The sequence below is a fragment of the Podarcis liolepis genome, assembly GCF_965112155.1.
Source record: "Podarcis liolepis genome assembly, chromosome: 10".
In the NCBI taxonomy this organism is placed as follows: Eukaryota; Metazoa; Chordata; class Lepidosauria; order Squamata; family Lacertidae; genus Podarcis; species Podarcis liolepis.
This window is the reverse complement of record NC_139562.1, coordinates 24,377,035-24,627,772: the sequence shown is the minus strand read 5'-3', so window position 1 is coordinate 24,627,772 and position 250,738 is coordinate 24,377,035. Positions and strand designations below refer to the sequence as shown.

General features: G+C 43.8%; 3 protein-coding genes and 1 long non-coding RNA gene across 8 annotated transcripts; 3 read left to right on the top strand and 1 right to left on the bottom strand.

The window, feature by feature from the left end:
• The first annotated feature begins 7,453 nt into the window (after positions 1 to 7,453).
• LOC310687236 lies at positions 7,454 to 166,313 on the top strand. Of its 4 annotated transcripts, XR_014516315.1 has the most exons (7): positions 7,454 to 7,986; positions 9,577 to 9,643; positions 64,159 to 64,644; positions 101,435 to 101,532; positions 158,104 to 158,164; positions 165,698 to 165,817; positions 166,213 to 166,313. It is a non-coding gene; the product is annotated as an uncharacterized lncRNA (long non-coding RNA). The 4 variants fall into 4 exon arrangements; XR_014516313.1 differs by lacking the exon at positions 9,577 to 9,643; XR_014516314.1 differs by lacking the exon at positions 9,577 to 9,643 and having other exon boundaries at positions 165,687 to 165,817.
• On the bottom strand, positions 156,810 to 161,429 carry ASCL1 (achaete-scute family bHLH transcription factor 1). The gene is made up of 2 exons (XM_083462092.1): positions 159,895 to 161,429; positions 156,810 to 158,140 (listed from the first exon to the last, which is right to left on the bottom strand). Exon 1 carries the CDS (start codon positions 160,645 to 160,647, stop codon positions 159,934 to 159,936), a length of 714 nt encoding a protein of 237 aa, XP_083318218.1. The 5' UTR covers positions 160,648 to 161,429; the 3' UTR covers positions 156,810 to 158,140; positions 159,895 to 159,933.
• Positions 166,314 to 172,963: 6,650 nt separating the features above from the next.
• Positions 172,964 to 214,318, top strand: PAH (phenylalanine hydroxylase). 2 transcript variants are annotated; one of them, XM_083462062.1, is made up of 14 exons: positions 172,964 to 173,362; positions 180,745 to 180,852; positions 188,920 to 189,103; positions 194,986 to 195,074; positions 197,247 to 197,314; positions 202,863 to 203,059; positions 203,992 to 204,127; positions 204,521 to 204,590; positions 205,749 to 205,805; positions 206,761 to 206,856; positions 210,104 to 210,237; positions 211,031 to 211,146; positions 212,338 to 212,883; positions 213,608 to 214,318. In XM_083462062.1, the coding sequence occupies exons 1-13, from the start codon at positions 173,360 to 173,362 to the stop codon at positions 212,379 to 212,381; spliced, it is 1,302 nt and encodes a 433-aa protein (XP_083318188.1). In that variant the 5' UTR covers positions 172,964 to 173,359; the 3' UTR covers positions 212,382 to 212,883; positions 213,608 to 214,318. The 2 variants fall into 2 exon arrangements, with proteins under 2 accessions (XP_083318188.1, XP_083318187.1); XM_083462061.1 differs by lacking the exon at positions 172,964 to 173,362 and adding an exon at positions 177,701 to 178,105.
• A 4,684-nt stretch (positions 214,319 to 219,002) lies between these two features.
• Positions 219,003 to 240,876, top strand: LOC310687206 (tyrosine 3-monooxygenase-like). The gene is made up of 12 exons (XM_083462064.1): positions 219,003 to 219,285; positions 220,279 to 220,453; positions 222,762 to 222,850; positions 223,086 to 223,153; positions 223,535 to 223,585; positions 230,638 to 230,783; positions 232,581 to 232,716; positions 233,501 to 233,570; positions 234,943 to 234,999; positions 236,640 to 236,735; positions 239,814 to 239,947; positions 240,661 to 240,876. The coding sequence occupies exons 1-12, from the start codon at positions 219,154 to 219,156 to the stop codon at positions 240,818 to 240,820; spliced, it is 1,314 nt and encodes a 437-aa protein (XP_083318190.1). The 5' UTR covers positions 219,003 to 219,153; the 3' UTR covers positions 240,821 to 240,876.
• Positions 240,877 to 250,738: the final 9,862 nt, after the last annotated feature.

The window sequence follows — 250,738 nt, the reverse complement described above, 5'->3', positions numbered from 1 at the left end:
AGAAGATTTTAAGAGTAACATAATTAGTGCACTTTGCAAAGCTCACCAAGACCGATACACAGGTTCGGCTTAATGTGACACTGTGGTGATAAAAAAAAGGTGAACTGAAAAACCTGGTCAACATATTCTGCTATTTATTTATTATTATTGTTACCGTTCTTTCCATATATGTATATATTTTACGCCTCACCTTTCCTCCACGAAGCTGAAGGGGGTGGCATATGGTTCTTCTCCCACACATTTTAACCTCAAAATAACTCTGTGAGGTAAGTTAGGCCAATGACCTTTGTGCCTGAGTGGGGATTTGAATCCCTGCTCTCCCAGGTCCTCGTGTAACCCTCTAACCACTGCACCACACTATACGCCACCAAATGTTTTGTTTTCACAGAGAAAACAAGGAAGGCAGGTCTCTTGTCACACGATTAAGGATAGCTCCTAGTGAGCAGAACTGCTCAAAGGCTGGAGGTAAACTTATCAGCCTCTGCCTCCAATCCATCCTTTTGAACAACTGGAGTCGGGACAGCTTTCTCTCCTGATTTCCATTGACTCCTGCTTCGTGTGCTTCCTCTACCAGTGGACGGTTAAGGAGGTATGAAAGGTACTCAATTCCTTGGGGCGAGAGGAAGGACCCTAGGAGGCCCTGGGGCTCTGAGATTCGGGTCAGATGGTCCTTGTCTGCCAGTCTCCAGTTTAACATTCCTCTGATCACCTGCATCATGCTCAGAGATGGCAGCATGGACCAGCTCCCTAGCTGGTGACAACGTAAACCTGTATCAGTGCCCTGTATCCTCCCAGGGCTTCTTGGTTCATAACAAGGCTTTATACCCTCCAACATTTCTCCATTGAAAATAGGGATGTCTTAAGGAAAAGCGGGATGTTCCAGGATCAACTCAGAAGCTGGGATGGCTTCTGTAAATCCAGGACTGGCCCTGGAAAATAGGGACACCAAAGGGTTTGAGGCATTGCCATGTTCCTGATTATATCATCAGATGCCCCATGAGACATAGAGCTCAGAACGGGCCTCAGCTGAAACCAAGTTAATTCATTTTTTAAAAAACTTTTATTTCTGAAATTTTAACAGCTTTATACACACATCATGCAGTATCCACCACTCATCTATTTTCCTAAGACTTCCCAATCCAGCTCTCTGTGGCATTCTAGCAAAATATTGATCTGCTGCATATCCTGATATTTCACCCATTATCATTTCAAGTCTTCCTTTTTTGATGTTATCTGCTGCTCATATGTTAGGTAAAGGTAAATGTAAAGGACTCCTGGACGGTTAAGTCCAGTCAAAGGCGACTATGGGGTTGTGGCGCTCATCTCACTTTCAGGCCAAGGGAGCTGGTGTTTGTCCACAGACAGCTTTCCAGGTCACGTGGCTAGCATGACTAAACCACTACTGGTGCGTGGATAACCGTGACAAGTGCCAGAGTGCAGGGAAACGCCGTTTACCTTCCCGCTGCAGCGGTACCTATTTATCTACTTGCACTGGCATGCTTTTGAACTGCTAGGTTGGTAGGAGCTGGGACAGAGCAACAGGAGCTCACCCCATCGCACGGATTCGAACTGCCAATCAGCAAGCCCAAGAGGCTCAGTGGTTTAGACCACAGTTCATCTTGTGTCCCTCCTATGTAGGTTAAATTGCATATTGTATCCTCTAAGATAATCTCCAAAACATCTCTACTCTCCTCTTATCTTTAACTCATCCTTATTCCTTAGTTTTGCGGTCATGGTGATTAATTCTAGTCTATTAATTTGTTCTGTCAAATTTCCTTTGTGTGTATCTCTTCTTTCCTTTTTTTTTTTTTTTTTTTTTTTTGCTAATTCAGCCTGGTTCATATCAAGCTCGTTTTGGGTGAGTCCATTGCAGATTGAACTCATTGAAGCTTACCCATCTCTAGTTACACCTTTGGACATATGTGATCAGAGCATTCAAAGAAGCCCACAAAAATTTCTGGCCTGCACAATTTTTTGTTACCCCATATGCCTGCTCCTGCAAATCTTTTGTTAAGCGCTGAGGGTCTGAAAAGGGGCAGGCGTTTCTTACTCAGCAGACTTGTAAAGAGCTACTCATGATATCATGTGTCATCTCAGCTCATACAGTGCAGGCCCCTGTTCTTGACAACCCTTCCTAGCCCTTTGTCCTTATGATATGCATTTTAGGTCCGGTGTAACCAATTCCCAAAGCATAGCTTTGCTGACTGCCTTTAGCTTGTTGCAAGGAATAGGCAAACTGAGTTGCTGCCGTTGCTATCAACTTTACATGGAGCAATGGCAAAACTTTAAGGTGTATTTGTGTGTGTGGGAAACTTTTTTTTATTTCAGGTGATATTTTGGAAGCTTATGGCAGCCTAGTGACAGGAAGAGGGGAAACTCAAAATGTTCCTGGGAGGAATAGGGGGACGGAACACATATGTTGTTTATGCTGACACATTTCTGTTGCCCATCTCCACAATAATTAATTAACAGATCCCCAGCATAGCCCTCCCCCCACTTTCCCTTCCTTTCTTTGACTGCTCAGATGCCTCCATCATCTCCATTTGAATAAAAGCAAGTCTTTGCAATGCTGATTTCTAAAAGCAAAGAGGCAGTGCTCTCTCTCTCTCTGTGTGTGTGTGTGTGTAAACTAGCTTTCAGATTATGCGGGATAAAAAAATGTATATTGGAAGAGCTATGGAACTTCTTATATAGAAAAGGACCAACTTATTTAGTGGCAGCAAGCTACAAAGAAAATTAGATTAAACCTGAGACTGATTTAGAATTATTTTTTTTTAGGTGTACCAGACTCCACAACGTATTTGTAGGAAGGCACTGTCTAATACAGGTGCTGAAATGTAATGCTGAAAATGCCTTGTTGAGATACATGATATTGACACTTTCTTTCTCATCTGAAGTTACTGTCCGCATGCTTAGGGTTGCTCAGCACAAAGATGCCTAGGATTCCACTGTAAATTAAGACACACACTGTATTCTTCTCTCAAAGACTCCATAGAATTATAGTTTACCCCTCACAGAGCTACAATTCCCAGCACTCTTAGCAGACCACAGTCCTTAGGATGCTTTGGGAGAAGCCATGTGCTTTAAAGCCGTAGCGCACGTGCAAATGAACTTTAGCTGAATCTGGGCCTGTATATACAGTATGATCTTTCCCTTTATTTCACATTTTCTTGGCGGGAGGACAACTGCTTATATAGCCAGAGAGGCACCATCCATTCTCAAGAGGGAGGTGCCAGCATTCTTACGAGGAACCCTGACGTTTACAGAGTGTTTAAAAAGCCTCGAGTGCATTGAAAAGAAGCTGAGGCTGCACATGGCGTTTCCCCAGTCCTTGCAAGCAATGGCTGCTGTGCACGTTAACCTCTTCTGGGACTCAAGCAGCGACTGGGGTGGGGCAGAGGAGATATTTCAATGGAATAAAGGCTCACAGGATTCCAAACTCCTCAGCGCAGACAAACGGTCTTTCCTCGATGGAACGAAGGAGTCTCTCGTTGAATGTTTTGAAACTGTAGATCTGCCTGTGGCATGAGGACTGTTCGCAATTCCAAACCCTTGGCAGTGTGGTGTAGTGGTTAAGAGAGGCAGACTTGTAATCTGGTGAACGGGTTCATGTTTCCGCTCCTCCACATGCAGCTGCTGGGTGACTTTGGGCTAGTCACGCTTCTTTGAAGTCTCTCAGCCCCACTCACCTCACAGAGTTTTTGTTGTGGGGGAGGAAGGGAAAAGAGAATGTTAACCGCTTTGAGACTCCTTCGGGTAGTGATAAAGCGGGATATCAAATCCAAACTCTTCTTCTTCTTGGCAGGCCTGCTTTATGGGTGATCTTGCTTAACTCAGAACCAAGTGAGTGATTCCAATGAATGTTCATCCACGGATACACAGAGGCCATGTCTGCACTATCCTTTTAGAGCAGACAAGGCAAAGAATCCACAAAGTTAGTTTAAGGATGTAGGGAGTTGTTAGGAGGCCCCCTCACAGAGCCACAATTTCCAGAGTGGTTAAACAATCAGCCCCTCTCCCCAGGGAACTCTGGAAACTGTAGTTTTCTAAAGAGAATAGAGGTTTTCCAACAACACTCAGCATATTTAACCAACTACAATTTCCAGGATTCTTTGGGTTAAGCCATCCATATTTAAACTGATACGATACTGCTTTGTATGTACAGTGCAGATGGGGCCCTATTTTAAAGAGGCTTGCTGCATGAGCTTGCTTTGGAAAAGCTTTTGGGCAAGACGCTTCTCTCAGTGAGTCTACTTCCATTTCTGTAGCTCAGTCAGTAGAGCACAGGATTCTTAATTTCAGCGTTGTGGGTTCAAGCCCCATGTCGGACTAAAGATTCCTACATTGCAGGGGGTCAGACTGGATAACCCTTGTGGTTCCTTCCAACTCCACGATTCTATGATTCTACCACTAATTGCTCTTCCTCTTTCCCATCACTGCTACTACCTATTTGCTTGCCAGGCAGAAAGCCAACAAGCAGGCTGCAATGGTGAAGAGTAAGAGTAGGTCCAGGGGGCTCTTGTCAGTGGCCCCTCTGCCTGCTGGGATGTGGGCCCTTAGCAGTTGCAAGCCCTGATTATTTGTTCCATGCATTATGCTACTCATGCGAAAAGAACTGTTCCGAAGCATGCCTTTTTAATGTATAAAAGTACCACTTAAAAATGAGGTTTCTCATATTAAAATGATATCTCCTCCTGGCACTTTACATGTTTTGACAGCCTCTTGGGAAATAAGCAACCATTAACTGGAAGCCATGCTTTGTCTTTCAGTGATGCATGGCAGACGCCACATAAAGTTCGGAGCTTCACATCATCATCCTGAAACGGAGCTCCAGTGTGCTGGAAAGGATAACAACATCCAGCGCTGCCACTTAATTATCCTTGAAAGTGCATTCAGAAGGCCCTTTTCTCCATCTCCAGGTTTGAGCCAGATAATTCTATTTACCTGTGTTGACAGATTTTCCTGTCTGAAACAAATAATTCTGCAAACTCTTTGCTTGATTCATGGACATTGTTTTAGCTTACAAGACATATCTTGCATGGAAAACAAGCCAAGCTACTGGGTTCTGAAGCAGAAATGCCTTCACAACAATAACAACAAATAAATAACAACCCATTGTTTCCATCTACTTTTTGATGCAGTTTTAGCTTGTCGTTTCCCATTTCCACAGCACTGTTACCATTTATAACAGTAATCATTTACATAGCACCATCAATTTGACCAGTATAAGAGGACAATTCTCTGCCCTTCAGGACACGAGCTAACACAAAGAAGGGAACAGGGAGATGGACACTGATGTACTGTCAATGTACATGCTGCTTTATGGGGTAACAAAACAATACTCGTTCCCCAGAAGCCTACAATCCAAATGTTGACAGAGCAGGAGGTAACAGATGAAAGGGTGGGAAGAAAAGAAAAGACCAGAGTAATAAAGGATGGCTATATGCAATGGCAGTCACACATGCTCAAGCTTAGATTTGGATTGGAAAGAGCTGAGCAATAATGCCCCTGTTCAAAACTCAGGGTGCCTTCAGGCGATCTGACTCTATCAGCTCCCACTGGTTCTCCCCATTATCTCCAGCAAATACTGCAACTCTGCTTGGCCCTACTGCCCCTGGTGGTGAGTTGCTGGGGATGCTGCCCATTGCAGGGGCTGCAGAACTGAAGCCCCCCAAGTTGGAAGTGAAACATTCAACTTGTGGCCAGTGAGCACATTCAGTCATGTATTGTATTCTCAATATGAAAACTCTGGAATTAGAGGGAAGGAGCAAGATTGATGTGTATGCAAATTCCTGCTCTTACCTTCATAGCCACACAGATCTCATTTGAAGACTCATTAAAGGCCCCTTCAAATCTGGGGTGAAATGCTTTTCTGGTGCTCCCCCCTTTTGACATAGGTCCTTGCCTAGCCTGAGTATTCACTGCTGGGCTTAAGTGTTGTAGCTCAAATGAAAGTAATGAGGACACTGTAGTCTGTATACGCCTTCAACTAGAACAGTATATGTTTTGCTTCGGAGCAAACAGGAGAGTGTGCCAAGCCATCTTGTCACACGCCTCTGGCTTAAAGAAGAAATCCTTGTAACAATCTAAGCTGATGCCTAATTACTTTTCTTTCTTTTTTTACCATTTGAAATATATCTACCATGAAAATATGCATAAAATGAATGATGCAGTGACTAACTGTAGGGCTAGATTACAGCACCTGTGTTTCATTCAATGGGATGAATAGGATGCATGTGTCAGAAAGGGGTGGTTTATTGATGAGTAATAATAATAAATTCACAAGACACAACGGAGCTGCACTGAGCATCACTTCCATAAATTGTGCCTGCTCTGGGATTGCTCATAGATGAAGAGCAGAATACACACACACACACACACACACACACACACACACTAAAGTTAGTTGTTCTTGAGCAGCTCAGTAGTAGAGCACAAGATTTGCACCTCTAAGTCCCTAAATCCAACACCAACATCTACAGCAATGGCTGCAATGTTTTCTTAATACAGCATAAGGCTAGTGTTGAATATGATTTAGCACTGGGATAGGATTGGGTCCTTCAGTTTAGACATTACACTTTCCATGTTGATATTATCCAGAGTCTAAGACTGCAACCCTAACTCCACTTACTTGGGAGTAAGCCCAGTTGAATTCAATAGGCCTTACTTCTGAGTAGATATAGTTGGGATTGCAGTGGCTCAGTTTCTTAAGGGTTGGATCCCAAAAGTTTGCTTATGTGCCTTGCTTTTTAAATAAACAAATTTACCCAAAAAAGCAAAATAAGCATATGCTTATCAAATATCTCCCAAACTATAGTTAGCATTTCTTTCATCTTACATTTTTATATAGAAAAAAGAAATACAGTGGTACCTCGGGTTACATATGCATCAGGTTACATACGCTTCAGGTTACAGACTCCGCTAACCCAGAAATAGTGCTTCAGGTTAAGAACTTTGCTTCAGGATGAGAACAGAAATCGGGCTCGAGCGGCGCGGCAGCAGCAGGAGGCCCCATTAGCTAAAGTGGTGCTTCAGGTTAAGAACAGTTTCAGGTTAAGAATGGACCTCTGGAACGAATTAAGTACTTAACCTGAGGTACCACTGTAAAAGGGTGGCATTCTGAATTCCTTGGGCTCATATCCTGGCAAGTACGTTTACGAGCTCAGGCACAATCCTATGCAGAGGTACTTATTTATTATAACTGGGTTAACTATTGCACTTGGTAGTAAACCCCAGTGAAATCAGTGGGGCTCAATTCTGAGTGTGTGGGGGGGAACCACTGTGTCTACATTTGCTTAAGCGTGCTTGCATCTCAGAATCTGTTTTGATGCATGTTTTCCAATTGCACGGTTTACTGAGGCTGTTGTCTCCTTCCTCCCCCCCCCCTTATACAAGATATTTTTTTTTTTTTAATAATCAGCATTTTTAAAAGTGCCTTGGTAAAATGACACACACACACAGCTCTGAAGGTAGGAGAGATGCTATCCCCTTTGTCAAACCTCACCACGCTACCCCTCCAAGCGAGGCCCCTGGAGGAGCCAACCACAATTTTTTGGACTATCGGTTTATTGTGCGGTAGTGCAATATAGTAGGCTCTTTCTTCGACCGACCCCCCCCCCCCCCGTCCTTTCAGCATTTCAGCAGAAGCAGCTCCGCCGCGAGGGGTGTGCGGGGCTGACCCTGGGCATCCTCACCCTGAGCAATGTGCAAAAGCATCCCTCGCGCCCTGCGAGCCTCGCGGCCTTTGACGGCGGCGAGGCAGGAGCAAGGGGAGCGCAGCCGGCTTCAGCTTCCAGCCGAGCCCGGCCTTCTCCCCGCCCGCTCCATGTTTCCCCCTCCCCGCCCTCCTCACAGCGCGAGGGGGAACAAAAAACAGGCCCTTCCCCGGCCGCTCCCACTTAATCTCCCTCCACCCACCGGTTGCCCGGCCAACAAGCCAGACAAGCAGGTGATCCATTGACAGGGAGCAGATGGTCTCCCGCCGAGGTAAGCGAGGCCCAACAAAGAAACCATATTGATCATATTGCTCCTTTCCTATTCTTCGGATGCAGCGTCAGGGCTCGGGACGTTTTCTCACTCGAGCTCCCTCCTTCCCGCCGCGCCGCTGCCGGGCCTGCCTGCATCTCCCTCTCACACGCGGGGCGACGCTGCTCCGCCTCCCCCTTGAGCAGCGGAGAACCAAGCAAGGCCTTGAAGGGCTGCCTCAGGCGGAGCTGCAAATGGCGCGCTTCCTTCCTTCCCTCCTCTTTGCCTAGCGCGCCTACAGCCCAAGGCCGGCTAAGTATTTTAGGCTCCTGAGGCAAAGCGCCCCACAAAATACTTCTTCCCTCATCCTGACAGGGAAAAACGCCACAACGGTTCAATCGCAAGGTGCTGTCCTTTCCACAGCTGTCAACTTTCAGATTTGAAGTTGTCAAGGAAATAAACAACTACAGTGGTACCTCGGGTTACATACGCTTCAGGTTACATACGCTTCAGGTTACAGACTCCACTAACCCAGAAATAGTGCTTCAGGTTAAGAACTTTGCTTCAGGATGAGAACAGAAATTGTGCAGTGGCGGCACGGCGGCAGCAGGAGGCCCCATTAGCTAAAGTGGTGCTTCAGGTTAAGAAGAGTTTCAGGTTAAGAATGGACCTCCGGAACGAATTAAGTACTTAACCCGAGGTACCACTGTAAGGGATCAGCAGCCTCACCTGTCCTGGGGACAGTCTACGAGATATCTAACAATCCGGGATAGCAGCGGGAAGCAGCGGGAAACGGCGCTGGAATAAGGGAATTTCCCGCAAAAAAAGGGAAGGTTGACAGCTATGGTCCTTTCATGGCACCCGAAAATCAACTGTTGACACACCATCAGGGCCAGATTTAGGTTTGATGAGGCCCTAAGCTACTGAAGGTAACGGGGCCCTTTATATGTCCAGCTGTCCTTTGTCAACAAATATGTGTTGAATATATGCTATATATGCTATATATGCCATATATGCTATATATATGTCAACAAATATGTGTTGAATATATGCTATATATGCTATATATGCCATATATGCTATATGGACCTAATAGGTATCTAAATCCATTTGCACATGTTGCCATGCAACTAGTCCATGCAGAATGTAGGCACCCTATATATAGAAATGAGCAAACCAGTGATATTTTAGGGAGCAGGCTAGCAGGCGGGGCCCATTACTTACGTCATAGGAGCCTACACAACACAAAACACTGTTGCTGTATGTAGGTTTTATTTTATTTGTTTTTTATCTTTTATTTTGGAAATGTACATCCAGTTTTCCCCCCTTTAATTTTTTTGGGGAGCCCTCAAGAGAGTGGGGCCCTAAGCTATAGCTTATTTAGCTTATACGTAAATCCGGCACTGCACACCATACATCTAAACTGTAGTTTGTTAATGGGGTGCTGGGGTGGTGGCTCTGAGAGGGGCAAACTACAGTTCCCAAGATTCTTGGGGAGAGGGGCAAAAGTTGTGTGCTTTGGGTGTGCGGTGTGTATGCAGCCTCAGTTTCTGCCTAATGGCAGGGCCGGCTGCTTCACAGTTTAATGGATGTATTCCTCGCTTCCCACAGCCTAAGGAAATCTCAAAGTGACGGATCAGGGCAACTTCTGTTCCGTTAAGGATTTGATGGCCTTGAGGTAAGGAGAAGAAAGTCATATGCCTGGAGGCACCCTTCCATTCCGTCACATAAAACAACACTTGTGAAAAAGTGGGAGGGCAGGCCATCATACATTTTGCTGCTTGAGATAGAGTAACAAATAGAAACCTCACCCCTGTCATGGATGTAGCCAAGGGGGGGGGGACACAAGGGGGGCAGCTGCTCCCCCTAAATCAATACAAACCTGAGGTTCTGCTCCCCCTAACAAAAATCCTGGCTACTCCCATGACCCCTGTTGAGGTACATGGTACCCAGAACTGGCCAAATTATTTTGGCAGCTCTGCTTACTGGCACTGTAATAAATCAAATAGCTAACCATTTGCTGCCCTTTCATGACACCCCAAGTTAGCTTCCTAAGGTGTCTGTCTTATTCTGGCATGGTTCATAAAAGCTGAGCCAAAATATGGCTAAGTATGAAAGGTATAACTGGAGAGGAGATCATGGCGACTTTGTCCTCCCTCCTCTGCTTCTGCAAACTAAAGCATAGTTTGGCTTCACATGTCATCCAAAAACAGTCTCATACTTTATCTCCCCATGGCAAACTTTGGCTAAACCTTGTGCTTTGTTGGATGACACCCTGAGGGCTCATCTTTGTCCCATCGCTTTCCCCCATGGTTTAGTGCTGAAGTGGAACAAACAGCAACCACATTTTCTGTGGATTGCCGTTTGTTCCAATTTACTGCTAAAGAGCATGTTTTCCAGGGGAAAATGGCGGAGCAAAGGCAAAACCGCTCAGACACATGCCTAGAAAGAATGAGACAAACAGAAAACCACTCAGAACCATGCTTTCTAGGCACAGGACAAGCAGAAGTGTGCATAAGCCCCAAGTCCCCCAACTTTTTTTTGGCCATAGACTGCTTGAAAATTGCTGAGGACTTTGGCTCTTAATGATTTTTCTGCCTGTTGTACCAACTATAATGTGCTGTGAAAGGTGCTATACAATTTTAAATTGTATTTTTACAGACAGGCCGTGGACCACCTGAATGAAACACTCTTAGACCACAGTTCGGGTCTTCTAATCTTTAAGCGCTAAGCTCATAGCAGCATAGCAGTAAGAGGACTAGGAGGGGAGCAAAGCAGTCACGTTTCTCTAGGAACCCACATGCTTTTTTGTTTCTGACGAACCGTTGTTTGGCTTAACAGCACATATGATTCAGGTCTGTGTCTAATAATAGGGCGGACCCAGCTTTTTCCTCATCTGGTGTTAGCTTTTCTTTCATCCCATATTACTCTTTAATGCTGCTGCTTTGGCATTCTATAAACCCTCTTTCTCATGACTGGCTCAAGACATTTTAGCACCATGAGTGGCATCATGGCAAAATTTGAGTGCGGTGTCCCAGGATCCTTTACAGTGTATCAGAGAGTGGCACAGGGTTCATAGGGACAGAAGATCAGGAGCAAAACTGGCATAGCTCTGTGTATTTTATTTATTATGGGAATTCATATTCTACTGTTCAGAAAAATATTTAAGGCAACTTCCTGTGTAGACCTTCCTGAGTTATTCCAGGTAGTTTGATTCCAATGGAAGGTTGTGTGCCTGTGTGTTGGCAAATTGCAAGTCTTCAGACTGCTGCAAATTGCAGCCTGGGATGGGGGCATGATGGAAGGAAGGCTGTTCCTTTTCCTCTGTTGCATTTTCTTGCTATTTGAGTTTTCATAACACTAGATTGTGTGTATGTTTGGGATTTTCATTGAGAAAATGGCACAGGGGAATGTGTTAAGCCCTCTGCATGTGCACCATAGTCCCAATCCAAATGGGAACCCCGCATTGCTTCAGTTTGCAAAAGGCCAGTGGCGTAGCATGGGGGGTGCAGGGGGGGCAGGCCGCACCGGGCGCAACATCTGGGGGTTAGGGTTAGGGGGCGCAAATCCATGGGTTAGGGGGCGCAAATTACTTGCCTTGCCCCGGGTGCTGACAACCCACGCTACGCCACTGCAAAAGGCTAAAGAGTGAGATGCATTCACACACATCTGTCTCATCTATTTTGGCCCTCAGACCCAATCCATTGAACCAAATATTTCTTTGTTAAAACATGCCCTCCTTGAGACAGAAGAAAGGAAAGCAAAATGGCCCTATAGATTATCTCCCTGCCCCCAATCACTTTATTCAAGTGGATGCTTATGAGGGATATTTGGAGGCTCTCCGACTGTACAGTCTTTCCCTCCTTCTCAACCATTTATCAGGACCGACTCAGTATTCACTGCTGTGTAGCAAATTGTGATGATACCAACAAGGAAAGCTTGAAAAATGGTTAGCTCTTGTTCACAATTTTGCGTCCTACTTTCATAGCTGTCACATAAATTCACCGCAAGCTTTGCGCTAAGACAAGAGAGAAGAATTTTTTAAAAAAGAAATAGTCTGAAAACAACAGTGACAAAACCCAAGGGCACAGTTTGCTACGGTGTCTGCACTTGTTTGCAGGTGGTTCTGGAAACCATAACTACAGTAGCTGCTTCTAGTGTTTTCACAAGTAGTTGCTGTATAGCTTTTAAGATAAATTTACTCTCCCTTCCCCCAGTCCATTTTACAGTAAATAAAAATGCCCCAACGGCCTTTTATTTTCCTAAAAGGGTGAAATGTGTGTGTGCATGCGCACCCCCTCCCCATACACACATGCAAGAAAGAAATGAAAAGAAACAGGTTCTGTGAATAAAGGCCAGACAATGCAGGGTCACAAAGCTGTCTCAACTAATGTCATAGTGGAGCTGCTGGGCCAGCTTACAGAGGACTGCTTGTTCCTTGATGTTTATGGTGATCGGTATAACGCATGTAACACTTTGCGAGTAGTTTTAGGACAAGTGGAAAAGAAAAGGTCTTTCACAATAACCTCTTTTCTGATGCATTTGGAGCATTATGTGCTCCCAAACACCTGTGGTTGACAAAGAAGGAGCTGGGCGAGACAAACATAAATAAATAAATAGAGGGAACAAGAGATTGTTTCGGTGTATGCAGCCCCTCTCTTCTGAGCACAACAGAGCTTTTAGCTTTAAAATGCTCCTTAAGTTAGTCTTTTATGAACTTCAGTAATGGACAGCAGCACAAGAAGCAGAGGGTAATTTAAAGTGATGGCAAAAGTTTTGTTCTGCAAAGGTATTTCAAAAGATAGAATGCTTTCATGCCATTTGAAAACATTTTCTCTGTGTTGTGCTTTGTTTTATTATTTACAACCAGGCCTAGCCACAAGTGCCTAGCAGTCTTTGTAGACTGAAGAATTTTGCAGCATAAACCACAAACACTAGACTATTCCATGGAAAAGACTGGTTTGTAAAAGAAATACATACACAGAGGCACCCTTACTAGGAAGGAAACTTCATTGATCTCAGTGGTGCTTCTGAATAAACATGCATAGTATTTCACTGTTTGGGTGTAATAAACGTATCTGTCAATAAGTGTACTCAATGATGCTTACTTCTGAGTAGATGTATAAGGGACCACACTGCTAGGCATCAGTTCCTATGTATGCATATCTAGAAGTATATTCACTTGAAAAAATGAGTGAGACCCACCTCAAAGTAAGGATGGAGAACAGAGAATAAATATATTTTACATATTACTATAGTAAGTTCTTTTTGGACAGACAAAGTTAGGAATACAGTAAATCCAGATTCAGATAGATTTAATGTAGTTGCACAACTAATATGCACTAGCAACCAAGCTTTATGGGTATGTTTAGTCTGGAAAAGAGAAGACTGAGAGGAGATATAGGCATCTTCAAATATTTTAAAGGCTGTCACATGGAAGATGGAGCAAACTTGTTTTCTCCTGCTCGGGGGGGGGGGGCAGGACTTGAACCAATGGCTGCAAGTTACAAGAAAGGAGAGTCCAAATAAACATCAGGAAAAGCTTTCTGATAGTAAGAATTGTTTGACAGTGGAACAGAAGGGAGCTTCCTTGGAGGTTTTTAAGCAGAGGTTGGGTGGCCATCTGTCCTGGATGCTTTAGTTGAGATTCCTGCATTGCAGGGGGTTGGACTAGGTGACCCTTGGGGTCCTTTTCAACTCTACAATTCTATGATTCAAAAGTCAGGGGTGATGGGAGTTGCAGTCCAGCCAGCAGCATTTTGAGTGTCACAGTTTCCCCACCCCTATCTAGACCAAAAATGGTTTTAACTATTATTGTTTCAGAAGGTAGATACATAAGGATAAATATCAGGTTTCCATGTAATAATTTCATATATTTCAAACATATTATTAGATTGTGAGAAATGGTTAAATAATTGTAATAAAGAAATATGATTTGATGCTGCTTCATATATAACTATTCAGGAAAACACACATAATCTTCTTTACAATTTGCACAGCTAGAATGCTTTCTATTGAGATCAGGTTTATTTTCACCCTTCTGGGGCAGGGTAAGGTTTTATATCATGTCATTGAGGTTGGTAGCATTAGAAATAAAGGGAAAATAAAGGGAAATTTAGCATGGAAACAGATGTTGTAATTTAGCATGGTATGGGGTCCAGTTTGGATTATTATATGGATTTTAAAAGCTGTGATTCAGGGCACTGGTTCCCAGAGTAAAATCATGCTGTTTAGGATTGTCTTGAAGGAGAATCCTCAATTTATGAAGGTCATAAAGGAAGGGATTATACAGATAGGTTTTCACAAAATATGTGATCTGAAGCTCATTGAAATCAGCAGGAGTTTTTAACTCCAGCTTTAAACAAATAATGAATTGAACCCCCAATGCATTATTTATATTAAAGTATACTTTTCTGAATCAGACTGTTGGCAAATCAGATGTTTTAACCAGGGGGCATCTCAAGCTCTTTCAAGATTGCAGGAAACGTAAAATATGTTTGCTTGAGAAGCTGAAGTAGAATTCAATGATGTCCAAACAAGAGATGGAAATATACTATACTTATTATATACAGCATACATCCGTCACAATCCCCAACTAAATGCAATAAATAATAATAAAATAAATTGAAACAAAGCCTAAGTGAGAGACCTTGTGGGGTAGTGGTTAGTGTATGGGACAAAAGCTAAAGAGCCCTGGGTTCAAATCCCCACAAAGCATACTTGGTGATCTTGGTCTAAGCATTCTCAGCCTACCATACTTCACAGGGTTACTACGAGCATAAAAGGAGAGGTGTCTTGCATACCACCCTGAATTCTTAAGGAGAGTAGGATAAAGGTTGCCAGGGTGACAAATCTACAGAAAATGGAAGAGGAAACTTAGTAATAAGAAATTACATGCAGATTTGGGAGAGTGTGCTCTAAGTCAGAGTTGGGCAATGTGGTACCCTCCAGAAATTGAACTACAACACTCCCCTTCAGCCCCAGCTAGCATCAGCAGTGGTCAGGGGTGTTGGAAGCTTTAGTCCAAAAGCACTGAAGGGCAGATATTGACCATTCTGAAGGATAAAACAGTATCACTTAGTCTTTAAATGTTGAGTTGACTGCATTAGTACAGAGTAAAATATTAGGGAGTAGGGTAGCAGATTACTAGCTCTTTTGTTTAAGCTATGGCTTGTGAAGTCTGCACAGAAATGAAAGCTTAATCTGAGTCACAGCTCATAGGAAGCCGTCTTCTTTTTTTGGCAATCACTCATAGCTGAGTAAGATTGTCTTCCATAAACACGTTTTTTGGGTTTTTGGAAGACGCCTGTGCGTGAATTTGTTTTATGTGTGTCGATCAGTGCACATTAACCAACACACAGTCTTTGCAGTAGGGCTCTGTTCCGTTGGCATGATGTAGTCACGACAAACCAGTAGATTAAGCCGTCTTCTATCACACCATACACATGGTTTGGGCTGGTTCATATGGGGAGAGGCAGTCCTTGAGGTATTATAGTTTTGAGCATCATAGGGCTTCAGAGGTCAATACTAGCACTGAATTGAGCCAGGAAGTTAATCAGTAGCCAGTGTGGTTGTCATAAAATCCATGTGCTGTGTTCAGACCTTCTCATCACAGTCAGCAATCTGGCTGCTGAATTCTGCACTAGTTGTAGTTTTTGAACTATCTTCAAAAGCAGCCCAGTGTGTAATGCATTACAGTAATCTAACCTATAGGTTATCAGAGCATAGACAACTGAAGCTAGGTTATAGGGCTAGGAATCACCCTTGATTGAAACCCTGGAGAGACACTGTTAGTTAGCTAGGTGAACTGAAGCATAATGTAGCTTCCTAAAGTTCTGTATTGCATCTGCTGAGGTATATTCTGAATTAAGTTTCTCCAAATATGTCATTAACTAGCAGAACCAACATGCTCTGAAATCAGTGGAGCCCAGGCTGCTGGAGAGTAAATGAATAAAACTTGCAGCAGGCAGAAAAGAAGAGCCTTCAGCAATGTGTGATAGTGAGGTGCATGTGCTGGTAAAAGTTTTGGGGTTGTTACAAGCCTGTCTCTATCTCCCCATATGAAATGTTGGAGGGTATGCAATGATATCCTATCGTGGACACAGCAGCTGACATTTTGGGCGGCTGGTTCCATGAGAGCAAACCCACTGGTGTCTTCTACCCCTAATTTGACAAGTAAGTGAACAAACATTTCATACCTCAGAAGGCTGTGTTGTAGAATGTGGGATGGTTCTTCGCTCTCTGATGTTTCCCCTCAGTTACTTAGCAATGGCTAATCAAGATATGCACACACCATATTGTTTTACGTGTTTGACTAGGACCCTGACAGATTAATAGGAAGGGTAAATAGCAGGCCTCTCCGTGGTGGCTCAGTGTGGGCTGGCAGGGCTGACTGCTGCCAGACTTTGTTGTAGCTGCACAGAGGAAGCTGCAGCAAAAGCCTGCTGGGGCAAAGTGACCCAGGTCATTGGTATTTGTTTCTCATCTCTATAGAAAACAATTGTCCCCTCAATGGAAGACGGCTTTCCGAAATGATGTGGTTCCACAGGAGAGGAAGCAAGTTTGCTTCCACAGGAGTATAAAGACATGGATGTACACAAAAGCTTTAGAAGGCTTTAGAAACTACGGAATGCCATGCAAAATTTGGGGGATGGTGAATCTGGAAAATTATTTTTACATTTTTTTTCTATTTGAAGCAGCAAATAATCTAATGATTATTGCTGTAGGACTTCCCTTGTAGGACTTCTGAAAACTGTCGTCTTCCTTACTATGGACATCCTTGGTGGTGGTGGCTGTTTCTTTTCATGCCTATTTGTGTCATGGTATAAACTTTCTTCGTTCCATACACCTTTCTAAAGCAGTCTAAAAGCATGTTTCCCCATAGGAACTTAGTGTAAGAAATACTACTGTAGTGACTGTCTTCCTGCTTAATGTACTTAGCAAAATTAAGCTTTTAAACCAAATCACGTTAAGTTTTAAACACATAACTTATTTTCACACATTTGTTTGTATAGCATGGATGTGTGTTTGTATAGTGGAACTGTGCCTACACTTTCTGGACCTTGTCCTCCATATGTTCATCCAAACCTATGAACAGTGCCTACCTGTGTCTTTTAAAAAAGCAGGAAAGAAAAAAGAGAAAGATGTTTATGGTGAGAAAGAGCCAGTGAGGATATGCGGAATAGGGCTTTCTCCGGGGTAACTGAGACCTAAGCACAAGAGCACTCTCCCCTCCTGTGGTGTCCAGCAACTGGTATTCAGAAGCATTATGTATAGCTATCATGGGTAGTAGCCATTGATAACTTTCTCCTTCATGAATTTGTCTAATCCATCTAATTAAGGCCATCCAGGTCGATGACCATCACCTCCTATGAGTGAGTTCTAGAGTTTAACTCTGCACTGTGCAGAGAAGAAGTACTTTCTTTTATCTTTCCTGAATCTTCCAAGGCATAAAGTCATAGCTCGGAGTCTAGGACTCAGCTGCCCAACACAGCTTGGACTACTGTCACTCCAGCAAAGTAAGCCCAGCAGGGTCCCCTGAAAGAGGAATGGGACCAGCAGAGGACTCTTTGCCCTGGCCCCAGCAACTTCAGCCTGGCCTAGAGGGCACTTGTCAAGCACTTTTGCAAAAACAATGAGGTTCCTCTGGATATTGTGTGCTTTGCCTAGTAAGTGGCTAGAAAGAGATTATCTCTTTCATTGGTTGACCACTTCCTGTGATTCCTTTGCTTCTGCTAACAAATACTACAACAGTCCTAGGCAGTGCAGAACAGAAACGTGAGATGTTGTAGCCTTGGCTTACATTTCTTTTGCTTTGCTTTGGTTCAGCTGCTGTTGCCCGTAGCTCCATCTTTTCCAAGACTTTCATATCTGAGGCACAGTGTTAGCCAACATTATGCATTCCTGCAGTTGACATCTCTGATCATTGACTATGTTAACTGGGGCTGGTGGCAGTAGAAGTCTAGCAACATCTGAACAGAGGCAGCTTTAGGAGAGTGCAACTGGTTTGGCTGCACTGGGCACAGAGCCTCATGGGTGCTGCAGAGGATGCCACAACTATTATTTAAATTGGAGCGAGAGAGATGGGCAGGGTGCTGGATTTTGGTGTCCCATAGGGTGGCACTTAAATTTGAGACCCCAAGGTCTGCCGCTGATCTGAAGGGCACTTACCTGTGACCTTGTTTCTGCTCTTCCCTCACTATAGACTTTGGTTAGGACCATAACTTTGTTACAACTTCCATCATGTGTTTATGACTTTGGTGGCTGACTTTAAAATCATACCCTTCATTGTTACACAATTGAAAAAAGAGACACTTAGAACCTAGCAGCCCAATGCCATGGCCTGGGTGATGGTGGTGGACAGTTCTTTTTTTCCAGGGAGTACTCAAGGGTACACAGTACCGGCACCCCTCTTTTTCGTTGTTAAAAAGTGTGGCACTTACTGTAACACCTTCATGGTGAGTAACTGCACCTATTTTTCTAGAAAAAAAGGCACTGGTGGTGGGTCAAAATAGTCCAGGCTTAAAGGTGGTAATCCATTTTCTATCTCTTTGACCCCAGCAGCAGTCCACTTTCCCTCCCCTGCCTCCCTCTGGTTTCTCCATTTTCACCCATCTTGTCTGCCAGTTCCTTCTCATTTTTTCAGTTACTCCACCGTCAGCTGCTCAGGTTCCAATCTAAGCCTTGAAAAGCACATGGAGTTGAGGAAGAATTGTGAAAGTGTGTTGCTTTTCCAGCTTCCTCTTTCAGCTTTATGTACATTTCAAGAGGTGGGGAAAGGTAACCCTCTTCATCACCATGGCATGATGAAGAGAGCAGTACCCTTCCCAGAGATGCTTGCTGGGTGCCTGCACTATGGTCTTTTAGATCCCAGGTGAATGTCTTTTTATTCTCTCAGATGTTTAAAGTATAATGGCTGCTTCTATTTTAGCACTTTTCACAAACCCTTGCTGACTTTAGATTGTTTTTAGTTGCTGTGTTTGTGTTGGTGTTCCCTGTTTTGATTTATTTATCATTTGTTTCAATGGTTTTCAACTGTTTGCATTTTGTTTTATGTTTTTAATAAGCAAACTATCCAGGGAACTCAGTTATATTGGCAGTATACAAATGTAATAAAGAGATAAGCACCCATGCATGCATGCATGTAATAAATGAATAGACACCTGGTTTTCTCTTCTCCCTCCCTCCCTTATATTCTGGCAGCCAAATGGATGGATGACTGATTAACTTACTAGCAGTGGGTAGTAGTAGTAGTTGTTTTTATAATATACATCTTGATGCTTATTAATGCATTAGCATGTGGGTGTAGAAGGCTGTGGAAGTTCCCTCCCCCCTAATATAGGGAGCTCTTCCTGCCTTTCTTCCCCACTCCTCTTTTCAAACTTTAGTTGCAGTTCCCAGCCGTTGGGCTTGAACGAAGAGGGAAGCAGCTAATAGTAAATAGATATAATTTGCATGAAACTCCAAGGCTTTTACATGGAATGGGTTTTTTTTGGGGGGGGCGGAATATCAGTGAGTGCATTTAGAATACTATATTGCACCAGCTTTTTGCCTCAGATCACAGAACTACGAATTATGCAAGAAGTATATTTTACCCCTTTCTTTCTGCATAACCTAAACTTGGGCTGTGTACTTATACACAGCATACATTGGAAGTACCTTTTCCAACCCCAGAGAATCTTGGGAACTGTCGTTAAGAGTGTTAGGAATTATAGCTCTGTGAGGGGTAAACTAAAGTTCCCGGGATTCTTGGGGTATGTGTGTGCTTTAAATGAATGGTATGTATGCAGCCCAAGTATCCAAAGTACAGACTATTACATACACCAGCTTGCTAGATGTTAAATGTATAATGTCTGTGTTCCAGTTTCATTTTAGGTGCTATAGGCAAACAAACAAAAAATGGAGGGAGGTAACCATATCACATGGAGGTGTGTTTGTTTTGAGGAATGTGGCAGCCCAGCTAAAAGAGGGTAGTTGGAAGATAAGCAGCATCCTAGTTAATTTCTCAATAGAAAGGCAAATGTGGCTCTTTATCTAATAATTGTTTTCAACTTCTGTGTGGCCTTTTAGAACAAATCATAAAGTAACTAACCAGCTTCATTTCTTATGCCTGTGACTTTCAGCTAATAGAAATGTTAAGCGAATGAACACATACAAAGAGAATAAAAAGTTTTATCTAGCTTTCCAGCACTGCCTGAAAAATGCCTCATCCAGCTATGCCGAGTGGGGAGCTGGCAAAACGGCTTATTTTAAAGATTCATGATTGGAGCGCCCGATAGAATCTGCCATCTCCATAGAGCCAGGCCCTAGATTCCCCTTTAATGTAATTAAGCCTCAAGATTTATGAATACAAGAGGCCAGAACTTGATCCATGTTCATTTTCAATTACTGCGCTGAAAGGCCTCCATCCAGATGTCTCTATTTACAGCATTCAAACAGACGGGACCAGGGGCCTTAGGGGGGAGGGATCGCAAATTGTCACACTTGTTAATTCTTCACTGAGGATACTCAGCAGAGGTCTTGGCTTTGACCCAGTTACAAAAGACAGGGGTCTGCTGGAGCAAGTGCATCAATGATTAGAGGACTGACCCCATGACCTGCCAGAGTCCCTCCCTCTGCTTTGTAGGTATTTGTGTAATAATGGTGAGGGGGGCTTCAGTCCTTTTTTTAAATTTTAAATTCTGTTACAGTTCTAGGATACAGAAAGAAAGCAGCTAGCCTAGCTCTGATGTGAAAGACAAACATACATAATGAGAAGATCAACCCTCCCTTGGCAACAGTAACTGCTATGAAATGCTACAGGGGAAATACACAGTACTTAGTGACCCAGATAATTGGGCCTATTTTAGCAACATTGTTTTATTTTTCTTTAGAAGGTCCCCCCATCCCATGTTCCCAGAATCTGTAAATCAGCTTGGAATATTAGAACATAGTCTCTTTTCTTTGTTACAACTCAGGGTTTTAGGTATAAAATTTTAATTCCCCAGCCATGAATTTGTGTAAGAATAAAGAGTGCAATATTTGTAGTTTTAGTTTCTGTTTCCCATCTCCCCCACACCTGCTAAGCACAGACTAAGGATCCCTCTTGTTAAAAATATTGGCTTGGCTTTAAAAAGTAGATTACATTTACAGAAAAAGAAATACAGCTTGTTGTGTGCCTGTCTTCAATTAAAAATGCTAACAGAGCATACTGTGTTTCTCAAATATATTGCCTCTACCATCTTCTTACAGCTCAGGAGACGCAAATGCTACTTGTCTGCCATATGCCCTCATTAAATAGTCTTGTCGAGTTCTGCTAAATATGATTTGATTTCTTCTGTCTATTTATTTTTAAGTCCTTCAATCATTGCTGGTAGAGCTGTTCCCATGTCAGTCTTTTTGTAAGGTTTTGTGAGCTGGTTTATACCAGCTGAGGATGTGTACTGAACAAGGCTGGGTAGAATTTAGGCAGAAGTGGAAGTGGTTGCTGTTGGATGGACCAGCCTTTGCCAGCCTGGTGTCCTCCAGGTGTTTAGGACTGCAACTCCTATCAGGCCCAACCAGCTGATGGGGATGTCGTCCAAAACACCTGAAGGGCTCCAGGTTGGCCAAGGCTGCATTATATGATTGCTCCATGATCCACCCATTTGCCCTACAGAAAGCTTCTTCAACTGAGGCCCAGTTCTCACCAACACCAGGTAAGGAGCCAAACCTGTTTCTGGGCTGCACCACCTCAGACTCCTCCATACATAAAATAAAATTCACCACGTAAAAACTAGCATATCGGAGGAGAAGCTAGGCTAGAGCTCTTTCTCAAATCTAGCTTTCTATGTGCAAGGAATTCTTTCTGGGGAGGAGTTTCCATTCATGTTGTCCACCTGCTGTCTGACAATGGTGCATTCCAGAAACACACAAACCACCTGATCTGCTCTTTGTGGGAAGTTTGTCTACATGCATGCAGGCTGAGTTCTGATCTTGGGTGCATGGCTCGTTTTGTGCACGACAATTGAATACCATTTGCTGGAAACCAGCAGAAGGGACACTGTGCTCCTGTGCTTATGTTCTCCCTGGTTTCACACAGGCATCTGCTTGGCCACTGTGAGAACAGGATGCTGGACTAGATGGCTCATTCCCCTGATTCAGCATGCTATTATTTTGTTCTTATGTCGGGCATACATTCTGCAACTGCAGCTTTCCCATAGCAGTCATGGATCCCTTTCCCTGCATCTGAGAACCCTGGTTAGGCCACAGTCCCCATTTGCATCTACACAGGTGCCTGAAGCTATGTTCACATGTATGTGTGGCACTTTCACTTCATGTCTTTGCTGTGGTATAATACCATTAGTTCTCATGCATTTCACTTCTTTCCTTGACTCAAGCCTCAAAGCTGTGCATTCCTGCTGTAGTTTTATCATGACCTCATACACTTGTTGGAAATTCCTTCGGAATAACTCTTGGCTACCATAGACACTGTGTGAACAAATATTGAGACTAGCACTTCCCTTGAGTTCAGTGCTTTTGCTCCGAGATTTGCAATTCTACTAACCCATCATTTTTTTTTAAAAAAAGCCGTGTGTGATAAATGTAGCACATCCTAACTGAGATGCAAAAAAAGCAAAGGCAAAGGTACTTTCCATCCTTTCCTCCAGGAACTTGATCAGTCAACCTACTACAAAGAGGCCGTCATATGCTGTTGAAATCATATATTCTCCTAAAGACCAGAAAACAATAAAAAATATAGTAAGGTGGGTGACCGGGAGACTAAGCTGCTACTTGCTCAGGAAGATGTTATGATGCTCCTAAAGCTAAAGAAATTAACTTTGGATAAGGGAAGTATAAACTATGATTGCCATGAAAAGTACATGAATTCAGAAATGAAGGTGGGTGAAGTAAAGCTTCTAGGTGCTTTAATGTCTGCTTTAGTCTTTCTGGTAAAACAATGTGGCATAGATTATAAGTAAATAAACATTATGAATATAAGTTCAAGTAAATATTTAGAATTTTAATCACACGTATTACACTGACTTGTTGAATGTTCTTTTTGATTCCCGACTAGCCATTAATGATTTATGCTTTCAAGATAAATTATCATTTGTGCAGTGATATATATATAAATTATATGATCAGTTATATATACACTTCCATACCATGTATCCCATTATATATTGACCCAAATCTAAATAATTTTATATCATTTTGTCTATTATTAGGTATTACCTTGTGAGGCTATTTACTATTTACCTCGAAAGGCAAACTTTGGTAGCACATGACTCTCTTAATCTCAGGGTCGTGAGTTTGATCCCCACTTTGGACAAAATATTCCTTCATTGCAGGGGATTGGACTAGGTGACCCTCGTGGTCCCTTCCAACTTGATGATCCTATGATTTCCTATGAAATGAGGCAGTTATGATGAATTCCCTTAAAAATAATGAAATCAGGCTGATGGACACATGAAATTAGGCAGAGTGGCCAGTTAGGGTGAGGGCCACATGTAGCTCTAACAGTCCAGGTTGTCCACCTCTGCTCTTAAGTGATGGACACAAGTAGCTTAACATTTGTGGAATGCTCTCTCAAGGAGGCTCATGTGGCAACATCTTTATTCATGTTTACATGCAAAAAGTTTCCTTTTTACCCAGGCATTTGCTCTTAATTTGAAAGGATTAAAAGTATTTGTGGCCTCTTGGGACAGGATCTGTAAGATCTGTCTTTTAGGATTTCTGTTGGGTCTGTAAGTTGGTTTGAATGCTTCCCATGAGCAAAGCAACTAAATAATTTCAAGTGGGACATACTAGGAAATCTTCAGTTGTTCAGATATGGGAATAAATAGCTCACACATGCACATTTACCATTTGATGAATGTAATGGCAGGTGACAGGCTTGCATATGTCTAACAGTTTGGTGATCTCTTGCTGTTAATTAAAATGAAGACAAATCCTTCTCAGGTGTTCCAGGTCACAGGCAAGGAGTCAGTAGCATGTCCCTTCAATTAAACTTTCAAACTGTACATTGTGGCTCTGGAGGCTACATTGATTGCTGCTGACGATGTTGTAACTTATGAGTAGGCAAACTAAGGCCCGGGGGCCGGATCAGGCCCATTCGCCTTCCAAATCCGGCCCGGGAATCAGCGTGCTTTTACGTGAGTAGAATGTGTCCTTTTATTTACCGTATTTTTCGCCCTATAAGACGCACTTTTTCCCCTCCAAAAATGAAGGGGAAATGTGGGTGCGTCTTATGGGGCGAATGCAGGCTTTCGCTGAAGCCTGGAGAGCGAGAGCGGTAGGTGCGCACCGACCCCTCTCGCTCTGCAGGCTTCGCGGACCTCTCGGCAAGCAGCGGGAACGTTCCCGCTGCTTGGGGAGAGTTGCAGGCATCCTGAAGCCTGCGCGCGCTGATCTCAGCGCGTGCAGGCTTCGCGGATCTCTCCTCAAGCAGCGGGAACGTTCCCGCTGCTTGGGGAGAGCTGCAGGCATCCCGAAGCCTGCGCGCGCTGATCTCAGCGCCTGCAGGCTTTGCGGATCTCTCCTCAAGCAGCGGGAACGTTCCCGCTGCTTGGGGAGAGCTGCAGGCATCCCGAAGCCTGCGCGCGCTGATCTCAGCGCCTGCAGGCTTCGCGGATCTCTCCTCAAGCAGCGGGAACGTTCCCGCTGCTTGGGGAGAGCTGCAGGCATCCCGAAGCCTGCACGCGCTGATCTCAGCGCCTGCAGGCTTCGCGGATCTCTCCTCAAGCAGCGGGAACGTTCCCGCTGCTTGGGGAGAGCTGCAGGCATCCCGAAGCCTGCACGCGCTGATCTCAGCGCCTGCAGGCTTCGCGGATCTCTCCTCAAGCAGCGGGAACGTTCCCGCTGCTTGGGGAGAGCTACAGGCATCCCGAAGCCTGCGCGCGCTGATCTCAGCGCCTGCAGGCTTCGCGGATCTCTCCTCAAGCAGCGGGAACGTTCCCGCTGCTTGGGGAGAGCTGCAGGCATCCCGAAGCCTGCGCGCGCTGATCTCAGCGCCTGCAGGCTTCGCGGATCCTTCCTCAAGCAGCGGGAACGCTCCCGCTGCTTGGGGAGAGTTGCAGGCATCCCGAAGCCTGCGCGCGCTGATCTCAGCGCCTGCAGGCTTCGCGGACCTCTTCTCAAGCAGCGGGAGCCACCGCTGGGCTCCCACGGCTTGCAGAGAGCTGCCTGTTTGGGGGCTGGGGTCGGGGGAAGCTCGGGCTGCCCCAGCCCCGCGCCTGGGGGGAAATAATTTTTTTCCCTTTATTTCCCCCCCAAAAAGCTAGGTGCGTCTTATGGGACGGTGCGTCCTATAGGGCGAAAAATACGGTAAAATGCATCTCTGGGTTACTTGTGGGGCCTCTCTGGTGTTTTTACATGAGTAGAATGTGTGCTTTTATTTAAAATGCATCTCTGGGTTATTTGTGGGGCATAGGAATTCATTCATAATTTTTTTCCAAAATATAGTCTGGCCCTCCACCAGGTCTGAAGGACAGTAGACCAGCCCCCTGCTGAAAAAGTTTGCTGACCCCTGTAATGTAACCTGTGCAGATACAGGATGTGTGTTCATGCACTTTCCTGAATATAGTGGAACTAGATTAGAGTAAATGCAGTCAAATGCTGCCTGTGTCCCAGCATGTTACCGGGGAGAAAATAATGTGCTCCTTCATGCCGTTTGGTTTGGCTGGAAGTGAAGCCAGAAGCATGACCTTTGGATATTTATGGAGAGGCTATATAATTATCTTTCTTCTTAGCTGACCTAAGATTGTCCAGCTGTGGAAAGCAAGTGCTCTTAGTATTGATTTTATCTTAAGGATTTTATCATAGGAGGAAAGAAGAAGCTGAAGTAGGGGATATTTTTTGTAATTAGGTGACTCAGAAATTGAATAAAATAAAATATACAGCTGGCTACAGAATGGACTATCATTTTCTTACATTCATTTAAAGCTTACGTTAATATACTAGGGAGTTTTTGCAACTGCACACAGGTCTTATTCTTTAATACAGCCTTCCCTAACCTGGTACCCTTCACATGGGTGTGCTGGCTGAAGCCAATGGAAGCTGCAGTGTAGAGCAGACCAGGTTGGAGAAGGGTGCTTCAATAGTATCTCCAGCGCAGTATGCAAATCAGCAAAAACAGTTGGCACACATTGATAATCCATCATGAAAAGGTTGAGTGGATCCCACTTTCGCCCACAAGGACCTGGCGTTTTATCACTATATTGCCTGTAGAATTGGAATGTAATGCTTGCATGCATAAGAGTCAGAGTTCCATTGCAGCTTGTGAGGTGATGCAGTGAAAGAAAAATGCTTCTGTCATTGAGTGGGTGACTGGGGGAGAGGTGGATACCACATGGACGCAGTGGTGGCATGGGGTTGCTATGTCAGGCATGGGGCTGGTGAACGGCTGGTGTCAGTTGCCTCTACTGGGTACTGTCCCAATAGTGATGTGCCTTTTACTCTGTTTTTCACAATGTGTGGGTGAGAAGGAAGGGTAAGGGAAACAAATGGAGGAATAGGGTAGGGTGGGGAGTTTGTGGCTACATAATTTTAGATACCTGTGGGCTGTGGCTACAATCCTATTTACACTTGCCTGCTGATAAGTCTCACTCAACTCAATTGGATGATTTTCTTCTGATTAGGTCTGCATAGGATTACACTGTTGGAGTATCTAAGCAAAATTAAAGACTTCTTCTCTTCATATTCCATCTTTGTAAAGTTGAATGAAACTCTTGGATGAAACTCTTAACAAAGGGTAACCATCACAAATATGAACAACTTTCCATAGAACTGTGTTTGCACTAAAGTGATATTCAGAAGTAAATGCATATTTGCTACCTATTGTGGGATCCCATGTAGTTATCTTTATAACTTACTTTTCCCCCAGACTTTTGATAGACTAAAATGATACTATTATGCTGCTAGTATCCTGCCAAAGCGTCATGTTGCTGTTATGGAGGGTTGTTTGCTTTCCTTTCCTTTTGTAGTGTAATGTGTTTATATTTAAGTTTTTAATGTGTTGCAAGTCACTTAGAGACTTTCAAGTAACAAACAACCAACAAGTCTTAATAATATAATTCCAATGTGTTGCTGAAACAAATGCTATATATAAGTTCATAGAGATGGACAGCAAATATAGACCATGGTTTAGGAACTCCTATCACACACAGGGAGGCCTCTCCCTGAAGGTCTTTCCCCTAACATCTGCCTCCAGTTTGCACTGCAAACTGCTTTTGAATATCTCTGGAATTTAAATCAAGGCTAAGAATGGGGTTATATTAGTAGTTCATTAATGTGTTGGTGAGCATATACATAGATTATCAAAATACTGTTTTATATAGCAAGGGGTGCTGTGGCATCTTAAAGACATTTAATCTGGCATGTGCTGGCAGAACACACTTTACCAAATGCATGTACAGTAATGAATTAGGTGGTAAAGAAGCATTGAGGAAAGTGGACTCTAGTGCTCATAAACAGATGCCACAATAAATGTGCTAGTATTAAAGGCAGCATTGGGCTCCTTGCTGATTTTGCTGTAAGACATCTTGCCAACCTTGATCTTCGTTTAGAAATAGTTTTGAATGTGGTTGCTGAGCCATCAGACTCATTCGCTACGGCACTCCTATCAACTGTCCTAAATGTGTGATTTTGATTTTGATTTTTTTTGGTTGGCAACTTTTGTGCTGCACATTCTTTGAGTTGAGAGTGATCACTAATGATACTTTTATAGCATACTTTCCTTTTCATCAATAAATGCAAAGCTCATTAGCGGGCTGTTTAAATATTATGTTCAAAACATTATTTGTGCTACCTGGATGTAGAGATGTTTTCTTTTTTGAATTGTAAAGACCAAGGCATACACATGAGACAATCTAGAAGGTAACTCCTAAATTTTAAATTGTGCACATCTGTCAGCTTTTGACAACAATGAATCTTAAGTAGATTTGCGAGTTATTTATGGTTATCAAAGTGATGTCCCCATTGTAGATGGAAAGTCATGGGGAGCCTCCCTTGTTTTCTGACTTCCCTCTTGCCGTGCCGTAAATCTAACTTCTGCCCATCCCATTGTTAAAAGAAAAGCAGCCATATTGTGCTGATTGCTATTAAATTAAAGCAGAAAGAGTGAGAAACAAATGGGAAAGCCCATCTTACCAGCAGGAGTGCCACTACCTTTTATTTGGCCTTTTGGAGGTCACAAAGTCATTGCAGGGATCTGACCTCCGATAACCCCCTTTGCTGGAACAGCATGCAGCTTCTCTCTGGAAGAACTTAATTAAACACAATTGAATTTCCTTGCTAACATTTGTAGCTGAAAAGCTTGCTCTTTGATTGCTTGGTGTTTGCTGGTTAGAAGAAAACCAAGATGCTGCTTTTGTTCCCCAAAGAAAAGTTAGCATATGTTAGTTCAGGATTCATGGTTTTCTTTACATTTCTCACTGGCTCTCAAACACTGCAGGCTGAGGAAAATATTGCAGGATAAGAAAAGGGGGGAAAATAAAGATTTATTGTTGTATTAATTAGAAAACGAAAGATGGATTCTTATACTCGGAGATAGCGTGCGGCTTGTTTTGTTTCTTTTTTCTTTCCCCACTCATTTAAACAATTGCCTAAATAATTGGGTCAATCTATTTGGACAGGCTGCCCTATGCTAATTGCCAAAAACATAGCTTTAAAATACCTTAAAATGTATCTGACAAATAAACCTACATGGAGTGAGGCTTTTTTAAAGGGTGATTTTTCATCTGTGTTTTGGGTTAATTTCTATTTGCATGGTGGCCCCAACTCAGACATAGCACATATGCAAACACTTACTTATGGTAACACATTTCTGGCTATCTCAGCACTTGTGTGCCAAGGCCCCATGACCCACTTGCTCCCTGGGTCAGTGTCAATTATTCCTCGGGGGCAGACCCTAGCAAAGCCCATTGGCCGATTGAGAATCCCTAGACCCAGGCCTGCCTGCTATTGGCCAATCTGCAGACAGACTTACACTCTTCACCAACCAGCTGCTGGATCGTTGACATGGGGCTGAGGCCAGGCCACAATACTGGCTGAGCGTTTAAAGTAAGTGGATTTTTAACTGCCTTTTAAACAGCAGACCCACAGTTTAGAAGAACGCCCCATACCAATGTGTGGCAGTCATGCAACTAGTGCAGCTATCCTGAAGCAAGTCCCACCGAGTTCAAAGGGGCTTAATAGCTAGGCATAGGATGGCAGGTGTGCAGTCCAAGACTAGGCACATTTGCTCAGAAGAATTAGTATGTACAAAAGAAAATACTTCATACAATGCCTAATAAATTGATGGAAATCACTGCTGCAAGATGTGATCATAGCCATTGCATTAGATGGCTTTGAAATGGGACAAATTTACGGAGGGCAGGTTTATCTGTTGGTGCTAGCTAAATGGAAGCTACAGTCATAGAGCTAAATGGAAGCTAAAATCACAGGCCCTCTTGTCTAACCCACTAATGGAGGTAGAAAATCCAGAGGTGGCTTCCTTGGGGATCTCCCACCACTTCCCTCCCTCTGTAATTGGTGCCCTTGCCAAACTGCTCTTAAAATAAATAAAAAATCTCTTAATGTTCAGCAGGAATCTACCATTTTGTAACAAGCATATAGATAGACGTTAAGTTGACTACTCTCAAAAAGCTTTTGACAAGGTCCTCACCAAAGACTCCCGAGTAAATTTAGCAGCCATGGAATAAGAGAAGGGGTCCTATTGTGGATCAGGAATTGGGTAAGTAACTGGAAGCAGAAAGTAGGAATAAATGGACAGGACAGTTCTCTGAATGTAGAAAGCCAGCATGGGAAAGAACTCCTGGAAAGCATAGTATATATATATTGGGTGTACTGCTCACATGCACAACATGAATTTGTATGATGGTATGCAATGAACTTGTGTGACAGCCCTTCAGGTATTTGAAGAGCACTTATTGTGTTCCCTTCAGTCTTCTCGAGGGTAAACCTCCAGTAAGGATCTGAATATGCCACTGAAGGCTACTTAGGAGGACAACAGCAGAAGAGGGCTGTTCTGCTGTGTGCTTCCCAGAAGCTTCTGGCTGGCTAGGGCTTGCAAGCTGAATATTCAATTAGATGGCACTTTCGCCTGATTCAGCAGGGCTTATATTATCTGACTGTTTTCTTTAGGATTAGCCCTGTCCTTGTCACCCAATCTGGGACTGTGTAGATTTTGTGCATGGAAGGTAGTGAGGGCCAGAGGTATATTTAGGGGCGTGCAACCAGTTCATCTGCACTGTGTGCCACAGGGGCTGCCACAACTATTATTTAGAATGGAGTGCGAGAAGTGGGCTTGGGGGCACACACAGAACTTTGGTGTTACAAAGGGCGCCACTGAAATTTAAGATCATCCCAAGGTCTGCCACTGGGAGGGAACAGACATATGTGTGATTCTACTTTACAGATAAAGGTTTTTTTAAAAAACTTTTTCTAAGGTTACATGATTCTACACAGTGTTCCTTATTGTTCATTCAGATGTACTGGAGGAAAATCTGTGTGGCTGTATCGGGTCTTAAAAAGCACATGTACATTCTCTGGCCTGCAGGGGTTTGATGCCCATGTTTAGTGGAAGCAATTTGTAAAACACACACACACACACACACGTACACACACCACTAAACCAAAATAGATCATGTTACCAGCTCATTAGAGTGAATGTGTCCTGATAACTGTAAAACGAACCTCACCCATTTCATTCTGCCCCCCCTCCCATTTTGCACATTTAATTTGCTAGGTGGTTTCATTTATTACTACATTCAAGCAGGCAGGCCCTGGTACTGGGCCTTCTTCAAGAAACAAAAACATTAACCCTCTAGTACACCACCTGTTTGCACTCCATTGTTAACTCAAAGGTCTCTCTCTTTATATCCAAAGTTGTTTAGCTATTTTTTCATTGACTTCGTTCTTTATGAAGACAGAGGCTGGAACTGTGTTCCCTTTTAAAAAACATACACACACAAAACCAAACCAGAAATGTACTCTCTCCCCCCCTCTCGCTCTGCCATTAATACCATACTTATGTGAGTTGTGTCTGCTTTTCTCTGTATTCAAAGAGGACACAAAACTCCTTGTATTCTTTTTAGGACCGGTGTACCTTTAGTTTTCTGCCTCACTCCTCATGCTTTTCCCAAATGTGCTTGATTAGGTGACAATATATAATTACTGGCAAACTAGTTAAATTGCTTTATAAGTGTCCAAAATTCCCCCATTTCATTGCTTTCATTTATCAGTCCCTATTGTGCAGCCACAGTTCTATATAAACACAAATGATTGTTAATGAATGCCTAATGCCATATTCATTAGAAAATTGGGTTAATGGTTAGCAGTGAGTATCTGAAGTCCTTGGTAGCTTCAAGTATGTTTTCTCCCTTTGCTGGGTACACTGCCTTATTTTCTTTCTGATGATTTACCTGTCTCTTATTCTCATGCAGCCTAACTTTAAAAAAATTGGAAATGAAGCCTTTGTTCCAAACCCTACAAATGCATCCCTGCTGCAGGTGCTTAAGAAGAAGAAAAAGACAGACATCAGCAGCAGTAATTTATGATTAGCAAATACTTTGCAGAATAAGAGGGTGGTTAATGTTCAGAGTCCTTTTTTAGAAAATATTTTTACGTAAGGACTCAAAAACCTGACAAAGACTGTTAAATATGCTAGATGTGCTTTCTTACTTTCTCTGGTGTCACCTTTTGGGGACGGATGAGAATGAAGTACAGTTTCTGCTAAAGCATGAAGTTACACACAGGTGTAACTTCACATTAGTGTAGGCAGTAGCAGGCATACACTGGTGTAAATGGTCACGTATGAAGATTGCAGGGGGGTATTTTGCACACTAGGTAAAGGGTAAAGGGACCCCTGACCATTAGGTCCAGTCACAGACGACTCTAGGGTTGCGGTGCTCATCTCGCTTTATTGGCCGAGGGAGCCGGCGTACAGCTTCCAGGTCATGTGGCCAGCATGACTAAGCCGCTTCTGGCGAACCAGAGCAGCGCACGGAAATGCCGTTTACCTACCTGCCGGAGCGGTACCTATTTATCTACTTGCACTTTTGATGTGCTTTCAAACTGCTAGGTTGGCAGGAGCAGGGACCAAGCAGTGGAGCTCAACTTGTCGAACCACCGACCTTCTGATCAGCAAGCCCTAGGCTCTGTGGTTTAACCCACAGCGCCACCCGCGTCCCGATTTTGCACACTACACAAAGGCAAACCCAGTGTAAATGATCTTGACTTAGGTGTGAGCAGTGAGGTGGCCAAGTCTGCTGATGGCACCAAATTCTTTAAGGCAACATGAAGCAAATCAGATTGCATAGAACGCTTAAAGGATCTCTTCAAACAGGATGAATTGGCAGCAGCATGTGGTATGGTAATTGAAAAGTGATGCACATTTGGACAAAAAAATCTCTTAACCTAACATCATGTATTCATAGATAAAGTCTGAACCAGTAGTATCCAGGAAACCCAGAAGTGTGCTATGGTTTGTGTGTTGGGGTGTGTGTGTGTTTCAAGATGGTCAGGATGTCAAATAATAACTTTATTGGATATCATATTCAAAATTGTGCTTGCTCAAAGTATAACTGTGCTAGCAGTTCTCTTTTTTGCCTGATCATCCCTGGCCAATCTTAGCATGGGTCTAGCTCCCTCTGTCTTCCCCTTTCCAGGGTACATGGTGGTGATCGACCAGGAAAAAAATCTCAAGGTGGTGGCTAGCTCAGTGAAAATAAGGGCCTGGAGCACTTCTAGTTTGTCATTTTTGCCATAAAGAAAAGAAGTGTTCTGTTCTCACAGAGCCAACAAGATAACCGTGGGAAGCCCATAAGCTGAGTGCAACAGCACTCTTTCACTTGTGCTCCTCAGTGACTGATGTTGTAGATGGGCTTGCTCCTAGGTGAGAGATTGGAGCAACCTGGGGAGGCAGGAGGGAGTTAACTTGGCGGAGTGCTGATAAGTTGTTTCTGTGGTGAGAGCATGAATGCAGCCCAGGATTGCATATCCAGTGTAATTTTGATATTTTAAATTGCTTTGATCATTTTTGTATTCATATGCTATTCACTGCTTTGAGGTCATTTGGGTCAAAAACAGTATATAAATCATTACGTAACATGTGGTTTGAAATGCAGAGGGTTCTTTCCGTGTGATCAGGAATTCAACCTTTGTGTGCAGACAGCCCTCTTACACACATTTGTCTGAGTACAAGTTCAGTTGATCTCAATAGGGCTTACTTCCAGTTAGACATGTATAGGATTGTACTATGGAAAAAGCAGGCATAAACCTTGTGGTACTAAATGTTCTGCCCATTGCTTACTGAAATATCAAATAGCTCCCCGAGCTGAATCCTCTTGTTTGCTTTATATGTGTATGAATGTGAAACCAACCATTATTCCCTTGGGTTCAGGAGACACAGCGTGACAAATTTTGAGAACTCTCGACCAAACTATAATCAAAACTGAAATACAAACAATCTGGCCACTCTTTTCTTGTCACTTTCATCCACCCACCAAGCTGTGATTTGAGAACTAGGGTTATTTATTATATATACACTGTAAAGGATGAAAGGCAAATTACTGGGGTGGAATGGGGAAGAAACTCTACTAACCATTTGTTCAATGTTTAGGAAATGATGTTCTCGAAGGCACAAAATACATACATACTAAAAAAAATTTTTTTTAAAAAAAGAGAGAAAATTATAGTATCGGGTTAAATAAGGTTACTTCATATCATATGATTCAAGCAAAATTGACAACAGGGAATAAGATACAAGGCAAAATGGGGCATAATCTTCCCTCCAGGTATAAGTGGATCAAATTCATTTATGTAACAAGAAGGTAAGAAGCGGTGCTTCCTACACGGTTCATTCTCATGTAAAGCATTTTCATCTCAGCCAGGCAGTCAAGGTTTGGGAGAATGAGCAGTTTATGGCCATTTTTTTTTTACAGAGTTAGACGCAATATGAACATCCAGTACTGCTCAGTCAGATTCTTTAGACTTCAGCCCCTGCAACCAAGCCATTTAGACCTGTGGATCCTTATGGGGTTTCATACCCAATACAATTCAAAGAAGAAGAAAGTAGGCTTTTCCCTCCCTCCTTTCCCACTTTATGCTAGCTGGAAAAAATGGGTTATAAGGATATTTAACAGTGCAATGCTGTGTTCAATTAAGTTTACACCCTTTTGATCACAGGCTAAAATATGTAATATATACACTCAAAAAGCTCATTTGGTTGGAACATGGTGCTGATAATGCAAGTTTGATCCCCGTCTGGGACAGCTGCATCTTCCTGCAATGCAGGGGACTAGATGATCCTCAGGGTCCCTTCCAACTCTACAATTCTATGATTCTATGAAAATACTTCTAAAAGAGATAATTACAATATCCCCATATGCATCTCCCCATCACTCTATGCATACTTCATAGGCCATCTTGTTCAACCCCCGCATAATGTAAGAAATTATAGTTAAGAGTACCCCTAACGGATGGCTGTCCAGCCTTTACAGCACTCCTCTAGATAATTGATTCTATTGTCAAACTGCTTTTACTGTCCTCATGAAAATTCATCAGCATTTTAGTGTGAATTTCTGCCTCATACTTTTGCCTAATACTCATATGGTTGAGAAACAATTTCTCCCCTGCATTTTCATTAATGTATGCATTTCTTACACACATTTTACCCTAGTATATGCATTTCTGTACATATTACTGGAGGACTTCACTGGAAAATTTGGAAGCATGCAAATTTGGAAGGATTGCTGCGTTTCGGTTTTCAAGTTGTTTAGGAAAGTGCAAATTAGGTAGACTTGCCTTTAAATGCGAACTGAGCCAAGCAGCCTCAATAGCTCAACAAGGCAGAGCATGAGACTCTTAATATCAGGGTCATAGGTTCCAGCTTCACTTTGGGCAAAAGATTCCTGCATTGCAGGGGGTTGGACTAGATTACCCTTGTGTCCCCTTCTGACTCTACAATTCTATGAGAGATTCTATGAAATTTCTCCCCTATCCCCATCCTGCACATGAAAACTACAATGCCAGGAAGAAAAGTCTAGACTGGGTTTTTAATTCAAGCCATGTGTACTTGGTACACTGATTGGTGTGGTTGGCATCACAGGAGCACTGAATTGTACCTTTGTGGGGAAAAAGACTATCACTATTCTGTTTTATATTACTATAGTCTCCAAAAGTATCAATTAATCCTGGTTTGGCCTTGCCACGAGGGATGGTTATATGTTTAGTGACTGGACTTAACCGTCCAGGTGTTCTGGTTCTTTACCTTTACCTTAGTGAAACTACAGTTGCTTGATTCCCAAATTGCTTTGGAACTGGCTCACACCTTAACATTTGATTTAACACATTCCATTCATGTCGTTTCCCCCAAAGAATCCTAAGAACTTTAGATTACCTTTCACAGAGGTACAGTTCCCAGAACCCTTAAACTACAGTTCCCATGATACTTTGTGGGAAGCCATACACTTTAAATGCATGGTGTAGATGTGAAAGTGAATAGCCCTAAACTAATGAACAAAGTATTTGAGTGTTAGCTGGTAAAGCTTAACATGTTCAAGACACACAAATAGAAAAGAGAAGGGCTGTATTGGACCATGTCATGGTTAAAGCATTCTGATGGAATGACACCAAGACTATCCAGTTTGTCCAGTAATCTCAGATCACAAGAAGTTCCTGACACGAAAGTAGATGGGCCATCTATTCATATACTGGCTAACAGCAGCAATCTATGGTATTAATGTTCTGATGCTGGGAGATGATTGCCTGTAAATGCATTAGTTAATTACTTTTAATAGATTACTTTAAAAGCAAAACAAGACACCCAGGTGTGTAATTTTACATAGTTTCTTAAATTCCATCATACACATTGTACATACATGTTTTTTCCCCCTCAATCAATTTTGTTTTTATTGCACAGAACATTAATTAAAAAATTGTTCAGTAGCACCTTAGAGACTAACTAAGTTTGTTCTGGGTATAAGCTTTCATGTGCATGCACACTTCTTCAGATTCTTAAGGCTTTGTGACCTAGTGTACCCAGTTCATGATACTTAGTGGATTATTTACAGTGCATTTTTTCCTGCATCTAAATGTGCTCTGCAGCCAGCCAGCAGATGTCACTCACTTATAGTTCCACAGCCTTCAGCCTCACCTGCAAAATTAGCTGATCAGTTCTGCAGTATGCTGTACTGTCTCAAGCAGCATTTAACTGACCAACAATTTGAACTTTTGTGCAAAAGTCACAGGAAGCAAAATCCACCTGTACAAACTCCAAAGGAAACTTAAATCACTTTCATTTGAGTTGATAAGTGAGAGCTGCATGGTCCTAGGTTCAGTCTTTGGCATCTCTATTAGATGGGCTCACAATCTAATAGCAGTGATATAAGTGATATAAAAAAGTGATAAAAAGAGTGGGGAGGGGAGAGCAGCTACTTCAGTGGCTGGGGCTGCATCTGTCTCCCCCCTGCAGTGATCAGGCCAGTGGTCCATCTTATCCAGATGCCACAAGCAGGACCCAAGAACAAGAACACTCTGCCCTCCTGTGGTTCTCAGCAAGTAGTACAGTAGTACCTCGGGTTACAAACGCTTCAGGTTACAAACACTTTGGATTACAAACTCCGCTAACCTGGAAGTAGTACCTCGGGTTGAGAACTTTGCCCTAGGATGAGAACGGAAATTGCGTGCTGGCAGCGTGGCGGCAGCGGGAGGCCCCATTAGTGAAAGCGCGCCTCAGGTTAAGAACGGTTTCAGGTTAAGAACGCATCTCTGGAACGAATTCAGTTCGTAACCCGAGGTATCACTGTATTCAGAAGTATTACTGCTTCTGACTATGGAGGCAGTAGTAGCCATGATAACCTTCTCCTCCATGAATGTTCTAGTCCTTTTAAAAAACCATTCTGGTTACTGGCCACCACTCCTTTCCGTGGAAGTGCATTCCATAGTTTGATTGTATGAAGAAGTACATTCTCTTCTTATGTTCTTATGACTCATCAAAGTCAAGTAGGCAAATTAATATTTCCAAGTCTGGTATGAGAATGTAGAGAAGGGGCCCTTGCTCATTCTAATACTGCTTCTGTTATCATCCTTTCCGTAGGCTGTAGTGGCTTTGAAGTTAGAGCCTGCCATAGTTGTACAAGCATGGCAGTGCCAAGGTATAGGCAAGGAATACTTTCTGTGTGTATGTGTGTGTTTGTTAGAGAGAGAGAGAGAGAGAGAGAGAGAGAGAGAGAGAGAGAGAGAGATCTGTGCCAAAGTTCTTAGGTTGCCTGGTACTCATTCATGCCATGATATATTACTTGAAACATTTATGTGAAATTTATATTCCCTCTCGAAAGGGAAGGCCACATCTCCTGCAGCTCACTTGTGACATTAGCACAAATACTTTCTGAGACAGATTACAGTATTTTGGATGCATTACTCATCAGTAAGCATAATTACTGATGAAAAGGAGCAGGTGTTCAAACATGCAGGGAGAGTATCCTTGACACAGCATTTAATTCCCTTTATTTGTACTTTTTAAAGACCACAGTTGAAGAAGTGCAAACAATAAACCCTACAACAATAGGAAGTGTTTGATAAAAACATATGGGGACATTAATGCATTTTTAGATCATGGTTTATTGTTGAATTACTAAGGAAGCTGGTTTTACTCGGAAATCTATTGATGATAATTGTGCCAAAAGCTTCTGTCTTCAAACATGCCAGTGCCTAGCATTGCCTCTTTCATCTAGGGTTAGATCCTTCCACTTTAAAAAAACCCTTCTCTTTTGTTTAAAAGGGAGACTGAAATGTATAAAATCATTGAGGTGTGTGAGGGTGATTACAAAGTTTATGCTAAATGACAGATTTGTTAGATAAGAAAACGTGTTTGATCTTTCTTTGGTTCTTTGTTTCAATAATATTCTAATATTTGCTTAAAGAAGTGAACTACTGCTGCAAAGCACCCCAGAAGTATAGTACTTATGCATTTGATGCAGACCTTCTCCATGGGTGCACTAAATGCATGGAGATGCGGGAGAGTGGACTGAATGTATGCATGCTCAGCACAACATCTGCAACCTGACGCCTACTTACACAGAGCTGTGCACACACAGGGGGTCCATTCCAGTGGTATTCATGACCTAACGGGGCTGCACTCATGTGAAGCACCAATATATGAACACTTCATTATTATTACATTTATACCCCACTGTTCCTGTTGTAAATGTTCCTCTCCCCACTCCTCATTTTATCTTAACAAATTTTTAAAAAAACAACACCCCAGAATATTAGACTCCATCCCCTCTGCCACATTTTAGACAGAGGAATACAGTGATTTATTTTTTTTGCTAGACATCTTTAAAGTTGATCTGGTGTGGGGGAAATAACATTACTACCTTTTCCTAAACACACGCGCACAAACAGAGAGAAAAAAAAACATGGTGTTCAAGATACATAAAAATGGCCTAGTTCAGATAGAGCATGTATCAACTCAATAAGGTGTATTTTTTGTTGCCCCTTCCTTCCTTGTTTCACATGCTACAGCTGGTTTTATCAAACATAGTTGCCCATTACATTTGAACCAGGCAACTAGGGCTATCAGGATCTGAAACAAACTTCTGATCATTATGTCAGAACCTGATTTGTTCAGAATGTGGTAGCTAAGGTTTCCTGGTTCTGATGTAACAGGGAATGAAGATAAGAACCTGAGAAGAGCCCTGATTGGTTAGGCAAAAGGCCCCTCTAGTCCATCATCCTACTCTTGCAGTGGCCAACTAGATGCCTTTGGTAAGCCTGAAAGTCAGACTTAAGTGACACAGCTCTCTTTGCACTTGTAATTCCCAGGAATTGCTATTCGGAGGCATTCAGCCTTTGACAGAACATACCGGTAGTCATCATGGCACATAACTATTGAAGGCTTTTATCATGGCACACCAAGAAGGAACAAAGGAAGTGGTGGTGCAGACGGGTACAAAGCTTGTGTTATGTCTGAACTGGGTGGGCCAATCTGTCTCATAATGTGGCAGGAGTATCTTCTAGCAGGAATGGGTGGAACTGTGTCTCCATACACTCTGGAAATAGTTTTACCTGATAGTTTCTGGATGGCCAGAAACTTAATCTGGAGTGGCTCTCATGGGATAGCTCAATTGGTAGAGCAGCAATGATGCCATCACTATTCTCCAAATTCTGGAGCCAAAGAGCACTCCCCTCCATATTGATTGGCTTGATGCTCACGAGAAGCTTAAAAGCAGGACAAAGAGACTGAAGTCCTCTCTTTTAGCATGTCCTGCATATTGGCGCCCAGGGGTATACTACCTCTGAACAAGATTCATTCAGCTGTTGTGGTTAGGAGTGGTTGATAGACTTACTGTTCTGTATGAACCATGGAAATAAACAAGCAGATGATTTATTATCTTTTTCTGACCTAGTACCAAAATTGCTATTAAATTCTAACCATGATGAAGTCAAAAGGAGCTGAAAAGGAGTTCAGCATCATACAGAATTTTCTCTCTGAAAGGCCGTTTCCATTCAGTTGCTGCTATCGTTCTAGTCCAATAAGAGTTGTGTTGTTCCAGTCCATATGACAATATGGTTCTGAGTGTAGCTTTTGTGCACTGACAAAAATGCAACTTTGCATGTGAACTTGACATGTTTAACTTCTTGGCCTTTTTTGAAATTATACTCTGACATTAAGTTTTACTTTTTGTGGCTAATGAAATTACCAGGAGGGAACAACCCCATGTAAATAACAAAATCCTATAATTCTTCTTTGGCCATTGTGTTCTTTTTTTGCTATTCATAGTGTTGAGGGCCATAGATACTAGATATACTTACGTAAGACTTAACGAACAGTAATTATCTTTTGGCGAAAGAGAAAGCCCAAACAAATGCTAAACTGCATTATCGTTTGGCTTCTGACATGAGCTGATAATCAGATTTTCTTGCTTAAATCCACGGTGCTTGAACAATGCTGTCCACTGTCTGTCCTTCCCGATATTACCCTAATTAGAAAGAACAGAAACACAAATCTGAATTATTTCAAAATCTGGTTTCCATGGTCAATGGTTTGATGGGTTTAACTTTATTACAAATAAACCTGGTTTTATAGACTAATGAAATCTGAAATGCTAGAGAAAAGATAGATGCTACAGTAGCAGAATGGCATTTACCCAGTGAACTATCTAGTATGGGCAAAGTGTTTTGCAATAAATAATTAAGTAATTGATTTATGATTGCTTACTCCAAGCCCCACATAAACAGAAGAATACAAGGATGATCAGAAACTGTAGAACTAGGCTACCATACTTTAGGTTAAACTTTAGATGTAATAGGTTATTATCAGCATTGTTATCATGATTACAAGGTTTTTCATTTATTTTAAGGTACTGTCACAGGCTCAAGTGTCTTGCATATATCCATGGTGCTTCTATGATAGCCACTTTCCCCAGTGTTAAATGTTTAGATGTGTCTGATTTCAGATGTTTTTAATTTTTGTTGGTTACATCAGCAGGCTGTTTCTTCTGCCTGGCAAATCACAAAAGGGCAAATTCTGAATCAGGGCAGAAGAAATCTTCTGGAAATCCAAGCAGGCTTAAAGTCAGTAACAGCTAGTTTACATATCATTTTAAACCTTAGGTAAGTTTGGTGCTGTTTTTCTAGGAAAAAGAGGTGCTGGAACTCACCATAAACGCCTCCCTTGTTCTCTTATAATGGTAATGGCACCCATCTGAGAGGTGCTGGAACTGAGTTCCAGTGAGTTCTGGCTTTAAAAAAGCCCTGGACCGTAACCTTAGCTATGGTTTATAGGTGAACGTGCAGCATGCTGGTGCACAGGGCTTTGCTTAAATTGTGGCTGCTTTCCTCCACACCTGCTTCTATTGTTGCCAGGTGGCATGCCCCAATGAGTCCTCTCAGGGGTTAGGATCCCATCCCAGGGAGGCAGAAGCCTTCTATCCAAAACATCAACATGCATTTGTGATGCTGGCATAGCAGTGTCCAAAACAAGTGAAGTTATAGCATCCTATGGGTTCACCTTCAAATTATAGTGAAGCTAAACTCGGTTTAAAGCAATGCACAAATAAGGGCCTTGTTTCCTTGCAAGACCTGAGACATCCTTACATTTGTAGGGTAGGTAGTTTTCCCAAAAAATTTTTTAATGTGACCATGTTTTTTAAGAAGGTGGGGCCACTTTGGCAACAAGGAACAGAAAGTACCTGTTGATGGTGGAGAGTATACCCACCTCCCACCTTTTCCTATGTCCCTCTCCCATCTTTTCCAGATCCAGGAGCTGCCTCTTATATTTGTTCTTTTTTTAAAAAAAGAGTGGCTCAGAAGCACAAGTGATCTCACAGGAGTTGAGAAGAAGTTCAGCATCATACAGAATTTTCTCTCTGAAAGGCCGTTTCAGAGAAACTATCGTTCTAGTCCAATAAGAGTTGGAATAATTGACGTCCATGCTGTCTGTGGGCTGTTGTCCAGCCCTCCCCTATAGCCTGTGGGTTAACTTACTTATCTACTCTAAAGCACCTTGTTCACTTCCAAGCTCTGCTTGCTGCACAGTCTGGCCCAGATTGCTGGTTAATCTATGAGAGCTGATGTGCTTCTGAATGGCAACACTGCCTTAGGGCCTTGGCCTTCTGCTTTCATCCAGGGCCATTGTTCTCTGATTCTAATTTCAGGACTTCAGCACTAACCAATATTCTTGTTAATGAGCCAATACATTATCTAGGATATTTCTCAGGTACATATTGATTGTTTACCTTGCTGCGTGATGTTTCATGAAAACTAAATTGAAATTCTGTGTGCACCCATCACACAGAGTTAACATAATAACTCTTAAATGAGAGTGCAGTCGACGTTGGCTAACTGTAGCAGTTTTCAGTTCACTTGTAGGTATGCTTTTTGAGAAAGGGGGGAGAGAGTAATAAAGCAATTTAATTTTCTTTTTTAGAAAAAAATATATACAAGCTATAACATATATAATTGAGACTGATTTTTGTATGTAGTAAGATCTCTGGGATGGCAGCGAATGTTTTGCCACAGAGGGTATTCAAGGAGCAATCATCTTAATGCAACTTTTACTTCCTGTTTTAAAAGTATTTTCATTTATACTTTAGTCGGGGTGGTTATCTTTCATGATTACTCAGTTTTTCTTCTATCCATCTCACTTTCTTTAGATAAAGATGGCTTGGGCCAGGGGAATCCAAAACAAAAAAGGCAATTGATATGAATTTTTTAATGGTCCCCATCCTTTTGAATCTGGTTCTAGCTTTTTTTGTTTCTTTCTTTTACAGTTAGTATTACCAGGTTGCAAGTGGAAGGTCCTGTGCTGAACTTTTAAATTCTTCAAGGCAGCATGAGATGAGGTTGCCAGGGCTGGCTCCAGGTTTGTGGAGGCTCTCAGCAGCCCTCGGCATGGGGTTTTGAGGAGCGCCATTTCGGCCCCTCCCTTTCTAATATTTCCACCATAAGAACATAAGAAAAACCTTGCTGGATCAGCCCAAAGGCCCATCTAGTCCAACATCCTGCTTTTTATAGTTAGCAGTCATATGCCTGTGGAAGACCTGAGTGCAGCAGTGCTCTCCCCACCTACAATTTCCAGCAACTAGTGTTCAGAGAAATAGAGCCTCTGACAAGCAGAGGTAAAACATAGCCACCATGTCTAGTAGCCACTGATATCCTAACCCTCTTTTTAAGGCCATCCAAGTTGATGGTCATTCATTCAGTTTATGCACTGGGTATGGAAGTTATTGCTTTGTCTATCCGGACTCTTCCAACGTTCAGTTTCATTGGATGTCCTTAAATTTTAATTTCATGAGAAATGAAAAAAAAGTTTTCCCTACCCACTTTCTCCATGATGTGCATAAGTTTCTACATATGTTATAACCTTTCCTTATAGGGGAGTTGTTCCAGCCCCTTGATCATTTGGTTGCTTTTAAAAAGTCATTCCCAGTTGTACAATACCATTTTTGAGATGTGTTAGAAATATGTGCACTATTCAGAGTGCGGTTGCACCATGGATTTGTATAAATGGCATTATGATATTGTCAGTTTTATTTTCAATCCCTTGCCTGTTGGTCCCTGCCAATGAATTCACCCTTTTCACAGCTGCTGCACATCTTCAGCAAGCCAACCACTACAACCTAAAGGTCTTAGTCACCACTAGTTAAGACCCACTAAGCATATATGCAAATTTAACATTATTTTTTGCCCCAATGTGCGTCACTAGATTTATTTATTAAATCATTTTCTATTCTGCTTAATTTCCATTGTCTTGAAGTGGTTCACAGGTTACTCAGCAGAAGAAAGAGAATCTTGCTCACATTAACTTGCTTACAAGTTAAACTTGCTTACAATAAAGGGAAAGATCACACTTCCTTACACTGAATTGCATTTGCCATTTAACTGCCCATTCATCCAGTAATGTGGTCTGGGTAACTGGACATACAGGGAGGAGGACCGTGGTAGTAGAGGAAGTGGCACTCCTCCTCTGAGTGCTGGGTGACTAGCACTGTAATTCCCCATGATCCCTTGCGGAATTGTATTCAATGCCTCCAGGGCATTATATTCAATTACATTGTCAACCATTTGAACTAACTTAGTTGGTCTTTAAGGTGCTACTGGAAGGAATTTTTTATTTTGACTATGGCAGACCAACACGGCTACCTATCTGTAACTGGAACCATTTGGTGCTCACTGAAGCATGAGTAAAGGAGGCCCAGATGACTGGCATTGGCAGTAGTGGGACTTTGGCAGTTTCCTAAGATACTCACCCGCAACTCAGACAGCCGCTCCAATAGGATATCATGGTTGATAGCATCCTGAGAGATAGCTCAGTTGGTAGAGCATGAGACTCTTAATCTCAGGGTTGTGGGCTTGGGTCCCATGTTGAGTGAAATATTCCTGCACTGCAAGGGGCTGAACTATATAATCCTTGTGGCCATTTCCAACTCTACAGTTCTATGATTCTATGATGCATTGCCTGCTTACGCCAGCTGTAAAGGCAGACATGGCTTCTCCACAGTGTTCTGCTTGTCACACCACACAGCTGAGGGATGAAAGAACAGGAACAGGGGAAAGAGAGTGAGGGAGAAGTCACAACTGCTTCATCTCTCACTTCATTAGGACTTCTCTGGCTGCTGGAACCTTGCAGTCCTGGAAGCTTCCAGGAGGTGGCTACACATGTGTACATATGTGTGTAGGCTGGTGAATGTCATTGTCTCCTTAAAAAAAAAAATTGAATGAACTCTACCTCTTCAACCTACATTGATAATTAAAAAAAAACAATCCAGGAAGCCACAGTGATCTTGGCAAACGTAAAACTGAACAGTACAGGTGCCTGGAGTGTGCGTAGGCCCAAAGCAAACACTACTTCAGAAAGGAAATCTAAAGATGGCATCTTTCATGCTGAGAAATTTATTTCTCTTCAATATTTGCTATGTGAAACCGATAGCGTATAATGCCACTTGGCTTTATTTTCTGACAAAAGGAGGTTGCTTGTGGTAACAAGCAGATGCTTAAGTTGTCCATGCAGTATGAGGTACAGTATACCGTCGGCCAAGAAGATCAATATTTACTGTTCTGGTGGTGAGGAAGTCTGCCTTGTTGAAAGAGGTTGATGAGTAGCATGTAAAACCTTGTTTTTAGTTCATCTATAATGGAAAAAGAATAATTAAAGGCATATCTCATTACAATGATTTTTTAAAATAAAAAAAACTCACCTTTTAAGTTATAATGGGAGGAATTAAATGTTGCACTGTGTCAGTTGTTCTGACAGGGCAAGCTTTTCAGCTTGTCAGACAGAACAATCTTCCTTCTCCTTCCCTTGTATGCTGTTTTGGGGGATCTTTGGACACTTCTGTGCCAATTGCAGAGGGTTCTGGGGTGCTTGGGAGGAGAGGAAGGAAAGTCCCATGGTGCAAGCAAAAGTCCTTGAGTCCTTGGATGGGCTTCCACAGCTGGGACTCATTAGTAGAATCACACCCATTTTTAAATTTCCGTTTGTACATTGCTGTATCATGGCATGTTGCAAAACATTATTAGCCACCCAAGAAAATTCAAAGCAGAATATCAGTAATGGAGCAGACACAATGAAATTCAAAACAGGGGTGGGTGGATCGCCTGAATTTAGCCTGTACTACTATAGCACAGTTTACTCATAATACCATTCAGTTTTTCCATATTAATCTGTGATTTTTTAAAAGACTTCTTATAATATGTATTTAAAAGCTACTTGCTTCCAAATACATATTGAAATACATATTTTATGATGCGTAAACTTTTGAAAACTATTTTTGCAACATTTAGAGAAGTTAGGCGTTCAGTGGGCCAGGGAGGTGATTAATGCCTTCTTGCAAGAGAGGAGGGTCCCTGCCTGCTTGAAGGAGGCAGTGGTAACACCATTCCTCAAGAAACCCTCCCTGGATTTGGAAAATCTAAGTAACTACCAGCCAGTTGCCAATCTCCCCTTCCTGGGCCAGGTGCCAATCTCCCCTTCCTGGGCTAGGTTCTTGAGCGGGTGATCGTGAATCAGATCCAGGCACTCTTGGAAGAAACTGATCCATTTCTAGATCCATTTCAGTTGGGTTTAGGCCCAATTTTGGCAGAGAAACGGCTTTGGTTACTTTGTATGATGACCTCTGTTGGGAAAGAGACAGACAGAATGTGTCCCTGTTAATTCTTGACCTCACAGCGACTTTTGATACCATCAACCATGGTGTACTTCTGGAGCAGCTGTCCGAGTTAGGGGTGGGTGGGACCGCCTTGCGATGGTTCCAGTCCTACTTGGATAGATGTTTCTAGAAGGTGATGCTCGGAGAGTTCTTTGGCCCCTTGGAATCTTCAATGTGGCCTGTTTTTATTCCCTTGCTGTTTAACATCTACATGAAATCATTGAGTGGGGGTATCTGGAGGTTTGGAGAGTGTTGTCAGCAATAAGCAGATGACACACAGCTCTATTTCTCCTGTACATCTGCAGGTGTTTTGGACCATTTTCTTGTCTCAGTAATGGACTGGATGAGAGCCAACAAACTGAAACTCAGTCCAGATAAGACTGAGGCACCTGTAGTGGGTGGTTCCATAGACCAGATGGATGGGAGGTTGCCTGCTGTTGATGGGATTACACTCCACCTTAGGGGTACTTCTGGATCCTTTGCTGTTGCTTGAGGTTCAGGTGACAACCATCATCTTTGGCTGGTGCCCCAGCCGCACCCTTATCTGAACAGGGATAGCCTTACCAGTTGTTACTACTGGTGGTGGGAGGAGGTTGTTGTTTGATTTTGGTCTTCTTGTTTTTATTATGTGTCTTGTGTTTTTATCTTGTATTTTTATGCTGTGAACCACTCTGAGATCTATGGATGAATGGTGGTATACAAATTTAATAAATAACAATAAGAAACAGTCCTATATCTATCTGTTCAGAAGTACCAGTAAGTTCCATTGAGACTCACTCCTAGCCCCATGTATAGGATTGCAGTCTTAAAGAGAGTGTAAATGGTACAAATGCATCAGATAGGTCATTGTAGTGCAAGAGAAAGGGAATTAAGATACATACATGTACATACATACTGTTTTATTTGAATGCCACCTTTCCTTAGTTCAAACCATGCTCAAGGCAGCTAACAACATGAAAAAATACATAATTACAACATTACAAAAGTAGTCAAAAACAGTAAATGAAACATCAAAAAATACACAACCCAAATTGAACAATTTCCACATAGATCATAAGATCTAAAATAAAGATAAAAATTAATATCAATAAGAGCAACAACTCCCCTCCAAGAACCCCCCAATACCCCAGCCCAAACATCTGTTCAGCAACCATAGCTTTTGCAGCAGGAGTCAGTCAGTCAGCCCCACCTGCAAAGCAGGAAACAGATCTTCCAAGACTCAATAAAGTTAAGTTAGGTGGCAGATAAAATATATTAGGGCTATGCCCCAAATAGGTTTTTCCCATATATGTTTTTTAATAGCACAATTAATATAATAACACCCCCATAAATATATGGAGCATTTCCCAAGGCCTCAACACACTGTTCCAAATACTTTGCATTCTTTTTGGAATAATCGGTGAACGTGCTGATTGGTTTAATGTGCATTATTGGGATTGTTCTTCTTTGTGTATTTGATACATAAAAGTTTCACTGGCTAACAAACAAGTTATGCAGAACTTCCCGAATGCTGCAGCTTGACATGCAGAGCCATGACAATACCTTTGGGTTGTTAGAACTCAGCAGGAGGCGTTATAGTGAGCTGCCTTAAATGGAATCAGACTCTTGGTCCATCATACTCAGTATTGTCTACACTGACTGGCAGTAGCTCTGCAGGGTTTCAGAAGGATTCTTTCTCCGCCCTACCTGGAGATGCCAAGGATTGAACCTGGGACCTTTCGCATGCAAAGCATTTGCTCTACCACTGAGCTATTAACTGTCTCTGAAAAGCAGAAGGTCCAGTTTGTTCATTGCTTCCAATCTGGGGTCAAATATTTACTCAGCAAGGAGTAAGACATTTTCTCTGCTGTCTTCAGCTTCAAAGGAGGATCAGTGCCAGGCCAAAAGGAAAGTACAATGGGAATTTTTCTCTATATACTAAGGGCTATAGTTTATCTCAGAGTGATTGCTGAGAAAAGGTTCTGGTTCATAGTGGGAAGCCCTTTCTGTGTAAGAGGCTTACATTTAGGAAAGCTTACACATATTGCACACTGTGACAATAATGCAACTTTACAAGTGGCTGAAAAAAATATATGGTGTGTACCCTAAACATATTAAAATCTGCTATCGGTAACAACTGTAAAGCATCAGAAGCATATGTAGTCTGTACACCATGAGAATCAGAGAAGAGCAGGATTGTTGAATACCACAGGATTGTTTGGGTTTGGGGACCCCCCCCCCCAATTTTCAGGAACAGCTAGAGACACTAACCATGGTGTCTGTGCTCTGCTCCCATGGCTGGAGGAAGTAATGCTTTTGAATACCAGTTTCAGGAAAACTCAGGAGGGGAGAGTGATTTTGTGCTTGGGTCCTGCTTGCACGTTTCCCATAGGCATCTGGGTGGCCAGAGAACAGGATGCTGGACTAGGTGGGCCACTGGAACTTCTTATGTTCAGTGTATGTAGCACAATGTGTAAGAATGGTGGTGTTGGTATAAATGGTAGTAGTGGTAGGGAACAGCTATCTTCCTGTGTGTGTAGTGCTATATATTAGGGGTAGATAGATCATGTATCTAGTCGTTATGATTGAGCTAGATTTCTGAAATCAGTGATAAGAATACTACATCAAACATTAGTGGTCTTGAGTGGTCATTTACCATGTGAGTTGCACTTTGAGGAGAAGCTGTAGCACAGTTGTAGAGGGTATGCTCTGCATGCAGAAAGACCTAGGATCAGTTCCCATATCTCCTAGAAAAGGATCTTGGGTAGTAGAGCTTGGAGAGCTTTGTGATTGAGTACTTAGAGGGCTGCTAGGCTAGATGGACCAATGCCCTGACTCTGAATAAGGCAACTTCTCATATTTGTTCATGTTCCAAGCTTAGCAACATCTTTACAAGGGCTGGGTGGGGAACCTGTGGCTGGGCTCCAACTCTTGTCAGCATGGCCAATGGTCAGGAACAATGGAAGCTGGGATCCAACAACTTCTGGAGGGTTACAGGTTCTCCATCTCTGATTCCTCAGCACTCATCCTGCATTGCAAATTAGATTGTATGTGCCTTGTGGGCAGGTAGCTCTCCTTTGCTTTTGCTGTTTGGAAGGCACTTTGTGAATAATACGTAGTATTATTTCCTGCTGAAATCAAGAAGACCGACCATTCTAGTTTTATAGCTAAGTGGGTACTTCACATTTTTCTCAATAAAAAAAGGTAAAGGACCCCTGACAGTTAAGTCCAGTCACAAACGACTCTGGGGTTGTGGTGCACATCTTGCTTTACTGGCTGAGGGAGCCGACGTTTGTCCGCAGACAGTTTTTCCAGGTCATGTGGCCAGCAAGACTAAGCTGCTTCTGACGAACCAGAGCAGCGCACGAAAACGCCGTTTACCTTCCCGCCGGAGCAGTACCTATTTATCTACTTGCACTTTGATGTGCTTTTGAACTGCTAGGTTGGCAGGAACTGGGACCGGACAACGGGAGCTCACCCCGTTGTGGGGATTCGAACTGCCGACCTTCTGATCAGCGAGCCCAAGGCTCAGTGGTTTACACCACAGTGCTACCCGCATCCCATTTCCCCCCAATAGGGATTACTTAATTGTGCTCTTAAAGTGGTATTCATCTTTAAGGGCTTTGTTGTGTGATAGACTTGTGAAAACAATGCTTTGCCTGACTCCTGACTTTTCCCTGCCAAAGACACATCTTGTGGGTACATTCATATGTATCTTTTTCTTTCTTTGTCCTTACTTCCATGGTTACTTGAGCATTAATTACCGTATATTTTTATGCTGAAAAAGCCCCCTCGCCTTATACTCGAGTGAGGGTCCCACTTACTGTTTGCTGCTGCTGCTCATGCCTTTTGGGCTGCTCCTTCCTCCTCCGCCGCCTTTGTTGCTGTCGACATTTCCTACCCTAGGCTTATACTCTAGTCAGTAAGTTTTCTAAGTTTTGTGGTAAAATTAGGTGCCTCGGCTTATATTCGGGTTGGCTTATACTCGAGTAAATACGGGTAGTTTACTTCTCTTGCATCCTTATGCACCGTTCAGCAGTAGGTTTATATACTATTGTCCCCTTCTGATGCTCAGTTCATGCTACGAAAATTAGTTTATGCTACAGCATTTTTACCTGAATAGGATACTATACTTTACAGTACAGCTGCAATGCAGGGTTAAGTGAGAATCAATATTTTTTTTCAACATCATTGTGGGGGCCTTTTGCTACACAGAGTTGGCCAGGCAAGGAAGACATGATTATTTATAAATTTATTTTAAAAGTTATATTCTGCTCTTGAATGGCCAACAGAGTGATTACAATAGATTAATATCCCACCGGGCCTTTTCATCTTGGCCCCCCCCCACCTCACCTTTCTTGAAGCTAAAACTTTTTGTTGTTGTTGCTTGGGGAAGGTGAACTGAATTGGAAAGAGCAAGTAAGGTTTATGAGCATTCAGTTAAAAAGCCCACTTGGTTTTCAGGGACAGCTAGAAGGGCTCTTTAGTTTAATTTGGAGATCAAGGCTCAGTCACAGTGATAATGCCTGTCAACTTCCCTAGGAAAAAGGAACATCCCATTTTTTCTCACTAGAGGACAGTGGCCAAAATGGCCTCTGCAATCTCACGCAATTTTGGGGTGGCAAACTTGCGTGGTGCTGCAAAATGTGATTTTCCATGCCATGCCACCCAGAAGCGTTTTTTGGGGGGCCTTAATCTCACACGGGTCACATAACTTGCATGGGAGTGTTGCCCTGGAATATTGCATCCTGGTTTTGGGCCACTTCGTGTTGGAGGGCATGAGTGATGCAAGACATTTAGGTCATATATTGAATTCAAAATGAATTAAAAGAGATCCAGTTTTGAATTAAGTGAAGTGGACCTGCTAGCATACATGTGTGAATACAGTCCTGTTAGAACAACCCAGTTTTTATTTCTTTAATTATTAGAAGGTACTAATTCTCCAAATTTTAAAAGCAGCAACTAATTATTGTACACAATTGTTGCTTGATTGCTGCACAGCGTCTGATATGTGAAGTCTGAATGCTCAGAGAAGGTGCAGCCATTTCTCTTAATCCTTTTGTTTTCTCATAGTTTAGTTCTCGGGGAATGATGCAAAATTCAAACTGCAGGCTTGAAACTCTGAAATAAAATTCTGGACGCATCGTATCTATGTGGGGAGGGAAGTAGGGCGGTTATCAAAGTCCCCACGCTGCTGTATTCCTATAAATGCTCCCTCTTTTGTCCCTGCAAGTTTCTAAAGAATTTTTAAAAAAGCCACAAAACACAAAGCAGAGGAGGCACCGAGGAGTGAATGCAACAGTATTTCCTTAATCCATGTGGATCAAAAACATTAACGTTTCGATTCTGTAAAGAATCTTCCTCAGCATGCTGGATTAATCACATGGATTAATAAAACACTGTTGCATTCACTCCCTGGTGCCTCCCCTGCTTTGTATTTTTCTTTTATTGTTATGCTTTGGAGCTGTACTTGAACAAAAGAGAGGGCATTTATATGAGTATCGTAGGCACTGAGACTTAGAGAAATCTCCTCCAGTAAGTTATGCTTCCTGCATTTTGCGGCATTTTGGAGTCAGTTAGACTTTTATTTACACTGTGGTAAAAGGTTTCACGTTCTTTCAGGTATTTGCAATGATTCCTTCAAAAACTGCACAGAATTCTATAGCTAAGAATATACTTGGATTCTATTCATCATTACTGATTTATTATTTATTTGTTTCATAAAATGTATATACCACTTGATTGTTAAAATAAACCTCCAAGTGGTTTACAAAAGATAAACAAGAAAAATCAAGAAAAATCACAACCATACTTAAAACATACACAAGTTTAAATATTAAAACACTAACTTTCTAAGCATCTGGGTAAAGGTAAAGGGACCCCTGACCATTAGGTCCACTCGTGACCGACTCTGGGGTTGTGGCGCTCATCTCACTCTATTGGTCGAGGGAGCCGGCATACAGCTTCTGGGTCATGTGGCCAGCATGACTAAGCCGCTTCTGGCGAACCAGAGCAGCACACGGAAATGCCGTTTACCTTCCCGCTGGAGCGGTACCTATTTATCTACTTGCACTTTGACATGCTTTCAAATTGCTAGGTTGGCAGGAGCTGGGACCGAGCTACAGGAGCTCACCCCTTCATAGGGATTTGAACCACTGACCTTCTGATCGGCAAGTCCTAGGCTCTGTGGTTTAACCCACAGCGCTACCCGCGTTCCTATAAGCATCTGGGTAGATTTGTCTAAACAAGAATGTTTTTAGTAGGCACCATAAAAAGTACAGTGAAGGTGCCTGCTTGATCTCAATAGGCAGGGAGTTCCAAAGTGTAAGCGCTGCCACACTAAATGACTGAGTTCTTACAAATGCAGAACAGGTATTATGTGACACCTGTAGTTCTGCCAATTCCACTGATCGAAGCAGTCGATTGGGCACATGAGGGGTAAGGTGATGCTGTAGGTAAACTGGTCCCAAGTTGGTAACGGCTTCATATACTAATACTAAAACTTTGAACAAATCAGCAAGCAGTGCAGATCTCTGAGCACAGGTGTCATATGCTGACAAGGCCCCACTTCCTGTCAGCAATTGTGCTGCAGCATTATGCACTGCAGCTTCCTGATCAAGCGCGAGGGAATCCCTACATAGAGTGCATTGCAGTAATCCAGTACTGAAGTAACCAACGTAGGAACTACTGTGGCAAGGCCTTCCCACTCCAGGAATTGGATCCAGAAGCACCCCCAAACTAAAAATCTGCTCCTTAAGGGGGAGTGCAACCCTATCTTCCCCCTGTCTTCAGTCCATCCATCATATCACCTGGGGCAAAGAGTACATCAAGACTGTGTCCTGCCTGGTATGTTGGACCAGTGACCATCTGAGAGAGGTCTATTGTTGTCATGAAGGCCATGAAATCTTGAGCTGGCCTGTCAGCAGCCTCTGCGGCAATATTGAAGTCAGTCAGGATTATAATTTTAGGGTCTTCAGAGATCACCTTGGCCAGCCTGATCAGGGATGCTGCCAGGCGATGGGGTGGTCAGTAGATCAGCAACATCTTTCTCTTTGACCCAACACCATGTGCAGACCATCTAATTAATTCTGAGATCAAGGAGATGGTGTCCATATGGACAATAGCAGCACTCTGGATACGCAAGGTGGACATGTGCTTCGTTTAAAATAAAATACAATTTAGAACCCTTTGTAATCTTGCAATGCTTTTCTTTCTTTATAGCATTTCCTTATGTCCACCTTTCTTCTCTTGGCATTTTGCTTATAGCAGTATAGTAACACAATCCATATTATAAATGACAGCAATGTGCATGTCGGCCTCCTAGTATTTTGCAGGTTCTTTACTGTATGCCTGTGAAACATGGACCCCTTATAAACGCTATCTCCAACTCCTCAAAAGATTCCACCAACAGTATCTCTGAAAAAATTGACACATTACTTGGGAAGACAGGCGAACTAATGTCAGTGTACTGAAAGAAGCAAAGGTCACCAGTGTTGAAGCAGTGATTCTTCAACATCAACTTCGTTGGACTAGTCATGTTGTGCGGATGCCAGGTTATCGTCTTCCAAAGCAACTACTCTATTCTGAACTTTAAAATTGAAAGCGTAATGCTGGTGGTCAACAAAAGAGGTTTAAAGACTCTCTCAAGGAAAATCTAAAATGTAGTATAAACACCGACAACTGGGAAACACTGACCTATGAGTGCTCTAGTTGGAGAACAGCCTTTACCAAAGGTGTCATGGACTTTGAAGACACTCGAATTCTGGATGATAGGGAGAAATGTGCTAAGAGGAAGGCACGCTTGGCAAACCCTTACCGTGATCAACTCCCACCTGGAAACAAATGTCCCCACTGTGGAAGGACACGTGGATCCAGAATTGGCTTCCACAGTCACTTACGGACTCACTGTTAAAACCGTGTTCATGGAAGACAATTCTACTCGGCTACAGGTGATCGACAAAGAATTTTACAGGATGTGGCAGACTATACCAGGGCAAGACATTTGGAGGTGCCATTAAAGGGCAGTACACATTTGGCTGAAATTTATAATATGGAAGCATTTATTTAAAGCATTTTTGCCTCACTCTTCAGGCCAAAAGGTTTCCAGAGCAGCTTACATAAGATCAGTAATGAAGAAGGGAGTACCTGCCCTTAGGCAGGACACCAAAGGAAAAAGGGAAATAAGCAAACTCCTACTCTTAAAGTTGCGGAGTTCTTATAAATGACCAGCTTGACAGGAAACAGTTCAGGAAGAGAAGGAGCTAAACAGACCTGGCCTCTTTCCATCTGCTATAGACATAGCATAAAGGTGTCTGTTGAAGCTGGTCTTTCAGCGGAGCTGATGGAGTGGCTCATGCAGTCCTATATGCAGTCTGTAGTAAACCCTGACTCAGGGTTTCCAGCTGTAGTTGGACTACAACACCCATCATCCCTAGCCAGCAGGACCAGTGGTCAGGGTTGATGGGAATTGTAGTTCAACCACAGCTGGAGACCCAAGTTGGGGAAACCCTGGCCTGACTTAATGCATCATCATCATCATTAGCTACAGCCCCCTGCCTGCTATCTGCCATTTTTCTCCTGGCTCTACATAAACTTGATTGGGACAAATTATTAACATCCATGAAAGAATGAATTGCAGGTGTATATAATAGACAGATTGGGAAAGATCAACTTGCCACTGAAGTTTCTCCGATTTCCCCTTTAGGGAGTGTGTGTTCATTTTGAAAACAAAAATTAAACAAAACAACGCAAACAAACTTTGCTTGTTTTGTTTTAGTTATAGAAACGGATGGGAATTCAAATGAATGACTTCTGATTCTGAATGAGAATCCTTTCCCCCCCATTTGGTCTAGTTAAGAGTCCTGCTAGAACACATCAGCGAAGGGTTACAAAGAAGGAGGAGAATCAGAATCAGATGGCAATCAATAAAATGAATGTACTAGCTAGGAATCATTTATGAATATGAATGAAATTCAAACGAATAAGTAACAAAATAAATGACACTTTTAAGAATGAAAACAAATGGAGGATGTAAATGATTCCTCCCCCCCCCCCCCCGCTGATAATGGCTTGATATGTGAATCTTGGCATTGCAGAGGATTTGATGCGATTGTCTATAAAGCTTTTTAAAAACTCTCTGGTGATAGCCAGCACGGGATGCCTTCCTGTAACTTGACTTCAGTTTTAATAAGGAAATGTGACATATCGTTTATTGAAATCTCACATGTGATGTCCTGTCTAGATTAGAGCCAACAATACCTTCATATAGAAGAGGATGGCAGTTGCAATTTCCTCCCTTACATGCAAATTAGCATTAGCCCTAAAATCCCTGGCGGAATGCCAGGGTTGCCTTCTCTGGCAACAGTTTCACTTCAGCCCTTTTCTCCATCAAAGACACTTTCCCATTAATCAAATGGGTCCAGCATTTTACAGAGAAAGATGAGATCTTGATTTGTATTGGAGGCAGGTCTAAACTTGCATTGACTTTAACCAAGGCAGAATTTGGCCCTTTGATGTGTGTGCGTGTGTGTGTTTTAAAGACTTATTTTATAAACAAAATCATAGTTTGGGTACCTACAGCAAGCACTCAGCCAAGCTATAATAAACTACAAATAAAATAATGTAAGATATTCCTGTTGCTCTCAATGTATCGTTATGGCTTCACAAATGCTATTAACATGCAGGTCATGAATTATTGTATGCCTGTCTCTATGAGCCTTTTAAAAATCACTCAACTACATAATGACTTTGAAATATATTCTTTTTGAAATGGAAAATGAAAAACCTTTTTGCATTTTTTAAAAGATATTGATAGCTATTCAAGAAAGGCCTTAGGAATGTCTTAATATCATGCTTTGTAGAGATCTTTTTTGTTTACTACATTCACTTGATGAGATTTTTTAACATTTGAATGACATTGTGTATTGACTAGATAGCACACAGTGGGAATTTAGAAGACTTTTTCCTGACACGTTTTCTAAAATTAATTTCATTTCAAAACTCCCCATTTTTTATATTTTCCGGAAGCAAATGTTGAAAAGTAATTTGTAGAGTGGTGGGAGGGCTGAATAATACAGTGTAGCTTCATCCAGGGCTGGCCAATTGTATTTGCTGGTGAAAGGCAAGATGGCAGCTCCTCCCTGCTTCACATAGAGAAGCTGAATGGAATGGCAGTTGAATTTTATTTCAGCACTAGTGGCAGGATAGCATCCTTCATTGCACCTGAAGCTGCTGACTAGTTTAGGGCCACAGGCTAGAGACTATGCGAGATATATATATAGAGAGAGAACACTGTTCTGTAACCAGTGGTGGATTTATGGTCCATTGGGCACCACCCTCCCCCCACTCTAACCATTCACCTATATAGAACATGAGTATGTCTGAAAATGGCATTTCCTTCACACACAATTGTTGATTAAAGGTAAAGGTAAAGGGACCCCTGACCATCTTGCTCATCTCGCTTTACTGGCCGAGGGAGCCGGCGTACAGCTTCCAGGTCATGTGGCCAGCATGACTAAGCCGCCTCGGGTGAACCAGAGCAGCGCACATAAACACCGTTTACCTTCCCGTCGGAGCTGTACCTATTTATCTACTTGCACTTTGACGTGCTTTTGAACTGCTAGGTTGGCAGGAGCTAGGACCAAACAATGGGAGCTTACCCCGTCGTGGGGATTCGAACCGCCAACCTTCTGATTGGCAAGCCCTAGGCTCTGTGGTTTAACCCACAGCGCCACCCACGTCCCTAATTGTTGATTAACTTGCCATAATTTATGTACATCTCGCAATGCAGAACCTTCCATCACTAAGGCTGCTGAACTCACTAAATTCTCTTGACCACATATGGTAGAATGCAAGTAATTTTTTATTTTTTTAAGGCTGCTGAATGAACTTTCACCAGTTGCATCATACCTTTATTAGGGCGGTACAAAATTCGGGCTTTGTGGTACAAAATGGTACAAAATCAATACAAAACCTTGGCACCAGTTTGGAGGGGATCCCAAATTTTGTGGTTAATAAAACTATTTGATATGAGCAATGTTTACAAATGTTCAAGAATTGCCTCTGTGTTAGGAAATGTGGTGTGCAAACCACCAGTAACAAGCTCATAAAGTGGAGTCTAAGACATTGGTGATATAAAGTCCTCACTTCACAAAAACACAGCAAGTTTCACTATTTTAACAGAATCTGTGTCCTCTGAATACATATCCATTAATTTTTGGATGCTGTCATTTGTATTTAGTAAGATGATTCCACAACAGTGGAATCTGAAATATAAACTCATTGAGTTGTGCCCCCAATTCTGCTCTGAAGGGCCAGGAGAACCTCTAGAACTTGCTAGACTGTATAACATACAATAATGATGGATAATAGTATTGACAAGTGGGACCCGCAGAACAATATTGCAGTGCAGAATGTGTTCCTGTTCACTCTGCCAGCCAACCAGCCATGCCATTTTCCAGGATCCTCAGTTTCACGGAATGACATTATATGATGATGTAGTGCTGCTGTGATGAGGAGAGTTGAATATTTTGGCTGAGCAGTGCCACTGATTGCCAGTTGTTGGTGAGCAACAATGAGGAAGGGCTGTCCATGCTTTGCTAGCAGACTTCCCAGAGGAAGTGTGAATGAGGACGCTGGATTCATGGAGCTTTGGTCTGAACCAGCAGGACTCTCCTTATGCTTACACACCGTGTCTACACAGTGCAGCTAAACAAACCTCAAACCCAGAAATAATTGGTTTCTGAACCTTATGTTGTCACTCCTTTGGTGGATACTGGTTTCAGCATTTCTAGGCTAGAAAATGATGCAGGCACATCAACAGAGCCAGGCTTTTTTAAAAGAAAAAATATAATAGGGGTGGCTTTAGTATTCCCCCCGCCCAAAATCAAAAATACAATTATTTTGGTACTCCCAGTCACTTGATTAGGCTACGAGCTACTGCTGAATATATTTTTTCTAAAAAAACCAAACTTTTGTTAATGTACAGGCATTCGTCATCTGCTGTTCATTAATGCACATAGGCCTGGCAATGGAATGAGCGTTTTTCTAGAGTGGGGTCGAAAAACTAATTATTCACCATATGGTGGCCGGCTCAGCAACAATTGCTGAAGCCATGGAAGCAAAAGGAAGTTGGCTGGCTGCTCTTTGAGCAGTTTGCACAGCGATGACTCTCTTGACACATGCCATTCATTTGGCTTCTGAATAACAGATGGACTAAGGCTGGGAATTGTGGAAAAATCATGGCAGGGATCTGGTGGCTGCCCTTGCCTTTTTATCCTTCAGAATGACTTTGGGTCACATGGCCTGTGAAAAATAACAAGCAGGGGATTGTACTCCCAGGATTTCCCTGCTTCTTTCATAAAGCAGGGCGTAATTTTGACTGCCTTTTCGTATTTTGTTTATTAAAGGGATCAGGGGTTTTAGATGAAAGAGATTACTTGGTTTGTGGTTGGTGTGTGTGTGTGTGTGTGTGTTGGATGTGGGGGGGGGGGGTTGTGCTATACCAGTGACACTCAGCTCATTGTTAGAGGGGAAAATGCTGGCAGTTTGATAAGGGATAAGAAAACAGAGGAGGTTTTAAATTTAAATTTAAATTACTTGCTATTTGTTCTCTTCCCGTTTGTAAATTGCACATAGGCAAGTTAAGATAAGAGCTGTTTTAGATTCAGAATGTTCAAGCTGGGAGGGGGGAGTGTACCCCCCTTCCTGTTTTCCCCTCCCACCACCCACAATAGAGTTTAAGAAGGAAGGGTAACAATCACAGGACCAGAACATCATCTGCACTTGCAACTTGTATGCTATCTGGATTTAACGTTGTTCTCAAGACTGACAAGTGTGGAAGAAGGAGAAAACTGCAAGGAAGATTTTTTTTCTGGACTTCTTGTTTCTGTAAAACTGAATCAGATTAATTCAGTCTATTCATGGAAAGTGAATGAAATTTTAATTAAGCACGGTTGACAGTGGTAATATGGGTTAAAAGATTTTTAGTCCCACCCTTTCCAGGCTATCCTGAGCAAAAATATAGATATTCATCAAAGGAAAACAAGCATCCTTTTTTCCATGTTAAGTGTAGTATGATCCACACCTTGATCAACCCCCACCCAGAAACTAATGTCCCCACTGTGGAAGGACATGTGGATCCAGAATTGGCCTCCACAATCACCTCCGGACTCATTGTTAAAACCGTGTTTATGGAAGACAATCTTACTCGGCTACGAGAGATCGCCAAAGAAGAAGAAAGAAGAAAGAAGGACAAGTAGATATGGTGATATGAGCCATGTGTCAGAATCAGAGATGTCATGAGAAATTGGAAAAAAGCAACAGCAGATGCCCCTCTTTGACTTCTTGCAAGTAGGTTTGTGTCCTCAAGCACCTGCCTCCACTACCACCATTCCCTTCACCTGCCCACTCCAGAGCCTGTAGACTTTCCCTGGGACAGTTTAGTTTGGAGAAAAGGTGAGTAAGAAGGAACATGATAGAGGTATACAGAATTATGCATGGTCTGGAGAAAGAAACTATAGAAAAGTTTTTCTCCCTCACTAAAAATGCTAGAACTTTGGGAAAGCCAATGAAACCGAACATTGGAAGATTCAAGACAAACAAAAGGAATGGAATTCACATCAAAACGATGGAATTCACATCAAAAGTAGTGACTGCTACCAATGTGGATGGCTTTAAAAGAGGATTGGACAAACTGATGAAGCTGTCAGTGGCTACTAGTCACCATGACGGCTATGTTCTGCCTCCGTTGTCAGAGGCAGTATTCCTCTGAATACCAGCTGCTGGGAATCACAGGTGGGGAGAGTGCTGTTGCGTTTAGGTTGTGGGGTTCCTGGGTTCTTCTTGTGCTCTTGGAAGAAAGTGGAAGTGGCTATTTACACAATTCACATTCATTTCTCACCAGGGAATACAGGATATGTGTTCCCAGTCCCTTCCCCATGAGGAATGGGTGGTGCAAGCATCCACCAGCCTGCTGTTTCTGTCTTTCCTTCTCCTGCCCTGAGAAAGTCTGTTAGCTCATGTGGAGCACACACAAACACTTTCTGAGGTGAACACAGGGTTGCATGAGCATCCCTGGTCAGAATTCTGGTGGCATAACTTTTCTATAGGGGAAGGACTGGGAGAATGGTTTGTGAGGTGCAATTTCAAATGCACCATGAGCAGATGTCCATTGCCCCAGTTTCGGAAGGCTGTGATTGAGAGTGAAGAAAGTGAAACTGTATAGGAGCTGGAGGCTCTGCCTGTTCCTGGCTGGCAGCCAGGCCTTGATCTCAGTAGGCATTTACTCACAATCCCTCTTTCCCAAACCTAATATAGTGCTTTGACAATGTCACCCTTGTTCCTTGGTGGGAGGGCCACTATTTTGTGGTTCGCCTCAGGTGGCAAAAGGTTCTGGGCCATCCTTGATTCCCGTGACTCTGGAGGTAATGAAGAAGGGATCCAGAACCTAGCTCACTAGTGGTAAAAACATCTGGTCCTGGGGTGTCAATGTCTGGTTCTTCTGACAGTTCCTTCTGGACCTCCAAGGAGATCCCAGGTTCCAGGTATGGGTGGAGCTGAAACCTGACAGCAGTAGCTGCTCAGCTGTTCCTCCACCTGCATTTATTCTTCTGAGATTTCAGCCATTGCCTGCTCCCTCACCATGGGAGTTACTTCTGATCTTGGAGCAACACTGAGAGAAAAATGTCTAGGAAGAAGTGAGATGGGGAACCATCTTGCACCTGCATTTTGATTTCTCTGCACTCCCACCCTACTACATTCCGGGGTGTGGAGAGATCATACTGCCATAACTTCTAGTTCCCAAACTACTTTTTTAAAAATTGCCCATGCCATCTCTCTGTTATAGCAAACTGTCAATGACCTGATTCTGACAAATAGATCTGTTGCTAATGCTATCAAAATTCGCAAACCCCTTTCATGAGGCTCACTGGCATATCTCTGCTAGGGGCTGTTAGACTCACTGATACCTCCTCTCTCATCATCTCTGCTGAACCTTCTTTGAATGGTGCAAAGCAGAACCAGTGAGAGGTGTGGCCTGAGGCATGTTCCAAAGGCCAGATAAGAGTACATTTTTGTAAACTTTACACTGACTTTTCCATTCCAATAGCATTAATTGTTTCCCTTGTAATTAAAATATGACTATTGAAATGTCTTTGTATAGCCAATTTCAGCCATATCTTTACATCCCATCTCCTATGCCCAGGAATACAAACAACAACATTTATTTGCAATAACAATCAGTATCCTTGTTATATTTCTGTATTTATTCATTTTTATCCCACTCTTCATCCGATGAACTGAGGATACGGCTCCTTGCCCCATTTTGTCCTCACGACAACATTGTGGGGTCTATTAGTTTGAGATTTAAGGTCCAGACCAAGATCACCCAATATACTTCCTCTCTTTGTCGCTTAGTGGGGATATTTAAGTTTTATACAAATGTGTTGCAAGTGAGGGTGATTTAACTACATTATTGCTTTCTTTAAAAGCTGGATGTATTTTGTCCTTTCTGCACCTTTAACAGAGGCAGCTGTCTTGTTCACACCAAGGAATGGCTACTCATGCTCATACTCTGTGGGTGATATGCAACTAAATTCTACTCAGAGTAGACCCACTGAGATGAATGAAATGACTAAGTTAGGTCCCTTAACGGGATACTCTGAATAAAACTTAGTTGAATAGCCTTGTTTTGTGCTTTTCATTTACTACTCAAACTGGCATGACATTCTCTCTGTGTGTTTGCACATAGTTGACTGCATTGCTGAGGTTAGATTTGCTGGAGTCCTTCCCTCTGGATAGGGCAAAACTGCTTGGCCTAATTATGGCAGATTATTAAATTAATTTGATAATTGGACAGCATAATTAAAAGAACTCCCTACCAGCAAAAAGCAAGGAATAGCTCCTTTGTCTTAAAGTTCACCCTCGGAACAATTCGTTGCAGTTTAAAAGGGTACCAGAGAGGATTTTTAAAAGAGAGGAAAGAAAATCATTACTCAGAGAAGTGTATTATTCTCTCGTCAGCTGTCAGCTTTCAACACTTATTTTGACAATGGTTGTTTTTGACAGAATTTGTAAGATGCTTTTCCTCACCCTGGGCCTGAGATATGATGAATGTGCCATACAGGTGACCTTTACCCAAGGCCACATGTTAATATTCAGAATGGTCCTTTTGTTAGTTTTGAACAATGCCTGTCTTTTTTCTTTCTTTCTTTTTTTAAAAAAAGCTTGATTTGCCAATATGACCCTCTGTTCGAATGCTGGACCATTCCAGATTGGTCACCAGGAAGCATCAAGTGCCTTTGACTGAAATGACATGGAAGATGTATGGTCGAAGTGCTGTATGCAGCACCACTGCTGTGACATGAAGAAAACCACTTTGACCCAAATAGAAGTGTACTCAAACAATGTCGCACCAACCAAAGACAACATATTGGGAAGAAAAATGCTTGTGAACAGTTTGTGCTGGAAGATGTATTGGCCAGACTGCCATAGGGCAATCTTTGAACTATTGAAATCTTTAGAAATATTGTTTAGTACTTGAACAATACTTACAAACCTAATTAATCAAGCATAGATGCTCCTGCTCTCTCTTTACACAGTGTATTATTTGACTTCAAGAATAGCATTCTCAGATATATTTTGAAAGGCTTTACTGTTTAGGCAAACTACTACTTCTAACGAGCAGTTGAGATTGCAGCTCCATCTGTGCAAAGTAATCAGATAAGCGACATAATTATTAACAATGATATTGCATTTTACTGTTAATTCACTACTATATATCTATGTTATAGCATTATATAGCTCTATAGATATAGATCTATAGCATTAAGTGCAAATAAGCTAATATTTTCAGCTTAATCCAATCCTATCTAACAAATATTATAGTGCTTCTAAGGTATGCTCCACAGCTTCTGGTGGTGATAATGTGAATTATATATGCGGTGGCATTAATAAATATTGTTTAAAAATTATCTGAATATAACAGTTCAACTATGACAGCATTTTCAAAACCCCTTGTCCTCTGTGCAGCCTATTTGCTTCCACATAAATGTGCATAGGATCACCATTAAGTGGATTTCGCAAAATTCATAGGGAAAATGTTCTTATTTATTCCAGGAAATAGTATAATTGCTTCATTAATGGAGCCAGATATACACCACAATCTTTATTCCCTGAACAGTGCTGCTGGAGAGGGGTAGGGTAAGGCGGAGGTGTCCCTCTGCTGGGCTCTGCTAGTGGAGGCGACTCCTCTGCAGACGTCCCTGTGTCACCTGATGGTGACAGGCTCTTGAGAAGCTTCTGGGGCACTGTTTTGGTTGGCAGTACAAAGCACAGGGTGCTGAAATGGATCAGTACACAAGTGGAAGTGGATCAGAGTCAGCATGGTCCCACCAGATACAAAGCTGCTGCATTTCCCTAGGAGGAGTCCAACTTTGACCTGGCACAACAACAACAAAAAAGAAAAATCTGCCCACTTTCTTTCCTGGTCATCATGTGTATCAGGGATTTGGATTGTACTGCACTCCTCCCCAGTCCCATTTAGGATTTCTGTGCTGCCTTGAGCTTTTCACCCTGGGCAGCATGAATGGCAGAACTTTGGATATGGCAGTAGCTCTGCCATTCCATTCAACCCTGCTGCTTCAAGTTCCCCATAGGATTACTCTGCTTGCCATGCTTAGAATAGACCTACTGAAGTTGGTCATAGTCTAGAGTTGCCATATTTCAAACAGCGAAAATCTGTACAGAAAAATTGTTGTTTTTTGCCCAAAGTCCGGATTTTCCAGGATATTTTAGCAACTTCTGCTTGGACACTGCTTCCGACTGCAGTATTCTGGATATGTCTGATAAATTCCGGATGTATGGCATCCATTTCATAGTCCTATTTATTTCACTGGATGTACTGTAAGCATGACTAAGTCTGAATCCTAGCCAAAATTTGAGATTAAGACAGAATACATTTGGTACACATCTTTATGAAAGTCCACAATATTTATTGATTTATTTATGGTATTTTGCATTGCCCTTTAGGACATAGTCAAAACACAATACTGTGCATTAAGACACATTAATAATCACCAAATCATAATACAGAAAATTATAAAACAGAAGCTGAGAGTTGTAGGTAGGTCTCAATCATATTGTGCAAATTTCCATTAAAATTATGTAGCCTTCCAGATCAACAAGGCTTTCAAAGCTTTTTCTTTTCTGCTTTCTTGTAGGATATGTTTTACTTGGATCTAGAGTGCAGCAAAGGACTTTTTGAATAAACAGATTAATAAAATGAGGCAGAATATTATTTTATTAAGCTTTATTATTTTACAGTGGAATGAGCACTCCAATTCTATTAAGTCTTTACCAAATTATCATACATGTACTTATTTTGTTAGATGCTGTAAACTTGGAATATCTCAGTGAAAAATACTATGGGCAGCCTTTGCTTTAATTGCTCTAGCAACTCTATTTCTTTCTTTAGGTCTGATTTTGTATGTGCATTCAAGTTTGGAACTATATATTGGAGACTTAAAAGTCCAGATGCAACAGGTAGGACAAAGCATCTGGGGTTCTTCTAATTTTGCTCCTGTTTATTTGTGTTCTTCAGCCAGTTTTAGAAGAGGACAGGTGCAGCCAGTGAGAACCAATCTGCTTGTGCATTGTGAACATGATGTTCCAAAAATGCCACCACCAAGTTCTGTCTCCAGTGGGGAAGAGATGGTTGGAATGGGAGCAATGGCATATCCTCACCTACCTATCAACCTGGAGACCACCTGTGTACACATTAAGGAGAAAGCAGAAGACACTGAAACTGCTATAGAGTAAACACAGACAGAAATGTAGAATGTCTCGATTCAGCCAGGATACAAAGCAGTGCAACTTCATTATTTTCAGAGGCTGAAGCCATTCAGAAAATTTTCGTAGGCCATCCTCAACTGTAATTAGCCAATCACCTTTGAGAGGGAAACAGATTGTTGTAAGAATATTAAACGACTAAACAACAACAACAACAAGCCTTTCCCCCAGATTGGGGTGCAAGGCAGCTTGCAGATAGAACGGAAACAGCTAAAATACAAAACCATTGATTGGCCAGGTATGTAACTTATATTGTGTTCTTATGCCTCATTCAAGGAAGCCCCATGAATTTTGGTACAACATAGACACACAGCTTACTGTCCACCCTACAGGTACACATATTGGCACGCAAATCAGCACCTGCTGGTAGGGTGGCATTACTTTCCCAGTTTCCCATTGTGGAAGTCGCTGTCAGTATCCGAGATGGGGAGTCAAGGTGGCAAGGAGATTGGCATGGTGCAAGTGTAGTGGCAGAGTCAAGCTGACACTTCTAATGCTGTGCTGAAACTGTACTGACCTCCCCACTGCTTTACCCCTTTCAGTTACTGACAGCGACCTCTGTTTTGGTAAGCCAGGTAAACAGTGTCATCCCACTGTGCTCCATTGGTCACTATCGATGCAGATAACATTGTTCATCACTGACTAGGGGGCTCATCTATCCCCTTATAGCAAGAGCCAGAGGGCAGATAATCACAAAAGGTTGCACTACCAAGCATAAAGTGTGTAGGCTAAAATGCCATATAAGGTGAGCTGCTTTTATATGGGTTATTAATACATACAAATTTAGAACACTAGATAGCCATTGCCAGTCAGTGTAGGCAGTATTCAGCTAGATGGACCAATGACTGCATATGGCAGCTTATTATGTTCCTAAATTCTAGTTCTGCTTGAAACTCAGATCAGAATTTTTGTCCAAGGAATGGGAACTCCCACTTCAAGGGGTTTTCTGTGAGCCCGGAGGATGCAGCCTCTACCTAAACATTTAAGGCTGAAGTTCCACTAACAATTGCCAGCTCTTAATTTTGTCATACACAATTCCCTAACCACATCATTTCCTTAGCAGCATTTTTAAACAGACTTGTGTGCGTAAAAATCCCACATGTTCCCTTGTTTTTAGTATGTGTATGTTCTTTCAGATATAGAAGTACATGTGCAGAGTACATTATCTCTAGGTTGTTGGGTTTTTTGGAAGCTTCTCTAGTGCTTTCCTCAGTCACGAGCAGTGCTTATTTTCTGGGGGGATGCAGGGGTACGCAGACCCCTAAACATTTTGTGAATCTAAGTTTGGCCTCATTGAGGGGCAGTATTTCAGTGAGTAGGAAAATGAGAGTACTGCTAAACATTTTTTTAGAACAAAAGCACTGGTCACGAGGAATGGCTCTTTTTCCAACATGGGCTCATCTCCCATGCCTGCAAGAGTTTCTTTAAGAGCCAAGCCTGAAGCAAACTTCCTACCAACCCTTCTCTAAAGACTTTCTCTGGGAAGGAAGGTACTTCTCCAGCAGGCTTCCAAACCACGATCCGGACAGCTTCAGTTACCATGGCACTGCAGACATTCTCCATGCTTCGCCATATTCTATGAAAAAATGCTCGGGGCAAACCCCCGTCTTTCGTGGAAATTTGGCATGACCGTCTCCTTCACTCCTGGCCTGTCCTTCCGCCGATCTCGGCACAAAGAGGTTAATAAATGTTTACTTCGCCCCCCCTCCCCTTGCCCCCCTCCCCCCAATGTTTCCATATGGCTTGTTCACAGGCTTGTGCTTGTTTGTGTCTGAATGCCCACTTGCATTGACTGGTGTGAGGGAATTGTTCCACTCATGCTGGCCATCCTCAAATCAATGCCGGCCTCTAACAAGAGAAAGTGCCTCAGATGTAGTGGTTTCCACAGGACCATTGTTGGCCTTTTGTTAAACATTTTTGAACCTAATAAATAATGTCAAAAGTCTCTTTCCTAGCCAAAAATGTTCCTTTTGAAAACCCTTCTAGTAGTATTTTTGTTCAGTGATGGCTTCCAGTGTTGCAAAGAATTTGCACTTTACAATGGTAATTTGATGTATCGCGTGCCATGTTGCAATATGGATTTTTTTTTTAAAATGCTGAAGTGTTGTCACTAGATGGAAATCCCTATTTCTTTAACATGTTCTCAAACAGAGGTCCTTTCAGGGTGTAACTGTTTCAAATGGGATTAAATATCATAATCAAGAGCTGAAGTGAAGAAATAGATTATATATATATGACTTTAATTAGAGTGTGATGGTGGTGGTTGTAAGCTTTAAACTTGGGCATTATACATTGAGAAAATTTGATGGCAGTTTATTGTGAAACAAATCCTAGCTAATTGGACAAGGATATTTCTATATATCTATATCTATCACAAGTCATTGCATATTTTATATTTCCACTGTTTTTAATAGTTACAAACTTAAATTCATTTCTATCGAAGTCAGATTAATAATTTGGGTTTAAAGCCCAGCAAGCAGGATCCGTGTTATATTGACAAATGATTGTATGTTAAAATTCCTAATACTAAGTGAACATGCAGAAGTTCCCTCTTCAGTTCCCTGGCATATCCACATAGGACTGTGAAAGTATTGTGCCTGAAAGGCTGGGGAGTTGTGCTAGTCATTGTGTTCAGTTCTGAGCTACATGGACCAGTGATCTGACTCTGCGTAAGTCAGCTTCCTATATTCCTATATGTTCTGAGGCCTTCTAGCTCCCGTGAGCTCATCTGAGCTTTCTCAGGCCTTGCAGCACATAGCATTCTATAAATAACGCACCAAGCAACCAGCCTTGATTTGTTTCTCTGGGTGTATTAGCATTTTCAGATAACAAGGCAAACTGGAAAACATTGCGGGCACAATCCAGCTTAAATTAAGGACTTTTAAATTCCTGCAATTTCAATAGAAGGGATTTCAGCACCTGCTCAGTTCACCCCCTTGAAATCAGTGGGACTTAAGAGTGGTTTCTCACTGGCTGGACTGGACTCCAGATAACTTCAGCATTATGGGTTGAGGTCACTTAATGCTTAAGTCTTTAGCTACTTTCCAAACCATCATTTCACTCTCAGAAAATTAGCATGTGCCTGTTTTGTACTGAAGATAGGGAAATGAATGCCTTTTATGGCCACCTCAGAAAAAAAGAGCTTTCTAATGTGCTGTGTGCTGTGGCACTGGGCCACTCTCTATGTTATCAGCAAAAAACACACAAACTAAAGCAAACATTAAGTTCCTGAATGGAGCAGATAATTTAGCACTAGGTGAGACATTATCCATGATTTGTAAGTGTCTAGGCACTGAAATTAATTCACCTGGACATAATGTCATAAATATTTTTGGACAATTTGGCATTTTCTTATGCTCATTTCTATACCTTCTTTATGCTAAGAAGAAAAGAACAGAATGCACAGCTCCACAGCAGCATGGTGTATAGATCAATAGTTGATGAAAATTGCACTTCACTAAAAGTACTACTCATAGTGAAAAAATGACAGATCAGTCACTGGGAATTGACAAGTTAAAGAGTGCAAAAATGCACATAGTATAGCTTGAGGAAAGAAAAATTTCTGTTTCTGACACAACCCCCCACAACCCCCCCAAAGCTCTTGAACATCAACCTTGGTTTTCCATCTGCAATATGGGTGTACTATTACTGACTTCCATTATCTTGTGAGGTTTGTTGAGATTATGTGTGTGGTGTAAAGTGCTTTGGGCAACCAAAAAACATTACACAAAACTCTCATATATATATATATATATATATATATATATATATATATATATATATATGTTAGTGCATAGATGGTATACTTAAGAGGCTATGAGGCAACATGGGGTCAAGGCTGTGTATGTAAGATGCATTGGATATTTAAAATAGTCATTAGTGCAAAACATTTTTGAAGCAAAGTATCACAATATAGTGCACAAACTTTTGAATTGTCCAGAATTCTTCATCAGGCTAGCTAGATAATAAATAGAGCAAAGGGGGCAGGATACAGCCCAGACTCTACAGCTTTGATATCAGCCAAAATAATCCCTCCCCCAAAAAAACAATTGCTCAATTTACCATCTAGCTTTCTGATGCTTTCTGGAGAACTTGCAAGCAATTCTGTGATATTTTGGTTGTTCTAACAAAGGCATTGCCCTGCCCTTAAATGGATTTTGGAATTTTCTCAAGGGCCAGCACAGCTACCTTTACTTTTTGGATATTTAAGTTGCCATGAACTAACCAAAGATACACAGAAATATGTACAAGGATGAGGAGTACTGATAATGATCCCAGATGAAAATAGATGTCCATTCCTTTACATTTGTATCTTACAAAAGGGATTTGAAATAATAATAAAAAATTGTTCAGTAGCACCTTAAGAGACCAACTAAATTTGTTCTGGGTATAAGCTTTTGTGTGCATGCACACTTTTTCAGATAGGGATTTGGGCATGTTTATTCCACCCTTTGTCCAAGGAACTAAGGAAAGCAGGACCTTAACTGAGTTGTCGTCACAGCAACCCTTTGTGTTAATTTCCGTTCATGGAGAGTGAAACATCCAAAAGCTGCCTCAATGTGTAAGGATTTGAATCCACACCTGTCCAGTTCTAGTCCAACATACGTTCAATCTACCTCACTATACTGACTCGCTGGATGGTGGATGCCACTTACAATTATCCACTTATATATTTGTAGATCTTATATTGCATTTTTTTTTTTTAAAAAAAAGCAGTTAAAATGTTAATGCCATTGTGGTTAAAATATCCGTAACTGTGTTTTCTTTTCTGCTGATGATCACCTTACATTAGGGCTCAGTCCACTGGGACATTCTCCTGTGTAACCCCTATGAAATCAATGAGAGCTGAGCAAGACTACAGTATATTATCTGCTCAGCAGATCACCTTTGTTGTTCTCAGTACTGAGCAGAGATAAAATTAATGGGGTTCTCCAAAGAAGTCACCAAAATAGTATGCCTGATTGCACAGAAATGTTTGTTTTTTATTTTTAAAAATGCTTTGTTAACATTGAACCCTTTCTAAACTTAGCATATTGATTTGAAATGAGTTCATTGCTACAGACAGGAAATCCTTTGTAATGAACTAGCATTTATAAACAGGCATAGCGCATTTTCATTGTTCGTCATAGATCTTAAAAGAACCAGACCATTGCAACACCAACATACAATTTTTTTTAAAAAAGGAGTGAAAAAGTTAAGGCCACCCTGGGCCAAATTCCCTTTTTCAGTGGATGATGACCCTATTTCTCCTGCAGTGCAAATGCCTACCGTTAAGTGCAATCACATCTAGACCAAAACCACCTCATCAATCTATCTACAGTGGGGGTTGTAATGGTGGCCTTAATTTATTCCTTGTGACTAAATCAGTATGGTGTGTTGATCTTCCCCTTCCCACACTGCCCTTTGCTTAAAAGATGCATCCTTTTAGAAGGATTTTGTGTGTGTGGCTTTAACAATGTTCCGTTCAAATTTCCTTGGATGGGGCCAACAATTGCTTGTTGACCCATTTTAACCCCTTTTGAGCATCATCTTCAAAGTGTAACTGTCCTTGACAATGAAAGAGACCTTCCTATTGTCTGGTCCTTCCAGGCACTCTTTAGCATTGAGTCAAATGGCTTTCAGATGGAAGAGTTGGCTGCAGGAAGGAGACAAAGTGGTCTGTTGTTTCTGCGTGACTTTGGTCGAGTTTCCCTTTCCAACACCCCCTCCCCTTTTGGAATGGCACATTTCTATAGAAGATGACAGACGTTTTGACAGGTGCAATATGCTTTGAACTGTTGTGTCAGATAATTCTTTTGTCTTGTTTTTTCCCAGCAGAGTGGTACATCTCCTTAGGATGCTGATATGCATATTGTTTGCTTTTCATTTAGTGTGGTGAAGCCTTCCACCCCCCCTCCCCTTGTTTCTCACTTTCTCCCTTTTTTGCAAGCATGTAGCTAACCCAGATGGGAAGGCGGACAGAAATGCCAGCATCCTCCTTTCTAACCCTTTCATTGTGACTGCTACTAAAAACAATCCAAACTCTAATAAAGAAAGGGTTGTGAGTACTTGCTGAGATACATTTCCTTCATTGCCAATTAATGATCTTGTTCCGTGAGATAAAGTCTAATACTGGCTTTTCTACCCTGGCTGTAAAAAAAGCTCTCCGTATTTTTTTTTTTACAAAGTATTTATATTAGCCCAGCAGATTTGAACCACGGGGGCAAGTCTAGCATAGGTTTCCTACAGACATGTAGCACAGATGATTGTTAGACTTTAGGGTTGTAAAGCTGCCTTAAATATTCCAAGGTGGTCCTTTCCTCAAAAGACACCATATTTAATCATTTTTCAGAATGGATATGACACATTCTTCCTTACATAAGCTTCATGCACAAGCTGAGAGTAGATAATCTTATAGGTAACCTTGCAATATAAGCAATGTATGCTCAGTTCTAAAGCACAGAACTCAAATGAACCATAAGTAAGGTGGTCATGTGTCCTTTGACTGTCCTTCAAACTAGAGGGGTGTCCTCAATTTGATACCTGTCCAGTTTAAAGATAAGGAACCATGAGCTGGGGGAACAGGATTTCTCAGCACCTGGTCAGCAGACAGAACAATACACAGGTTACCTGGGGTCTTCCCCACTCTGGTGAGATGTACTATATTTCTATTTAAACTATGATAATAATTTCTAAATTTGTGTCCATACATATAAATTAAAATAGGCAAATTTGTGCCCTCTTTCTTCATGATGCAGATCCTCTTTTTTGGCAATGCATGACTAGCCATCTGAACCATGAGTCAAGAGGGAAATCTGTATATGTTACAGTGAAATTTGATAAATGTAGAAAGTGTGTAGACTGGGCCCAAAATGTGGTGGTCTTCAGGACAGACTTATAGCCCAATTCTATGTCCATTTAATCAGAAGAGTCCTATTGTGTTCAACAACAGGTGGGATTGCAGAGAACTGATAGGATTGCAGAGTTAATTATTATCCCTAACGATCTTGAAATAGCCAATAACTTAACTAGATAGAGATTGTGTAATGTACTATAGTGACTGGAACATAAATCAGGAATTCCCAAACTATAACTTTACTTAGCCATGAACTGACTAGTTAGGTCACTCCCCAGTTTAAACCCCCTTCCCAGTTTAAACTCTCCTTCTCATCTGTTTTAGAGGGACTGCAATGTCCCACCTTACAAGGATTACAGAGACAAATCTCTATTATTATTTGTTAATGCCATTTTAAAATGATATGTCCTATAGAGAAGCCGCTTCATATCTGGAGTCATAGTATTTCAGAACCCAGCTAGCAGAGCATATAAGAATATCACCAGTTTTAAGGGACATGATTTAAGCATATACATGCTGTATATGATCTGGTTCTTGTTTTCCTTCTTTTCTTAAAACCTTCTAAAGAAGGTTGCACCTGGACAGAGTCATATACAATAATCCAAGGGATTGCTTGAGGGCAATCAAATAGTTGCAATTCCTTGAGGGGAACCAATGCCCCTTTCACAAGTTTTGAAAGATGCATGGCAAATATGTTTTATTATAAGGTTATCAACTGCTGGATTTGCTCCCCTGTGGGCTTTTTTTATTCTATCCCCGCCCCCAAGCGTCCCCCTTTTGTTGTGCAGTTGTTGACCATATCAGCCAAGATTTTTCACAGCCTGCTGATGCTTCATAAAATTTCCACTGTAACAATTCACTGGCTGGATGAACTTCATGGTTGTCAGCTACTCTCCCAAGCCAAGCCTTATAGGCTTCACGGTTGTCAGTGGAGATAGAACTCCATACCTACTCCAAAAGCTCTGAGCCTACTGTTAAGATTGGCATCGTGCTAATGGCAGCATGGGCTAGCAATCTAAATGAGAGGGTGGCTAAACATAGGAGGTGGTGATGACTTTGCTCATGCCATGGTTAATTTTCTGAGCATGGCCTGTAGGGTTAGGCTCCTCAGGAGCCAGGGAAGTATAACAAGGGGAGGAACTGCTGTGTAGAAAATGATCAACCTTGCTTAGGAATCTCTGTGGATTTATTTTTTAACCCTCTGAAAAGATAGAAGAGCAGCAGTTAAGATTACGGTATAAAGGAAGCTGTCAGTATTGTCTACACTGAGTGGCAGCAGCTCTCCAGGATTTGGGGCAGGGATCTCTCCAACCCTACCTGGAGATGCTGGGGATTGGATCTGGGACCTACTGCATGTAAGGCAGCTGCTGAGCTACAGCTATTCCTGGTGTTTGTTAATTAGATCTGGTACCCTATCATTCTGCTTTCAAAAGCCTCCAGGGTGGTTCATGGTGATGAGAAGCAGTCTTCTGAATAGCTTTCCACAAGGGATTCTGCATATTTTGGGACACTAGCAACTACTAAACCCAAACTTGTTAACAACAGCTTTTGTGGGCCAGTAGATAACAAAAGACATAAAGACACCTTTTGCTTTTAATTAAAGATTCATAAATTTGCATGCTGATTTCCTCTGTGTGCTTTGATTTTCTCATGTATGTCAGATCACAAACATACAATCCTGGTATAGCGATAGCCAATGACTTGGCTGAAGAACTGCCTTGCATAATTTGGAGAAGGGCACATTTTTAAGGATGGCAATTTTCGTTTGCTTACTGTTTCAGAAAGCGTAAATTAGGTAGGTTTGTCTTTAAATGGGAACTAAATTAAATTTCACCCCAATCAAGACTAAATTAGTTGAGTTTAGTTTCATTGAAATCAGTGGAACAAGTTAGTCTTTAATGAAAAAATGGTTGGTGGTTATTTTCTAGACCTTCGAGATGCCTGATCGTCAGTAGCATACTAGGCTTCATCAGCAAAATAGTTCAAATTAAAATCTTGCATTTTCCCAATTTGATTTATTAGCTGTGGTGGTTTTTTTGGGAGGGGATGGGAGAAGAATAAAAAAATGAATGTAAAAATGTCTCTGATCACTTCATTGCCCATTTCAGAATCCTCCAAGGATCCATTATCATAATATGTTATCTTATTAGGTGAAATTCATGCAATGGCAAAAGAACCCACATACGGCTCTCTGCCCCACTTACAACCCCCACTTAACACCCTTTCTGTGGGGATTAAGTGGGTCTTGGCCTGACACTGAATGCTTTTGACAGGCCTCCCATACTTAGATTTTTTTAAAGATCACAAATACTCTCCACTAATTTTCTATATATTGTTCCTATGGGTGACATAATAGTTAGGAAATGAGAGGGAGATAAATAATTGCCCCATGATTAGTGTTCAAATAGCCATCTTCTTTTTTTGCTGGAGGTTTCAGCATGAAGGTCAAGAACAGAATGAAATTCATTGCTTGGTGCCGGGATGATCTTCAGCAGCCCCTATTTATGGAAGCAGGTCTCCGAAAAGGGGTTAACTATGAAATTAGATCTTTATTCAGGACCATTTGCAGTGTTAGCTTCCCTTGCTTGCATTCTGAATGTGGCTGCAACAAAGACACATAAGAGTTGTATAACAGTGAAAGCAAGCTATTTCTGTGTTCAGCTGCCTTTACCTATGACATGTCCAGGAGAGCAATAGTGTTCTGGATCACAGTAACCACTTACCAAATAGTGCAATCTTGCAAGTATCCTGCTTTATGAGAGCCAGTGTGGTGTAGTGGTTAAGAGCGGTAGTCTTGTAATGTGGTGAACGGGTTCGCGTCTCCGCTCCTCCACATGCAGCTGCTGGGTGATCTTGGGGTAGTCACACTTCTCTGAAGTCTCTCAGCCCCACTCACCTCACAGAGTGTTTGTTGTGGGGGAGGAAGGGAAAGGAGAATGTTAGCCACTTTGAGACTCCTTTGGGTAGTGATAAAGCGGGATATCAAATCCAAACTCTTTTTCTTCTTTATGAGACCTGTGGATGTAGGGCTGTATAATGATGATGATGATGATGTTTCCCCTGAACTGGGTACCTTGGTTGTGTGCTCAAACCACAGAAACCAGCAGCCTGGCTCTCGTGCCTTAGTTACCACTTGTGTTACCTTGGTTGTGTTTTTCTACACTCAAAAACCCTCAAAATGTGCTCCAGTTTACACTCATTTAAATGGAAGAGACAATGTTTCATTTTCTGGTGCAAGCATTGACCTCTGTGGAAGGCAGGCAAAGGCAATGAAGAAGGAGAGCAAAGATCTGGTGTTGCTTCTGCAACCTTGGACTGAGCTATATGTAGCACTTAAGATCTGTCCCTATTACAAGTGCTGCCTTCACTGAAAAGTGCCACAGGCAGCTCCTGCAGTCTTTTACTGTGATGGAGTGGGAGAGACTCTGGCTGTACTGAGGCTTCTTTGATGGAGTCCTCTGAGTGAAAGGATGGCAATGCAACATCCTTGGGTCAGAGGGAAGCTGGCACCACTTATATTGTGGAAGTGCTTCTGGTGCTGGACCTACATGCAGTTCCCCTTCCAAGTCCTCTACCTTATCCCCTGAAGAAAGGAAATCTAAACACCAGGGTCACAACAGTGAGCTCCTCCTATAGTGCCATGTGAAAAAAGTCCGTCATTACTTCATTTTATATAGGGAAGCATCGATCTATTCTTCCTTTCAGTCACTGACTTCTTGGTTGTGCTAATGTAAACATAGGGCTATTCCAGAGTTTAGATGAAAAATTCTGTACTAGTGAATGCAAACCCATTGTGTAAAGAATTTTCAGAAAAGTTGGAAAGAGGGTTGCTTAAATATTCAAGTTCAAAGTAACATAGTCCTGTGCACAAACACACAAATTTTGGAAATTTGGAATTGTCAAGTTTTGAATTTCTTTCCCCCTCCCTTTAATGCAGACAAAAAGAAATGTGTTTTTCCTGTTAATTTACGTCTGTGAGATCATCCTGATTCCTAGCCGTACTGCATTCATGTTAAACATTGGTCCTCTGCATCCAAAAGCAATTCATCATCTTCATTGGCAGGCTCCCTCCTTCAACTTGCACCTGCCTTCTTGAAAGAAAGCAAGGCATCATATATTCATTCCAGTAATGGAATAGGTGATCAAGAGGGTAATCGTACAATGGTAAGCTATTCATGTTAAAAGAATAACTTTTTATGCCTTGTATGGGACACATGCATTATTTCTTTTGAGGTTTATGACAGCCACAAAACATTATCATTGTTCATAAAATCAAACACTTTGGCAATCTAGCTGTGAATCTTTGTATCAATAGATGGTGATGGAAAAATGAGGACTGGTAGAGCAACGGCCTAGCCTGCTCATGTTGGCTGCCTTTGTCTCCATGACCAGGGTGACTTCTCCCTACTTGTCTTGAATGGCTCATCTGACTCATTTGTCATCGGCAGACACTTAAAATTTATTCAGTTACTACTTAAGGCAGCTTGTATTCTGCATGCATATATATATTCCTGGCTGCCATTGGAAAATCTGAGGAAGGAAAAGAGCAGGCCAACTTATAAAAAAGCTGGAGCAACTCCCCTGCGAGGAAAGGTTACAACATCTGGGTATTTTAGCATTAAAAAGGGCGTGCAAAAGGGGACAATATACATGCAATTATATGTGGTCTGAAAATGGCTAGGGAGGTGATTTTCTCCCTTTTTCATAATGCTAGAACCTGTGGGGTCATCTGATGAAGCTGAATAGTGGGAAATTCAGGAGAGACAAAAGGAAGTACTTCTTCACACAACACATAGTCGATGGGGAGTCACTTCCACAAATGCAGTGATGACTGCCAACTTGGACAGCTTTGAAAGAGGATTAGGCAAATCCATGAAAGATAAGGCTGTCAGTAGCTACATATTTGACCCCAAGTGTGATGGCCTGGGACTCGGGCTCGGACTCGGAGCCAGAGGAGTCTCAATCCGCACCGGATCCTTGGCCTCAGGCGGCAGCTGAACCTAGTCTGGGACTTGATTCTGAAGAGCCCTGTCTGCACAGATTCCCCTGCAACAAGCACCAGCTGGGCCGAGTCAGGGGCCTGAGCCTGCCCTGGCTCCAGATGTGGGGATTACCTCGTTTCCTCCAGCTGGGCAATCACTTACAGCTGCTCACCTACCAGTTGGGTCAGGAGAGGCTGAGGGTGCTTCTGGGTCTAGTAACCCACCGACATCTCCCAAGCTGCAGAGACTGAGGTCTGAGAGAAGGAGAGACCTGAGTACTCGCAGGAGGAGTGCTCGCCTTCAGGCGAGACAGGGAGGTGAGTCACCGGGGGATCAGGACCGGCCGTTACCCTGTCAGAGATAAAAGGCTGCTGGAACCCGCCCCAGTTGCGGGAGCAATGTTGCTGTTTGCCAGAACCTTCCTGTGATCCTGTGCCTGACCTTGCCTGGTTTCCTGCCTTGGCCCCCTGCCGGACTGACTCCTCACGGAACCCTTGGATTCGGGACCGGATCTGGACCACATTGCTCAGGTCACCCCCTGGCCCAGCACACCAAGTATTGGGGAGTTAGACAGCATCTTAAAAAGCAAAGACACCACCTTGCCGACAAAGTCCATATAGTTAAAGCTATGGTTTTCCCAGTAGTGATGTATGGAAGTGAGAGCTGGACCATAAAGGCTGATCACCGAATAACTGATGCTTTTGAATTATGGTGCTGGAGGAGACTCTTGAGAGCCCCATGGACTGCAAGAAGATCAAACCTATCCATTCTGAAGGATATCAGCCCTGAGTGCTCACTGGAAGGACAGATCCTGAAGCTTAGGCTCCACCTCAGGAGAAGAGAAGATTCCCTGGAAAAGACCCTGATGTTGGGAAAGGGCACAAGGAGAAGGGGACGACAGAAGATGAGATGGTTGGACAGTGTTCTTGAAGCTACCAACATGCTTTTGACCAAACTGTGGGAGGCAGTGGAAGACAGGAGTGCCTGGCGTGCTCTGGTCCATGGGGTCACGAAGAGTCAGAAACGACTAAATGATTAAGCTACAACAAAATCAGAGGGAGTATGCTTCTGAATACTAATTGCTGGAGAACATGAAAAAGAGAGGCCTGTTGCATTCATGTCCTACTTGTGGGTTCCCATAGGCATCTGGCTGGCCACTGGAGAACAGACTGCTGGACTTGATAGGCCTTTGGTCTGGTCCAGCAGGGCTTTTCTTGTGTTGAAATCTTGGCCATACCAAGCTTGTCCCCAGTTTGATACATTCCTGAATGCTAATGGAAATTTCCACCCCCAGGTAGAGGTGCTTCAAGGGCAGGAAGGGGGAGTTTCTTTATATTATTAGGCTTTCATAGAATCATAGAATCATAGAATCATAGAGTTGGAAGAGACCACAAGGGCCATCGAGTCCAACCCCCTGCCAAGCAGGAAACACCATCAGAGCACTCCTGACATATGGTTGTCAAGCCTCTGCTTAAAGACCTCCAAAGTAGGAGACTCCACCACACTCCTTGGCAGCAAATTCCACTGCCGAACAGCTCTTACTGTCAGGAAGTTCTTCCTAATGTTTAGGTGGAATCTTCTTTCTTGTAGTTTGGATCCATTGCTCCGTGTCCGCTTCTCTGGAGCAGCAGAAAACAACCTTTCTCCCTCCTCTATGTGACATCCTTTTATATATTTGAACATGGCTATCATATCACCCCTTAACCTCCTCTTCTCCAGGCTAATCATGCCCAGCTCCCTTAGCCGTTCCTCATAAGGCATCGTTTCCAGGCCTTTGACCATTTTGGTTGCCCTCCTCTGGACACGTTCCAGTTTGTCAGTGTCCTTCTTGAATTGTGGTGCCCAGAACTGGACACAGTACTCCAGGTGTGGTCTGACCAGAGCAGAATACAGTGTCACTATTACTTCCCTTGATCTAGATGCTATACTCCTATTGATGCAGCCCAGAATTGCATTGGCTTTTTTAGCTGCCGCGTCACACTGTTGGCTCATGTCAAGTTTGTGGTCAACCAAGACTCCTAGATCCTTTTCACATGTACTGCTCTCAAGCCAGGTGTCACCCATCTTGTATTTGTGCCTTTACATTTCTCCCTGTTAAAATTCATCTTGTTTGTTTTTGCCCAGTTCTCTAATCTGTCAAGGTCGTTTTGAAGTGTGATCCTGTCCTCTGGGGTGTTAGCCACCCCTCCCAGTTTGGTGTCATCTGCAAATTTGATCAGGATGCCCTTGAGTCCATCATCCAAGTCGTTGATAAAGATGTTGAATAAGACCGGGCCCAAGACAGAACCCTGTGGCACCCCACTAGTCACTCTTCTCCAGGATGAAGAGGAACCATTGATGAGCACCCTTTGGGTTCGGTCAGTCAGCCAGTTACAAATCCACTGAGTGGTAGCATAGTCAAGACCACATTTTACCAGCTTCTTTACAAGAATATCATGGGGCACCTTGTCAAATGCCTTGCTGAAATCAAGGTAGGCTACATCCACTGCGTTCCCTTCATCTACCAGGCTGGTAATTCTGTCAAAAAACGAGATCAGGTTAGTCTGACATGACTTATTTTTCAGAAATCCATGCTGACTATTGGTGATCACAGCATTCCTTTCTAGGTGCTCACAGACTGTTTGCTTAATGATCTGCTCCAGAATCTTCCCTGGTATTGATGTCAGACTGACTGGGCGGTAATTATTTGGGTCCTCTCTTTTCCCCTTTTTGAAAATAGGGACAACATTTGCCCTCCTCCAGTCTGCCGGGACTTCGCCTGTTCTCCAGGAATTCTCAAAGATGACTGCCAGTGGTTCTGAGATCACATCTGCCAGTTCTTTTAATACTCTTGGATGCAGTTCATCTGGCCCTGGAGACTTAAATACATCTAAACTAGCCAAATATTCTTGTACTATCTCCTTAGTTATTCTGGGCTGTGTTTCCTTTGCTGAATCATTTGCTCCAAATTCTTCAGGTCGGGCATTCTTCAGGTCGGGCAGAAGACTGAGGCAAAGAAGGCATTGAGGAGTTCAGCCCTTTCTGTGTCCCCTGTTTGCATTTCACCATCTTCTCCTCTGAGTGACCCCACTGTTTCTTTGTTCTTCCTTTTGCTACGAACATACCCACAAAAGCCTTTTTTGTTGCTTTTAACCTCTCTAGCAAGCCTGAGTTCATTCTGTGCTTTAGCTTTTCTGACTTTGTGTCTACACGTGCTGGCTATTTGTTTGAATTCCTCTTTGGTGGTTTCCCCCCTTTTCCATTTTTTGTACACATCCTTTTTTAATCTTAATTCAGTTAAAAGTTCTTTAGATAGCCACCCTGGCTTCTTTAGGCACCTTCCATGTTTCCGTCTCATTGGTATTGCCTGACATTGTGCTTTTACTATCTCCCTCTTAACAAACTCCCAGCCATCATGAACTCCCTTTCCTTTTAGTATTGCTGTCCATGGGATCTCACCCAGCACTTCCCTAAGTTTTATGAAGTCGGCTTTCTTAAAGTCAAGAAATTGAGTCCTAGTATGCTTGGCTGCTCCTTTCCGCTGTATAGTAAACTTCAGAAGAGCATGATCACTCGCGCCTAATGAGCCTTCCACATCTACCCCACTAACCAGGTCATCGACATTGGTTAGGACCAGATCTAAAATGGCTGTTCCTCTTGTTGCTTCTCCCACTTTCTGGACAATGAAGTTGTCTGCAAGGCCAGTGAGGAATCTGTTTGACCTTATGCTCTTGGCTGAGTTTGACGTCCAACAAATATCCGGGTAATTGAAGTCCCCCATTACTACTATCTCCCTTCCTTTTGCATGCTTGGCCATCTGTTCCAGGAAGGCATCATCTATGTCCTCCGTTTGGCTTGGGGATCTATAGTAAACTCCCACAATGAGGTCTCTGTTATTCTTCTCTCCCTTAATTTTGACCCAAATGCTCTCACTTTGGCTTTGAGGTTCTAAATCTTGGATCTCTTCACAGGTATACACATCCCTGACATATAACGCCACTCCTCCTCCTTTCTTGTCTGGTCTGTTTCTCTGAAATAGATTGTATCCCCCCATTATTACATTCCAATCGTGGGACTTATCCCACCAGGTTTCAGTGATGCCTATTATGTCATATTTAGTTTGCTGTACCAAGAGCTCAAGCTCATCTTGTTTATTTCCCATGCTTTGCGCATTAGTGTACAGACATTGAAGTCCATTAATCATTCCCCCGTGTCTCTTATTTAAGGATTTTTTCCTCCCACCACTAGGTCCGCGTGCTGTTTGCTCCATTTGGTCTATGACATCTGGATGATCATCTTCATTAATTGATAGACTCCTACCTTCAGGAGCACTGTCTCCCTCCCCCACATTAGTCAGTTTAAAGCCCTCCTGATGAGGTTTCTGAGATTTTTGGCAAAAACATTTCTCCCAACCGTTGTGAGGTGCAGCCCATCACTTGCCAGAAGTCCATCTTCAAGAAACTGCAGTCCGTGATCTAAGAATCCAAACCGTTCCTGTTTACACCATTTGCGAAGCCAGCTGTTCACTTCCACTATTTTCCCCTCTCTCCCTGGGCCACGTCGTTCAACTGGGAGGACAGACGAGATGACAATTTGTGCATTTAGTTGCTTCAATTTCCTGCCGAGAGCCTCGTAGTCTCTTTTGATCTTCTGGAGGCTATTGCTTGCAGTGTCATTGGTTCCCACATGAACCAAGAGGAAGGGGTAATTGTCAGTGGGTTTTATGATTCCTTGCAGTCGTTCAGTTACATCTTGGATCTTAGCCCCGGGGAGACAGCACACTTCCCGAGACATCTTGTCAGGCCCACAGATCACTGCTTCTGTTCCCCTCAGTAGGGAATCCCCTATCACCACTACACGCCTCCTCTTGGGTTTGGTAAGGGTTCTTCCGTGAGCTGTCCATTCCAAGGTCGCCTGCACATTCCCTGAGGACTGACTTTGCTGCTCGTCTTCATATACCTGATAGACTGTAATGAGGGAGAGATCCTCAAATGGAGTCTGCTCTCCGTCTTCCATGCTATGGGAGAGGACCTCAAAGCGATTGTGTATTTCTAAACAATCAGAGTGAACCCTGGGCCTCCTACTTCTTTGAGTCACGTTTCTCCATATATCTGGCTCCTGTGTTGGTGAACTAGCCTCCTTCTCTTTAAAGCCCTCAGCCAATCCCTTGCTCACTGTAACTCAGGATATATGTGTATATGGGATAGATGATAGATAGATAGATAGATAGATAGATAGATAGATAGATAACAAAACCTCTTTCCCTGCCCAACAATCCTCAGTACTTCTCAGTACTTCTCCTGAACTGCCTCTGGTGGCCTTCAAATTGTTGAGGCAAGGGGTGACATAACTGGGCTCCTGGGCCCCACAGGGGTGCTGCAGAGAGAATGTAGTTGGTCAAGGGAGCTGTGGACTCAAAAAGGTTGAAGACCTCTGTCCCAGGAAATGACCTCAATTAGCTGCCACTGATAGGGCAGTAAGGATCTTCTAAGCCCTAAGGAAGGTGAATGGTCTTCAGGAGCTGAGATATTGTATAGCTAGCAACCTGGGCTCTCTGTTTTCTTGAGATTCCGCCATTAGATGTTAGCTTTGTTTTTGTTTTAAAATAATGAACAATCAGCTACAAAACTAACACCATTTGTCTGCTTGTGATTTCTGCCTTCATTCTGTAGCAATGAAAGCAGAAGAAATACCTAGAGCTTTGTGTATCTGGTTGCTTGGACAAATTGCATTGCAGAGCAGATTCAAAGAGATTGAATTTCTATTCAGATTATTAAAAAGAGCTCCATGTTTTACTGTATGACTGGAAGTCTGTGGGCGGTGCATTAACTATTACTTTTTTTTTTAAAGAAAAGAACTCTCCCCTCCATTTCTTCCGCCTCTTCATTTTATTTTGCAACAGATGTTTCTTCAGGACTTGTGATCACCTGTGTCTTTCTTTGCACCTGATTCAAAAGCTTTTTTTATAATGCATATATTTGTTTTTCAAGTGTGTAGTCTGAAAAGGTTACAGACAGCGTCAAGTTACACAGATTGTGCTTTCCTTTCCTGGTACTTGATTGAAATGGTGAACCCAGCCATCTCAAGGCCGTAACAATTAGCCTTCATGCTGCTAGGATACCTTGTACGCCAACTGTACTTTGCTTTTATCCTCCTGGCTTAGGCTTCTTGGAAGATCTTATTTTAGAAAAAAAAAATTCCAAGGACTGATTTACTATACGGGTAACTAGCGAAAGGGCAAACTCTCCCAGCTCAAACTGGATTGGCTAAATAACATGTGGAGCTGTTTCTTCCAAAATCAGAAAATAGCTCCTTGATTTATTTCTGAGTCAATCCAAATTTGGTCTGGACTCACCCTCTACTCCCATGAGTCCCCAGATGTCTCTCCCTCAAGTCTTCAAAAGCGTCTTCACTTTCCCTCCCACCCTCCATTTCTTTGGTTGCTGCGGGTGCTCTGACAGCAGCAAGCAGAAGTGGATGGGAGGGAGGTCCTTCTCCTTTGCCCCTTCATCACCTGATGTGCCAATGCAAGGTGCAAGTGGCCCATGGGAAATGTACCGTATTTTTCGCTCTATAACACGCACCCGACCATAACACACACGTAGTTTTTAGAGGAGGAAAATCCGTAGGCATGCCACCCATAGGCATTCCCTCCATAACATGCACAGACATTTCCCCTTACTTTCTAGGAGGAAAAAAGTGAGTGTTATGGTGCAAAAAATACGGTAGTTTTTTGCAAGTGTTGCTGCTATTGTGTGAGATAAGCTTCTGGTGTTGGGGAGAGTGGGCTTGGAAGAACGGTTGAGGGCGGGATGCCACCTACTGGGGCCCAAGCCCTTTTGGGCCCTCCAGTATTTTGGGGGAGGGGATTGGGGGCCCCCAAAGTCCCCCAAAAATCAGGAGGCTGAGTGTGGAGCTGAGCGTGGCACAGCTTCAGTAGCCAGCTCCTTCTCCTCCTCCTTCCATGGAGGAGAAGGAGGGTCGAAGCAGACACCCCCCCCCCCCGGTGGTGGAAGCAGGAGGCCAAGTTAAAAGTAGGGGAAGGAAGGATTAGCATACACTGGTTCTCTTTTCTTGAAAGGAGACATTCGGCTCTTGCATTAAAAACAAATAAAAAGTAATTACTTTATCAGACCAGCCAACTGCTTTAAACATAAATATTGATTTTAGTTAAGTCTTTTGTGAAAGACTAGAGTTCCAGAGTGGTATCTCTTTTTTAAGATTCTCAGGTTCCCAGTAACCCATTCATTTTAAAGTATGTATGAAACATTAATCTGTCATCAGGATTACATAAAGTAGTTGACTAATTTGCATTAGCAGATTCTGTCAACATGACATGTTTAATTTGGCTCTCTCCGATCAATGTTGCCATTTTTATATTTCTGCATGTGTTTTGTGGAGGAGAATAACTCCAGGCTGCCCTGTAGAAGGGAGAAGAACATGTTGGGGAAACTAGCATGGAACTGTGTACTTAAATATCTCCTGTGCTGGGAAAATTCTCCTGATGGGATGTGACTTTTGTGCTTCTTGTATCTCTAATTCTAAAGTCCAAAACATTAGTACATCCATTCAACCCCCTTATTGTTTTAATAGGAGTATAAGAGACTACTTCATACCAGGTCAGTGCATTATCCCACACTTCCCAGTGCATTTTCCTTTTACTTTCCTTATTGTATAAAGTCTGGGGTTTTATTGGAGTGGGGGGAGAGTAACAGATTTGTTGTGCCAGAGGACCAGCTTTAGTTGTGGAAACGGAATTTCTCAGTATGTGATTGAATCCCACCTGAAAATAGCAACTGTCTGGAAGTGCCCCGAGAGAGGCAAGACCAGTTGGCCCAAGCAGGCTGATGGGGAGGGCTTCTACCTTCACTCTCCCTGGTTCATGTGATACATGCACAGTATCAGTGAGTTGTAGATGGGTTAAAGCATCTATTCTGCTTGTCATCCCTGCTCGTAACTCTGTGAAGCTCTGATCTTTGATCCTCGTTCTCTGAGGCATTCAGCAAAGTCAGGCAAATGTGTCTCATTTAGGAGGAAGCAGAAGTAGGCTTGCCATATGTCAGGAAAACTCCTGACATGTCCTTGTTTTTGGGTGTAAAAATGGCGTTGGGGGAATTTTGCCGAATTTGCAAAATGGCAGGGGGGGAAACAACTTTGCAGGTGTCAGGAATGTTACTTTTTGAAATATGACAACCCTAAGCTGAAGTTACATGTCCAGATGGCCAGTGAATGTGTGACTCACCTGCTCTTGAGCCGTTGCTCTTTGACTTTTTCTTTCCAATCTAATGTACATTGCTCATGTAAGACTGGGATGGGACAACCTTGCCGAGAATGAGAGGGGAGGAGGGGGAGGGAGAATGTGAACAGCTGTACCAATGTCGTAATTTTAAACAAAAATATGATAATTTCTGATCCACAGCAGCAAAAATGTGAGGGTGGAGCATGGTTTTGCAAAACCTTTCAGCCCTCTCTCCCCTGCCAAAGCCCAAATTTCTCTGTAAAATAAAAAAGCACTTTTAAGCATTGCTGGGAAGTGAAGGTGTTAGGCACTCTTCTCTTCAGCCTAGGTTTAAATTCTGACCTTGCCTCATCATGTAAACACTGCATGCAGCATCCTATTGAGCACAGACTTGCTTGAAGGTCAGAGTTGGGAGTAGGGGTTGTGTTACCAGAATCCTGGCTGGTTTTTTCCATTGCATTTTGGTGCTCTCCCCCACCCCACCCTTCCCCAAGATAGGCTTGCTGTGGGACGGCTCTAAGCTTTACTCAAAATACAGCAGACATTTCCTGGATCTCTCCTAACATTCAGCTGCTGTTGCTGAAGATGTTGAAAAGTATGAATAGTTGTCCTAATTACGAAGAATGAAGAAACTAATCCAGGCTGACCTACAATTTGTTTAGGATCATTTGGAGCAACTAGGAGATTAAAATGTGTAAAGAAGTAAATGGGAGGGGGGTCAGAGATTAGAAGTGAAAAGGGGGAGAGGCGTGCTTTGCCTCTTCTCCTCCCTGAATGCCCCCTCTTAGATCCCTCCCCTTCTCCAGCCACCTATCCTAGACCACACACTGATAGTGGATCTTCCTTCAGCAATTGTTAGGAAATGTTTCATGTTTCTTTCTCTCCCCCCCCCCCCCCGCAAAGCTTAGAGAACAGCAGGTTTGATTGGCACTTGTCATGGCTGATAGAGAGATGAAGCAGCTTCAGTAAGAAGGAAAGGGTGGGGGCTCTGCCCTGTCAAAAGCAACACTAGTCAAAGGATGGCTCCTGTTTTCTGTGGGGTTTTTGTCTCTCTCTAAATTATTCAAATCTGGGTGGCATCTGAGGATAACTGGCATTTTGACACAGCTTAAAGGATTGTCTCTCGAACGCTGCTGAATAGAGGCTGCCATCCCTTAAAAAACAAGTATAAAGAGGCAGATCTTCCATAATCTGATACGTATACAACCACAAGGCTGCTTTATGCTGGGGTCTTCAAATATTTGGGATGACCATTTCCATCCATCGCAAGAAAGATTCATTGTCTTTCCCCCTCCTATCTGCCTGTAAGAAAGCCGATTTAAAGGGCTTTTCGTGTACTGTTGTTAGAACGGGTCACAGGAGCTCAAAATGCACCTCGGAAATATGAATTCAAATCAGACCAGCTTGCTCAGGACTCATTCTAACCATATGGCCACTTTGTGATGGCCTCTTGAAACTGCCTCCACAAGATGCAGTTATTTGGTGTGAAACTGGGTAGCTTTGCAGAGAAGGCTGCATTCTTTTTTTTATCCACAGTGCCTCCAGGCCTGACTTGCATTACGCAGCAGCATGAAGACAGAGCCTTGGGGTGCTCCTGATTCTACCTTTGTCACTGGAGGCTCAAGTGGCCTCACTGGCTAGGAGTGCCTTTCAGAAGGAGCTCTTCTGGGGCACCTAATATGCCCTAACAAGTTATTTCACAATTCTGGACTCCGCCAATCACCAAGTCCTCAAGAAAACTGATAGTAGTGAACCTGGAACTGAAGCTTGGTTGCTTGACAGCACAAGGCATCGCATGTCAGAGTTTTACTTTGTTGGAGAAACCATGGTTATAAATACAGCCAGGATCAAGGCCGTACTAGTACTTGAGAAAGGGAAGCAGCCAGACTGATTTGCAGCTGGTGCTGAGAAGCTGCTGAATCAACACTTTCCATAGACTTGCTTCTATTCTAACAGTCTCTGGACAGCTCCTATCCTGTTCAGCCCTGGGCCCTCTGACTGCTGACATTGCTGGACAGTTCCCTTACCTGGCTTGGAAAGCTGGGACAGGATACCTAATGGACCTGCTGAGTATTGCATGTGAATTGAGTGGCTATCGGAGAAGATATGTCCACAAACCATCAAGGTGGAAATAGGTGTCTCAGCTAGAAAGTCTGAACACTACTGATGCATACATGCCTTAAGCCTCTGGGAGACATCACATGTGCACAAAATCCCTTGATACACTATAGAAACAGCCTTGTTCTTGCTGCTGCAATTCTGAATGGAAATGAGGTTAGAAAACCCACTGTGTTCACGATTTTGGCCTTTCGTTTTTCACACCTCTCCATCGAACAAAATTTAGACAGTTGGATATTTTCTAATTTCGAAACAAATGCATTCAGAAAACACCATCTGCTTTTGAGAAAGAGAACAACAATGACTAAGAAGTTATCCAAATTTAGTAAAATTAATGTAAAAAGGGTGAGGAATGCTGTTGACAGTAGCTCTTAATGCTTCAAATTTAAGGTATGTAAAAAAATATCCAGAAGAAGTAAAACCTGCCTGAACATAAAATATATAATTTAACTTTTCTTTTAACTTGAGGTCAAGTTAGTCCTTTTTAAGATCACCAGATAAAATATGAGATTCCGTTTCTTGCTCAACCTGTTGTCTTCCTAGAAATATTATTTAAGAAGAGGAACATGTTCTGTCACATGGTCATACAAGATTTATGTTGTGATGTTCACTCAGTCTCCCAGAAATCCAGAAAGTGTAGGGGAAGAAAGCAAGGGCAATCAAAATAATTACCAAAGTGAAAGAAATGGATATTGTGGATATCAACCTTTAATTGCCCCATGTGCATTTCAGACACACAAGCAATCTAAATTGAAGTGCTGCTGCGAGGGTATGGAGGAAATACTGTGTTCATATGTATTTTCTATATGTAAGTAATTATCATGATTATTGTTTTATGGTACACTGTGTGCATGCACACACACACACACACACACACACACACACACACACACAATCAACCTGTGTCTTTTTAGCAATTTGGAGGGGACCAGCAGAGGGAATCCAAATTACATGTGTGCGTGTGGGGTTGTGCATATCGAGCCCTAAGATGTAATCGTATAACGCTAGCTAGCTGTTTGGCATTAGTGTGTTAGCTTTGTCCAAGCCTTTGCACCTTCAATGGGGCCAAAGCGTTCTCTTCATTTGTCACCCCAGCGCACCTTTTGTTCCCATAATTTTCCTTTGGCATTGTCCAGAGCTTGGAGTCGATAGCCGACTAGCCTCTTTGCTTGTACCATTATTTTCCGGATTGCTTGATACATCTGCAATAAATCCAGCAGGATTTGAAAGTGGGCAGAGGAAGGATGAGTGACAGAACTGGCTGATAAGGCTTGGTCTCTGCAGAGACAAAAGGCTTTTCTATTTCTCTTCAGAGGAGACCGGCGTCGTCAGGGCCTTTTGCATCGATTTCATTTGATGAAGTTTTGGCCAGCTGTCTGGGGGTAGCTCAAGAAAGGGAAGCTCATAAGAAGCTCTCCTATTGTCTTACCCAAAGCCAGTATCAGAAGGATTAAACATACACACACACACACACACACACACACACACACACAAAGTTTGGTTAGATAAAGTAGGAACTTTGAAGTAAAGAAGGCCAGAGCTGACTTAGTGCCAGTATTCACTAAGGTTCAGTCTACGGCCAATAGCAGAGCTTAACTATGGAATTTAGGATGAATAGATAGAAATCCTCCTGAGCAGATGCAGAGTGCTATATATTCCTCACCACTGGGTAACCACAGAGAGTATTTGATTATCATGGGTTGGGGGAAGGTAGGGCTCAGCCCAAATGCTCCCCCCACCCCAACTTCACAGCCTCATTTTAGTGACAGAAGTTTCTTTTTATTTATTTTATTTTTATTTTATTTTATTTTTACATTTATACCCCACCTTTCCTCCTTGCAGCTCAAGGTGGCTCCCCATTTTATTCTCATAACAACCCTGTAATAATAATGATAATAATGATAATGATGATGATGATGATGATGATAATAATAATAATAATAATAATAATAATAATAATAATAATAATATATTTGTACCCCGCCCATCTGGCTGGGTTTCCCCAGCCACTCTGGGCGGCTTCCAACAAAGACAAAAAATACACTAAAATGTCACACATTAAAAACTTCCCTGAACTTCAGATGTCTTCTGAATGTCAGGTAGTTGTTTATCTCTTTGACATCTGATGGGAGGGCGTTCCACAGGGCAGGCGCCACTACTGAGAAGGCCCTCTGCCTGGTTCCCTGTAGCTTTGCTTCTTGCAATGAGGGAACTGCCAGAAGGCCCTTGGCGCTGGACAGAACAAGGGGGGTGGAGACGCTCCTTCAGGTATACTGGGCCGAGGCCGTTTAGGGCTTTAAAGGTCAGCACCAACACTTTGAACTGTAAGGTAGGCTAAGAGACAATGGCTGCCCTAGGGTCACCCAGACCCTAGTCTAACACACTAACCATTACACACACACGGGAGTCATTTCAGTGTTTTGGGGGAGTCCTGGCTGCCACCTTTGCACTGGGGGGTGGGCTTACTCTGAGCAGTGGTGCTGGGGGCATCTCTGTATCATTTACATTTATGTTGCATTTATTTATTCCATTTATTAATCATTTCCTATGAAACATCTCGAAATAATTTAACAGAAAGAAACCCACATCAACAATAAAAGCATAAAGTTGGTGAACTACAACTTCTGCCACTCCTTCCTATTGGCCATGCTGGCTGGGACTGATGGGGGCTGGAGTCCAACAACATCTGGAAGCTCACAGCTGTCCCACACCTGGACTAGAAAGGTTCTCCTGTAGCCAGTCTTACTGAGTCTTTCTGGGAACAAACTATTAGGATAGTCTCCTGTACTACCTCCATTTGTAATGAATGGGGACCACGCACAGTCCTGGTGGATTGTGCTCTCTAGTCAGGTGTTTTTCTTCTAAGTGTCAAGCGAGGGGGAGAAATACTGGAAAAGGAGGCTTTTTAACTAGGCTAATTTATCCTTTTCTGTTCTCAGTCCTCTCTTGCAGTTGACTTCTTGGCAGAATACTGCATTTTCAGTCAGGATAAGTTGGCAAAATACAAAAGGGGTTTTGGAGCAGTAAGTCTAAATTCAGGCTTTTTAAGAATTATTCCCTTCCTTTATCCCCACCTCCTCCCTTCACTCCTCCAGTGTCTGTGCACTATTGAACAGAAATAAGCCACTGGCTGCAGTACACATCCCATGAATTACCCCAACATCAAATGTAACCTTAGAACGGAGGCACGCTTTATTCTTTTAGGCAAACTGGCTCTCCCATCCTTTCTTTTATTGGCATGGTGCGAGCCTCTGCTGCACAACTACACACACACAAACACAGAGAAGCCATTAAACAAATTAAAAGGGATGGGGGATGACTAATACCGTACTCTTGGAATCTGCAATTTGATTAGTCTGAGTTTAATATACAAAAGCAGCGCCGGAGCAGGAGGGGAGTCGAAGTGCTCTTTAATAACCTTCTACAATTAAATTATGGTGATGAATTTCACTATTCTGTAATTCTAAAAGGGGGTCTTATTATTATCTGATTGACTATGAAAGAAAGTCAGTCTTCAACCAGACATCTTGAATATAGTCACTGTGAGGCAAAGCGGTTGTATGGCTTTTATGGCCTCTTCGTATGTTTGTTTCTACAAATCTTGCTCTCCATTGAATCGATTTTATGATTTGTGAGTGAAAGCTGGCCTGGGTTTTCTACTGTATTTTGCAATGCTGCCATTTTATGCCTTTTTCCAAGGAGTTGGAACTCTAATGACTGTTGTCAGCTTCCCCCCTCCACTTTGACCCTCCCCATATCCGCTTTTGTTGGGAAGAGGAATGTGATGCTCTCTTAGAGGTGAGGCAAGTTTAGCCTAAACCAGGGATCAGCAAAATTTTTCAGCAGGGGGCTGGTCCACTGTCCCTCAGACCTTGTGGGGGGCCAGACTATATTTTGGAGGGGGGGAATGAACGAATTCCTATGTCCCACAAATAACCCAGAGATGCATTTCAAATAGAAGGACACATTCTACTCATGTAAAAACACGCTGATTCCCAGACCATCCACGGGCTGGATTTAGAAGGTGATTAGGCCTAAACTGTTGTTGTCCCACTTAACTTCAGATGGAGAAAGCCCCCTGCTGTATATTCATGGGGCTCTTTAAAGAGTCAAAATTTTAAACCAACTGGAGATAATTGTAGTAAATCTTACAAATTATTCCATGATAGTGGTTACCATGTTCGCACTGTAGCAAAACATGCTGCTTGAACTGAAAAATAGCAGACAAAGAGCAGTTGTGCTTCCATGCTTGGCATTAGCCCCCCCCCCCTTAAAGAGCTGATTGGAGAAGCAGAAGGGGACTGAATTTAGTCTCCCTTAAAACAGCCTATCCATTCTGAAGGAAATCATCCCTGAGTGCTCACTGGAAGGATTGATCGTGAAGCTGAGGCTCCAATACTTTGGCCACCTCATGAGAAGAGAAGACTCCCTGGAAAAGACCCTGATGTTGGGAAAGATGGAGGGCACTTGGAGAAGGGGACGCCAGAGGATGAGATGGTTGGACAGTGTTCTCGAAGCTACCAGCATGAGTTTGACCAAACTGTGGGAGGCAGTGGAAGACAGGAGTGCCTGGCGTGCTCTGGTCCATGGGGTCATGAAGAGTCAGACACGACTAAACAACTAAACAACAACATGATGTTTTGGGCCACATTTTGCTGAAAAGGTGTGTCATTAGTAGAAGGAGATGAAGCTTGATTGAGAAACAAAAGACTGGTTCATTTTATTGATTTATTATATTTCTATGCTGCTTTTTATTCAAATGAATCCCAAAGCAGCTTACAACAATAAATATTCATAACACAATAGAACATTGTATTGAGTATCAGAAATACAGCTCGTAGCATGGGCAGCGTTATCCATGCAGCAAATTTCTTCCTCTACCTACCAACATAATTTTGCAAAACCAGGATGCAAATTCCCATCCAGCGGTCTCAAAAAGAATAATTAGCAGGACACTCAGACAAGCAGGCTTTTAATAGCTTATAATTCAAATCCCCAGTGACTTCGAGCTCACTGCACTTGTGGGAATGGCACCTCTGTGCTTGAAACTTGAGGAGTCTTTGCTAAGCCTTTCTTTGCTGTGCTCCCAAATTAATTTGTTCTGATGTGGAGCGCAGGCAATGAGAGTGTTGCAGCTAAGCAAAATGAATGCCTTCCCCTCCCTTTTTTTTTTTTTTTTGGTAGCGTGCCTGCTGGTTTGTTCAGCCGTGCTTTGTGTTCTGCTTTCTTGACGGCGGCCTGGACAATGGTTCAGTAGCTACGTTGAAGCACTGTGTTTAGATCGTAGCCAAAGCAGTGACACACAAAATAAGGGCAAACACGGAATTATGAATGCAAAATTAGCCTTTACAACAGCTAACTTGAGGCCATTCTATTCACCTTCCCATTTGATACACTCCTTATCCTGTTCCCCCCTTCTTTATTTCTATAATGTGCATTTGTGACAAAGCCACTGATTAAATTAAATGTGCATATTACAGTTGGCTAAGATAAATATGAGCCTTCTCCACATTATATGAAAATATATTTAATTATGATCTACAGGCAGATATTATTAATTGCATTTGTACCCCATCTTTTTCCCAAGGAACTCAAGGTGGTGTACATGGTTCTTCCTCTCATTTAATTCCCACATCAGCCCTGTGAGGTAGGCTAGTCTGAGAGGCAGAAACTGGTCCAAGGTTTGAACCCTGGTCTCCTAGGTCCTGGTCCAGGTGCTCCTAGGAAGTCCTCTTATACAAGGTCAGTTCAAACTAGACTTGCTAGTGAATTTTGTTCAAGACTGGAACCTGAGATTGCAATAGTGCTGTGTCTATTCCTTTGCTTCTCTCCTACTATCATCATGTTAATAGTTCCTCTACAAGAGTAGCCAATGAAGTTTGAGGGGTATTGGAGAAACTTACATATTTGACATGGGGAATTGCTGTTTTGGTGGCAGCTACATTCTCTGCAATGTCTAGTTCCTGAAGGAGACCATGTACTCAGTTGTAGAGCACTTTCCCTGCATGCAAAAGGATAAGTCTGTAGAATCTCCAAAGGCAGATAAACCCCTCAGAATGCCACCCTAGGACTTGAGCTCTGTGGTTTTTCCTCTGGAACAACCCCTGACAATTGTTTGCTGGGGATTGATCTGTGTTGTGTGTGTGTTTTTTACAGACAGAGCAGTCCTTTGGAACACCACTCCAGGACCCGGGTTCTTTCTTTTGTCCTCTGGGCTGCCTCTTGACAGTACTGTGTGCTGGGAGTCGCTCACTGCTTCACAGATGGCAGAGAATGGGAGGGGCAGGCAGGCAGGCAGGTTTGTGGGGTGTGTTTGTGTGTCAGAGGGAGATAGAGAATGGTAAAAGAATGAATGGATGATGAATGAATAAATGAGAGAAAGAAACACTGTTCTAAAAAGGTTGGCTTTCACCTCACCACTGTCACTTGTATGTAGCCCCTGAGGAAATATGGCTCTCAATCCCAGAAAGGTTGCCTAGTCCTGAAATAAAAGGACTGCAGTCCATAAACACCTTGGGGAACCACTGCCAATCAAATGAGGCACCAGCCAGGTAGATGAATCAGTGGTTGGCTTAGTGCAAGGCGGCGTCTTTCTTGTTCAAGGCAGAAATGCACCTCAAGGAGGAAGGCTGAGTTGTATCCTCTCCCTCATGGAGCCACCAACTAGAGTTTGGGAATTGCAAGTGGAGAAGCTGTATCCTATGCAGGAATCCTAAACCAGCTGTTGAGAATTTTTGCTGCCCATTTGTGCAGAGTCAGTAAATCTGATTATGATTTTTAAAAAACAAAACAAAACAACAACCTTTAATCCTCAAACCATATCAGGTATGTTTAGCTACAGGTGGCCTCCGTGGTACTGCCAATGTCAGGGAGACCTGTGTCAACCTGCTGCAATAGGGCTGTTTGCACAAGGTTAAACTTTTAACTCGTGTGCACTGTTTGTTTGTTTCTTTCATGATCTTCCTTCCTCAGCTATGTGTGCTTTTCCTGTTGAGCTTTACTTTTTCATCAGGAAGGCAGAACACCTTCCCCAGAAGTGGTGGAAGGAGAATAAGCAAGTGATGGTTCCTCCATTACCACTTCCTGACACCTACCTAATATATAAGGGGAGGGCGTTTCGAAGGATAGGTACCATTGTATTAAAGGCCAGATCCCTACATTGTATACAATGGACCTCCTGATGAGATGGTATCTACTGGAGGCTCTTTCCTGCAGAGCACAGTGATTGATTAGGCATATAAAAGGTGAAATGATCTTTCAGGTGTCCTGTACTTTGCATACCAGTGCCTGCATCTTGAACGTAGCCAGTTGGGAACTTAGCTGGGGGGCTGAAAGTCTGGCGTGGCAAGCATTCTCCACTTGTGTAGGCTTCCCACAGAATATCAGGTTCTGGCTATGCAAGGTTTTAAATGGCGCAGGAAGTCTATTTGAGTAACAGCAGGATCTCTGCTATAGATACATTGAGAGGTGTGGGGCCATGGGGCAAAGTTTTGTTGGAGTGGGTAGGGTCAATAGACTTATCTTTGCTCTCCCCCTTGCACAATTTTGTGTGTGTGTGTGTGTGTGTGTGTGAGAGAGAGAGAGAGAGAGAGAGAGAGAGAGAAGGTTCAGAAAAGGGCAACTAAAATGATCAAGCAACTCCCCATTGAGGGGGACAGATAAAAGAAAGAACTTATTCGTGTAGCATGTAGTTAAACTATGGCACCTGCTCCCCCAGGAGGCAGTGATGACCAACTTGGGTGGGTTTAAAAGGCAATTTGACAAATGCACATAGGAGAAGGCTATCTATGGCTAACTGAAGGCAGTAATGTATCTGAATACCAGGTTCTGGAGACCACATGAGGGGAGAGTGCCCTTGTGCTCAGGTTCTGTTTGTGGGTTTTCAGTGGGCATCTGTGATACCAGGATGCTGTACTAGGTGGGCCATATGTTCTTAGAGAGAGTGCAACTGAATATGACTCTGATTGTACACATCCTCTATTTCACTGAGTATACACAGCTATGAAATAAACACATGCACATTGTACATTCTAAGTTCCATGGACGGGTGAAGCTGAGAGCACAATAGGCATGTAGAACATCTGAAGTGGCCTTTGCTGCTTTGCAGAAAGAGTGCTTCCCCTGGGATGTTTTCCAAATATCTCCCCTGTGCATGTCTGCTATAGTTACAGCACCACACAGCATTGCTAGAAAGGGCAGCCGTCTGCTGGGTCCAGGGCTGGCTGCCAGCAATGGTCTCTGGAGCAGACAGCGGGGAATGCAGTTGCTTGTGCTGAATGGTCAGCTCCCTCCCTCCCGTCTCTCTCCTCCTGACCTCCCTTCACTCTTCTTGGAAGCAAAAAGCACAAAAGCAGATTCTGCTGTTCAAGACAGTTCCATTTGTATCAGGTCACAAAAGTGGTTTTGGCTGAACAGTTGCATTCGGCGCAGACAGTGATGGCTCATTTGGGGTGAGGGAGCCTTTTTCGGTTCCTGGTTGCATTAGGCTACATCCAACGAGACATTGTCAGAGCTTTTAATTTCAAAGCTGTGCGCCATGAGCTGACACATGTCAGAAATATTTTTTTAAAGAATGCAATGCCTTTCCCCCCCTTATTTCTGAGTTTGAGTGGACTGAGACCTGGTCTTCTACACTTGCAGCAGAATGAGATGTGGAGTGGACTGTACCACTTCAGGTTGCAAGTGGGGTTGTTAATTGTGAATGGTCCTCCATGAAAAAAGCCCTGCAATTTTTTTTAACTTAGCATATGAAAAACCTCTGGTCCAGGTTGCTCACTTCTGCACTGTGTTATTTCCTGCAGAGGTGATTGTTCTCCTAGATTCTTATGTCACATAGTCTATCACTTCAGGACACCAGTTGTGTTCCTTTAGCTATAAAATTAACACAGCTTGGGACCTTTTTTTATAAAAAAAGAGAAGTGCCTTGACAGAATCTTCATTAAACTAGTACAAGTTCTTAGAGAGAGGAAGCATAGTCCATCCCTGCGCTGAAACACTCCAATCTCCACTTCATGAATGGTGGAATCGAGTATTGTGCTAGAAAGTCACCTCACACACAAAGCCCAGTGGGAAGGGATTGTGGCTCAGTGGTTGAGCGCCTGCTTCTGAAGGTTCTAGGTTCAATAATGAGTGGGTAGATGGAAGAGTTTGAGGAGAAAATTAATTTAATTTGAAATGTATGCAAAAGAGAACTCTACAGCACAAAAGAGGCAGTTAAAGTATTAGAAGAACAAAATGATTTAAGTCTACAATCCTAGGCATACATCAGTTGGGTGTACTCATGAGTACACAGCATAAGATTGCACTGTGAGTGAACTTACATCAGCGAGGCATAAAGGTAAAGGTAAAGGGACCCCTGACCATTAGGTCCAGTCGTGACCGACTCTGGGGTTGCAACGCTCATCTCGATTTATTGGTCGAGGGAGCCAGCATACAGCTTCCGGGACATGTGGCCAGCATGACTAAGCCGCTTCTGGCGAACCAGAGCAGCGCACGGAAACACCGTTTACCTTCTCGCTGGAGCGGTACCTATTTATGTACTTGCACTTTGACGTGCTTTCGAAATGCTAGGTGGGCAGGAGCAGGGACCGAGCAACAGGAGCTCACCCCGTCGCGGAGATTCGAACTGCCGACCTTCTGACTGGCAAGTCCTAGGCTCTGTGGTTTAATCCACAGTGCCACCCGCGTCCCTCAGCGAGGCATACTACTGAGTAAATTACACATAGGATTACACTGTTACACATTTCCTCTGAGACACAATGCAAGCAACTTGTGGGCTGCATTCCAATTATTTTATTAACAGACAATGAATTACCTTTTTAAGGAAGTAATTTCAGCAGTTTTCCGTGGACAAGCTGCCAGCCCAGGGAGCTTCCATTGTGTCTGCTTAATTGGTTGCAAATAGAATGTTACTGCAAACAGCGAAATATACAAATACTCCGGAAATTTGTATGTGGCGTTATTCAGGTTGCTGAGATGACAGTAAATAAGAACTGATCATTTTTAAGGAGAGGGAGATAAGACAAGGGATTAGAATGACCGTGTTATGAACTTGATAGAAATGTGCATTTAAGAGCTAAAATTAAGATTTTAAAATTAAAGCTGATGGACTGATGTCGTGTAAGGCAGCTTCATATATTTTTAGCAGTGTTCTATTGTTGCTTTCTTGTTTTTTAATGCATATTTAACTGATTTGTATGTTTTTGTTATTGGGTTTTTTAGTCTATATTGCCTGGGCACCAGATTGGAAGACTACTAATAAATACAGTACATAAGTGAGTAGTTAATCATGCACAAACCACAGTTCCCCTTAGGAAGAGATATTACACTTTCTACCTAAATATGTCTTTTTTGGAGGATGAACCCAGTGCTGTTATCTTGCCACTCTTGATTTTCTCTTCCTATCCAACACCAGGACAACCTTGCCTTCCACTATATCCAAGTCTCTTGCCTAATATTTCATGCTGAGAATGCAAAGCAGTGGATCAAATACAGTAGCACAAATAACACTTTATCTTTTACAGTTGCTGGCCATTCAGATTTCCTGACTCCACAGTCACTTCCTCTTCATTACCCTTTGAAATGTTACATCTTCTTAAAGTATGAAAAGAGATTGAACCCTAAGTGAAATCAAGGGTGGTTTTATGCTTTCTTTCATTCCTCTGTTCCCTAACTGAAGGTTTTCTGGGGCAACACAAATAGTACTTTATATATGTCAGTGGAGTTGCAACCAAGCTTGTGAAAAAAATGGGGAAAGAATCCCAAATAATACAGCTTACCGGATAAGCAGAACTCAGTTCATTATTTGACGTAAATGGGAGAAAAGGTCACACTTGTAGTTGGAACAGCGTTGGCACTGGTATGTGCAATGACATTGATCTGCTTCTCTGACTCACACTCAGGTTATCATACAGGCCAACACAAGGCCATGTTGTCCATTTTATTCTCTGTAACTCGGGTTCTTTTATTCTCTGTAACTCGAGAATAAGGGCCCATGTTTTATGGTGTTGTAGGCACTGAATGTTCTGTCACAGCTTTGAATGAGGATGGTCATGTGATGGCTGGCAGCAAACTGAGCTTTAGGGCACCAGTGACCCTTCCCTCTACTTTTTGAATAGCTGTGCTATTACTCAGTACACATAGGGATCTGCATGCACCATGGGCCATGGCATAAACATTGCCACTGATGGAACAGGGGTTTGAAGTCGGCGTGAGCGGCAGCTGCAGTGCCAGAGCTGGTTGTGAGAATCGCATGTCTGTTTGGGCTAGATCTAAGATGAATAATACATTATTTCCATGCTTACACCCTGCCTCTGAAATCTCATCTGTGTCAGGTATTATACTGTAAGCTTCTTGGGGCAGGGGCCTGCCTTCTTGTACTATGTAAAGTGTCGCACACAGTGATAGTGCTTTTTAGATATATAATGATGGGGGGGGGGGTTAGTCTTCACAAGCAAATTCTCCTAGACTTTCTAGGCATGGGTCTGAGTGTTTGTTTGTTTTTTCATTTGTCCTGCTGCTTTTCCTGGGAAAACCTGCTGTTTACTGCTGAATCAAAACAAACATCAATCTGCAGGAAAAAAAAATCGATTGATGTTTGTTCCGATTCAGCAGTATAGAGTTGTTTTTCCAAGGGGAAAGGAGTGGGGCAAGCAGAAGTGTGGAGAAGCCCTCTGTAGACACATAGGCAACCTGGTCAGTCTTTTCTGGTATGGTGAGATGTACTGTATTTCTGTTAAATTCTAGTACAGTGGTACCTTGGATTAAGAACTTAATTCATTCCGGAGGTCAGTTCTTAACCTGAAACAGTTCTTAACCTGAAGCACCACTTTAGCTAATGGGGCCTCCCGCTGCTGCGGCACCACTGCTGCAAGATTTCTGTTCTCAGCCTGAAGCAAAGTTCTTAACCCGAGGTACTATTTCTGGGTTAGCGGAGTCTGTAACCTGAAGCGTCTGTAACCCGAGGTACCACTGTAATCAGGTTATATCTAATGTTAGTCCTGTTGAGGGCAGACCCGCTAAAAGTAGTGGGCATTTATTTACATAGGTCTGTTGTCTGTGCATCTACTAATCTGATCATTACTTAGTTGGAAACAATACATTATTTGTAAATTTGCATTGATGCATGCATATTAGCATGTGCAAATTTTATGCAAATGCGCACAAACTTTTTAGGGGGGATTAATTTCCTCTTTGGGGTGACTTTCAAGCTCACATGAAATAGCTTCATTTCAGTGTTGCAAAGCAAAAACACCCTAATAAACCTCATTATAGCAACTCATATTCCATGATGACAATTCACTTCATTGATGCCGGTGTGTTCACTGTTTACTTTTATTCAGTGTATAAAGTTCATCTTCTCCATCTGTCAGCATGATTGTGTGCGATCAATTAATAAACCTAAAAAAGGCTGCAGTGCACTTTAATGAATGTTCTTTCATAGCACAGATAATGGGAAGGAAGAGGGCAGCCTTTCATGATTTCTGTAATGCCATATTTGCTCTTTTCTGATGCGCACTGCTTTATGAAAACAACAACAAACAAAAAAATCCAACCACCTTAAACCACAAAAAAGCTCTGAGCAATTTGTGTTGACTGTGCGTGTGCCTTCAGTAAACATTCCTATTCCCTCTTTCCTCCCTGCTGCCTGTGTGATTGTTCTTTGATCAAACTAAACAGGGCTTGAAAAGACAAAAGAGGCAGAAACAGAAGAAAGATGTCTTTAAAGAACTTATCGTGCAGCTACCTCCACTATGAGCAAAAGTGTTGTCCAATGAGTATGATAAAGAAGACTTGCTTGTTTGGGGCTTTTTTTCTTTCTTTGCAAATGCTTAAAAAAAGAGGGCGATTTGTGTGGACATTATCTAGCATTGTGTTTCTGAAAGACAAAGAGACCTGACTAAGCAGAGTCCAAGTTTAATGTCATAAAAAACCCTTGAACTCACAACCGAGGGCATTTATGATCCCTGGATAGGCCCAACCAGTAATGGCATTGAAAGTTTCCATGTTGGGGTAGGAAAGCAAAGAGGTTTTTGGTAAGGAAGAGCACATTTTGCAGGGAGGTTTAAAGACACTGTTCAAGTATTATTTTCAAGTGCAAATTTGGCTTTGCCTCAAGTACATTTTAAGAGCCTTGGTTATGGTGACTAGCTTATCCTGCATAACGATAATTGGCAGGGAGACTCTGAGTGACAGGTGTTGGGCTACTCCTCTCACTAAATGCCACCCCCATCTTGTGCATGCTTGTTCACATTGATTGATTGATTTAATATTTTTTAAAAGTGCCTTTTGTGATATAAGACCCCTAAGTGGTTTCCACCAAACAAGGAAGCCGTTGACAATAACACGTTTAAGATACAATTAATGCACCACCACCATAAACAACAAAAATAATAGCAACCATCAATACAACAATATAAATGGAGTCTGGGCCCCAAACATGCATGTAACATCCCAGTCAGATTCTCTGCATAATACCAGTAGCAATGAGATAGACCATTGGTTCATTTAGCTCTGTATTGTCACTACAATGACTGGCAAAGGCTCTCTGGGGTTGCAAACAGAAGTCTTTCCCACAGCCCTACCTGAAGATGCTGGGGAATGATGCTTGTGACCACCTGCATGGAAAGTATGTATTTTACACCAAGCTACGTTTGAGACGGAGACTTGTCTGTTGCCTGGGGCTCCACTTTTGCAACACAAACTCCTAGAATGGTCTTTTTCAGCTTTGAGAATGTAGTTATTCACGTAGCATGCACACTTTTTACTTAGATTTCTTAACTGGAATTGTTCATTAAGCTGATGATCCATAGGCTGGATCTCTGACGTTCTTCTTCCAAATCCCCATCAGGAGGCGGATTGCAACAGTCAAGGATCAACTAGTGTCGGGGTGCACTGGGACTGTGTAGCCTTGGGGCTCTTCATTCATTTCCCTGACTTTTTCATCAGTCAGATCACATTAGATTCCAGGACTTCTTGGTGTCAGTTACTTAGGTCAAAAGGCTGGCAAATACCTGTGGGTAGATGGGTGATTGGATGGAGGACATGCAGTTAGTCTGTCAGGCCACCAGGAATTTGGGTGGCAGATGGTTGTTCAGATAGTCTGGCAGTGCAAAGGGGATGCCTGGTGACCAGTTCCCCAGACTGGGGGAGAGCTGCAGATTCAGGAGAGATGGCTAGAGGAAGAGTCTGTCTGTCTGTCTATCTATCTATCTATCTATCTATCTATCTATCTATCTGTCTGTCTGTCTGTCTGTCTATCTATCTATCTATCTATCTATCTATCTATCTATCTATCTATCTATCTATCATCTCTATTCAAAGTGTGGCAGTTTCAATCCCTAGCATCCAGATATGGCTAGGAAAGAATCTTTACTGAAACCCTGCAGAGATACTGCTAGTTAGTGCAGACCACACATTGCAATAGTGCCAAGTTCTCTACTATTTATAGAATGACTTCAGAGATGGTCCTAACATTAAATCATGCCAAAATTGTTGTTGTTGTTGTTGTTGTTGTTGTTGTTGTTGTTGTTGTTGTTGTTGTTGTTGTTGTTGTTGTTACCCATTGGGGTGCTATTGCGTTATTATGCATGTATTATACCTGAAGTCTTGAACTGCCTTGGACTAGCGTTCGCCTGAATATTGCTGAAACCTCATTGCAATGTGGTTGTTTGCCATCAATCCTATTTTGTTTTTGGCTGTTTTCTTTTTTGAAAGTTTGTTTTGCTGTCTAATAAAAGCCAGTCCCTGCTTTGACTTGAGCTTATTATTTATTACTACCCTCCACCTTTCCTTTGCAAGAGAGGTGGCAATTTGTTCTCTTTTTCTCCCCCCCCCCAAAAAAACCTTTCATAATCTTTGCTCTCTCCATCCCCAGATTTCAGAAATCGGTGACTATTATGTAACAGATGGTCTGACAGACCTCCGACTCTTTGACGTGATGGCTTGCTTGGCGTAGAACATAGCGGCAGTGGAGTAAGTATTCAGAAAGATAGACGCTCATGAATTTTAACTCTCTCATGACAAAGGAATTCAAGGGGGCAAGGGCTGATCTATCAGTTGCCGAAGTAATTAAAAGACTTAGATGGCTCTCTAGGACAGAGTATCCCTTCACTGTTACAGGCTGTTTATACTGGATTAGCCTTGTCCATGCCCCATTCATCTATATATGAATAACTAGAACAAAACAATGGGCCAGCCTTAATCCAGAAATTGATACATTCCAACAAGCACCAGTCAGGGCTGTTCTTTTAGTTTTTAATGAAATGTACAGTGTGACATCAAGATGGGGCATGCCACAGCAAAATGAGTAGCCATTTTGATTGCGGCTTTTGATACTCTCGCTGAATTGCCATAGTTCCAGTGGTGTAAAATCCACTTTTTCTAATACTAATTGGGATACTGAGGTTTTGCCTTATTAGCTTTAGCAGTTGAGAGACACAACAGCGGCAAGAGTTGGACCACTTTCTGGTGGTGAAAATGTAAAGAATGAAAACTTTGCAAATGCACGAGTCACACCAGGCTCTTTCTTCTGCTTACCCTGGATAGTCATTCTGTCACTTATAAGGGGTAGTAATATGCTTGTCTCCAGGGTTGTGGGCGAGGCAAATGCACCTTGTCAAGGGTGAGGAACCTCAGGTCTGCAGGGTCAAAAGCTGCTCTCCAAATGTCTTTATCTAGCACTCGAGACTCTTCCCCGGCCACATCCTCTCCTGAGACCACACCCTTCGCCAACACTGCTATGCGCTGTCTTTGAGTGCTTTTTCCTGGCTGAAATGTTCTTGTAAACTGTTGCAATGCATGTTGCTTGCCTGGGTGGAGGATGAAGATATATGGTTGGGTGAGAGTCTAAATACAGCTGATGGTTGTGTGGCTTGAATGCACCTGACTGCACAAAGGTAAGAATCACATGCATTTTACTTCTGCCTGGCCCTTCATGTGGCCTCCAGAGGCTTGCCCACAAGGGAATTTGACCCTCTGCCTGATAAAGGTTCCCAGCCCCACAGCTTATAGGGTCTCAGGTTCTAGGGTTTGGAAGGACCTGTGCTTGAGAACGTGAAGGGCTAATGCCAGTCAGGATAGACTGGACAGGTCGCTTTTTTGACTAAACAACTTGGTATAAACAACTTGTTGTCTAAGGAAGGGCATTAGTTGCCTGAGGTCCTTTGATGCCTACCTGAAACATCAGAGTAGGCACATGGAGACTCCATAATGGTGTAGAAGTGCCAGGCTTTAATGGGTAGTCATCTCCAAGACAATGGGTAGCCATCAGGGCTGCACCAGAATAGAAGTACTGAGTTGTCCACCTTTCTTATTGGAGCAGTGCCAGTGTCACGCTGAATCTGTTCTTGAGCCTGTAAAACCTTACTCTGATTCTGCTACCAATTACCCTGCCATGTGCTTCCTGTTCAGGGTTCACCCTCTAAACCCCACCTAGGCTCAAGAAAACTATTTTACAAGGGCATTCTGATATCTAGGGCAAATGGTGCACAGCACTGTATAAATAAAAAGTAAAAGTAGACTGTAAAAAGTATAAATAAAAAGTAAAAGTAGACTGTAAGCAGAATTCCAGCAAGGCTCCATTGGATTCTTCTTAATCATTCTCTGTAAGGTGGATAGGAAGTTCTTTGTAAATTGACACATTTCACTGTCAGTTTTATTTCATCAGAGGTGGTTCTCAAATGTTCTCTTTTCATATTCTCTTATTCGGATATCTGTGATTTGTGGAAAAGAAAACTATACTTTTCTCCTTTTTGTGTCTGGTACTAGTACCTTTGTAGCTGAATAACAGAGAGCTCCTTGAGTTTCAGCTCAGTGTGCAGTCATACCCTTTAACAAAACAGTAATGCTGTGATGGTATTTTGGTTCAGCTGTTGCTTTTTATTCCTTCGGAGTAAGAGAAGAGAAAATAAAATAATAATGATTTTAGATTAAATTTTCAATGGTTTGAAAGACACACAAGTCCCAAAGTTATTTACCCTCTGCATAGTAAGTTGGGAATTCTGGGTTGTATTCAACAAGGGCATAGTGCTTGTAGAAGGCCTTCATTCCTGCAGTGGGACGATTCCTCCCCTATTCCCCTAGTGCTTCCCAAATCTGCTCTGGATTCCACCCCACAAGGTCTGGAGCAGTTCTGGGGGAGTGTAAGGGTACATTGTGTGGACACTAGAAGTTCCGTTGTGCAAGCAGCAGTTATTCCATCAGTGTGATTCCTTTGTTGGGCAGAATGTTAAACACAGAGGGCACCAAATACATTTACTTAACAGCGCTGAGTAACAACAGGGTAAGAAGCAATTAAGAGTCAGGATTCCAGAATTAACAGCATTTCAGTCAGGATGCCAAAAGAAACAGGGCAGATAATGTGCCTGTTTCTTTCCAGAAGGACCAACATGGTTTCTGCCATTCTTAAGATATCCAGTTCTCATAGAAATATAGGCAGCTGCCTTATACTGAGTCAGACCACTGGTCCATCTAGCTTAATAATGTCCACACTGTTTGGCAGCAGCTCTCTGGGGTTTCAGACAGGGAACAATTCTCAGTCCCACCTGGAAATGCCAGGGATTGAACTTGGAACCTTCAGCATGCAAAGCAGATGTCCTGCCACTGAGCTACGACCCAGTTCAAGGGACAGCCTTACCACTTGGCAGAATGAGGTGGATGCCACAGGCAGCCAATGCTGAAGCAGGGGCATGGGAGTAGTGGCAAGATGTTGGGGACAGAGCTGTGTATGCTACTTGGCCTGCCCTGCATCTGTAAGTGCAGTGGAGGATACTGTCCCTGTACAGAAGTCAGACTCAAAACTGCCAGTCAAGTCAGTGCCTGTCCACAGGGGTAGAGGAACAGCATCTTGTCCTTCTCAGGCAGCAGAATGTCTTAGGCCGGCCCTGTCAGGTTCTAGACTGGATCAAGCTACTCTTGCCAAGTGCTTGTTATTCTTTTTTAACTTTAGGACCAACACAGAAAGGAATAATCCAAGTAGGGTTTTTTAAAAACATCATCATCATCGTTGTCAAGGCAAACAGAGTTTGTTCATGGGCTGCCCTATGATTCAGATGTTCCAGCCTGTGGATAAACAAAGCTGCAAAATAAAGGTCATTTTAATCAGGCATCACATGTGAAAATTACCTGAGGGCAAATAAATGCAAGTATCAGATTCTTATCAGATCCCTGGGATAACAATGGCCGGGTCACTGGGGAGAATCTGTTAGTGTTGGCCCACTGGGTCATATAACAATGCAAACGCTCCCTTTGGCTTCCCACTGCTGTGACCCGTCCATCTGCTTCTCTCTGGCCATATGTCAGAGAACTATCAAAGACTACAAACATCTGAGTTTTATGCATCTGAATGTTCTTCAGTTTTCATTGAAGCTTCATAGAAATGCTGCTGCTCTGAAATTCTTCTTTCATAAAAGGGCTTTTTGTACTTTTAAGTTGAGTGTTAACATTCTAGTATTGATATTATTAGGAGTTGTATTTGCATAGTGCTGCTGTAACGGCTTGTAGCTGAGCCCAGGAAAGTTCACCCAATGCACCATTATCACTTTATTGTGATAATTTTTAAGTCACATCTTGGGGAGAGAAAACAGATGGAAGTGTGTGTGTGTGTGTTTAGTAGCAGCACAATTATGAAGCGCATAGTAAAAAAACTAAATGGTTTCACTATCAAAAATGTCATAAAAGATTAAAGTGTTTTCCAAGGAAACAGAAAATGTGTGACTCAAAAATTAAAAAAAATATATACATCAGGACTCTATTCTAGAGCTAAAATTTAAAGCAAGCCATTCTCTGGAGAATATTGTAAACAGGCAGTTTTACAAGTTGTAACGGAGCCACACAAAAGTAGTAGATGGAAAGACAATCCGCTAAACATATTTCAGCTAAACGTACTGTATTTCAACTTCAGTCTTCTTTGTTGGGTTATAAATGCAGTGTGTAGTTACATTGTATTTAAGATAACTCTGTTAAAGTTCAAATTCAGATTTGCACACATTCACACAAGTACCCTGAATAAGTTTCTTTAAAGGCAAATCTAAAGCTTCATGTAGGAGTTATTTTGCTCATTTGGTTCATTGTGCGCTCGATGTTAAAAGTCCCATGTACTTTTATCCAAGCGTCTAGAGCAGGGGTGAGGAATTTACCACCCTCCTGATATTTGTTGGACTACAAATCCCATCATCCCTCACCACTGGCCTTGCTGGCTGGGGCTGATGGGAGCTGGAGTCCAACAATATCAGGAGGTACACAGGCTTAAATGGACTAGCGACCCTTCAGTTTTATCCCTCCCTCTAACTGTGAGTTAAAATGTTAACCTCACTGAAGTGGTATGTAATACAGTGCCAACTTCTTCAGTTAAGAGAATGTGTGTGTACAAGTTTTGGTCCCAAATAAATGCAGCTTTCCAAACCTTTGAAACTCACCTGTGCTGTTCCTCCCGGTAAAAGGATTCTGCTGCCTTACTTTCCAGCTTCTTTTATCTGGCCGAGTGCTCTCTGGGTATCCAGTCAATCAGGATACATTAGAAGAGCTCTAGAATCTTTCCTTGTGAATCCACTCTCTTTTTAACTAGTACAAGCATCCTTTCATATTTAAATCTCAAAGCCTATTTACAGTTTCCAATAGTCTTAATGTGAGTTCAGCCCACCAAGGGGAAATCTGGACAGCAGTAACTACATGAGGGTTCAGCTGAATTACCTTTCAGAGGGAAAAAGCCATTATTATGGTACACTGCAATCTAATTTATCCGAATGCACTAAATTGGAGCAGGGGAAGAGAGGGGAGCAGAAAATCAGATATTCAGATGTGTGTTACAGTGAAATAGGCTTATATGGTGGTGGGAGATGCAAAACAGATTTAGGTACTTTTGCTAGAGCTGAAACAAAATGTTGCACACCTTTGAGAGCAAAACTTCAGAATTCAGTTTCAGTTTTTTGAATTTCAAGCACAACCTCATTTCAAATCCCACAGTTCCTATTTCATTCTGGGGCCCTTAGAAGCAAATGTTCCTGGTGTCTGTGTTCCCCAGGTCCCCTTCCCTTCTGCACCCCAATGCCACTGTTCTCATGATTTCTGTCCCCCACCCTGCTGAAGGGTAAATGCTACAAAGTGCAAATCCTGGCTCTACTGTAGGCACCACTTCACTCTCTAATACATTCATTGGAACCCACAGTATTATTAGGGCCAGGGGAGGGTGAAGGGCTGAAGGATATGCTGCCCAGATGACAAGACCCCACTCTTGGCCTCACTGATGTGGTCCAAAGGAAAGCAGAGCAATACATTTGGCACCAGCTTGGCTGCAGGAGTTGCTGGAAGGAGGCGTCCAAGGCACCATTCAACTGTATTAGAGACTCTACTCCAGATTTGTCTAGGGTGTACTCCTTAGCCTTTTCTTCTCCCAAAGATATCCTGCAAAGCAGTGGAGGTTTAGGACCAGATTTTTCCTTCTCTAGATAGGCTACTTTCCTAGGCTGACAAGCCCCATCTGCCCCTCATCTTCCCTATACAGTATGTGCAGAAACCTCCTTCTTGACTGTTGGACCGACAATCTGCTAGACCCTGTCTTTGCATGCAGGGGAAGTTCCTAACTCACTGTGTGTGTGTGTGTGTGTGTGTGTGTGTGTGTGTGTGTGTGTATCCCAAAGATGGTTCAATTTGTATGAAATACAGCTGGGTCCTGTGGATTTTATTCAGGCACTGTAATATTTACTCTTGACTCCCTGAATGGCTTAGGACTGTTGGTTTACCCAGCACACTTTGCCCTGGGATTGCCACTGGTGCTCACTGGTGGCAGTTCTCCAAGTTCTCTGGCAAATATATCTCTCAACTTGGTTATCTAAGGTTATCTTGAACTAGGGAGGGCAAGAATTGATCATGGGATGTAAAGCAGGAATGAGGAGCTGGAGACACTGCAGATATTGTTGGACTACAGCTCCCTTCATTCATGAATATGGCCATGCTGGCTGGGGCTGATGGGAGATGGAATCCAGCAACACACGGAGAGTCACAGGTTCCTCATCTCTGATGTAAAGCATATGATCTACCACTGACTTGTATCTTCTGCCCTTGAGTTGACTGGATTGTTATTGAAGGTCTGTTCTTGGTTGTGATTAACCCAATCAGATGGGTGGGGTACAAATAATAGGTTGTTGTTGTTGACTACACAAAGGGTGGAAAGTGGAGTCCATGGTAAAAATCAGAGATATTTGTTATTGCTGGCATGAATAGATTCCATTTTCAAGATCAGCAATTTTGGGATGTTTGCTTCTACATCCTTATGAAGTTTTAAAGCAGCTGTTCACATATCTCTATGGATTTTCTGTAGATGGGTGGCAACAGCTATTCTTTGGGGCTGATTAGTTCATTTAGTTCTCTCTCTCCCCCTATACTAGCTCATTTTTAAAAAATCACCAGGATCAGTAGTGTGTTACTCTCTGATACAGAATGGCTGTGAAATCTGTAAGGCCTGGGGAGACGAAATCAATGTTGCTGCTCATCAGTGATCTCTGGACTACCACCACTCCAGTCTATGTGAATGTATCTGCCTGCCTGTCTTTGTGTGCACATGTGCAAACTGATCTCTCCAACAGAAGGTTTTGACCTTACAGCCCTTGGAGGGTTGGCCAACAGCAAATGTGGCCCTCAGGCCCAAAAAAGTTAACCATCCCTTTTGTATATGATTTTGTTTTGTTTGTTTATCATTCATTTTACCAAATTTTAGTGCAATCTTATACAAATCTTTTCTGACACAAGTCCAGTTGAGCTCAATAGGACATACTCCTTGGTAAAAAAGGAGTATAGGATTTCAGCCTTTTCCATTGTTCAGTCAGCCACATTTCTGGCTCCAAGAATATACCACTGACAGCTGCATAATTCAGATTAATTCTTCTTATGAAGTTGTGTAATCTCATTTTACAATCAAGAGGTTGCACTTCCCCTATTTCTTGTGACTAATGTATTCTACTTATGTTGGTTTTACTTATTGGATCCAACCTTTCTTTGAAGGAACTCAGGGCAATACTCAGGGATAATACACAGGATTATCTTGTTTCTTGTTTTTTCCTCACTCTACAAGGAGCCTATGAGGTGGGTTCAGCTGAGGGATAGCGGCTGGTTAAACGGTCTCCTGCTTATACAGTGCTTGAACTGCATTCATTTTTAAAAAGAATTTGTTCTAATTCAAGTTCACGTTGTTCAAAAAGGAACTAGCTCATTTCGTGTTCATCCTTATGAAGCTTGTAGTTCATAGAAAGTTCACCCTTGGCAAAAAAAGAAAGTAAAATAAAACAAACCAGCATGTTCTTCATTATTTCATTCATTCAATTTATATTCCACCCTTTATTTCAAAGGCATCATGGATGGCAAACACTCACTAAAACAATATAATTAAAAGCAGTTTTTTAAAAAGCTTTAATAAACTGCTGTGCTGAAGTATAGGGTACAAATCGGGGCCACCACCAAGTGGTAATATGTCTGCCAGACAGAATGTGAGCAGATGATGTTTTCCCCTGGTGGCAAGGAGAAACAGATACAAGGCACTATTTTAAATTTCCCATGCCGCCTTGCTGCTGTGTCATTGTGGGAATTTTAAATAGCAGTTCCTCAAAACACCTGTGTGAGGCCAGTGGGACCTCAGAAGCTGACCAAAGCATGGGGTGCTGATCTCAGAAGTGGTTTGAACCCGGGCCAGCCAACATTCTATCCACTGAAGGTGCAGGTGCCAGGTTTAAAGCATGACCGGACAGTTACAAAATGGAGGAAGAATGACAGGCTTAAACCTATGACGCTCACTTCCCTGGGTTTCATATGTAACTTCATGTTACAAAATCAGCAGTTACATTATACATCCACTTGTTGCATACTATTGTGCTTTCTGAAATGCATGTACCTAGAGATAAGGCCAGTCGTTAGCAGTGGGTGCGTGGGTGGGGTCACATGGTCCAAAAATTTGAATCCTTCTCACCCTTTAAAGCATCTACATGTACAGAAGTGAGAGCTGGACCATAAAGAAGGCTGATCGCCGAAGAATTGATGCTTTTGAATTATGGTGCTGGAGGAGACTCTTGAGAGTCCCATGGACTGCAAGAAGATCAAACGCATCCATTCTTAAGGAAATCAGCCCTGAGTGGTCACTGGAAGGACAGATCGTGAAGCTGAGACTCCAATACTTTGGCCATCACATGAGAAGAGAAGACTCCCTGGAAAAGACCCTGATGTTGGGAAAGATTGAGGGCACAAGGAGAAGGGGACGACAGAGGACGAGGTGGTTGGACAGTGTTCTTGAAGCCACAAACATGACTCTGACCAAACTGCGGGAGGCAGTGGAAGACAGGAGTGCCTGGCGTGCTCTGGTCCATGGGGTCACGAAGAGTCGGACACGAAGAGTCGGACACGACTAAACGACTAAACAACAACTACATGTTGTACACATGGCAAACCTGCTTCTTTTGTAATGTTGAAATGGCTGATAATATATTTCCCCCAGAAAATCAGACTAAGGAGTCATAGTGGATAGAGCGTCAAACTAGGACGTGAGCAACCAGGGTTCGGATCTCCACTTGGCCAGGAAGCTCACTGGGTGACTTTGGGCCAGTCACTGCCTCTCAGCCTAACCTACCTCACAGGGTTGTTGTAGGGGGTGAAATGAAGACGGCGAGAACCATGCATTCCACCTTGAGCTCCTTGGAAAAAATGGTGGGACTAATAAAATGTAATGTAATGCAATGCAAGATTTATTCTCTGACCTTGTACTATTTATGTTGCAAAAAGGTTGCAGGAAGCAGTAGTTAAGTGTGTGGGTATGCACACACGCTTGTGTATTTAAATCTGCAAGCTTGATTCCAGGAATAGGCACATTTAACACAGCACAGGCTCTGTTCAAATGCAGTATTTCTGAATACACAAAAGAAACTCTATTGGCTCAAGCCAAGAGAAGATGCAAGCTTGAGCTCGCACAGAGCTGAGTAATGCTATCTTGTCAATAGGAATTGCCTTGAGTCTCTATCTGTTTGGCCACGCTAACTAATGATCATTTAACTGTACTGTCAGTTCTGTTTAAATTTGAGTGTTGCCAGTTGCTTCCTTCGCCCGGCCAGCCAATGAGAGCTGGGCAAGTCATTCATGCATGCTGCTGCCCCAGTGGCTCTGAGCCTATAGCAGCCCAGTTTAATAGGGCATTCAGAGCTCATTAGCAAGGAAACACATCAGGAGTGACCGCTCCAGTACCACACGTTGCAACTAATAGCCTCGCTGAACAGAATCGTTTCTGTTTCTGCTCACTTGTTGTTGAGTCCTTTCTGTGTCAACAAGTGGTCATGTCGGCAGGAGCCCGGCCATTCTGCCCAACAGTTTTATCCGTTGCTCTCCCGAGCCAGACTTGTGTCCTCCTTCATTGTTCGGCCTACAATGGAGCATGAGCAATCACAAAGGCTTCACAGCCATTCATCATCAGCTCACAGATTTGCCCGAGCAATATTGCCTGCCAAACGCTCAGGCCATCGTGTTGGCACAGTGAGCGAGTGAGTGAATGAATACCCATGAAATACAAATAGTTTCACAACTTGCACTTTTTTGTATGTGTGGCTCCGATGGCATGACAAGGAGGGACAGGAGCACAAGGAAGCTCTGGCTGGAAAAGGGAAGATTCAGGAGGAGAGAGGGAAAAGGAAAGGGAGAGGTAAAGCTATTGGAGGTGGAACGCACATCGTGGGCCAAAACAAACTTGAATTGATTTCTTTTTATGACAGGTGCCATTGAGCCAGAGCTTAGCACTGTGAAATATCACTGATTTAAACAGGCATTTAACTCCCTGCCACAGAAACCGGCTTGCATTCTGTTAGGGCTGTGATCCAATTAACAGGAATCTTAAGAGGACACTCCTAAACATGTTTAGTTGGACATCAGTACTAATACTCTCAAGTACGTATGCATAGGATCGCAACAGTGGTCTATTACTCATATGAATTTTAGTCAATTGGTAGCACAATCCTAATTGTGTTTGCTCGGAAGTCTCACTATGTTCAGTCGGACTAACTTCCTGGTAAGTGTGTTTAGGATTGTAGCCTAAATCTGCACACAGTCACAAATAAATTGCAGTATTGCTGGAGTTGTTTTTCAATAAAGCACATGTTCTTTGAAGCACTACACAAACACAGAGAGAGATTAATTGTGGAGGGGAGACATTGTCATGTTAATAAACAGTTTTGTAATAAATTAATTTAGGTTGCAGTCCTACCCAATGTCCTGATAGGCTCTCTCTGTGGGGAAAAGCAATATTGAGCCCTTCCACCCTATTCTGTATTTTAAAAAGTATTTCCCTCCCATTGGAAATGAGGAAAGTGGACTGTGCCAGCCCCAGAGCTGGTGCAGTTTCCTCCCTGATCTGGGGCTGTATCAGGGGAATGGGAAGACATTAAAATCGTTAGATCCAACCTTCACTCTTGGCATGTTCATTGGCAGCTCTAGCCACTGTCAGAAAGGGAAATTCAATGGCACAGGCTGTAGGGTCTATTGACTAAAAGCTGCAACCCTGCAATTTATTGGGTTGGACCCAGATTTCCTGTGAGTAGAGTGATACTCATGGGACCCTTCTTCTAGAGGAAAGAGGGAAGAAATTTCATTTTAATTCAAATTGGGTCAGTGGATTTTCCTCTCTGGTTGAATTCTGCACGCACATCTGAAGATTCCCATACAGTCTTCAAAGTCAGTGCTTGTAGAATGCATGGCAGTATTTGGGCTTATTACTAGATGGCTGCACATGATAACTTCTATGCTTGAATCAGAAAGGAAGCGTTGTATGCCCAACTCCTGATGTGTTAGTGTAAAGAAAATTTGCCACTGGTGGGTGTGGACATGCGCTGTATCCTCAAGTGGAAGGAGATGGGAGAGGAATCAAACAGTAGACTAGGATTCCATTTTACTCAGCTCTGTGTTCAGGGTGCTCAGTTGAAACCCATCCTCTTTTCTATAGCTTAGTTTAGAATCATAGAATTGTGGAGTTGGAAGGGACTCCAAGGATCATCTAGATCAACCTATTGCAATGCAGGAATCTCAACTAAAGCATCTGTGACAGATGGCCATCCAGCCCTCTGCTTGAAACTCTCCAAGGAAGGAGAGCCCACAACCTCCTGAAGGAATCCGTTCCACTGTCGGACAGCTCTTGCTGTCAGAAAGTTCTTCCTGCTGTTTAGTTGGAATCTCATTTCTTGTAACTTGAAGCCATTGGTTCCAGTCCTTTTTTTTTTTTTTTTAATAAAATATTTATTGGAAGTTTTTAAACAGAAAAAAGAAAAACACCAAACATGTATAATACCATCACCACAGTATGGCAAACAAAGAAAGACAAAAGGCAACGAAAGATTAAGTGTAAAATAGAAAAAATACATCAGAAACAACTGCTCATATATCAGATTTCCATAACTTTTGGACTTCCTCACATCTCCCTTTCCTGCGTTCTTAATAAAAAAAATTTAAACAGCAATTTATTACCTTATTTCAATTCTTATTTTGTAGTTCCTAAATATTATGTCCCAAACTTTAAATATTTTCCCAAATGCTAAACTGCATAAATTAGACATAATATTACTTCAAATTTCCTCCGGTTCCAGTCCTACCCTCCAGAGCAGAAGAAAACAAACTTGCTCCATCTTCTGTGTGACAGTCCTTTAGATAGTTGAAGATGGCTATCACTCTTGAGAGTCCCATGGACTGCAAGAAGATCAAACCTATCCATTCTTAAGGAAATCAGTCCTGAGTGCTCACTGGAAGGACAGATCCTGAAGCTGAGGCTCCAATACTTTGGCCACCTCATGAGAAGAGAAGACTCCCTGGAAAAGACCCTGATGTTGGGAAAAATTGAGGGCACAAGGAGAAGGGGAGGACAGAGGATGAGATGGTTGGACAGTGTTCTCGAAGCTACGAACATGAGTTTGACCAAGCTGCGGGAGGAAGTGGAAGACAGGAGTGCCTGGCATGCTCAGGTCCATGGGGTCATGAAGAGTCGGACACGACTAAATGACTAAACAACAACAATATATTCTCTCAGTTGCTTTGTGTGGGCTAGCTTACCAGAAATGGGCTGAAATTGATTTTGTTTTATCGAGGAATTTAATCTTACCAAGTATACTAGTAGCTTTTAAAACTGAGACATAGTTTTGCTGTCTAGAGGAGAAGGTGATGATCCTATATATACTTGCTTGGAAGTAAGCCTCATTGAATTCATGTGGGACTTACTTCTGAGTTAGACATGCATAATGTAGCGTTACATATCTCAGAGAAATTAAGTGCTTGACTTAACTACTCATTTATCCCTACTGGTTGGGGTGACATCTGGGAACTTGATTCCATCATGCCCACATTGACAGCCATTTCAGCTGAACCAGTGAGACTCGCTACACTACTGAAGAATATGTGTCAACAAAAGAAAAACCTACAAGAAAATAAAGTCATGCTCAGAGCTCTGGCCATTGTTGACTAGCCCACATTTCATAGGCGAGTTAGCTAAAGAATAGCTGTCTCTTGTTCGTCAATCTGCCATTTAACCACAGCATATGGTTTTTGTCTTGGGATCATGCAACATGTCACAAAGGAACAGACAGTGGACAGTTACTAGGGAGTCTTTGTATGCTTTGGAGGGCAAAGGAAGATGGTATTTTAATAGATTTCCCTAGAGACCTCTTAGAGCAGTAATCTAATTGCTGAAATCAAATTTGGGACCCTGATCACAAATCATTACCTTGTCTTTTAGCCATCTATCTTTCTGTTGTTCAAACAAATAACATGCATATAGACATCCATTAGTGTTGTTCCTTTCAGGATATGTGTGTGTGCTTAACCAGCGACTCCTGCTAATGATGGGTGAGTGACCAATTGTTTAAAAATGGGGGGGGGCAGCAAGTTTGCTTGCACTTCCTAAAACACCAATACCAATGCTGTTTGATTGTTCCGCTTACTGGGGGTAAAAAATGCATGCATTTGCATGACATTTGCATCCTGATACTTTCTGCAGCTTTGGGTGCCATGACATGAGCAAAGGCTTGCAATGTGATAGCTAAGGTGTCTCTCATTCCAGAAATTCTGCCATGCTGGCCATTTCAAAACTTTAATTGGTTGTGATGATTAGGATGCCTCCAGAGAATGGTGGGATCAGGCATTTCCTCAGGACCCAAGACTGACAAAGGGCCAATTTCCCCAGCAGTGGCACCATTTCTACTTACATGAACCATGACTGCATGCTACACGAGACTGCATGAAATAAATCTCATGCATGCTCCTCTTCTAGGTTAATACCCCCTCTGAGGCACCTGGAGGGTTGCATTTGGTCCCTGGATTTATAAAAATGCAATACAAAAAAAAAAAGAATCTAGCAGCTTTTATGCAGATCTGTGTCCTCTTTTGTGATCAGTCATTTCCTCTCTTTGAGAGAGGTGTAAGAGTCTACCCTCGGTTCAGAGAGGCTGGCATCTAGAGAGTTTTCTATTTTGCTTACTTCCATATTGCACCTAGCTTCTTCTGCGATTGGGCCAAACGTTTATTTTAAAAGATGGCCCTGAAGTATTTGGTATGTGTTAATCTGAAAGTGGTTTTTTTAATTCAGAGAAGAAGAAGACAAGGCCGTAACCACTGGTATGTCTTTCACCCATTAAACCAAAGAAAATACATATTTGTATTAGAAGTGTAAAGATAGTGGTGCTGACTTTGTGCATGCTTGGGGAGGTTGATTTCAGAGTATTGGAAACAAGTTGTAAAGGAGATTTATAAGATTACAAATTATTGCTTGCCTACAGGTTCACTGACTTTACAGCTTTGTCTGTTTAGAGATGTGAAACCTAATGGGTAATGTATTGATTGCAGCTGGAATGTTTCTAATGAGGAACTGGAAAAAGAAAGAAAGAAAAAGTGCTGTTGTAGCTTGACTGTCTAGTGAAATGTGTGTGCAGGTGTTGCCTGGAGGAAGCAGATTGTCTAGATCCATTTCAGCCTGATTTCAGACCAGGTTTTAGCACTCAAGCAGCCTTGGTCACTCTGATTTATGACCTTTATCAGGAAAGAGACAGGAGGAGTGTGACCCTGTTTATTTTCCTTGATCTCTCACTGGCACACAGTATGCTGATGGCACACAGCTCTCCTCTTTCTCCATTCAGGAGAGGCCGTTAAGATGTTGGACTGGTGCCTGGAATCAGTATTGGGCTGGATAGGGGCTAATAAAATGAGGCTGAATCCTAATAAAACAGAGGTTCTGTGGCTGGTCAGTTCCTATGTCCAGAAATTAGATGGGCCACCTGTTCTGGGAAGGGTTGCACTCCTCCAAAGGAACAAGTTCCTAGTCTGAGAGTAGTCCTGGATTCCAAAACGTCACCGGAGTTCCAAATGGCTTTTGTGGCAAGGAATGCTTATGTCCAGCTTAGGCTGGTTCACCAATTATATCTGTTCCTTGGACTGGGATAAGCTGGCATCAGCTGTCCATGCAGTAGCCTCTTGGGCCACTGCAATGGGCTCTTGTGGGTCCATGCTTGAAGATGTCCTAGCCACAGCTGGTGCAGTATACAGCTGCCATACTAGTTTGGTAAGTGGGTCAGCAATGGGACCATATGTCACAGGTTCTGAGAGCACCATACTAGTTGTCAGTGAGCTATGAGACCCCCTTCAAAGTGTTAGTTTTAGCATACAAAGCCCTAAATGGAATGGGACCTAAATACTTAAAACAGCGCCTCAACCAGTACCCCAGGCCCTACAGTTGGCAGGGGAGGTCCTGTTGATGTCCCTGACCTGTGGCAGAGTCTTCACAGTAGTGGTTCCCCAATTACAGAACGCCCTCCCTGTTGAGGTGTGTCCGTCTCTCTCATTATCAACATTTAGGAGAAATTTTAAAACATTCCTGTTTACCCAGGCATTCTGTCAACTTTCAGATAATTAGCTGAGAGGATATGTGACTGTTTTTAGATGTTCTTAATTTTTGAAAATGTTTCAAATGCATTGTGTTTTGGGGAGGAAGGGTGTGAAAAGTACTTAATGAATAGTATTAATAATCATATTAGATTACTCGTATAAGGCAACCCCTGATTTGTGCAGGGGTTGCATTTTGGGTCATCATGCGCAATGGCAGAGTGCACATAAACCTGCTCCGCCCCCTTAAACCCCCTTATGTCCCCACCCTAATCTTCACCCCCTTTCTAGCCAGTTCTGGGTCGACGCAATGTGCATGGTTCCCCAGCCATAAATCAGTTGGATCCACGTACATCGGTCATTGCCTGCAAAATGAAAAGGCTTTGATCTCACTTGCTCACTCACTCACCAGAGGTATCAGATTTGTTAGAGGAGATGTAGGAGCCTTTGCCTCTCCTGATGTTCCTAAACTACAACTTCCCATCAGCTCCAGAAAGCATGCCAGGGATGATGAGAGTTGTAGTTCAGGTGTCACCTGGAAAGCCACAAGTTCTTCACACCTGAACCAGAGCACTTAGCATTTAGAACCTCCACAGGCCAAAGCACACCAGTTACTGGAAAAACAGTTATTTCCTGGCCACCCAAAAGACTGGAATTTGACATACACCTCACCCACAATATACTGACAGTTTAAAAGGAAGGTGCTAATATACCCCCCTCCCCTCCCCTCGAAATTGTTGTCTGAAGTTTTTCCATTGAGCTTTGCTACCATAAGCCAGGAAGCTAAATTTATTATAGAAACCAGAAGCGGCCCTGCAGTAATCTGAAAGTCTGGAAGTCTGTGCCCTCAAAATAGTGGAGTAAATGGTATTTTCAGCCCAACAGAAATTTTAAATTTAGCATGCACACGTTTCAAGATGCACTGATTAGTAGGAACATCTGATAATGAGGGTGTTTTTTTTTTTGAACTCTAAAGGCTAAGAAGGTTTACTTTATAATGGGGGCCCAACATTCCAGCACAGGGCAAGTATGGTAATGGTTTCCTGCTTGGAATCTTCTGTCACCTCTGCTTTATACAATCCTTGCCTTCAGAAGCACGGGAAAAGTTGAATAAACAAACATAATATTTTTTGTCTTTCGAAAGTTGTAGTTTCTTAAAGGGAGGAATGCTAAAGCAGAGATATTGCCTTATTATTGATCTTCATAACTCACTAATGGAATTGTTTTGGGCTGAAGGGCAGGGTAAAAACAAAATCTTCAAAAATATCTAATAAGCAGAGGTGAATATGCCATTACAAGTTTTCTTAATGAATCAGGCTCAATTTTTCTCCAGTTTGGTGAACTGTTGTTGAAGTCATGAGGGGTGTCTATGTGTGTTATATAATTAAAACGTCTCTTTGTACCATGTAGCTTCTATGCCTTCATACTGAGCTGCGGCATTTAGTTTCCAATATTGCCTTTCCCTTAACATTGTAGTGTTGTAGGGTGGGAGGCAGGGGGAATGAAAGCTGAAACTCCCAGTTTTATTGTGAGCCTGATTTTAGAGCTAATAAAAGCCTACATCTTTGGTTGGTGAAGAAGACTTGTAGGCTATAGGAGCGGTAGTTGTGGAATTTTTTGATCTTCAAATTAGAGTGCTTTTTAATCAATCTTTTTTTTTTTTTTAAAAAAAAGCTTTTCATTTGCCTTTCTAATTTTTCTTCTTCGTTGCAGTTAAATCCAGTGAAATTGTATATCCTTTTATTACCATGCCAGATACGCTAACATGAAATGGGCAATGGGTGCAGTAAATCAGAGAGGATTTACTGTCATCTCTGCGGAAGTGTTTGTTCTTGTATCTTTTCTTTCATTATTTTTTTTTTAAAGTGGTGTTGAGCACAGGGCCAGGAAGGGGGGGGACGACGACTTCACAGTGGAGTAAACCTGAGACATAAATTCAAGAGCCAGACAGTTGAATGAACAGGATAATCGGGGTATTTTTGACAGGTGCGGGCAGCCTGCCTATAGCTGGCATATAATCATTACCATTTTAATAAGGCTCTAATAGGGGGGCTGATAATTCAATGGGGTGTGAAGATCCTAATTCAACTCCCAATCCCACATGAATGTGCTAGAATTTGTGGCCTTTGTTTTCTTCCTTTGTACCCCTGAATGCCAATAATTACTGGCTATAGATTAAAAAAAAAAATTCTTAGAACTGGAAGCTAAATTAGCTCTCCTAATGCTGCACAAGAATGTCAATACTCATATTTTTTTTAAAAAGAAGCAAGTGGGGTTTTTGTGTGTGTTGAGTTTGTGTGTGTGTGTGTGTGTGTGTTTAGTACACTTGTTGGTGCTGCAAAGGTTCTACAGCTGAAGAGGGTTAGCTTAGCGCATGAATAATACAACCACTGTTTCAAAAAACCATCAGGGGCTCCCTTTTCTTCCACCGGCAAATGTTATACATGCATCAAAGTGGTTGAATTGTATAATAGTCTATGTCTTGTAAAAAATGCAACTTCAGATGTCCCCAAATGCTGCATTGTTTGGTATTGATTTAACAGTCATTCATAGGGAGTTGCTGGTCCTCTGAACTTCACAGCTAATAAATGTGTGTCAAAAAGTAGTGACGCAAACTTTACTTGGGCAGTAGTCAGCCATGTGTATGAAGCGACTTTAAAAAAGATTGCAAAAGATACTCTTACCATCAAAATATTACGTTAAATCATTGGAGGGCAACTATATTTCACTGCCAAAATGCCTGCCATTGTGGCAGATGGTGTGCATGCAAAGAAGCTTGTATATTACAAGGTGCTCTAAAGGGGTATAATGCATTTTTTTTATTTCTTTATTGTGTTTAAAGCACTAAAATCCTGCTTTTTAACCTCAGGGGCCCCATGAATAACATAAAATAACCATCGTAAAATACAATGCAACTAAGAAAGTACTGTAATACGGGCTCATCCACACTTTTGCTTGACCCAGATTTTGATCTTTTTGTGTATTGATTCATTCCAAGGGGTCCAATAGCTTTTCTCAATCTTGCCCACTGAATTGAAGCTCAGTTAAGCAAAATCTCATTTCAGATTTTCTGCACATCTGATAAGATCCGATTCAGTAGGTAAGATCAGATTTTTGCAAAGCACAACCACAGAACAACGAGAAAAGTTTAACGACCTGGGGAAATTAATTGGTTAATAAAGGTAAAGTAAAGGGACCCCTGACCATTAGGTCCAGTTGTGACCGACTCTGGGGTTGCGCCGCTCATCTTGCTTTATTGGCCGAGGGAGTCGGCGTAAGGCTTCCGGGTCATGTGGCTAGCATGACTAATCCACTTCTGGCGAACCAGAGCAGCGCACGGAAACACCATTTACTTTCCTGCCAGAGCGGTACCTATTTATCTACTTGCACTTTGATGTGCTTTCGAACTGCTAGGTTGGCAGGAGCAGGGACCGAGCAACGAGAGCTCACCCTGTCGTGGGAATTCGAACTGCTGAGCTTCTGATCAGCAAGTCCTAGGATCTGTGGTTTAACCCACAGCGCCACCCATGACCCTTATTGGTTAATAGTCTTTTACAAAAGAGATGGTGCCAGACAAATTTCCCTAGGAAGAGAATATTCCACAAATGGGGCACCCCCAGAGAGGAGGCCCTATTGCCAGTTAGTGCCTAATTTTGGTTGGTTGAGGCAATCAGATGAAGATCTTAACCAGTGAGCAAGACTTCTTATGGGAGAAAGCAACCCTTCAGATCCACCCCCCACATTTGCCTCTCTTCTGTGGGAGCCCTGTCTCGGGGGAAGGGAGCTTTGCCTTGACTTTAATAATGTCCCCAAATGCAACACTTTACTTTTTCCCACAAGAGAAAGTGAAGGGTTGCATGTGTGACAGTTGTGGAATAGGGGCTAAAACTTTTCTTTCTGCCTTTTGACCCCAGGAGCAATCCCAGTTATGGAGAATTAAAGCTTTTCCATATAGCCTAGAGGGCTGTTCATTGGTCATGCTAGAGTGTGACTGAAGATTCAAAACAGGGGACTCAGCTCTACAGCTGCAAATAAAATGTTGTAAATGTGTTGTAAAGTGCAATATGCACATGTGACACTAGATGGCGATAGTGAGCTATGCAAAATTCAATGTGTTTTTCAAAACGTTCACAGTGTTTTTAATACGTGTGTAGAGTCCACCTAGGAGGAGGGAGAGGATACCACTGGGGACTCTGAAGCAAAAAGGAATTACTGACGGGGCAATGAAGTTCACCAGTTGCTGTGACTATGGAAGAAAAGAGAAACAATTCTGTCCTGCAAGGTTTGATTATGACCTCAAAAGGGGAACTATCATTTGGCAAAATGATTGTGTTCCTTCACATGCTGTCATTGCAGTGCTGGAAGGTATCTATTTGACTTTATTCATTTATAAGTTTTCCCCTGTTCAAAGGCAGCGGACATTGAATTGCAATACATGTATAATAGTTACTTTCCATCATTATTAAAAAAAGAACATGCTTCTGGACTTGGCATAACTGGGGAAGCTTGGATGGCAGCAAGGGCTGGGACTCTTTTTATCAGCTTTGGCTGATACAGCATATGTGACCATATTTAGAGATAATGGAAGTTGCCATGGTTAACCACCAAGCCCTCACTTCCAGATTAGACTACTGTAAATCACTGCACACGGGGCTGCCTTTGAAAGCGGCTTGAAAACTTTGAATAGCTATCTCACACACTCAGTCTATGCTATCAGAAGTGAATCGTGCTGAGTTCAATGGAGTTTACAGCCAAATAAATGTGTATAGTATTTCAGCCTTAAAGCTTTGTCAGAACTAGCACCATTCCCCCCAAATGTGGTTTACCAGAATCATGCTGTTTTGTTTTTCCTCAACTCACATCTATGATCCTCCAACCCACGTTTCAGCTGAACCCAGAGCTAGAAGCAGTGAAATAACCTTTAAAGAAGCTATTCTTAACATTTTCAGCCCTGCCAGCTGGCCATAAGTCAGACCATAATAGCTCCTCTTACTATAAGTGAGGTTTTACCCTACAGAGGTTCTGAGAAGATGCCAAACTTTTAAATAATTATCCTAACTGTGCAAGATCTTTGAAAGTTTGCCCATCCATTGCAATAAGCCCTTCCTTTTCCCAAAGAAAGATGCATGGAGATATTGTGAGATTTCCCTTTGGCCCTGTATATGCCATTGTACGTGTCATTTTGTGGAGGGAGGGAGGGAGGGAGGGAGGGGGAGAGAGAGAGAGAGAGAGAGAGAGAGAGAGAGAGATGTTCAAGTGATGTGATCACACACACTCAGCTATGCTGAGACAGACCATTGGTTTCTGTACTGTGTTTGGTTACCTGGGTTTCATTCATTGTGAAGATGCTAGTATTGAACCTGAGATCTTATGCAGACCAGACATGTGCTCTACTGCTGACAGGTTGTCCTTTTGTGGTGTATGCAACAGACTCTGCTGAACTTGCATTTGCCCCACTACAACTTACTTGACTTCCCACACTGAGTCAGCATCCTCCACATTTTCAACACCATTCACTGCTCCTTTCACTTTGTGCTCTTTGGTTATGTGAATGCCTGTGTTAGAGTGGGATCCCATGCACATCATGCCAGCATATAGCAAATATTATTGCTTCTTTGTAGCTCATAGAAATAAAGCCCAGGGGTGGAGCTACATTTGGGGGCCCCTGAAGCTTGAACTATTATGGTGGGCCCTTTGCTAGCAGCAACAAGGTCTGGGTAACCAATGTTACCTTCTTCAGTGGGATTGTTCCATGACAGATCAGCACATTAAAAAAAAAAATCAACTACTACATCTCAGTTTTTGATTAAAATTGCTGTACTGGATTATCTAACATGTCAAAGTCCCTGGTGTGAATAAACATTTCCTAGGCCTTATAGTTTTCAAGTTATTGGGGGGTGGGTATCAATTAGGAAAATGTTATATACATGCATGAATAAAGTCGCTTCTGGGGTCCCTCTGGGATTAGGGGCCTTGAAGCTGAAGCTTCATTTATTTTATTGTAGATCCACCACTGAGAAAGGCTAAGAGCCTTGGTGCTTGGAATGCATGGCTGTAGCTAAAGTGGTTATGGTTAACACCTACAGGCCATGTTCTTGGTTGCCATAGTTGTAATCTATAGCTTATGAACTTTGACACACAGTTATCAGTTAATATTCAGCAAATGCTCATGTTTTGTGGTCACAGTGTTGCATTGTTGTAGCGAGGTCCTTGAAATTGTTCATACACGTAAAGGTAAAGGTAAAGGTAAAGGGACCCCTGACCATTTGGTCCAGTCGTGACCGACTGGGGTTGTGGCGCTCATCTCGCTTTATTGGCCGAGGGAGCCAGCGTACAGCTTCTGGGTCATGTGGCCAGCATGACTAAGCTGCTTCTGGCGAACCAGAGCAGCGCACGGAAACGCCATTTACCTTCCCACCGAAGCGGTACCGATTTATCTACTTGCACTTTGACGTGCTTTCGAACTGCTAGGTGGGCAGGAGCTAGGACCAAACAACGGGAGCTCACCCCGTCGCGGGGATTCTAACCACCGACCTTCTGATTGGCAAGTCCTAGGCTCTGTGGTTTAACCCACAGCGCCACCTGCGTCCCTTTTGTTCATACACATAGGGCTGTGCATATGCCCCACTCCTCTGTTTGGCCCCTCTCAGTACCACCTCCCCATTTTTCTTGTCTGTATGAGGCTTTTTAGTGCAATGTCTGGCAACTTTGGTACATAATAGCTCCATTTTGCCATAACATCTGAGTCAAGAGAGATTGGGTATCAAAAACTCAGCTTGAACCCTGGGAGGACACTGTAGATGGGTGGTTTCTGTGTGCAGGAGATTTGCCTGTGTTGGCAGAGTTGTGGGAGTTGGAAGATACAACCCCTAGGTTATGCCGAGATAAATTTGTTACATCTTTTAGTTATTCTTTGTTTTAATCCTATGACACTTGCTTTGAAGTAAGCCCTATTGAATAATGTGAGGCTCACTTCTACAGAAGAATGCATAGGACTGATCTGTTAGTCTTGCAGCAATGCTCTGGTCAAATTTCAGCATGGCAGATGCAACAGGTGTGTTTTTCCCACTTCTGCATCACTATGTTATAAAAGCTTCACCTGCTGAATATTTACATGAACAGAAGCCTGGCCAGTTGCTTCAATCTTATCTGCTTTTTGCTATGCACTTTGCTATATGTGAATCATAGAATCGTAGAATTGTAGGGTTGGAAGGGACCACGAGGGTGATCTAGACCAAACCCCTGCTATGCAGGAATCTTTTGCCCAACATGGCACTCAAACTCACTACCCTGAGTTTAAGTGTCACATTCTCTACCAACTGAGCTATCCCAAAGTATAACAGCTTCAGAGTAAGGACTGAAGCTTTCACCAACTTGTGAAAGAATAACAAAATGACATATTGGGACAAAGGGAGATGGGCTCGATCCTAACGCCATTTGTTTATGTGCTTTTGAATTCTGTAGAATTTACTTTTGCAAACACAGGTATTTAGACCAAATAATTATGCCAAAAGTTTGGTGGCCACTGCAAATGCAAAGTGCATCAAAGCTAATAATTCTTCATTGTTTGCAATACCACTAGACGTGCCCTCCGTTTGATGAGTTTAGCTTATATACAGAACCAATTCACCTTGAAGACTGGCAAAACGGTCATATCAGCCGTGGAAAGTAGAACTGAAAGATGTGCTTTATCTGTGTTGTCCTTTGTAATTATGCTGCTGAATAAGAGAAGTATTATCACACCAGGGTCAGTGCCAGAGGATTACCCAAAGTTTTTTAAATGGGATGCTAAAGTGGTACAAACAGGTGCACAGACAAAGAGCAAAAGGGAGAAGAGGGGGGGAATGAGCGAAAGAAAGCCCTTCCACTTTCAACCACACAGTAAAATTAATGGTTTCTGTAAATGAATGGCATGGTTAGATTACCATTGAACTTGTAAAATTAGAGGAAGGAGTCAGATTCTTCATTACACTCCTATTTTAATTTAAGCAAAAGCGGCCAACCTTAATTGTGCTTTACCTCAAAAAAAATCTTTTCACTGGCATAATTTTGCAGCAGGCAAAGTGACTCCTTCAAATAATGGTGCTTTCTTAAATCTGTTTGTTCCCTTTTCAAACTGTATCCTGCTTGCTGGGAGTACTCTTTGAATTAACCACGTGTGCAGAGAGAAAAGAGAACCAGGACGGTGGGGATTTCTAATACGTGATTTGAGCGGGCTGGGGTGGGAGAGAAAACTTTTTTAAAAAAAAAATTAAGAGTGTAGTACTATATACTCAAGCATGGTCTTAATTTTCTTAATTTATTTCATCCTTTTTGGGAGAGGGCGACAAGTTTCTAAATCATTGCTCCCTTCCATTAACAACTTAAGAATACTAAATTCATACATCTACGTGATAGAGATTTAAACTATGGAACTGAGTCTTTTAGACATCTAGCAAGCATTATACGAGTCCAGTCAGAGAGAGTTGACTTTTTTAAGGGGCTGCAAGGGAAGGACATGCTTTTATACTTGTTGGCTCAGAATCAGTTCAATTGCACTCTCTAACAGTGGTGCAGTTTGGTAGTTTCTAGATTCCAGTCTTCAATTCTGGCCTTATGGGCCCCCTCTTTGGATAATCACATTTCCACATTGCTTCACTTGAAAATATGGTAAGCCAAGCCTTGTTGTGTTTGAAGGCCTGTGGTGGCTAAGTGCAAAGGGCTACAACTGCTGCCCACCTGAGAAATAGGTGAGTGGCCATTTCTACCTCATCCCTCTCAGTTTGAAATCCTGTATCTCCAGCACAACCTTATCTCTCATCAGTGAGGCAGCAAGTTCCATATCTGTTGAAGATCAGCGACAAAACCATTTCTCACTTTGTTTTCTTGAATGCAAAATGGCTCTTTCAAAAGTATCGTTTCCAATTGGTGTAGTGTTCCTCAAAACTTGTCAAGCACAATATCACATTTGGATCCCACCTCCCACAGTTAGTGAAAAGGCATTAAACAAATCACCGGCTCGGAGCCCTGCAAGATTCAATAAAAGGGCTACCTTCCTTTTATCAATCTTCTTCACAGCTCTACTAGCTTCCATGACCAGGTCAAACTGCTGCTTAAATCTCCAATTGTCAGCAGCATCGCTGGTAAGATCTATCACATCTGGGACTCTAAGCTGTTCCATCTTTCTTCTTCCCAGTCTTTCAGGCTTCACAATAACCCTGTGGATCACTACCGCACTCCTTGTACTATGTGTTTTCCCCTGTATTGGTGAAGAAAGATGGAAACTTCTATGCTAACAACAAATGTTTTATCTTGTTTTAACATAGAAGCATAGCTGTCAACGTTTCCCTTTTTTTAGGGGAAATTCCCTTATTCTGAATAGGATTTCTCACAAGAAAAGGGAAAAGTTGACAGCTATGCATAGAAGACCTTCATCATAATGAAGCTTCTGCTATTTCCCTTTCTACTCTGGCCACAACACTTTGCTCCTTGTTCTTTCTTAGCTAGCTCTTAAAGGAACCTTACTCTCAAACACCTTGCCACCATATAACACCGTTTCACTTCACATTTTAACTATGCCATTCATTATGAGTGTTTATGTTTTAATGCCTGTGCAATTGACATTTATACTTGCAAACCACTTATAAATGAAATCATCATCATCATCATCATCATCATCATCATTCAAGGGAGCAAGTAAGGGTGCTCTGGGATTTCCTGATGCAACCCTATGATACAACTGACAGTCATAGGGAAGTTCCAGGAGCATTACAATTGCCCAGAAGCCATCCTTGCATCCTTGAAGTCCTAACTAGCTGAGCAGAAGGGAGAGTAGGTCACTAGGAAGCAATATTATTAGATGGGCTGTCCCACAGTTGCAAGAAAGATGTTTTCTCACTGCAAATAGGAACTGATTAAGAAAAAGAAATCCTGTGATCCGGGGGTGGGGTGGGGGACATGTGATCCAGATATCAGAGCTTTGGAATACACAGGTTTAGAAAAGGCTTGCATACTTACACACACTAAATGAATATACACACAATTTAAAAAATATACAATTTGCCGTGGATCTCTGTTTTAAAATATAGTTCCAGAGTTGAGCTGTGCCCGGTCCTAATTAGAGACAGTGCCAGAGTTATCAATAAGATATATTTTAATCCATATCAGCGACAAGCTTGTACCCCTGCCGTGCTGGTTTCCTCACAGAGGGAAAACGGGTGACCTCAGCCTTAACCTGGAATGACCAGCTTTTTCATGGGTGAAAGGTCAGATGAAACTCTAGCTATGCTTGACCCTACTTAGCCATGAGATCTTGCACTCTCTTCAGTGTAACAGCCTCATCCATTTCAGTTCCCTGCCGACATACAAAACTGGATCTTGGTAGGGGAGCTGAGAGATGGGGTAATGTGCAACCAGGCATGATCTCCATTTGCCTGTTGCTGTAAGTCTTCACACAGCCAGAACTGAGAGTTGGTTTTCAGAATGGTACACCTCTCATTCTGAAAGGATTAGGTTTTGTGTGTGGCCCGTTTTAGCACATTGAGGGTGGATTTGCATGATTTATCTTGATCATATTTTCATCCTACCCTCATTTTCTTTTTTGAGAATCCAGGCTATCTATCATCCATCCATCTATCTATCTATCTATCTATCTATCTATCTATCTATCTATCTATGAGGGTTACTCCTATTTTACCCTTACAACAATGCTGTAAGTTTATTTATTTGGAGGATCTGTGTCTCATTTTGGTTGCAAAAGCCATTAACATTAGGTTTCATCCATGTTCATAGTCTTGGCTCTAACAATTGCAGAATGTGGGTCTACTTTTATTATTTATAATTATTAGTCACTTACTAACTGAGTGCTCTAGGTGATGTACAGCAATTTAATCACAAAATTGAAACACAAAGCAAAGAATACAATACAATAGCAAATCAGATAAAATACATCAACATCAAAAACTTCAAATACATGAAAAGGGTTACAATAAACTCATGGGGTTTATAAGGGGTACAATAAACTCATAAAAGTTTATATATTTATTCATATCCCATCCTTCAGTAAATAAAGTCCCTTAGAAGGTAGCAGAAATGTATAACCGAAACAACCTACAACAGCCATATATAAATACATAATTTAAAAATTTAAAATATCATAGCCAGCACATTTAAACAGCAGTCAGCCTTGTAAGACCATAAAACACAGTATAATCTGAAATACTTTGCACCACAAATTTACATGCTCCAATTAAAATCCTTCCACAAAAGTGTCAGAAAACAGGAAAAACTTGCTACAATTTATGCACAGATGATACACAGATGAGACTTTTTTTGTATTGGATCAGATTGTTGTTACATGTGTGATCTTGGCTGTCTATTTTGTTGTTTCTTCAGCTTGTAAACCGCCTTGTGTTTAGTAATATAGAAATTAAAAGTGAAATGAAATGTTTTCAAAGCAAAGCCCACTTAGAATCTTGTAGGGATTGGATCTCTGAAACCACATCCAGATATGTCTGTTCCTGGTCTACCAGCTAAACATGGTAAAAAGCACTGCATGTCAGAGACGCTACCTGTGTCTAATGACAGTGACGGATTCAAGAGTACCCCCAAAATGGAACCTTCCCCAGACAGAGAAGCCGCCCGCTGATTCTGTCTTTGTCTTGTCTGGGCTAAGCCTCCATTTGTTGGTCTTCAGCTGACTACAAATATAAGGCTGATATTTTGATACTGTCCAAATATTTACAATGTTGTAATTTCCTTGTCATGCCAATAAAAAAATAAAGTAGAAGAATGAGGAGACCAGGCTTCAGTCAGGTGGCACGTTCAGGAAAGTATAGATCAGCTTTCATTTAGGAATTTCTAAGACTGGCGAATTTGTCCCTTTCCCAAAATTCTTGATTATTTTCACATTCATATCCCATCTTTCCTCCACAAAGCTCCAAGTGGGGCTCCCCACTTTTATCTTCACAACAACCCTGTGAAGTAAATGAGGCTGGCTAGCCCAAGGTCACCCAGTGAGCTTCTTGGCCAACTGTGTCCCCAGTGTCCCAGGGCCTAGTCCAACACTCTTACCTGCTACATCTCATTTGACGTAGATAGGTTCACCTTTAAATGTGGACTTCCCCATCCTTACACACTCCCAAGGGTCCCAGGAATAATCATGTTTACCTTCCTTTACACTCTTCCCCTCTTTTCTCCACTGCTTTACAACTTAGCCAGAGCGGGCAAAGTCTGCTTGTGGTTAGGTAAAGGGACCCCTGATCATTAGGTCCAGTCGCAGACGACTCTGGGGTTGCAGCACTCATCTCACTTTATTGGCCAAGGGAGCCGGCGTACAGCTTCCGGGTCATGTGGCCAGCATGACTAAGCTGCTTCTGGCGAACCAGAGCAGCGCACGGAAACACCGTTTACCTTCCTGCTATTTATCTACTTGCACTTTGACGTGCTTTCGAACTGCTAGGTTGGCAGGAGCAGGGACCGAGCAACGGGAGCTCACCCTGTCGTGGGGATTCGAACCACCAACCTTCTGATTGGCAAGTCCTAGGCTCTGTGGTTTAACCCACAGCGCCACCCGCATCCCTGCTTGTGGTTACTACATGGTTACTACAGGTAACCACCTGCTTGTGGTTGCTACATGGTTATTACATGGTGAGGAGGTAAGGAGGATGTGGAGAGAACATTTAGGAGCTCATGGATAGTCCCATGCATTAGGAAAGCCTATGAGTGGGGCCTAGTCATGGCTCTTGAGGTTATGGCTTGGCCTAACCCTCTCTCCACAGCACTAATGGCTCTTAGGAGCCTGGCATCCCAGCTTTAGGACTGGAGGTCTCCATGCCAATTGCCTGCATTCCTGGTCAGCTCTTGGATCCCCCTTGTCCAGAGCCAAAGGAGATAGCGAACCGGGGGGGCGGGAGCTTTAAGGACACCAGTGGAGAGTCTGGCTAGCAGCATGGATGGCTAGTCCGGTGAAGGGAGAAGCAAGCGGAAGCAATTGTTCAGATCAGGTCCCAGCTGAAGAGCCAGAAAAGGGTGGAATCCCCAGGTCTTCTATAAACACTCATTCTGAGCTGAAGCAAGAGTGGGAACTTCAGGTCTACCTGAGCTAGGGAGATAGACTGATTTCTCCAGTTCTCCTCAACCCTTCCCAAAGTTAGATTAAGGTGGTTGGGGGCCCTGATGCATTTCCCAAAATAGGGACCCCTTCCTCCAAAAAGGAACACAATAAATAAGGTCCCACAAAGAGACTAACCAATTTATTGTGGCATAAGCTTATGTGGGCTACAAAAAAAATACTCTGAGCCTGTGGAATTTCACAGCTCTTAGCAGAACACAAACTAAAACATTCTTTTTTCAACACACACGCACACACACACACACACACACGCACACACACAAACACACACTAATATATATTACTCTAAGGATGTGTGCTTAAGTCATCATTGCTTTTGCTCACTTCCTGCCTTGGGCTAGTCACCAACTCGCTGCATATGGCTGTTGTGACAATATAAAAATATATAAAAATGAAGTCTAAAATGATTACAAAAGGGGACTTAGGGTGCTATTAAACTGGGTTTTATTCAGAGTAGCCCCAGTGAAATAAATGAACATGACTAAGTGAGGCCCATTAATTTCAATGGGTCTACTCTGAGTAAACCTTACTTGAATGCCACCCTTTGAGTTTGTATCATAGGCATCAAATTCTGGTTCCTTAACCAGAGTGTTGCATCTTTATACAGTAAATGGGCATATTTTCCTGCCCTCCTCCTGACCATATTAGCACAACTCCAAGGCTTCAACCAAACTTAATCTAGTCCAATTACGGCATGTTTTAGATTTATAAATCCCTCTTGTGTTAAATTGATCTTACTCCCAGATTAGTGTGCCCTGGGGATTGATTCTTAAGGAGTTAGTATCAGCCTGTAGTCACTGGGGGGTTGTGGAAAGCAGTGTGATGTGCTTTCATTTTTTAAATGGATCAATTATTTACTGTTTTACTTTTACAAGTAAAAGTGTTTTTCCTAAGTGCTGAATAAAACAAATAAAAGCTACTCCCATTTTCCAGTGTTCTTCTCCAACAGAAAAAAATCACTGAGATAATCAATTGGATTTTTAAATAAAATTTGCATTTTATTAATAAAAATTGAATTGTGTTAAAATTATTTGATTTTATATTTCTCTTTTATAAAATAAAACTGAATGCCAGTTGTCTGGAATGAGTTCAGGCATAAGTAGAAATATTTGTGGCGTTTGGGATTTTGCTCCCATCTTGCTCCCTACCCCCCACAATGGCCTGAATCAAAAAGCAAAAGGTGGGCATATGTATCAGCTGCAATTGAGATCCAGTACATATGCAGGACTTCTCAATTTTTTAAAAAATAAATTGCAGTCTCCTTAGCTGACAGTAAGATAATATGCTTGTGCAAAGAGAGATGTTGGAGCCACTTAATTGTGTTGTGTTGATCATTCCAGAGTGAAAGCAGTTAAATCAATATTTTTATTGCATTACTGGAAGCTCTAGTTGTGAGATATTAGATTACTGATAGCTGACACGGAAATTCAGAGGCATGTAACTGAATCAAACAAATGTTATTTGCACAATATAGGGGCAGTTAATAGCTGCCAATTGAGGTGATTTGTTTCTAATTATTATGACAGGTGTTATATATCAATCAGAGCCACATAATATTAAAATGATACAGACTCACCAGGGTGCTCAGTCAAGAGCACTTTGCAAACAGCTATGTCATGGTGTACTCTAGTGAACTCATTATATCTATTTAACCACACATTCTTGCGATGCAGAGTTTCTCTGACTTTCTCCCTTCTCCTACAGAACTGCAAAAGACCTGCACTGAAAGAGGTGTCTTGTTGTTCAAGTCAGTATGGGCTTCCTCACTGGTGTGACTTTTATCTCTCCTTCTTTTCTTTCCCAGTTACCGGAACTAGTCCTCCAACATAAGAAAAGCTCTCCTAGATCCAGGAGAAGGGTCCATCTGGTCTAAGATCCTGACTCCAGTCAATAGATGCAAGACCAGCATCTTATGTCCTCAGACAATCAGCTGCTAGGCCCAAGTGACCCAGCTGATGCTGCCCTTTGACCCAATGCAGTAGATATTATATATGATTTATAATTGCCTTATTTTTTATTTCAATTACTACTATTATATAATAATATATAAGAAGGTAATTCTTTTAGCAAAATATTGGAATTATTTGCACTTTGAAGGGAAACATGGGTTTTGTTTTTTGTTTTAAAAACATTTAACATGCTTATTCATTAGACCAGCCTTGAAAATGGTCATTGAAATGTTTTCCTTCTTGAAATAACAACAACAACAACAACAACAACAACAACAACAACAATTTATTTATACCCCCTCCATCTGGCTGGGTTTCCCGAGCCACTCTGGACGGCTCCCAACAGAATTAAAAGCACAATAAAACATCAAACATTAAAAACTTCCCTAAACAGGACTGCCTTCAGATGTCTACTAAAAGTCAGATAGTTGTTTATTTCCTTGACATCTGATAGGAGGGCGTTCCACAGGGCGGGTGCCACTACCAAGAAGGCCCTCTGTCTGGTTCCCTGTAACTTCATTTCTCACAGTGAGGGAACCGCCAGAAGGCCCTCGGAGCTGGACCTCATTGTCTGGGCTGAACGATGGGGGTGGAGACTCTCCTTCAGGTATACTAAGCTGAGGCCATTTAGGGCTTTAAAGGTCAGCACCAAATACTTTTTTTGTGTTTTACGTCCATGCTTCAATTTTAAAACCTATTGAACTTAATATGATGCACAGTGAGAAAATTTCCCCTCTAGTCTTCTAACAATGGACAATGAGAAATTAAGACACATTTTTGAAAAAAGAAAAAAAAATCCATCCACAATCCACCTCAACACTATGTGTCTTTTAAATTCCACTGAGCACAAATCTCAGCTGTGCCTTTCAAAATGATATGTGTGATCTTGTAGAAAGCCCAGTGAAACCCATGGAAATGTTCCTATTGATGTGAATGGGAGCTAGGCTCCTCCCTGAGTCCCAAATTACAGGTGTATAAGACCTACTGAGGACACTTAAAGTTCAGACTTAAAGTTCAACAACTGTATACTAAGGAGAATCCAAAGACGGCCGCCTTGGGCGATCAAATATTGATCTATTGACACAGCCCCCAGTCGTGTTGTACTGTGGCTTGTTTATCAGTCTTTACTCAGGAGACACCTAAAGCTGAACTCACTTGGAACCTGAATTATCTCTCTTCCTGAAGGCAGGTGGCTTGTCTGGGGTAAGGCAGGGATTACAGCTTCTGCAGAGAGTGTCGGAAATTTTGTAGTGCACCTGCTTTGTCCTATCAAGCGTGTAGATTAAAAAAAAAAAGTTTAGTGCCCTTCCTGGCACTGCCACCGTTCTTTCAAAAACAAACACTCAGGCTGAGCTGTTAAATAAAATATAAAATAAGAGTTGCCACCACCCTTTATGGAGCCTGATTGAACTCCACACAATCCTGTAAGTGAATAGGAAAGATTAGAGATCAATTTCCATACAGGTGTTGTAAGCTCGCTTTAAAAAAACAAACAAAAAACTTACTGCAACGTTGAGGTGAATGCTGAATGCCTGTGTGTAGGTTCATTTTTCCAAAAGTGCTTAAGGTGGCATTACCTTACACTGCACATTCAAAGGTGATTTTCACTCACCTGCCTAGTATTTCTAAGATGAAAGATTTTGTTAACCCTTATCAGAACAGTCAGAAGGGAAAGGGGTTTGAGAGAAGCAGAATATCAGTCTCTTGATGCAAAATTATTTCTGAATACTTTGTAACTTGGAAAAAATAGACAGAATGAACATTTCCAGGAAGTAGGGAAACTTTGGACCATATAATCATTTCCCCACCCACCCAACAAACAGGTGTGTTTTTTCTACCAACTTGAGATTGTGGTTCTGACTGGTAAGTTGGACTCCAGTCAACTATGGTCCAGAGACCAGTGGCTATATTGATGAGAGTCAACATACAGTGGTACCTCAGGTTAAGAACTTAATTCGTTCTGGAGGTCTGTTCTTAACCTGAAACTGTTCTTAACCTGAAGCACCACTTTAGCTAATGGGGCCTCCCGCTGCTGCTGCGCTGCTGGAGCACGATTTCTGTTCTCATCCTGAAGCAAAGTTCTTAACCCAAGGTACTATTTCTGGGTTAGCGGAGTCTGTAACCTGAAGCGTCTGTAACCTGAAGCGTCTGTAACCCGAGGTACCACTGTAGTGACTGCAGTTGATTAGCAGAGATGGAAGTTGAATCTGGGACAATCTGTGTGCAGAGCACATGCTCTGCCCTTGAGCTATGCTCACATCCCAAACACTAATGGGATGTGTTTGGGGAGTGAGCATAGCTCCACACACAGATTATCCTAGTTTCAGCTTCAATCCCTGGCGTCTCCAGTTTTTTGTTTTTTATTTTAAGGAAGGTGTTTGATTTTTGGAAATCAATGATTTCTGGAAATCATTAACTAGAATTTTGTACCCAGAAGAGTCTATTTTTAAAAATGCAATATTTTTTAAATTGAATATGAAAAATGTGATTATTAGTTCATAACTATCAACATTTCCCTTTTTTTAAGGGAAATTCCCTTATTCCGAATAGGATTCCTCACAAGAAAAGGGAAAAGTTGACAGTTATGTTATTAGTTTCCATCTTGAAAATGATTCAACACCCTATGACACACATACCATTTATTATATTTGTATTTGTAAATTGTCTTCTGTATGCTGTTGGGGTTTTCCCCATAAGATGGTAAGATGGCTTTGTAAGTATAATAATAAATAAACAGCTTTTTTTTAATAAAAAAAGATCAGGTATCAGATGATGTGAAAGACCCCTTCATGAGCCTTTAGAGAGCTGCTGCCAGTCAGTGTTAGCCTGATGTGGTACAAGGTAGCTTCTTTTGTTCATAGTTGCAGATGTGGGCAAATTCTGTAGTCGCAGAGAGGAAGAAAGAAACAAAAATGTGGATCCAGGCAATGTATTAGGAATAGCCAAGAGCCAGCTCTCCTAAGCACTAATGATTCCCCATAGCAGCAGAGAATGGGGAAGAATGGCAACAGCCACGATTGGAGCAGTCCTTCCTTCTCCCTAGTTCACCACCCACTACCCTGCTTGTAGTGAAAAATGCTTATCTCTGCTGCACTATATAAATGGCTAGGTCACTTGGCAGTGAGAGATTTTACTTTCTTGGGCTCCATGATCACTGCAGATGGTGACAGCAGCCACGAAATTAAAAGACGCCTGCTTCTTGGGAGAAAAGCAATGACAAACCTAGGCAGCATCTTAAAAAGTAGAGACATCACCTTGCCAACAAAGGTCTGTATAGTAAAAGCTATGGTTTTCCCAGTAGTGATGTATGGAAGTGAAAGCTGGACCATAAAGAAGGCTGATCATCAAAGAATTGATGCTTTTGAATTATGGTGCTGGAGGAGACTCTTGAGAGTCCCGTGGACTGCAAGAAGATCAAACCTCTCCATTCTTAAGGAAATCAGCCCTGAGTGCTCACTGGAAGGACAGATCGTGAAGCTGAGGCTCCAATACTTTGGCCACCTCATGAGAAGAGAAGACTCCCTGGAAAAGACCCTGATGTTGGGAAAGATGGAGGGCACAAGGAGAAGGGGACGACAAAGGACGAGATGGTTGGATAGTGTTCGTGAAGCTACCAGCATGAGTTTGACCAAACTGCAGGAGGCAGTGGAAGACAGAAGTGCCTGGCATGCTTGGTCCATGGGGTCACGAAGAGTCGGACACGACTAAATGACTAAACAACAACAACAGGTCACTTGGCCTACAAGTTTTCACTTGCTCTTTCTTTACCCAAAGGAAGGCAAAGAACACATGAGGATGCTGTTTGCAAAGCAGATTTCAAGTGGGAAATGTATCCGGCCCTGAAAGGGAAGCATTTGTAGAAGGGGTGTGATGGAGTACCCAATAATGTGCATTGATAGATCTCACTTACATGTGCCTGCATGCGTGTGTGTGTACACACACACACACACATACACACACCCCACTTCAGGAGTCTGCCTGCACAGATGGAGAAAATCTTAAGTCAATTTCACTAATGTTTGCTTTCAAAGGGGGAATTGTGCAGAGTAGCACTGGACCATATGGTAGAATTTTTAAAAGCATTGTTGAAATGGCACATACGGAGCCTTTTAAGTTTCACTTGGTTTCTCCAGACTCGCTGTGGGGGGGGGGACACTTGTCAATTTCACAAGTTTTTATTTGATAAGGCCGTTGGTGGTGGACAGGGCAGTTTTGCTAAGGCTGTAGAGGTGGGAGCTCCACATCAGAAACAGAGTTTTCTCTGAAAATTGTAATCATAACCCAGTTTTGAATATACTGTACGCTTGAATAGCTCATTATTCTCCATTTGTTTATTATTAGATTTATTTTCATTTTCATTCGAATCATCATGTAGAAATACAGAAATAAGTAATTTCAGAATAAATGATACAAGAAGAATACAGATTATCCAATGCTGCTACTTCTTCTAAATGTTTTAAAGTCAAGTTCAGTATAAATAGTGGCTGCTCATACTGTTACCAATAAAAAATAAGGTGGCACCACATGTTGAATCTTATTCCAATAATTTACAAAGTATCACTGTATTACAAGCATTCAGGTAGGTAGCTGTGTTGGTCTGACAGGGTCTAAATAAATAAATAGATAGATAGATAGTCTAGTAGCACCTTGGAGACCAACTAAGTTTGTTCTGGGTATAAGCTTTCGTGTGCATGCACACTTCTTCAGATACCTTCAGGTATCATGCATGCACAACAAAGCTTATACCCAGAACAAACTTAGCTGGTCTCTAAGGTGCTACTAGACAATTTGTTTGTATTACAAGCAATCTCTGACTGTGGAATACAGTTGCATATGATTGTGCTCAGGCTGTTTCTATTTGCCCAGCCTCTCCCACCACATTCCCTCTCTTCATCTTTTCGGCCATGGTCCTCTGGCACAATTGGCTGCGCAGCATTGCTATACCAGTACAGCATCCTGGGTACTTAGCCTTATCTGTACAATACCATAATTTATTACGTGCACTGGTCAAGGATCTTTGTATTATATCCAATGTTAGTCTTGCAAAGCAAACAGCAACCCCCCCCCTCTTTTTAAGACCAAGACTTAAACTACCTCCTCTAGAATGCTGTTTTCAAAGTCATTCAGGTGATTCTTCAGTAAGACAAATGGCATGGGAAGTTTCCTTAGCCCAAAGCAGCCTGGTGTCCATTCCACTAACATTTGATGAGACTGTTATGGAACCATCTGAGTGTTATTTGGTCATGCATTTTCTCTTTTTGAAAAGCACTTTCCATAATGGTTGAAGTTTCCCTCCCTCCCTTTCTGAAATTAGAGTACCAAAAAGAAAAAAAGGACTGTGTCCAGTGCTGTCTATGGTACTGAAATTTTCATTCCTTAGACTCCATGTGTTTAATAAGGAAGAAGTTTTCCAGACTAGTGATATTGGAAAGACAAAGCTGAAGGAAATGGAGAGGGGAGGTTGGGGAACTAAATGAGAATGTGAAAAAACAAACAAACCACTGTTCCTGACGGAGGAAGGTCCCTAACTGAGTTATAGAGTGTCTGCCTTGCAAGCAGAAGGTCCCAAGGTAGCATTGGGAGAGACTCCTGCCTGGAACCCTGGACTGCTGCAGCCAGTTAGCAAAGAGAATAGTGAGCCAGATGGACCAATTGTGTGACTTGGTATAAAGCAGCTTCCTATGTTCCCACAACATTGTGTCTTGTGACCATTAATAACAGTGCAATCAAGAAGAAATGGACTGGCCATGTGTACGCTGGCTTCAGTCTAGTTCTCGTCATATGGAGTTAAAGGTAAAGGGACCCCTGACCATTAGGTCCAGCCGTGGCCGACACTGGGGTTGCGGCACTCATCTTGCTTTACTGGCGGAGGGAGCCAGCGTACAGCTTCCGGGTCATGTGGCCAGCATGACTAAGCCACTTCTAGCGAACCAGAGCATCGCATGGAAACGCCGTTTACCTTCCCGCCGGAGTGGTACCTATTTATCTACTTGCACTTTGACGTGCTTTTGAACTGCTAGGTTGGCAGGAGCAGGGACCGAGCACCGAGAGCTCACCCCGTTGCGGGGATTCAAACCACCGACCTTCTGATCGGCAAGCCCTGGGCTCTATGGTTTAACCCACAGTGTCCCCATATGGGGTTAGTCACAGTCAAAAATGAGTGATCCCAGCTTGAGTTAAATACCCCCAACACATCAAAAGACACATCCAGCGAAGTCAGTGGAGGAACATAGAAAACTGCCCTATACATTCAGATTATTGGCCCATCTAGCTCAATATTGCCTACTCTGACTGGCAGTGACTCAAGGCTTCAAGCAGGAATTTCACCTTGCACTACTTGGTGACACTAAGGAATATGGCTGGGATCTTTTGCATGCAAGGCAGATGCTCTGCCATTGAGCTGTGGTCCTTCCCAAGCTTAGATCGGGATTATCTTGCGGCTGCCAATGGAACTGTGCCTCTGCATGCATAGAAGCCATCTTCCAAGTAAAGGATCCTTCTTGCTGGAATGAGGCAATGCAATTGAAAACCAGAGGCCAAGTGTGCACATGTGCAGCCATTGCCATTATTTAGAACAAAACTGTATAATGCTATGCAAGGGACTGATCCTTCTGGAGCTTATATGGCCAGATACTGCCAACTGCATCCACTTCAGATAACCGAGCAAGTAGCAACTCCTGATTTAGCTAGTTCTGCATGTGTGACATTTTTTTGTTTGCATGGTCAATTGTATTTTCTTTACTCTTTTATTCCACCACAACCAAAGAACTAGAAAGGAAATACAAAAAGCCCACTAAAACATAATGAAAAGTCGTAACATTTAAACTGCTAAAAACACATCAACAGCCTAATTTTACTGGCTTAATCCCAGTCCCCCAAAGACAGATCAATGGAAAAGTATTGGCAGAGCTTTCTAAAAATACTGAAATGCTACCGGGAAAGGCCATAGTTCAGTAGTAGGTCATATGACAAAGCTAGATCAAGAGGTATTCTCAGACTACATACCTGCTTCAGAACCCCATCCAAAACAGGCACTTGACCTTTCTCTTGGACGCAGCTTCCATGCTTGGAAACAATATACCTCTGTATTCTAGATTCTGGGGGCACTGTGGCCATCATCTTCGTGTCTTGCTTGTGAATTTTCCACAGACATCTGGTGGTCTCCTGTAACAATTCATGGAGGTAATTCTCATGTTCTTATGAAAGGTTGTGTGAGGAGCCCTTTTGAAAAACAATTCTGTATGCTGCTTGTCCAGCCTGAAACACCCTATCCATGTTAGTAAAAAGGACCCCTGGACGGTTAAGTCCAGTCAAAGCCAAGTGTTGTAGTGTCCAGGGTCTTGGAAGGTTGAAGACCTGTTACCTATTTCTACAACAGAGTCCCTGCAGGAGCCCTGTCACCAGCGTCCTAGAGCCACCCAATCAGCGTGAAGGGGGGGGGGTAGCCACAGTCTGATCCAGAGCTAAGCATTTAGGAACACTGAAAACATGAGGCGTTTCAAGAGAACAATGTACAAGTTTTGTTACATACAATAGAACCTCGCAGAAAACTAAATAATAATAATAATATAATATTTGTACCCCGCCCACCTTTCAACAAAGATTAAAAATACATTAAAATGTCACACATTAAAAACTTCTTTGAACAGGGATGCCTTCAGATGTCTTCTAAATGTCAGGTAGTTCCACAGGGTGGGCGCCACTACTGAGAAGGCCCTCTGCCTGGTTCCCTGTAGCTTTGCTTCTCGCAGTGAGGGAACCACCAGAAGGCCCTCGGTGCTGGACCTCAGTGTCCGGGCAGAACGATGGGGGTGGAGACGCTCCTTTAGGTATACTGGACCGAGGCCATTTGGAGCACCCGGATCATTTCCCAAGCGTGTGCATAGAGCATCGCAGATATAGCTGAAACACAACCCATGGGGATCTGCATTGACTATTGCAAAGCATCCCTAAATATTATTATTGTCTGATTATAAGATGATAGTATAATTGTAGATGGGGTGTGGCTGTGAGAGGGCATGACCGTGACTATCATGAACGGGCCCTGCGCTGATGAATCTGCCACTGCTCCAATTCATCAAGCAGGTCTGCTTGAGATCTCGGCCACTGACATTTATATTGAGCCAGAATAGCTGCGTTGAGGCCAAAGAAGCCTCGTTTCCCTCCTGTCTAGCTGCTCCATGGTGCTTTTCAGGAACAAGTGAGGGCCCTGGCAACGAATCCAAAGGCCCATCTTGGCATGCGTCTTTAGCTTCAGTGCGGCCTCCTGTACTTAGATGCTGTGCATTGCTATTTGTGTGTCTGCTTTCGCTATACAAATTCCAGGAGACGTCAATCTCCCTCCTTCTTTCTCTTTAGTACTTTACTAAATGAGTGTAATTTCCCCCTGCCCCTTAATGCCTCCCCACTCCCTCCAAACTCCCTCTTCATCTATGAGCAGCATCACTAATTGCTTTTTAGAGTCCCTTTTCTGCTCTCTGTTCAAAATTCACAGGGCATTCCCTGGCTCCTTTATGCTCCCGTTCTGAATCTTTTCAGCTTCTTTTACAAACTTAGCACTTTCTGGGCCTCCCTTAGTTCTTTGCAAAAAAAAAAAAAAAGGGGGGGGAGAGCTTGCTTTTTTTTTTAGCAAAAAAGCACCCACCCTCATCAAGGCCTCCTCCTTTCCCCCCCTCTCTAAAAAGCACATGCATTGTCCCACCTCCCCTTGAATGGGGGGCTTTGTGTGTGGAATTTCCGGAACACAGACCAATGCTGAAGGCTCTGTGTGAGTGGAGGGGCTTTGGGCAAGCAGCCTCCCTTAAGCCCACCCCATTACCACGGTCACTGTTTGCCCTGGACCTTCTAAAAGAACTATTGTTGCTTGTTGCCAGGTATTCCCTAGCAACATTTAAGCCAAACGGTCTCCTCTATTTATGACCCAAACTTTTCAATGGTTTCCAAAACACGTGCTTGTCAACTCAGGAGAATACGCTTCAAACAGGCACACAAAAGGGAGGGGGCATTAGCCGCTGGGCTTTCGCTTAGTTGAAATATGTGTGTTGGGAGTGTTCTTTTTCTAAAAGGGAAAAAAAAATCCTTGTCATTTACCTAGGATCTGTAGCCCAAACAACTGCAGCAAAAGCTTTGCCCCTGTTTCCCTTTTTCTCTCTAGCACCCATCTCTTAAGTCTGGGAGCCCAGGAGGATCAGGGTGGGTAGCAATAATGGTGTTGGGATAGAACTCTTTGCTGAGCCTATATTGGTGTTCTTTATCAATTCAAATTGTTTGATTTCCATTAGTGTGTACCTGTTAGAGTCATGTTATCGGATGGAGAGTCAATAGATAGCCTTGTACATGTGACACATTAAGTATAGGAATTTAGAATGTGGTGGGGAAAAAGAAAGCTGGATGAATGAGGTATTTCTGGCAGCATGCCCTGCCAATGTCTTTGCTGTAAAAATAAGACGGTTGAGCCGAACTTTTGTGTATGTTGAACCCCTCCACACACAGATCCCCCCCCCCCGGAAACCATTTGAGGGGAGGCAGAAATTTTCACCAACTATGCTGCCACCTGCTTTTTCTTTGAAATGTTGCAGTTCTTTTGTGCACCAGTCCCAGAATGCACTAGGTTTTCAGCCACTGCAGGAATTGCCTCTTCCGCTGCTTCTCTGAGGAGCCCCTCTGCTGCTGCTACTGGTCCAGGAAATACTACCTCTGCAGCCAGCATAAAACTCACCACACTTGGCAGTGACATCCTTAAATAACAGCAGGTGACACTGTGCCATTTGAAGACTATAAGATAAAGTGAAACCCATTGAAGTTGGTTGCCTACCATAGTCAACATTAGCCCAGTTGGGACATTATTCACTCCCGTGTTGTTCAACAGGATGGTGCTGAGCCTCTGACATGGGATGTGCCTCCCCAGATACCCATTCGTACAACATGAACATCTGAAGTCAGGAGGCCTTTGCACATAGACACATGCATCTGAAAGTTTCCCTGTAATCTGAAGCCCTCATTGTCGAGGCTTTCAGATTTCAGGGAACTATCTTTGTTACATCCATGCAGGAAGGGTAGACTGGCTTCAGGGAAAGGGGCAAACCCCATTTCAAGCCAGGCCCAAATTCTGAGAGGTCTTGGCCTGGCTAAAGATGATGTGCAACATTTTGAGTTGGAGGAGTCCCCTCAGCTGTGAATTCAGCAGCATCTGTGCTACCCAGCTTGATAGAAACTTGTTCCTCAGGAGTCTGGTTTAGTCAATGGATGGCTCAGCGGCTGTGGCTGGACAGCTCCATGCTCCCAGTTCTTAGGTCTTTGTGTTTTTTGTCAGGCAAACTCAGCATTGCTCCCTTCTATCTCTTGTGGCTTCTATCAAAGCTTCCCTGGTTGCTTCCAGATGAGCATTCATCCCGATTGGTTTGTGGGGAGATGAAATGAAGCCAGCTATTTATTGAGCATTTGGTCTTATTTTTTTCTTTTGCAGGGAGGTTAGAGGATGTGGCACCAAAGTGTTATCCCACACTTTCCAGTCATTCTCGCCTCACTTTCCCTATTGCACAAAGTCAGGTGTTTTGGGGGCGGGGGCGGGTTCTTGTGCAAAAACCTCTAATCCATTACAGTTGCACAGCCTGAATTGTGTGTGATTGAGTCCTAGCTGAAAATATTGATGGGGTCTGCAAATGCCCCCTGTGTTCAGCCATAGAGCATCTTGATATGTCCAGGATAGAAAAGACTCTAGTCTGAAACTGTGGAGTAATGGTGGTGCTGAATACTGAGCTGGACCGACCAATTGTCCATCTTACGTTGCCCACCAGGATTTGCTCACCCCAAGTCTCAAAACCAGGTGGCTGTTACAGTGAGACAAAACACAGGAGCAAATTCTTCACATTTTTCACAGTTGCACAACATCCAAGCATTCATAAGTGCTCTCCTATAGATTGATACATTAATATATTTATGCATTCAAAGCAGTGAGCATGCACAATAATACTAATGCTTAATGTTAGAAGCTTCTCTAAATGTCTTCCATAAATACTAAGATGAGATAGGCATTCCTTTATGGATTTATTATATTTTAAATTTTTAAATTTTTTAACATTGATAGAGCGCGCGTGTGTGTGTGTGTGTGTGTGTGTGGACACTTCAGGGTAGGGAAAACCAGAAGAAGGAATCTCTAACACTGCCTCCACTTTCCCTCTCCACTTTTGGCTACACTGGATCCTTTTCTCCCAGATATGATCTTCAAATATTTTCAAAATATTTTCATCTAGCACGCGCACACACACACACACACACACACACACACAAACACGGTAGCTATGTTGCACAATCCTCTCTCAGAGTTCCTTTTCTTTATTTTAAAAGCAGCAAATTGTGTATTTTGACTCCCTGCAGATATATATTTAAATGAGTGTTTTAATGAAATTGTTACCATCTACTCAAGAATTACAAGTGAAATTATAATAAGGCCTGTATGTTTTGAAATCTGTTGAGATTTTCAGATTATGTTTATGCCCTGGGCTTCGCAAGATTAACTTTTCTCTTTCAAATGGCATTAAAAGCATTAGGCCTCAATTAATCAGATTTGAAATTTGGAAACAAAGGAAGTATTTTGTCGGCATAATCACTAAGGGGCCATACGCTGGGCTCTTTTCTAACCAGCCTTTTTAAACAATTATTTCAAGTCCTGATTTTGTTGGGTTTGTGTGGGGCGGGCGGGCGGTGTCCCCCTCCCTTTTTTTGGACAGGGTAGCAGGGGGTGGGATGAGGGGGGGAGGAAGAGTGGAAAAGTAAAAGAAAAGAAGCCACTGAAATCTGGGCTTTGAATTTTGTAAATGAGCTTGCTGCCCAACACACTCCACGGCAAGATAAGGGCAGAATGGCATTTGCCGAAATGCTTTACTATCTCTCCAACAATCCGTCTGGGTTGTGGGCCCCTTGGTAACAGCTTGGCAAATCTGCAAAAGGAATGCAACTATATAGTTTTGTGTGTGGATTGTTGAGTCATTATAGGCTCCAAATTGCACAGCAGATCATTAATCATAGGCCAAGATAGGCAATCGCTGCAGAAACCTGATGAAAAGGATCCCGGAATAATGCCTTCTAAATCATGTTTAACATGCAGACCCTGCCTGCGAAGATATGGAATGGGAGGGGAGGGGAGAGGGAGGGGGGAGGAAATCATCCCTCTTTTAGGAAAGAAAACTTCTACTTATCTTTGATTTGCATTCAGGCCTTCCCTCAATAGTCTTTAAGCCTGTTATTTAATTCATTTTGGTGCCAAGTCCCCATTACAAAGCAAAAAAAAAACCCCAAGGCAAGGCCTATGCAGTCCATGACCAGCAATGGTACACACACACACACACACACACACACACACGGCTGCCACAAACTGTCTGTCTTTTCTTGTCAGTTCTGTGTCATTTGTGCCGTTGAACTCTACCAATTTGAAACGCTGACCTCTTCCATAGACAACCTTATTCTCCTCGAGTGAACGAAAGGGCCAAGGCCTACAAACCACTCAAGCGAGAGATAGCAAGAAAAGAGAAAAGTGGTTGACTCGTAAATCAATTTCCATAGGCCACCCAAAACCCATATGCACAGGGACACTGAGTTTTCAGGAAGGCAGGCGGGGTGGGGGTGGGGACACCCTGTGTGAGATTTATTTTTTAACATATTTCATGAAAGTCTTTTTTTTTTTAAGAATACAGGGGAAAACAGAAACCCTGTGTCATCCAGATACAGATACAGTGGTACCTTGGTTTAAGAACAGCCCTGTTTACGAACTATGTGGTATAAGAACCGCAAAACCGGAAGTAGTATTCCGGTTGTGAACTTTACCTCGGTCTACGAACGGAATCCGAACGGTGGAAGGGCACCGGTGGCGGGAGGCCTCGTTAGTGAAAGCATGCCTTGATTTAAGAACAGCTTTGGTTTAAGAACGGACTTCCGGAAAGGATTAAGTTCGTAAACCGAGGTACCACTGTATAGATAGATGTAGATATATAGATATATAGGTCTATAGATATATGGGTGTGGGTGCCAGCAGAGTCCTTTTATACCTGTTGTCAGGAATAAAAAAGGAAATGGCAATGCAAAATGCATGAAAAGGGCTTTGTCAGTAACTGTGGAGCTGCTAATAAAGAATGTAAATCGAGTGCACAAAAGTAGGGCTTGGGAGGGATGTGTCTGTTGAAATATAATGTCTAGGTGGGGCCCACTGGATCAAGATATTGCAGCTTAAGAGAGTTCCTGATCAGTGTTCAAATACTCCCTCTCCCAGGATACTCCATTCTTTCCCTGAGTCTACCATTGCCACTTCCTCAACAGTAAGTCAGCACTCTCTTCACTGAGCATGCTCAAACTTCATTTGTGGTGCCATGGTTTGGGTGTTAGACTAGGACCTGGGAACTGTACTTTTTTAAGGGTGCTATGGATTTTTAGAAAACCCTTAGGCCCTTCACAGAGTTGCAGTTCCCAGGGATTGACAGTTAAAACCACTCTGAGAATATTAGTTAGGTGAGGGGGAAAGGGTTCCTAAGAATTCTGAGTGCCCTTTACCAACTACAGATTCTTGGGGGAAGCCATGGCTGTTTAAAGTGGTATCATAGTCAGCCTGGATAGCTCAGTTGGTTAGAGTGCGGTGCTGAAAAACGCCAAGGTTGCCGGTTTGATCCCCGTGTGGGACAGCGGCATATTCCTGCATGGAATTGGACTAGATGATCCTCAGGGTCCCTTCCAATTCAATGATTCTGTCATACTGCTTTAAATGGGACCATGTTCTGTGTGGCCAAGAAAGAGGATGTAGTTTCTCGCGCCCCTGGCAATTGGTGGCTCAGTTCAGATTCCAGGCTGGGGGCCAGAAATCAATGTAGAAGCATTCTGGGTTTGTCTGAGGGTAAAAAAACCACCCCCAGAAATAGTGCCTCTGTTGATCTGCATACCCTCCAACATTTATCCATAGAAAATGGGAACATCCCATTCCATAATAATAATTTTACTATTTATGCCACCCACATGTTACTGGGTTGCCCAAGCCACTCTGGGCAGCTTCCAACATATATAAAAACATAATTAAACATTAAAAAAAGACAAAAAACTTCCCTATACAGTATTGCCTTCAGACGGCTCATGAGTTGGATAACTCCATACCCTCCAACATTTCTCCAATGAAAATAGGGACATTCCGGGATCAAATAAGAAACTGGGATGGTTCTTCTAAATCAGGGTGTCCCTGGAAAATAGGGATACTTGGAGGGTCTGGATCTGCATGTGTGAATGAATTCTGGATTGTTGCCTTCTAAGCCAAACACATCACAAGAATAAGGAAGCCTGGATCTCCAGCTTTTGTAATGCTATCACTTGTTTTTCTTTCTCCTCTCATTTTATTGCACATACAGGTAGCCTCGCCTTTCTCTTGAAATGTCACCGCCATTTAATTAGCAATACATTGTGACCTGAAAGTATAATCAGACAAACCAAGGCCATATGGCAGCATTTTAATCTACTCTGCCAAGATATAATCCTGACAAAATGGCTTCTTTTTTCAATTGCATTATTTCATGCCTTACCATTACAAGGCCTTTTCTGGATTTTTATCCCTGAAGAAACATAAATCACTGTGGAACCAATGCTAATGAAAAGAATAGGAGAGGAGGAGTAATTAGCTGCTCAGAGGAGAAAATGAGGATAAAGATTGGTTAGGAACAGTGGTGTACTTGTGGACCCTCTGCTCAGCCCTTTTTGGGGGTAACTGTAGAATTAGGTGGCAGAATGGGCTGCACCACTTCAGGTCACAGGTGAGAAGCAAATTACCATACTCTCTTGGAAACAGAAAACCAGCTCAGCAAGTAAGGAGCTGGTCTACAATCTTCCTCCCTGTGTGCTTTGTTTAACATTTGCAGGCTTTAAAATAATAGATTGGAGGGAGTTTTCAGAAATGATAACTCCCACCTGAGCTGAGGTAGGACAGTCTACTTCTCACTTTCAATGCCATCACTGGATCAGGTGGGATAAAAGTCGAACCATGTACATATATGTAAGAACATAAGAAAAGCATTATTGGGTCAGTCTAGTCCAGGATCTTGTTCTCACAGTGGCCAACCAGATGCATATGGGAAGCCTGCAAGCAGGACCTGAATGCAATAGCATCCTCACCACCTGTGATTCTGAGCAGCTGATATTCAAAGTGTACTGCCTCCAATGGTAGGAGAACATAGCCATCGTGGCTAGTAGCCACAGCAGGAGTGCCAGTGTGGCCATGCGGCCGTGGGTGCCCGGGGTCGTGGGTGCCATGCAGCATGAATGGCCCTGGTGCCGGATTTTGTGGGTGCCCGGCCTCTTCATGGGGAAATTTGTGGGTGCTCAGGCACCCAGGGACCCAGCACCTATGAGCCACAGATAGCCTTATCCTTTATGCATTTATCTAATCCCCTTTTAAAGCCACCTATGCCATTAAATCTTGTGAGAGCAACTCCCATAGTTTAATTTTTCACTGAGTTAAGAAGTACTTTCATCTGCTCAAAAACTCCCAGCATTCTGTTTCATTCAACGCACACAAGTTCTAGTGTTATGTAGAAAAACTTACTTGTTTTCATTCTCCACCCTTTGTCAAGATTCATTTCTATAGTACAATCTTTTGTAATCTTCACAGTTCCATCCTTGACTCCCCCCAGACTTTCCTGCCCAACCCACTCTACTGATACCCCCTCACCCAAATCATTTCTTAAATTTGTGTATTTGTTTAATTAGTATGCCACGCTTCATCCATAGAACTCAGGGTGGTTGACAACATAAAAATACAATATAAAAACACAAAATGCATAATAAAAACAAGAACAAAGGCAACAAAAACATGACCCAATAAACCCGCTCCCTCCTTCCTCCCCGACACTCATTTAAAGGGTATAGGATATTTATCACCCAGAGGCCTGGTTGAAGAGGAATGCTTTCACCTGGCACCTAAAGGTGTATAATGAAGGTGCCAACTGAACCTTCCTGAGAAGAGCATTCCCCAAATGGGGAGCCACTGCAGGAAAGGCCCGTTCTTGTATTGCCACTTTCCGGACCTATCCTTGAGGAGGCACATGGAGAAGGGCCTGAGATGATGATTGCAGGGTCTGGGTAGGTTCATATGGAGAGATGCAGTCCTTGAACCATTTAAGATGTTATAGGTCAAAATCAGCACTTTGAATTGGGCCCCAAAACTAATTGGCAGCCAGTGCAGTTGGACAGGATCAGTGTAATATGCTCAAACTGTCTCTTCCCCGTGAGCAACCTGCCACCGAATTCTGCAGCAGCTGAAGTATAGAAAGATATAAAAGAGTTGCATATAAGCAACTATTTAAAAACAATTATAAATATAAATGTGGTTTAGAACAACAGCATATACTGTATATACTCGAGTATAAGCCCACTTTTCAGCACATTTTTAATGCTGAAAAAGCCCCCCTTGGCTTATACTCGAGTGAGGGTCCTTTCGGGCTGCTCCCTCCTCCTCCGCTTTTGCCGCTGTTGGCGGAGGAGGAGGAGGAACGAGCAGCCCAAAAGCAGTCCTTTCGGGCTGCTTGTTCTTCCTCCGCCACCGCTGCCACCAGGTTTGTGGTGTTGTGAACCAGCTTATACTCGAGTCAATAAGTTTTCCCAGTTTTTTGTGGTAAAATTAGGTGCCTTGGCTTATATTCGGGTCAGCTTATACTCGAGTATATACGGTACATTAAATCAATTCACATCCAAGGTAGATACTAATTGGGATAGTGTTTTAAAGGTTTGTTGTAAGGGGAACATCTTTAGTAAGTGCCAGAAAGACTGTAACAGAGAAGGCGCTTAGGTAATATGCAATGGGTTAGGGTTCCAGAGGGTAGGTGCTGAGTCCAACATTATGTGGAATGGACTTCCTGATAGGATGGCATCTGCAGGATGTTATGAAAAGTATGCAGGTATATTATTCCCCACCTGTCCCTTTGGAAAGCACAGAAGGGCTCACCAAGAAAGGATTGGACTCTGATTTAGGGAGGGGAAACCTCCAGCCCTCCAGATGTTCCTAGGCTACAACTTCCATCATCTCTGACCCTCGACCGTGCTGACTGATCCTTAGGGGAATTGGAGGAGTCCAACAACATCCGCAGGGCCACATGTTCCCCTTCCATGGGACTTCATTATCATCTCTAAAACAGCATCACTATGATTGCGCCATAGGCAAAAGCTAGAGCCAACAGATATGAGGCCTACCGTTACATTAATTAAACATTGATTGCATCAGTTAGCTAACAGGTAGATACTCAGGGATACTTTTAAGGCAGAAGCAGGGCCCCCCACTCAGGATTTGAGGGCCCCAAAGTGCAGCAGGGTTGGATTCCCACATACTGAAGCAATGTACATTACCATCTAGAGGGGTGATTGTGGTGGTGCATAACTCTAAAATGATCTAACTGCATCACTACCCACACACTCAATGCTCCCCCTCCTCTTTGCCTTCCAGTATTTCCACAAGGGGTGGAGGTGCGATTTGCTATGGCAGTTGCCTTTTTTTTCTTTTTCTTTTTTAAGATTTCCAGGGGCGCCTGACAGGCAGGGAAAGGAAGGCGTTAATGTTTTCTGACAGGCGACCCCTAATTGTTGCCGCTTTTCTTCTTCGTGGCCTTTTCTGTGAAATTCTGACTTAGGCGAGGAGCAGCATAACAAAATGCCTCCGCCATTGAAATGGGTACCTGCTCTTCTCTTTCCACCACTCAGGGAAGGGGAATGGCATTATTCATGAAGATTTTTCAGCTGGTTTTTCCACTCTCTTCCTTTTAACCAACCTTCGAGTTAGATGAGAAGACTGGCTGGACTCCCTTTCTCTGCGAAGGCGGAGCTGCCAAGGGGACAATGGAGCCAAACTGTTTTACCCTGTTCAAGAGATAACTATGCTGTTGAGTTGAACATGAGGAAAATTAATCTTCGGGCCTGTATCAATGATGGCTTCGCACTTTTGTTTGGGAATTGCCTCCGTGGGATTATTAATAATCCTGCACTGGAAAGTGCCGTGACAGTCAACACATAATGGAGGCCTCTGGTGGTGGGGGAGGGAGGAATTTAAAATAAAGTCTTCCTTGCACATTTAAAAGATGCAGCGCGATTTGCTATGGCAGTAGTGGCATAGGGGGTCATAGGCTGGTTGGCCCCAGGGGGCGGGTGGGGTAGGTGGTTGGTCTTAAAACCTAAAACTTGCTACTGACAAAGTATGACTTTTTTATGATGATGATGATATACCACCCTTCATCTGAGGATCTCAGGGCAACTGACAAGATGAAAAAACAAAATATGTTATTTTTTATTTTTTATCTTCTTATATTTCATTTGTGAATTGCTTCCTATGAAGCATCCCCAATTTCACAATACAACAAAAACATGCCTGAAACTCTTTATGTGTATGTATCGGTCAAAGCAATAGCAGATATAAAAACAGGCTGTCAGGAAGCAGGTTCTTCTCTCTTTGAAATCAGTGCAACCTGAACATGCTTAATGCCTCCACTGGATCGTATACCTTACTCTGGCTTAAATGATGGTAGTGGCAGCATTTGACAAAGCTCAGATCCATCCTGGTGCCTTCCAGATCTTTTTGCACTCTGACACCCCGCCCACCAGCCCCAATGACCAAGGCTAGTGGTCAGACAGGATAGGACCTGCAGGCAAGCAACATCTGGAGGGTGACAAGTCCTTCATCCCTGTTCTGGGCAGTAAATAAATAAGTGCACACAAGTCAAACATCAGAAACGGCACTATTGAGAAACCAGTAGGAGAACATTTCAGCATAGCAGGACGTTCTGTTCCTGACCTTAAGCTGGTTGTCCTTGAACAGAAGAACCTCAAAGAGAGACACATTCCAGCATGAAACTGCTGAGTTAGTTTTCTAGGAAATTTAATTCTATTGCTTATGGTTTGAATTGAGATTAGAGTGGTTTTCTAATCACAATAGATGCATTACTTGGCTCACCAATGCCAGAACGTTTGTGCAATCACCAAAACTGCACTTTTAACTATTATGGTTTTACATTTATTATCGCCATCTTTTTTTGTTTTTACATTGTTTCCCTCTGACTTCTCTATATCCTCCTGCACCATGTGTGTAAATATGTCTTGCAATTTATATTAGCCAGTTCTCAGGTCTATGGCTGTTGTTGTTGAGTGCCAGATCGGCCATGAATAAAGTTTATCTCATCCATGACTTGATTGGCCGGTCTCCATTACTGAGGCCTGGGTGGGGGAGCAGGGTGGAGTTGCTCACCCAGCTGTGGCCACCTGGGTATTCGGCACATCAGGGCAGACTTGAGGGCCAAGGAGGGAGAGTTGCTGTGGTCTATAGAAATTCTCTTTCTCTCCAAGCTTTCTGTCCAGCTGAATGGAGATCTAGTGTGTTTGTTCTTGGTGTTGGGTAATCGGGACAGATTAGGGATTCTGCTGCCCAGCAGTCTTCCAGACTGATCTGGCAGACCTGGTGAAAGGTGGTCATGTCGAGGGTTCCCAGATTGTTGGTTCTGAGGGACTTCAACATCCATGGCTAGGCAATTGGCTCTGGGGAGGCTCAGGGCTTCATGACAACCATGGGGCTGTCCCAGCATGTCATCGGCTTGATGTATTTTGCAGGTCACACTCTGGAGCTTGTCTTTTCGATTGGGTGGGGGGAAAGTGATCTGAAAGTGGGGGATATTGGCATCAGTCCCTTGTGATGGTCAGAGCAATTCCTGTTGAGCTTTAGGCTTTCAGCACCTTTTGCCCTCTGCGGAGGCAAGGGACCTATTAGAATGGTCCAGCAAGTTGGAGGTTGAGGGATCCAATTGGTTTCCAGGGGATTTTTCAGCTGATATGACTGGCAGTCCTGTCAATGCCCTGGCCAATCTGTGGAACATCGGGATGGCTCGGACCATTGGCACGATCACCCCTGAGCACCCTCTCCTGCTTTGCTTTGCTTCATTTGGCTTCTCCAGAGCTTAGGGCAAAGAAACAAGCTGGGAGACAGCTTGAACACAAACGGAGGAAAACTCAAGACAAATGAAACCGAACACTGGTGACTGTGCACTACTGAGCTTACTTGGTGGGAGGCAGAAAAGAAGGCATACTGTATTTCATCATCACCAGTGTGGTGTAGTGGTTAAGAGCGGTAGACTTGTAGCGGTGGTAGAACCGATGGTAGCTTGGTGTGACTTGTTTGCCAAGCACTCTGAGGATAAAATTGCTTGCATTTGTTGGGACCTTGACTCTGCTATTACAGTGGTACCTTGGTTTAAGAACAGCTTAGTTTATGAACAACTTGGATTAAGAACGCTGCAAACCCGGAAGCAGGTGTCTTGGTTTGTTAACTTTGCCTTGGAATAAGAACATGTTTCACTTCCTGTTGAGTGTGTTCCATTTGTAAATTGAGTCCCCCACTGCTATGGGAAAGCACGCCTTGGTTTAAGAACGCTTTGGTTTATGAACGGACTTCTGGAATGGATTAAGTTTGTAAATCAAGGTATACAACTGTATAGTGGTTGAATCTCAAGAGACATCCAGAGCACAGTCTAGTCCTGTTATGTTGTTTGAGTTTCAGTTGGTGCAGCTTGAGGATGTGGACAAGGCGCTTGGATCAATTTGGGTGACTACTTGCGCTCTGGACTACTGTGCCCTTCTTGGCTAATAAAATCCAGCAGAAAGAAGACAGCTGTCTGGGCCAGGGAGGTAGTCAATGCCTCTTTATAAGAGGGGGTGGTTCCTACCTGCTTGAAGAAGGCAGTGATAAGACTGCTTCTTAAGAAGCCATCCCTTGATTCTGAGAACCTAAGCAACTACCAGCCAGTTGCCAGCATCCCATGGCGGGGGGAGGGGGGCAAAAATACGTCCTCACAAGCACACACACCCAGAAAGCAAAATAGTATTTATTTCTAGTTACAAGTATAGCCCAGCATTCCTCCCTGGAAGTCAAGGTGGTGTACTTGTCCCCCTCTTCATTTCATCCTTGTAACCCTGTGAGGTGGGTTAGGACAAAATATTTGATTTCAAGTAAAAGTAGTCTAGGCTTTTGCAGTAGAGAGCTGGTGCATCATAGCAACCACCAGACTACTCTATTTCAAATCTGTATTAGTCCTACGTTCACATTTTGCTTCTACCTTGCTCTCACTTGGTGGGGTGGGGGGCTAGCCAGGTTTTTTGCCCTGGGTGAAGCCTCCAGAGGAGCACCATTTTGGCTCCCAGCTTGCGTGTGTGTGTACAGAAATATGCATGGAGGGGTGTGTGCCAAACTGGGTCTTAGACATGGATGAAATAAAGCCCACTTTCGCCCCTGCACATAAAATAGTAACATCAATCCTAATAGGCTGTAATCCTGGACACGTCTACCCAGTCGCAAGCAACACCATGTTCCGTTGAGCTTGCTCCCAAGGTAGTGTGCACAGGATTGTAGCCTTGAAGTGCAATCCTATGCACATTTACTCCGAAGACACCCCTGCCGAGTTCAAAGGGGGCTTTCTCCCATGTAATCATGCACAGAACTGCAGCTTTAAAATGTTTCCCCAGGCATCCTGAAAGCCATGCTTTCTTAATACACCCGATAGCTGCGATCCTGTATGCAGCGCCTGAAATGGAGGTGACTCCCTTCCCAAACATGCGCTAGGATCGGGGCCGCCTCCCGGAGATGCCTGCTAGAAGGAAGATTTCTTCCTACACTTGAGACTTTTCTTTTCTCATTTGGCAGGCCACGTGCTCTCGCCTCCCCTCGCCCACCCGGGAAAAGAAACACGTCGTGAGAGGGCCATCCTCTCCAAGTTGGGCGGCCCTTCCAAACTGCAGGCTGAGCAAGGAGGAGGCGGCAAGAATGCAGAAGCTTGGCGCCGGCGGCGTTCCCCTTTCCTCGGCGCCTCCCTCTGGCTCCCCGGCCTGGCCTGCCCCGCCGCACCCGCCACCTCCGCTTTCAATGGGCGGGCGGGCGGAGCGCCCCTTCCGGCGGCTGTTCCCTGAATGGCGGCGCCCGCGCGGGAGGGGCCCGGGGCGCGCGCGAGGATGACAGAGGGCGCATGCCTGCAGCCAATCAGCGCCGGGAACAAACTGGGACGGCCCGAGAGCCTGAATAAATCATTAAGCTTGACACGCGCGCCTCAGTCTCCCCGGGCTGCGCTGTGCTGCGCTGCGTCTCGGGCGAGGCTGCAGACAAAAGGGATGGCTGTCCTGTAACTTCCACCTGCGCGTCAAAGGTGGTGTAGGGTGGAGGCGAAGGGGAGATCGGGACCCCCAAAGACTGCTCGCCTTGCAGCTCCAGCAGCCCGAGCCTGAGCTGGTTTACTGGGGATCGAAGTAGGATCACAAGGTCCTGAAATCTTTTCAGGAATTAGAATAGTCAGGCACGGTGAGATGGTGGGAGAGGTTAGGAAAGTTGCTATCTGTGCTCCCGCAGCAAAGGTTTGCTGAAAACACGCGGCAAAAAAGGTATATGGTGTTTGATTCAGGGTTGAATATATATACTTTAAAGCCGATCCGTTTATGATAATCTCAGTAAGCATAGACGCAAACTCCTAGGGGGCGATGTCCCTTGGTCCCTCAATAAAATATTTGAGGGGGGCACCCTGCTCCCCAGTTGATGGGCATTGCCATTCAAATAGAGTATTGTGCGCGCTCCACATCTTGTGATCGATTATGTGGGGCGGGGCCTACTTGGCTCCGCCCTCAATATTTTATTCAAGTTGGCACCCCTGTCAGTAAGCCTTGTAAGTTTAGCATTAAAGGTTTAAATGGATGGCATTATTTCTTCCTCCTCGGACCCTCGCTCAATGGAAGCGAAAGCTAAACCCCTGATGGTGGGCGTGACGTATATTACGCCCGCACTTGGATATTGATCGATGGCTGTCAGTAGATGGCGAAAGAGGGGGGCCTAGGCCTTTAAACTCTTAGTCCGCATGCAAGATGGGAATCGATGCGCCAACTTCTTCCCGATCAGTTTAAGAAGAGTTGAGGGGGGCGAGCATTGGTCACTGGGAGTTTTCTTCTTGCTGGCACTGAGCTCCGTTCTGTCCTGATTTAGGGTTAGCTAAAAAAAAATTATACAGCGCTGGAGGGAAAAGGCCATTAAAGCAGGAGCCAAATAAAAACTGAATCGAACTCTTTTTCTTTCTTTTTCTGGGCACCCGAAACGGTATCGATCACCTTGCCTCCATCTGCGAGAAGGTGCACGCGCATCTATCTCTGCGCACAATTTCTGTTACCTCTCGTCATTGTGTCCCAACACACACACACTCGCCAAAACAAAGTTGGCTGCACAGACATAACAAATTGGGGGTCTCTTTTTTGTCTTTCCCACATGCAACGGGCGACTGCTCCGGTTGGGTGTCGGCGGCTCTTTTTGCCTATTTAATGCCAGCGACTCCATCCTAACGAACCAACCTGCCCAGCAGTGTGTGCTCGCCCTGCTTTTTGAAGAGCGTTTATTGAACTGCCCCCTGTTTCGTTCGCGCAGTTATTCTTTGGGAAAGAAAAGTGGTTGAGGTGTATTTGGCTAAGATGGCTCGATTTCTACGAATCCCCTTCTTCTAACAACGCCTAACCGTTTACGCCTAACCATTTCCATCGGTATCTCTGGTTGTTTTGCCCCTGACGCGTCCTCCGCCCCCTCCCTCCCTCCATATAGCGCTAGCTGAGTAGCTTGAAAACTTGGAGAGTACCATAAAATAGATGCTCCCTGATTTATGGAGTTTACTAAGGCTGAATCCGTCTTGTCAGAGCCCCTGAATAGCTTTGCCTCCCAGCACAAGAAAAGGCTTTGTGTTGCTAAGCGATTAGAGCAGATGTAATGAGATTTCGCTCCAGCCTGCCCTGCACTTTCCTATCTCCAGTGAAATGGTGTGGGTCTTTGGGGGGGGGGCGAAAGGTTTGGGTTCCTGCCCGCTTCTGACTTCGTTACAAGGAGCGCCGTAACTTTGCCTCTTGATTTCACGAGTCTGGATATTGACTATTCAGAGAAGAAGAAAAGCGCGCGGGTGGGGGGAAAGAGAGAGAGCGAGAAAAAAAATAAGAGAACACCTGTCTCCATAAGGAACAGAAAATTTGGTCTTGGAGTATCAGAATGAGACATTGTCGTAATGGGATACACATAGCCATAAATTACTTGCTAAACTTCATTTGCATACCTTATCTCTACAGCCTTGTAAAGGTGGGTAAACAAACGAAAAACGGAGCCACCTTTTAAATAGCATAAAAAAGCGGCAGAAGAGAATGTAACCGTTATTATTTTCCTAATCAAACAAAACTTGCAAGATCGGTTAAAACAACGAGTGCTTGTACTGAATGGGCAATCCAATGGTTTCTTTACTCCTGCCTCCCCCTCCCGCAGCATATTAATGGACGAGGGGAGAAAGTAGAGGAGGGGAAGGAGGCCGCATGTATGGCAATGCAATGCTGCCAAATTAAATAAAATTCCGTTATAGTCCAGTGCATGAAGACTTTCTGTATTAATTTATTCGCGTAGCATTGTTTTTCTCTCTTTCTTCCATTTTTTTAAAAAAGCAGGATTTTTTTTTTAGAAACATTGCCTACCTCCTTTTTTATTTTATTAGATGCGTTTTGCGCTAGGCTTTCCGCTTGGCTTGGCGCACGCAAACTGAATTTGCAAGCAAGGCGGGAGGAGCTAAGCAAGAAACGGGGAGGTGGAAAGGGACGAGGGGGAGAGAATGAACCCGAGGCGGATTCTAGTCACGTCTTTGCTAACTGACAACAAGGAGACTAGCCAAAAAGGGGAAAAAAGCGGGGAGGGGGAAGAGACCCAATTTCTTTTTGAATCTTGGTAATTGGGCACTTTTACACGCAGATCACGCTGTTGGGGGAACGTAAAAAACAGGCCAGCTAGATCGGCGTATTGAATCTCAGGCGCGCACTTTCTGCGGCTTTGCTGCCCGCCACCCCGTTTCATGTTTCTCATACGCCAGCGCTTCTCTAACATGGTTTTAAGGGATATTGCCTGATAAACATCTTTGATTTTCTTGTGTACACCCTGTTATATAGCACTAGAAAGTGGAGAACAGAGATGTCAGGTTTTAAAAAAGAGCTCCCTCCCTGCTAGGATTCATTCTTTGGTGGAGTATGATTTGTGTAGATGCAGAAAGGGAAACTAAGCAGGCAGACCTCTCCCTATTTAATACACATTTGGAAAACCCAGCAGCAGAAGAGCAACTACTGCAATATCCTTGTAGGCCTGCTTATTTTGAATCCTCACGTGCATCTATATATACACAGAGACTGAGCCCCAGAAGTGTAATATCCCCCTCTGTGAATATTTGACTCTTCTTATACATGGAAAACATAGGGAAGAAAAGAAAATCAAGATATGCAGTAGAACCAGGAAGACGTTGCTTTAATTGAAACAAAAGGTTTTATTACCAAACTAGTTTGTATAAAACACGGTTATACATGATTTTTGTAAGTTTGTAATAAAACAGTGTGAAAAGGCAGTAGTAAAAGTTTTCTTTTTCTTCAAAAGGCAGCAGCTTGTAAAATAAATAGCTACCATTTTGCGTTTGGACAATAGCTGCATAAACTTTGTTCACTTTGAACAACTGTTTAATAACATTATTAATACATTAGCAAAGTTTCTATAAAAAAGTAAGACACATCGGTGCTAAAGTACATCCGGAGGCATTTCCAAGTCCTTTACAAGACCACATGACAAAAACATGGCAGTTGTAAGGTCATTTTGACTACGCATCTAGATATGAAGAGGTAATAAGCATTACATATCATTTTAAAAGTTATCAAGATATACACATTTTAAACCATTTGTACAAAAAAAGTCTATAAATTTCTCTGTCTCTTATATACAAAAATAGCTTAATATATCCCCAAAATTGGTTAGGATTGATACAAATAGATTTTTTTTATATAATAAAAAGTTCACAAGAAAAAATTGGAAGCATTTTATGATGGGGATGGTAGGGAGGAAGTGGATGAAGGAGAGAGGGAGACGTCAGAGGATTCTTTGAATACAGCATAGTTTTGATTTTCAAAATCTCCACAAGTACTAGGCAACAGGAGTGTCCTTTGCACACTTATTTAAGAGCAAGTCCCACTGAATCTAGTAAGCACACACAGGATTTGTCTGCACAGCTGCAGTCCTAAAGCCATATACTTGGGAAGAAGTCCCACTGAATGCTGTGGGGCTTACTTCTGAGTAAGTATGCTAGGATTGCACTGTGTTTTGTGTCCAGAAAGCTGCGAGTGAAACAGTCTTTCCAAAGAAGCAATACTGTATTTATTTCAACAAAATGGGAAGCTCATTGCTCTGTTGAAGATGTATATGATGTATACTGACAGTGTTGTTTAACTTTGGGGGTACTGAATAGGCAGATAGTTGCTTTTGGGCCTCCTGTTGCTACTAAGCCCATTGTGCAGCCTGATCCTATGTATGTGAATGTCACTGAGGCTGCAATCCTGTGCAAGCTTATCTGAGAGTAGTTGAGTCCCATTCCGCTAAATGGGGCTAACTTCCAAGTAAACATACATAGAATTGGGCTGCATGTCTCTTCAAAACAGCCTGGAGTGCAAAGGCAGAATCAGGGAGTGCTTCCGGTTTCTTGCAAATGCAGTCAAACTCATTCTGTGCTTCACTGTCTTGACTTTTCTTCCTTTCCATAGTGGGAAGAAAACAGATGCAACCGTTTTTCAGCAAGTCCTGTAACAACATAAGGAGAGAGAGGTAAGCATCAAGGCTTAATCCAAGTTGTGACAAGGACACAATTGGTTTTGGCATGCCAGCTCCATTAAGTGATCATTCTGCTCAGAAAGACACACCCGCTTCACAGCAAGGCCTACAATTCTGTTACGTTGAATTTTTTGGATTTAACTCAAAGATGCTTCTGAGTAAATTATTCAGGACTGCAGTGTAGATTTCAGTGACTTCAATGGGTGCAATTCCCAAGTCCTGAACACACAGCAATGCATATCAACTCACAAAAAGTCCCATTACGATAAATGGGGCTTCTTCCCCAGAAAGTGTGCATAAGGCTTCAGTCCTAAATCTTACTAGGGAGGAGGTCCCACTGAAAACCGTGGCAGAGATCCCACTGGACTGGGTCACATTTAAGATTAAGTAATCACATTCATTACACTGGCGTGATGGACCTCAAGCAGCCTCCCATCCAGGCACTGGCTAGACCTGGGATCTAAGTGACCTCACATAGTGTCCTTTGACCACAGTATGGGTCCTGTTAGCTTCCACAGAACTGGCATCCAGACATATTTGGAATGAAGCCCCTTTAACAGTTCTATATCATAATATAGATCTATTGGCCCTCTCATAGGACATAGCAGGAAGTTAAACCAATGGAATATTCTTCTGAGTTATTATTTTGAGTACCAATTGGCAGGAATCCAAGTGTGCTAGCTTACGGTTTATCATGGTTTTGTTGTTGTTTTAGTGTTTTGATTCATGTAGACAAAATATTGTTGTGATATACATTAGATAGTGAATGGGAAATAAATAAAGGTTAAGGGCAGTATTGACCTAGCTGCTCAGTGAGATCCCAGTTGAAGGCTACAAACCATTTTCCAGGCCTACTGCATATTAAGCATTTTGCTGACTACAGGAGTCAGGCTATGTAATACACAAGCCACTTAGGCCAGTGTTGTCTCACTGACAGATCCTACTAAAGTTGACCACTACACTGACTTCCAGGAGTACTTCTGGAGCACTTAGTTATTTGCAGTTTTGTAATCAAATAGGGCTAGTCCAAAGTAGGTCCCACCTCCCCATAGGGCACTCAGAATGTATCTCAGTATTGAACACTGAATAAAGAGAGGAAAAGAAAAGAGAAGCATAGGCACCCTACACTCCATTTGCCATGGACCAAGAGGGCTCTTTTTTCACCCGGAGCCCAAGCAGGGCAAGTAGTCCGTGGACTGCAGCCTACCACTCTGGAGATGAGCCACTGAGCTCAGCGGGATACAGGTCAATCAACTCCCATCAATTTTAATGAGATGGTGTCCTCCACTCCTAAGCTCTTGTTAGGTGCATTTGCACATGCTTGTCCTCCCCATCAAATTTGTTTTGATTGTAACCTCCTTGGGGCAGCGGCCTTGCCTTTCCTCACTCTGATGAGTGCCATGTGCACTGATGGTAATGGAAAAATAGCTGACTAAAAGCACGAGGCTCTTAATCACAGGGTTGTGGGTTCGAGTCCCACCTTGGGCAAAAAAGATCCCTGCAGTGCGGAGGCGGGTTGGGCTAGATGACCCTCTGGATCCCCCTTCCAGCTCTATGGTTCTATGCAGGGGGTTGGACTAGATGACCCTCGGGGGTCTCTTCCAGCTCTACGGTTCTAGAAAAGAACAAACCCTTCTTCCTTTCCAACCTGCCAGCAACGGAGCCCCGCCACGACCCCCTCCCCGCTCGCCCCCCACCCGAGAAGCAGCTTTAGCCAAACCCACCTGCTGCCAAGCCAGCGCCAAGAGGGCCTCCGGGGCCTCTCAGAACCAGTTGGTGAAGTCCAGGAGCTCCTGCTCTTCGGGGCTGAGGGGATCGTAGGACCCTTCGTCCGAGGAGTAGGAGGAGACGGGCGAGCCCGCCATGGAGTTCATGTCGTTGGGGTAATTGGGGGAGATGGTGGGCGAGAGGACGCCGGCCTGGAAGGCGGCGCTGACGGCGTCGTGCTCGTCGAGGAGCTGCTGCAGGGCCCGGATGTACTCGACGGCCGAGCGCAGCGTCTCCACTTTGCTCATCTTCTTGTTGGCGGCGCCGTTGGGGACGTGCTCGCGCAGCGTGGCGAAGCCCAGGTTGACCAGCTTCACGCGGTTCCTCTCGCGCTCGTTCCGCCGCGCCACCGCCGCCGGCTGCTGCTGAGGGAGGCTGTAGCCGAAGCCGCTGAAGTTGAGGCGCCGCTTGCAGCGCATCAACTCCGGCGACGACGAGCGAGGGCGCTTCACCTGCTGCTGCTGCGGCTGCTGCGGAAGGGGCTTCGGCGCAGCCGCAACAGGCGCTTTGACGCCGCCGCCGGGAGAGGACTGGTGCTGCGGGTGGCCCGCCGTCGCCGGGCTGAGCTGCTGCTGCTGCGCGCTCTGGGAAGCGGCCACTGCAGCCGCCGCCGCGGCCGCCGCGAAGAAGCAGGCGGGCTGGAGAAAAGGCGCGGGAGGCGGCGGCTGGCTGACGACGCTGTCCATCTTGGCGGGGCTGGCGCTGGCCATTGGGCGGCCGCACGGACGAGGAAAGGCGCGCGGCTTGTGCTGGCCTGAGGCGCGGGAAGGAGAATTTGGTTTATTTTTTTAAAAAAAGAAAAAGAAGGGGGAAAAAGGCTTGCGGGTGTAGAGCGCGAGCGAGTTCAGATGGCACCGCCGGCTTGGCCTCCTCCCCTTTCTTTGGAACCGAGGGAGGCTCGTGGCGCTCGCGTGTGCGCAGCCCGCTTCGCCAAACCCCTTTTGCCAAAAACGTCCAGAGATTGTGTCTCTTATAAGGGGCGGCCGGAGCTGGGCTCGCTGTTGTGGCCCCCCCTCCCGCTCGCCCCACGGCCGCCGCCTTTTCTCTTCACACTCTCCCCCCACCCCCGCGCGCTCGCTCGCGCCGCCTCCTATCGCTGCCTCTCTTCGCACACACGCACGCACTCTCTGTGTGTGCACCTTGCGCCTTCCACACTCCCCGGCTTTGCAATGAGTGGCCGCGAGTCGGGGAAGTGCTGCCCGTCTTTTCATGACCGGTCCGGAGAAGGGTGTTGGTGTTGGGGGTGTGTGTGTGTATGTGTGTAAAAAAAGAATTGGATGGAAAAGGCACAACACACAGGGGCGCGCGCGCACGCACACACACAGAGGAGCAAACCCCCGTACACGCGCGTGCACGCGCGCTGGACTCAACTCCGCCTCCTCTCCCCCCACCGCTCCGCTTGCAAGGTTTGTTGTTGCAAGTGCGTGCGCCCGGCGCGTGCCGTTGGCCCAGCCGCTGAATAAACAATTGGGCTGGGCCACCGCATGTGGGGGGAAGGAGGGAGGGGGCCCAGGCGGCACAGCGAGCGCTGATTGGCTGAGTTGAAGCCGAGGCGGTAATAGAAGAGGGAGGGGGCTGTCGAGAAAGGGCGAGGGGGGAGGGGTTCCCCGGGCTCCTCGCAAGCGGGGGGAGGCGCAGCGCCTGGCTCGAGCTTTCCTCTCAGGAGCCGCTTTCTGAGGCGGCGAGTTGGGTGGAGGGTCATGGCGGAGGGCGCCTGAGAGCGCGGTTCTTGGGAGACCCCTGCGAGGAGCAGCGCGGTGACAACGGCGTGGCCCCCACGAGTGAGCGGGGCGGGGGCAGCGGAGACTCGAGAAGCACCAGCCCTTCCTGCGAGACGGAGCGACCGCTTGGAGAGCGCTGTCAGGCGGCGGGCTTCCGAGCGAAGGGGAGCTTCCGTAACACATCAATACAACAAACATGACCTGCCAAATGCACGCCTCGTATCCCACTTGCCAGGGAGCTGGGATTGCTCCAGTTCCCTGCCATGTGTGCAGCTGATGGCAAACTTGGCAAACTACTGTGACATGTGTGAAATGCCCCTCAGGAGCAGGAATCACAAATCTGAAGCCAATTAAGGCATATGAAGATGCTTCACTTTGCATACCCCACCAAATATTCATGAGTGCATAGCTTTAGTACAAGGAAGAAGTCTGGTCAGATCTGCAAAAATAATGTAAAGTTCATAAAAAGACTTGCCGGGATGTAGTGGCAAGCCCTGCATATGGCTGTTTAAAATGCAGCCCTCCAGGGATCTCTGCCTGGTCCTGAGTGCCAGGCCATGCCCCTCACCAGCCCTGGTCGTGCTCCTCTCAAGTGCTTTTGCCTAGTGCCTCCTCAAGGACTTTTGTGATAATGCTTCTTCCTTTCCTGGATGGAGAAAGGTGAAGCCTCTTTTCCTAGACCCTTTTTACTCCAACCCCAGTGCTGGATTTAGGGTGATGCAGGCAGTTCCCCTGCACAGGGCTCCAAGCTGAGGGGGCACAAAATTGAGAAGATCCATAACTGAGAGGTTTCTTTGGGAATGCCAAATTTTGGCCTCACAGAGCACCATATAATGAAAGATTAGCAAAGTCTGCCCCTATGCTTGCCCCACCCATCAATGGCATGCAGCCCCTGGAAGGTTTCCTATGAGGGTCTGCAGCCTTTGGACCAAAAAAGATGCTCCATCCCTGTTGTCAAATGTCAGCAGCCCTGGGTACCAGCATTATATTTCTAGGAGCCTCTTCAACCAGACATCTTGGCTAGCTCTTATTTTTAACGTGAGAATATTGATGCTGCTGAAAGCACTTAGACAGGTGCTGCGTTTTTATGCCCCCCCCCCCCCCGCCCAGGCCTGCCATTAGCTTCAGGGGGCAATTTTAGATTAAGAAAACAGCACAGAGGCCCATAGCATCCACCTCACTTCACTTCAGCTTGGGCAAATTGGTAAAGCCCATCAAGGAAATTTAACTCAAAGCAAAGAAGTTGGGAGATCTGACCAGAGGCCTCTTGTGTCCACATGTAGTGTGGCTCTAAGGCTAATATATGTTCCAGACTTAGATGTGCAATGAAATAAAACCCAAAGTTCATTCCAATGACTCACCTTGATATATTTGTATACAATATAGTTTGTAGAAAAGTCCACTTAGTCCATTGCATGCCTGTTGGTAGCCTCTGCTCAAAAGAGGAGAGATTCCCACAACCTACTGACCATAGGCAGACAACTTTGTAAATATGCCCCATAAATGCATATGTGATCTTTTGATTAGGTGGGGGGGCTGTTATTTCCTAAATATATGGAAACAAAGCATCTTACAATGCACCTGTCTTGCCCAGAATCGTCATCTCTGATTGAGAAGGTGTTTCAAGCCCAGCTTTTCATGGCAGGGACAGCTACAGGTTTAAGGCAACCTGGGCCACATGATGGTTGATAGGTGAAGGCCCCATGAAACTCATTCTGTCCTCAACCACCCAGTCACCCATCTGCCTTCTTACTTAGTCCAGGCCAGGTGTGTGTGTGTGTGGCACTGGCTGTCAGCTTCTTCCTTTTCCATAGTCTGAAAACTAAGAACTCAGCCCTGTTAGAACTCAACAGGGAGGAGAATGGCGCCCACTCCTTGTGCTCCGTTCTAAATCACAGTTGCTGCGTCCCCTGTCCTGCTCAGTGCCCAGTGTGACTGAACCCAGTGCTCCCCTAAATCCACCTCTGAGAGCCACTGCCAGTCATTGTAAATACTGAGTGAGATGGATCAACAGTTTAACTCAGAATGGCAGCTTTCTGTGTTCCTAGGCTATCATCATCCTTGGCCCGTTGGCCATGCTAGTTGAGAGGAGCTGGAATCCAGTAACAGCTGGGGAGCTTCAGGTTTCTGTCCCTGCCACAAATGAAAGTGTCTAAAAAAGGCAAGAAACAGCAAGCCAGTGGTGCATGGGACCCAATAGGTCCATGCCTCCCCTGCATGACCATAAGGGGGGCAAGTCTACCCAGGGATGTTTTGTTCCCGGAGAAAATGGAACATTAGTTTTATCAGCCAGGTAAGGTTTCTAAACTTCTACATTGCTCCAGATCTCCTGTAGGCTTTGCTTATGATACACAATCATATCTATATGATGCCCTTCTCTCTCTCTCTCTCTCTCTCTCTCTCTCTCTCTCTCTCTCTCTCTCTCTCACACACACACACACACACACACACACACATATAGCTTCTGAATTAGTTTTGTTATCAGGCTTTCTTCTCAAATTACTGATCAGAGTAAAATAGCTATTGAAGTGAAGAGTTATAGGTACCAAATGCGATTTCTCTCTCTCACACAGCCTCCTTTCACTAGCTCTGCACCTGCAGTTAAGAGTCCTCAATTTCCCCATAATAATAAATATTCCTTTTCTGCTCCCCTTCAAGAAACTCCCGTCATTATTTTGCCCTTGTTTTCTGGGTGTGAATTGCAGGCAGCCACAGGCCCGGGGTCTTTTGACGTCCCCCCACTACCCTCTCCATTTTTCTTTCTTAAAAACTTTCCTCTGCTTAAAAAACAATCTTGCTTTTAAAGCTTTCCCCCGCGTGCGCGATGATAAAATGCCCGTCCTTTCGAGAAGCATAACGAAAGTCATTAATTCTACCTAGTTCTTCAAAAGACCCAATACATTTGGAACTTTTTTGGGGAGGAGGGAGAAAGGAGGGTCCGATTTGTTACACTCTGTTTTGTTACAGTAGGCAAGCTAGCTTAGGGTCTTAGGCACATGTCTCTGCCTCCCCCTCCCCAAACCTTCCATCTCTAAGAGCGAAAATAAAGTAAAAGGTCTTTCATAGTAAACAAAAAACAAAACAAAAAACCAGCTTATTCTCCGCATAGAAGACATGAATAGCTGGGAGGGCGGGGGAAGGAGGAGGAGGGGGCACCCTTACAATTTCCATCTCTCTCTCTCTCTCTCTCTGCTGGGTATAGCATTCAAGATCAGTCCAGTATTCAAGAATCAGTCCATTTTTTGCTCAGCAAGAGAGTTTAGAAAAGAAGCGTGGGGTCTATTCAGGGATCTTTCCCCCCTTCACAATTGTGGGGCTTTATGAACCCTATCTTCCATGCCTTGTCAGGGTATTTGCTGGAGCCCAATTAGCGCTTTGTGCTGCAAAGGGTCTTTTGCTGAATCTTTGAGGAGGCAGGAAAAAAGGAGGAGGAGAAAGAGGAGGCGGAGGGGGTGGGGTGGGGAGGACTCTGCTCAAGTCGCCCTCTTATTTTGACGATTTCAGTCATTACTCCGTGTAATAATTAATATGACAACTGGACGCTGAAGTTTGTATAGAAACACCTCGGCAACAGCAGAGAGAGGGAGCGTGCAGTGGGTGGTAACAAGCTAAGGATCACACTGTCCAGGCACAGGGAGAGAGGGAGAAAAGAAGGAATGCGAAGAAAAGAAAGGAGAAGGAATAATAAAGATAAATAAATAGTTGGCACAATCCGCAGGAAGATAATAAGAGCTGGAGGGAGAAAAGGAGTTTGAAAATGGAGAGGGGGGAGGGGGAGGGGGAGAGCACAGAGAAGTTAACTTTAAAAAAACGGTTTTCTGACTATAACTCTGGATCCTGAAATGTTGGGAATTAAAGGGAAAGAGAGGAAAATTGCTTGAGATTTCCTCCAAAATGGGAAGAGACGCGGAACTTCCGCAGAAAGGAATGCCTAAAGTTTGTGTGTTTAAACTAAACAAAACAAACAAAAAAACCCATACACTAGCAATTCTAAATGGGAGTATTGCATTTGTTTTTCTGATTCAAAGTTTCCCTTCAGGGCTGAAACTCCGTCTTTTTTTGGGGGGGGGGGCGGAAGGAGGGGAGGCGACCTTTCGAGGAAACGATGGCCAGTCGGATCTCCCGCCCCTCCAACACACACACTTGGGACTTCAGCGAGGTCAGTATTTCACTCTTTCCGAGTTTTCACTTTCCAAATCGGGTGACCGTGACATTGACCTCCGTCCGGCCACGATGGACAATCACTCCCCTCCTCCTCTGTGGACCAGCCCTAAATCAATCGTCGCCGTTGTTTTAGAGACTCTTTTTGTTCATTTACCATTATTCTTTAAAAAATAAATTAATTAAAAAGGACGTCGTCACGAGGCTCCCCCCCAGCCATTAAGGGCATAATAAATAATTAGGGAGCCTTAAGCATATTAGCTACAGCTCATGCTAATCAGCGGCCTCGGGTCTCAAACTAACCCGAAGTGACAGGTTTGTTGCATTTAACAGGAGGAGGAGCGGGATAGAGATATTCAAAGCTCCCTTCCCTCGCTCCTTTTTGCAACATAGGAAATGAAAAGTGGGGTGAACGCGCTGCAGAGAGCCGTTTGCGAACGTCGACTTCTGGATCAAACCGCATTCCTCGGCTGCTATCACTATCGCAACTCTAAATTGAACAGCCTGCGTCGCAGATGCAGCCCACGTCTCGACAGCAAAAAGCAATGGGTGGAGTATTGGGGGGGGGGGTTGTCTCTGAAAACTCGCCCTCCCCTTTCTACTCCCCCCCCCCAGCAACCTTCCCCGCGCAAAGGACGCCGGGATCAGGTCGGGGGCAGTTTGCCGACTTGGCTGAGGTCAGTCGTGTGTCCCCATTGTGCGGCCACGTGTCCCGCGTCCATCAGCGGCCAAGGCGGCGAGGCTCCTTGCTGCACGGACGGCGATGGGAGCTCGGCCCGAGGAAGCAAGTCGAGGGATTCCCAGCCAGGTTTGCTAGGGAAATCGGACGGTTGGGCGTGCAGATCCACTGGGCAAAAAGCAGATTTTCTGTCCGGTATTCACAGACTCCAAGAAGCAGACTTTCCCCCTCTGTTCAGACGTGTGCAATTCCCTGTGGCCCAATAAGTCAAATATAATAAGAAATCAAGTTGTGCCCATGCATCGTCCTCAGCTGTGTTGCTTGCTTCCCTGCAACGCGGGCAAAGTGTGACTTGCACTGTGATGCTGGAATATTAGTCTAAATAGGATAATTCAGTCTGCAGAGTTTGGGAGCTTTCTTCCTTGCCTTGCACCTGAAAAGCAAAGGTGCTGGTTCCTTAAATGTCTCCATCCCGACGTTCAAAGCTTACCCTCTCCTCTATTAGCATTGGCAGGCTTTTCCCAGATCAGACTTCCTTAAAAGTTAAGAACAGGGGTGAGAAACTGAAGAGGTTTGGGCTCCCAGCCACCATCTGCCTCAGCATGTGTGGCCAATGGTCAAGGAAGATGGGAACTGTAGATCTGACTATATTGAGATGGTCATGGGTTCCTCTCCTTTGGTTTTGGAACATGGGAAGTTGTTTTATACCATGTCTGACCAGTATTGCCAACACTGACTGGCAGCAGCTTTCCAGAGTTTTGGGCATGGGTGCATTGCAGAGGGTTGCACTAGAGATAGCCTTAGGGAACCTCCCCACTCTATGATTCTGTGATTCCCAGTCCTACCTGGAGGTACAGGGCGATTGAGCCTGACCTGGGATCTTTCGCATGGACAGCATGTGGTCTATCACTGGGGTGGAGTCTAGGAAGGAAGGACTTGGCAAGAGTTGTATAAAACTATGCACAGTCTGGGGACAGTTGATAAAAGAGTGATTTTTTTCTCCTTGATAGTACTAGAACCTGGAATCATCTAACAAAAGTGAGTGGTAGGCATTCCAGGACACACACAGCAAGAAGTACTTATTCACACAACGCACAGTTAAACCATGTAATTTGGTTGTCCAATTTGGGGGTCATGGCCACCAATTTAGATGGCTTTAAAATGGGAGTAGAGAGCTTCATGGGACGCGGGTGGCGCTCTGGGTTAAACCACAGAGCCTAGGACTTGCCGATCAGAAGGTCGGCGGTTCGAATTCCCACGACGGGGTGAGCTCCCGTTGCTCGGTCCCTGCTCCTGCCAACCTAGCAGTTCGAAAGCACCTCCAAGTGCAAGTAGGTACCGCTTGCATATAAATAGGTACCGCTCCAGGGGGAAGGTAAACGGCATTTCCATGCGCTGCTCTGGTTCGCCAGAAGCAGCTTAGTCATGCTGGCCACATGACCCGGAAGCTGTACGCCGGCTCCCTCGGCCAACAAAGTGAGATGAGCGCCGCAACCCCAGAGTCAGCCACGACTGGACCTAATGGTCAGGGGTCCCTTTACCTTTACCTTTTAGAGAGCTTCATGCTATGGGTACTGGTCAGGGTGGCTGTGTGCTATTTCCACGGTTAGAGGCAAGATAGGGCAGGATCAAATGCACTTGTTCCATTAGTGCACAGATTTACTGTTTCTCATTGGAACTCCCCCCTCCTTCCTCAATGTGTGCCCCCTGCTCTGGAGGGTTGGTGGAACCCCTAGAACAGATTTGGGGAGATCATGGGAGGAAGGGTGTGTGTGACATTGTGTTGTGCAAGCTGAAATCTTTGTGCTGATGGAACATCCACATGCGCTTTTTTGAATGCAGCCCATACCTGTGAACACCAGTCACTGGCAGATATTGGGGTGGAGGCCCTCACCGTGTGTTTCCCATAGGCTTCTGACTGACCTCTGTGGGCAAGAGCAGAGCACAACTGGTGCTGTCCTCCAGGGGGGCCAAAACAATGCTGTAGAACAGAGCGCAAGAGGCAGGGGACACCAGGTTTTAGTATTGCACAGGGTACTGCCAAAATCTGAGAGCCCAAAGTCTTTTGAATAGCCCTTGGGGGCCATATGGCAGTGGTGGATGGGGCCAGAGTCAAATTGGCCAGAGGAACAAATGTGGATCCTGACTTCATGCACCAGGCTGCTTTTTGCATCCCTTTCTACTCCCCACCCAGGCAAGCCTTCAAGGACACAGAAGGGGTGTGGCCTAGGAAATAGGTGTGTCCTGAGGGCAGGTAGATGGTTCCCCATTCTTGAGGTTCTCAATCCTTGCCTTGATCTGGCCTTTATGCTTGAAAGGAGGAGGAGAGGAAGGAGTGGAGCCCTGCTTTCCCTGGAGTAGAACCTTCCAAATCCCCATGAATTAAGCATCAAGAAAGGGGGCCTACTGCCATGATCATGGAATTATAGAATTGTAGATGCTTCTTGTTGGATCATCATCAGCGTAACACTAAATATCAGTATTTGGGGAAGAGTGGGAGAGGGCTGCTGTGTTCATGTCCTTCTTGAGAGCTTCCCAGAAGCATCTGCTTGGTCACTGGGGGAAGCAAATGCGAGACTGGATAGGCCTTTGGTCCGATCCTGCAGGGCTCTTTAAAAGTTCTTAGGAGAAGCTATGGAGCAAATGGTCGTGCTGGGAAATAGCCTGTCTGCTGGTGACAAGCTGTCCATGTCAGCTTGGCCTTGTCAGGTGGCCTATGACATTAGTGAAGAAACACTGCTATTCCCATAGGCTGTAAGCTGGCCCACAGCTGACTACTGATCCATCTGCATACAGGGTTGAGGCTCTAAGGTGAGGCAGGAAAATCGAAAAGCAACTCTCCCTCATGTCAGATTTTAAACTTCCTTACTGACATTCTCAGCCCAGGTGGCCGTTGGCAGTGACACCACAGCTTTCGATTAAAAAATGTAAAATGAGTTGGCCTGTTTTTGATCTGGCCTTGTTACTATCTCCTGAGCTGCAATTTGATCTGCAGCAGTTAGCAGGTGATAAGATTTAGCTCCCATGCCCAGGAAATACCCACCTATTGTAAATCTCTGTTAAAGAGGCAGAATGTTGATTAAAAAATTGTGTCTGCTTGGCAACACCAGCCAATTCTGGTCTTACAAGGGAGGTGAAGTAGAAGGCACTCAGGATCCTTTCTTGGATGGCTCTCAACAAAACAAAAACAAACAAACAAACAAATAGATAAACAAGGAACCTATACTGGCAACGCTAACACGGAAACTGCACATACACTAAGCAAAAGAATGAAAAATCACTATCCCCTTCAATGTCTGTGACAGCAGTGTGTCACACCGAATGTAAGTGACCTGTATAAAGGACCCTATGAATTGAAAACAGAGATGTTGTATGTACGCTTGTTAACTATGAAAATCCTTTAATAAAAACAACTAAAAAACCAAAACAAAGAACTTTCTATTCACTTTACTGAAAGGACTTGAGTTGCAACTAATTTCTGATCAGGTTCTTTCATAGGAGAAAATGGAGTCAAGTGTGCTTCTGGTCATTTGGGGAGAAAAGGGGGGACATGGAAGTGTTGGGGTGCTACTCAGCTTGCATTGGAGGCTAATGGCAAAGAGTAGGTGGAGAAAGCTCCAAGCTTCCCATACTGTCCTTTAACCTGTGCTGGCCTTCCCCCAGGTATTGGACTGATACTCTGGGTGGCTGACCACTTTTCGTATTTCCTTGGAAGACAAGACATCTTTGTTCATCTCTTTTGCTAAGAAGCATGGCTTTTTGAACCTCTGCCTAAGTTAGAACTAAGATCTTTCCTATCAAGCATGTGTGTTTTTTAAGTTTAGCTTTCTTATTTTCCTGACTCAGAATCTCAGTGTGGAAATATCATTGCTCGCCCACCAACACTGCATGCAAGGGTTTTTTAAATCCTGATACAGCTTCAGTCATGAGTAAATTGGAGTGGTGTCATAGCCCAGTGGTAGAGCACATGCTTAGCAGACAAAACATCTTCAATCTAATCCCCAGCATCTTAATGGAGAATTGAGAAAGACGTTTGCTACTAGCATAAATAGTACTAATTTGATGGACGAATGGTCTGGATCAGTCTAAGGCAGTTTCCTGTGTCTCTAGTTGTGGCAGAATGTCAGTGAGGATGTGCACATTCTGCTGATACGCTAGTGTGGTGCAGATTGACTCCCCTCCATGTGTGGGTGCATGCTCCCTCTCCTTCCCAACATTTGCCCTCTTGCGAACGCCCCATTGTGAACACTTTGTCCAAAAATGTCAACAGTGTGTGTCTTTTTTTTTTTTTTTTGCAGAAGCGGAAGAGGTTCATAAAAAAAAGGTTGCTCATTTTGGCTCAGCGTTTTATAATGTGATTATACTCCTTTGAACAAAAGTTTGGCGAAGTGGTAAAAAGACGGCAAAATCGTTTGTGCATCGACCAAAATTCCTGGGGAGTGGCAGCACTTGTGTGTTGCTAGGAAACAGTATCTCCGCTTACTGACTCAATTAACTGAAGTGAAGCAAGGGGCAGGTGCTTATTCAGGTGCACAGGAGATGGGGTTCTTTGTAGAAACTGCCTTACCTTAATTAAGTTGGACCTACCTACCCTTTCTCCCTTTTATTGCTGTGCGTTAAGAAACAAAAGGGGGGACGGGACAGAAACAGGAAGTCCATCATCTCACATGGAAAGATCACCATCTACTGGCCAGCGATCATATTAGGAAGTAGAACACAAACTGTCTCCCTTCACAGACTTTAAGCCATGGGTAGGCAAACTAACTCCTTCATGGATCACTGCCTTGCCGTGGCGAAGGGGCTTGAATAACTCAGAGAAGCTATGAGCTATGCCGTGCAGGACCACCCAAGATGGACAGGTCATAGTGGAGAGTTTTGACCAAACGTGATCCACCTGGAGCAGGAACCGGCAAGCCACTCCAGTATCCCTGCCAAGAAAACTCCATGGACAAAGACAACAGGCATATAAAAGTTATGACGCTGGAAGCCAAACTGCGGAAGACAGTGGAAGACAGGAGTGCCTGGTGTGCTCTGGTCCATGGGGTCACAAAGAGTCGGACACAACTAAACGACTAAACAGCAACAACAAGGCAAACTAAGGCCTGGATCTGGCCCAATCGCCTTCTCAATCCGGCCCGCGGATGGTCTGGGAATCAGCATGTTTTTACATGAGTAGAATGTGTCCTTTGATTTAAAATGCATCTCTGGGTTATTTGTGGGGTCTGCCTGGTGTTTTTACAGGAGTAGAATGTGTGCTTTTATTTAAAATGCACCTGGGTTATTTCTGGGGCATAGGAATTCGTTCTCCCCCCCCCCAAAAAAAAATACAGTCCGGCCCCCCACAAGGTCTGAGGGACAGTGGACAGGCCCCCTGCTGAAAAAGTTTGCTGACCCCTGCTTTAAGCCCACTATCTCAGACTCAAACTACAGTGGTGCCCCGCAAGATGAATGCCTCACAAGACGAAAAACTCACTAGACGAAAGGGTTTTCCGTTTTTGCGTTGTTTCGCTAGACGAATTTCCCTATGGGCTTGCTTCGCAAGACGAAAACGCCTTGTGCTTTTTTTTTTAAGCTGCTTGAAGAGGCGCAGTTGTGACGGACCGTGCTTCTCAAGACGAAAAACATCGCAAGACGAAAAGACTCGCAGAACGAATTCTTTTCGTCTTATGAGGCACCACTGTACCTGTTACATGGGAGATTAGTGTTTCCATGGGCTTTCTGATTTGGAAGTTGGGGGTTTGAGGAGACACTTATGATATTTTCTCCGGTGGGAAGCAATAACAGTTGGGGATGAAGGATCACCCTCTGCCTCTGCCAAGGTCAGGCTGGAGAGATCAGATGCAACACAACAAGCAAGAGCTCAGGGGGCAGGAACTAAGATCTCATAGAAAGCTGGGCAGAGCAAAAGAGTTAGGGAAGCGGAATGGCATATATTGTTCCAGCAGCTGGTAGATTAATATTGTCTGGCCTGCTAGAATATGCCACACACCGGCTGCAGGTGCTTAAGTCTGCCCAAAGAGGCCTTTCTCATGAAGAATACTATTCCTCTAGACTAGAGTCATGCGTGGTGATATTGGCCTCCCAAGTGTGCACACCATCATTGGTCAGCTGCCTTGGATCTTCTAATGCTGATGATCTTAAGGGAGAAACAGGGGTGACTTGGTCAGGAACTCCACTGCCAGTGGTGGGTCAGAAGCCCACCTCAAGGGTCCTTCCTGAAGGCAGACCTAGGGAGCATCTTCAGTGCTGGTGTCAGGGGGCTCTGCCTATTCATCTGGATCTTCAGTCATCAGGAGGTCTCAGTCCTCAATGGGGAATTTATTTATAGAGTTACACCAAGTGAGACCAGTGGTCCATTTACCTTAGTTTTGCCTGCACTGACTGGCAGCAGCTCTCTTGGGTTTCAGAGAGGAATCTCTCCCAGCCCCACCTGGAATTGAATCTGAGTTAGGGCCCTTTCCCATAGGACTGGGGATGCCCATGGCATTTCTTCAAAATAAAATCAGTCATTGTGAGCATGCTTTAAAAAATGTTGCTTGTCATAACACGTAGGGCCTTATTTTGTACTGAGGCTGTTCTACATGGACCTCATTCAATATGGTGACTAATATGCTTTGGAGTTTGTGCTTGTAGATGAGAAAAAGGATGAAACTTTCATGGGGCAGACTTTCCCCACAGGAGAGTTAATGCTTGATGGGCTAACCGTTCTGTTTACACTGCTGGCAACGTCGCTGAAAGCCAGTCCCCCTGCTGCTGCCAATCAGAGCCTCTCGCAAAGTGAATGCCTTGTGTGCCTATTGCATCAGGTTGTCTGACATCAGCCATAAAATTTCTGGGGGGAAAGGGAGTGTTTGAACCAGTATGGTGAGTAGCTAAAATGTTTTGCTTGCTTGAGATCTTGCTTCATCCTAAAGGGTCTGGGAAGGTTACACAATATTTAATGTTTCAAAACTTTTTTAAAAAGAAATTGAAATTTCCTTTTAAAGAAGGCACACGTCCAAGCTAGCTATTGCCCTCTAGGGCAATTGACCTTTGCAGCAGAGTTCATTCTGAAGGGTAGTGCAGGAGTTGGCTCCCTGCTCCGGACTGTGGAGTAACCCACAGGTGTGGGATGCAGTTCCACTAAACGTGTCTTGTTTACTGTGGGTTTCAAACAAGCCTTAAAGACCCACCTCTGTACCCTAGCCTTTAGTAACCAGTTTGATCTGAGATTCAGAGCTCTCCAATTTTTGCCTGATTTTGATCATTTTAATGCTGGATTGGTGTTGATCCTCTTGGCTTCCAATAACATCTGGAAATAGTGTTTTGAATGTATTAATTCATTTGTTGGTGTTTTATATGGTCTTGAATTGTATTTTATTGTACGTTGGATATGCAGTTAATAATATGCTCTGTAATTAATATTATTTTTCTTGAAAAACAAAATCCAAGTTTATTAAATACTACCAATAAAAATAGCCAAAACCCTCACTGGTGTTCTTCCTGGGAGGGCGAGGTGTGTGTGATCTCCCAGAAGTCAGCACTGGCCCTCCCATTAGGCAGAGTGAGGCAGTGCCTTTGGAGTGTTATGTAAGGGCAGCCAATGGTTAGTTATTTAACTTATTATTGTGGATTTTGTACTCTCAGGGAAAGGCACTTGCATGCCTAGGCGTCCCCTGCCCAACGGACCGTCTAAATAATAAGACATGGCAAGTTCAAATTTGGGCCAGGCCACAACTTTTCTTATATATATAATTTTTTTATTAGTTTTACATAATACAGCAAAAATAACCATTCCAAAAAATAAAAAGAGGTTCTTTCGAACCTTCAGACCTCCTTTCTTCCCTCCATGAGTTCCATTTCTAAATGTTATTCCTGCATCTTTTACTGTAATCCGTCTATTATGTAATCATGGTAACCATGTTTCATGTTACTTTACAAGTGTCATTGTGTCATAAAACATTGTGTCATTGTGTCATAAAGTGTCATAAGTTCATGTTACTTTACAAGTGTCATTGTGTTCCTGCCAATGATTTCAACTGTTTACAGTGGTCTTTCAAATATATTAAAAAGTTAATCCAGACTTTTAAAAATACTTGGTCTTCCTGCCATCAGTCTTGCCATTTCCGCATATTCCATCAGCTTGGTCTGCCATTCTTCTCTGGTTGGTACTTCTCCTTCTTTCCATCTATGGGCCAGAAGCATCCTTGCTGCCGTCACTGCATACATAAACAGTCTTTTATTTTGATAGACAACTTTATTGACTACAGATGTAAGAGGTTTGGCATAGTGTAGACCACACTCCTTCCAGCCCATGTCAGCGAAGCTCAGATGCTGACAGGAGGAGAAGAAGCAGGCCGAGGGAGAGAACAGTTAGCAGCTGAAGGCAGAGAGGAAAGGGAGAGCAGCTGTAAACTGAGCTCGGAACAAAGGGCAGGAGAAAAACAGGGCCAAAGTGACAGGCAGCTGTGTGAGAGCTCCAATAGTGAGCCAGATGTTGGAATGCAGGAAACATTCTCTCCCTAATCTCGTAGGATCTCAAAAGTGGCTGAGACAAACGAAAGATACCGGAAGAGAAGGTGGGGGCTTCCATGCTGGGGAAGGGGGAGGAGCTCCATCTTCTGGGGAGGACGATGGGTAGAGGAGATCCTTCCTAGTTTGTTGTTTTAGCAAAAAATCTGAAATAATTAACAGCCAGAGTCATCTTGCATTTGTGGGAGAGACCAAGCCATAACAGCCCGCTTGCCAGAAGTACTTAATATGGGGTCAGCTGGAAGAGAGGAAGTTCTTGACCTACATCAAAGAGCCAGTGTGGTGTAGTGGTTAAGAGCAGTAGTCTCGTAATCTGGGGAACCGGGTTCACTTCCCCGCTCCTCCACCTGCAGCTGCTGGTTGACCTTGGGCCAGTCACACTTCTTTGAAGTCTCTCAGCCCCACTCACCTCACAGAGTGTTTGTTGTGGGGGAGGAAGGGAAAGGCGAATGTTAGCCACTTTGAGACTCCTTAAAGGGAGTGAAAGGCGGAATATCAAATCCAAACTCTTCTTCTTCTCCTAGCTCCCCCTCTGGGTTGTACTTGGGGAGTGCTGTGGTCCTAGGCCCTACCTGGGCATCCCGACAGAAGCCTCTCCCCTGGATCCCTTTAATAGGATACCCCGTTTTCAGGAGGGGCAGGCAGGGGCTACAACCTCCCCTCTGTCCAAGACTATGCCTACCCAATGCCCAAACCACCAAAGTTGTGATGATTGCTATGAGGATGGTGAAAATCAGATGGGAGGAGCCAATTAGCCATATGGGAAAATTCCAGCCTGGTCCCAAATATGGTGACTGACAAGGTCCATAGCAAGGCTGTTCAATGCAACCCACATCTGAAAAACCGAGAGGGCGGATGTGTGATCCAGCGACAGTGGCTGCCAAGGCCCTTGGAGCAGGCCCGAACAAAGCCAACAGGCCCAGCCGGGTCCACCCCCTGGAGTGGTCTGCCCCCATGCCTGCTTGCGATTGGCCAGTTGTGAAAGCAGGCTGAATCCACTTCCTGGGCAGCAAGCTCATTCCAGGGACATCCTTTGCCACCTGGGAAGAGGGCTAGAAGGCGGAGCCTCCGACATTGGAATCACGATGGGCAGGAGGAGCACCTTCCCACAGCATAAAGGGGTGAGTGGATTTGTGGAACTTTCTGCCTCAGGCATCAAAATGACTTGGTCAGCCTGGGGTGCTCTGTGCCTTGAATTGAGAGAGGGAGTATTTATTTATTTAACAAAAAAATGTTTACTGCTCAATGAAAGAGAAAACTTTAAGCAGCATGACATTTGCTGTTCCATCTGAGGCAGAAAAACATCCTGGCTTAGCCCTCTGTTGGTGACAACAGAACCAGATTGTCCTTCACCCTCACTTCTGCGAATGCAGGGAATTGGGAATGGAAACCCCAGCCACACACCCCATGCCTTGAAGCAAATCTGTGCCTCCCTCTACATGGGACTGGGATGATAAAAGGCCTTGGAGTCAATTCACAGAGAGTGTTCAGCGGGAGGAGGATGAAGCAAAAGGAGAGGCTGCTATTCACTTAGACTTTAATATCTTGCCTCTTCAATCCAGTAGGGTCCACAGAGTGGTTTACATCACAGGTGAGCAAACGCCAGGACACAATAAAAGAACAAACTAGAAATAAAAAGGGCTGGGAATTTATTTATTTATTTTCCAAAAGGGCTCAGCTGGCACCAAATAATTGTCAGCCTTGGCACCAAAAGGAATCCAATGGTTGGTTGCACCACTATGAAAATGTCAGGCCGGCGTCAACCTCTGGCATCTATTGGTAGCTCCTCCATTAAAATACTTCTGACCCAGGACTAGAAGCAGTGCTGTGGATGGGTAAGATTAGTGATCATTTTAAGATCCCGCAATAGTTCACATGGGTTTCAGACAGGACTCACTCCCAGTAATACCTAGAGATGCCAAGGATTGAACCAATGACTTTCTGCATGCAAAGTAGATGAGCTTTGGCCCTCCCACTAAATACATTGTCCTTAGTGGTTTTTATTTAAAACATAAAGGTAAAGGGACCCCCGACCATTAGGTCCAGTTGCGGACGACTCTGGGGTTGCGGCGCTCATCTCGCTTTATTGGCCGAGGAAGCCGGTGTACAGCTTCCGGGTCATGTGGCCAGCATGACTAAGCCGCTTCTGGCGAACCAGAGCAGCGCACGGAAATGGCGTTTACCTTCCCGCTGGAGCAGTACCTATTTATCTACTTGCACTTTGACGTGCTTTCGAACTGCTAGGTGGGCAGGAGCAGGGACTGAGCAATGGGAGCTCACCCCATCACGGGGATTCGAACTGCCTACCTTCTGATTGGCAAGTCCTAGGCTGTGTGGTTTAACCCACAGCACCACCCGCGTCCCATTTAAAGCATAGGAGCCTATTAATGCCCTTTTCTGCCTCCGTAAGTTGCCTTTCCCTTAAACATTTGTTAAACAGATGCAACCCATTAAAACTCCCTTTAGACACAACAGTCCTATATCTACATGGGCAAACTCTGTCCACAGCGATACAAAATTATAAAGAGGCAACGGATGAGGTAACTATGTCACTTTCTCATCAGTCTTCCTTACACACAGACACAGGCAAATAAGTTAAGCATGGATGGGAACATCGCATGTTGTCAGATGTCGAAATTCTGTTATTGTTTTCTCCTCACATGAGTGGCAAAAGAAGAAGCTTTTCAGAGCTGGAATTTAAACGCAGCAGACAGTGCGAAACCACATGAGAAGACTCTTGATTCTTTCCATCCGTCCACACAGAAGCCACATGGCAAAGCTAAAAGGTGTTCCAGCCTTGTGGCTTTCGTTGGACGTGAGTAAACAATGTGTGCCTCTTGAGCCCGAAGGAGGTGGCGCAGGGACGTGTGCAGAGCGCCCCGCCTACCCCAGGGAAGGGAAGGATCAAAGGAAGAGGGCTGACCCTTCAATTATAAACTAAACTTGAAATATCTGTGTACGTTATACTCAGACGTTCCTGCAAACACAGTAAGGTCACCCATCTTTCCTCCCTGTAAGAAACATCCTGATCACTAGTGCTGGAGGGTGGAAATGGATAATAAATTCTTTAGCCATATGAACGGAGATGCCTCTCAGGTAAGTCCATTATAATAAGCACTTTACTAGTTTCTGATTTTAGGGCTGACAACTTTTCGACCAGCTTCGATATGACTTCAACAATGGCTTGACCTTTACAGAAATTCACAAGCAACAGCCTTTCTCTCTGTCCTGCGCTTTACCTGCTAATTTTCGCATATTAAACTGTTGTCAAATGCAGAGTTCCACAAGCAGGTTGGAAAGTTGGACGCGCTGCCCAGTTCTGTGCACTTTAATGGGACTGGGGAGCAGAGCTCGTGAGCACAGCACTTCCCCATTTCAAATATGCAGTGCCACAGGTTTTTGGTATTAGTAGGCTGAATTGGTAGAGGCAGTGCTTTTTTCTGGGGGGGGGGGGTTTAGGGGTACGCATACCCCTAAACATTTTGTGACTCTAAGTTTGGACTCATTGAGGGGCAGTATTTCAATATGAGTAGGAAGATGAGAGTACCCCTAAACATTTTTTTAGAAAAGAGTAGAGGAGTGGAAAAATTCAGGTGAACATGTAGTGGAAAAATTCAGGTGAACATGTAATGTGTGAATGCAGTTATGCAGCAGGGTAATTTTAGACTCTAGGCTTACTGGTCTTATGGGTTCTTCACCCCTTTGGGTTGTATTATATCACTTTAAAATGTGGTTAGTCTGCCTTGTTTTTTTGGGATCCTTCTGCTCCTTCAGTTGAGCGGGGGTTCTGGATTTCTGCCCCAAAATCTTGACCTGATAGCACCACTGTGTGGTTGCTACCCATAAATAGGTGCATGAATAGGTGAAATGCGTATGCACTGGTGTTCAAAGATGCAATTTCGCTTGTGTGTTACATCCATGTATTACATATCTGCTGTGAGCAAATGTTGGTGAAAGATCAATTACTTCCTGCAGGAGTCCAGGTGTCTATAGCTGACTGTAGTCCATACACTTGTTCCTGTGGAACTGGCCAAAGTTAGCCAGTCTCACAGAATTATTTTAGTAAATAGCTTCAATGAGGAAATAATTCAATATAATAGTTAGAAGGAATAGTAGAAGGAAGGGGTGGGTGAAATTCTTCTGAGTAATTTTACCAGTCTCTTATTGACCCCTGAATTCCCTAGGTGTTTTCCTTGAGGAGGAAAACCCTCAAAATTGCTCATACTTTAGGTAAAATTTAGATTTCAAGGCTGGGAGGAACTGATTCTATTATACTGCTCCAAATCAGCTGAATCTGTAATTTTGTCATGGAATGAAGGTGCAGCAGAATGAGGTGGTATCACTTCAGACTGCAGGTGGGTGATGAATTTCTGGACTGCTCCAAATAATAATAATAATAATAATAATAATAATAATAATAATAATAATAATAATAAATAATTTTTAAACTTTAATAATATTTTTTTAAATAATATATTTTTAAACTTTTTGCCTCTCAGGTGGCAAAACGAGCTAGCACATTTCTTCCTATTGTGTTAGTTGCCATCTTAGTTGTGTGCAGGTTTTCTTTTTAACAATGGGAAGACTTCAAAAATGGTACTCCCAGCCTGCAGTCCAGGTCTGAAGGTGTGTGTGTGGGGGAGAGACTATGGAGACATCATGAGAGCCACATACAAGCAAAGTATATATTATTCAGTTATTATCTATTGTTACCCCCCTCCCTCCAATAAACTCAAGTGTTCTAGACTCACAAAAGTCAGAATTCAAATCAAGGTGTTTCTATTCCTACTTACATGCCAGATTTTGCATGTAAGCAGGGTTCCACAAAGACACTCTCCAGGTTTCCAATGGTGACCATATCCTTTAATCTGGCAACTGCCTGCCCCAGTGCTTGCCTTGGCCTCATGCCTGTTGGATGCACTTGAAAGCAGCAAGACTTCTGAAGGTCAGTGAGACTAGAGGGATGAGTCCTGGAACTTTGGATAAAGGTCAGATGCTCTTTCCTTCAGTCATACTCACCCGTTGAAGCAGTGAGTCGCCCCTGGTTCTAAGCTGTCCTGGAGCTCAGCATGACATTGGTTGAGACCATTCCCCTTCCCTCAGTCAGGAGGGAGTAGGTCAGGTTTGTTTGAGACAATCATGCCAAGCCAACATTTGGGGACTTCTGAATATAAATGTTTAATACATATACATTTGCCCTGAGTAGTTTCTGTTCTTCAGACATTTTCAGTGTCCAAGCAGACTTCTACAGGTGAAGTTCTCTTTTGTTTAGCTGTGGCCTATTTTGAGGAGCAGCCCCCCGTGGACTAAATTAATGTGCTGAAGTTAAAAGCGTCTTCTGAGTGATGGATTCCTGGCTCTTCTAGGGATAAAATTAACTGGTGTAAAAAATAATAAAATCAAATCCTCATGGGTTGCTTAGATTTGCAAACAACACTTCCATGGATCTATTCAAGATTTTCCTCATAAAATTGTGCAACCTGCCAGCAGTCTTTGGATCTCTTTATGTCTTCACCATTTCCTCATTAGCAAGATTGTTCGTAGTGAATGCCTTTTATTAGCTTCTTGTGCCAAGACACAAGAAACCCCTGCCTCCAAGATTCCTTGACCACACAGCAGACTTTCCAGACTGTAGACTTTGGCCCAGATGGTTTGAGTCTGTCCCATTCTTTTTTCTTGTAACCCATGTTTATGAGAAAAGACTTATGGTCAACATTTGCGTATGTATCATGCAGGAATCCAGCTACATTGAAGAAAGCAAGGCCCAGAATGATGCAATCTCCTTGATTTTCTCCCTCAAAGAAGAAGTTGGAGCTTTGGCTAAAGTGCTGCGCATATTTGAGGTATGTACTTTGCTAAGTGTGTACGGCAAGAGAAACATGACTGAAATTTCAGAGCCGACATCTGGCTGTCAAAACTGCAATCCTGACGCATTTTTCTTAGCTGTTGAGTCCAGTGCTACTGCAGCACCACCTCTGCACCCCACACCCCATGTATTCATTGCACGCATGTTAAAAAACCTTTGGGGAAAGCTCTTGCATTATACCATCATATCATTCTTCATTTCCCCACTCCCAGCTCATATCATTGGCTGAGAAAAGTGGAATGCCAGGACGTCACAGCACAAGGCAAATTCTACTAGATATTGCAGATGCTGGAACTAGATGTACAGCTGCTGTTTTTAATAACAGCCATGCACTTGCTGCCATGTCCATGGGTCCCGTCCGTTTCCCCTCTCTTTGGGAAGAAAGGAACGTCTTCAGTATGGGGCTTACTTCCAAGTACAATCATCTATAAAACTTTGCTGATATCGAATTTGTATGTGTTTTAAATAACCATGCAGGTGACAGCAGACTCAGCAGAATCATAGCGTTAATGACTTCATGATCCTTGTGCTGCTGGAGACAATTTCTAGTATTTAATTGTTATTTATTTGAGTAAGCACAGACCTAACATCACACTTACACCAGAGGAATTGGCAGTGACCAGTACAGCAATCACAGGGTCGCTGTGGATAGCTTGATAAAAAGGTTACTCCTGCGTGAGGCATCTTTCTTTTTATTAAAAAAGGAGTCAAATTCCATGTTAGAGATGATCAGAAAATAAAACTGCCAATACTATAATGCTTTTGTACATGGAATGACCACACTTGGGATACTGCATACAGTTCTGGCACATGTGGTGGGAGTGTCCCCAAATAAATTTTCTTGGGAAAACACTATTTATGAAAGTCAGATGATCACAAAACAAACTGTACTTCCCACAGAGGGTGTTATGAGCCTTTATTAACAGCTCTTCTGGAATTGCTAGTAATGTGACCCAGGACAGTCTCTAGGCGACTTACAATCAAGTTTCAAAATATACAAAATTGTTTTAAACGTACAAAAATCACTATCAAAATTGAACACGTAAGGCATAAAAGCATAAAACCAGCCTGCGCAGGGACAGGCGAGGAGGAAAAGACTTATCAGCAACCCAGAAAGAGCACTAACAAAGCCTTGACACAGCTGGATCATATTTCATCTGATGCTTAAGAGAAGAGGAAAGTATTAACCTGATGCCAAAAAGATGCCAGTGCTGGCAAGCTGGGCATGACTCACTGGGGAGAGCATCTCATGTTAAAAGCCCAGCCTCTGTGGTTTCATTTGTTTCCTTTAAAGAACATTGAGTCTCCTCTTAAAAGCAGCTCATTGGAGAGGAATAGTTCTGAACAGAGAAACTGTTGTGTAATAAACTACTGGCAACTTGTTTTGTATCTGGGGGGAAATTAAATTAGCTAGCAAGTGAAGGGGAAATATGGAGGGGAAATACAAGTAGAAAAAGTTATACATCCCAAGACCACTTCTGTTGGTTAACCCAGGGGAAAAATAATGATTACCTAGAAGAATGGGAACCATAAATCCCTTTCCAGCAAAGTAAAAGTTTGTGCGTGTAAGAATTCCAGAACTGGTTCCCCCAGTCAATGCATCTTACTCAGAACTCATCTGTCTATCAAACATCCTGAAAAGAAAATGCAGCTGGTTCTGAGTTGAAAAATTGAATTTTTGCCGGTTCCTTTAGTGCTAGGCAATGAGCAATTGCCCAAACTGCATTGGCAGGTGTGGGGAACCTCCAGATGTTAATTGAACTGCAACTCCCATCATCTCCAGCAACCTTGACCAATGGTCAGGGATGATGGGAGTTGTAGTTCAATTAACATCTGGAGGTTCCCCACACCTGCTATATGCAGTGGGCAAAATGTGTGTATAGAGTCAAGTCAGGTATGTAACTCTTAACAAAGATTTCTCTGCCTCCTCTCCCTTCTGCTGAGCAAACAGAACTTTAAAACAGTTATCTTTCTCAGTATTTTGGATGTGCTTATAAAAAGCAATATTTACTTTGGTCAGTGAAACTACCCTAGCTACCTTCAAAGAGTCACGTCTGCACATTTGGCAACCGAGTGGATGGTCACATCATTTTCGGAGGGGAGTGGTGTTTGTATATTGATGCAACTGGCATAGCCATTTGCTGCAGGAGATCTGTTCAGCCCAGATAAAAATTAACCCATCCATTACTCTGATGAGGGGAATGCGGGAATAAACTCATTGTTAAATGTGATGCATTTTCATCAGGGATGGAAACAGATGGGTGGAGTAAAGGTAAAGGGTAAAGTGACCCCTGACCATTTGGTCCAGTCATGACCGACTCTGGGGTTGGCGCTCATCTTGCTTTACTGGCCAAGGGAGCCGGCGTACAGCTTCCGGGTCATGTGGCCAGCATGACTAAGCCACTTCTGGTGAACCAGAGCAGCGCACGGAAATGCCGTTTACCTTCCCGCTGGAGTGGTACCCTATTTAGCTACTTGCACTTTGATGTGCTTTTGAACTGCTAGGTTGGCAGGAGCAGGGACCGAGCAACGGGAGCTCACCCCATGGCGGGGATTCAAACCGCTGACCTTCTAATCGGCAAGTCCTAGGCTCTGTGGTTTAACCCACAGAGCCACCTGCGTCCTGATGGGTGGAGTACATATTGATAAAAATTCAGTTACGGAATTGTGTAGGGCCTCAGATGCTATAAGTAAATGGGGAGGAACAAATGGTTTTGAGGGCAGTCTTTTTGTTGTCTTCAGTAGAAGATGAATGCATTTTATAATTGTGAAAGAGCCACAGCTCAGAGGCAGAACATCTGCTGTACATGCAGAAGGTCCCAGGTATACATCCTGGCATCTCCAGGTAGGGCTGGGAATGAGCCCTGCCTGAATCTCTGGAGAGCTGCTGTCCGTCAGTGCAGACAGTGCTGAGCTACATGGACCAGTGGACTGGTTCAGTATAAGGCAGCTTCCTATGTTCTTAAGGTAAAGGGACCCCTGACCATTAGGTCCAGTCACGGACAACTCTGGGGTTGCAGTGCTCATCTCGCTTTACTGGCCGAGGGAGCCAGCGTACAGCTTCCGGGTCATGTGGCCAGCATGACTAAGCCGCTTCTGGCGAACCAGAGCAGCGCACGGAAACACCATTTACCTTCCTGCCGGAGTGGTACCTATTTATCTACTTGCACTTTGACGTGCTTTCGAACTGCTAGGTTGGCAGGAGCAGGACCGAGCAATGGGAGCTCACCCCGTGGCGGGGATTCGAACCGCTGACCTTCTGATCGGCAAGTCCTAGGCTCTGTGGTTTAACCCGCAGCGCCACCTGCATCCCATTCCTATGTTCTTAAAAGGTGGCAAAAGGTTCAAACAACGTGCTTGATAACGCTATCATTAAGAACACAGAGACAGCTCTGCTCAGCACAACACTTGGCTACCATTCCTTGAAAAAACATTGAAGAGGTTTACCATGATGGATGTGAAAGAAGACGTTTTAATAGCAAAGGAGCTACAGATGGGTTTTATAGCGCATCCCCTTCCATTTCACTAGCTGGGAATCAGGGTCATTCCAGATGAGAGAAACTGTTGACTCAGGAAATTCACCCACTTTCCAGAGCATCCTGGAAACAGATGTTGGTGCTAATATAATGTGGGCAAAAAAGAAAAAGAAAAAGCTTTGTTCATTGACATATTGTTGTACAGGATATGGGAGGTGACAATTCTCAACTTCGTGTCTGGTTTACTTCAGCTGGGGAACATAGATTCAGGGTGCTTCTAGACTCTGTATTTCCAAGCTGGATTCAATAACATGCTAGCAAATTTAAGTTCAGTTAAAGCTGATAATGGAGCACTTGCACAACTTGCTCCTCTCTCCCCATCATTTTTAATAATAATAATAATAATAATAATAATAATAATAATAATAATAATAATAATAATAATATATTATTATTATTATTATTATTATTTATACCCCGCCCATCTGGCTGAGTTTCCCCAGCCACTCTGGGCGGCTCCCAATCAAGTGTTAAAAACAGTACAGCGTTAAATATTAAAAACTTCCCTAAACAGGGCTGCCTTCAGATGTCTTTTAAAGATAGGATAGCTGCTTATTTCCTTCACATCTGAAGGGAGGGCGTTCCACAGGGTGGGCGCAACTACCGAGAAGGCCCTCTGTCTGGTTCCCCGTAGCCTCACTTCCTGCAATGAGGGAACCGCCAGAAGGCCCTCGGCGCTGGATCTCAGTGTCCAGGTTGAACGATGGGGGTGGAGACGCTCCTTCAGGTTTACAGGACCAAGGCCGTTTAGGGCTTTAAAGGTCAGCACCAACACTTTGAATTGTGCTCGGAAACGTACTGGGAGCCAATGCAGATCTCTCAGAACCTTTATTTTCCGCAATAAAGAAAAAGTTAGGGAAATGCACTGGGAAGTATGGGGTAACAATTGCTTGATGCAATATTGTATATAACTTCCCCATAAAGACATGAGAATGAATTCTCTGTAAATAGTCGACATTGTCTAACCACCCTGAAAATGTTGTGCAAACAAATTGGGATGAATGCTCAATAAATAGGTCACCTGGAAGAGGCTAGGCTTTTTTTTTTTTTTTAAAAAAAGGTAAAAATAGTGCAGTGGTTCAACAGGCCTGTATAACTTCTTCTGCTTCTTTTACTTGGTTTACAGAATAATGCATCCAAGGAACCCTGGAGTAAACAATGTAAGCACTACAGTAGTACCTCGGATTACAAACTTAATCCGTTCCTGAAATCCGTTCTTAAACCAAATCCGTTCTTAAACCAAGGTGCACTTCCCCTAATGAGGCCTCCCGCTGCTAGTGCCCTTCCACCATTTGGATTCCGTTCGTAGACCGAGGTAAAGTTCGCAACTGGAACACTACTTCCGGTTTTGCAGAGTTCGTAAACCGAATGTTTATAAACAGGACTGTTCGTAAACCGAGGTACCACTGTATTTTATAATGGAAAACACTCTCTTTTATTTTATAATTGTAAGCACTCTGAAATGAATTTATATACAATTAGTTGCAAGTTTAGCATTAGGCACTAGGTGGAGTATGAGTACTGAAACGCTATTAGGATTTCAAAAACTTACCTAGCTCTAAACACCTATAAATATTTTGAATTAAACCAATTGCTAGTAACAGAGAGATCACGTTTATTTGTTTGTTTATTAAATTTATATGCTACCCTTCATCATAAAATCTCAAGATGGCTCGCAGAATAACCACAAAATTTTAACAACCCAATAACCTGTGGATTTAATTGAATGTTACTAAATGTTGTTAGGGAAGCCCCAAAACAATTTTTGTAGCTCGTTTCTGTACATGTCTACTTGGAATTAATTCCAGTGTGTTCAGTGGGACTTATGAGTGAGGACTGCTTTATATCCTTAGACTGCAATCCTGTACATGCTTAACTTGGAGTTAGTGCACTTACCTTGGAGTAATGCCACTGAAGTTGATGGGGTTTATATCTGCATAAGATGTATGGGATTGCCCAGTGAATCTTTGAGCAAACCTCAAAGGGCTTATCACTTTTACCTTTTGCCCCATGCTTTCTAGGCACAATACTGTGCTTTAAAGTTTCAGGTTCTAGTGATATTATTATTATTATTAGCCCTGGCACTTTCCCTTCGAAAACCCACTCTTTAATGCTGAATTGGAACAAACAAATCCAACTTGTCCACGAATTGCTTTTTGCTCCGTTTCATTGACAAAGACCGGGTTTCTGCAGGGAAAGTGCCAGGGCAAAAATATACCCACCCATGCTCAGAGACTTTCTAGGACCTGTGCCTAGAAACACAGCTCAAAGGAAAATCTGGATGAGCCCAAAGAAACACATAATGGATACAGACCAGCAAATTAGTTGTGACTACGGCCACATTTATGCCCTACATTTAAATGACCACGATACCACTTTGAACAGTCATGGCTTCCCGCAAAGAATTCTGGGAGTTGTAGTTTGCTAAGAGTTGTTAGGGGACTCTGGTGGAGCAATTTTCAGAATGGCTTGAGATCCTGTCCCTCATCGCAGGGAAATCTGGGAATTGTAGCTATGGGAAGGGGAAAGCTGTTCTGCCGACAACTTTCAGCATCCTTCGCAACCTCCTCCTTGTGTGGCCTTGTGGCTTTTAGAACAGCAATAGTCACTCCTTTAATCTCTCTATTTCCACAGCTTCAGCCATCTGCCTCTTTCTGGCGCCCTGCAGTCATTCATTCTGCTCCTCAGCGAATCCAGGGACTCTCACATAAGAAGGGTCAAAAAGAGTTTCATTCTGCCCTCTACTTTGGCCTCCTTGGTGGTGGGTGCTGAAGCTTTACTCTGGCACCGGACCCTAAGTGGTGGAGATGCTGTAATATTTCTGGCTGCGGCTCTTAAGATGCGATACAACCGAGTGTGATGCTCCATAGCCCTTTGCAGTAAAGACAAACACACCTCCGATGTAAAGTCTTAATCTCAAAGATGACCCAAGGAAGGTTCCTTGCTGAGAGCAGGCTGTGACTTTTTGAGCCTGGTCTCAATCATAATAAATCTTGCTGGGAGTAATTTTAACTTTTTCCTATTGCTGGAGCCCTCTAATGATTTGCGAGCACCTAATTAAATAGCAAACACAAAGCATTGTCTGTGTGTGATCAGACCTTTAGAGAACTAAAACAACTTGACCTCGGGGAGCAGCCTAGTTAAATGCATTATTTGCATGGAGACCAGCTCAATTAGGAGAACATCTTTCCTGAGCTGCAGGATTTGAATGCACTTCTGACCTTTTCAACTTATTGTGTTGGTATCTGGTCAAACAATTTAAGTTCATCTGTAGTGTCCACTGCTAAGAACTCAGAGAAAGGCACATAGAGCAGTGCTCACGGCAAGCGATGGTGGGGAGCCACTTCAGAGGTCTGTGTCAGTAATGCACAAAGGTCTGCTCTTGAATCTATTTAAGGTTAAAGTACCCCAAAAAACAGCATTTATCATGGCTATTCTTGGAGGTGACTGTTTTCTATAATGACCATAGCAGTGTTTTCAACACAGACCAAGCAGTTTTTTTTAACAAAGAAAGAAAGAAAAGAATTTGTGCTTCTGGCATACGGTGAGGATACCGGTCCATTTAATTGCTTACAATAGTCACTTGATAGAAAGAAGAAGTCGCTCAGGTGGCCAGCTAGGCATTACTGAAAAAGAGGATTTGCATCACAACAAGGAGAGAATGGGCATAAAAGTTGCATATGGTAATTTAGGCAAACGTATCCTCCAACATTTCTGAAAATGAAAATAAGGATGTCCTATCCATACCCAGTCCATCGTTTCGAATCATAGAGTTGGAAGGGTCATCTAGTCCAACCCCCTGCAATGCAGGAATATCAGCTAAAGCATCCATGACAAATGGCCATCCAACCACTGTTTTAAAACTTCCAAGGAAGGAGAGTCCACCACCTCTCGTGGGAGTCTGTTCCACTGTTGAACAGCTCTTACTGTCAGAAAGCATTCCTAAATGTTTAGTCGGAATCTTCCTTCTTGCAACTTGAAGCCAGTCCTACCCTCCAGAGCAGGAGAAAACAAGCATGCTCCCTCCTCCATGTGACAGCCCTTAAGATATTTAAAGATGACTATCATATCTCCACTCAGTCTCCTCTTCTTATTCAAGCTAAGCATACCCAGCTCCTTCAACCATTCCTCATAAGGCTTAGGTTCCAAACCTTTGATCATCTTAGTTGCCCTCCTCTGCACACATTCCAGCTTGTCAACAACCTTCTTAAATTGCAGTGCCTAGAATTGGACACGGTATTCCAGGTGTGGTATCTGACCAAGGCAGAATAGAGTGGTACTATTACTTCCCTTGATGAAAATAGGATTCAAATTTAGAAAATATGATGCATATTGCCATAGTGGGGAAGACACCAGGGGACTTGTGTGCCTGCTCAGTCTTCGTAAACATAGTGTGATTTCTTTTTTTTATTTATTGTGCTGTTAACTACCCAGTGATCTCAGCCACTTTCTAGGCCATCAGCCAAAATTGTGCTTCATTTTTCATTATGTTACCGTCTTTGTTCCAGGAGAAGGGGATAAACCTGATCCACATTGAATCCAGACCCTCCCGGCTGAACAAAGATGAGTACGAATTTTTCATCAATCTGGAAAGCAAGAACATCCCAGCTCTTGAGGGAATCATTCATACACTGAGAGACGACATTGGAGCAAATGTCCACGAGCTTTCACGTGAAAAGAGGAAGGATGCCGGTAAGGAGATATTGTTCAGAATAAGAACATTCCTTCCCTATAGCAAAAAGGTTAACTGCCAGCCCTACTGTATACCTGAAAGAGCATCTCTGCCCCAATTTGGCCGGGGAGGGTGGGATATAAATAAAATTATTATTGTTGTTGTTGTTGTTGTTCAACCTGGACACTGAGGTCCAACTCCAAGGGCTTTCTGGCAGTTCCCTCACTGTGAGAAGTGAAGCTACAAGGAACCAGGCAGAGGGCCTTCTCAGTGGTAGCACCCCCCTGTGGAACACCCTCCCATCAGATGTCAAGGAGATGAGTAACTATAAAACCTTTAGAAGACATCTGAAGGCTTTGATTGAACCATTTAAAGACACTATGACTAGAATTTTAGTGACTGGAGTGGTTCCGGCTTCCTGGAAAGACACATTTATTACCCTGATTCCTAAACAAAACTGTGATTTAACAAAGATATCTCTAAATTTATCTGGCAGGGGGGAAAACCACGAATTAAACATAAAATCTTGATAGATGTAAAAGAAAGAGGAGGCTTTGCCCTGCCAGACCTAGAATTGTATTATGAGGCAGCATATCTGTGTTGGTAAAGGGAATGGATCATATTGGAAAATGCAGATATTTTAGATTTGGAATGCCATGATATAAAATTTGGCTGGCATGCATGTCTTTGGTATGGGAAAGCTAAATGTGTAATGTTTTAAATATATATATTTATTCTTACTGATCCTTCTAGACTTTTTGGGACTAGCACTGATTAACTACAGAGACTAGATATTGTGGGATTGTTAGATAGCATACAGCAGGGATAGGGAACATCTGTGATGCGTTAGATTTTTTTGGACTATGACATTTATCAGCCCCAGGCAGCATGGACAATAGTTAGGGTTGATGGAAGTTGTATTCTAACAACCTGGGTAGCAATGCAGGTTCCTCGTCCCTGGTTTACATGTAGCTGGAGCAGCTATATCTCCTTTAACCCAGATGGTAGGAGGGATGCTTGAGGAGTTTGACTTCTGTGAATTCCACTGTAGACTGATGTGATCCATACCTCCTGGATTAATTTGTTGATTAGAACATAATTATCCTTTGTACATTTCTACATTTTTGTGATACAGTTATTGGCTAATAATAATAATGATAATACTCAAAGTTTGGATTCAGCTCCCTTTGACCATCAAGGCAATGGCTGTTGAACTTGCATAAGGGAAATAATATTAGTTGTGCAATATGAAATCCAACACATCGGTTGTGCCAACAGTTGTGCAACCAGTTGTTGCTCAACAGAAAGTATTGGGGCTACAGCAATCTGTTGGGCCACTAGCAGCAAGAAGCATGTTAGTCTCCTGCCATTCTGCAAGAGCAAGTCCTTTTGCAACTAGCACATTGCCAAGGGTCTTTAACTTAGTGTGGCATTGTATTCCTCCCTCAAGGTATTAAATCTGAATATAAAATATGTTTGTACATTGAGTTATAACTATGTGATTTAAATACAGTGGTACCTCTGGTTACATACTTAATTCATTCCGGAGGTCCGTTCTTAACCTGAAGCACCACTTTAGCTAATGGGGCCTCCCACTGCTACCGCCCACCACCGCGCAATTTCTGTTCTCATCCTGAAGCAAAGTTCTTAACCCGAGGTACTATTTCTGGGTTAGCTGAGTCTGTAACCTGAAGCATATGTACAATGTATATTGTAACAAACCACATATTTAATGACGTACTTAGGTATGTTCTTAATGTGGATTGTTTAAAAGAATTGCTTAATTGTGGGGAAACAGATCAGAACAGACTTATGAATGAACCTGTGAAGTTTGCACGGGTCGGGAACAAGCTGATTCATCTATACCTAGTCAGTGGCAAATATTTCCCCACAATCACTGTGCCAAATGGTTCAGATATGTGCCATATTCACAAAGACATAACCTAAGGGCCCAAATCAGACCAGAGGTCCATGTAGGCAAAATTCCTGTTCCCAAGAGTAGGCACTCAGAGAAGCCCACAATCAGAGCATGAGTCCCATCACGCCACCTGTTTGCATTCAGAATTTGTCACTTATGGATTCCTTATTCATTATATAGAAATAAATAGGCACACAGGAGTAAGACAGTCACCTGGAGGTAGCTTTTCTATGACCATGAGTGACCACCTGCAGACCCTTCTCTATGTCTCATACACATGTACACGTATCCAAAACTTAATGCCCTCCTGGCTTCTCAAGCAGCAGATGTGATCTTAATAGGATTTCAGTTAAGGTTGGCTTAAAATGCTTTAGGTCTGCTGCCTCGTCTTCCTTCCCGGGAGCAACATGAAAGGGTAGTAATATCTTCCTGGAATAAATCCTTATAATCTCCTTACCCTTCCCTTTGTGTCCTGTCCATGACATTGCATTGAGAAAAAGGAAAATATTTGGAGCCCTCCATTCAGGAAAGGGGCAAAATGTTATGGCTTGGCAGGGAATCACAGTCACTTAAAAGTGAAGGTTTAATTACTTTGGGGACTGTGTGGGTCTGTGGGGGGAGGGGAGGTCATCTTGCTTCATCTTTCTTAATTATAATTTGGAGCAAAAAAGAGAGAGAAGAGGGTTCTACTTCTCTGTCATTTATAGCATCTTATGGCATGCTCCCTTAAACATAAGACCCATTGAAGCTGTTGGGTCTTAGTTTCGAGTTGACGCAGTTAGGATTGGGGTTTACAGAAAGCTGATTTACACAGCCATCTTGTAGATTGCAAAGTTATCATAAGCAGCCAACCTTCCCATAAAGCAATGCAGAGGAAGGTGCTTTGAGCAGCAGCTTTCAAACAGGACGTCACCCCTGTCTCCAATCTGTGTGCCATTTTAAAAACTGAGCTCCTCCAGTCTAGAGAGAAAAGCTTTCTCCAGACTAGCCATGAGCTGTACTCAAGATTTGTTATCAGCCAACTAAGCCACGGTGCCATTTGCTCACAAGCCTTTTTAATATGGGCAAAAAGTTCAGACCCCCCTAGTAGCCTTGAATAAAAGAATTAAATATGATTCTGTTTCAGTGGGAGTTGGGAGGTAAAGACAATGCTTTGCTGTCCGGAGACAAGCGAGAGGCTTAGAGTCTGTAGAAGCCTTGTTTGTCAGGACCCTGGGGCTGAGCTGAGCAGTTGGCTATGTTTTAAAAGGCTCCAACCTGGGCCTAGGACCGACAATAAATTTTAAAGCCCTGTCTCTGACCCCTCCCCAGAACCTCTGAAGCCCTCCGGTTTTGTTGCCCCCTCATATAAATAGCTGATTAGCATCCTATTAAGCATCTGACCCCATGTTAAATTGGTCACCACTTGGGTGTTCACCGCAGGACCATAAAACTCTGCTGTTTCTCCTGCAGACAAATCAATATTTATTACTGATCAGCCTGCATTTGCTCTGCAGAGCTTCACAGAGGGTCAGTGTTGCAACAGCTTGCTCTGGCCATTCATTAATGGCAGCAGGAAGAGACAACATGTCTGGCTAACTGGGGCTGGAGGAGAGAGCCCAAAAGAACATCTCAGCAAGCGGATAATGTGATTTTCTATTTTTAAAAAGGATCTCTTGGAATGCTGTTGTTGTTTGCTCTTTGTGGCCAATGGTTCCGGCGTAAGCTGGGCAGTTGAGCCCAAATTAGCCCTTGTCACAATTTATTTGCCCAAAGTCCCATCTAGTCCTGGGTGGGGAAACAAGTGCCCTCCAGATGTGGTGGGACTCCAACTCCCATCATCCCTTTGGTCATGCTGACTGAGGCTAATGGGAACTGCAATCCAGCAACATTTGGAGGACATGAGAATAGCGAAGGCTTTTCAAGCACAGGCTTAGTTTGCAATCCTGTACCTTCTTACCTGACTGTAATCCCCCATTTAATTTTAAGCAGACCGGGGTTGAAGATCCTGTAGCCCTTAAGACATTGTTGGACAAAATCAATGGCCATCCACTGAGCCTCTTGGGCTTGCCGATCAGAAGGTCGGCGGTTCAAATCCCCACGACAGGGCGAGCTCCTGTTGCTCTGTCCCAGCTCCTGCCAACCTAGCAGTTCAAAAGCACACCAGTGCAAGTAGATATATAGGTATCACTGCGGCGGGAAGGTAAACGGCGTTTCTGTGCCTGCTGGCTTCCATCACGGTGTCCCATTGCACCAGAAGCAGTTTAGTCATGCCGGCCACATGACCTGGAAAGCTGTCTGCGGACAAACTCCAGCTCCCTCGGCCTGAAAGCGAGATGAGTGCTGCAACCCCATAGTCACCTTTGACTGGATTTAACTATCCAGGGGTCCTTTTCCTTTTACCTTACTGTGACTGCAGTATTACTACATCCAATAAAGAGAGGTCTCCTAGCTCAAGGGCAGAGCACATGCATTGCATGCAGAATGTCTCGAGCAGATCCAGTCCTTAGCATCTCTGCTTTATCAAGAGCCCATTCGCAGAGTCTCTTGGAGAGTCTGCTGTCCGTCAGACACTTCTGGGCAGGACAAACCAACGGTTATATGCCTCAGCCCTGACAGACGCACATAAAAGAGCCCCAGAAGTTCATTCTTTCGAAGTGGATAGCTCAGCTGGTTAGAGCGTGGTGCTGATGATGCCAAGGTTGCAGGTTCGATCCCTGTATTTGGCAGCTGCATATCTCTGCATTGCAGGGGGTTGGACTAGAGATGACCCTCAGGGTCTACAATTCTGTGGTTCTAGGAATGTAGTCCCTGAAACTGTGGGGATCCCTCTTCGCATTCAGCCTCCATGTGCTAAAATGTGCGCAATGTGGCTAAAAGTGGCTTCCACACAAGGCACCTATTTACCGGTATTTCAAACCTTAGTCTTCCAGCTTCCTTCCATCGCTGAAATGTGTTCTGTGAGGTTCACAGATGGCCTCCCATCCAGTCACTGCCCAGACCCAGACCTGTCTTATCAGGTGTCTGTCTCGTGCTTTCAGACCATACCGTGGGATGTACCTCTGAGCAGTGCATATTGGCCGGCTGGTTAGCAACACAGTCACACTCCTCCGCAATGCTGTTATTAACAGCAGGAGAGAAAGTTTGCTCTTTTTAAATTTCCCATAAATCTCCTTGCACAGGTGGAAATTTGAGTTGCTTGTGCTTATTATGTTAGAGGTATCCACCCGTTGCATTTAAGGGGTGTACAATCTGTGTGCCTGTGTATGCCAAACCAACAAATAATTGGCTCTTTAATGCAAACACTTGTATGCGTGTAAAGCCAGCTTGCGCCTGTGTTCCTTGTAGTGTGCAGACAAGCTTATTGTTAAAGGTCTTTAAGAGATACCTACAACTCCCTAAAGTAAACAGAACTCTTAAGTAAGAGAAAGTGTGTGTGACTGAGGCAGCAATATTTTGCTTCTGCTGCCCTCTAGTGGTACAATTCATAATATTTCTTAGCTTTTAGGGGGAACACATTTCAATATCCTTGGTTTATTGCTGTATGAACTGTCATATTTTAATAGACAGAGACTATGTAAGAGGCAGAAATTCAGTGCACAAAGCTTTTCTTATATGCCATGTAAACGCCAAAATGTCATCCTAGGCAGCTTTCGTCAACCTGGTGCCCTCCATATATTTTTGGCTACAAGTATCAGTCACAGTCAGCACAGCTGTAAGTTAGACTGTTACATCAGAAACAAAAAAAGTAGCCTTGTGATTCCGTAAACACTAACTGATTCCTTGTGCCATCAGGAAATATGCTAGTTCTTAAATGCCATAAGACTTAGTATTGTCAATGCTTTGAATGCGAGCATTATTATTTCCTAGCATTAACATTAAATAAGGGCTAACACTTTGCTGATTTATATTTGGCGAAGACCGTAGCTCAGTGACAGAAAGTCACTGAAGGGAGCCAGCAACAAGAAGCTAAAGACTATTCATGTTTTCTTTCCCGCTGTCTAGTTCCATGGTTCCCGAGAACGATTAAAGAACTGGATAGATTTGCCAATCAAATTCTCAGCTACGGAGCAGAACTGGATGCCGACCACCCCGTAAGGCAAAATAAAAAAGTCTTTCTGTTTACATACTTTTTTAAAAATGATATTTCTAGTCCTCATGAGCACAGAGAACAACTTGAAAACATATTTGGTGTGCTCCAGACTGATACCTTTAAGGCTTTAAAATCAAGGTACCCTTTTCTCCACCTTCCTGCCTTTGCTTAGCATTCAGCCTAATGGAGAATTCTGAAGAACTTGAAAGCTCCTTCACTGTTTTGTGACATTTTTTCTTGGCCTAATAGTAGGGTAATGCCGAGACCATATAACACCGGTCTTGAAAGACCTACATTGGCTCCCAGTATGTTTCCGAGCACAATTCAAAGTGTTGGTGCTGACCTTTAAAGCCCTAAACGGCCTTGGTCCAGTATATCTGAAGGAGCGTCTCCACCCCCATCGTTCTACCCGGACACTGAGGTCCAGCATCGAGGGCCTTCTGGCGGTTCCCTCACTGCGAGAGGCCAAGTTACAGGGAACCAGGCAGAGGGCCTTCTCAGTAGTGGCGCCCGCCCTGTGGAACGCCCTCCTATCAGATGTCAAAGCGATAAACAACTACCTGACATTCAGAAGACATCTGAAGGCAGCCCTGTTCAGGGAAGTTTTTAATATGTGACATTTTAGTGTATTTTTCATCTTTGTTGGAAGCCGCCCAGAGTGGCTGGGGAAACCCAGCCAGATGGGCGGGGTACAAATAATAAATTATTATTATTATTATTACTACTATGGACTCTGGATCTTTTTTTCTTGGATACTGTTGGGGTTTTGTTGTTGATGATGATTACAGCTCTATTCAAAAACCCCATAGAGCTTCTACCAGCCAGTGCAGACAACAGTGAATTAGATGCACCAATGGTATGATTTGGTATAAGGCAACTTCCTATGTTCCTAAAAACTTGGGACAAATATTTTCAGGATGAACCCATGATGCATTATAGGAAATTATTCAGGGTTTTGTAATGTGTGGGTAATGTGTAGGAGCCATAAAAATACATGCCCTTACCCCCCCCCTTGTAGTCTGAAATGGTGCAGTCCCAAATTAGTACAGTTTATAAAACAAAAACGTGGAGCCACTCCAAAGGCTATAATTTATTCTAAGCCTATGGATGTGGCTCTCTGGCAGGTAATTTTTTTTTTTAATGAATGAAACACACAACCCCAAAGCAAGTAAACAACTTGCCTTATCCTTTCAGGCTAATAGCACCTTGTTCTGATGTCGGGAGACGAAGCGCAGCAGCCAGGATTTACTGCTATTAATTCAATGAATGCAGGATACTTGCAAATAAATTACACGCAGTGCAGCAAATTTTTTTTAATATAAAATAAAATTGCAGCTATTACATTAATTGGGGCAGTGTGATTTGTCTTTCACTAGATGTAGTTTAATCTGAAATGAGCTATGTATTCTGTACAGTCACTTGGCACACAAATATTTGGCAGAGTCCTAAAAAAAAGCAGGGTGAATGGAGACTCAATTGCTCTGAATGATTGAATCAAAGAGTCCTCTCAGAGCTTCTGTCAGGATGAAATGATGGCGCAGTGGTTGAAAGCAGGACAAAATCATCAGCCAAACAAAACCTCAGTGCACTGACATGAAAGCTGTATCCTGCATGCATGAGCTAGTATTAATTAGATAATGAGACTTTCCTTCTGGATTTTTTGGGGGGTGGGGAACCAAGCTGCAATTAGGTAATTTAGGATGTGAAGAAGCAAGTGAATCTGGAAACATCACATTGTCTTCGGTGACTGCAGTGCAGAAAACCCTCAGGCTTGTGGGCCAAAGCTCTTCCTCTTCCTCTTCCTCACTGGCCACCTGTAACTTCCCCAATGCTATAGGCTGTGTTACAGTCAACAAAGCCTTGTGAAGTATCACTGCCATTATTCTACATACATTTAGGGTTTAGCACAATGGGCACCATTTATATTTCTTGTATATTATTTCCCTCCAACCTCATTGCCAACATTTCTTCCTTTCTCCCTCACTCACTCCATGTGGACCTGTCAGTTTAGGATAATCTTCACACATTTGATGAAATAGATTCTAGTCCACAAAAAGTTATGCTTTTATTCACACAAGACGCATTTTGTTGCTTCTGCACTTCTTGTTAAAACTGCATTTCTGTTTCGACACTCACAAACCAGTGCTTTTTATTATTCTCTCCCCCCCATCAGGGTTTCAAAGATCCTGTTTATCGGGCCAGAAGAAAGGAATTTGCAGATATAGCTTACAACTACAGACAGTAAGTGTGCAAAAGACAACAAGGGACAAAATGTATCCTAAAAGTCAATATATTATCTGTGATGAAATGGTGTGTGGGGTTGGGGAGTGTGCTCATTCTTTGGATAATGCTGAAATATGTCTGGGGCACTGAGGATTTAAATATACATAGCATCGTGAGGCTGGATTGCCTCTACTTAACCAGTGCTGTCAATGGGTCTCCATCCTGACAATGCCACAGTCCCTTTGCAGATATATTGCAGGATCTGGTCATATATAGAAGAAAGCCCTTCTGACTCAGCTAGGAATGGTGAATGTGAGTGTTGCATAGTCCTTGCTGGTTCTTCTCCAATTCTCATGGGACGATTACAAAAGTTATACTGGGGCTTGGGTGCGAATGAGGGGGGACAGGCATCCGACCCTGTCCTCAAGGTAAGCTTAAAGGCTGAGGACCAGGAAGGAAGGGGAAGAAGATGGAGAGGAAATGGCTGTGTAGAGAGTGGGTTACTCCAAACCTGGTACATTTAGCCTGGAGAAGAGGAGACTGAGAGGAGATATGGTAGCCATCTTAAAATATCTAAAGGGCTGTCACATGGAGGATGGGGGCAGGCTTGTTTCCTCCTGCTCTGGAGGGCAGGGCCCAAGCCAATGGCTTCAAGTTGCAAGAAAGGAGATCCCAAATAAATGTCAGCAAGAACATTCTGACAGTAAGAGTTGTTTGACAGTGGAATGGACTCCCTCAGCAAAGGTTGGGTGGCCATCTATCATGGATGCTTTAGTTGGGATTCCTGCATTGCAGGGGGTCAGACTAGGTGACCATTGGGCTCCCTTCCAACATTTCTACATTTCTATGATTCTGTGAACACCAAAGTGTGGCTTGATGCTACATAGATGAGCCCTGTGTTCATGCATGTTCCCTCCCTCCTCCCCTCATATATATATATACAGTGGACACTCGGGTTAAGAACTTAATTCGTTCCAGAGGTCCGTTCTTAACCTGAAACTGTTCTTAACCTGAAGCACCACTTTAGCTAATGGGGCCTCCCACTGTCGCCGTGCCGCCAGAGCACGATTTGTGTTCTCATCCTGAAGCAAAGTTCTTAATTCGAGGCACTATTTCTGGGTTAGCGGAGTCTGTAACCTGAAGCGTATGTAACCTGAAGCGTATGTAACCCGAGGTACTACTGTATTTTAAACATTTCCCAACTCACTTCCAAATGAACAACAAATAAGCATAGTTAGCCATCTGTTCGGTGGGTGCACAGGCAGAGATTCACACTAATGTTCAAGTGTGTTTCATAACTATATGCTAACTTTAGTGTACTTTGTGAACTATCCAAAGAAGGATCACGATGGATAAATGACTCTGTTTAACCTGTACCATCACTTGCTGGCTGTCTTTGAGTAGAAAGGCAACTTATTTTCCATGGGTAGCATATACAAGAGGTTGAATGCCACCCACTTGAACACACAGAATCATCGAATGGCAGAGTTGGAAGGGACCTTGAGGATCATCTAGTCCAACCCTGCAGTGCAGGATTATGCAGCTGCCCCATACAGGGATCAAACCTGCAATGTTCTAGGGGGGATGGTTTGCTGCTAAATTAAAAGCGAGATGGGGAAATCGGAGCACTGCCAAGTGGACTCAGGGCTCAATCACAGCACCAAATCTGAACTGTCTGACAGTCCAGATGAAATTGGCCAGGAACCTTTTCACCAAACCAATTCTTTCCCCCAAAGTGTTTATTTTCCCTTGCTGGCTTTCCTTTCCTCTCTGTGCTTAAATCCTCCTTTGACTGCATTTATCCTAAAATTGCAGCTTACCGGAAATCAATTGGATTCAGATGAGGACCAAGCTCTGGCCTCGCAAAGCTTTGTTATTTAATGGCACTCGCAGCATCAGAGGCAACTACAAAGCCCCAAGCGCCAAATGAAGCAGTGCCTCTTATGCTCCTGCCATTAAACAGGGGAGAGACGGGGAATGCGCACAATGTACATTAAAGTAGAAGCTGTAAACAGCATTGGAATAATTCATCACTCGTGGTCTTGATCTCATCCTCTGTGACTGTCATTCCTGGCCCAGCTGCATTGTGAATTTTTTAATGGCTTGCTTCCCCTCCACTGTTTTGTATGGGATGGGCTGAAGAGACAATATTCATCTAGAACTGATTTTACGCAACACCTCTCTAAAGGGTCCTTGCCAACCTCTGTCCTGCTTCCACCATCCCTTCCCATTGCCCCTTTACCCTTCTCTGCTGTTCATGAGAGGCATAGGCACTCCTGTCCTGGTTTGCAGGTTTCCTTAGGGTAGGATTCTCTTCGTAAAGATGGCCGCCAACCATCTTTCTCATCAGAGGTGGAAGCCAGCAGGCACACTGGATCTGCCCCATCACTTGGCTGCTCCCAAGAGCAGGACTCCAGTATCACACCGAAGAAGTCGGCCAAGGCAGGTAAATGCCAGGGCCCAGTGACCTACCTGTGTGAGTCTGTTGCTAATTCCAAGCCCCTTGAGAGTGGCAGATGGATGTGAGTTCCTCACCAATACCCAACTCCTCTGTTCATTGTGAAGGGCAATGCAAATGGACCTTGCAAACTCTAGACCTGCCTTCACCAACTGGATGCCCCCCAGGTGGTTTGGACTAAAGCATGCATTTAAAGCAGATGGCCTCCCTCAAAGAATTCTGGGAACTGTAGAACTATAGAATTGTGGAGTTGGAAGGGACCACGTCTAGTCTGACTGCCTGCAATGCAGGAATCTTTTTGTCCAACGTGGGGCTTGAACCCACGACCTTGAAATTAAGAGTCTCATGTTCTACTGACTGAGCTGAGTACTTTGTGGAGGGGTAAGCTACAGTTCCCAAGATTCTTTGGTGGAAGTCATGTGTTTTCAGTGTGCTTTAAATGTATATCATGAATGTGACTATAGCTGCCATGAGCCCCATAATTTCCTGTTGAGCCTTAAAAGAGTCTCAGGTAGCAATGTTAACATGGATAGAAATGATTTCCCCCCTTCAACCCTACCCTGCTTTTCCCCTCCTTTAAAAAAATTATCTCTGTATAACCAAGGAATGTATATTATGAAAATCATTCATAGTGTGCTTGTTTATTATGTTACTATGTTTTATATTGCCTTATTTTGCTGTGAAGTGCCCCAATGACCACTTCTGGTGAAAAGCAGCATAGATATCTCTAGATAGATAGATGATAGTTAGATAGATAAAACAGATTAAAGCAAGATATCGTAGAAGTTGTGAAAGTGAAATGGTAGCATTCCCAAGGCCCACACAGAAAAGGATGGACAATTTAGGATGGCGCTCTGCGAGCCCCATTTTTTTCCACCACCCTCAGGCATTCATGCTTATCTCCTCCCCTCTTGCATCCCAGTTTCCCTCCCCTTCCCCTTCCCCACCTCACCTGCCACCCTGAGCACTAGTCTATTGATCTTGGCAGCTTTCAAATTGGTGTCTGGCGGTGCCTTAAGCCTCTGCTCTTTTCTCTGGGCCCATGAAGGTGGCCTAAGGATTAATTAGAAAAGGTCAATGCTATAGAAACCACAGTGGTCCCGGTTCCCCCTCCCTCTAATTCAAAATCACGTTTAAAGCTCCAGAGATCAAGGAGGACTGGTGCAGAGACACAGAAAATTGCACAATTATTGGGGGGCTGCCATCAAGCTCCAGCTAAAACGAAGGGGGTAGGGAATGGTGGGGTATCGCTTGTATTTCGACAAAGAGCCTGGAGCTCTAGAAATCCCTCGCATTATCCCAGCAGCGCCTCAAACCCTATTAAATTGCTGGAAAAGACTCTTTGATTTGGGGAGGGCCGCCTGTCCATTTTTGAAATTATTTTCTGAAGAATCAGCCTCCCTCCGCTTTAATGTCAAGGCAATAAAGTGAAGCAGGTCAAAGGACTCCCTTCTCGTTCGAGGCAGAGCCAGACTGACAGCGCGCTAACTGTATGGAGGGCAGAGACAGATTTGCTGTTCCTGCTGAGCCATTAACTGAGCTGACTCTGAGGGCCGCAGAGTTTTAGGGCCAGGGGAGATCTGAGGGGAGAGCTAAGACAGCCCCTTGATCCTATGGCCAGTCCTCTGCGGCTATAGCATGGCTTATATATCAGATCAGCGCTTATCCAGATTACGAGAGCTGTGTGGAGTGAGAACAGGACAAAAGGCCCAGTCCTTCTGCCTGTAGAATGAAAAATGAGGCAGGAGATGGGGGTGCGTGTCGCTGTGGTTTTCGGAGCTGAATGTGCTTGGTAAGAAGGGTCAATGCTCAGGCGTGCCAAAATATGGGGGGCAGCTAAACCCCACCCCACATATTCAGTCACAAGACATGGTGCACACACACCATGCAATGACTACCAGCTTTTCTGGGGAGGGCAGCCCCCTCACATCTGTTACTGGGGGCCTCGGAGGAATCTGGGCCTCTTGGAGTTGGCTGTGTCCATGTTTGTGTTGTACACACAAGTCCCCACTTTCTTTGCTGGTAACCAGTGGCGTAGCGTGGGTTGTCAGCACCCGGGGCAAGGCAAGTAATTTGCGCCCTCTAACCTGTGGATTTTAGCGCTGTGAGTGCGAGCGCGCCCCCCAGATGTTGCGCCCCGTGCGGCCGGCCCCACGCTACGCCACTGCTGGTAACAAGCTGCCTTTTGAGGGATACTGTTATTGTTTGGGGGGGCACGGTTGGCATCAGCACCCAGAATGCATGCCAGGGGCCCAGCAGCCTTTTAGGGTCCACCCTGCCCCCCATTTAAATGTATTTTCCCAGCCTGGCAACTCCAGGCAGCAACAGGTAGCCAAATCCAGCTGCCATTAGAATTTCCCACAATGCCTCCATTGTGAAGGGAAAGGGGACCACTCTGAATCACACCAGGTGGGTGCAGTCCTGAGGAGACTGCAGAGGACAGCCATTGCCATTTCCTTCATTGGGGTGGAAGGACACTAGTAGCACCTCTTCTTCCCTGAGAGGCTGCCATCAAGGTGGCATTCGGATGGGGGGTTGCTAAGGAGGCAGCAGAACTTACCTCAAAGGAGCACGGCGTAGCAGCGGGAGCTGCAGTGGGCGATGTATTTCTTGGAGGTCTGCTCTGCTGCCCCTGTGTGTTACCTTGCCTCACCATTCCATGACTCCAAGCTATGCTTGCTTGTTTATTTGTGCATAAGGTCGGTGCTGTTTTCTACAAGAAAGAGTTACCTCATGGCTGAGGTGGCCCATCTTTTCAAGTCACATTCGGAATTTTGAGAAAGCGTTGTGGGTGCCATGCACAAAATGGCTGCCGCTGGGATGTGGCTAAACACAAAATGGCTGCTGTGGGGGCATGGCATATCATGAAATGTATATTTGCTGAGACCTACAGGAAGTACCAGTGAGCACACTGGCACCTGCCTCACTGAGTTGTTGTGATGATCCAAGGGAGTCAGATATGTTTCCTTGAGGGCCTTGGAGGCCACACCTGCAATCTCCTCTTCTATACAGTGATTAAAGGCACCTTACTTGGTGCTGGTGTTAATAGGAATGGGGTGCATTCATGCAATAGCTTTAAGCTAACTGCCTTTTCCTCTTTTTTTCTAGTGGGCAGCCAATCCCCAGAGTGACATACACCGAGGAAGAGAAGAGAACATGGGGAACAGTCTTCAGGGAGCTGAAGACTCTGTATCCCACCCACGCTTGTTATGAACACAATCATGTCTTCCCTCTCCTGGAGAAATACTGTGGCTATGAAGAAGACAACATCCCACAGCTGGAAGATGTCTCAAACTTCTTGAAAAGTAAGTAAAGGTGTGAAGATCCAATATCCGACATCGTCAACATAATTGCTATAACTGTGATCCTAATACAGTGGTACCTCGGGTTAAGAACTTAATTCGTTCTGGAGGTCTGAAACTGTTCTTAACCTGAAGCACCACTTTAGCTAATGGGGCCTCCTGCTGCCGCTGCGCCGCCGCTGCACGATTTCTGTTCTCATCCTGAAACAAAGTTCTTAACCCGAGGTAATATTTCTGGGTTAGTGGAGTCTGTAACCTGAACCGTATGTAACCTGAAGCGTATGTAACCCAAGGTACCACTGTATTTGAATGTACTAAGGCTGCAATCCTATCCACATTAAACCCAACGATTCCCACAGTTCTGAAAATTCAATGAGACTTAACTTCTGTGTAACCCTGCATAGGATTTTATTGCATAAATGATCCATAAATGAGAAGGGCTTTAGCTCAGTGGTAGAGTATGTGGTTTGCACCCAAAAGGTCCCAGATTCAATCCTCAGCATCTCCAGGAAGGGCCTTGGAGAGACCTCTGTCTGAAATCCTGGAGACCCCTTGCCAATTGGTGTAGACCAGAGGTAGCCCATGTGATCCCCTCCAGATGTTATTGGACTACAACTCCCATCAGCCTCAGCCAACACCACCAATGCCCAGGGATGATGGGAGTTGTAGTCCAGCAACATTTGGAGGGCACTACATTGGCTTCCCCTGGTGCTGAGCTAGATGGACCAATGCTAAGACTCAGTAAAAGGCAGCTTCCTGCATTTTGTACAAGTGCCAAAGTGATTTCACCCATCGAACTGAAGAATTGTAGAGTTGGAAGGAGCCCCAAGGGTCATCTAGTCCAACCCCCTGCAATGCAGGAATCTCAGCTAATGCATCCATGGCAGATGGCCATCCAGCTAGTTTGTAATGCAGAGCTCCGCTGTTCTTTAAAGGCTGCACTGGATTCCGCCTGCGTCCTGTAGCTGGCCTGCTGTCTTCCCGGGATTTTTTGGCTGGCTTGGCGTTCAGGGTGTTTCACTCTACTCAATACATCCGCCATTCATCGCGTCCAATGTACACGCCAGAACCGTAAGTATTTGGCCAATAAAGTGAAAGGCCATGTTTTGGTTTTTGTGGTTTGTTCGTTTTTTTAAAATGTGCATAGCACCTTATGAAATCAGGGTGGCCAATAAAGGAAGAAATATATCGGGTACAAAAGAGGGGCTGATTTGCGTAAGATTTACATGTGCCAAATTTTATGTAGAGATGCAGGTTTAGAAAGAATGGCTGTGATTGAAATAGACGCACGACCCATCTCACAGTAGTGGGAAAGGCTGGGGCCAGGTGTGGTGTGTACCTGCTCAGTCTGCAGTCCAGTTGCTTACTGTGATTGATGGGCAACTTCAAGCCTTTTCTCCTTGTGTTCAAAGTGTGAACAGTGTTTTCCACACTCTGGGTTAATTCATACTGCTTTTCTTCTAGTGATGTTTGCCACGAACTCCTAGGACATGTCCCTCTGTTTGCTGATCCCAGCTTTGCTCAGTTTTCTCAAGTAAGTAGAACCCTTAAAAAAAGAGATGTCAACCGACAGACAACACCTTTCAGAAAATAATCAAAAAGCATCATACAGAATCTAGAGAAGCACAAACACTCCAGATATTGTTGCCAAAGGATTGAGTTTCTAGGATTAAAACCAGCGCTGTTTTTCTAGAAAAAGTGGTGCTGGAACTCACCACGAACACCTCCCTTGTTTTCTTATAATGGCAATGGTGCCCACCTGAGAGGTGCTGGAACTGAGTTCTGGATGAAAAAAAGCCCTGATTAAGACTGAAATCTTCCCCCAGGGGGAAACACAGCAAAATAACTTTTCATTTGCTTCTGAGATAATAATAATATAATAATAATAATAATTTATTATTTATACCCCGCCCATCTGGCTGAGTTTCCCCAGCCACTCTGGGCGGCTCCCAATCAGTGTTAAAAACAGTACAGCGTACAGATGAAATGATCTGTTTGTGGATTGTGCCTTAATAAACTTGCACAATTTGTTCACTACTGATTTTTGTGGTGGGTATGCTCCTGAAACTATCTTCTTTGATGTGTCACTTAGACCTAAAATCACATTTTGCATGACTTTGAGATTCAGTAACATTTCAGAATTTAAATTAGATTTTTTTAAAAAATTTGAGTTTTCGCTCGATCTTTAAAAGTTGCCTCATTAATGTTATGTTGTTGTTATCATCATTGTCACTGATTTATTAACCACCTGCTATACAACCATCTCAAGGTGATGTACACTGAAACAGTTAAAAACCCAAGCCCCATCAATAGGAGAAACTCTTAGAAGGGGTAAGGCAGTCTCTCAGATAACCTGGTCGTGAGCTGTATAGGACCTTATATGTTAGTACCAACACCTTGAATTTAGTTGAAATGCCATCAGCTATGAAAACGACATACTTTTACACTTTGAGTTTTCTTCTTCCTAAAACCCACCTACCTATATGAACTCATAACGATTCATAATCAGGAGGGGAGTGGTGGAATTATTCATTAATAACTAAGAAAGAAAGTCTCCTTAATTTTTTTGCCCAAATTAATTTTGGCTCTTGTGCTTCCCACACAAAACAAACAAACAAACAAACAAACTGGGGGTGGGGAATGCTTTTTAGAAAAAAGAACAACTGAAAACAACCATCTTTCATTTTTACAGGAAATCGGATTGGCTTCTCTGGGTGCTCCAGATGAATACATTGAGAAACTTGCTACGGTAACTCTAGAATTCAGGGGCCATCCGTCCCGCCCCCCCCCCCCCCAGTTTGATCCAGCACCAGATTCAGAATGACAGCTCCTGCTTGGTGGATGCAGAATACTCTTGAAATCCCCCTGTAAAATAATAGTTTCATTTTGTAGATAGAGAAAATGTTTAAAATATGGACTATTATATTGATCCAGTTTAAGGCCAAAATCTTATACAAACAGAAAATGCCAGGCATTTGAACTCTGAGCCCTTCTGCATGTAGATCAGAACCTGAGATCTGGGTCCTTTGGCCAGATGTAGAGCATGTGCCTCTCTCTTCCGTCTCCCGTTAGTCAATGTGGCAACTTCCAGATGTTGCTAAACTACAAATGCCATTAGCCCTAGCTAGCATGGTCGATGGCCAAAGATGATGAGAGCTGTAGTCCAGCAACTTCTGCAGAGCACCATATTAGTTATGCCCGCCCTGGCTTAAATGTGGCGTCTGTTCTTGCAGAGCCTGCCACTCTGGTTGCAATATACCGCAACCTGCGTATTAGCAGTTGATCTCTGGAATGGGCTTCTTCCTTCTACCTCTATGATGTTCTCATTTGGGGGCTGGGCTTCAACATTAGGATTCCTTTATCTTTAATAATTGTGCAGATGGGAGAGTTTTGGCAGGTCATGTGTGTCCATTCCCAGTGCTTTATTCATGGATAACAAATTATCCTTCTGTGTCCTGGTTGCAAAATGGAAGTGGTGATGAGCTGTCTGTTGGAAAGCAGAGGTTTGAGAAACCACACTTGGCAAAATACCTTCATTTATGAAATGATAATGGTTCTGAAGCCCCAAGTTTGAAAATTCAGCCATCCCTGTAGTTTTCCATCATGGTACCTCCCACCCTTTATTTGGCTCATAGCCACATTAATGGGATCATCTGGGAGTTCATGCACAAGAAATATAATCTTTGCACTTTCCTTTATGCCAGGTTTATTGGTTTACTGTGGAATTTGGACTGTGTAAAGAGGGCAATGAGATAAAGGCATACGGAGCAGGGCTGCTGTCGTCATTTGGAGAATTACAGGTACAAATCTACAGTTGTTCTTATTTCTGCAAATCAAATCTTGTACAGTGGTACCTCGGGTTAAGAACTTAATTCGTTCTGGAGGTCTGTTCTTAATCTGAAACTGTTCTTAACCTGAGGTACCACTTTAACTAATGGGGCCTCCCGCCGCCGCCATGCGATTTCTGTTCTCATCCTGAAGTAAAGTTCTTAACCCAAGGCAATATTTCTGGGTTAGCAGAGTTTGTAACCTGAAGCATCTATAACAGCCATAGGCAAACTCTGGCCCTCCAGATGTTTGGGACTACAATTCCTATCATCCCTAGCTAACAGGACCAGTGGTCAGGGATAATGGGAATTGCAGTCCCAAACATCTGTAGGGCCGAGTATGCCTATGCCTGGTCTATAACCTGAAGTGTCTGTAACCCGAGGTACCCCTGTATTTTAAAAAATTGAAAAAACGTATTTATGTAGGTCTGCTTTGTATGTACCTTGGTCAGTAAAGCATGAGACTCTTAATCTCAGGGTTGTGGGTTTGAACCCCTGCATTGGGCAAAAAGATCCCTGAATGGCAGGGGGTGGGCTAGATCACCCATGTCCCTTCCAACTCCATGACTCTAAGTCTTATAATCTTCCAGAGATGGGCAAGGAGCCCTGCACTCACTCAACAAATAAGTCGGGCCCTTTGTGTGTGCTCCATGCTAGTTGCATGTGAATGGAGCTAGATTAGGACCTGTGTGTATAACATATAATAGGGACCCTGTCCTGCTTCCAGCGTTAAGGGGTATCAGTAAGAAAGAGAATACAACCCTTGTTACTGGAAAGAGTAGGGACGCGGGTGGCGCTGTGGGTTAAACCACAGAACCTAGGACTTGCCGATCAGAAGGTTGGCGGTTCGAATCCTCGCGACGGGGTGAGCTCCTGTTGCTCGGTCCCTGCTCCTGACAACCTAGCAGTTCGAAAGCACGTCATGTGCAAGTAGATAAATTGGTACCACTCCAGGAAATGGCGTTTCCGTGCGCTGCTCTGGTTTGCCAGAAACAGCTTAGTCATGCTGGCCACATGACCCGGAAGCTGTCTGCAGACAAACGCCGGCTCCTTCGGCCAATAAAGCGAGATGAGCGCCGCAACCCCAGAGTTGGTCACGACTGGACCTCATGGTCAGGGGTCCTTTACTAGTGGAAAGAGTGAGCAGGGCCTGCAACTAAACATTGCAATGAGAACATCAGAAGAGCTTGCTGGATGAGGCCACCAGGGGGCACACATCTAGTCAAGCATCGTGTTCTCACAGTGGCCAAGCAGATGCCTACATAAACAGGACTTGAGCACAACAGCACTCTCCCCTCCTATGATTTCCAGCACCTGGAATTCAAAAGTATACTATCTCCAACAGTGGCAATAGAACATGGCAATCAGGGGCCCTCTTCTGTTTTTTCTCTTCTAATGTTTGCTCTACACAAGAACCTAAGAAAAGCCTTGCTGAATCAGACCAAAGGCCAGTCTAGTCCAGGTGCCCCATGATATTCTGGTAAAGAAGCTGGTAAAATGCGGTCTTGACTATGCAACCACCCAGTGGATTTGTAACTGGCTGACTGACCGAACCCAAAGGGTGCTCATCAATGGTTCCTCTTCATCCTGGAGAAGAGTGACTAGTGGGGTGCCACAGGGTTCTGTCTTGGGCCCGGTCTTATTCAACATCTTTATCAATGACTTGGATGATGGACTCAAGGGCCTCCTGATCAAATTTGCAGATGACACCAAACTGGGAGGGGTGGCTAACACCCCAGAGGACAGGATCACACTTCAAAACGACCTTGACAGATTAGAGAACTGGGCCAAAACAAACAAGATGAATTTTAACAGGGAGAAATGTGAAGTATTGCACTTGGGCAAAAAAAATGAGAGGCACAAATACAAGATGGGTGACACCTGGCTTGAGAGCAGTACATGTGAAAAGGATCTAGGAGTCTTGGTTGACCACAAACTTGACATGAGCCAACAGTGTGACGCGGCAGCTAAAAAGCCAATGCAATTCTGGGCTGCAGCAATAGGAGTATAGCATCTAGATCAAGGGAAGTAATAGTGCCACTGTATTCTGCTCTGGTCAGACCTCACCTGGAGTACTGTGTCCAGTTCTGGGCACCACAGTTCAAGAAGGACACTGACAAACTGGAACGTGTCCAGAGGAGGGCAACCAAAATGGTCAAAGGCCTGGAAACGATGCCTTATGAGGAACGGCTAAGGGAGCTGGGCATGTTTAGCCTGGAGAAGAGGAGGTTAAGGGGTGATATGGTAGCCATGTTCAAATATATAAAAGGATGTCACATAGAGGAGGGAGAAAGGTTGTTTTCTGCTGCTCCAGAGAAGCGGACACGGAGCAATGGATTCAAACTACAAGAAAGAAGATTCCACCTAAACATTAGGAAGAACTTCCTGACAGTAAGAGCTGTTTGACAGTGGAATTTGCTGCCAAGGAGTGTGGTGGAGTCTCCTACTTTGGGGGTCTTTAAGCAGAGGCTTGACAACCATATGTCAGGAGTGCTCTGATGCAGTGGCGTAGCGTGGGGGGTGCAGGGGGGGCCGGCCGCACCGGGCGCAACATCTGGGGTTAGGGTTAGGGGGCGCAAATCCACGGGTTAGGGGGCGCAAATTACTTGCCTTGCCCCGGGTGCTGACAACCCACGCTACGCCACTGCTCTGATGGTGTTTCCTGCTTGGCAGGGGGTTGGACTCGATGCCCCTTGTGGTCTCTTCCAACTCTATGATTCTATCTTGTGTGTCTGTTCTCACAGTGGCCAACCAGATGCCTGTGAGAAACCTGCATGCAGGGTGTGGGTCAGCTGTGATTCTCATCAACTGGTATTCAGAGGCATAATGCCTCTATCAGTAGTAGTAGGATGAAGGCTGCTCAGTTCTGGGTGGACTGGTCCTTGTTTTATAAAGATTTTTGTCTCCTTGTTTTGTTTTGTTCTGATTTCTTGAACTTCTGTGAACCTCAGGCCTGCTGATATTTCCCTCCTGCTTGGTTACCATCCTTGTGGCATTTACCACAAGGAGTTTGCTGTTAGAAATAATAATTAGAGTTAAAAAGCTTGCCCTCCTGTTGTATGACAGTAATAATAATGATACTAATATTTATAATATATTGGTCATGTTAATTTTCATTGTAAACTGCTTTGAGGTTCTACCACAAGAAGGGAAATCTATATCTATATCTATATTATAACTTTTATTTAAAATTAAAACCTATCTGCTTTTTTCTCTTTAGTATTGCTTATCAAATAAGCCTGCCATTGAACCTCTCAATTTGGAAAGGACAGCAGTTCAAAAATATCCTGTCACCGAATTCCAGCCCATTTACTATGTTGCTGAAAGCTTCAAAGATGCAAAGCAAAAGTTAAGGTAATAATTTTACCTCCGTTAGGATTTGGTTGGATCATTCAGTGTCCCTCCATGTGTGTATAATACAGAAATGTCACAGAGGTCAGTGCTGCATCTTGAAACTCACCTGCCAGCCACCCTGGGAATCAAAAACTTTTGTATAAACTGAATAAATCAGCATTTATCTGTAGTTAATCTAAACTGGTATTAGATAGAAAATGCCACCTGGAAGGGTGGGGAAGGAACATGTTGACTGGGGCTAGAAATGTGAAGCTATGGGCAGAAAGTAGGATAGCAAAATGAGATGAAAATATACAATGCAATCATATGCATGTGTACTCAGAGGTAAGACCTACTAAGTTCAATGTTGCAAACTCTCAGGAAACTGGGTCTAGGATAGGGCTGCCATTCATCCTGATTTTCCAGGACATGTCTTGGAATTCGCCTCTGAAAATGGCGTCCTGGATTATTTTTCGGAAATTGGGCATGTGTCCTGGAAAACCCGCAACGGGGGTTAAATTGTGCCAGAAATGCCTTAAGAAGCTCCAAAACTCAAAAAATATTTTAGCTTTTACTATAATAAGCTCAACAACTTTTGGGTTGTCCTGGTTTTTACTTTTTGAAATATGGCAACCCCAGATAGGATTGCAATCTTAATCTTCCATCCCAAATCAAGGGAGGGGCCTTGATCCCTTCTCAAGACATGTGTCTCTACGAAGGGCTTGCTCAGCTGAACAGCAAGATGCAAATTATTCACTCAATCAGTATATTAATCCATAAAAAAATGCGACAAAGTTTCTGTTTTCTCCTTTAGGAAATATGCCTCAACAATTTCCCGTCCGTTCTCCGTCCGTTACAACCCGTACACTGAGCGGATTGAAGTTCTGGACAACACAAAGCAGCTCAAGAATTTAGCTGATGCCATCAGCAGTAAGTAACTGTTATTTTAATATACAACGATTTTCCTGTGAAAATACCCAAACCCTGAGTTCTTTATGGGTCTGACTCAGTGTCCACAGACAACTCTTGCACATCTGTTTCTGCCCCATTAGTTTTAATGTAGCCTTCAGATCCTGCTGCACACTAAGAGGTTTGCTGTGGTTCAGGGACTGGGAGTCAAAACAGGTCATCTCATTGCAGGGGACAAATCTGCCTCACTGAACAAAACATAGTTAGGTGCAGTGGAAAGCGCGTGGTGTATGGATGTGGTCTGAAGAATTTCATAAAGTGTTGAAACTCAGAGGTGGGGATGAAAAAGGGGGAATAAACAGCTGAGACTGCTGTATCTTTTGCATGATTCCCCCCCCCCTTGCACCAATATATACCGTACATGTTGAAAACCCTGCATCAGTAAAAGCTTAATTCTGTGGCATGTAGGTATTGCTGTTTCAGCAGATTTTCACGTCAGAGAAGCGGAAGGAGCTAACTCCTAGGGAAATTTGTTCCACAGTCCAAAAAGTCTCTTGGGGAGTTTCAACTAATATTTCGCCAAAATCCGGTTGCCTGCAATGCCAATCCCTGGTTCAAGCCTTGCCATATATCTGTTTGCTGGGATATGGCCACAAATCTGTATGCCAGGATACCACTGCAAATTTCATTCAGTGCCAAATTTCTGTCATTTTCCGAGTTGAATGGGCTTACAAATGGATTTTTTAACAGTGAAATGAGGGCTAGACTTCTGCCAGATTCCAGATAGGGCTCATTGGGGAGGAAGGGCAGGACGTAAATGCAGCAAATAGATAAACAGAGTCAAGCGGGCTGCGGTCATGCCTGACGATGCCATTCTTGCTCCTTGTAAATGCAATGCTCTTCTTCATCCTATATCACATTATCAACAACACTCATTGTTTTAAGACTTCTTGGGTGCCAGTACATTCAGTTTGTGCCCTCTTGGCTCCTTCTGTTCATCAGAGGCTGGCTTCTGCAGAGTGCAGGATTTGGACTGAGGAGACCAGGATTCAAATCTATGCACAGCCACCTGTGTCACTGAGTCTACCTAGTGCCATTGAGGTGATGAAATGGGAATGACTCCATGTACACATTCTATTGTGCTCTATGGATATAAAACTGTAGCAAAAGAAAGAGCAAAACAGAAGGCTGACTTCCTTCATTTCTTTGCAGATGAGTTGGGACTTCTTTGCAATGCTCTCCAGAAGATCAAGTGAAGATGCTCTCAGATGCCTTTTGATGGCTCCAAGAGCCATGGGAGGGACGGTACTGGACACTGAAACAAATATCAAACTTTTAAAAAACAAATAAAGAAAGTCTACCAATAACTAATAGCATGTAGAAATGTGATACATATTTAATGTGCTTGTCATCGCAGTTATAATAAAGGCAGGTGATAGTTTAGATGTCTGTAATCTCCATTTATATCATATGGCACATGCAAAAGGTCTCAGCAAGTTCCCCTGCAAAAATCCACAGCCATAAATCTCATGGGAGGTTTTATGGGGGGTTGGGGTTGGGGTTGGCTCCTGAAGAGAAATGGGAAGAGCTCTGAGTTAGAGTGGGACGACCTAGGAGAGGATCTGAGCAGGATGGGGGAGGTGAAACTGGGACCCTAAGAAGTGTCTGAGCCTGTGGTCTAGGGAGCGGAGGGCTGGCTCCAGTGGCTGAGTGGGTTAACAGAAGAATGTTTCCACCCTGTGCCATTGGACACCACTAGTACATAAGAACATAAAGGTAAAGGGACCCCTGACCATTAGGTCCAGTCGTGACCGACTCTGGGGTTGCGGCGCTCATCTCGCTTTATTGGCCGAGGGAGCTGACATGTGGCCAGCATGACTAAGCCGCTTCTGGTGAATCAGAGCAGTGCACGGAAACGCCGTTTACCTTCCCGCTGGAGTGGTACCTATTTATCAACTTGCACTTTGACATGCTTTTGAACTGCTAGGTTGGCAGGAGCAGGGACTGAGCAATGGGAGCTCACCCCGTCACGGGGATTCTAACCGCCGACCTTCTGATTGGCAAGTCCTAGGCTCTGTGGTTTAACCCACAGTGAAACCCGCGTCCCTTACATAAGAAAATAAGAGCATCCTATTCTCACAGTAACCAACCGGATGCCTGTGGGAAGCCTGGAACTAGAATTCAAGCAAAAGAACACGCTCCCCTCCTGTGGTTTCCAATGACTGCTTTTCAGAAGCGTTCCTGCCTCCAAGAGTAGTATCTATAGCCAGATATCTTCTGCTGTGGGGCCACCCCTGGTGCCTCCTCCGAGGATCCCCCTGCTCCGGGGGAGGCAACTGAGAGTAGATCAGATGCTGAGCTGGCATGGGCAAACTTCACAGACTCAACCAATTGGAAAGAAATCCTGTTTGCTTCCCCACTCCCAGGACTCTGGCCACTTGCCACACTAACAGCTGCATCCACTCTGCTCTTCCGAAGGAAGTTGCAGAGGGCATGTTGCTTGTGGGATCATCAGCATCTTAGCCTGCACTTAGTCATGCTATACCTCTTATGTACCTACTGCATCTTATAACTTGTGCCTTCCCTATGGACCAATCTGATTTATACATTAAAGTCTTGGGTAGAAACACAGCTGGGAATTAAAGTGGATCTTTTGGCAGTGAAGGTCCAGACATATCCTGCCCTTTGTTTTGTTGTTTAGGGTGCCGCCCATCTTCATCCAGGAGTTCACACGCAAAGCATGGTGGGGGCTGTTCTCCAAATTTATTTTCCGCCGTCCACCTTCAGAGCCAGGATGCCTGTGATTGGGTATCGCATGTGGGCAGAGCACTGTTGCACTCAGGACCTGTCTGTGGGCTTTCCAAGGGCATCTGCTGAGCCCCAGTGAGAGCAGGATGCTGGACTAAATGGGCTTCTGTCCTGACTCAGCAGACTCTTCTTGTGTCCTTAACCTGTATGCAGCTTCATGCAGTTTATTTTTCTTCTTTGAAATGACAATCAATAAATTGCTAGGTAATACACAGCTATAGCCTCACCTGCAACTTTTATTTCTCTCAGCTTTTTCTTTTTTAATTACTTGGTGTTCTTGTTTGCTTGTTTGTTTGTTTATATCGTCGTTTTAACTGTTTGCAATGCTATGCTAAAGCTGATTATGTGATTTTGAACCATCAATAAATTACAATTTTTAAAAACCCACGATGCATTAGAGATGGTTTGCTCTTCCTGTTCAGTTCCTGTTTGTGGTGTTTCAGTCTCTCCTACATTAACACGCCCCCCACCCACCCCCCAAATGTCAGCATTTCATTGGATTCCAGGATCCTCCCAGAGGAGCGGTGCAAATAGTTTCTCTCCATGAATAAGTTGTTGGAGATGAAGAAGCATCAAAGCGTGGGCATAGCGCAGCTGCCCCCCTTAAATCAAGTAAACCAAGAAAAATACTTCACTAGCTGAGGTTCTGCCCCCCAACATGAAGCCTGGCTGCACCCCTGCATCCAAGATTCCTGCGTTACAGGGGGTTGGACTAGATGACCCTCGTGGTCCCTTCCAATCATTCTATAATTCTATAAACCCTGCACAGCTGGGGCAGCTGCTTCCCTTGGATTCTCCCTAGACAGGAAGGCCCAGCGGAAGCCAAAGAGATCTGAGCTCAGTGGGGAGAGCAGGTCTCTCCTGAACAGCCACCAACGTCCCCCTACCAGGGGGTCAGAGGAAGAGCCTCTGCGCCTAAAATCAGTTTCCAGTAGTTCTTTTAAACGGCCTCTTGAGAGCTAAAAACTGAGCACCGGGGAGTATTAGGACTATTCCACAACTGAGGGGGAGGCAACGCTTGGATGTTGTTGGAAAATATTTTCCTCCCTATTTGCATAATGCATTTGCAGTGAGTAATCGTAGCTATCGAGGGGACTCCAAGCCAAGGTGTGTGTGTGTGTGTGCGCGCGCGCGCGCGCGGAAATGGAACAGATTTCACTGGGCAGGATCCAGCCTAAATCAAAGGCTTTAAAGAGGCGGAGAGCACCCTATGGGCGCCTACCTGGGAGTAAGCCCTGCTGAACTCGATAGGACTGACTTCTAAGTAGACATGGTCCTGTTGAGCTGCAACCCACTTAGTAGGAGCTCCTTCCGCGGATATTCCCGGGACATGGCGGTGCTGAACTTGGCTCGATCCGCGCCCCTGGTGTGTAAAGCTGTAGTACGGAAGACAAAAGACATTGAGGAAGTCTTGATTTGAGCGAAAGCTTGGGGATATCCGAAAAGATCAGCTATATTATATCTCGGGGGACAATGCTATTGCAACAAAATTCAAGTAGAAGTCTGGGAGGACCAGGGATTCAAATAAACGCTTAGTTCATTAGATGGTTTGGGAGACGCGATAATTCGCACTTCAGGACTGCAGTTTCCTTGGATTTCCTGGACCAATTCTCGTCTCTGGTGGAAATAGCCATTTTCCACAAAACCTCAGGGTCTGGAGCCCCGCCGCTGCAGGCATGGAACTTAAGATTCTGCGATAGAATATCCTTCCTCGGTCTTTTGATCGATGACATGCGTACCGATTTCATTGCGGGGATCACCTTCCCAATGCTGGACTCTTCCTGGACGACCCTTATTTCATCCATTTAGTTTAAACGATTTTTGTAGCACTTTTCATTTACAAAAGGAATACCAAAGCAGTTCGCACCATAATAAAAACATAGACAATATCCAAGGAAAAGTGAACAATAAGCAATAAAATCAACAGTAAAAATGTCATTAACCCCACCCCACGTCTAAGCGTTATGAGTTTTCGTTAAAAAAAATCGGAGGCGCGCATGCTATAACATCTAACATGATGCCTGTATTCCACAATTACCATTAGGCATTTTAGTGGCCCACAGATCGCACTCTGTGAAGATGAGACTGATAGCTGTTTTTATTGTATATTATTGTTATTTTCATGACATAAAACCTCACTGTCAAGGATCACCGAAGCAGATCTCGATAGGAATAAAATAATACACACCACTGCAAGAAATAAAAATATACCATGGGGTTTATGTTTGCTTGTTTAATTTAGAACTGACGTCTTCTAAAAACAGCATATCGCTTTGTCTCGGTCTCTCTCCCCCCTATCTAGCTTTCAAAATAAACTCAGCTTACTTTTTAAAAAGACAAAATGTCACCGATTCTTTCCATAGCTTTTCTGCTAAAAATGACCAGTTAAAAGTGGCTGATTTTATCACCAACAAAGCAGTAGGGCTGAACTAAAAAACCTTCTTACATTTCAACTAAAGGAGTCTCGTCGCTAACTATTATATACGCACTACATTTATACTCCCCCTACCCTCGAAGAAGCTCAATGAGGCATCCACGCTTCTCCCCCTCCCCACTTTATCTTCACAACGACCCCGTGAGGTAGGTTAGGCTGAACGACAGTGACCGGCCTTAAGTCATCTATGCGCTTTATGGCTGCGTGGGAATTCGAACCCTGGTCTTTCAGATCCTAGTCCGGCCCTCTAACCCCCCCCCCCCACGGCATTTAGCTTTATTTCATTGTCTTTTTAGTAGCAGGACAGACAAAAAAACAAAACACCCCAATACTTTCATTTTGTCTTCGAGTCAGCCCCAGTTAGAGGCATTTATATCCCGCTGGTGATATATTTGCCCACCCCTAGCTTAATTGTAGGTGCCTATATAGTTTAAAAAGAAGATAAATAGATTTAAAAGAAGATTTTTCAGAATGACTCCATCCGGCTTGATCCCGGAGGTTAACAACCGGTCACGAGAGGAAAACTAGCACCACCTCACATCGGGTTAGCTGGAATATATACCAGCTTGGCATGAATCTGTACTGGGTTTTTAGGAGGCAGTTTCAGCACCTCGGACAGGAATTGTCTAAGGAAGAAGCATCCACATTTATTGCTATCGATATCTACGTCGCATTGCTATTGCATTTCAGGGGGTTGGGCTAGATGACCCTAGGCATCCCTTCCAACTCTACGATTCACACACACACACACACACACACACACACACACACGCACACGCAAACACAATTTCATTGTCCATTTCTTCACAATGTTAAGAAAGAACGAAACTGGGAGGACAGGGTGAACAGCTTTTAAACAGAACAAAACAAGGAATAACTCCGCTGCTGCCCCGCTCTCTATCCAAACGCATTGAGTTAAACGGAGGTAATATATTTCAGTCCGTTTTTACACCGCAAACCTTTCGTTTGTGGTTGGGTTTCAAGTGAGAAGATTTAAAATAAAGGACGGATTTTTTTTTTTTTAATCCTCCCCTCTTTAGCCATCAGCCTCCTTCTCTCACATCCAGCATTATCATTCCAGCCACTGATTTTCCAAAAATCAGGATAAAAAAGTCCGATAGCAGCAGCAGAAGAAGAAGTCATTTACATTTTCCCTAAATACGTATGGTTTTTGTTTGGGGGCACCTGGCGCTAGGAGAAGCGCCTTCTGTCTTACTGGCGGTACCTTGGAGAGCAGATCTTTCTTTGTCAGTGGCCAGGGAATCTGCCTTCGCTCTCTTCTTCTTCTTCTTCTTCTTCTTCTTCTTCTTCTTCTTCTTCTTCTTCTTCTTCTTCTTCTTCTTCTTCTTCTTCTTCTTCTTCTTCTTCTTCTTCTCCGTTGTCTCCCGAGACGGATTCCAACTCATTATATTTATTTATACACCGCCTTTTTCCCTGATAGGGACTCAAGGCGGCTTACCTTCTCTCCCACTACAGGTGAGCGACCAATGCAGTACTAAACATTTCGCAAATGCACAACTGCCATCCAAGTCGGACTTTCTTCCTTACAAGGCAACACACAATTGCAGATCCATACCGAGTGTAGGGTGCGTGTGTGGACCGACGCCAGACAGCCCACGTATTTGGAGGTTCAGAAATTTATCATAGTTTAACGGACTCTGTTGTTTTCAGATGCCTGTTTAGTTTGACGGGCTTTATACACGAATCGACCAATTAATTAATTTCTATTCAGTTTATCAGTCCCTTGAACATAAAGCGGTCCCTTGAAAATCAGCGGAACACACTGCAATAAAACACCACCTAAATCTATATCGTTACATCTATAGCCAAGAGACGCGCGTGGTTCTCCTTCTTCCCCATTTTATCCTCACAACAGCCCTATGAAGTAGACTAGGAGGAGAGACACAAACTGGCCACTGGCCACCCAATGAGCTTCATAGCTGAGTCGTGATTTGAACCCAAATCCTAGCCGGAGTCTATAACCAAGCTACCATATTTCTGGCTCTTCGTCGTATTTTATAATTCGACTGATCGTCGAATTATAAAATACGAATTATAAAATTATGTTCTGAATAGGTAATCTGTACAGATGGAGGGCGGGTTATAAACACTTTTAATAACACATACATACCAGTCAATAATCCATTTATTTATATCCCCCATTTCCCAGGAAATATATCTGTGCTCAGGGCGTTTTTTAAAAACAAAAAACCCCTAAACAGTTGTACAACAAGGAGACCCAATACAAATCTAGAACCAAGAACTAAAAAGAAACCCCAACAATGCACAATTTAACAGACATTTTAGCAATTTAACACCCGTCAACATTAAAGCGAGCATAAAGCTCACCCATCGGTAAGGTCAAAATATCCAGTCGAGGGGGGAACTCGCCCTGCTTTGAATGATAATTATTATTAAGGGGCTGCTTGGAGTACCTTCCCAAGTTGGCCCCCCCTACAATTCTCCTGGTGGGACTGGCCACACGTGAGCAGAGACTCCGCTATCTCTCGCCCTTCTGGGTTACATGAGCCCATGTCTCAAGTGCTGGAGGACAAGTCCCCAGCCGTCGTGGGCAGATTTCCCTCTCCCCACGAACAGCTCCTCGATTGCTTTCCAAGCTGAGCCAGGTGCGTAAAGGCGCTGCCGCCGCCATTCCTGGAAGGCGAGGTGGGATCTCCGCCTCCTCCCAGAAAGAGCCAAGACTGCTTTGCCTCGACTGAAAAGCTAACGCAGGACATCTTCCCCGGCAGACCCGCGCGAACCTAGACGAGGAGCTGCCTTCGAGGATGGAGCCGTCGACCAAGAAAGAACCTTCTGCGGGGGAAAGAGAGGCTGCGGAAAAAGCCACGCTGACCCTGACCTTCGCCCTCCGCAACGGGAGAAAAGCGGGCATTTCTCGGGCGGCCAAAGTGTTCGAGGTACATCTCTTTATCACACTGATATGCCGCCTTTCCTCCGAGGAGCCTGAGAGTTTTATTCGTCCCCATTTTTAGCCTGCCCTGTTAAGCTGAGATTGGCTCAAAGTGAGGATTTGTACCCTTGCCTCTTTTAATCCTACAAGACTCTGATTTCTTTCCGTCTTTTAAAAAAGTGCTTTATATACAGGTTCGTGAGGCTTATTTTGATATTGATTTCTTTTTTTGCAATAGAAAGCAATGAAAATGTTTTTAAGATCTTAGCAGTGGAAAAATAATAAATGTCTGTAGGGGGCAGCGTATTAGTTTTCAGTGATCATCACCAACTTAATTCATTTTTTTTAATGAGTAAACACCCAGCACGTTTGCCCAAAACTGTGCATCAAATGTTAATTTGGAGCAGGGTGATGAAGAGATGTGGAGATAATTAACAACATGCCCTACCAATGATTGTGGTAGAGGAATATTTGCATATGAGCCTCAATAACATAAGAAGATTCCTGTTGGACCAGTCCAAGGAGGACCCCTCTTTTCCAGTACCCACACAGTGGCCAGCCAGGTACCTCTGGGAAGCCCACTAACAGGAGCCAAGAGCTACAGCCCTCGCCCTACTGGTGGTTCCCTGCAACTGGTACTCTGAGGCTTCCTGCCTCTGACAGTGGATGCGGAACATGGCCATTAGGGCTAGTTGCCACACTTTTAATGGTGCTTTTGTTAGAGCTGCAATTCCATGTGCACTTAAATGGGCACCGATCTTACTCAAATACAGTGCGACTTAACTTCCCAGTAGAGATGCATAAAATTGTGTAGCACAGTTTCCGGTTAAACAAAAGGTTCCAGATTGCTCTGGGAAGGAGGGGAAGTCAAATTCGTATTTTATTACTTTTATTTGCTTGCTACTTTTGTTGATTTGCTTGTTACTTTTGTGAACAACCCTGTGCATTGCAATTGCACACACACACACAATACGTGCTTATGTGGGACTGCCTTCTACAGGTGTTCGATACTAAAATCTATCACCTTGAAAGCAGACCAGCTAAAGTATCTAGAAACACTGCAGATGACCTTGAATTTTTCGTGAGATGTGAAGTTCCTAACTGCGAGGTCAGCAGCCTTACTAATTCCTTAAAGAGGGTGGCGGAGGATGTGAAAGCCAACCAAGAAGAAAGAGGTAAGCAATCTCTTGGGCTTCTGCCTCACTTTTCCATATAGACACATAAGTATTTTTTTTAATCAGTAGTGCAACATTCATAAGGGTTTATTAAGCGGTAATACCAAAAATAACTAAGCCTGTTTTATGATTGCTGAAGACTTGGGTATGGGAATCTGTCACCCCTCCAGGAGTGATCATCCCTGGCCAGCATATCTGGGGTGTTCCACAGGTGTATCTGGGGTGTTCCATCTAAATTATATGAGCTGCAGCGACTCCAGCTCTTGTTCAACCCCCACATGATGTAGGTATCATGCACTCAGAGGCCTCTCAGGGGCGCCCCAGCGAGTGGGGGAGCTGTGCAGCTTTGCCGGCGGCCTCCCCTTTCCCTGCACCCGCCAGCTGCAACTCCCAACACTGGCGGGCATGCAGCTTGCTTCCCAAGCCTCCACAAGAGGAAAGTGATCCCTGCAGAGGCTTAGGATGGAAGCTGCGCCCTGCCAACTATATGGCTGGCTGGTGTGCAGTGCTCTCTCTCTCTTTCACCTGCCCACTCTGTGGAAAGAGGGAGGTGGGCGATGGTGAGGGGGAAGTGGAGAGCGAGGAGGAGGAAGGAAGAAGAAGAAGGATGGAGGTGCCCCCACGACTTGCCCCCTTTCTTCTTCGGAGCCTCCATGCTGGGTTTGCAGCCCTACTTGCAGGGTGCCCTTGCCCGTCCTGTTCAGATACATCTAGCCCAAGCTGTGAGTAGCAGCAGCTGCTGCCCTGGTTTCTCTCTCTCCCTGGAATCGTGCCCTGTGTTTAATGTTATGGGCAACTCTATCCTGGGGAAGGGAAGCCTCCTCCCTTCGCTCTTCTTCTTCTTCTTCTTCTTCTTCTTCTTCTTCTTCTTCTTCTTCTTCTTCTTCTTCTTCTTCTTCCTCCTCCTCCTCCTCCTCCTCCTCCTCCTCCTCTTCCTCTTCCTCTTCCTCTTCCTCCTCCTCTTTGGGGGTGGGCTCCTTCTCCCCCCCCCACCAACAAGGTCCCTAGGGGTTTTAAAGCAATCCAGACCATTTAGCACCAACCCCATTCATTCCAGCAGCTGGCCATTACCCACTCCAAGCCCTGCGAAAAATATCATCACCATTACTACTGCTACTACTACTACTGTTACTACTACTACTGACCTCCACCTATAGATATCAGGACGGCTCACAGCCTGAAACTAGGGTACTAAGCACATGCTAAAAACTAGAACAAAGGCAAACCAAGCCAGCAACCCTCCTTCTCCCTTATTTGTAAAATAAGCCTGTTAATTGCCTATCCACCTATAAAAAAGAAAGGCACTGAAGGTTTTTTAGATCAATGCAAGCTAAAAAGCATTGCAGGGGGTTGGGCTAGGTGACCTGCAGGGTCCCTTCCAATTCTACGTTTTTCTGAAAAGCACACACACACAACTTAACTATGGTCCCTCTGCAGTCCTCGCCCTGAGCAACTGTGTGTGAGACTTGCCCCCCAGAAAATGTGCCTTGTCTTGTTACCTGTGGTTTTTCGTCTCTCGTCAGCCCCCTCCCCCCAATCTATTCATATTCCTTTCTCCCTAATTTCCAATATTACATTTTCCTCTGGTTGAGACTTAAAACAGAAAGCCCTAATTCCCAACTGTGTTTCTTGCTCCAGTCCTACTGTCTACTCAGAAGTAAGGTCCTATTAGATTCAGCAGGGCTTACTCTCAGGTAAGTGCAGTTAGGGCTGCAGCCTTTGTGACCCAAGTTTTGGGTCCTTTTTAGGTTCAGGATGTCACTGCTTTACACACCCCCAACCCCCCCCCCCCATATTTGAAAACGTCAGCTTTGTACTTAAACACAAATTGGCCGGGAACTTCATTGTCTGTGTCTATATTAATTGATTTAAAGAACAACAAACTGGTGATTGCTTTAACTTTTTCATATGTGGTGATTTAAATCATGAGGATGAATTAGAAGAACTGCTGAGTCTTGAATGAGTCTTGCTTTCAAATTGAGGACTTTATTAGATTTTATAATAATTATAATAATTATTTATTATTTATACCCTGCCCATCTGGTCGGGCTTCTGCCTTTTTATTTTATTTTGCTCTAAGGGCTTGTTAGAGATAATGTGTAAGTGTGGTGTCAGCTCCAAAAAAAGGTCAATAACTCTGGGGAACCTTTCCTTAAAAAGGTCAACAACTTTGGGGTCCACCCCCTTAAAAAGGGTCGACAACTCTGGGAAAGGGGGGTGCCAGAGGGATCTTTGCACTACAGTGCCAGATATGCTTAAAACGGCCCTGCATGCACTCACAATCTGTGGTTTACTCCCTCGGCTGCAGCACCGTGGTTCCCAAAGAAAATACGAGACCTTGACAACTGCCATCATCTGATCACCAAATTTGACCCTGATCTGGATCATGACCATCCGGTGAGTTATTTAGACCTGGTGGTAACTGAGTGCTGCCCAGTTCATAAACTCTATGATTTGCAGATCTAACTGGACAGTTGCTAACTTCATTTGCCCTCTTCCATGAAGCCTTTCTTTATTATCTCAACCATTATCAGCACTACATTCATACGCTAAGAATTTGGATCTTGTTATATTATATATTTTGGCTATTCTACTTACTGCAGTGAAGTGTTGTCTCTCAATCCAATTTTAGGGATACACCGATGCTGAATACAGGAAGCGAAGGGCTTTTATTGCGGACCTGGCCTTCAATTTCAGACAGTAAGTGCACAATAAAACAAAACAAAAGCAATAACCATTCTCCCATTTTTCTTCACCACTCACACATTCATGCAGTTGTAGTATAGTTTTCTGCAGACTTCTGTAGTCTCCTCTGTTGGAAAACAGGAAGAAAAGGGAGAACTTCTAAAAGATAGTGAACGTCTGTAGTTATTTTTAAGAATATTTTGGCTTATATTAATAATAATAACATATATTAAAATTATGTGGGGCGTGGCTTACCTAGGCCCACCAAAATTTTATTCAAGTTGGTAGCTCTGTCCCTGATCAACAAACAATAGGCCCCAGGGACACTTTCTAGAAGATCCTTGGTATCTCATATCTGTATGTAAGGGACTTCTAATCACATGTGCTCTTTTACAGGGGTGACCCATTGCCAAGAGTTGAGTACACAGCCCAGGAAACAGCTACATGGTAAGTGCCTGGTGTCACAATGGCCCACAAAAACCGTAGAGCATGTGGGGGAAGGTGAGAATGTAAAATGGCTCCTTCCCACCTTTCCATTCTCTGGCATGGAAAATAATAGTGGTACCTCGAACCATATGCAACACGGCACATCTGATTCCAACATATGAAGCAGAGGCCCCTCTCCAGGCACCCCATCAAAGTGAGATTCATACAAGGGAGAGGGCCTTTTGAGTGGTGGCCCCTTTTTATAGAATGCCTATCTCAGTGAGGCTGCCTGCTTGATACCGACAGGAACATCCTTTCGGTCCCAGGTTAGGACATGCTTCTTATTCCAAGGTTTTGAGGGAATACAGTAGTACCTCGGGTTAAGAACTTAATTCATTCTGGAGGTCCATTCTTAACCTGAAACTGTTCTTAACCTGAGGTACCACTTCAGCTAATGGGGGCCTCCCGCTGCTGCCATGCCGCCGCCGTGCGATTTCTGTTCTCATCCTGAAGCAAAGTTCTTAACCTGAGGTACTATTTCTGGGTTAGCAAAGTCTGTAACCTGAAGTGTCTGTAACCCAAGGTACTACTGCATGATGATCCTGCTCATTGCCATTTCTTGGTGGAGGGTGGTCTTGTAGTAAGTCATCAAAGGAGCCAACTCCTAGGGGCAATAAAATATTAGAGGGGGCCAGGCCTCTGCAAAGTTGATGGGCATTCCCATTTAAATGGTGTGTGTGCAATGCATCATCTGATTGACTATGTGGGGCGGAGCTTACCTGCCCCCCCCCACAATATTTTATTCAAAATGGCACCCTGTAAGTCATCTAGAGACATTTCGTATTATTAGGTGACAAATAAATAGGACGTTGGTTGTGCAATGTTCACATCTAGCGTAAAAACAAACTAGTGGGATTTACAGAGTGCATTAAGCAGGTGTAGACTGTTGAGGCAGTTAGGTGGCTGGTGGCCAAAATGCAAAACAAGTTTACAGTCTGTGCCTGGGTCCAGTTTGGAGAAGAGATGGGTATACTGACCCTCACCCCATATTCCAACTCAAACCACAAATTATTCTTCCGGATTCCGGGACATCACACTCTTTGGCCAGCTCAGTAGCTCAGCAAAGTGGCTGATATTTTCCCCCCAAACAATTCAATAGGTCTCTGTTCTAGCTACGCACTTCAAAAGGACCACTTTCATACGGTGGAGCCATCAGAGTAGGTCTTTAGGTTAGAAGCCAGGCACAACAGAATGAACAGCAGGGCTTCATGAACACAGCAGGGCTGAGTCTTCCACACTTGCTTTTCTGCACAGGTCTGGAATTTCCAGGTCCAAGTCAGGGGTTTTTTGTTTTTGTTTTGTCCTGCTGCCTTCCCTGGGAAATCTCATTTTTTATTGCTGAATCAGAGCAAATGACAATCCACAGAAAACTTGATTGCTGTTTGCTTTGATTCAGCAGTAAAACACAGTTTTCCCCCAGCAGCAACAGTAGAAAAAAACTGTGAGTCACACTCAGACCCAGAAATCCCAGACCTGTGCCTAAAGACACAGCACAAAAGGATGAGTCCTCAGTCTAGAGCTGAAAGCAGTCAATATAATGCCCTTCATAACCCACCTCCTCTCAGCAACCAGAAACATCATAGCCAGACACTGGAGAGACCTGTCAAAAGTAAGCATGGATCAATGGTACCAAACAGTATGCGAAACAGCCTTACTTGAAAAATTAACCGAAAAACTGAAACTGACACGGGGACAAATAGAAGACGATACCTTCACCCTGGTATGGCTCCCCTTCATCACATACACAGCCCAACAAGACAATGACAAGAATCCACCAACAGCATATGAATCAATATGGCTAACCTGATTCAAAAACACACACACACACACTCCACTCACACACAAAAACAAAGTTCACCACAGCCAATCACAAACAAGCAACCATACCCTAGGCCAACCCCAACTTCTCTCACCACCAAAGGAACAGAAGCGAATAGCAAATAGAACCTGCACAAACGACGCTGACACAAAAACCCACACATACATTAAGCAAAATAGAAATATCGCCTCCCGACCCCACCCCCACCCACCATGGCCCCCTCCACCTCTTCTCCCCTTTTTTCTTCCTAATGTAACCCTAATGTCTCAACAAATGAAACTGACCTATGGAAAATGTAACTTGAAAAAAGAGACATTGCACATACCTTTGTAAACCAAGAAAACTTTAATAAAATATTATATATATATATATATATATATATATATATATATATATATATATATGCAGGTTTTGGTGTCTTCGGGTGTCTTCCCGTGTAAGAGTTGGGGTGTCTAGGCGACGTTTCGACGAGGTCTCACTCGTCATCTTCAGGCTGGTGCTTTCGGCTTCTTGTTACTGGAACAGAGCAGGATCTCAGTGTTTGAGTTCCTATAAATACTGTTGAGGGGGTGTGGTGTATAGCCTCCAACGTTCTGGGCAGAGAGGAAGTTCCCAGGTTAGTGTGCCTTTTCTTCTTTTGTTCCTTAATTACTTGAGGGATATCTTGAGTGATTTCTTGAGTGATATTCTGAGTACCACTTAGGTGGGTCATTAGGTGTGGATTAGTTGCTAAAGCTTTCGTGTCTTGACCTCTTGAGCTTGTGAAGAGTTTTTCTGAGAAGATGGCTGTACTGCACTTAGTTGTGCTCTGGCTTGGCTTCGTGTATAGGGGTGAGCTGTGGTTTTGTGCCCTGTGCCAGCCAGATCTGTGTAGGGATTGCAGGGGGGTGCAGCATCCGGAGGTGCCACTATGGTTTGGCTACTGGATGGTGTCTGTAATTTATCTGTGGAGAGGGTCTGGGTTTGGGTCTGGTGTGGTTGATTGGTGATGGCGTTCTGTGTGCCTCTGGTTCTGGTGTCGGTTTTTGTGGGGAGGGCTAATTTCCAGATGTCTGGCAGGCGGGACGTGTCGTCACGCTTGTTCATGTTGTGAGGGTGTTTCTCTATCTCGATGGCTTCCATGATTATTCTCTTGTGGTGATGTTCCATGTTAAAGAGCAATTTGGAATCTGCAAAATTAATTTCGTGTCCTGTTTCTTTCATGTGTTGGAAAAGAGAGGAAGTTTTTTCTTCTTTTTTGATGGCATTCTTGTGTTCTGCGATACGTGCATTTATTCGTCTGTTTGTTTGTCCAATGTACGTGGCTGGGCAGACTTTGCAGGGTATTTCATAGACCCCTTGGTTTTCCAACTGGATTTTATCTTTGGGGTTTCTGAGGATATTGGCTATTTTTTGGTTGGTGCAAAAGGCTGTTTTGATATTGTGTTTATGGAGGATTTTGCTAATTTTATCTGTAGTGCCCTTGATATAAGGAAGGAGGGCCATGCCATTGTTTTCTTCTGTGTCTTGGTTTTTGGGGGGTGTTTCTTTTTGGATTAGCTTCGTAACCTTCACACAAGTGCCCATTAATGAAGCCTTGACAGCCATTCAAAACAAATACAATCCCCCCGAATACATCCTGGACCTGACCAACCACTGCCTAACCAACACGTACTTCATCCACAATGGACAAAGATACAAACAGATAGAAGGAGCACCTATGGGATCACCCCTCTCACCGGTCATCGCAAATTTGTACATGGAACACTTTGAAACCAATGCTTTAGACAAGTCAGAACACAAACCCAAACTTTGGCTCAGATATGTTGACGACACCTTTGTAATTTGGCCACACGGGAAAGAAAAACTAGATAGCTTCCTCACACATCTCAACAGCCTACACCCCAAAATACAATTCACTATGGAAATAGAAGCCAACAACCAACTTCCCTTCCTTGACGTCCTAATCTACAAAAAACCTGATGGCTCACTAGGACACACTATCTACCGGAAAAAAACACACACCAACCGCTACTTACATGCACAATCACACCACCACCCTGCACAAATAAACTCCGTAGCCAAGACTCTCATCTCCAGAACCAAACGCCTGGCTGACAAAGACCACTTGACAACTGAGTTACAGAATCTCTCAAATGTGTTAATCGCCAATGGATACCAGCAAAACAGGGTTACGAAGCTAATCCAAAAAGAAACACCCCCCAAAAACCAAGACACAGAAGAAAACAATGGCATGGCCCTCCTTCCTTATATCAAGGGCACTACAGATAAAATTAGCAAAATCCTCCATAAACACAATATCAAAACAGCCTTTTGCACCAACCAAAAAATAGCCAATATCCTCAGAAACCCCAAAGATAAAATCCAGTTGGAAAACCAAGGGGTCTATGAAATACCCTGCAAAGTCTGCCCAGCCACGTACATTGGACAAACAAACAGACGAATAAATGCACGTATCGCAGAACACAAGAATGCCATCAAAAAAGAAGAAAAAACTTCCTCTCTTTTCCAACACATGAAAGAAACAGGACACGAAATTAATTTTGCAGATTCCAAATTGCTCTTTAACATGGAACATCACCACAAGAGAATAATCATGGAAGCCATCGAGATAGAGAAACACCCTCACAACATGAACAAGCGTGACGACACGTCCCGCCTGCCAGACATCTGGAAATTAGCCCTCCCCACAAAAACCGACACCAGAACCAGAGGCACACAGAACGCCATCACCAATCAACCACACCAGACCCAAACCCAGACCCTCTCCACAGATAAATTACAGACACCATCCAGTAGCCAAACCATAGTGGCACCTCCGGATGCTGCACCCCCCTGCAATCCCTACACAGATCTGGCTGGCACAGGGCACAAAACCACAGCTCGCCCCTATACACGAAGCCAAGCCAGAGCACAACTAAGTGCAGTACAGCCATCTTCTCAGAAAAACTCTTCACAAGCTCAAGAGGTCAAGACACGAAAGCTTTAGCAACTAATCCACACCTAATGACCCACCTAAGTGGTACTCAGAATATCACTCAAGAAATCACTCAAGATATCCCTCAAGTAATTAAGGAACAAAAGAAGAAAAGGCACACTAACCTGGGAACTTCCTCTCTGCCCAGAACGTTGGAGGCTATACACCACACCCCCTCAACAGTATTTATAGGAACTCAAACACTGAGATCCTGCTCTGTTCCAGTAACAAGAAGCCGAAAGCACCAGCCTGAAGATGACGAGTGAGACCTCGTCGAAACGTCGCCTAGACACCCCAACTCTTACACGGGAAGACACCCGAAGACACCAAAACCTGCATTCCTGTACCCGTGAAAATCTACGAAAGCACATATATATATATATATATATATATATATATATATATATATATATATATATAATGCCCTCCAGATGTTTTGGACTACAATGCCCATCATCTTTAACCATTGCCATGCTAGCTGGAGCTGATGAGAGCTGTAGTCTAAAGATCTGGAGGACACCAAAGCACCACAAAGGCACCACAGTTAGTCTGGAGTCTAATTATGTAACTGCATTACTCTCGGGATCACTTGCATGAGGCCACCAACATGGATGGCTTTGAAAGAGGTTTAGAGAAATTCATGACCACTAGCCATGACAGGATGCCTCCAGGGACCACTGATAAAGTGTCAAAATCAGAATCATTCTGATTTCCTCACAGGGAGGCTTAGATGATGTTGGGTTACCCTACACCCTGCAGGGCCTTTCCCCACTTTTGCCTCTGGCCCTGCGCACCACTGGCATGGTTGCCCACAAGCGAATGCAGCTCTTGAATTGAAACAGATTATTCACCCCTGCTTTTGATAAGAAGAAATAGGACAGAATAATGGACCAAATATCTTGCTGAATTCAACCATGCTGTGTAGGAAGCACAAGTTTGGTTTCTTGCTCTCCTGAACGTTTCCTGACTGATTGTGGAAGTGGTCTAAAGCTCATAAAGCTTTTTGGGGTTTTTTTAAAAACAGTACTAACAGTAGCCACCACTGGAAGCTGATATCTTTTGTTTCTCATTCTTTAATGTAAACTGCACCCTAGTCTTGATATGTATTGAAAATAGAGACAACCAATATGTGATGCTGAATTTCACCCTTCATAGCAACACTTGAGCAGCTGAGAGAGAGAGAGAGAGAGAGAGAGAGAGAGAGAGAGAGAGAGAGAGAGACAATACAAACAGGAAAAGGTTATTAGCTTAGTCAGCATTTCCAAGAATGACCTCAATTTTCATAAAACAATGTTTACAAATGTGTGAGAGCCCCAGAGCTGAATAAAAACCTACTTCCACAAGGCTCCATGCCATTGCATGATTATTACATGCTCTCTTTCCAACAACTAAACATGTTTCTTCCCTTTAAGGACAGTTACTTTAATCATCCCTGACTGCTGGCCCTGCTCACTGGGGCTGATAAAGTTGGAGTCCAGCAATATCTGGAGTGCAACAGGTTCCTCATATCTGCTTTACATGGCAAATCATTTTCCATGTACATATTGGTGTTCTCTGTGGTGAACACCATGAAATACCAGTAGCAGGTGTCCATGTGGTGCCCCCATTGATCCAGGAGGGCAATCAAGTTGATCAAGGGTCTGGAAACCAAGCCTTATGAGGAATGGTTGAGGGAGCTGGGTATGTTTAGCCTGGAAAAGAGGAGACTGAGAGGAGATATGATAGGCATCTTCAAATATCTTAAGGGCTGCCACATGGAAGATGGAGTAATCTTGTTTTCTCCTGCTCAGGAGGGTAAGATCCAAACCAATGGCTTCAAATTACAAGAAAGGAGATTCCAACTAAACATCAGTAAGAACTTTTTGACAGTAAGAGCTGTTCAACAGTAGAATGGACTCCCTCAGGAGGTGGTGGCCTCTCCTTCCTTGGAGGTTTTTAAGCAGAGGTTGGGTGGCCATCTGTCATGGATGCTTTAGTTGAGATTCCTGCATTCAAGGGGCAGGCACATTGCCTTGCCTCCGGAGCTGAGGGGGCCCAGGGCCAGACAATGTCACCACACTGTGTGTGCATGCCCCGCAACATGTGCACATGATGTCAACATGCCCCGCAGCCCTGTCGCTGTTATGAGAAAAGTGCGTCTTATGTGTGTGGTTTATCATTTAAAATATGCTCTTTGCAAAGAGGTCCTTTGTAAGCTAACACCCCTATTGTTTTCAGGAGAGAAGTCTACCAGAAGCTAAGCAGTCTTTATCCCACTCATGCCTGCCACCAATATCTGGAGGCCTTTCATCAGCTGGAAAAATACTGTGGGTATCAAGCAGACCATATCCCTCAGCTGCAGGATGTCTCTGCATTTCTAACAGGTAAGGAGGTATGGCAGTAGGACTGCTGCCAAGTAAGGGTGTTCTTATGAGTGGCAGAAGTGAAGTCTGGAAATGGGGGGTTTGTAATGGGGCACACCCAACAGTAGTTCGGAATTAGCTCAAGACCATTTCAGAGCCAAATCCAAAATTGAGGTGGGATGAGTTCACCTATCACATCCTCCACCTCCTAAAATATGGCAACTGGCTTCCATGCATCAGCCTAAAAGTCCATTCGCCCCCTTTTTGGGCTGGCAGCAAACTGACCTATCACAGGCCAGATAGTATTCCTGCTGCCAAATGGGCCAATGGCGGCAGGAGTTAGTGGGTATTCCCTTGGGCACAGGACCAACCGACCAATTGCAGCCCTTGGTGTTGCACCCAGGTGAAGTTTAAATGCCCAGCCAGCATGGCCTTTTGGTCTTTCTCTTGCTGTGCCAGCTCTCCCACCCTCCATCCCTTAGATTAGTGCTTTTCATGGGTGGTTCGACCTTGCTATGGACAATATCGGTCACCTAATTTTTCAGGGGCCGGGCAGGAATTTCCCCCACTTGGCTAATTGGCACCACCATTTGGGTTTTCGCCTACCTCATAGCAATCGTTGCAACTTTGTATGGAGGATAGGCATTGGGTAAGCATAGTCTTGGCTGGAGGGGAGGTTGTAGCCTCCGTTTGCCCCTCCACGGGTAAGGGTATCCTGTTAAAGGGATCTGGAAGGAGTGGCTCCTGCCCAGTTCTCAGATGGAGGCTAGGGCCATACCACTCCTCCAACAGGGACCGCTTGGGGGATGTCCCAATTTGACGTAGGTCACAGAGCATCCCTCTCCCCCAACTTCACCCTTAGAAACACTCCCAGCAGATGAGTGGGAGTGACATGTGCAGTTGCTTACCACAGTGCCTATGGCCTAACCTCACATGTGTAACCAATAAAGTTGTGGCCTTATTTGATCCCAAACCAATATGCTGTGTGGTGTCTAGTTATTTATCCCTTAGGGAACAGGGTGGTCACGGGGCCTCGATACACAATATGGCAACTGGTTTTGTACTACCTTGGTACAAAACTGAAGGATGGCTTTCCAAGTCATTAAAGAGAGAGAGAATATTGCGTTTCTGGAATGCATCTATCCAGATACTAGACATGATTTTATTCCAAGGAACGAAAACCTATAGCCAAAAAGGGAAAACAATTTTATGTAGCTGTATTTGGAGGCTAAGAGTAGAAATTTGTTCCTGTAAGTTCCTTTAGGGCAACTGGTCATGAATTTCCTTTCAACTCTCTTTGGGTTTCCAGGAGATGTTAAGCATTCAGTCCAAGTTAGCCCCCTGCCCACCTCCCCTATTCTTTATTGCAGCCCAACTTTTATTGGAGAGCCATAAATCACAAGTAAAAGTTTTTACAACTTACTCTGCTTACTAAATACTTCTCCCTTCCTCTACCCCAGCTCATCAACTCTTGAGATATCCATGTTTAAGAACGCGACTGTGTGTTGTGTGTGTGTGTTATTGTAGTTACAATTTTATATTACACAATTTTGCAAGTTGCTTGCGAAGAATTATTAACCTAAGAGGGTTACAGAATCATTTAGTGAGAAGAACACATGAGCTAAGTATTCCACAGCTAGAGTGGAGAGCCCTGTCAGAGGAAGGTAAAGACATGTTTCCATGGCATGACAGCATTCATGGAAACTGAGCAGTGCATGGCAGGTTGCATTAAGTGATTTGGATGCAATAAATAAACAAATGCCTATTTCCACCACAACCCAATTCCGAATTTTATTCCTCCTTTAATTTTCCTTGCAGAAAGAACTGGCTTCAAACTGAGGCCAGCTGCAGGGCTTCTGTCGGCTCGGGATTTCCTTGCTAGCCTGGCATTCCGTGTCTTTCAGACAACCCAATACATCAGGCACTCGTCTTCCCCAATGCATTCCCCAGAACCGTGAGTAGGAGTCGGGTGATCATGTGGTCATTCTCAGGGAGTGGCCAGGGAGGCCAGCAGTGGCTCTGTAGAAGCTGGTTCAGTGCTTCCATATAGCACAATATTTCTGTTCCTCTAGGATTGGGGGTTGTGAGGACTCTATTTCTCAGAGAGCCGCTGGGAGCAGGAAAAGGTTATAGGAAGTCTTCAAGATTCTCACTCCGTTTGGCATGAGAATAGTTTTGACTGTCAGCATCAATCTGTTATGATCTGTTCACACGCAACACCCTTCTCTGGCCACACAGTAACTTCTATTATCCATCTCTCCCCACCTCCCACCCCGCCCACCATCCGTATTTTATTACGTTCCACTGGCTTTCAGATCTTGAGATCAGGATCCAACATCAGCATTTGAGATGCCAAATTCCTGTTTCGTTAGAAGTTGCATAAATGTGTCTGAGGTTCAAACTTCACTTGGCATTGATCACATGCAGTCCCCTCCCCCAATTTCTTTCTTTCTTTCTTTCTTTCTTTCTTTCTTTCTTTCTTTCTTTCTTTCTTTCTTTCTTTCTTCCTTCCTTCCTTCCTTCCTTCCTTCCTTCCTTCCTTCCTTCCTTCCTTCCTTCAAGAGGACTAAGAAAGGAACAGTCCACTAAAGCCACTGTCACTATCGCCTGCTGTGTTGTGGAGTTTAAAGAGGCATCTTAGGTACATTCTCTGGATTGAGATGTGGATTGTCAGGTAGAAGCAAAGGACACATCTTATGACTCTTAAAAAACAACAGCACTTGTTTTCGTTTTCACAGTGATTGCTGTCACGAACTGCTGGGCCACGTTCCCATGTTAGCTGACAAAGACTTTGCCCAGTTCTCTCAGGTAACATTTCTGTTGTTCTGACAGGGAAAGGTGCTGTGGCTTGGTGGAAGGGCACATGTTTTATATGCAGGAAGTCACCTGTCACAGGTATCTCCAGTCAAAAGGAACAGGAAGCTAACAACAAGGAAAGTCTGAGACCTTGTGGAGCCTCAGCAAGTCAGAGTAGATAACACTGGGCCAGGTGGACAAATAGTCTGATGTACAGGAGTCTCCTACATAAGATTATCCTCAATCTAGAGGGCGGGGAACTTGTGGTCCTCCAAATGTAGGTGCACCCCAGATCCTTTCAGTGCTTGCCAACATGGCCAATGATCAGGAACGACCCCTGTTCTGTAGAATCATTTATGCCAGATAGGAAACCACTTGACTTGCTACCTAATTCCACCCACCCAAAGCAGAATGAGTTGCAGGCTTCACTCAGGTGGGATGTATTATATAGGAGGGATGGCATGCAGTAGCCTCCCAGACTCTAAAAGAAGGGAACGATGTAGATATTAGACCTATTTTTATGGGACCAGGGTCTGGAGAGCTCCAAACCTCAAGTGTGAGGAGGTTGCACAATTCCTTGGTCTGGCCGAAAAGCTCAGTTCAACCCTGAGTGTTCAGTTCAACTCCCGATTATTTATGCCAGATAGTAGGGGGCTAAATTATTTGATCCAGCCATTTTCAAAGGTTTCAGGGGTTGGATGAGCCAGAAAAGGCATCCTGGAATTGTCTGTGCTCTTCAGGGGCATGGCAATTTAAAGGGGGGGAAATAGGTTGGGGATTCATCTGATAGATATGTGGCAGAGGGTTATAGATGGCCTTTATTTTACCTAAAAAAACCCCAAAAACCTTTGCTTCAAGTAGTGTCAGAGTTGCACTAACAAGAGCATTACTTCCTCCTTGAGAATGGACAAATGGTAATGACGCTACTCAACATGACATAGTTTTGCTAGGTTTCATTAAGGTGGAAATGGGTCAAGTTTTTTTCTATTCTGTGCTGAGCATGGTTGGATTACATCACTTTTTAAGTGCAAGCGATTTGGTTCCTAGTTCTGCACTGATGTTGCCAGATGTGTCTCAAATCACATGGGTGTGGACCAGGAAAGACTATTTCATACTAGAAATTTATGTGTTATGCTTCCCTGTATCGTGCACACTTGGCTAAACTATAATCCAAATATGCAGCATTAGCTCTGAATTTATTGTTATTATTGTTAGCCTACACGATATACTAGATTAAACTGGGGGAAATTACAGGCATGCAAAACTACACAGATGTTTGCCCTTAAGCTAAGGATCATACCTTCAGTGTAATAATAATTCACAGAAAAGGATTGTATGTGCTCATAAACCAGCCTTTCAATAAATATATTGATCTTTGATCTAGGATATTGGGTTAGCTTCTCTTGGAGCATCTGATGCTGATATAGAAAAACTGTCAACAGTGAGTATATATTTATGTATTTTCATACTGCAAGTATAATACCAAAGGCTCAAAATATAAGCTATTTCAAGCTCCCCTAGAAAATGCTCAGTGGTTGGTTTTTATTTTTATTTTGTTTTATAATGCCAGGACATTTGGGTGTTGTCAGAGCTGCCCTAGGTCCCAGCTCACAAAGGACCAACGCCACTCCGTTGTTATATACAAAAGTCTTTATTGAAGTTCATTTTCGTTTTCACAGCCGCAGCGTGCAGCTCTACGTCTGAAACTCTAGACCACTGAAGCTCCGTCTGAGTCTCCTCCCCCCAGACACCAGTTTAAGACTCTAGCCTTGCTCCACCTCTTCCTTTGCTCTTTCCTCCTCTGGGTCCGCCTGTCCGCTGGGGTCTCCCCCTTCCTAGACTCTTCTGACGCTGATTCCCCTGAGTCTTCCCCCTGCTTCCGGCGGGCTTTAGGACCTAGTTCCCATTCCAGGTTTTCTGCTGTCCCGCGCGCCTGTACATTTGAACTTGGCGCGCGCGCCCAGCCGGTCACCTTCCTCCTGACCGTTACACTGCTCCTGTCACTGCTTCCCCCTTCGGGGAGGCTAGCTGGATCTGACCTCCCCTCCATTCCCCCGCTCTCCGATGGAGGCGTGGTCAGCCCTGACTCATCTCCTCTCCCTGCTGGAGGAGACGCTGGCCCTGACACATGGGACTCCTCCCCCCCCCCGCTACGCCCTGGTGGGGAAGCTGGTCCTGATCTCCAGCTGCTGCTTTGGGAGTCCCCGCTGGCCCCTTGCTTCTGGTGCGTCCCCCCTGGGACCCCCCTTGCCCTGACCACCGGCGCCCCCTTCTGGGAATCTTCTGATTTGCTGGAGAGGCTCATGGAATCTCTCGGGTCACTGTCATTCTCCCCTCCGCTGCCCTCAGATCCTTCCCATTCGCTCTCCATCTCCTCTCTCCCCTGTGCCTCTGCTCCTGAGCCCATGACAGGTGTCTTGAGGTAGAAAATGCAAATTGCATCCTCCTCATGGATACACACACACACACAGACACACACACACACACACACACACACACACACACACACACACACACACTTATTCCCAAACAAACCCAGATGGCATCCCAATGTATGGAGCATTCATCCTGATCTGTGTACGCAAAGTTTTTGTGATTCTTGCAATGTGATATAGTCACATTCCAGCACAGGGGTAGCCAATGTGTTGCCCTCTGAGTATTCTTGGATTCCAACTCCCATCAGCCCCAGCCAGCACGGCCAATGGTCAGGGATGATGGGAATTGTAGTCCAACAAGATATGAAGGGCACAGCATTGGCTACCTGTCTTCTAGCATGAGAAACAGAACCCAAGGTGGGTCTAGCAGATGCTTCCCCTCAATTTCCCCACCCCAAAGGACTCAGTTTTGTTGGCCTCAGCAGCCACCATTTTGTTTGACATTTGTTTGACTTTGTGGGGAAATCAAAATGGTCACCAGCAGACAGCGGCCTTTGAGGAGCAACGTTAACGCAGATAAATAAATTTGCAACGTAATGCAGTGTATTTCCATGGACATAGTGACTACATACAATCACAGGATAACCTGGTGGGGCTGGGACTTCTCAGAGGAGTTTTCCACCCCATTACTCTTTGTATTTACCAGCTCTATTGGTTTACTGTTGAGTTTGGACTCTGCAAACAAAATGGAACTATTAAAGCCTATGGAGCAGGTCTCCTGTCCTCCTACGGGGAGCTGATGGTAAGTTTGTTTCCCCCTCTCTCCAAGTATTATTTTAACATTAGATAAACTTACAAGCTGAGATCACTAGAGGGCAGCATTACGCCTAATGTTCATGTGCTTCATTTTAAAATGAATCTGTCCCTCATGTTTCTAATTAATGGTGAAGCTACCAAGTCACCAGCAGAGTGTAATAAAATGATGAGGTCAGGATATTGAAAACATTGCTGTGGTGTGTGTCTTCCCCCCATCTCAACTGTTGTTGTTTCTATTAAATTTATATACCGCTTACAAGCCAAAATGGCTTCTAAACACTCTGCAACTATAAAATCCATTATAAAACCTATACATTCTTTAAAAAGCACAATAAAACAATTCCACCACTGCATCAAAACATCCCTAATTCTAAAAAACTATAACCCTAAAATAGTTAAAAACAATAAGATCAGAAGGTGATGTTCCAGGGAATGCTGATCCAAGCAGATGTGTCTTCAAAAGCTTTCCTGCACCAGGGCCCACCACTGTAGACAGAAACGCACAGTGGTGACTGGTGATCATTGGAACTGATAGAGCAGAAAGGCAAACCAACAGGAGGTGGAGTCAGAGTCAATGATAAGCAGAGTCAGAACCAATGGAAGGCGGAGCCAACTGATTCTAGTTTTGTCTCCATCCTCCTGTTGAGTACTGCAAGGGCAACACTGGGGCATTTGGGGATTCAGTGGAAAGGCACATTTTAAAGGCTTTACAACCTCTATTTCCACACTTTTCTTTGCTGCTTGTTTTGCTTGCCCTGAACCTGGACTGTGGCTTCCAGGGTCCAACATCATCTCATAAAAATGCCAGGCAGCTGCCACTCCAATTGCCCAAAATGCCCCAGAATGATGTTATGTTGCTCCGGGGCATTGTGGGCAATTATAATGTCAGAGTCTGGCACTCACCTGGTAAGCCAACCCACCCAACTCCCTGTGCAGTGTAAAGAACAACCACCTGCTGAAATATGAGGAGGGGGGCAGTAACTGTTAGAATTCCTGCTCCATGACTGCAGTCATGGGATTTTTGTCTATCACATGACGGTATATGTGTGCCCTGCTAATACCCTCTTCAAATTTGGACTCACCCTGTGGAAGTCAGAGTACCTTTCTGGTCCAGCAATCTACCCACTATGTAATTATCTCTCTCTGCAAAGCTATCAAAAGATGGCTTTCAAAATATGTATTTGTTTTAAGCAGTGGATACCATGTGCTTTTAATTGACAGCTCTTGTTTTGGTTTTGTAGCCGAATCCTTAAGGCAAGCTTCAACCCTATTTTTCAACCATCACTTGGCCTAGAAACCTAGCTTTGCCTTTCAAAATAGGAGGTGAGATCTATACGACGATATTCAAATCCCCAACTAGCATGAAAGAGTTTGCCTGCTGGCCAACCTTACGTTTTCTGAGCTATAGAATGCACCCGAGACACTGAGTTTTGCACTGTAATTTTACTGTATTGTCAGCTGTTCTGCATTAAATCAAATGAATTTCATGTTAACACCCCGGCTGGAGTCTAGCCTACGTACAGTAAAATGTAATGGCCCATACTTCACAATTGGCAGAGCTCACCCCTTGGCATGCTTCGTTTGCAGAAAAACAGGGCTCCCTTAGCTCCCTTCAGGTCACCTCGGGTCATCTGATCATTTTAAAGCAGAACTTCCCACAGCAAAGAATGAAGGGCTCTGCTTGAAAACTCACGCCTGAGGTTCTGAAACCTTTCAGCTGGCTTTCCCAAGGCCTGAAACACAATATATCTGCATGTTTTTACTGATGCATCTGGTTCAGATTGAAAAGGACTCTCACAGGAATCTCCCACATACAGTGCACTGCTAATCAAGAAACCTAGAGTCTTGGGTCCCCTTTAAAAAAAAAATGTGTCCTTTGGGTCAAAGCAGTTTTTTCTCCTCTAGTTCTTACACCATCTTTGGAAGAAATGGCAAGTAGAGGTAAAGGCAAGTAAAGAGCTTGGGTGATTTAGAATACAAAGAGCAGAGGTTTACCCAAATGCAAGATCATGTTGGGATTTGTCCTTATCACTACAGTGGTACCTCAGGTTAAGGACTTAATTCGTTCCGGAGGTCTGTTCTTAACCTGAAACTGTTCTTAACCTGAGGTACCACTTTAGCTGATGGGGCCTCCCGCTGCCACACGATTTTTGTTCTCATCCTGAAGCAAAGTTCTTAACCCAAGGTACTATTTCTGGGTTAGCGGAGTCTGTAACCTGAAGTGTCTGTAACCTGAAGAGTCTGTAACCCGAGGTACCACTGTACTGCCAGGCAGCCCTTCTCTTACCTATCACTAACCCCATTTCCTTTCTTTCCTCCAAACCCACAGGGTAGTGGCAGGGCAGTAGCAATGGAAGGGCTCTCTGGAGGATCCTGCGTGAAGCTTCCCTGGCTTCTAAGGACATGGCAGCCACAGTATCCCAGGCACCAGGGACCCTGGGAAATGTAATTCCCCAGAGCTCCTGAGACCTGCTGTTAGTGTCCTACTGCCATCGGCATAGTAAAGAGGAAGGGAGCGAGAAGCAGAGTTAAGCTGTTCTTGACAGGAATAGGGGGGCTTGGGGAAGGGAGTTGGTCAGATCCCTTTGCACCCATGATGACAACATTGGTAGCACATCTAATTCAGTCACAGCACGACTAATCCAATTTCAGAACTGAGCTTTTTTTGTAAAGAAAAGGAAAAGCAGCAATTATTTCCACTTTAGGGAGAAAACATTTTGCTCACCCCAGTCCCAAGCCACACAATGAGGAGTTCATTCATCATTAGAAATATACAAACTTGAAGTGTAGATATGAAATTGTCTCCAAAGGTTAAATAATCCAGGTGAACAGGTCATGTGATTGAAGGTGAGGGAAACACTGATATTTGACAGGAAGGGACAGCTCTCCCCTCTTTAGTAAAGTTAAACATTGTCACACACACTCCTTTGAAGCCCCATAGATTCCTTTCTTCCTTCCCACATCCATTTAATTTTTCGCTTTGGTTGCTACCCCCTCCTTGTATTCTAAGCCTACATCTTTGACATTTCTGAACATGAACACTGTGGCTTTCCTTTACTAATAGTATGCTTTGTCAAAGAAGCCACAGTACAAACCCTTTGACACAGATGCGATGGCCATCCAGCCTTACCAGGACCAGTCCTTCCAGCCCGTCTACTTTGTAGCAGAACACTTTGAAGACATGAAGTCTCAGCTCCAGTAAGTATGGCAATGGCACTCATTCAAAGCAGATATTGCCCATCACCAAGTGAGGATGATTTGGCCTTCAGAACACCTTTGATGGGAACATGGAGTCATGCACAGACCTCAGAAGGTGTTGTTGTCCTTTTGGAGTTCTTAACTTGGCATGTGTGTGTTGTGGAGTGGGGGCACACAGGGACAAAGCATCACCCCTTATTTCACAGCACTGACAACTATGCCATCTCTTAGGGGGTCTTATTTCCTAGTTTTCTGCATGCCAAAGAAGTCAATTCTTTTTCCTCTGGGAGGAACCCACTAAATAAACCAGGCGAGCTTCTCTGGGGAGAGCATTACACAAATGAGATGCTACCACAGAAAGGGCTCATTCTCGTGTTGCCACCCTTCGGACTTCTTGTGGAGGGGGGGCATAGAAAAGGGGCTCAGATGAGAAGAGGCGGTCCTTAAGATCTTGAGGTCTTGAGTTGTGTTATATGGGGATCTCTCCAGGCACAGGGGATGCACCAACAGTTGGACGGATCATCTCCATACAAAACTTTTACTTGGTAAACATTAAGGCCACAGTTTATTTATGAGACCCTGCTCTATTTAATTTTCTGGTGGTGCCAATCATAAAACTGGAAAAGAACACACTTTTCTCCAGACCCTATAAAATGCATGCACTTGTAAAAATGTAAAAACTCATCTTTTGATCAATTTTTTTCCCTCTACAGAAAATACACCGTTAAGATCAAGAAACCTTTTACTCTTCATTATAATCCCTTTAGCTGCAATGTCGAGGTTCTTGACTCACCGCAGAAAGTGAAGGAAATTGTTACCCACTTGAAAGAAGAACTGAAAACTCTCTGCCATGCCTTTGAAAAGCTTTCGTAAAACAGTTGGCCTAAGCTATCACAGTTATAAGATACTATTTAGAGAAATGTGATTTACAGTGCATTTGTAGTCGTTGATGGTTCCTCGGTCAAAGAGAAAATGTATTAGTTAGTATTCTTAGTAAGGTAAAGGTAAAGGGACCCCTGACCATTAAGTCCAGTCGTGGCTGACTCTGGGGTTGCGGCGCTTATCTTGCTTTATTGGCCGAGGGAGCCGGCGTACAGCTTCCGGGTCATGTGGCCAGCATGACTAAGCCGCTTCTGGTGAACCAGAGCAGTGCACGGAAATGCCGTTTACCTTCCCGCCAGATCAATACGTATTTATCTACTTGCACTTTGACGTGCTTTCGAACTGCTAGGTTGGCAGGAGCTGGGACCGAGCAACGGGAGCTCACCCCGTTGTGGGTATTCAAACCGCTGACCTTCTGATCGGCAAGCCCTAGGCTCTGTGGTGTAACCCACAGCGCCACTAGCGTATTCTTAGTCAATCTGTAATAAAACATGGCTTGTGAAAGTGATAATCAGGGTGGGGAGAGTCCCCTGAGTGTTAAGATTGCCAATTCCACCCTAGAGTGTGTGTGCTTGTATCAATACATTTGTTTCCAAATACAGCTTGGACTAATTCATATTTTAGATGCACCCCTAAAAAATATAAAAGCAATACAGAAGCATAAGTACTTGGACTGGTCTCTGCCTCTCCACCTAACCTACCTCAGAAGGTTGCTATGATGATAAAATGGGGGAAGGGAGGACCATGTATATCGCCTTGGGCTCCTTAGAGGAAAAGTGGGATAGAATTGTAAACAACAACAACAACAACAGAGAGAGTTGGCTTATACCAAGTCAAACCATTGGTCCATCTAGCTCAAAGTTGTCTACATTGACTGGCAGCAGATCACCAAGGTCTCAGCCAGAAGTTGTTGGAGATTGAGCAGAGGACCTTTTGTAGGCACATCAGATGCTCTGCAGTGGCTACAGACAAGCCACTTGTGCTCCATACTGCTTGTGGCTTCTTTGGTGTAACCCTGCTGTATCACACCAAGGGATAATCCATTCTGGCACCTGTTGCACAATGATCACTCCGTTCATAGAATTCCTGGCTCAAAACACAGACTGCACACACACTATACCTTTGAAGCGCGTTCAAAACACATCTCCTCCCCTCATGGAATCCTGGGTGTCGTAGTTAAGTTTTGTTGGGAATTGCAACTGTGAGGGATAAACTACAGTGCCCAGAAATCTCTCTCTCTCTCTCTCTCTCTCTCTCTCTCTCTCTCTCTCTCTCTGTGTGTGTGTGTGTGTGCGATTTGAATGTGCTTTAAAGCTATAGGCTGTCTGCAACCACAGCCTCATGTGAGACTGCACTTATTTTGGATGGCTGCTCATGTAGACAAAGACACCTCTTTGATTAGGCAGCATGTTCCACAATTGTGCATATTATATTTTGGCATCCCGGCGATAATTCTGCTTTGTCCACAAGATGGAACTGTAACATCAACATTCATCCTCTCTACCTCCTCCCAAACTGGAAAGAAGACATTCTTTTGCTCCTCCTGTGTCATTTTCCAGTTATGAATAGGCGAAGTTCAACTTGGATTACTGAGTGAAAGGGAAGTGGGGTAGTATTAGCTCTCCTCCCCCCCCCCCGCTTTTCTGCATGAAAAATAAGAGTCCGGTTCTCCTTAAGGCTGGCCCCATTAAGCTGTGCCTCTGGACCCTCCTAACTCTTTGCATCCTGGAAGAAAAAGAGAAAGAAAGCTGGACGGGGAGAGGAAAACTGAAACCGAGACGCATCAGTTTAGTGAGCTATGGATGATTGGTGGGAATGGCGATGCAAATAATACTGAACTTTAGCGGTGCCATTTTATACCACGTGTCTTCATTGTGTGACAACAAAACAGCTGATCATTCTACCCTGTCTTAGCAATATACCAACTGATCTGAAAACCTGATATTGAAAGAAGTGCATGAGAGACCACATAGGAGTGATCTGTTAGACCAGGCGGGAGCAGACGTCAGGTTTGTACATCCACCGGGCTTTTTATTAGAACCTAGAGGTTCATTGGTCAGGTGCAAAACAGTGGCACAGGATGCAAAACAAAGGAATGTGTCTTTTTTTTGCATTTTTGGAACAGAGTGCCCACTCCTGGGCTTCACAACTGAATCTTAAGGCAGGCAGGCAGGCAGGCAGGCAGGCAGGCAGGCAGGCAGGCAGGCTGTAAGACCAATAGGTCCAGGGTCTAAAACAGATGGGGAACCTTTCTCAGTCCAGTTCCCTGCTTGACAATTTTCTGGGAGCTGCATGGCAGTGGTGGGCAGAGCTAGTTCCTACAAACACCTCTGTCCACAATGTAGACAAGCAAAGGGCATAATCAGAGCCCAACTGAGGAAAAGAGGGAGTGCAAACTAGGATCTGTGAGGGGTGTGGCCTGGGGAAGAGTCCTAGGGGACAGATGGAGGCGTGCAGAGGGCCACATTTGGCCTTTAGGCTTGAGGTTTCCTATCCAGGTCTCAAAGTACCACTGGTATACCTTCTGCTGTTTATCTGAGTGAAGGAAAGTAAGGAACTGATTTTTGCATCAGAATGCACATTTGAATGCTCTTCCACATAAAAAAACCTATCCCACACAGATAAAGCATCACCGATCAGGGACACAATGCCAGAGCAGTCCTTCTTGATGTGCCATCTTTTCCCAGGCAGGGCATTTCTGACATGGGGAAGAAGTGTGTGCAGCCCCCAGGAGAATAACAACAATTGACGGTCTAGTAAAAAGAGCAGTAAAATAATTCTATCACATTCGTCCCTTACCTGTGTCCTGAAAGGGCAGTATGTATCAGTTACCACTGGCTTTGCTTGACTCCTTGGGTTAGAACTAAAAAGAACTTTATTGGGAACAGACAAACCGGGAGTAGGCTGCCTCTAAGACGTGATTTGTTAATTGTGACAGCCTATTATCCAGTTAGATGAACGTATTCTGGAGCAAATCCATGTGGGAGAAGTTCCATGCTAATAAAAACAGGAATAAATGTCAAAACATGGTAAAGATATTGCAGAGTGTTTTGTCTGCTGCACAATCCACACATCCACACCACCATAAAAGGGAATGGATACATTCAGGGTGATTGCTTTTTTTAAAAGGGTGGGGTAAGAATGACATGGGGCAAATGAGTGTAAATGGGAGAAATACAGTGGTACCTCCGGTTAAGAACTTAATTCGTTCTGGAGGCCCGTTCTTAACCTGAAACTGTTCTTAACCTGAAGAACCACTTTAGCTAATGGGGCCTCCTGCTGCTGCTGCGCCACCAGAGCACGATTTTTGTTCTCATCCTGAAGCAAAGTTCTTAACCCGAGGTACTATTTCTGGGTTAGCGGAGTCTGTAACCTGAAGCGTCTGTAACCCGAGGTACCACTGTACACAGAAACACAGCTGTGCAATATAAATGTGCATTGCCTTAAAAAAAGAGAAAAAGTGGCCATTCTGAAATCAGGCAAGCTTCTGATGGTTCAAGTTAGAAATCCCATAAATCAGGAGTGGCTAACCTCCGGACCTCCAGATGTTGCTGTTCATCAGTTCCAGCCAGCATAGTCAATGGTCTGGGATGATGGGAGCTGGAGTCAAGGAACATCTGGAGGCACCTAGGTTAACCATCTCCAGTCTACCTGGACATTTTGACTTTGCCATGCAAAACCTAGCATTGTGTGCATGTGATGATGAGGTATTGTGGCAATCTACTCTACACTCAAACAACACATGCCAAAAGCACAACACGCAGCTAGGGCAGTATGGAAAACACAAAATCTCTATGCTGGTGTGATCACTGCTCTGCAAAACAACCCGTAACTACAGAAGACTACAGAAAACATCCAAAAATCAGTAAGGGGCTTCTCAGTAATCTCGCCCACTCTGTGGAACACCCTCCCGTCAGATATCAAGGAGATACAACCTTTAGGAGACATCTGAAGGCAGCCCTGTATAGGGAAGTTTTAAATGTTTAATGTTTCATTATGTTTTTTAATATGCTAGAAGTCACCCAGAGTGGCTGGGGCCACCCAGTCAGATGGGCAGGGTATTATTATTATTATTATTATTATTATTATTATTATTAAGCAAATGGAATTCCAAAAGCCTGGTTTTAGTGGTGGTTTGAAACTGCAAAATAAGAATGTTCATAATAATTCTCCATTTGTAAATCTTACACCATTTAAATTAGGAGTGGGGGAATTATATTTCTATTGGGGGGGCCACATTACCTGATGAGAAAGGTGTTGGGGGGCACATCAACAATGAGCAGGGCCAGGGCTAAAAGTGAGTGAGCATGGAACCAAAGGGGGAAGGGCCAGAACTCAGCAGCAGAGCACCTGGGTTTTCATACAGAAGGTCCCTGGCATCATCCGGTGGGGCTGGGAGACCCCCATCTGAAATCCTTGAAAGCTCTGCCAACAGGCAGAGACAGGATTGAGCTGGATGGAACAGTGGCTTGACTTGGTATAAGTCAGCTTCCTAATGGGATATTCCCTTCTCTCCTTCTCTCTCTCTCTCTCTCTCTCTCTCTCTCTCTCTCTCTCTCTCCTCTTTTCCTGAATTTCTCCTCTTCTTGACTCTTGTACAAAATTAGGCCTTAGGCATATGCACCAAGGCACACCCTAATGTTTCAAAACACAACGTTAAGAGCAGTTTAAAACAACTCACAAACACAGAAATAAGGAGAATCCTAAAAAATATACATTTCAGGTTTCAGAAGCAAAGGTAAAGAGGTCTCACTCCTCACCACCACCGCTGCTTTAAAGATTTCCCCTTATCCTTCTGCAAACCTTTCGTCTTCCCCTGAGTCTGCTGATAGCTCCCTCTTGTGTTGCTGGGTGGTGCCATTTTGGCCCATAAGCCACGGAACTCTCCCCCCTCCTGAAGACGGGAATTATTAGTGCCTGCCATTCTATTGCCAGGGAAAGATTAGGGAGTCGCTGACCTACGGAACGCAGAAATCTGGCTTCTGTCCCGTGGCAAATTAGCTGGGTTGTGTTTATGCCAGTTCTGTTTGGGTGGCTTTTGACTAATTCGGGGTCCAAGCAGCAAAGAACAGGAACCTTCAATGCTTTGGCAGGGGACAACTTCCCTCGTTTAATGAGAACAGACCAAAATGAACAGTTAGTGCTCCTGAAAGAGTTGCAGCAATCTCAATAAAAAGGGTTCTGCAGAAGGGTGCGGTTACGAATGCCAGGGGTTTGCTGCCCCCACACTTGATGGGAGAAAGAAACAGTAGAGTCTAACGGAGAGACTACGTCCGTGGCTCTTTTGTCTGTGCCCCTGCCCACCCCTGGCAGCCCACCCTTGGAAGGCCCTTCCTTGCCCATAAGGAAATGTAGGCAGTCAGGCTACAAAAAGGTTTCCCAGCCCTGATCTAGCTAATGCATGGGGTCTCCATGGAGAACTGGGTTGGGGTAGAAATTTACTAAACAAACAAATAATCATTGCAAGCAAGGGGAGTAGCGGGACTTGCTCCCACTGCCCCCACCCCAAGATATTTATTGCACATTTTAATCATCAGGAAACAGTCAGTGAGAGAAAATGTCCAAGGGTCATACCCTCCAAGTGTCCCTATTTTCCAGGGACAGTCCTGGAATTACAAAAGCCATTTCGGCTTCTGATTTGATCCCGGAATGTCCCTGTTTCCCCTCCTAGTACTGCTGTTGCCAAACTCTCAGGGAGGAGGATGACATATCCTCCAACATTGCTCCAATTAAAATAGGAATGTCCATTACTATTATTACTTCTACTACTACTACTACTACTACTACTACTACTACTACTATTTTATTTATACTCCACACATCTGACTAGGTTGCCCCAGCCACTCTGGGTAGCTTCCAACATATATAAAAACATAATTAAAAAGTAACCATTAAAAAAACTTTCTTATACAGCACTGGGACAGCTTCTGTAAGTCTGGGACTGCCCCTGGAAAATAGGGACACCCGGAGAGCTTGGGATGAGCCGACTGCTGTGAGGGAGCACTCTGCTGCCTCTCCATGGCCTCCAGTGCCGGCCTCCTTCCTTGGGCAGCTTGTAGTGGCTGCTGGAGAGCAGGTGAGAAGGAGAAGAGGCTGTAGCAGCTGAGGGCCAGCCCTGCTTGACACACCAGCTCCGAGGGGCATGCAGAGGCCAAGGCCACCCTGGGTGGGAAGAAGCGGGGAGCAGAGCAGAGCAAAAGGAGTCTTGATAAAATAAAATAAAAATTAAATGCTTTGTGTGTTTGTTTCTAATCTTGCCCTTTCCTGAAATTCATTTATTGGGTTCCCCCCCTTTTTTGTAATTTTTTTTTTGCCTCAACCAGAGCCAGGGCTTTTTTTGGCTGTGGCCCCGATCTGGTGGAATGCTCTGTCACAAGAGACTAGGGCCCTGCAGGACTTGACATCCTTCCGCAGGACCTGCACAACAGAGCTGTTCCACCAGGCCTTTGGCCAGGGCACAGCCTGACCTCCTCCTTTGGTGATCCTCGTAGAACTCTGGCCCAGTGGTTGCCATTTGATTTTGAATTGATTTTAGAATATTGATTTTAGAATGCTGTTTTATTTTTATTGCTGTTAGCCGCTCTGAGCCCAGCTCCGGCTGGGGAGGGTGGGAAATAAATAAATTATTATTATTATTATTATTATTATTATTATTATTATTATTATACCAAAGAATAAAATAAAATTAGGATTGAGGGGTTTTCTCAGGACGGTGGAGAGTATGTGCGCTGTGCTCCGTTGGTGTGGTGGCGGCGCTCACCATTCTTCTCATAGGAAATGCTCTGCAGTGGAGAAGGGGGAGAGAGAACCCCAAAATGAGGGGTTGAGGAGGGTCAGTTGGAGGAGTGAGAAATGTCCCTATTTTCACCTGAGGAATGTTGGAGGGTATGCCAGTATGCAGTGCAGGCACTGCACCCTAGAACTATTGCCAGCCCTGGATTTTACTCTTTTTTGCAAAAGCATTCCTAGCATTATGAAGAATGGCCTGGCAACAACCCAGAGAGAGAGAGAGAGAGAGAGAGAGAACCTGCTAAATAAACTTGCTTGTTTACGCTTTGGATTATGGCCTTGCTTATTAGCCAGAAAGTTAACCCCAAGGCAGTTATTGTTCCTACTAAGGGGGAAAGTTAACCTCCCTTCATATGAACTCAGGGCATTGATCATGTTTTCACACTGAGTGGCCTTGCTGTCAAACTAAAGGAAAACAAGCCAACAAGGAAGACTGGACAGAGCTATGCTTTTTGTGCAATCTGCTTCTGTTATTAAAAGCTAAATTAAAATGTAAGTTCAATTTCACTCTGTGGTGTTATATGGTTTGACATCTACCTCTGTTCTCAATACTTTGCTCCCTATGAGGTTGGTTGGGTTGAAAGGCAGTGACTGGCTCACTTCATGCTGAGAAGGGGTTTAAACACTGGTCTCCCAGCCCCTAGTCCAACACATTAACCGCTGCATCACACTGGCTCCCTGAAATCTGCACCTATACATTTAATTATAATAGGTGAGTGAGTTTGCAGCCTTAAGTACCTGTAAAATGTCCATTCAGTTTCGTGCGAATAAAAGTTGAATACATGCTTACTTCTTCCTTTATTTCACATGATTAACAAACACAGGTAACCAAGAACTTTGCAAAAAATATTATCTTTATTTTTAAAGACAATTCTCTTAGAGGTGTTGTCACTTTTAGGGATACACAGTATATAAAAGTGAGTTTCATGCCGCTAGCTTCTAAACTCTTCCTCTCTACCCAAAGCAGCCACAGATGCTAGAATTTAAAACAGAAGGTCAGTATAGAGGGGGAAGGTGTTATTTCTCCCACTAAAACGCCCCTAGAAGCTGATCTTTGCTCCATGATATGTAAGAACCCCACTGGCCTCTCCAGTCTTACACTTTAGATTGTAGCATTCATCGCTGGATTTTGTAGAGCAAACAAACAAACAACCTACAACATGCAAAGGACAAGCTCCACATTATGTGTGGTTTGGCCCCTAGATACCAACTTTCCTGGAAAGTAAACTAAAGGGAAGGCTGGTCCTTGGAAAGCATGCAATGCCAGACACACCGATAAGGAAGCAAGTCAACATTTTGTCACGACACTCAGTTGATTTCAAGGAAGACAGGAAAATGTTCTGTATCACCTGAAAGCCAGCTAGGATCCTGGCTTCTTGAGGTTTCATAAGCAATGGCATCCATTTCATGGATCTGATGAAGTAGGTAATAGTGGGCCACACAACAACAACAACAAAAAGGGAGGGAGCTAATGTCACAATAAACTTTCTCTTTTGCACATTCTTCAATATGTCCTGAACACTTGCAGAAAAGGAGGATTTCTGTTCAGCTGTCATTTAAAGTGAACCAGTCTAATTCACTTTCAAAAGCAATGTCTGAACCAAAGCCGTCCTTCAAAATTTACACTGCTCCAGTTTTTACAATGTGGTTCTCCAGCCTACTGATGGGCACAAAAATTAATACATATATATTGGCATATATTTGTGAAAAGAACAGATGACAATGCTAGGGAAATCTGCTTTGCAAAAATGTCTGTGCTAGGCAAAATGTGGATATTGGGAGAAATTTGCACTTAGAATGCTGATGAGTGTTTGTAAGGACTTGAAAGTAAGTAAATCCAAAACTGATGTGGAAATGTTGGTAAATGAATTTAGGATTGGAAAAATGGAAAAGTTGCAGCTGTTTCCACTCACGGCTGTATCTAATGCTGCAGCTCTGCTGATGCAACAGACTTCCTTGCATGCCATGGAGCTTCTTCTTAGGCTCCTGTCCTCCAGCCCCACTTTGGTGCAGTTTCTGAGGGTACGTGGAGAAAGGGGAGGAAACAGAAGTCCTGTTATCCCTGCAGAACCACACACATGGAGCACTGGAGCCAACCCCCAGTTTCTAGAGCCCCAGGACAGGGGAATGAAACCTGAAGAATGACAACTTTACCGGTTCATGTCAATGTTTGTCCCCCTCCCCGCCCTTCAAAGACACCCTCCAAAGGTAAGAGAGTGAGAGGGTGATTTACAGGTGCCACATCCAAAGCATGACTTTGGTCTTCTTGTTTCTAAATCCCAATGTGCTGCTTGGGTTTTGCACCATAAATAACCCCACGGGGGAAGCAGAGGGATACAGGTTGGCAGGTTGTACTACAGAATTAAGACCGAGTTGTTTTTAACGTGGAAGAAAATTTCCTGGGTCATTAATATGTGGTGGAATTCATGGCATCTGGGCTGTGCTGGAGGAAGGGAAAACCAAATGTGAAGCCTTTGGGGGCTGGATTTGGTCCCAAGACCTCCTGTTGCCACCACTACATGAAAGTGCATTTGGCGATATTTTACGGTACGTTGGAATTGGAGATGACTGACCATATTATATGTACGTTTCCCTGTATTGATTGATTGATTGTTGTTAGGTACTTTGATCTTCTACAAGAAAGTGGGAGCCAGCTTAAGGAAAACATTGGCAAAATGGATGAATTAAAACATTAACTCAGCAGCCCAATCTTAGCCTAATATATGTTAATTTTGGTGGAATTTTTCCCACTGCTTGTTTGTTTGCTTGTTTATTAATTTATTTTTACTCCACATTCCTGTCCAGACATGGGAACCCCAACGCAGCTTTTTAAAAAAAAAAAAAAAAGGTAAAAAGAAAAGACATGGCAGATAAGAATCAGTTATCTAATTTGCACATCTCAAAACAATATGTGAACAGAAACATTGCTATCTTTTGAAATACACACTTCTCAGAATTTTGAAATGAAGCTCTTCAGCCAAGTAATTTATGCAAAAATTATTACCCCACCCACCTGACTGGGTTGCCCCAGCCACTCTGGACGGCTTTCAATAGATAAAAGAACACAATAAAACATCAAAGATTAAAAATGTCTCTATACAGGGCTGCCTTCAGATGTCA

Excerpts from the sequence above, each read along its gene's own strand:
- ASCL1 (XM_083462092.1), bottom strand. The coding sequence starts at position 160,647 with ATGGCCAGCGCCAGCCCCGCCAAGATGGACAGCGTCGTCAGCCAGCCG.
- PAH (XM_083462061.1), top strand. The coding sequence starts at position 178,061 with ATGGATAATAAATTCTTTAGCCATATGAACGGAGATGCCTCTCAG. Across the intron at positions 178,106-180,744 it reads TGAACGGAGATGCCTCTCAG|GAATCCAGCTACATTGAAGA; the intron begins GTAAGTCCATTA and ends TGTATCATGCAG. Across the intron at positions 203,060-203,991 it reads TGTCTCAAACTTCTTGAAAA|GCTGCACTGGATTCCGCCTG; the intron begins GTAAGTAAAGGT and ends TGTTCTTTAAAG.
- LOC310687206 (XM_083462064.1), top strand. The coding sequence starts at position 219,154 with ATGGAGCCGTCGACCAAGAAAGAACCTTCTGCGGGGGAAAGAGAGGCT. Across the intron at positions 232,717-233,500 it reads CCAATGCATTCCCCAGAACC|TGATTGCTGTCACGAACTGC; the intron begins GTGAGTAGGAGT and ends TCGTTTTCACAG. Across the intron at positions 239,948-240,660 it reads GACATGAAGTCTCAGCTCCA|AAAATACACCGTTAAGATCA; the intron begins GTAAGTATGGCA and ends TTCCCTCTACAG.